Source organism: Bufo gargarizans, chromosome 3 (genome assembly GCF_014858855.1).
Source record: "Bufo gargarizans isolate SCDJY-AF-19 chromosome 3, ASM1485885v1, whole genome shotgun sequence".
NCBI classification, from domain to species: Eukaryota; Metazoa; Chordata; class Amphibia; order Anura; family Bufonidae; genus Bufo; species Bufo gargarizans.
In genome coordinates this window covers 357,487,623-357,775,980 of record NC_058082.1, presented here as the reverse complement: position 1 = coordinate 357,775,980, position 288,358 = coordinate 357,487,623, and the positions used below count along the sequence as shown (strand labels likewise).

The 288,358-nt window shown below is 43.8% G+C and overlaps 1 protein-coding gene across 2 annotated transcripts; it reads left to right on the top strand.

Annotated features, from left to right (window-relative positions):
• Positions 1 to 116,305: 116,305 nt before the first annotated feature.
• On the top strand, positions 116,306 to 237,560 carry PTPRU (protein tyrosine phosphatase receptor type U). Of its 2 annotated transcripts, XM_044287845.1 has the most exons (31): positions 116,306 to 116,531; positions 174,033 to 174,152; positions 174,399 to 174,670; positions 180,234 to 180,315; positions 180,406 to 180,521; positions 181,062 to 181,236; positions 181,503 to 181,796; positions 182,040 to 182,333; positions 183,464 to 183,573; positions 186,204 to 186,405; positions 186,831 to 186,933; positions 187,761 to 188,034; positions 188,157 to 188,193; positions 190,170 to 190,308; positions 190,442 to 190,471; positions 190,873 to 191,024; positions 191,590 to 191,780; positions 192,202 to 192,271; positions 192,357 to 192,433; positions 203,119 to 203,155; positions 208,050 to 208,147; positions 218,823 to 218,939; positions 219,039 to 219,193; positions 220,745 to 220,880; positions 220,966 to 221,115; positions 222,481 to 222,657; positions 224,384 to 224,524; positions 227,134 to 227,259; positions 236,376 to 236,527; positions 236,615 to 236,750; positions 236,877 to 237,560. In XM_044287845.1, exons 1-31 carry the CDS (start codon positions 116,444 to 116,446, stop codon positions 236,937 to 236,939), a joined length of 4,314 nt encoding a protein of 1,437 aa, XP_044143780.1. In that variant the 5' UTR covers positions 116,306 to 116,443; the 3' UTR covers positions 236,940 to 237,560. The 2 variants fall into 2 exon arrangements, with proteins under 2 accessions (XP_044143780.1, XP_044143781.1); XM_044287846.1 differs by lacking the exon at positions 190,442 to 190,471.
• The last annotated feature ends 50,798 nt before the right edge of the window (positions 237,561 to 288,358 follow it).

Sequence of the window (288,358 nt, the reverse complement as noted above, 5' to 3'; positions counted from 1 at the left end):
TGGCTACTTTTCTCATTTTAGCAGCCAAGCTGTTAATACTGCTACATTAGTTGAGCTCTACCCCACCCCCCTTCATATCAGGAGTGGTTGGACAGAGATGACCAACTTTGCAGACTTGAGGAACTCACTTCTTGGATGAGCAGACATGAGCACTATTTGCAAACCTGGTCGCCCTTGCAAAATTACCGCACAGAATAATGTAATTTCTGCTGCAGCTGTTGACGGTGTCCCTTCTGACGGCCGATGTTTGGTTTTCAGTTGTATTGGTTCTCATGAGAAGGAGAAAAGCACGCAGAACTATTACACTTAGGCTGGGTTCACACCTGAGCGTATTCGATAAGCGTTTTTTACAGGCGTTTTTATTGGGCGTTTTTGAGGCGTATTTTGGGGCGGTTTTGTATTCTGGAAACGTGCGTAGTACGCGAGTTTGTGTGATTAACCACAGAGGCATCCAATGAAAAACTGCCACAATACGCGCGACAATGCGCCCCAAAGAAGCTCCTGTACTTCTTGCGGCGTAGGGCGTTTTACAGCGTTGTACGCGCTGTAAAACGCTCAGGTGAGAACCATGCCATGCATTGGTTTTTGCCTGTTGAGCGTTTTACAGCGCGTAAAACGCTCAGGTGTGAACCTAGCCTTAGCTGCACCTGTCCCTGTAATAAATCTAAGCATATGCACTGCCTTTTGATGGGAATGGGAGTATCTGTAATGTTGGGCTTGATATTGACATCTGTTTTGTATTTACTATGTTCTTTTCAATAAAAAGAGATTTGTGAAAAAAGCCTCATCCTGCACAGTCTCATCCATTTCACTGTGAGCTGAGCGTAGGGAGAGACGTGACAAGCTCTAGGGATAGTGTTGCTACAAGCTGTTAATTGTGGAATATTGGATAGGGAGAGTGCAGGGAAAGTGCAGGGAGATCGTAGGGAGAGTTTTCACACACTGTAGGGAGAGCATAAGGAGAGAGCAGGGACAGTGCAGGGAGATCGTAGGGAGAGTTTTTACACACTGTAGGGAGAGCATAAGGAGAGAGCAGGGACAGTGCAGGGAGATCGTAGGGAGAGTTTTTACACACTGTAGGGAGAGCATAAGGAGAGAGCAGGGACAGTGCAGGGAGATCGTAGGGAGAGTTTTTACACACTGTAGGGAGAGCATAAGGAGAGAGCAGGGACAGTGCAGGGAGATCGTAGAGAGAGTTTTTACACACTGTAGGGAGAGCATAAGGAGAGAGCAGGGACAGTGCAGGGAGATCGTAGGGAGCGTTTTTACACACTGTATGGAGAGCATAGGGAGATTGCAGGGACTGTTATCTGAAGCTGAAGGGATCCTTAGGAGACAGCCCACTCAAACCCTGTGTAGACACAGATCTATCTAACTGAACAATGTTCTCGTTCAATATATAAGCAATTCTATCAGGCCCGATTCTCAAATTGGGGTGAATAAGCCTTCTAATTTTACTGTTATTGGGGTGTCCACCTTGTTTACTATATAAGAAATTCTTTTACGCCTTGATTCTGAAATTGGGGTGAACAACCTGTCTTGTTCTACTGTTATTGGGGTGACCACCTTGTTTAATAGATAAGCAATTCTATTACACCTTGATTCTCAAATTAGGGTGAATCAGCTGTGTAATTTAACTGTTATTGGGGTGTCCACCTGCCTGTCTCAGTAACTGTTTCACTACTAGAAAGGACTAGCTATGCATGTTGCCGAAATGCACAGTGATGTACACCGAGATACACTCTCCCTACAGGCTGGGATATACTGTATTGCTTGCTTCATAAGACGCTCTTAGGTTTAAGAGTTGGAAAATAAGAGAAAATATTTAGGTGTGCTAAAAAATTTCATAAAATGACAGAATAATATTTCACACTGTTATGGGGGATATGTTGCTTATACACTGTTATGGGGCACCTGCTACTGACACATTGTTATGGGGGACCTGCAGATGATGCACTGTTATGGGGGATCTGTAGATAATGCACTGTTATGGGGGGATCTGTAGATAATGCACTGTTATGGGGGGATCTGTAGATAATGCACTGTTATGGGGGGCATCTGTGGATGGCATACTGTTATTGGGGGATCTGTGGATGACGCACTGTTATGTTATGTGACTTGCAGTACATGGATGCATTTTTAAGGATGAGAGTTTATTGTCAGATTTAATATAAACACCTACCAATAAACACCAATTACGGTTTAGTCCCTCATCAGTGTTAATATTAAATATGACTATAACCCCCATGCAGTACATAGGTGAATTTCTATGGATGAGTGGGGATATAGTTATATTAAATACATATTTAATGTCTAGGTCTGCCCTAAGCTCCACTTTATATCCTGCTGTCACTCACCAAAGAACTTGAAGTGTAGACGGTCCAGGGGATAGCACAGCAGCCAGTAACACTACCTCCTTTCTTCCTTCCTAACAGGAGTGGTGCGTGTAGACTGGCAGCAGTAAGCTGAATGGTGGATGTAGCGGAACAGCAGTTCCCACCAGTGATTACCACCAATCAGCAGTGCAGAGGAGAAGGAGAATGGCTCTCCTTTCCCTTCCTCTGGAATGGACCACGCCTGCAAATCAAGGACATGTAGGCTGATAGCTGTAGGCAGACTGGGCATACTGGGAGTTGTAGTTTTACAACGGCTGTAGAGCCGCAGTTTGCCCATCCCTGGCCTAGGGTCTTCTGTCTTGTAAGGTAGGTTCATATCACATGTTGTCCTTCTTGTTGAGATTTTCATGTTTCTTACGGTTTAAAAAAAAACTTTTTTTCTAAAAAGATGTATAGCGACACATGCTGTTTGCCCCTTTTCTAAATTCTCTGTCCAGCTCACTGAGGTTGACAACATGCTCAGTTGCATCCTTCAAATGCCACAAGCTGCAGCAGAAAGGACAAACCCCTGAAAAGGCACTCCCCTCGAGCTGACACCATAAATGGGCAGATATCTGGAACCATGTAAAGGGCAGTTTCTAAGTTTGTTAGATTTGCCATTTGCTATATCAAGTCTGATTTTCATTTTTTATATTAGTCATGGGATAATCCCTTTAAGAGTTCCTTTCTTGATGTTCTTGGTACACCAGAAATAATGGCCTGCATTTACTAATATGAGTGCACCTAGATGTTGCCATACAATATGCCAAATTTGTTGCAATTTGGTGCAAATTCTATTTTAGGTGTTTTTTGGGGGCTTTGTCTTTACAAATTTAACTATGTGGTATAATTGAGATGTTCGCATTATATTGTGAGTGTTACAGCGCCAAACCGTGGCTGCATCTGTGGCAGTCCAGGGTTTCTCTGTCCTGGTAGGGCAGGCCCGCTTCCTGATCTCCCATTTCCTGTGAGGCTGCTCTGTCCCTCCATGCAGGCTACCTCCTGCTTGCCAGCAAGGCCTCTACTCTGCCTGTTGAGCGCTCTCTGCTCTTAAAGGGCCAGTGTGCACACCATAATCTGCTCTAGTCTATGGCTGGCTACCTCAGGGTTCTTAAAGCCCCTTACCCTTTGGAACGGTGCCTGAGCAATAGGTTTCTTTTATAGTATCCCGAAAAGGTGTGCTATTTTTGTTGTCTGCCCCTGTACCAATATTCTGCCGATTTCCTGGACTGTGACCCTCCAGTGCCTGATCTCTGTATTGACCCATCGTTGCCTACCCTGACCTTGGACCATTTACTATGCTGCATGTACTCTGCCTGCCCTGATCTCAACTTGTCCCTGACTTCAGTTCTCTGCACCGGTGTTTCTGAACCCAGTAGTTCAACTGTCAATCAAACACTTCAGGAGATAGTGGTCTGGTGATCCCTGTACAGTGGTTAAAGAGTGAATACCAGGGGACTGCCAGAATAATACCCTTTTCTATAACTTCCATAGACTATAATGCAGAGCCCACAGCCAAATCTGTTGGTTGACACAGTGGTTACACACCCACTGCCGTAACAGTGGGTCAGTACAAATACAACAATACCAAATTTATATATTTTTTGTTGTACTGCTTTTGCACAATAAAAATGTTTGTGCTTTTCATAACTTTTTTATTTTTCCATTGATAGAGCTATGTGAGGGTTTGTTTTTGTGGTATATTGACATTTTCATTGTTACCATTTGGGAAACATATATTTTTATTTCACTTTTTGGGTGGTGAGGGGAAAACAAAACAGCAATTTTGGTATTGTTTTAAAATGATATATATATTTTTAGAGAGCATTCACCATACAGGTTAAATGACATGATCATTTTACAGTTTGGTTTGTTACGGACTCAGTGATACAAATTATGTAGACTTTTTATCTTTATTTAGTGATGTAACCATTTATGTATTTTTTTTTACTAAGGAAAATATTTTATTATTTTTAAACATTTTTTTTTTTTTTTTTACTGTTTCTTTCACTAGTTTGATCACTTTCAAAATACACTGTAATTCTTATGCAGTGGATGGTCTGGTACGGTCTTATAGGCATGCTAGCATGGCAGACCTGGGAGCCTCTTCCTCTGTTTAGCCACTTAGATGCTTTATCTATAACTTCCATAAACTATAATGCAGAGAGCACTGCAAAAGAGGGTGTAAAGCTAAATGAATTACCAGATCAAAAAATAAATCAACATTATAACACAGCCCAAGGTTTAACTGGTAAGTAATTATTTGGGACCAGATATTCAAGGAAAAGTTCAATTGAAAATAAATGATAGAATTACAAGTCGGTATTGATTAGCGTAGCAGACAGAGGCTTGCTATTTATTCAAAAGATTGTGTGCCAGAAATGTGTAATTCAATAAAGTATGTTTATACCCATTGTCCTCATTTCAAATTTTCTGAATGATACAACTTTTAGTGAAATCCCAGAGCAAATGTCTATACTTTTCAAAACCAATCAATGTGTGTAGACAAAAAAAATCTTGATATTTTTTCAAATAAATGTGCCTATGACCTATAAGGTATAGCACCTTTCATGATTATGTTATGTGGCGATGTGAACTGTAAAATGTATGGGAAAGTCCCGGAAGGGGGGTATATCTCTCCCAGGTTTCTCAACTGGCTGTCACGGCTGAGGATGGGGGAAACCCTCAGCCGTGCGATGTCACACGTAAGTGAAAGCTGCTTGACCAGGACAACAGAGTTAAGGAGCAGGTCCTAGCGCATCCCTAATCTGACCCTGACTCCTAGCTGTATGAGCCGACCTTGATGGTAGGAGGGCTCATACTCAGGAACCTTGGATCCCTACTAACCCTCCGCCAATCCCTGAGCTAGGAGCTGGGTAGACAACCTGTTCCTCCTGGACGCGGAGAAACAGGAGTCTAAACTGGCCAAGCTGCAAGGGGATAGAAACATCAACAGTCTATGGATATGGCAGGAGAGTGAAAGACTTCCACCCCTACCTGCCACAGACATACTGACTGGATCCCGTGCTCAACTGCTGCAGTCCACACCCAACATAAAAGGACACAGCACACATAAACACACAGGAACCCAGAACCATAGCTGCAATAATAACAGACACCACATAACGTAAAATAACATCATGGAACATAAACTTATGACCACAAGGGTGGCCCTCACTGGCAGATGGTATATAACCAGGAGGATGCCTCCAGCTAGCCATGGCTGAAGTACCCCTCAGCTTCAGACATTCAGAGGAAGCTAAATAGCCCAAGTGGCCACACCCACACAGACACACACAGGAAAGGGAATTAACCCTTCCAAGACCAGACAGGGTAGTGAAGCCACTTAAATGGGAAGTGCACACATACAGAAACCCCGTGCAATACAAACAGGGAAAGTGCACACCAAACAAACTAAAAGCACACCTACAAAGAGAGGTTGCCAGGTGCAACCGCATGCACTACACAGCAAGCTGCCTCGCAACTGCTGAGGCTGCTATACTGCGAATAACAACATGTTGCCAGCGGCAACCACAAGTGAGGCAACAAACTAGCGGCCCTCACCTGTGGTTGAACAACCAAACCAGACCGCAGGCAACAGCATGCGGTTTAGGAGTCACGACCATGAACATGGGCGTGACACTGGCTGAGGTGGGTGAAATCCAGAATGACGCTGGCTTCAAATATAGTTGGTGGAGCTATTTTCTTTATTTATTCAGGGCTGCATTTTACTTGGATTGTGATGGTAGGTTTTGGCAGTGGGACCTCCCAATCCACGCCCCTAGTCCAGGGCTGTTTTTTTTCTAGCAGGAAGGTGATCGCAGGTGAGGCCTGCTGTAATCAGGCCGGCATAAAGCACCTCCCAGGGTGTCAATCTGGGAGGGAGAGCGAGACTGTTTTGTGAAGCAGAGGCTCTGTGTGTGGTCTCAGTCAGGAGGACTGAGGGGCCACAAGGCTTTGAATAGCCTGAAGTTTGGGGGACCTAGAGAACGAGAGTTGCATGGCCAGAGTCGGGAGGACTACTGGGCCACATTCCCCAAAAAGTACTGCAATTGCCACAGCCTGGAGGCTGCTGTATTGAGGTTGGCTGAGGAAAGCCGCGTATGATGTCCATATCTGAACTGTGCTCTACAAGTGAGGTAGAGACGTATTTTGTTTAGGTAGCGCCTAGATGGGCAGGAGTTTATTTGTATGTTTTTTTCCTTTATGCCGTGTGCCACAATAAATGCACAGTTTGGACATGAAAATCTGTTGTCTAGTGAGATATCTGTGAGTGTGACCACCTGAAAAGAGACGAATCCTTACAGTTATTACTACATAACTTTAAAAGATGCAGCTACATACCCCTTTCCCCTTCCTACTTGTACTGTACATGATCTTTGATGAGTGAGGAGGTTTTTGAACGTTCTGACCCATTAATATACAGTATGGCACAGAATTTATTTATACTACTGACTTATGAGAAAATTATATAACCATTGGAAAGCTTCAAGAATATAAGATGTAAATAGGTTTTGATGCTATGTTTTGAACAGAAAAATAACATATCAGCAAACAATTAAGATCTTGAGGTGCCCACTGAAGAAATAAGTGTTGGGCTGTCAGTGGCGGACGTATCCTATGTGCAACCTTTGCAGTTGCACAGGGGTCCAGTAGACTAGGGGCCCAATGTCTCCTTAAAAACAGCTTCCTACGGTGCATTAAATTCCATGTAAAAGACTTAACCAATGAACCTTGTAGATTGTAAGCCCTCATCTGCAGAGTCCTCTCTCTGTCTGTACCAGTTTGTAACTCGTCTTGTTCATGATTATTGCATTTGTTTAGTATTATTTATGTACACCCCTTTTCCTATGTACAACACCATGGAATGAATGGCGCTTTAATAATAAATAATAATAAATGCATAGCTTACAAATACTAGTGGATTCTTAGATATAAGGGGACAGGGGTGCTTAAAGCTGAGCAGTTCAAAGATTAGGGGTCCATATAGTGTTCTTGCATAGGAACTCTCTGCCTTATGTGTCCACCTTTGCTATGTGTCCAGGTGTGCATGCAAGATTCCTGATATTTCTTCTATTTTCTTGAAAGTTGATACATGTTGCTTTAAAATGTAGGGAGGGTAAGTATGGGGGAGGAGGAAGAGCAGGTCAGACTCCAGATAAAGGAGGTGGGAATAGCACATATGCAAAAATTAATGCAGCAAAAAAGTCTATTTCTAGTCTTATCACTGGTCCCACATGTCATGTATTGAAATCAATTTTCCTGATGAAGATAAAGCATGCTCTCAGCTGACGGTTCCTGCACATGTCCTCACTTTACCTCTACATGGGATGGCTTATCCACTATGTGCATCTGTATACTTGGCTGACCAATGTAACTTTGTAATGGCTGTTCAGCAGACATAGACATTCATGAGGTCATCATCACCATAAATTGCTGAAGAGCTTCATTGTGACATACTTATTGTCCCATCTATAAAAAACCCAATGAACCTTACAATGTCAGTCAGTCTTTATTTTGATTTGGACTAGGCCACTTGCCCTCATCATCTGCATTTTGTAGCCCACAGGGAGGAGACAGCTGGCAATATGGAAATTAAGCGCCCACAAGTGTTGTTGACATCTTCTATAATGTGTTATATGTCTAGTTGTGCATGTAGCATCTATGCTGCTTCATTGTGGTCAAGGTTTTTGCAAACTGCATACATTTTGCTTTAAAATATGAAGAAGGGACTCAGTGGGAGCCCTGTAACACTATAGGCACCTATCATGCCCCGCCTTGGGCCTATTAGTAAGCCTACTATTTAGGCTTACCTTTTTCAACTCAACATTTATGAAGCAATAGGCCCTCCTAATCCCTACTCCCCCCCCACCTTATTCCTTATACCTACCCCTAATTCTCTTCTTTTCTGCTTTCCATGACCACTATCTTGGTCACTGCTATAATTTAGTCACCACATCTGCTCTGCTCTTTACTCCCGCATCTATGCAGAGCATCTTCATGTGGGACTAATATATCTATTCCTGTTATAGGATCAGAAACATGTATGCGACATGTTACTTATTATGTCATGTACGCCTGTTATCTTGCCAACCAAGTATGTTCCCATGCCTATATACTTTATTATTGATTATATTATTGTTTGTACATTTCTACTTCTTCTCAATAAAAAGAGAATTCATAAGAAAAAAAAATATATGGAGAGGGTAGGGATGGCCTTTAATTCTAGGCCAGTGTTTGACACTGGAGGCTATTGGCTAAGCATTTCTAACATTACCTTTCCAGTCAGGTTTATGTGGCAAGTGTGGACCAATTATGTCACTTGAACAGATTTGGATTGAAGCTACTTCAAAAGGTGTTATCTAAGTAGCCCCCCTGGTGGTCACCCTTTAAAGCCTGTACATAGATCTGTACTTTGCTGCAGGGGAGCCAACAGGCCACTACATCTTGGAGTAGTCTCTGTTCAAGTGACTGCTGAACCACAGGAGTGAAGAGATACTGGTCCATTGGTATCTGGCAAAACAATAGTCAGGGACAAGCCAAGGTCAGAAGAGGCAGAGTACGTGCAATCCCGTTTACAGGGCAGCTCAGGGTCAGCACTGAGATCAGGCAGAAGTCAGGACAGGCAGCAAAGAATAAAAATCCAGGAAACGGGCAGGAGTCGGTACAGAAGCCAACAAATGTAGACAGAAAACCTAATGTAGGAAACCAAATGTAGGAAACTTAAACCTATTGCTCAGGCACCCTCCCACATGGGAAGGTGCCTTAAGTACCTTTGGATGACCAGTCATTGGCTGTGGAAGATTAAGGTTGTGTGTGTGGGCCCCATATAGGCAGCGAGAGGCAATTCCATCAAGAAGCAGGCTGCAGCCTTTGTAAAGAGCCAGAAAAGTATTCTGATGGCCGGGCCCATTAGGAAAGACTGGAGGGTCTGAGCCGCCAGAAGAATGGCGCAAAGGAACAGGTTAGCTGAGCTCTGGACGTGCCCCCTATAGAGAACAGGGTGGCAATGGGGATGGGCAGCTGCTTTAACAGTACCCCCTTTATGCCCTCTAGTCTTTGGTCCAAACAGCTGCAAAAATTTATTCAAAAGAGCCGATGCATTAATGTTTTTGGCAAACTCCTAGGATCTTTCTTCTGGGCTAAAACCTTTCCAGTCCACCACAAAGAAGGTTTTACCACTGACTTTCTTCATTTCCAGAATATTCTTTACTTCATACTCAAACTGAAACAGGCTGTTTTTCAGCTGATCAAAAGTTTAGGACCACACCTCCAAAGAAATGCTATACCCCCCCAAAACAGAAATCCAACTTCCAAACATGAACTCAGTAATGAGTAGCTCCGCCGTTATTGTTTATCACTTCAAAAATTCATTTCGGCATGCTTGATGCAAGCGTTTCCATGAGGTGAGTGGGAACATTTCTCCAAGTGGTGAAGACGACCGCACGAAGGCCATCTACTGTCTGGAACTGTTGTCCATTTTTGTAAACTTCCCTTGCCATCCATCCCCAAAGGTTCTCAATTGGATTTAGATCAGGGGAACACACAGGATGGGCCAAAAGAGTGATGTTATTCTCCTGGAAGAAGTCCTTTGTCCTGCGGGCATTGTGTACTGTAGCATTGTCCTGTTAACAAAAAAAAACGGTCGTTACCACACAGACGAGGGCCCTTAGTCATGAGGAATGCTCTCTGCAACATCTGGACATAGCCAGCGGCCGTTTGACGCCCCTGCACTTCGTGAAGCTCCTAATGTTCCACTGAAGGAAAAAGCACCCAGACCATTATGGCGCCCCCTCCACTGTGGCGCGTAGAAAACATCTCAGGTGGGATCTGCTTGTCATGCCAGTAAAGTTGGAAACCATCAGGACCATCAAGGTTACATTTTTTCTCATCAGAGAATAAAACTTTCTTCCACCTTTGAATGTCCCATGTTTGGTGCTCTCTTGCAAAGTCCAAACGAGCAGTTCTGTGGCGTTCAAGGAGACAAGGTCTTTGAAGATGTTTTTTTGTTTTTTGAAGCCCTTCAGTCTCAGATGCCGTCTGATGGTAATGGGGCTGCAGTCAGCACCAGTAAGGGCCTTAATTTGGGTCGAGGATCGTCCAGTGTCTTGACAGACAGCCAGTTGGATCCTCCGGCTCAGTGCTGATGAAATTTTTTGGGGTCTTCCACCTGACTTTTTTTGTTCCATAACCCTCAGGATCCTTTAAGAATTTAAGAAATTCCAAATGACTGTCTTACTGCGTCCCACCTCAGCAGCGATGATACACTGTGAGAGACCCTGCTTATGCAGTTCAACAACCCGACCACGTTCAAAAAGGGAGAGTTTTTTTTTGCCTTTGCCATCACAACGTGTAACTACCTGACAGAAAGTGACAATGAATCCACATCTTTGCACAGATTTGGCCTTTTAAAGGCATGTGGTCCTAAACTTTTGATTAGCTGAAAAACAGCCCTTTTTCAGTTTATTCGTTGTTTTCATTAAATTGAATGTTCAAAAAATGTTTTGTCTCACTCCCATTTCTCCTTGTTGCATGTTGAAGCTCTACTTGGAACCTTGTTAAGATCAAGCCATGCTAAATATGATTTTTTGCCATTTTTCAAGTGGTCTTAAACTTTTGATCAGGACTGTATATTCAGCTGCTGGAAATCCAGAAAAGACTGGTATCAGAAGAAAGACCTGGAAAGATTGACCATACACAACAAAGAAAGAGACTTGTCGATTCATTGAGATGGTTATTGTAAGAAAACTGTGCCTAGCGGAGCACTGTTAACCAGTCATCATGAGATGCCGAAACAATGTCTCGCAAGTAGTTATCTGGAATCTGATTAATGTGCTCCACCTGCCGACTGGACTGTGTATGGTAAGCTGAAGAAAAGTCAAGTTTGCTTACAGATGGCTTCCAGAAAAGTAAACAGGTCTGACACCTGGCATCCACAGCAATCAGTTGTTTGGGGCAGCTGTGGCACCAGAAACTATACAGTGTACAGAGTAGAAGCAGACAGCTCTGTACACTGTATAGTGGCCATCCTGGTGTACTGCAGCTCAGCTCCCATTCAAGTAGATTGGAGCTGAGCTTCAGTATGCCAATAGTGGAAACTACATAGTGTATGGAGCCTTCTGCTTCTACTCCATGCACTGTGGTTCCCATCCCAGGTGCCTGAAACAGCTAATCAGTGCAGTTGCAGGGTGTCACCGATCTGACCATCAATATGTGTAGCCCAGAGAACCCCTTTAAATAGAAACCATCAGCATAATTGACTCTCCTGACATGTCTATTTTAGTAAATACTTGCTTTTCCATAAAATCACAATTCTGGAGCACAATTTTTAGAATTCTGTGCCATGCTGTTGTTCTGTTATTCCTAACCCCCAGTTATCAAATTATTCACATATCGGCAAACTTTTGAAAAGCCCAAGAAGGGACATAAGCATACCTCCCAACTTTTGAAAAGCACAGAGAGGGCCTTTTTTGTAAATACGAGGCCACGTCTCTAACTCTGACTATACACACCCAATCCCATTATTCCCCCATTATACCACCATACAGTAGTTATGCCCACATTGTGTATCCTCAAAGTAATAATGTCCACATTGTGCCCCTCACAGTAGCAATGCACACATTTGCCCCTCACAGTAACAATGCACACATTTTGCCCCTCACATTGAGTAATTGCACTAAAAAATGTATTCCTTCAGGTAACAAGTATAAACGGCTAAAATTAAACCCCCCATGGCTTACAGCTACTGTAAAAAAGGCAATAAATGACAAAAAAGGGCATTTAAAAATTACAAATCTGTGGGGTCAGATGTAGCCTTTGAGTTTGGGTTAGGTATTCTGTAGATTTTATTATTTTCCCTTATTACATGGTTATAAGGGAAAATAATAGCATTCTTAATAAGAATGCTTAGTAAAATAGGGATGGAGGGGTTAAAAAAAATATAATAATTTAACTCACCTTAATCCACTTGTTCGCACAGCCCGGCTTCTCTTCTTTCTTCTTCTTTGAGGAAAAGGACCTGTGGTGACGTCACTGCGCTCATCACATGGTCCGTCACATGATCCAGCACCATGATGGATCATGTGATGGACCATGTGATGAGCACAGTGACGTCACCACAGGTCAATTTCCTCAAAGAAGAAGAAAGAAGAGAAGCAGGGCTGACCGAACAAGTGGATTAATGTGAGTTAAATTATTTTTAATTTATTTTTAACCCCTCCATCACTATTTTACTTAGCATGCTGTATTAAGAATGCTATTATTTTCCCTTATAACCATGTTATAAGGGAAAATAATAATGATCGGGTCCCCATCCTGATCGTCTCCTAGCAACCATGCGTGAAAATCACGCAGCCCCATTTACTTCTATGGGGCCTGCGTTGGGTGAAAAACGCACAAAATAGAGCATGCTGCAATTTTCACACAACGCACAAGTGATGCGTGAAAATCACAGCTCATGTGCACAGCCCCATAGAAATGAATGGGTCCGGATTCAGTGTGGGTGCAATACGTTCACCTCATGAATTGCATCCGTGTGGAAATCTCGCCCGTGTGAAAGAGGCCTAAAAGCAAGTGATCAAAAAGTCATACACACCCCAAAATAGTGCCAATCAAACCGTCATCTCATCCTGCAAAAATCATACCCTACCTAAGATAATCGCCCAAAAACAGAAAAAACTATGGCTCTCAGACTATGGAGACACTAAAACATGATTTTTTTTGTTTCAAAAATGAAATCATTGTGTAAAACTTACATAAATAAAACAAAGTAGAAATATTAGGTATCACCGTGTCCGTAAGAACCTGCTCTATAACAATATCACATGACCTAACCCCTCAGGTGAATACCGTAAAAAACAAAACAAAAAAGTGTAAAAAAAGCAATTTTTTGTCACCTTACATCACAAAAAGTGTAAAAGCAAGCAATCAAAAAGTCATACACACCCCAAAATAGTGCCAATCAAACTGTTATCTCATCCCACAAAAATCATACCCTACCTAAGATAATCGCCCCAAAACTGAAAAAACTATGGCTCTCAGACTATGGAGACACTAAAACATGATGATAGATGCCTGAGGGAGAGATCTCGTCTGGGACGAATTATAATACGGGGAAGCGGTCTCTTCTGACACTCTGGGTAAAGAGACACTCGAGATCGTGTCTGGTGATGAGCTAATGCAATTGGCTCAGGTCACACCTGGACCAGGTGATAAAAACTTTAGGGCTAAGAAAAGACTTTGCTTTTTCTGTGGTAAAGCAGGACATTTTGTTAATGTATGTCCTTTCATTAAATATCAAGGTGAAAAGGGAAAAAAAACCCGAATGTCTAGTCCTCTTCTCTCTCTTGGTAGTGTGGATGGGGAAGTTGAGAATGTACTTTTGTCTTTTACCGCTAGTACCCGATTTCTCCTGCCTGCCAAGGTGGCGCTAGACTCCAAAACTGTGGAAATGGAAGTATTTATTGACAGTGGGGCAGGGGTTAATCTAGAGGATGGCCAGTTTGTCCGTATGCATGGTTTGACAACAAGCACATTAGACAAAAATATTTCTGTGTTTGCAATTGATTCCACCCCTCTCTCTCAAAAGTGTGTCTCGAATGGTGCAGGAAATTCGCCTAAAGGTGGGAGATTCGCAAACTGAATCCATTTCATGTTTTGTTATGGAGGGTTTCCCTGCTCCTCTGGTGTTGGGGTTACCATGGTTGACCAAACATAACCCTACTATTGATTGGCAAGCGAGACAGATTCTCGATTGGAGTGATGTCTTAGCACGTCGTTTTCTGTTGTAACTACAAAAATGTTGTCCCCTTTCCTTTAAGATTTTTCTGATGTATTCTCTAAAGGTGGAGACCAGGAGTTGCCTCCTCATTGGGAGTATGATTGCCCCGTCAACCTTATTTCCGGAGCTAGATTACCAAAGTCTCGGTTGTATAATCTTTATTAACCTGAAAGAGTAGCCATGTGAGTATATCACCAAGAGTTTGGCTAAAGGTCATATTAGACAATCCATGTTTTGGACTTCCGTGAGGTTAATCGCATCACTATCCGTGATCCCTACCCCCTTCCTTTGATCCCAGATTTATTCAATCAGATTGTCGGTGCCAAGGTGTTCTTAAAAAGTTGGATTTGAGGGGGGCATATAATCTAATAAGAGTCAAGGAAGGGGACGATTGGAAAACGGCCTTTAATATCCCTGAGGGTCATTTGGGGAATCTGGTCATGCCTTTTGGTTTGTCCAATGCTCCTGTGGTTTTTCAACACTTCATAAATGACATCTTTCATCATCTGGTGGGCAGGTTTGTGGTGGTTTATCTGGATGATATTTTAATCTATTCCCCTGATATGGAGACGCATTAGGCAGGTCTTACAGATCCTAAGAGAGAATAAATTCTATGCCAAAATTGAGAAGTGTGTATTTGCGGTCCCAGAAGTACAATTCCTAGGGTACCTACTCTCATCTTCGAGTTTTCATATGGACCTGGAAAAAGTCTGTGCTGTGTTGGACTGGGATCGACCCGAAGATCTGAAGGCACTCATGCGATTTTTGGGGTTCACCAACTACTACCATAAATTTATCTTGAATTATTCAACTGTTGTTAAACCTTTAACTGATATGACTAAGAAAGGTGCAGATTTCTCAGTCTGGTCTGAAGAAGCATTGCATGCTTTTTCAGCAATAAAGGAATGTTTTGCTTCTGCTCCTATTCTGGTGCAACTTGATATGTCACAATTCATTGTGGAAGTCTTGTCACAGGGTTCTTCTCCTAGCAAATGGCACCCTTGTGCTTTTTTTCTCTAAAAAACTCTCTTCTGCCGAAAGAAATTATGATGTAGGTAATAGAGAGTGGCATCATTGGTTGGAAGGAGCGATTCATCCTGTTATGATGATTACTGATCACAAAAATCTGGCTTACCTGCAGTCGGCTAAACGTCTGAACCCAAGACAGGCCAGATAGTTGTTTTTTTACTAGATTTAATTTCATTGTCACTTATCGTCCTGGGATTAAAAAAGTCAAGGCGGATGTCTTGTCGCGTAGCTTTCCCGGAGGTGGGGTGGTGGGAGTGTGTGGGTATTTTGAGGATCCTGCTCCGATATTGGCTGATGGGGTGGTTGTATCCGCCCTTTATCCTGAACTTAAGGCAGAAGTGTTAGAGGCCCAGGGAGAGACACCTAATTCCTGTCCTCCAGGGAAGTTGTTTGTCACTTCGGAACTACGACTCAAGGTGTTTAAGGAACATCACAATACTGTTCTTACGGGACACCCTGGGAGCAGATCCACTGTGGATCTCATTTCTCGAAGATTTTGGTGGCCAGGGTTACGTAAATGTTCTGAGGGCTATGTGGCAGCTTGTGAGACTTGTGAGCGTGCTAAGGTGGCTCATACTCGGTCTTCAGGATCTCTACTTCCCTTGTCTATCCCATCCCGACCCTGGACTCATTTGTCCATGGACTTTATCACAGATTTGCCCAAATCTTCTCTGAAGACTGTGATCCTGGTGGTGGTTGACCGCTTCAGCAAGATGGCACACTTTATGCCATTATCAGGTTTACCTAATGCTCAAGTGTTTGTCGATAACATCGTGAAACTACACAGCATTCCCTCTGATGTGATGTCTGATAAAGGGACTTAATTTGTTTCCAGATTCTGGAAGGTGTTTTGTACTTGTCTGGGGGTCCAATTGTCCTTCTCTTCGGCCTTTCATCCTCAGTCGAACGGGCAGACTGAGTGCACTAACCAGAATCTGGAGACTTATTTGAGATGTTTTGTTTCGGAGAATCAAGAGGAGTGATCTTCATTTTTGTTGTTGGCCGAATTTGCCATAAATAACCATAGACAGGAGTCCACTGATAAGTCAAAGTTTTTTGGTGCATATGGGTTTCAACCGCAGTTTGGCACTTTTTCTGGTACTGAGACGTCTGGTATAACTGAAGAGGAAAGATTCTCCTCTTCGTTGTCATCTATTTGACGGAAGATTCAAAACAATTTAAATAAAATGGGCAAAAAGTATAAACGTATGGCTGACAAGAGACATATAAGTGGTATGGACCTGAGAGTGGGTGATTTGGTATGGCTGTCCACAAGAAACATCAAGTTTAAGGTACCCTCTTGGAAGTTGGGGCCAAGGTTTATTGGGCCATACAAGATCTCTGCCATTATTAATCCGGTTGCTTTTCGTCTTGAGCTTCCGCAGGCTTTGAAGATACATAATTAGAGTTGAGTGGACACCTGGATGTTCGGGTTCGACGGGTTCGGCCGAACTTCACAAAAAAGTTCGAGTTCGGGACCCGAACTTGACCCCGAACCCCATTGAAGTCAATGGGAACCCGAACTTTTGAGCACTAAAAAGGCTGTAAAAATGTTATGGAAAGGGCTTAGAGGGCTGCATCAAAATGTGGTTAAGAGCATGGCAAGTGCTCTGCAAACAAATGTGGATAGGGAAATGACTTTAAATAACATAAATTACAAAAAAATAAATAAAATTATCTTGATCTAGGAGGATGAGGTCCATATGGAGTAGGAGGTTGAGGAGGATGTTGCGGTATAGGTGGAAGCGGCGGTGGAGGAGGAGGAGGTAGCCTACACTGCTTTTTGGTTTTAAATTTATTTATATTTTTTTAAATTAGGGTACACCCCAAAACATTGGGAAATATAACCTGTGATAACCCCCTCCAGTTGTGCTAAATACACGTTCAGACAATACACTGGCTGCAGGGCAGGCCAGCACCTCCAAGTCGTAAAGGGCAAGCTCAGGCCATGTCCCCAATTTGGAGACCCAGAAGTTGAAGGGGGCAGACCCTTCATTCAGTATGTGTAGGCGTATGCACACATTGTTGTGGCGTGCTGACAAAGCTTTTCCACATTTTGGTCATGCTAACCCTGCCTTCTGAGGTGCTGGTGGTGCCCCAGCTGCGTTGGCGACCTCTTCCTTCTCCTCTGCCTTCGCCTTGTGCTTCCACTGTGCCCCCGCTGTCAGGTGGGAATTCCACCAGCAGCGCGTTTACCAGCAGCGCGTCTACCAGCGTGCGCTTGTACTCTCGCATCTTAAAATCACGCTCCAGTGACGGAATTAAGGATGGTACGGAATTAAGGATGGTACGTTGGTACGCTTTTCGTCGCCACCCAGTAATCAGCACAAGTTATAATGTGGCCAAATCAGTGGTCATTGCGGAGACACTTCAGCATGTAATTGCTCATGTGTGCCAGGCTGCCCAGAGGCAATGAAAAGCTGTCCTCTGTGGGAGGTGTATCATCTGTGTCCTCTGTATCCCCCCAGCCACGCACAAGTGATGGCCATGAGCTGGTTTGGGTGCCACCCTGCTGTGAACAAATTAGTAACATGGTTCCTCTTCCTCCATCTCCTCCTCCTCATCCTCCACCTTGTCATTCTCCAGAACTGTGCCCTGGCTGGACAATTGTGTACCTGGCGTTTGTGGGTGCAGGAACCCACCCTCGGAGTCACTTGTGAATGACTGTCCGGAAACCCTATGAAATGATCCCTCTTCCTTGTCCTCCTCGTGTGCCACATCCTCTTCCATCATTGCCAGCAGCGTTTTTTCAAGGAGGCATAGAAGTGGGATAGTAACGCTGAGAACATGTTGGTGGAGTACTCGAAACAGTGCAACAAGAAACAGAGGTCTCGCATGGAGGCCCAGTCATTGGTGGTGAAGTGGTGCTGTTCCGCAGAGCGACAGACGGCCCGCACTTTATGCAGTAGCTCTGACATATCAGGGAATTTTAAAGGAACCTCTGCACCACCAAATTCAGCACATGCTCCAGACAAGGGATGTGGGTGAAACCGGCTAGTCCCAGAGCTGCTATGAGATTTCGCTCATTATCGCACACCACCAGGCCGGGTTTGAGGCTCACTGGCACCAACCACTCATCGGTCTGTTGTTCAAGGCCCGTCCACAGCTCCTGATATGTTTCAAAACTGCTGGCTGTGCTGAAGTTGGTAGTGAAGGCGTTACGTTGACCGGATGAGGAGGCGGTAGAGGATGAGGAAGCGCAGTAGGAGGAGGAAGCAACAGGAGGCAAACTAAAGCTCCCTGCAATCCTCGGTGGTGGAAGGACATGCGCCAAACTGCTATCCACCTCAGGCCCAGCCGCCACTGCATTTACCCAGTGTGCTGTTATGGAGATATAACGTCCCTGACCATGCTTACTGGTCCACGTATCCGTAGTTAGGTGGAACTTGCCACAGATAGTGTTGCGCAGTGCTCACCTGATTTTGTCCCCCACTTGGTTGTGCAGGGAAGGGATGGCACGCCTGGCAAAGTAGTGGTGGCTGGGCACGACGTACTGTGGGACAGCCACCGCCATAAGGCTTTTAAAACTCTCCGTCTCCACCAGGTGGAATGACAGCATTTCAAAATGCTGGCATTCAAGGCCAGGGATCACGGGTGGGTAGGGGGGTACTTCCTCCTCCGCTCCAGTGTTTGGGAGATGGAGAGCTGAACGCTTCTGTGGGACATTGAACAGATGCTTGGTGACCCAGGTGGTGGTGTTGCTGGCAGATCCTCTGTTTGCGGGGTGGCAGGTGGCACTGTCACTCCAGAGGTAGATGAAGAGGCCGAGACTGCAGCAGAAGAGGAAGCAGGAGGAGCCAGAGACCTTTCTTGGTTTTTGAGGTGTCTACTCCTGTCATGACCCGGGTTGTATTCAAACCGGGATCTTCCTGGTCTCTTAAACCATAGCCTTACCTGTTGTGCTACAGAAGTTCAACACTACATCATACTCTCTAGCTCCACCTGCTGCCAGCTGTGGACAATTCTCAATCTGGACAGCCTTTAAATAGGAAGTGAGGTCATCACTCAGTGCCCGTTTATTTGGATTTCTTCCCTGGGTGTTTTGACTTCAGTGATCTTCCTTGTATTGAACTCCTGCCTGATATCCCGACTATTCTACAGCCTGCTGATTTTGTACCTTGCCGCCAGATCGTGAATGACCTTAGCCTGCCTGACTCTTCTCCGGATTTTGATTCTGAACTATTCGCCTGACGACGCTTTGCCTGGATCTCAAGCACACTATTTCCACTTCGGACACTACCTTTTACAGGTACCTTACATAATAAACGGGCCACAATGGCAGTGGACCCTGCTGAGATTGTTAAGGCGATTACACGTCAGGGACAATTGATCGGAGCTCATGAACAGCATCTTGCTTCCCTGGACGCCAAGTTAGATGAACTTTGCACCATGCTCAAATCTTGTTTGCCTGGTTCCTCTGCAACGGTTCAGACTCCGGATCCTACTCCTACTACGGTCCAACCCGCCTCTTCTGTACCACCAAAACTTCCCTTGCCTGACAAGTTTGGTGGTGATACTGAGGACTGCAGAGGCTTTTTAAATGTTTGCCGTTTGCATTTCCGCAACAACCCTGCAACTTTTAGCACTTCGTCTGCCAAAGTGACTTTTGTAATTTCCTTGTTAAAGGGGAAGGCCCTGGCCTGGGTCTCTCCTTATTTGGAACGCAACGATCCTGTACTCCAAGATGCTGAAAAATTTCTGGCCTCTCTCCAGATTGTATTTGACAAGCCAGGTAGAGTTTCTGCAGCTGAGTACTCCCTCTTGGACATACAACAAGACACCAGATCTGTGGCACAGTATGCTATTGAGTTCCGTACCCTTGCTGCTGAAACAAATTGGGACTCAAGGGCATTACGTGCAGCCTTCCGAAAAGGTCTTACGGATCGCATCAAGGACGAATTAGTCTATAAGGATCTCCCAGAAGACCTTGAGAAATTCATAGAGCTGTGTGTTCGTCTGGATGTCCGGTACCATGAAAGGTGCCAAGAGAGACTTAGAACCCGCAAGTTTCCTAGGCCAGCTTACCGTTTGGCCCCTAACTTCCAAGCACCACCTCAGCCAGAACCTGAAACCTCTGTTGAACCCCAGTCACCTGTGGAACCCATGGAGGTGAGCCGTCTCCACCTAACTGAGTCAGAGAAACAAAGGAGGCGTTCATTGGGCCTGTGCCTGTACTGCGGACTTAAAGGACATTTAGTATCTGTCTACCCCTCCCGTCCAGTAAAAGGCAGGGTCTAACCAGTGTTGGAGGAGCTGGCTTAGACCTTACAGGTAAATCCTCCAAGACCAAGATTACTGTTCCGGCTACTATCCATTTATCTTCTAAGCTTGTTTTCTGTGAGGCTTTTGTGGATTCCGGAGCGGCGGGTATATTCTTGGACTACACTTTTGCAAGAAAGAACAACATCCCGTTTGTTCCTAAATCTAGACCCCTGAACATTACCACCCTGAATGGACAGCCCTTGGGAGATGGTATTGTGAAATTCGAGACTACGACAATCACCCTGCAGGTAGGCCTCCTCCACAAAGAGGAAGTTGTCTTGTCTCTTATTGATTCTCCGCTTCTGCCTATCATCCTTGGTTACCCATGGTTACAACTTCACAACCCCTCTTTTGATTGGGAAAATGGAGAACTAACCTCCTGGGGATCGTCCTGTCGCCTTCGCTGTTTGTCTCAACCCAAAAGACTTTCTGCTTGCATGTTGGCTCCTGTGACTATCCCACCTACCTTGCCTCGTGAATACCATGACTTTGCAGACGTATTTTGCAAACAAAAGGCAGAGGTGTTACCCCCACATCGTCCTTTTGACTGTACAATTAAATTGATTCCCGGAGCACCTCTTCCCAAAGGAAAGACCTACCCCCTGTCTCTGCCCGAACAAAACTCTATGGAGGAATACGTAAGAGACAACTTGGAAAGAAGTTTTATCCGACCCTCTTCTTCTCCAGTAGGAGCAGGTTTCTTCTTCGTTGAAAAGAAAGATGGGGGCCTTCGACCATGCATAGACTATCGGGGGTTAAATCAAATCACCGTAAAGGACTCCTACCCTTTGCCACTCATTCTTGAACTATTTGATCTACTTAAGGGGGCTGTTATATTCTCCAAGCTAGACCTACGAGGGGCTTATAACCTGATTCGAATTAATGAGGGGGACGAGTGGAAGACAGCATTCAACACTCGTAATGGACACTTTGAATATTTGGTCATGCCATTTGGCTTGTGTAACGCACCTGCTGTCTTTCAACGTTTCATGAATGAAATTTTTCATGATTTCAGCAACCGTTTTGTGATCATCTACTTGGACGACATTTTAATCTTTTCCAAGACTCTTCTAGAGCACATCTCGCATGTGAAACAGGTATTACAACGGCTTAGAGAAAACCATCTTTATGCAAAAATCGAGAAGTGCAGTTTCCATCAAAGCTGTATTCCTTTCCTTGGGTACATCATAAGTGCTGACGGTTTCCAAATGGACCCTCAAAAACTTTCCGCTGTCTTGCAATGGCCCCAACCGACCACTTTAAGGGGACTCCAAAGCTTTTTAGGATTTGCAAATTACTACAGACGCTTCATTAAGAGTTTTGCCTCCATTGCGGCACCCCTTACTGCCATGACTAAGAAGGGTACAAATTGCAAGGCGTGGTCTTCAGAAGCAAAATCAGCTTTCCAGCGATTAAAGGACATGTTCAGTAAAGCTCCAATTCTTCTGCATCCAAATCCTGACCTCCAGTACACTGTTGAGTTTGATGCCTCTGAGGTTGGAGCAGGTGCCGTACTCTCCCAGAGACAGCCAAAGTCTGGTAGAATCCATCCAGTAGCTTTTTTCTCTAGAAAGTTTTCTCCGGCAGAGATGAATTATGATGTTGGGAATCGAGAACTACTGGCCATCAAGTTGGCATTGTCTGAATGGCGACATCTTCTGGAAGGGGCTTCCAAACCTTTTACTATCCTCACTGACCATAAAAACCTACTGTATCTTCAGACTGCTAGACGTCTGAACCCACGTCAGGCTCGATGGGCTCTGTTTTTCTCCCGTTTTAATTTTGTCCTTTCTTACGTTCCAGGACATAGAAACAAAAAAGCCGATGCTCTTTCCAGACAGTTCGCTTCCTCTGAAGAAGATCAACCAGCCGAGCAGTATATAATCCCACCTCACAAAATTGTCGCACAGATCTCTACGGCCCTTTCCCAACAACTACAAGAAACCCAGAATCGTGTTCCCCAGGGCTTGAAGATACCACCAGGTCGCCTGTACGTAGCCCCTAGTCTCAGAAAACCTATACTCCTCTGGGCACATGATGGCGTGTTATCCGGTCATCCTGGTGTCACCATCACTCTTAAGACCTTGCAGAGTCATGTCTGGTGGCCTCGTATGAAAAAGGATGTTACTGACTATGTGGCTGCCTGCCCAACTTGTGCTGCTAATAAAGTACCCCGCACATTACCTGCTGGACTGTTACATCCACTTCCGGCACCTCGCCAGCCTTGGACCCATTTGACCTTGGACTTCATTGTAGACTTGTAGACCAAGTCCGAGGGCATGACTGCTATATGGGTCACAGTGGATCGCTTTTCCAAAATGTCTCATTTTGTGCCGATTTCGGGATTACCTACAGCGAAAGCACTGTCCACTCTTTTCCTTTCCCATATTGTAAGACATCATGGCATACCTACCAATATCATCTCAGACCGCGGATCCCAGTTCGTTTCCCGATTCTGGAGAGCGTTCTGCAAGAAACTGGGAGTAACGCTCTCACTCTCTACCTCACATCACCCTCAAACTGATGGTCAAACCGAACGCATGAACCAGACCCTAGAAACCTACCTTCGACATTACGTCAATGCCTTACACTCCAACTGGTCTGAGTATTTGCCTTTAGCTGAGTTCGCCCTAAATTCCCGTTGGCACAGTGCTCTTCATACCACACCATTCTACGCAGCCCTAGGCTATCACCCTCAGACTTTTCCCCTACTCCAGCCTTCTTCTGGTGTACCAGCAGCAGATTAGCGGGTGAAAAATATTCTACTACATTGGAAGAAGATTCGTTTATTACTACGGAAGTCAGCAGGCAAGTACAGGTTTTTTTCCAACAGACGAAGACGCCATATACCTCCATATGTGGTGGGGGACAGAGTTTGGCTATCAACCAAGTATGTGAGACTGAAACAACCTTCTACCAAATTGGGCCCTCGATTCATCGGTCCTTACAGGATCATTGCTCGAGTTGGACCAGTTTCCTATCGCTTAAGATTACCTTCTTCTCTCCGGATACATCCCGTCTTCCACGTTTCACTCCTCAAAAAAGCTATTTTCAACCGCTACTCCAGATCACAACAACTACCTCCTCCTGTTCTTGTTGATGGACAAAATGAGTTTGAAGTCTCCAAGATTCTTGATTCCAGAAGACAGGGCCGTGGCCTTCGGTATCTGGTTCATTGGAAGGGGTATCCTGTCACAGACCGCTCCTGGGTTCCAGCCAAAGATCTGCATGCACCTTCTCTTATACGAGACTTCCATACCTCGTTTCCCACTAAGCCCCGCTAGGCCCCCGGAGGGGTCCATTGGGGAGGGGGCCCTGTCATGACCCGGGTTGTATTCGAACCGGGATCTTCCTGGTCTCTTAAACCATAGCCTTACCTGTTGTGCTACAGAAGAGATCTAGACTTTGGGAATGTCCTTACTGTGTTCAACACTACATCATACTCTCTAGCTCCACCTGCTGCCAGCTGTGGACAATTCTCAATCTGGACAGCCTTTAAATAGGAAGTGAGGTCATCACTCAGTGCCCGTTTATTTGGATTTCTTCCCTGGGTGTTTTGACTTCAGTGATCTTCCTTGTATTGAACTCCTGCCTGATATCCCGACTATTCTACAGCCTGCTGATTTTGTACCTTGCCGCCAGATCGTGAATGACCTTAGCCTGCCTGACTCTTCTCCGGATTTTGATTCTGAACTATTCGCCTGACGACGCTTTGCCTGGATCTCAAGCACACTATTTCCACTTCGGACACTACCTTTTACAGGTACCTTACAACTCCACTGCAGCTCGTGCTTTGCTCTTTGTGCTCAGGTTAAGAACGTTTATGCCTCGTTTCAGGCTATGATTGCACAGATTGCAAACCACTCGTGTCTTGTCGTCAGTACATTGTCTGAAGAACTGCCACGCCAGGGAACTCCTTGGAGCTGGCTTTGGTGTGCTTGGTCCCTTGCTGCGGTGGGCAGTAGCAGGCGTACTGTCTAGGGGACGGCCACTCCGCTTTTGCACCCTGCTCCCTCTTCTGCTGTGCTGGTGGCTCTGTACGACTACTGCCTCTTCCTCCGAACTACACAGCTCACTCGCATGACCTTGATTCCATATGGGGTCGAGGACCTCATCGTCCTGCACATCATCTTCCACCCAGTCTTCACCCCTGCCCTCCTTGTCCGTCTGCACACTTTCGAAAGCCACAGCATCCGAGACGTGCTGCGATGGTCCTCCCATGTACTTATCTTGAATCATAAGTGGTTGGGCATCGGTGCACTCAATCTCTTCCACTTCTGGGGCAGTGCTAGGTGGATGGCCCTGGGAAACACTGCCAACAGAGTCATCAAAAAGCAGAAGAGACTGCTGCATGACTTGGGGCTCAGACTGCTTGGCTGATTTGCAAGGGGGTGAGGTGAAAGACTGATGGACATCGGCTGCAGGTGCCAACTCTGATCTTTCAGGAGGAGACTGGGTGGGAGACAATGGAAAGGAACTGGAGCACTGTCAGCAACCCAATCTACTATCGCCTGTTCTTGTTCTGGTCTCACCATTCGTAGAGCCGCATTAGGCTCGACCAAATACAGCTGACGGTTCTGTCGCCTACTCGCACCTGAGGAAGGTGTTTCACTTGTGCGTGTAGCTGGCACATATTTCTCAAATTTAGGATCTTGCCCAAAATGGGTGTTTTTTTTTTATTAACAGAATGGAACAACAGTATCTAAAGGGTGTATCTCACAATGACAGATGCAGACAAGGCCGCAAATTAATATTTTTGCCCAAAATGGGTGTTTTTTAATACCAGAATATGACAGCAGTATATAGCGCTTGAATTTCACACGTACAGATGCAGACAAGGCCGCAAATTAAGTATTTCGGCCAAAAATTTGTGTTTTTTAATACCAGAATAGCACAGCAGTATCTAAAGCGTGTATCTCACACGTACAGATGCAGACAAGGCCGCAAATTAAGATTTTTGGCCAAAATGGGTGTTTATTTAATACCAGAATAGCACAGCAGTATGTAAATGGTGTATCTCACAATGACAGATGCAGCAAAGGCTGCAAAATTAAGATTTTTGCCCAAAATGGGTGTTTTTTTTAAATACAAGAATAGCACAGCAGTATCCAAAGCGTGTATCTCACACTGACAGATGCAGACAAGGCCGCAAATTAAGTATTTAGCCCAAAATGGGTGTTATTTTAAACCCAGAAAATTATAGCTGTATTTCTAGCTTAAATTGCACACTGACTAATGCGGCAGAGGCCCCAGATGGAGGGTATTGACAAAATTTTGTGTTTTTTAAAACCCAGAAAATTATTGAAGTATTTCAAGCTTGTTGTAACAATAACAGATGCAGCAAAGGCTGCAATATTAAGTACTTTGCCCAAAAAGGGTGTTTTTTGAATAACAGCATATGACAGCAGTATATAACGCTTGAATTTCACACGTACAGATGCAGACAAGGCCGCAAATTAAGTATTTTGCCCAAAATGGGTGTTTTTAAAACCCTGAAAATTATAGCTGTATTTCTAGCTTAAATTGCACACTGACTAATGCGGCAGAGGCCCCAGATGGAGGGTATTGCCAAAAATGGGTGTTTTTTAAAGCCCAGAAAATTATTGAAGTATTTCAAGCTTGTTTTTAACAATCACATATGCAGCAAAGGTTGCAATATTAAGAACTTTGCCCAAAATTGCATTTTTTTTTTTTTACTAACAGAATATGACAGCAGTATATAACGCTTGAATTTCACATGTACAGATGCAGCAAGGGCTATAAAATTGAGCATTTTGCCCAAAAAGGGTGTTTTTTAAAACCCAGAAAATTATAGCTGTATTTCTAGCTTAAAGGGGTATTCCCATCTTCAGTTTTCATACTTGCCTTCGTCCAGTGCGACGTTCACTTCCTGGATTTGGCGGTGCTTGATTGACTTCTTCTCTCGTCCAGGCCGCGCTTGCGCAGAAGACTGAAGTTTTTCTCCCGGCCGGGCCGTGCAATGTCCTGAACACGTGCGCGTTCGCGGCTCTGTACTATACTGGCCAGAAAGAAGTAATCATGGCGCATGCGCGGCGTTCACGTTCAGGACATTGCACGGCCTGGCCGGGAGAGAATCTTCAGTCTTCTGCGCATGCACGGCCCGGCGGGATTCGACAGGAGAGGTGGCCGTAACCAGGGGAGACGAAAGACAACAATCAGGTAAGAGGGGACATATTTTCTCAAAAAGGGTGGGAATTGGGTAATAAAATGTATTTAGAAAAATGATCACTGTCAAATCATTAAGAGATTTAACAGTGATCATTGTGATGGGAATACCCCTTTAAATTGCACACTGACAAATGCTGCAAAGGCACCAGATGTAGGATATTGCCAAAAATTTGTGTTTTTGTAAACCCAGATTATTATTGCAGTATTTCAAGCTTGGATTTGAATGTCACAAAAGCACATATGCTGTGCTGGTGCACTGAGCTTGCATAAAATGGCCGCCGCCACCCACCTAACTAACAGACGGATAGAGGTTATTTTTCTGTGTCACTGGGCTCAGGGCAGGGTAAAAAGATTATGCACTGCACCCACAAAACTAAATCTAGGTAGATCTCTGAGGTAACAAGCACTTCTAATTAAAGATTCTTTCCTATTCTCTCCCTCAGAGCAGCAGCATCCTCTCCCTACACTAGTAACAGCAGAGTGACGTGCAGCGCTACGTGACTCCAGCTTATATAGAGGCTGGGTCACATGCTGCACTGGCCAATCACAGCCATGCCATTCTAAGGGCACAAAGTTAAACACTTGTTTATGGGCTGCTCTGCAGCCTTTCAAAAAGCGCCATAAAATCGCTGAACACCGAACCCGAACTTTTACTGAAATGTTTGGGTTCGGGTCTGGGGTCCAAAAATCCTAAAGTTTGGTATGAACCTGAACTTTACAGTTCGTGTTCGCTCAACCCTATTCATAATGTGTTTCAAAAGTCATTGTTGAAAAGATAGGTTAAACCTGCTGAACTGTCCTCCCTGTCACCACCTCCTGTCATGGTGGATGGTAATCTTGAGTTTCAGATTGCTAGGATAGTAAACTCACGTATTCTTCGTGGATCTCTTCAGTACCTCGTGCACTGAAAGGGGTACGGTCCAGAGGAAAGAATGTGGGTTCCTGGGACCGTCGTGAATGCCAGTCGCCTTGTGAGGGCCTTTCACAGGGCGCATCCTGATAAAGTCAGTCTTGGGTGTCCAGAGGCTACCAGTAGAAGGTGTGTGTGGGGGGTACTGTCACTGTCCCTCTTGTGAGAGAGGTGAGAAGATCGGATAGACTTGCTGCATGTGAGGCTATCTGACAGGTCTCTCTGTTTTTCTCTCGCATGTTGTTTGGCAGGATCTCACCTCTCCTCAGGTGCCGCTTGTTATCAGTGATGAGGCCCTATTTAGGTCCGCCTCACACTGCTAACCATACGGTTGATACTTTCTGCTAGGAGTTGCTAGAGCTTGGTTGCATTGGATCTCCTGCTTCTCCATACTTCTCTAAAGCTAAATACTTGTTGCCTTCACAGTTTGTCTTTCTCTGGAGTGTGTTTTGCCGAGGCCTCAGGGAGACGCGAGTTCCTCCATCTGTGGAGGAACCAGCAGTCTCGTCTCCTGCTCCCTACTCTAGGGCTCGTCAGTTTGAGCAGGGCTTTAGGTATCCGGTGTATGGGTATTTCTACCTTCAGGAGCTGCTCATACTGGCAGGAGTTAGGGAAGGCCTAGGGATTACTAGGAGATTACCATCCCTCTTCCTTAGTTTGAGAGGCCTAGATTGTTGTCCTTTCGTTGTTGTGTGTATTTGGTGTTTTCCCCTCCCAGTTACCTGTGACAAATGGGGGTCTTATCTGAGTTCTGATATTGGGTCTGGGTCTTACATGGAGGTCTAATGGGGGTTTGGTCTAGGATGGGTGGATCTCATTTAGGGTTTTATATGAGGCTCTGATCTGAAAGGAAGGGGGGATTTTTTTGTACTAACTCACAATATAAAGAGGTGTTTTTGTACTGACGCACTATCAGAGAAGAGAAGTCACTGGAAGTAAGAGGTACATATGTGGCGCTGTATTACCCTGTATGTTCTGTAGCGCTGTATGTAATGTTTTCCAAATATGTCTTTAAAGGGGTTGTCCGCTTTTCTTTTTTGTATGAGCGCTGCCTTCTCTGCTCTGTTTACCTGCTCATTAGTGCAAATGCTATGCCGAACAGGTGAACAAAACAGAGAAAGCAGCTCTCATATGAGCTGCCCTCTCTTCAAATAGCTGATCATCGGGGGTATCGGAGGACCCCGGCTGATCTGATATTGATGACCTATCCTGAGGATAGGTCATCAGTAGTAAAAAGAGGAGAACCCCTTTAATAGTAGGACTGGAGGGAAGAGGGGGGGGGGGGAGACATTTCAATATTTGCCTTGGGCAGCAGAAAAGCTAGGTGCACAAGTGCTGAGTGAAGGAGCCCAAGCTGAATCTTGCACCAGGGCCCATGAGCCTTTAGCTACGCCCCTGTGATGGACTTATTTCTTTTTTCAACCGTATTAACTATGTAACCATGCCCAATTTCCCACCCACTTTAAAAAGTGGTGAGAGCAGCCTAAAATCATAAAACATTGCAAATTTTCTGCCCACTATGGGTGTGTACCAAACTTTGTAACTTTTTGACGATTTTGGTTCCTGTTACGAAAGATAGAAAGAGAATCAAATGCTTTAGAAGGGGATCCAATGCGATATTGAATAGAAGGGGAGATACAGGGGGTAACACACACTCAACTCAAATTTCTTAACTCATCGCGTTATCTTTAAACAAAAGCCATCGAAAAGCAATTGCCTAACGCATTTAGTTGCATTTAGTTTAGATAACATGTCTCATAAAGCATGTGTGTTAACCCGCCTACATCCGTACCTGTGATCCCCAGACAATTTGGATGGAATTTTAGCAAAGACCATTTATCAAAGTAGGGGAGGTTGGGTTTCTCTAAATAGTTTGGACCTGATTCAAGAAGATCATACCAAATAGGTGGGACTTAAAGAGGTTATCCAATACTATGAACTGTCCCCCCCATATGCCGGACCCCTCCCAGGGAATATACTTACCGCACTTCCCGCTCCGCTCCCTGCACTACCGCTGCTGCTTCTCCCCATGCACCGATGAAAACATCCGGTGTCGGGGAGGAGCAGCCAATGTCAGGCGGGGACGAGCTTCCCTATCATCACCCGCGATGCTAGGGAGGCTCGTCCCCGCCTACCATTGGCTGCTCCCCCACAACACCGGATGTTTTCATTCATGCATGGATGAAACAAATGAAAGTTATGTTTTAAAGGTTGTCCCAACTGGGACATGTATGGCCCATTGATAGGATACATCATGTCTTATAGTTGTGAATATCACATTTGGGACCAACTCCTATCTCAAGAATGGGTCGCCGAAGTAAATGGAGAGCACATTGCACATGCTCTGCGTACTCCACATTTACTGCTATTGGACTGCCGAAAATAGCTGAACAAGAAAGTTTAGATATTTTCGAAAGTTGCATAGCATTAAATGGAGGTTGGCTGCACATGCGCGGCATGGATTCTGATCATTTTTCAGGGTCTCGTTCTAGATATAGGAATGGGTATAAGAGTAGGGGTTCGACATCCTGTCGAAAAGCCATAAATGTAATAGACGAGACTTCCCCTTTAATTTATCATAATAGCACATTCTTCCTATGTAGCGCTATCACTTTCGAACCAGTTGTTTTTATCACCTGGTGGTGTCCACATGTGTGATTACTTAACATTGACGAATGGGAGAATGACTTATTTCAACCCTTTAGGTACTGATCTTCTGGATAAGTGTCACGGCTGAGGATGGGGGAAACCCTCAGCCGTGCGGTGATGGAAGATGGTCGCTGCTTGACCAGGACAACAGGATTAGGGAGCAGGTCACCTCCTAAAGCGTCCCTAACCTGACCCTAACTCCTAGCTGCATGGGCCGACCTTTAAGGTAGGAGGACCCATGCTCAGGAACCTCGGAGCCCTAACTCACCCTCCGACCGGTCCCTGGACTAGGAGTCAGGGTAAGACAACCTGTTCCTTCAGGATACGGAGGAACAGGAGTCTTACTGGCCAAGCTGCAAGGAAGGGAGCACAAATACAACCTATGGCAATGGCAGGTACTTGCCACAAGCATAACACTCACCTGCCACAGACACAAAGCCTGGAACCCATGTGGAAGTACTGCTATCCACCAACAAAAGGACTCAGCACACAACACACATCACACGGGAACCCAGGACCATAGGTGCAATAAACAAGCATAAAACCAAACACATCTTCTAGACACCAAACGACATTATATTTGCTATGACCAGAAGGATGGCCCCCACTGGCAGTTGGTAAGTAACCAGGAGGATGTCTCCAGCAAGCATGGCTGAAGCACCCTCTCTGACTATTGCCTACAACTGAGGCTATATAGGGCCAAGAGGCCACACCCAACAGTCAGACACACCCCGTGACTCACACACACAGAAAGGGAAGTTAACCCTTCCAAAACCACAGCAGGGAGAACACAACTAAAAGGGGAAGTGTCCAAACACGAAACACACTGTGGCTGTTGCCGCAGGCAACGACATGGGTGGCAACCGTGTTCTGGGAGTCAGCCCGAAGGCCGGGACACTGCCACCACATGTACACACAACGACCAAACGTTGCCACGGGCAACAACAGTGAGGGGACGATGTGAGTGCACACCATTCATAACACAGAGTGCACACAGACATACCCAAGTGCATACAAACGCGCACACAACTCCAAGGGAACCGCACAGGTAGCTGTTGTCCGCGGCAACCGCACTTGAGGCAAACAGCAAAATGCCTCCAGCTGCGGTTGACACTACAACCCAAAGCGGGCAACTGAATGCGGCTCCCAAGGAGTCACGGCCATAACATGGTCGTGACAATAAGCCTGGCTAATAGTCAATGCAATAACATTAGTATACTTGAAAAACATGCACCAAGTATACTGAAAACCAAAGGCACAATGCAAAAAAAAAACAACTTTGCACATCTTCATGCTTTCTGCTATTTTTCTGTAAAGTCTGACTCACAGAATTAAGTTATATGTACAAAATCTCATCATTGTTACATCACATGGTTTCAGCTCCTAGAGTGAACTACAAAGGATGCATAAGAACTCATGAAACCAAGGATTATCTTTTCACCTCTAGTTTTAATTTGATGAAGTAGTAATTCTATCTCCAGTAAATATATGAGGTTCTTCAAGTGCAAAAGAAAATATGGTGCCTATGGGCCCTTGGATAACCTTTCCCTAACAAACCGAATATGTGCGATGTTATTGGAAGAAACTCTTCAAAGCCAAATAAATAATTCAAACTGGAAGCAGACGGTCAGAGATCAGAGTGCGTAGAGTCTACATGCAGAGCAAAGAGATCATTTATATTAATATTCAGTACGCATTTTGCTCCATCTCTTGCCTGTATATAACTTCAAACACCCATGAATACAGAATATAGCTAAATGTCGAAAACCAATGACTCAAATGCCGATACTGAATGATATGCAGGACAGAGTGATGGAACATTCAATAATTCATATGTCAATTATAAAACTGTGGATCGAACCTCAACCAGATCTACATAATTAGTAGGCAGCTCTGCAATTGTATCGCTACTAGAGATGAGCGAATTTTATATTTTGAAATTCGTTCACACTTCGTTTGTTGGTTAAAGGTGAATTGCGTTATGGATTCCGTTACCAAGGACCATAACGCAATTCCATGACGGAATGCCTTTAGAGGCATTCCATTATTCATTCCGTCATAATAGAAGTCTATGGCCTGCAAAACGGATCCTTCCCGTTTCCGTTATGCAGGAGAGGACTCCCTTGCATAATGGAAATGGGATGAATTTGTTATGCAGCCCATAAACTTCTATTATGACAGAATGAATAACGGAATGCCTCTAAAGGCATTCCGTCATGGAATTGCGTTATGGTCCTTGGTGACGGAATCCATAACGCAAGTCACCTTTAACCAACAAGCGAAGTGTGACTGAATTTCATAAGCGGATCTCTAATCACTACCTTTAATACTGAATCATAGAACTTGCATCCTACTAATTGCACGGGCACACTCGTGCAGTCAGGAATGGGGACCCGGCAGTAATACACAGTTGCAGCCCTGCTCTAATGGAGATAAGAAGACCCTAAATTTTTTGTCATTTAGCCACTTTAACCTGGAGAAAAAGTACTTTTAATCCATGCACCGAGGGCGGGCCCAAGCTATTTTGTGCCATCTGCTTACCCTGCCATATCTTCCCTTTCCTTCTTGATTGACAGGAACTGACTTGATGACTATTTATTAACCTGGCCCTATTAATCAATAGGAAAGGGAGGGGGTGGAAGGGGAGGCCAGAAGAGCAATGGTGCATAGAGTGCCTTGGGTCTGCCCAAGTATAACCAAATCAGTTTTTTCTCTTGTAAATTCCCCACATCTTTAAAAACATCAATGTTTCTTTGGTTTTTAACCCCTCCCAGACACAGCCAGTTTTCACCTTGATACAGCATGATTTACCAAATCTGACATATATCACTTTATGTGGTAGTGTTTTTTGTGACTTCATTTAGTGGTATATTTGGGTTGATGTGTTTTACCTTTATTTTAAAAAAATCTAATATTTACAGAAAATTTTGAAAAATTAATAATGTTTTAAATTTAAATTTCTCTGCTTTTAAGGGCTCATGCACACGACAGAATTTTGCGTTCAGTATACTGGCCGTTTTTTTAGTTCAGTATGCGGTACATATACTGAACCATTCATTTCAATAGTTCAGCAAAAAAAAAAACTGAAGTGTGCATTCCTTTTCAGTATTTCCGTATTTCTGTACCGTGAAAAGATAGAACATGTCCTATTCTTGTCCGCAAATCACGGTGCATGGCTCCATTCAAGTCAATGGGTCCACACAAAAAAGGAACACATACGGAAATGCATCCATATGTCTTCCGTATCTGTTCTGTTTTTTGTTGAACCATCTATTGAAAATGTTATGCCCAGCCCAATTTTTTCTATGTAATTACTGTATAATGTATATGCCATACGGAAAAACGGAACATAAAAACGGAAAGGAAACGGAAACACAACGGAAACAAAAAACAGAACAACGGATCCGTAAAAAAACGGACCGCAAAACACTGAAAAAGCCATACGGTAGTGTGCATGAGCCCTAAGACAGGGCTCACAAAATAGTTTTTAACATTAACCATATGTCTACTTTATATTGGCATTATTTTGCAAATGTCATTTTTTTTTATAGGACATTAGAAGGCTTATAACTTTAACCTCCTAATAGTCACATAAAATTGGAAAAACCCTCCTGAAAATGTCACTTTTTTATTGTAGATTTTATTGTAGGTTTTTAATCTATATCTGAAGTAAATATTGTTGGCACACAACTCAGAGGACACAATTACATTTTTAACCCCTTAGTGACATAACACATTTTAACCTTGAGGACCAGTAACATTGTCCCTCTCTGTGTTTTAGTAATCTGAACTTTTTAATTTATTCTTCCAAAAATTTGTCTTGATTTTGTGAGATAAGTTGTATTTTTTTAGGAACCATTTTGGGGTGAAATATTGTATTTAATAACTTTTAGTATTTTATTTTTAGAGGGAAAAATAAAAACAGTATTAACATTTGTGGCATTTTTTTATGGCCTTCATTGTGTGATATAAGTAACACCATAACTTTATTCAGCATTCATGCCGGAAACCGTCCAGATCCCTGCCGAATCCCATTTAGCCATGGGCTCCGGAAGTGCACGGCCCTATCTGGCCCTACCCTAACCAGAACAACATGCCGGATATTTTTAGCGCATATGTGAAAGTGGTCTTAAATGGTGAAAAATTGTCAGGAGTGTCCAAATTGACAAAAAAAGCATGTGGAAGATATACATGAGATGAGCATATTTGTTAGAAAGCATAGTAATCCTGGAAAACCCCTTTAAAGGGGTTCTGTACCTTTTTCTTACTGAAGATCTATCCTTTGGATAGGTCATCAGTATCTGATCAGCGGGGGTCCGACACACCTGCAGAAAGCAGTGACAAAGCCACGGCGAGAGCCTCTGCCTTCTCAAACGGCTGATCGGCAGGGATCCCCGGTGTCATACCCCCGTCCATCAGATCCTGATCTATCCGAAGGAGATGGTTGCTAGGAGATGATAGGGATGAGCAACCCCGGACCCCATTAAAGTGTCATGGAACCATGAACCAGACGTACAACAAGAGATAAGTGGAAATAAGAAGGCTTTATTGAAAATCAAGCTGTAAGGCAAAAGTCCAAACGGATGGCTAAACCGAAGCAGGGTCTTGCGAAGCCAGAGGTCAGGAACCAGAAGGGTAGTCAGACGAAGCCTGGATCAGGAACCAGCAGGGTAGTCAGACGAAGCCTGGATCAGGAACCAGCAGGGTAGTCAGACGAAGCCAGGATCAGGAACCAGAAGCAGCAGCAGTCTTAGAAGCATGTGAACACAGGAGGACCAAGCAAGGAACTGAAGCTACAGACCTCCTATATATATGAGCTGGGCATCCAGCTCCTCCCAGTGGGAAGGAGAAGCCGCAGGGTGGGAGGCTACAAGAAACCCAGAAACCAAGATGGCCGCCAGCACATGTCAAACGAAGGAGAACAGCAAGAAGGTAAGACCATGACAGTACCTCCCCCTCAAGGGCCCCTCCTCCGCGGAGTAAAGAACGGTTTCTGAGGGAAGCGTGCGTGGAAGGCTCGGAGCAAGGCAGGAGCATGGACATCTGCGGAGGGAACCCAGGAACGCTCCTCTGGACCATAACCACGCCAATGGACCAAAAACTTCACCCGACCGCGGACCAGGTGTGAGTCCAGGATATTGCTCACCTCATACTCCTCACGATTGCCCACTTGGACCGGACGAGGCCGAGGAACCGAGGAAGTGAAACGATTACACACCAGTGGCTTCAACAGGGAGACATGAAACACGTTGGAGATCCGCATGCCAGGAGGAAGCGCAAGGGCATAGGCTACCGGGTTTACCCTGCGAAGCACTCGGAAGGGACCAACAAAGCGAGGCGCCCAGCTTGGGAGTGGGCACTCGAAGGTTGAGGTTGCGGGTGGACAACCATACGCGGTCTCCGACCTGGTAGGAAGGAGCGGGCGCTCGTCTGCGATCAGCCTGGAGTCTCTGGCGCTGCGCAGAGACCTCAAGGGACCTCTGGATCTGTACCCAAGAAGCACGTAGGACGGAAAGGTGATCCTCCACAGCCGGAATATCCTGGGGAGAGAATACCTCCGGTAACACGGCAGGTTGGAACCCATAATTGGCCATGAAGGGAGACGTCCCAGAGGAAGAGTTCACCGCCGTGTTCCTGGCAAACTCAGCCCAAGGCAGGAGGTCAACCCAATTGTCTTGGTGATCGGAGACATAGCAACGAAGGAATTGCTCCAAGGCTTGATTGGATCGTTCTGCGGCCCCATTGGACTGAGGGTGGTAGGCCGAGGAGAAAGAGAGATGAATCCCCAACTGGGAGCAAAAGGCGCGCCAGAACCTGGACACAAACTGACTCCCCCAATCCGACACAATCTCCTTGGGCAAACCGTGCAACCGGAAGACCTCCCTGGCAAAAATCGAGGCCAACTCTTGTGCAGAGGGTAACTTCTTGAGAGGAACACAGTGGCACATTTTGGAAAACCGATCCACAATCATGAGAATGACCGTATGGCCTCGGGATGCAGGGAGGTCCACAATGAAATCCATCCCCAGGTGTGACCATGGACGCTCCCCGGTGGCTATGGGTTGCAAAAGGCCCAACGGAAGGTGCCGAGGGGACTTACTCTGGGCACAAACGGAGCATGCTGCTACGTATGCGGCGATGTCGGAACGTAGAGAAGGCCACCAGAACAGACGTGAAACAGCCCAGGACAGCTGATTCTTTCCAGGATCCCCCGCGGCCTTGGAGTTATGATAGGTTCGCAACAACCGAGTGCGCAACTCCTCAGGCACAAAACATCTGCCGTTGGGTCTCCCAGAGGGAGCACCAGATTGAGCCGCCAAAATCTGCTCACCCAGGGGAGAGATCAGGCTGGTGCGAATGGCGGCCAGGATCTGATTCGGAGGTATGACCGAAGTCGGAATCGACTCCTCCCCGGACAGCTCGGAGTACTGCCGTGATAAGGCATCCGCTCTGATGTTCTTGGAACCGGGTAGGTAGGAGACCACGTAATTAAAACGTGACAAGAACAGAGCCCATCTGGCCTGACGTGGTGTCAATCTCTTGGCCTCAGAGAGGTAGGTCAGATTCTTGTGGTCCGTCAGGATGAGAACCGGAACCACCGACGCCCTCGAGCAAGTGCCTCCATTCTTTAAGGGCCTGCACGATGGCCAATAGCTCCCTGTCACCAATCTGATAGTTGCACTCCGCGGAAGACAGTTTCCGGGAGTAAAACCCACAAGGAAGCAGAGGACCCTCTGGTGTTCTACGCTGAGACAGAAGGGCGCCTACTCCCGTCTCAGACGCGTCCACCTCGAGGACAAAAGGCAACCCAGGGTTGGGATGCGACAGAATCGGAGCCGACACAAAGGCGGACTTTAGAGCCTCAAAAGCTCGGATGGCCTCGAGCGGCCAGACCTGGGGATTACTGCCCTTCCTGGTCAGATCCGTGAGAGGCTTGGCTAGCATGGAAAAGTCCCTGATGAACTTCCGATAATAATTGGCGAAGCCCAAAAAGCGCTGCAGGGCACGAAGACCACTGGGCTGGGGCCACTGTAAGACAGCCGAAACCTTCTCAGGATCCATGGAGAACCCCTCAGCGGAAATGATGTAACCTAAGAAGGTTACCTGGGAACGGTGAAATTCGCATTTCTCAAGCTTACCGAACAGCTTGTTCTCTCGTAACCGTTGCAACACTCGTCTGACATCCAGAATGTGGGCCTCCATGGATTCAGAATATACCAAGATGTCATCCAAATAGACCACCACACACTGCTGCAACAGGTCACGGAAAACATCGTTGATGAATTCCTGGAAGACTGCGGGCGCATTGCACAACCCAAAGGGCATAACCAAGGATTCATAATGACCGGTCCTGGTGTTAAACGCGGTCTTCCACTCATCGCCCGCCTTGATCCTTACCAGGTTATATGCCGCCCTCAGGTCGAGTTTGGTAAAGACCGTGGCCCCTTTGAGGCGATCGAACAGCTCGGAAATCAAGGGTATCGGGTAAGCGTTCTTGATCGTGATGCGATTGAGACCCCTGTAATCGATGCAAGGCCTCAACTCACCGCCCTTCTTTTTCACAAAGAAAAATCCAGCCCCTGCCGGGGACGAGGATTTGCGAATGTGTCCGCGTGAAAGCGCCTCCCTCACGTACTCCTCCATGGCCTCATTCTCCGCTACCGACAGTGGATAGACTTTGCCACGAGGAGGAACGGCACCAGATTGTAACTCTATGGCACAATCGTATGGGCGGTGCGGAGGTAGGGCAACCGCACGCACCTTATCGAATACATCCCGGTACTCCTCGTATTCAGGAGGCAACAGAGAGTCAGAGGAAGTACACAGCAACTTGACAGGCCCATGGATGCAACTAGCCCCACACTGCGGTGACCACGAGAGGATCTCGGCCGATCTCCAATCGAAAGTCGGATTATGCTTCTGGAGCCAGGGGTACCCCAAGACCACAGAGTAGTGTGGAGACGAAATAACCTGGAGACAGACCGACTCTCTGTGAACGGCACCAATGGCCATCCCCACTGGAAGGGTCTCCTGAGTCACGTGTGGCGGCAGAAGGGGTCTGCCGTCTATCGCCTCAAGAGCCAGTGGGGAACCTCGAGGCTGCAGAGGAATGGAATTGGCGGCAGCGAACACACTATCAATGAACAAACCACCAGCACCAGAGTCCACCAACGCCTGGGTCGTCACCGAGCCCCCGACCCAGGAGAGGACAACAGTAATCAGTGGTTTGTCAACACGGGAAACCGGGGACGAGGAGACTCCACCCAAGATCTGCCCCCGACAGGATCTCAGGTGCGAGCGTTTCCCGGACGGTTCAGGCATGCCAACCGAAAATGCCCACCGAGACCACAGTACATGCATCGGCCCTCGCGTCTCCGGAGTACCCTCTCCCCCTCGGACAGGCGAGCAAACCCCAGCTGCATGGGTTCACCCCCAGACAAGTCATCCCCAGGAGGCGTGGGAGGAGAGGGAGGCACGGGTGGGACAGCAAACGTAGGCGCCAATCTGTTAGAAGACCTCCGCAGGCTCTCCTTAAAGGAAGGTCTCTCCCTGAGTCTGGTGTCAATCAAAATCAGGAAAGAAATAAGAGACTCGAGCTCCACTGGTAGGTCCTTAGCTGCAACCTCATCCTTCAAGGCATCCGAGAGACCATGAGAGAAAGCAGCGACCAGAGCCTCATTATTCCAGCCCACCTCTGCTGCCAGGGTACGAAACTCAATGGCGTATTCAGCTACGGATCGTGAACCCTGTCTGATGGACATAAGGAGCTTCGCAGCAGAGGCAGCACGAGCCGGCACATCGAATACCTTCCGAAGAGAAGCAACAAAACCGGAAAACTCGGCAACCACCGGATTGTTGTTCTCCCATAAAGGGCTGGCCCAGGCCAAGGCCTTGTCCGAGAGCAGCGAGATCAAGAAGCCCACCTTTGATCTCTCAGTAGGAAAGGCATGTGGCAGCAACTCGAAATAAATGCCCACCTGGTTAAGGAAACCTCGGCACTGAGTTGGCTCTCCCCCAAAGCGCTGTGGAAGGGGGGCAGAACCGGTCATACCCCGAAACACCGCAGGCGCAGCAACAGGTGTCGGGGTAGACTCTGGCGCAACAACCGGAGCGGCAGTAGGAGCGGGCCCAGGAGCGACAACCGACCCATCGGCAACGGAAGCTAAATGAGCCGTGTGTTCAAGCAGGGTTTGCAACGCCACAGCGAACCGACCCAACAGGTGATCCTGCTGATCAAGTCTGGCAACCAGCGTAGGTAGCGAGGATGGCCCTGTACCGTCAGAATTCATGGCTTGGTCCTAATGTCATGGAACCATGAACCAGACGTACAACAAGAGATAAGTGGAAATAAGAAGGCTTTATTGAAAATCAAGCTGTAAGGCAAAAGTCCAAACGGATGGCTAAACCGAAGCAGGGTCTTGCGAAGCCAGAGGTCAGGAACCAGAAGGGTAGTCAGACGAAGCCTGGATCAGGAACCAGCAGGGTAGTCAGACGAAGCCAGGATCAGGAACCAGAAGCAGCAGCAGTCTTAGAAGCATGTGAACACAGGAGGACCAAGCAAGGAACTGAAGCTACAGACCTCCTATATATATGAGCTGGGCATCCAGCTCCTCCCAGTGGGAAGGAGAAGCCGCAGGGTGGGAGGCTACAAGAAACCCAGAAACCAAGATGGCCGCCAGCACATGTCAAACGAAGGAGAACAGCAAGAAGGTAAGACCATGACATAAAGTAAGTTCACTGTATTATTTTCCCTTATAACATGGTTATAAGGGAAAATAATAGCATTCTTAATACAAAAAGCTTACTAAAATGTTGATTGAGGGGTTAAAAAATAAAAAAATCAACTCGCCTCATCCACTTGTTTGCGCAGCCGGCATCGTCTTCTTTCTTTCAGGACCTGCAAAAGGACCTTTGACGTAATCGTGCTCACCACCATGGTGAGCATGGTGACGTCAACGCAGGTCCTGCTGAATGAAGATAGAAGGATCTTCTATCTTCCTTCAGCAGGACCTGTGCTGACATCACCACGCTCACCTCGTGGTGAGCACGATTACGTCATCAAAGGTCCTTTTGCAGGTCCTGCAGGAAGAAGAAAGAAGACGATACCGGATGTGCGATCAAGTGGATGAGGTGAGTTAATTATTTATTTTTTTAACCCCTCAATCGACATTTTAGTAAGCATTCTGTATTAAGAATGCTATTATTTTCCCTTATAACCATGTTATAAGGGGAAATAATAAAATCTACAGAACACCTAACCCAAACCCAGGTCTGGGTACCACATTCAGTTTTTTATTACGTGCATGCAAAACGCATTGCACCTGCACGATAAAAACTGAACAACGCAATCGCAGTCAAAACTGACTGAAATTGTATGTGCACTCACGCAGAGTTTTTCCACAATGCACACGCAACGCATCCGGAGCAAATCCAGGACGCCCATGTGAAAGAGACCTAAGAGAAAGGTGTATAGAACCCCTTTTAAGACTGCAAATGTCACACCACCAGTCTTACCTAATAGGGAATGCAATCACACAGACAGCCAGTAGGTTTGGATTGCTGTCAATTGTTGAGATGCAAGCACTGCCCCTTGCAGGTCACAATGTGACCACATTCAGTAGCATTAGGTATGACTACATGGAAGAGTTTTGGGGAGAACAATGGTAGAAAACTATATGGTTATTTTATATATACAGTCAAAACTTATTATGAGCATAGAGCAAATAAAAAAGTGAAAGTACGTGGTTAGTGTACCTTTAATTTATAAATTGACCAAAAAAATGGTAAAACCTCGCTTCGTTCTTACCTAACCATCATTTTTATTATTCAAAAAGCTGTCTATTCAGTGGAAACACATGCCAAAAGTATATGTCTCTATTTATTTTACTCATTTCTATAGCGCCAACATATACCACAGCACAGTACTTAGGAGTAGTGATGAGCGGCAGGGGTCGTATTCGAATTTGTGATATTTTGTGAATAATTTGTAGAATATTCATCATATATTCATGAATTCATATATTCGTTATATTCTACATTCTTTTTTTTTACGTGAAAATCGGCAAGGTAATGATTGCGTAATATGCGAATATTGCACGCTCAATACAGGCGTGGGTCAAAAACGAATATATGGCACTATAGAATATATCTGAACATGAACACATGATTCCTCCATGCTTCTTACTTGTGAGCCAATGAGTCATTGGCAATTTAAGCAGGGAGAAATCATGAATTCAGATGGTAAAGAATGCCGAATATTCTAAAAAACGAATATATAACACTATATTGAATGAATCACTAAATGCTGAGCAACTTATGTTCCTTATACCTGGCTCTTTTTAATTTTGTAATCATTGCATGCAAGCATATCCTCTACCAGGGTGTAGCTATAGGGGAAGCAGGGGAAGTGACTGCTTTGGGGCCCGAACGCAGACGGGAAGAGGACTAAAAGATTTTATTGTCTGGGTCCCCTGAGCAGTATTATAAAATGATATTATATACAGAGACAGGAGGAAATGGATGGAGCGGTTTCCGGGACTCGTCTGAGAGAGAGAGATCTTGACTAACCAGAGGAGTGGGTGTTGCACAGGAGGTGGTGGTTACAAAACAGTTGCTGGGATGGGGCCCATTCAAAAATTTGCTGTTACGCCACTGTCTCCTACTATATATACTGAACCAGCATGGCTACCACAGCATCTTGCAGCAGCATGCTATTCCATCCGGTTTGCGTTTAGTTGGACCATCATTTATTTTTCAACAGGACAATGACCTCAAAGACACCTCCATGCTGTGTAAGGGCTATTTGACCATGAAGGAGAGTGATGGGGTGCTGCGCCAGATGACCTGGCCTCTACAGTCACCGGACCTAAACCCAATCGAGATGGTTTGGGGTGAGCTTGACCGCAGAGTGAAGGCAAAAGGGCCAACAAGTGCTAAGCATCTCTGGGAACTCCTTCAAGACTGTTTGAAGACAATTTCAGGTGACGACCTCTTGAAGCTCATCAAGAGAATGCCAAGAGTGTGCAAAGCAGTAATCAAAGCAAAAGGTGGCTACTTTGAAGAACCTAGAATATGACATACAGTCATGTGAAAAAATTAGGACACCCTTTGAAAGCATGTGGTTTTTTGTAACATTTTTAATAAAAGGTTATTTCATCTCCGTTTCAACAATACAGAGAGATTAAAGTAATCCAACTAAACAAAGAAAACTGAAGAAAAGTCTTTTCAAGATCTTCTGTAAATGTCATTCTACAAAAATGCCTATTCTAACTGAGGAAAAAGATAGGACACCCTTGCCCCTAATAGCGAGTGTTACCTCCTTTGGCTGAAATAACTGCAGTGAGACGGTTCTTGTAGCCATCTACCAGTCTTCGACATCGGTCTGAGGAAATTTTACCCCACTCCTCAATGCAGAACTTTTTCAGCTGTGAGATGTTTGAGGGGTTTCTTGCACGTACAGCCCTTTTCAAGTCACCCCACAGCATCTCAATGGGATTCAAATCTGGACTTTGACTTGGCCATTCCAGGACTCTCCATTTCTTCTTTTTCAGCCAATCTTTGGTTGATTTACTAGTATGTTTTGGGTCATTGTCATGTTGCATGGTCCAGTTCCGCTTCAGCTTTAATTTTCTAACTGATGGTCTCACATGTTCTTCAAGCACCTTCTGATACACAGTAGAATTCATCGTGGATTCTATGATGGTGAGCTGACCAGGTCCTGCTGCAGCAAAGCAGCCCCAAACCATGACACTTCCACCTCCATGCTTCACAGTTGGTATGAGGTTCTTTTCTTGGAATGCTGTGTTTGGTTTACGCCAAACATGTCCTCTGCTGTTGTGTCCAAATAATTCAATTTTGGACTCATCTGTCCAAAGAACATTATTCCAGAAGTCCTGGTCTTTGTCAACTTTATCTCTGGCAAATGTCAGTCTGGCCTCGATGTTTCTCTTGGAAAGCAAAGGTTTCCTCCTTGCACACCTCCCATGCAAGTTAAACTTGTACAGTCTCTTTCTGATTGTAGAGGCATGTACTTCTACATCAACAGTAGCCAGAGCCTGCTGTAGTTCTCGAGATGACACTTTAGGGTTTTTGGAGACCTCTTTTAGCATCTTGCGGTCTGCTCTTGGGGTGAACTTGCTGGGGCGACCAGTCCTGGGCATGTTGGCAGTTGTTTTGAAAGCCCTCCACTTGTAGACTATCTTCCGGACAGTGGAATGGCTGATTTCAAAATCTTTTGAGATCTTTTTAAATCCCTTCCCAGACTCATAGGCTGCTACAATCTTTTTTCTGAAGTCCTCTGACAGCTCTTTTGCTCTCACCATGGTGCTCACTCTCACTTCAACAGTCAGGAGCACACCAAACTAAATGTCTGAGGTTTAAATGGGGCAAGCCTCATTCAACATGCAGAGTAACGATCTACTAATTATGTGCACCTGGTGTGATATACCTGTGTGAGATCTGAGCCAATTTAAGAGGGAATACATGTGAGGGTGTCCTATCTTTTTCCTCAGTTAGAATAGGCATTTTTGTAGAATGACATTTACAGAAGATCTTGAAAAGACTTTTCTTCAGTTTTCTTTGTTTAGTTGGATTACTTTAATCTCTCTGTATTGTTGAAACGGAGATGAAATAACCTTTTATTAAAAATGTTACAAAAAACCACATGCTTTCAAAGGGTGTCCTAATTTTTTCACATGACTGTATTTTCAGTTGTTTCATATATAATTCCACATGTGTTAATTCATAGTTTTGATGCCTTCAGTGTGAAACAGTGAAAGTGAAGACATATACAGGCATTTCAAAAGTGTCCAACCCATCAGGGTGTGGTTACAATCAATTTAAATTACATACATCTGATACATGTGAGTAAATAAAGTGCACGTGCATAAAGTGACAGGTGCCGTATGATCTACAACTTCGGGATACTATCCCTTTTGTGTAGAATAAAATATGTACAAAACTTTGTTTCGATTGAATTCACAATTACATAAGTGACAATATAATGAATACGGATCATAGAAATTCGACCTTAGGCAGCCATGGGGCCCGCATATACCATCGCGTTCATTGAGCGTCTCCATCTCTTCATTGCGCATGACCAGACTGACATCATCATATGAGTCATAGTGCAGAGGTCGTGCGCATGCGTTCTGTGAGATCAACTTAAAACCGCCATTTTGCTTGAGGGAAACATGCCCCATCGTTCCGTTCTTATTCAATACCTAAGTGATGACTAGACAGAGTAATTGCTGAGAGAGATATATGACCGCTGTAGGGATCTGCTACATGCCCCAGCATCTCGACCGGGATCCCAATCTTTCGGGCGGGACACCAGACCAAAGGGGCGCGAGTGTCAGAGGGGGACACTTCCATGATCCCCGCCGACAGTCAAAGCCCAATTGCTGGCAATAATGCAGTCGTGGAGGGGTAATCCCTCTAACGTTACAGAGGCAGCATCATATTAAAGGACAGTTATATGTCTGGAGTGGCGCATAAAAAAGAGAACGCTAATGTCCACATTGGGCCGCATCGCTTCCAAAAGGTCAAGGATCCGCATCCAATGTAGTGGAGATTAAAATTTCTAAAAGGCAAAGAGAGATATATGTTTTAGTTTTTATATATATATTATTATGTTACAATTACACATTGGTCTTTCACAGTTCTCCTACACTATTATACAAGTGTGAGAAAGGTACACCACACATATGCAGAGGAAACAAGAGCGAGCCGCAAATCCAGTGGCTCTCACCTGAACTCCACATTAAGGCCTCTAGGGTGCAAGCTATCCAGATCATATATCCAACGTAACTCTCTTTTCTTCAAAATTGTTAGGCGATCACCGCCTCTTCTAGGGAGTGCAACTTGGTCAATAATCCAGCATCTTAGATCCCGCTCGGAGTGCCCAAGGGATCCAAAATGTCTGGAAACTGGTAGATCAGTACATTTTTTCCTTATTGAATTTCTATGATTATTCAACCTCAATTTCAATTCTGTGGACGTTTCCCCAACATATAATAGGTTGCAAGGACAAGCCAACACATAAATTACATATGATGAAGAGCAGTTCAGATGAAATTTAATGGGATACTCTTTGTTTGTGGATGGATGTATAAAGGACCTAGATTTACAGATATGGCGACAATTGACGCAATTGAGACATGGATAACATCCAAGTCCCGGGTGCGTCAATGTTTGCTGTATACTGATTTTTTGGGGGCCTACATCCGCTCTGACCAGATGGTCTTTAATATTTTTATTTTTGCGATATTATAGAAGGGGAGGAAGTTTGAAATCTGGTACATCTTTGATGGACCTACTTAAGATACTCCAGTTATCCTTAAGGATACGTCCTATCTCCATACTACAATCAGAGTATGTGGACATGAATGGTATCCTTTGAGTTTTTTCAGGGGTAGTTGGTATTGTTTCTGTATTGATGTGTAAGATTTTACTCTTTTGTTCATCTAACAGTCTACGGGGATAACCCTGTTCCCTAAATTTACCTGCCATTGTTTCTAGTGTGGTCACCAGCTCAGTATGGTCCGATACAATACGTTTCGTACGTAGGAATTGTGAATGAGGGGGATGTTTGACTAAGCTGCGGGGATGGTTACTTTCATAACGTAAAATCGTATTCCTGTCTGTTGACTTAACATACAGGCCTGTACTAATTGTACCATCAATCAGTTTGACATTAATATCCAGAAATGACAATTGTCTTTTAGAATGGGATATAGTATATTGAAGATCAGAGTCAATACCATTGAGGTATGTATGAAACTCACTCAATTGTAATTCCGTACCAGACCACAGGAGGAAGACGTCATCTATGTACCGCCACCACCTAATAACATGCTGAAAGTGGTGGGATACATAGATAAAGTCCTCCTCCATGTGGCGCATATAGATATTTGCGTATGTTGGGGCCACATTGGACCCCATCGCCACGCCACGTTTTTGATTAAAGAAAGTGTCTTGGAACAGAAAATAATTATTCTCAAGGATCAATCTCAGCAAGGTATTTATGAAACATTTTGCATTCTGCGTTATAGGCGAGTCATCCAAGTATTTATTAACTGCAGAAATGCCCTTCTCATGCCCTATTGACGTGTATAAAGAAACAACATCAAAGGACACCAGAGTGACAGCCTGCAAATTACTGACATCAACTGCCCTCGGTTGTTGCAAAAAGTCACTTGTGTCTTTAATATATGATTTTCCGGCTATCGAAAAATCTCTGAGTGTCCTGTCAAGGAAAATAGCAATTCTGCTGAAGACAGAGTCAGTACCAGAAACGATGGGGCGGCCGGGGGGGTCCACAAGACTTTTGTGGACCTTACTTGGGTAGTATGTATATGACCGGAGTGATGGGAGACACTACCATCAAATACTCCCTAAGTCCCTTATCTATGATACCCCCGGCCACCGCATCGGATAGACTCCTTTGAATAATATTCATGATATGAAATTTTGGATCACTCTGCAATACACCGTACACATTTGTATCACTCAATTGACGTTCAATTTCTCTCACATAATTGTGTATCAAGTACAACTACCCCTCCGCCCTTATCGGCCGGCCTAATCGTTAACTGGGGGTTGTTCTTGAGTTGGGATAGCGCTTCGATTTCTGCAGTAGTCAGATTGGGATTACTTAATCTAACTGTATCCCCCAAAAGGGATTTTAACTCTCTGACATCTCTTTTGACTGCAGAAATGTAGGCCTCTATCGCAGGCTCATCCATAATGGGAAAAAAGCACTTTTATTGGTTAGACTTAATTTTTTAAGTGAGAATTCGCTCGAGCATGCTTGTGTGTTGGCAATACGTCCCTTAAAGAACACTTTTAATTTGATAGAACAAAAAAAATCATTCAAATCCATTTCTAAATCAAACCAGTTTACCTTGGTGCTCGGGCAGAATGTCAGCCCCTTAGACAGGACACTGAATTGGGCTTCGGTCAGTTCAACTGAGGATAAATTGAAGACTATTGTCTCTTTCTCTGTGATGACGCCTTCGTCGATTGTAGTCTGGTTCTGTTGTACCGCTGTTTTCCCTTGTCTTCTGTACCGGCGGCCTCCTCTCCTAGTTCTTGTTTTTTTCTTTTCTTTATGTCCAAATCGTCCCCTAAAAAAAGCTTTATCTTCATCTGTGGATGATTGTATGTTTCTTCTCCTTTTCTTATTGTCACGGTTAAAGCTCATAGACGGCAGGTCAGATTGCCACGTATAAATATCGCCTCGTTTATAATCTTCCGCATCACGTACCCATTTGTTCCTTTTCCCCTCTTCCAATTCCATCTGTAACTTGCTTAGCTGGTTTTTAATTTCCTCTTTGTATTGTATGAGTTCATCAGCAGGTAGTTGTGTCTGTAATGTCCGTTCAACCTCCAACAGATCATCAGTGAGTGAAACCACTTTTAATTGTAGAAACTCAATATTAACCCCATAGGGACACAGCCTTATTTCACCTTAAGGACCAGGCCATTTTTTGCAAATCTGACCACTGTCACTTTAAGTGCTGATAACTTTAAAATGCTTTGACTTGGGCCTCATGCACACGACCGTTGTGTGCATCCGTGGCCGTTGTGCCGTTTTCCGTTATTTTTCGCTGACCCATTGACTTTCAATGGGTCCGTGGAAAAATCGGAAAATGCTCCGTTTTGCAGCTGAGACCGTGATCCGTGTATCCTGTCCGTCCAAAAAATATGACCTGTCCTATTTTTTTGACGGACAACGGTTCACGGACCCATTCAAGTCAATGGGTCCGTGAAAGAACACGGATGCACACAAGATTGGCATCCGTGTCCGTGATCCGTGGCCGTAGGTTACTTTCATACAGACGGATCCGTCTGCATAAAAGCTTTTTCAGATCTAAGTTTTCACTTCGTGAAAACTCATATCCGACAGTATATTCTAACACAGAGGCGTTCACATGGTGATGGGGACGCTTCTAGTTAGAATACACTACAAACTGTGTACAAGACTGCCCCCTGCTGCCTGGCAGCACCCGATCTCTTACAGGGGGCCGTGATCAGCACAATTACCCCTTCAGGTGCGGCACCTGAAGGGGTTAATTGTACTATCATATCCCCCTGTAAGAGATCAGGGCTGCCAGGCAGCAGGGGGCAGACCCCCCCTCCCCAGTTTGAATATCATTGGTGGCCAGTGCGGCCCCCCCCCCTCCCTCTATTGTATTAATAACATTGGTGGCCAGTGCGGCCCCCCCTTCCCTCCCTCTATTGTAATAATTCGTTGGTGGCACAGTGTGCCCCCCCCTTCCTCCCTCTATTGTAATAATTCATTGGTGGCACAGTGTGTGGCCCCCCGCCCCCCTCCCTTTATTGTAATAGGAGGTTGGTGGCACAGTGTGCGCCCCCCATCGGCCCCCCCTTCCTCCCTCTATTGTAATAATTTGTTGGTGGCACAGTGTGCGCCCCCCATCGGCTCCCCCCCTTCCTCCCTCTATTGTAATAATTCGTTGGTGGCACAGTGTGCGCCCCCCATCGGCTCCCCCCCCTTCCTCCCTCTATTGTAATAATTCGTTGGTGGCACAGTGTGCGCCCGCCATCGGCCCCCCTCCCTCTATAGCATTAACAACATTGGTGGCCAGTGTGCGGCCTCCCATCTCCCCCCCCCCCGATCATTGGTGGCAGCGGAGTTCCAATCGGAGTCCCAGTTTAATCGCTGGGGCTCCGATCGGTAACCATGGCAACCAGGACGCTACTGCAGTCCTGGTTGCCATGGTTACTTAGCAATAGCAATAGTACAATAGTAGCAATAGTACAATAGTAGAAGATTCATACTGTTGGCAGCTGCGATGTTCGTGTCCGGCCGGGAGCTCCACCTACTGGTAAGTGACAGGTCTGTGCGGCGCATTGCTAAATGAACTGTCACTTACCAGTAGGAGGAGCTCCCGGCCGGACACAGACATCGCAGCAGCCAGCAGGTAAGTATGAATCTTCTACTATTGTACTATTGCTAAGTAACAATGGCAACCAGGGCTGCAGTAGCTTCCTGGTTGCCATGGTTACCGATCGGAGCCCCAGCGATTAAACTGGGACTCCGATCGGAACTCCGCTGCCACCAATGATCGGGGGGGGGGGGGGAGATGGGAGGCCGCACACTGACGACCAATGTTGTTAATGCTATAGAGGGAGGGGGGGCCGATGGGGGCGCACACTGTGCCACCAACGAATTATCACAATAGAGGGAGGAAGGGGGGGGCCGGGGGGGCGCACACTGTGCCACCAACGAATTATTACAATAGAGGGAGGAAGGGGGGGGGGGCGGTGGGGCCGCACTGGCCACCAACCTATTATTACAATAGAGGGAGGGAGGGGGGCCGCACTGGCCACCAATGATATTCAAACTGGGGAGGGGGGGGTCTGCCCCCTGCTGCCTGGCAGCCCCTGATCTCTTACAGGGGGATATGATAGTACAATTAACCCCTTCAGGTGCGGCACCTGAGGGGTTAATTGTGCTGATCACGGCCCCCTGTAAGAGATCGGGTGCTGCCAGGCAGCAGGGGGCAGTCATGTACACAGTTTGTAGTATATTCTAACTAGAAGCGTCCCCATCACCATGGGAACGCCACCTGTGTTAGAATATACTGTCGGAAATGAGTTTTCACGATCTAACTCATATCCGACAGTATATTCTAACATAGAGGCGTTCCCATGGTGATGGGGACGCTTCAAGTTAAAATATACCATCGGATTGGAGAAAACTCCAATCCGATGGTATAAAAGGGACTCCAGACTTTACATTGAAAGTCAATGGGGACGGATCCGTTTGAAATGGCACCATATTGTGTCAACGTCAAACGGATCCGTCCCCATTGACTTGCATTGTAATTCAGGACGGATCCGTTTAGCTCCGTACGGCCAGGCGGACACCAAAACGATGTCCGTGGATCCTCCAAAAATCAAGGAAGACCCACGGACAAAAAAACGGTCTGTTTTTGTGGACCGTGAAAAAATACTGTCGTGTGCATGAGGCCTTATCCAGGCCGTTCTGAGATTGTTTTTTCGTCACATATTGTACTTCATGACACTGGTAAAATGAAGTCAAAAAAATTATTTTTTTTGCACAAAATAATACCTAATTTACCCAAAAATTTCAAAAATTTGCAAATTTCAAAGTTTCAGTTTCTCTACTTCTGTAATACATAGTAATACCCCCAAAAATTGTGATGACTTTACATTCCCCATGTTTGTAGCATTTTGGGAATGATATTTTATTTTTTGGGGATGTTACAAGACTTAGAAGTTTAGATGCAAATTTTGAAAATTTTCAGAAATCTTCAAAATCCCACTTTTTATGGACCAGTTCAGGTTTGAAGTCATATTGTGAGGCTTAGATAATATAAACCTCCCAAAAATGACCCCATCTAAGAAACTACACCCCTCAAGGTATTCAAAACTGATTTTACATACGTTGTTAACTCTTTAGGTGTTGCACAAGAGTTATTGGCAAATGGGGATGAAATTTGAGAATTTCATTTTTTTGTCTAATTTTCCATTTTAACCCATTTTTTCCACTAACAAAGCAAGGGTTAACAGCCAAACAAGACTGTATCTTTATTGCCCTGACTCTGCCGTTTACAGAAACACCCAATATGTGGCCGTAAACTACTGTACGGCCATACAGCGGGGCGTAGAGTGAAAGGTGCGCCGTTTGATTTTTGGAGGGCTGATTTTTATGGACCGGTTTATTTACACCGTGTCCTGTTTCAACCCCCCTGATGCACCCCTGGAGTAGAAACTCCCTAAAAGTGACCCCATCTAAGAAAGTACACCCCTCAAGGTATTCAAAACTGATTTTACATACGTCGTTAACCCTTTAGGTGTTGCACAAGAGTTATTGGCAAATGGGGATGAAATTTGCGAATTTCATTTTTTGGTCTAATTTTCCATTTTAACCCATTTTTTCCACTAACAAAGCAAGGGTTAACAGCCAAACAAGACTATATCTTTATTGCCCTGACTCTGCCGTTTACAGAAACACCCAATATGTGGCCGTAAACTACTGTACGGCCACACAGCGGGGCGTAGAGTGAAAGGTGCGCCGTTTGGTTTTTGGAGGGCTGATTTTTATGGACCGGTTTATTTACACCGTGTCCTGTTTCAACCCCCCTGATGCACCCCTGGAGTAGAAACTCCCTAAATGTGACCCCATTTTAGAAACTACGGGATAAGGTGGCATTTTTTGGGGGACTATTTTTAGGGTACATATGATTTTTGGTTGCTCTATATTACATTTTTGTGAGGCAAGGTTACCAAAAATAGAAATTCTGAAATTTCATCTCCATTTGCCATTAACTGTTGAGGAACACCTAAAGGGTTAATAAAGTTTGTATAATCAGTTTTGAATACCTTGAGGGGTGTAGTTTCTTAGATGGGGTCACTTTTAGGGAGTTTTTACTCTAGGGGGGCATCAGGGGGGCTTCAAAAGGGACATGGTGTCAATAAAAAAAGGCCATCAAAATCGGCCTTCCAGAAACCATGTCGGTCCTTTCCTTTTGCGGCCTCCCTTTTACTGATACAGCAGTTTACGACCACAAATATGGCATTTATGTAAACTGAAGTATCAGGGTAATAAATATTAACTTTTGTTTGGTTGTTAACCCTTGTTTTGTTACCGGAAAAAACGGATTGAAATTAAAAAGTGCCAAAAATTGTGTTTTTGGCACCGTTTTCTTTTTTTTTTTAACCTTGTTAATCTGGGGGGTTAGGTCATGGGACAATATTATAGAGGAGATTCTTACGGACGCGGCAATACCTAATAAATCTACTTTTTTTTTTACAATTATTTAGGTTTTTGACTATATTATCCTTTTTGATACAAAAATAAATTTTTTGTATCTCTAAAGTCTAGGTGTCATTTTTTTATTTATTTTTTATCCGATTATCTTATGTGGGGGCTCATTTTTTGCGGGACGAGCGGACTTTTTTTGGGCACTATTTTGGGGGCTATATGACTTTTTTATCGCTTGCTATTAAATTTTTTGTTATGTTTGGTGACAAATTCTTTTTTTGCACCTTTTCATTTTTTTTTTTTAACCGTGTTAATCTGGGGGGTTGGATCATGGGGTATTTTTATAGAGGAGATTCTTACGGACGCGGAGATACCTAATAAGTCTACCTTTTTTACATTTATTTAGGTTTTAGACTATATTATCCTTTTTGATACAAAAAAATAATTTTGTATCTCTAAAGTCTAAGTGTCATTTATTTATTTTTTTTCTTATTCGATTATCTTATGTGGGGGCTCATTTTTTCCGGGACGAGCGGACGGTTTTATTGGCACTATTTTGGGGGCTATATGACTTTTTGATTGCTTGCTATTAAACTTTTTGTTATGTAAGGTGACAAAAAAAAAATCTTTTTTTGCACCTTTTTTTTTTCCCCCTTGACTGTGTTAATCTGGGGGGTTAGGTCATGGGGTATTTTTATAGAGGAGATTATTACCGACGCAGCAATACCTAATATGTCTACTTTTAATAAATTATTTAAGTTTTTTTGGGTGTCTCAAGTCTGAGAACCAGTTTTTTTTAATCCGATAAATTGGGATATAAATTTAGTACTCCATGGAAGTGTGATACTCCCTGAAGCAACCAATAATGCAGAGGCCCGGATGATCGGGGCACGTGTCACATTGAGTTGTGGTGTCCTTCCGTATTCCCCCTCCTGTGACACACTCTGCACCTTTTTTGGGTTCGTCCCTTCTTTCCAGTATGGGGGACCACACCTGGAAAGTGTTGGCCAGGGACGATCCGGGCGCCTACAGTTCCCGAGGCACTCCGGCCTGCTCTTTCCAGGTCTGAAAAGATCAGGGCCTTGAGGACTGCCTCATAGAACTGGAGGAATGTCCCTGTGCTGCCAGCGCTTCGGGATAGTACAAAAGAGTTGTACATGGCAACCTGCACCAAGTAGACCGCAACATTTTTGTACCATGCCCGGGTTTTGCACATGGCGTTATATGGCTTGAGGACTTGATCAGAATAATGCAGACATTTCCGGATGGCCTCAAACCGGGAGCGTGTCATGGCCGTACTGTAAAGTGGGGTCTGGTAGAGGACGTCCCCACTCCAGTACAGCCTGACACTGGGTTTCTTGACCAGGCCCATATGCAGCACGAGGCCCCAAAATGTCCTCATTTCAGCTGCAAAAAAGGATCCCGGGTGTTGAGCGACAAACTGTTGGGCGTACAGATTCGTCTGCTCCACCATCAGATTTACCAGTGGGTCACTGAAAAAATGACGAAAAAAGTAATATTCAGTGTAGCCCACTGTGGAAATCTGGATTCCTGATTGGCCTACAAAATCAGGAATCACGGGCTTGTATCGCTCTGGGCTACACCAGACAAGTTCACCGGCAGGGTGCTCCGGTGGATTTAACTGGTGGGCCGGGAAACCAGTACGAGCCCCAGAGCTGCTCATACTAGGCTGGGCCACAGGGTCCCTAACATGGCGGTCCCCTTGCTCCGCCTGGCGGCGTCTCCGCCGCCTTGGGGGCTCATCATTATCGCTAGATGATGAGGAGGATGCGGATGACAACAGGAATGTGGGGTCATCCTCATCCTCACTGGGACTCTCGGAGTCGGAGGCAAGCTGGGCGTATGCCTCCTCGTCCGGCGGGCCATAGGGGAGTGTGTGTCTGCGTGTGTATGTGCGTGTGTGGAAATCTTTATTTTGTGTGCGTGTGTGTGGGGGCACGGGTGTTCACGAACTCACCCTAAAACTAACAAAAAAAAAAAACTGACAAAAAAAAGGCCAGAAAATGTGAAGAAAAAATTTCAAAACCTCTGATCAACATCTGATCAACCGTTAGTGCGATGCGCTAACAGTGGCCAGACGCTAAGAGTGCCAGCCACAGTCAGCGTACACAAAAAAAAAAAATCCTGCTCCCCAAAAAAGTGTGGGGGGAGGAGGCAAGTGGCAGCACCCCTGGGGGGTCTAGGGTCACACAGCTGTGCTGTGGACCCCAGACACCCTAACTAGGGTGATGCAATGAAAAGTTCGAAAAACTAACTTTCCCTTTTTTTTCCCTGCCTAATCCAAACTTTCCCTAGCTGTCGCTATGTACCTGATGGGGGGTGCTGGGGCACAGATCGGGTCCTGGGGGCACAGATCGGGGTGCTGGCAGCTGTGGCAGACACGTGCAGGCAGCTCCTCTCTCCTCCGGCTCCGGAACACAAAAGGAGGAGGAGAGGAGCGCCTGCCTCTTTTGAATCTGCCGCCGGACCGCCAACTGACCAATCAGAAAACGATCCTGAGTGGTGATGTCACCATCACCACTCAGGATCGCTGGATGGTGATTGGTGGAGTGAAATCACACCACCATCACCATCCTGTTCCGGGGTTATCGGGTCTTCAGAGACCCGAATAACCCGGAAACGCAGAAAACTGCAGGTCTGAATTGACCTGCGGTTTTCTGCGATCGCCGACATGGGGGGGTCACAGGACCCCCCGGCGCATTTGCCCCAGGTGCCTGCTCAATGATTTGAGCAGGCACCGGGTTCCGGTACGTCATGTGTTCTTAAGTACCAGGACATCATGACGTACCGGTACGTCATGTGTCCTTAAGAGGTTAAGTAAAATATAATCAAGTGAATATCTGTTAGATAATATTTCAAAACGCTTGCAAAATAAATCATTGTTGGGAAAAAGGTTTGGACGTAAATTCGAGCGCATTCCTCTCGGAATTTTCTTTTCTTTGTAGTACTGTCCCAGTGTGGCCATATGTAATTTCATTGCAATGAGACGCCTGGATAAAGTTACATACTTGCGTTTAAGTTCCTTGGCGGTGGGAGCCTGTAGAAACGAGGCATCACTCTCAATTCCCCGCCTTATGCGATCAACCTCCTCAACAGTATAAGTGCCGCCATAGGGTGTTTCCGTATTTGACATGATGGATACTTCAGGTGTGCTCACTCACGGTGACGATGTTATAGAGAAGGAAAGTCCAGCGGGAGCACCAACCAGAGTGTGGGTGCAAGGTCCAACGTAGGGTAACGGCAATCCCCAATAGTATAGGTAAAAGAAGTAGGACTGCAAACCAGAATAGTGGTAAAAAACAAATAGTGGTTTATTCACTCATGATATGGCAAGTCTTGCGACGTTTCGGCTCACAAGAGCCTTCCTCAAGCATGGAAACAGTGAAAGTGAAGACATATAAAGGCATTTCAAAAGTGTCCCACCCATCAGGGTGTGGTTACAATCAATTTAAATTACATACATCTGATACATGTGAGTAAATAAAGTGCACGTGCATAAAGCGACAGGTGCCGTACGGGCAGTTGATGTCAGCGATTTGCAGGCTGTCACTCTGGTGTCCTTTGATGTTGTTTCTTTATACACGTCAATAGGGCATGAGAAGGGCATTTCTGCAGTTAATAAATACTTGGATGACTCACCTATAACGCAGAATGCAAAATGTTTCATAAATACCTTGCTGAGATTGATCCTTGAGAATAATTATTTTCTGTTCCAAGACACTTTCTTTAATCAAAAATGTGGCGTGGCGATGGGGTCCAATGTGGCCCCAACGTACGCAAATATCTATATGCGCCACATGGAGGAGGACTTTATCTATGTATCCCACCACTTTCAGCATGTTATTAGGTGGTGGCGGTACATAGATGACGTCTTCCTCCTGTGGTCTGGTACAGAATTACAATTGAGTTTCATACATACCTCAATGGTATTGACTCTGATCTTCAATATACTATATCCCATTCTAAAACACAATTGTCATTTCTGGATACTAATGTCAAACTGATTGATGGTACAATTAGTACAGGCCTGTATGTTAAGTCAACAGACAGGAATACGATTTTACGTTATGAAAGTAACCATCCCCGCAGCTTAGTCAAACATCCCCCTCATTCACAATTCCTACGTACGAAACGTATTGTATCGGACCATACTGAGCTGGTGACCACACTAGAAACGATGGCAGGTAAATTTAGGGAACGGGGTTATCCCCGTAGACTGTTAGATGAACAAAAGAGTAAAATCTTACACATCAATATAGAGACAATACCAACTACCCCTGAAAAAACCCAAAGGATACCATTCATGTCCACATACTCTGATTGTAGTATGGAGATAGGACGTATCCTTAAGGATAACTGGAGTATCTTAAGTAGGTCCATCAAAGATGTACCAGAGTTCAAACTTCCTCCCCTTCTATCATATCGCAAAAATAAAAATATTAAAGACCATCTGGTCAGAGCGGATGTAGGCCCCCAAAAAATCAGTATACAGCGAACATTGACGCACCCGGGACTTGGATGTTATCCATGTCTCAATTGCGTCAATTGTCGCCATATCTGTAAATCTAGGTCCTTTATACATCCATCCACAAACAAAGAGTATCCCATTAAATTTCATCTGAACTGCTCTTCATCATATGTAATTTATGTGTTGGCTTGTCCTTGCAACCTATTATATGTTGGGGAAACGTCCACAGAATTGAAATTGAGGTTGAATAATCATAGAAATTCAATAAGGAAAAAACGTACTGATCTACCAGTTTCCAGACATTTTGGATCCCTTGGGCACTCCGAGCGGGATCTAAGATGCTGGATTATTGACCAAGTTGCACTCCCTAGAAGAGGCGGTGATCGCCTAACAATTTTGAAGAAAAGAGAGTTACGTTGGATATATGATCTGGATAGCTTGCACCCTAGAGGCCTTAATGTGGAGTTCAGATGAGAGCCACTGGATTTGCGGCTCGCTCTTGTTTCCTCTGCATATGTGTGGTGTACCTTTCTCACACTTGTATAATAGTGTAGGAGAACTGTGAAAGACCAATGTGTAATTGTAACATAATAATATATATCTAAAAACTAAAACATATATCTCTCTTTGTCTTTTAGAAATTTTAATCTCCACTACATTGGATGCGGATCCTTGACCTTTTGGAAGCAATGCGGACATTAGCGTTCTCTTTTTTTATGCGCCACTCCAGACATATAACTGTCCTTTAATATGATGCTGCCTCTGTAACGTTAGAGGGATTACCCCTCCACGACTGCATTATTGCCAGCAATTGGGCTTTGACTGTCGACGGGGATCATGGAAGTGTCCCCCTCTGACACTCGCGGCCCTTTCTTCTGGTGTCCCGCCCGAAAGATTGGGATCCCGGTCCAGATTCTGGGGCATGTAGGAGATCCCTACAGTGGTCATATATCTCTCTCAGCAATTACTCCGTCTAGTCAGCACTTAGTTATTGAATATGAACAGAACGATAGGGCATGTTTCCCTCAAGCAAAATGGCGGTTTTAAGTTGATCTCACAGAACGCATGCGCACGACCTCTGCACTATGACTCATATGATGATGTCAGTCTGGTCATGCGCAATGAAGAGATGGAGACGCTCAATGAACGCGATGGTATATGCGGGCCCCATGGCTGCCTAAGGTCGAATTTCTATGATCCGTATTCATTATATTGTCACTTATGTAATTGTGAATTCAATCGAAACAAAGTTTTGTACATATTTTATTCTACACAAAGGGGATAGTATCCCGAAGTTGTAGATCGTACGGCACCTGTCGCTTTATGCACGTGCACTTTATTTACTCACATGTATCAGATGTATGTAATTTAAATTGATTGTAACCACACCCTGATGGGTTTGACACTTTTGAAATGCCTTTATATGTCTTCACTTTCACTGTTTCCATGCTTGAGGAAGGCTCTTGTGAGCCGAAACGTCGCAAGACTTGCCATATCATGGGTGAATAAACCACTATTTGTTTTTTACCACTATTCCGGAGTGCAGTCCTACTTCTTTTACATATATAGAGTGAGGGAGAGAGAGAGAGAGAGAGAGAGAGAGAGAGTTGAGCGAATCGATTCAGAAATATCTAAATTCAGTCTGATTTGATTTGATTTTTTTAAATTTGCATTTGTTAGAATCCGCATTTTGTGTGATTCTATTTGGGAGAATCTAGGAAGAGAGAGAGATGCTGTAAAACAGTAGTACTATTTAACTAACTGTTAGTAGTACTAACAGTAGTAGTACTACTGCAACAAGCCCCTGAGGAGCCGGAGTGGTAGTGGCACAGGCACACCGGTAGCGGCTGCAGAAAGTCTATCACAGAGGCTCACACCGTTGCTCCCTAGGGCCAGTGCAGTAAAACAAGGGCGCACCCTTTCTTGCCTCAGGGCACTACCTGGTTTTAGAGCTCCTACCGGATGATATTTTGGAGTGCCCATGGGGTGCAAGGCATGGAGTGTAGGGTGTGCACTGTCAGTAACCAGGCCAGTTCAGCAAGCCCCCGAGAAGCTGGCGTGGTGGATGGTAGTGGCTCTGGCTGCAGAAACTCTATCACAGTGGTACTTAAATTTAGATATATAGGAGGTCATTCTTACAAGAGTAGGTGCACCATGTCTGTAGGGACAACTTAGGCCAGATCCTAGATTTTCTTGTTAAATTATCCTTCCTCTATGAAGAAAAGCAAGCTATTTTTTTAAATCTATTCAGCTGTTTTTCCCTACGCTGATAAAATATGTACCAGCTTTTTATGGCCATTTCTTGGCTGGCTTTTGTATAGCGTTCTATAAGTGTGTGAGCACTGAACAATAAATATTGGGTGCCCAGTAGCTATTCTCCGTCTGGCAGCATCTCTCTTAGGTTTATGACACAGCAAGTCATTCCGCTCCCATTTTGATGCTATGTGTACATAAATATTAAACTTTGTGTGCAAGAAATGATTCACATACAGGTGTGAAAATCACAAGGAGCTTCTTGTATGGGTATTGGAAATGGTTGTAGGAGAGGGCTTCTGAAAGGTGAAGGCAGTGGTCCCTCAAGTTACAATATTAATTGGTTCCTGGGTGATCATTGTATGCTTTTAATCAAAGTCCCTTTTAAGGACCCTCGGGATATTTATATATATGCAACAATGGTCTACAATAGACCTTGAATCCCTGTAGGGGTCCCTAACAAATTTTAAAAAATGTATACTTTATTATTATTTGAAAATACACACTACAAAAAAAAAAAAAAAGAAATGAATTGTTAAAATTTTCAGTGTCACAGTGTTATATGGGATTTTGTCGGAGTGGTGTGATTGGCAATTCTCAGGGTGTGATTACGTGCACAATAATTTGGTAGGATCCCTTAATAGGGTATACCTCATCCCACCAATTGATGTGGGATGGTATTGACGCTGGCAGTTATTAGGCAGATTCCTGGCAGTGGATGACTACGGAACGCTGGTATGAATATCTCTCCTGCCACACTTTCTTTGCTAAATGGTCCCTATATACAAGGTTACCAAACAGCTAACATTGTTGCTGATCTCGTATTTGTAGCTACTTGTATGCACCGCAGAGCTTTCAGTAATTCAACAGTCTTCCTAACCACTATCTGCCCTCCTCTCTAAACTCTGCTGACACTGCACTGCGTCCTCTATTACTAACTCATAGAACGTATGAGTGGCCGCTGCAATCTACATTCCTGTGGCCTCACACTCTCTCCTTGTCTATTCAGCTGCTATCTGCAGCGTATTGTTGGCAGTTTCCCTATCACTGTTCACTGTGTTAAAAGATCGCCCTATACCACCCCTCCCGACATGTTTCGCCACCAGCTGTGGCTTCGTCAGGGGATGCGGGGTATAGGGAAACTGCCAACAATACGCTGCAGATAGCAGCTGAATAGACAAGGAGAGAGTGTGAGGCCACAGGAATGTAGATTGCAGCGGCCACTCATACGTTCTATGAGTTAGTAATAGAGGACGCAGTGCAGTGTCAGCAGAGTTTAGAGAGGAGGGCAGATAGTGGTTAGGAAGACTGTTGAATTACTGAAAGCTCTGCGGTGCATACAAGTAGCTGCAAATACGAGATCAGCAACAATGTTAGCTGTTTGGTAACCTTGTATATAGGGACCATTTAGCAAAGAAAGTGTGGCAGGAGAGATATTCATACCAGCATTCCGTAGTCATCCACTGCCAGGAATCTGCCTAATAACTGCCAGCGTCAATACCATCCCACATCAATTGGTGGGATGAGGTATACCCTATTAAGGGATCCTACCAAATTATTGTGCACGTAATCACACCCTGAGAATTGCCAATCACACCACTCCGACAAAATCCCATATAACACTGTGACACTGAAAATTTTAACAATTCATTTCTTTTTTTTTTTTTTGTAGTGTGTATTTTCAAATAATAATAAAGTATAAATTTTTTAAAATTTGTTAGGGACCCCTACAGGGATTCAAGGTCTATTGTAGACCATCATTGTATGCTGAAACCCTTGTAACTTGAGACTATAACTCTTTTGAAAACTAGTAATTGGTTACAAAGTTCTAAAATATCTTTCCTTAATAAGAAATGACATTTTAGAAGAAGAATAAGCAGAACACCAAGACAGATAAAGCAGGTCATTACATATAACAGTCAGTAATAGATGCTGCGATTTGCATATCACATGAAGACAAGGCCTACTTCTTGTATGGCACCTAGTGTACCAGAAAAAATAAATAGAACTTCCCTCATGTGATGTTGAAAGGAGCTTCTCATCCTGGTACAGGCAGAGGGCAGTACAGGACACGTAGTACCGCACTGTACTGTAGAGAAGCACTACTAGACAACCAGTACTGGTGTTTTACCAAAGAAATGGCCATGTTGATTGGTTGGATTTCAGTCTAGTTTCAACTTACCATGGCCTAGGAAAGACCATTGTGTGTTGAAAATATTTTCTTGAGGTCATTGTCTCTTGAGGGATCACTGTACAATGCCTACAGCCTCTTACCCAAAATTAGAATTCATTGTACCATGGGAAGTTTCCCCCCTCTGTTTGGCATATGCATTATGCAACAGGTATTGCAGGGCATTCTCTTATTGCTGATTAATGAGCTTCGTTCTGGTATGCTGAGCCTCCATTTTTGATTACCCAAATCTTACAGTATCTGCTGTGTGGAGCAGAACCTACTTCCTCAGGATCAAAACATCATTGGTCACATCATTTGTTGGCTTATTGGCTTAGACCAGTTAGCTGAAGGTCTATGGGAAATAGAAAATGCAGGACACACAAGCATTTTTCTGCTCCTTTGCAGCAATTCTGTAACTCATGATGTTTTTTCACTTTCACTATAAGGAAAGACACTTCACACAAACATTTAGATATAATGCCACAAAAAATGCAACAAAAAAATCCGGGTGCCCTAAAAAATGTTAATTTTCTAGTGTTTTTTTTTTTTGACTAGTAAAAAAACGCAAGCTATTGTCACGGACGGTGTACAGGAAACGAGACAATGCTACATGCATATATGACTCACTGGATCCAAAGCTAAGGAACCAAAGGGAGACCCCTGCACAAGACCTGGCACTTTCCCTGGCTGCTCAGCCTATGCAAAAATCCCAAAGGTGGATGGTTGCATATCCACATACCTCGACTATATAACCCCTGAACACCCTACAATAGTGAGGGGACACGACCACCGGCTCCCTACACCAGACACGGAGGGAGTCAGGGTCACCTGGGATCCAGCAAACAGAAAATAACAGATAAATGTACAGCACTTAACTTTGTAGCAGACTGGGAAACAGGATCAGCATGCACACACACTCCAGGAAGTAGTATAAGCCGCCCAGTAATGCATTATGGGGTGGAATTTAAAGGGATGCAATCAGTCCAACTACATGACAGCTGAGAGAGGCTAACGAGATGAGGAACTGAACACCACAACAAAGAAAACTCAAGGAGGAGGTTCTGAAAGGCTTCTGTCAGAGCTTCTCAGCTGTCTGGTTGTGACAGCTATGCATACTTCTGTTTGTCCATGCTGTGTGCCCATGCAAATGCCTCTATGGATCCCTACATGCAGCAGCTGTTCCCAAGACTACACACTTAGGTCCATATATATTTGTACAGAGACAACATTTTTCAAATTTTTGTTCTGTACATTACCACAATGGATTTTGAGCTTTAATTGAGTTGGTTTAACAAAATTATTGCATAAAAATGTGAGGAGCTAAAGCATTTTTTAAACTCAATCCCTTTATGTCAGGGGCTCAAAAGTAATTGGACAAATTAAATAATTGCAAATACAATGAATTTCTCTAATACTTGGTTGAAAACCCTTTGTTGGCAATGACTGCCTGAAGTCTTGAGCTCATGGACATCTTCAGACGCTGTGTTTCCTCCTTTTTAATGCTCTGCCAGGCCTTTACTGCAGTGGTTTTCAGTTGCTGTTTTTTTGTGGGCCTTTCTGTCTGAAGTTTAGTCTTTAACAAGTGAAATGCATGCTCTATTGGGTTCAGGACAGATGACTGACTTGACCATTCAAGAATATTCCACTTCTTTGCTTTAATAAACTTCTTGGTTGCTTTGGTTTTATGTTTTGGACCATTGTCCATCTGTAATATGAAACGCCGACCAATCAGTTTGGCTGCATTTGTCTGGATTTGAGCATACAGTATGTCTCTGAAAACCCCAGAATTCACCTGGTTGCTTCTGTCCTGTGTCACATCATCAATAAACACTAGGGACCCAGTGCCACTGGCAGCCATGCATGTCCAAGCCATCATACTGCCTCTGCCGTGTTTTACAGATGATGTGGTATGCTTTGGCTCATGAGCTGTACCATGCCTTCGCCATACTTTTTTATTTCCATCATTCTTGTAGAGGTTGATCTTGGTTTCATCTGTCCAAAGAATGTTCTTCCAGAAGTGTGCTGTTTTTTTAAGATTTTTTTTTTAGCAAAATCCAATCTAGCCTTCTTATTCTTGAGGCTTATGAGTGGCTTTGCACCGTGCAGTGAACCCTCTGTATTTACTTTGGATATTGATATGCCTATATCCGGGAGAGTGTTGTTCACTTGGTTGGCTGTTGTGAAGAGGCTTCTCTTCACCATGGTAATTATTCTGCGATCATCCACCACTGTTGTCTTCCATGGGCGTCGAGGTCATTTTGCATAGTTGAGGTCACCAGTGCTTTCTTTCTTTCTCAGGATGTACCAAACTGTTAATTGTGCCACTCCTAATAGTGTAGCAATTTCTCGGATGTTTTTTTTTTTTTTTTCAGATGAAGGATGGCTTGTTTCACTTGCATGGAGAGCTCTTTTGACCGCATGTTTACTTCTCAGCAAAATCTTCAAAATGCAAGCACCACGCCTCAAATCAACTCCAGGCCTTTTATGTGCTTAATTGAGAATTAAATGATGAAGGAATTGCCCACACCTGCCCATGAAACAGCCTTAGAGTCAATTGTCCAATTACATTTGGTCCCGTTAAAGACAGTCCCGAAAACTCCTAAACCCTTCATCCAATTTTAATGTGGATACCCTCAAATGAAAGTTAAAAGTCTGGACTTTATGTCCATTATATAACTACAACTTGAATATGCTTTAGTAAACAGGTAATAAAAACAAAAATTTTATCAGTGTCCAAATATATATGGCCCTAACTGTATCTATACCAGAGAGCCTGAGTTTTAGGCGAACGCTAATGTATTCACTATTGAACCCATGTAGGATCTGTTTTTTGCATTTATTGGCAGATATGTACATGCAAACATATAAATCTCAGTTTCTTTGCCTAATTTTTTAAAGGGGCTTTCAGGGCCCCCCCAAAATTTTTGGTGAACGCCAAGAATGTTTTTTAAATAAAAAGTAAGCCTTGTGTACCTGCTCAAATCCCTGTTGTTCTAGCTCCACCTTATCGATACTTCAGAGAGTCTATGTTTCCATTTCGGCATCGTTAACATGAGCCCTGCAGCCAACCACTAGCCTCAGCAGTCACCAGGGGTAGTTGGGAACATCAATGCTGCAGCGCTGGTCTTGCTACTGTGATGATGTATCTGAGGGAAGGAAGGATGTGCCCTCCTGTCACTTCACTGCCTAGGGTGCACCAGGGTGGAGTAAGCTAGTTAGTACTACTACCACCATCATAGCAACTACCACTCCTCCCATCCTTGCCTTCCTGTGGGTTGCTGCACATGAAATCACGGCAACAAATCTGCAGCATGTACATTCCGTGTGGACATATCCTTAGGATATATATGCTGCACGTACCTAAACCATGGGTTTCATCATTTTCAAAAAATAGGGTGAAATCCACAGCCATTTCTGTGGCAAAGTAATAAATGCAGGTTTTGCCATATTCCCGTCCCGTGTGGACATACCCTTAGGCCTCTTTCACAAGTCGGTGAATCATGGACATTTGCTGTCTGTGATCTCCATGGTCAACACACATATCCATCGATTTTAATGTATTTATCCATACATCCTTGGTTTTCTACTCACCGTGGGTCAGTGGAAAGACAACTGAGACATGCACTACTGTGGTCTGTGACGCAGACCAAATGAACCCTATGGGTCTGTGAAAACCGTTGCCAGAACACAGATGGCATCAGTGGTTTTCACTGACCATTGGGTATAACGCAAATTCTGTGGGCTTAGGACAAATTTAGACCCCATCCCCCATGGGTTTTCCGCACCACCACCTGCATGTTGCTTGGGTGCACCAGACCTAGTGGTGTTGCTATGGTCTATAAAGATTTATCTGCAACCCCCCAAAACATAATACAATGTTCTATGTATTATGTCTGTAAATAATACAGACACACGGTTTACAAATAATACCATTATTCAAGTGATATGTATTTTACTTTCTGAAGGTTGTAAATACGGTTAACAGGCAAATGGGAACAGTTGCTAGGTGGGGCTGTTCCACCCTTCTCCTAGCGGTACGTGGCTCTCCTGAGTTTGGACTGTATTTATTATATGGGTACGTAATGTTATAGTGTGAGGCTACTCTTTGCTTTATTAGCTAATGGTTCTGTAGTAATGGTTCTGTAGTATGATTCAGCTATGTCTTTTTTAGTGCAGGAATCGATCTTTGTGACGTTTCTGATGCTTTGATTGTATCTATTTAGATATAGTCACTCAGTTGATCGATTTCTAGGGTGTATGTATTTGTATGTGCGTGTCCCTGCACTGTTCCACTTTTGGGGCACTAGTAGTTATTATTTTTTGCCCCTGAGGTGACATGCACATGCACGTTCATGCATCTTTATAGGACTCTGTTTCTACTTTTTACAATAGATGTTAATATGCACATATGCACCTTTTTGCTGAGTTTAAGGCACTAGTCCCTCTTCCCATGAGGTGTTGGGTCTGTGCGCTATACGCATGTATGTCCTAATTTGATGCACTGGCAGATACATACGTATATATCAGCATAAATTGTGGATATTGGTGATATATGTAAGGAACTTCTCTGTATGTGAAACGGGTCCTATATATATGTATGTAATTATGTTATGTCCCCTCAGGTGTAGTCCACCTTTTTATCTGATGTGATATATATCGCCCAATAAAATATGATTTTTTTTAATGTATTGTTTAATAAAGTATATGTATATTTTTTCTACTATACCCGTCTAGTCTCAGTTTATCCTTTGTTTGTGTATACTTATGTACACTGAGTGGGTATCTTACTATATAGGGTACTTTCCATCACATAGGATCACCAAAAGTGAACGCAAATCTATGTGTTTTCTGTGACTGTTGTTTCCTTATCCACCCTTCTCCTGGAGAGGAGGTTGCTGTCTTAAGGCCCATTCACACGACCGTGTTTTTGTTCCGCATCTGATCCCCATTTTTTGAGGATTGGATGCGGACCCATTCATGTCAATAGGGCCACAAAAAATGCGGACAGCATATGTCTGTTTCACAGACTGAAAAACAAGCAAACTATCTAATTCCTACTTGCCCAAAGGGTGTTCCTTATGTGGGAAATGTGTAGACTGTGTGAATGTTGACACGGCATTGGATTTTTCAAACCCTGCGAGTTCGAAGAGATCGTATAGAATTACCCATCACATAACGTGTGGTACATCAGGTGTCATTTATCTGGCGTCATGTCCATGCCAGCGTATTTATGTTGGCAGGACCTCAAGGGAACTAAGGAGACGAATTCGTGAACATGTATTAAGTGTAGAAGGGGCGAAAGAAGAAGATGACCCAACAAAATTGAAATCTATTCCTAGACACTTCAAAGAATTTCACTACTATCCCCGGAAGAAGCCTGGTTGGCGAAACGGCGTCGGGTGGAGGCGGCTGCAGAGTCACGTTCCCACATTTGGTATGGCTTGATGGTTGTGGTTTATTATTACTCATGATATACGCTATTATATTGGCAATGTACTGAGGTGCAATGTGTTTTTACACCGCTGAGTATTACAACAGTTAATTTCTAGGTAGATTTGCATGGCCCTGTTTTGGGCCTCAAATACCATTTATCGTGTATCATTATGGTGAGAGCCAATGCCTTAAGTGATTGTTGAGTGTGTAGGACGGACTCTTCTGCCCCTCCTTATCCTCCTTTGGGTTGATATTTGCTGCTATTCTTTTTATGAACTTTTAACATGTGTATGTATTAAACTCAATAAAGTACTATTTATTTGTAACCTGGAGGTTTATTGATTAATTTTGGTGGGTTATATTAGAGATAATTTACCTCTTTGGTGGAAATACGTGAGTGCCTATATTTACTGTTTGGTGAACATATTTCACAGTCCTGCAAAGAACATAGAACATGTTCTATTCTCAGGGGTGGATTAGGAACTTAAAGTGGCCCCGTTTTGTAGTCGGTCCAAATTGATGGAAGGCAGAGCCAACACAAGTAGGCGGGGCCAGCAATACCATATTGTGGCACATTATACCACCCCACAGTCTATCACAAAATAGCCGTGGCGAGGACTCAGACTGCCGCCTGAGCATCGGCCCACTGGGAAATTTTCCTGTAAGGTCTCATACAACCGTAAGTGTTTTGCAGTCCGCAAATTACGGATCCGCACAACACAGATACTGGCTGTGTACCTGCAGCGGACCGGACCGCAGGGGCAGTATGTGAGTGCACGGTGGGCTGATGGGGGTAGTAGTTGTACTCACGGTTTTAAAGCTCCTTGGGTCGGCGTGCAGTGATGAGGAAGACGGCACTAAATCCTCCGGGGCACTCTCTATTGCAGAGAACACTAGCCAGATGGAAGTTGAGGTAATTTGATGGTAGTGGGTATGCTTAGGGTGCTTTAGTGGCTGGGCCCCTGTGTTCGTGATGCCAGCACCGTGAGGCGCAATTAGGAGATGATGTAGAATAAGGAGATCAAGTTTCTTAACAAACTCTATGGGGATTCGATCTGGTACTTAGGACTAGCGGATGCAGTATAGAGGCAAAGTACACAGTTCTTGAATCAAACAGCGGTGTTTATTCACACATTGGTGTATAACAAAATGCAGATAAGGTGTATCACAAAAGGCAGGTGACTTAGTGTTTGTTCACACACAAGGAAAGTCCATAAACAATAAAAGTCACCTTTTCTACTGGGTGTTAATTCACACCCTGTTAGCAGTTCAGCCTCATCAAGTCCATAGGCGGCCTGTTCGCCTTTAGAGGGGCCTCAGTCCTACAGCCCGGCTCAAACCTCAAATCCCAGCACAGCCCTCAGTTCACAGCACACAGACTCCTGAGCTCCACTGTCAGGGGGAGGCTGTTTTTTATGCCTGGCAAAACCCAGCCTGGAACATGGGGAGTAGTCACCCACCCAGCACTTTAACTACTCCCAGTAAGAGCCATCCCGGATCATTTATGATAGCCAGGCTAAATCTCAAGGTGTCAATTAGCAATAGCTTACTTCAAAACTGGGTGACACATACCTTCCATCCACGATGATTCCAGGTACCTTCTTACATACCCCCCTTTCTTGCATACCCCCCTTGTTCAACCCTGAGGGGGTGAACATCTGCCACACAGTATACCTGGGACAGGGCATCCGCTTTTCCCTGCAACCGGCCTGCCCTGTGTTCCATGGAGAACTTAAAGTCCTGTAAGAACAGGAACCACCTGGTGACTCTGGCATTTCTCTCTTTGGCCTGGCTCATCCACTTGAGATGGGAGTGGTCAGTCACCAGGCGGAACTTTCTCCCCAACAGATAGTAGCGGAGAGACTTGAGTGCCCACTTGATAGTCAGGCACTCTTTCTTCACTATACTATACCTGGTTTCGGCTGGGGTGATCTTGCGGCCTAAAAAGACTAAGGGATGCTCCTCCCCATTGACTTCCTGAGAGAGTACAGCACCGAGGCCTACTTCGGAGGCATTTGTCTGTACAACAAACTCCCTATTCAAGTCGGGAGTCACCAAAACTGGTGACCTGCACTGGACCGACTTCAAAGTGGAAAAAGCCACTTCCGCTCACTCATCCCAGGGAACCATCACTGATTTTTGTCCCTTCAAGTGCTCTGTCAAGGGCATGGCTATAGTGGCAAAGTGGGGAATAAATCTCATGTAATAGCCTATCATTCCTAGGAGCGACTTTACTTGCTTAGTGGTGACAGGTCGGGACCAATTTCTTATCGCCTCTATTTTGTTTACTTGGGGTTTCATCACTCCGCGCCCAATGACATACCCCAGGTATTCTGTCTCCTCTAACCCTATCGTGCATTTTTTGGGGTTAGTGGTTAGTTCAGCTTTTCAAAGGGAGTCTACTACAGCCTGCACTTTGGGCAGGTGACTTTCCCAGTCGGTAATGTGGATGACAATGTCGTCCAGGTAATCCGAAGCGTACCGACAATGTGGTCGCAGCACAATGTCCATTATCCTTTAGAAAGTGTCCGGGTCTCCATGCAGACCAAAGGGTAACACCTTATACTGGTACAGCCCCTCCGTTGTTATGAAGGCCGTTTTCTCTTTGGCAGCCTCTGTTAAGGGTACCTGCCAGTACCCTTTGGTGAGGTCCAAAACAGAAAAATACTGGGCTTGTCCTAACCTCTCAATCAGCTCGTCTACCCGGGGCATGGGATACTCGTCAAACTTAGATACATTATTTATTTTCGAAAATCGTTACAAAACTGCAACGTCCCGTCCGGTTTGGGTATCAGTACTATAGGGTTGTCCCACTCACTTTTAGACTCCTCAATGATGTCTAGTTGCAGCATTAGTTGTACTTCCCCAGAGATGGCCTGTCTCTGAGCCTCGGGTACCCGGTATGGTTTCAACCGGATTTTGGCCTGAGGCTCAGTGACAATGTCATGCTGGATTATGGAAGTGCGTCCAGGGAGATCTGAGAACACTTCCGTGTTTCTGCTGACAAACTCCCTGGCCTCCAGAGTCTGTTTAGAGGAGAGGATGTCAGCAATCTTCACTGTGGCAACTGCTTCCCTTACATCAGACTTAGGGGCCGGAACCACTCCCCCTAGAAAACTCAGCCGCGGGCTATAGTCAATACTGGTCTCCCTATCCTTCCACGGTTTGAGTAAATTCACATGGTACACCTGCTCCGGCTTCCGCCGCCCTGGCTGGTGTACCTTGTAGTTTACTTCTCCAACCTTTTTGAGTACCTCGTAGGGTTCCTTCCACCTAGCCAGTAACTTACTGTCCACTGTCGGTACCAGAACCAAAAACTCTCTCGAGTTAAAGATCCGGACCCGAGCCTGCCTATTATACACCCGACTTTGAGCTCGCTGAGCTGCCTCCATATGTTCCTTTACCAACAGCAACGCGGTTTCCATACTGGGACTCTGATGCCAGGAAAGGAGCGACAACCTCAGCCCACTGATCTTGGGGCAGATTTCTCATACATCACCAGGTAGGTTTCGATGTTATCTTAGGGATCGCTGCACGGACTGCTTTCCGGGCATCGTGGACGCTTGGGGTTGCTCCTGCTGTCTATAAAGCCATCACATGTTGTAGCAGCAACTGGTTGATCTCTTGCTGCTGCCTATTAGTCTCCCATTGGTGCAGGTTGGTCTCTCGCTGCTGCAAATTAGCCTCCTTCAGGGCCTTCACAACAGCACACACACATTTTGTCGTGGGGCACGGGTTGAAATATAGCTGGCTTGATCTGCGACATACAACTGTGCCCAAAAATGCTAACCCAAAAATATATCGGCATTCACGCCAGCCTCACTGTGCTTGTCCACATCCTCCACCTATTGTGGGGATTCGATCTGGTAGTTAGGACTAGCGGATGTAGTGTAGAGGCAAAGTACACAGTTCTTGACTCAAACAGCGGTGTTTATTCTCACATTGGTGTATAACAAAATGCAGATAAGGGGCATCACAAAACGCAGGTGGCTTGGTGTTTGTTCACACACAAGGAAAGTCCATAAACAATAAAAGTCACCTTTTCTCCTGGGTGTTAATTCACACCCTGTTAGCAGTTCAGACTCATCAAGTCCATAGGCGGCCTGTTCGCCTTTAGAGGGGCGTGAGTCCTCCAGCCTGGCTCAAACCTCAAATCCCAGCACAGCCCTCAGTTCACATCACACAGACTCCTGAGCTACACTGTCAGAGGGAGGTAAAGCCACACAACCTGGCAGTGCTGGCTGGTTTTTATGCCTGGCAAAACCCGGCCTGGAACATGGGGAGTAGTCACCCACCCAGCACTTTGATTACTCCCAGTAAGAGCAGTCCCGGATCAGCTATGACAGCCATGCTAAATCTCAAGGTGTCAATTAGCAATAGCTGCTGCTGACACATTGTCGGGGATATAAAGCAAAAGGCTTTATATAAAACAAAGGATCAAAGAAAAAATGTCAAATTATTATTAATCCTCGAGGTGGACATATATAACACCTCAAAAAGAGTTTGATCGGTTATTTAATTATATTGTGCAATCAGTAAAAAAAAGGTACAAGCATCTATGCAAAAATATAAATTATTTATTATACAATAATTTAAAATGCAATCAAAGATTAATCAATTGGAAATTCAATAATCTGCAATGATACACAGTGATATGCAGTACCCAAAATTCGCCACTAGGTGGCACCGAAACAAATACCAGCGTGTACACAGTACCTCTCAGACAGAAGAATATAATACAATCTGTCTCGACCACAATTTTTAGATATAAAAACTTAATAATGTTAAAGGATAGATACGAACCCTTGCTAATCCTAATGACCAGGTACGATCTGGTCATTAGGATCTTTCTCCTGGGTTTCCTTTTCTTCTCTGTGTTTTCCTGGTTCCCCCTTGTCTTTTTCCTGCTGCTCTTTTTGTTTCCGTTCTGTAGCTCTCCCTCGTGTGTGTGGTTTATGATCACAAACTTATCAGTTAGATACACCTTCCTAGATTGGAGTTTACCAATCATTGTCGGCTAGGCGTGTACATCTGATAATGACAGTGATGTCATTGTATTACCCAAAATGCACTTCTGCTGTTGGTGTTATGTTACACATTTACCCCTAGGTGACACTATTACCTAAGCTATTAGTATCATTCTATTAAGGGTTAAAGATCCAAGTATGACTTTATCTCACATTCTATACACATGACCTCTGGGACCTAAATCAAAGCTAGAGGGATTATTTATGACACTTCTACTAATTAAGCACAGACTTTTAGGCACCATTTAATTGTTTCCCATACTCCTGAATTTATGTTATAGATAATAGTATAATGGACATTATACTCTCACAGATACTGTGCCTCCACTACTACTCCAATGGGTGATTAATGGTTAGTTAAAATAACACAATCTTACCCTAGACAGAGATTCATTAACAAAGTCCACAGTGACCTTCTTCACTTTTGCCTCTGTACTGTGTGCAGGGTGGAGTCAGCCCTGGGAGGCTTGTTAGAACCCCCTCCCCTATGCAACTTTATTGGAATTCCTATACAAGCACAATTTACATGAAAAACAAACACAGTATTAAGCAGTGTGTTTCAGGACACATCATCTCCCCCCTGCTTTAATGTAAGTTGTCCTCGGCGTACTCTTGCCATGATGATGCATCACCTAAAAAATATAAAAAGAGCATGCATGCATATACACAGTACCATTACCCCATTCTTGCGGTTTCTCCTCTTTGGCTATAAGAGAATTGGGTTAGGTATATACATAGATAGATATATATATATATCTATCTATCTATCAGGAGCATCACAATATAAAATGAGTGACAAGGGCTGTAGTTTCTCTTGTAACTGGGGATATGGGGGTACTGACCTGGCACAGCGAACAGTAAAGACCAGGATAGTCCATAATGTAAACAAAAAAGGAAACCTTCTCAGGAAGCTCACAGAGCATGAGTCAGTTCCCTGGGCATGAAGCATGATGGTTGTTGAACATCACGGAGGGCTTTAGTACATGACAGTCCATCTCCGGGCACATGACTTCAACGTTGCAAAATAAGGGCAAATGAGTCTTTAGAGAGTCCTTAGAGCAAGGCAAATAACCAAGGCAATGAGTCTCTTATTAGGGCTCTGTAGCTCCAAATGATGCAAGAAGGCAATCACAGTTGAACTGGAAAGGCTTAAAGTCTCCTCCTTGGCTGCAGCTGCTGGAACTCCCTATAACGGCAGGCGGCTGACCTTTAGTGGTCCGGTCATATCTTCGAAGTGGCTGTGGCTCTATAGGTCTTGGTTCAAGGTAACGTGTACATCTTGAGCTTCTGAGGATCCTTCACAAGGTAGCTCTTCTGGCTGAAATGGGGCTGTATTAGTCTTTGCGGGAACAACAAAGTTAAGCCATGGTGTAAAGAACCACTGAAGGGGATCTGAGTCTAATAGTAATTTTCCAATAGACTGTGTTGGTTCCTTTGGATCAGGTGTCTTTTCAGACAATTGCTCTGTGGATGGAGTTTCTTCTTGGACAATTTCTTTCAAACACAACTTGAGATTATTGCGATGCACTATTTGTGGTACACTGTCCTCTTTGGTGATTTTGTAGAGATCAGTCTCAGGAATAGAAATAGCTATGATGATGTAGGGTTCTCTTTCCCATTTACTATCCAGCTTACTAGTGCGATGATTATTTTTCAGCCACACATGGTTATCAATTTTTAAGGGTTCTACTTTTGCAGACTGATCATAGTCTCTCTATTGCTTTTGGCATACATTTGCCATGCTGATCTGGACAATCTCTTGGGCATCAACTAGGCGTTTTTGATGTTCACTCACCCAATCTGTTTTTGGTAAAGGATTGATGGAATCTGGAACTTGTACATCCAAGTTGAGATCTGCAGGTAATCTGCCTTGAAAGCCAAACATAAGGTAATATGGGGTGTATCCAGTAGAACAATGGATGGTATTTTTGTAAAGATACATCAATTGAGGAAGTAGAGTTGGCCATTCAGTTCTTTTAGCAGGTGGTACAGCTCTCAACATTTCAATCAAGATTTGGTTCATTTTTTCGCAAAGTCCATTACCTTGAGGATGGTAAGCTGTTGTTCTCATCTTCTGACAATTGTGAAGTGAACATAGTTCATGGAAGAGTTGGGATTCAAAGACAGATCCTTGATCTGTGAGAATCTTTTCAGGGCATCCATAGGGCAACAGGACATTCTTCAAGAAAACATTTGCAGCGGTTTTGTCTGTCAAGTCTTTACCAGGTACAGCTACTACAAATTTAGTGTAGTGAATAATTATTGTCATGGCATAGGTATATCCCGAGCGACTTGGTTCTAGCTTTATGTGATCAATGGCCACTATCTCTAGAGGTGTCAGCTTACAATGGGATGTAATGGTGCTCTTTGGTTATGTCTCTCATTTCTTCCAATGGCACAAGTAGAACATTCTCAACACCAATTTTTTATATCTTCTCTCATTTCAACCCAATAAAATCTTCAGCGGATGGTAGCTTCTGTTTTTTGTACACCAAAGTGTCCTGACCTGTTGTGGTATATTTAGAGGACGATTCTGGCATCTCTGCATGGTACTATAATTTGATGCAGCCGATCATTGGTGATGGGATCTAGGGTTCTTCTTAACATTAGTCCCTTTTGAATAAACAGTTGCTTTCTGTGTCTCTATAGTTTGAGCAGCTCTGGATATGCATTATTTCTGGTGTTCTTCCACTAATGAAGAAATCTTGTAGCTCCCCTAATACTCTACTTTCGGCTTGCAATTTGCTCCACCTTTCTTTCTCAACTTGGGGTCCTGGATTTCTCTGCTGTTGGAAGTTGAGGACTTCTTTACCTTTGTCTTGGATGGTGATAACATCTTGTTGGCCAAATTGTTTGTAGAAAGCCGGCATCTCTACTTCTTCCCAAATGTCAGTAGGAGCTTCTCTGTTAGGCAGACGCGATAAGGCAATAAAGTGCCAATTTGTCTCTTGAACTTAAGTAGTAGCAGTATAACCTTGACCAAGCACTACCCTGTTGCTCAGTTGTTACAAGTCACTTTTCAAGATGTTATCAGTGTACCTGCAGCTATGACTGATCAGTCTACTCGGAAGCTGAATACTCAAGATCCTACTTCAAATACATTATGGTGGAAAGAACTCAATGTGGGAAATACTTCTACACCTGAAGAACAAATTGAAGGAGTCTTAAAAGTCTCGAAGGAACATCATAAAGCTTTCAGTAAACATCCTTCAGATTATGGAGAGGTTAGTGTAATCAAGCACACCATCCCTACCGGTTCACACCCTCCAATCAAAGAAAGGCACAGGCCTATACCACCAACTGTGTACCAATGTGTGAAAAAGATGATTTAGGAGATGAAAGATTCAAAAATCATCAAATACAGCCATAGTCCATGATCTGCACCTCTAGTCCTTGTTCGAAAGAAAGATGGTAACATTCGGTTCTGTGTAGACTACAGGAAGATGAATCAAATTACCCACAAGGATGCCTATCCATTACCAAGAATCGAGGGGTCCTTGACAGCATTAGGATCCTCAGCTTACTTTTCAACTCTGGATTTAACTAGTGGGTACTGGCAGGTACCTATGGCTCCTGAAGATCGTGAAAAAACTGCATTTACTACCCCTATGGGCCTATTTGAATTTAACCATATGCTGTTTGGATTTTGCAATACACTTGGAACTTTCCAAAGATTAATGGACCGCTGTTTAGGCCACAAGAACTTTGAAACTGTCTTGTTGTAGCTAGCTTGCCTGTTTTATACTTGACCACAAAATTGTAGTTGGCAGAATGTGAAGCCCATCTTTGTTCTAAGGCTCCTAACTTGGCTGTGTTGAGGTGCGCCAGTGGTTTGTTATCAGTATAGACCACAAATGGGGTTGCTGCAAGGCAGTCTTTAAATTTTTTAGTGACAGCCCACACCAGTGCTAGGGATTCCAGGTTGAAGGAACTGTAGTTCTGGTGATTTATATAGGCACCTTTAAGACATCTGCTAGCATAAGCAATTACTCTCTTGTAGAAATGGTCACTAGGCTTCTTGCAGCTCGGACTAGAGGATGGTCCTCTAGGTTGATAGGTTCTACTAGGGCTTGGTAGTCTTGACCTTGAATTCCAAGAGCAGTTCAGCACCATAGGAGTGTTTCAGTATTGGGTTTCAGTATCGCTGGTTTGTTACCTTTGATGTGAGCACAGCAAATATCTCCTTTCTCCTTAGCAAATTTCTGTTGTGCACTTAATACACGGATGGTCTGTTGCATCACCTTTTTGGAGGCAGGTGAAGCGGGAGTCATGGATTTGTGTAAAGCTTCCTAGGACTACTGGAGGGTTGTTATCTTCCCTGACTTGCACAGCAATGATACCTTGTTGAGGTAGTGTGGTTCCTCCCACTTGAAGAATTGGCTACCAGTAATCCTCAGCCAGGATACTGGTGGCTGTGTCAGCTGGTCGTGGTCCCAGTATTAATCAAATGCAGTCTGTCGGATAGTTGTGACTTGAGACCCGGTGTCCAATAAGGCAACAAAGGAAACCCCATTGATTCGGAGAACCACTTCTGGATCCTACATATCTGGAAATCCAGCTAGGATCTTCTGGACCTACTGCTTTACCTCCCGAGGGGCGGTCCTTGTCCTCGGGGGTCGACCTTTTAACTGCCAGCACATCATTTCTGTGGCCTGGCTTGTGACAGTATCTACAAATGGGTCGCTTTTGCTCGTTAAAGTGGTCAGTGGGGGGTCTACAATGGTTTTTGGGATAAGTCACTTTATCATCAGGAGGGTAATCTTTCCTTGGCAACGGTGTCTTATCCTCCAGCAATAAGGGTTTCTCTCACTTTTCCAGTTTTCTTCATACTTTCTCCAGGCTTTTGGTTAGGAAGTTGACTTGATCTGTCAAGGCAGCAACTGCATCAGGAACTAGAGCTTGGGCTTCCTGACTGAGGGTGACATTTTGGAGATATAGCTGGCTTATTCACAGACATTTGACCAGGCCTAGCAAGCTCTGGTTGTGGGTCTTTCCCCAGAATACTGATAGCTAGCTCTTTGAAGTCTAGGAAGGTAGAACTTGGGTGCTGTGCAGTTAACATCTTTAACTGGCTCTTTAAGGTTTCTGTCCTAACACCTTCAATGAATTGCTCTCTGTGTTTTATCTTGATCCTCTGCTTCATGGTGGTCTACCTGTATAAAAGCTTGCAGGGCTTCCTGTAAGTGAGTGACTCACCGGGCTGTCTCTTGCTGAAGAATCTCATCTTGATCTGACACAGTCCTGGGTTCAAAAGTGATGTAGAGTCGTTAAAATATCTGCTCCACTGTTCTTTTCTCTGAGCTTGGCCAGGATTTCACTTCTCTGAGGGCGGCCCCTTCCAATTGTGCAATGAGGATTTGCATTTGCTGTTCTGCTGACACAGGGTACAATCTGAATATTGACATTTTTTCTTTAAATTCCCTTAGAGAATGAGCTTCCCCAGCATATCGTGGGAACCAGGGTGCTCCTAGAAAATAATACACTGTTAAGGGCATGATACTTGGTTCTGCAGCGGCTGGTGCGGCGCCGGAACTAGCTGCGGCTGCTGCAGGGAACCTGCTGAGAACAAGCTGCTCACTATCCCCTTGTACAGACATGGCAATGACAGTCTTTCAATATAATGCAGATTAAATATGGTTTTACACACTGTGATGAATACCACACCTTGTGCCTGCTTAACGTCACCTATGTCGAGCTCACGAGACGCGGTATAGTCACGGGTTACCAAACACTTGACGTTACTCCCTCCAGAGGAGCAGGTAAGGTCAGGTTGGTACAGTTTACACACACACCTCCTGTCCACGCGGGCACAGAGAAACAGCCCAGGAAATCTGCCACCAGCTTCTCGTTTGATATAAGCCTGGTCCGCTAAAGGGATTATATAGGGCGTGAAACCAACCCAAGGTAGCTTATAACTAGGCCAAACACGGATGTGGGGATTCGTGATCGAGATACAAGATAGCACAAGATTAAATTATATATTTAATTGCTGTAAGGGCACACTAGATTTAATACAACATACACAGAGAATATATACAGTGGTCTGAGGTTACAGATACAGATTATTTGGGTAAAACAGGGTTAAGCACAGTAAAAGTCAGTTACCGGGTAGATGAAAGTTCCTTTGGGTCATAAGGGTGGAATAGTCACGTGGGGGCAGTGATGTAAGTGGTTTCCAGGTCTCTCCAAACACATTTGCACGATGTGACCCCCTTTCAGAGACAGACACTGCCCGCTGGCTTGCATGGGTTTATGGCCTGTAGCTGGCCACACCCCTCCCTGCCTATGGGTAGGGTCCACCCCCCCTTCTCTGGTGCTGGGAGCAAATGACCCATAAAACCCCTTAGGGATCATAGCCCCAGACCAGAATGTCACAGGAAGATGGTTCCGGGTCCAATTGATCCGCCTGGGTTCAGGCTACAACTAGAGTCCAAACATGGTACCGTTATTTGGTTTCTGTAGGGAGATATGGATATCTCCCTTCCCTGACATCGCCCCATCAAACAAAGACCATGGGCATGTACATCGTGGCCCCCGGGACACAAATATATATCCGGTCTGCGCCTGCGATGGCTGGGTGATTAACAATTCCTTATGAAATGTAGGTGCCAACATGTCTGGGAGGTAGCATTGATCCTGGCAGGGCTGATACCTCCTGCTGGGGGGGATTCCTGCAGGATTTAGCTTGCTTCCAAACTGACTGATGGAGGTGTGACATTCTCCACCTGGGGCCTCCTGGAAGCCTGGACCCATGGGGCTTTCTTCCTTGCTCGCTGACAAACAGATGGCTGGGGGGTGGGAACTTATTTTGCATGTACACTGATGTTCATGCCAAAAGGTGAATCAAATGACAATCAGGACTGCCAGTAAATAATAATCCATCTTCCTCGCACACACTTTTTGTGTTGCGTTGCTATGGGCAACCACTACTTTGTAGGTGACTGACCCTTTAAGAGTCGCTGTGACAGCTTAATATAGAGGAGTATGGTGCTCTGTAAGGCAGATTGTGATTCTAAACAGTCCTTATTAAGATAAATGTTTCAAACTGCACTCACTCTGACATTCATAGATGATTCTCAGGCTGCACGGGAGTTGGAACACTTTTTTCAAGGTCGAGCTGCATTCACTTTCTCTATAGATACAGCTGGTTTTTCTGTCTTCCTAGGAACTTGCACTCAAACACTTTTGTTCCTCTGTGGAGGCAGGCTATTTCTCTCCCTCAGTATGTGGAGAGAAAAAAACAAAATGGCTGATTAACCCCTATTTCAACAGTAGCAAATAAATGCAATACAGTCACTTGTATGGGGTTTTTACAGATGCTGTAAGCTTTAGCAGTTATCTGAGAGCACATATATATTGTTTATATTAAGGCACAAAGGATTTGGATCTGGTTCGCGGATGCCAAAATTATGCAGCAGACCGGACCACGGGGCAGTATGTGAGTGCACGGTGGGCTGATGGGGGTAGTAGTCATACTCATGGTTTTGCAGCTCCCTGGGTCAGCATGCAGTGATGAGGAAGACAGCACTAAATCCTCAGGGGCACTCTCGATTGCAGGGAACACCAGCCAGATGGAAGTTCAGGTGCCCTTGATGGTAGTAGGTATGCTTAGGGTGCTTTGGTGGCTGGGCTCCTGTGTTCGTGACGCCATCACCGTGAGGTGCAATTAGGAGATGATGTAGAATAAGGAGACCAAGTTTCTTAACAAACTCCTACTACTTTACTGAAGCTCATCCAAAAGTCCTCAATGTATGCAAAAGTTATTTACAGCAAGGCAGCATTTACAGTGATTCAGATTAGTTCCCAGAAGTTGCATAAGGAGCAGTTTTCTATGACAATCATTCTTGCTCCCTTATTTCTCCAGGCTGGAGGGAAATACTATGTCTGTGGTACTGTATAATCATATACTTCTGTATTCTCTCTAGGAATACTATGTTCTGTCCAAATGGTTTTCTGTCGTTGGTTATGGTGGGCAGCTTGTAGCTTAGAATCTCTCCACCTAATGCAAAGGAGACTAGAGCCTGATAAACGACAGTTACCTTCCTTTGCCAATATTCTCACTCCCTCTCTGAGTTGCCTGGTTCCTCTATAATATTTCCCTTCTATAGGCTGGTACATGGAACTAACTATGGAGTTTGGATAACTCTCCAAATTGGCTGCTGAGCTCAGACATCACACACACTGACCAGTGGCGTAGGGATCGCCATAGCAACCATAGCAGTTGCTATGGGGCCCTACGCCACTGGGGGCCCGGCCCGTCCTGACCGCATAATTATTATTATTTTTTTTTTTTATTAATACTCAGGCAGCCAGGCCCGACCGCCCGCCCAGTGTAGTGGGCGGGGCGCGGGCGGTCCGCGGCTCGGGCCTGGCTGGGGGGGGAAGGCGGAAGCCGGAGTCACACAGGCAGCCAGCAGCCAGGCCCGGGACCGCCCGCCCAGTGTAGTGGGCGGGGCGCGGGCGGTCCGCAGCTCTGGCCTGGCTGGGGCCCCGAGGAAGGAAGCCGGAAGCCGGAAGGAGGACAGGAGGACAGGACGGAGTCGGACGGCAAGTTGGTACGTACTACTAGGCTGGCGGTCGGCGCGGTGGAGGGGGCCGGAACGGCTTCTTGGTTCAGACACAGACATGAATATTCATGATGCAGCCAGACAACGACCGCATCAAGGGGCACAGCATACCCGGTGAGCCTCTCCACTCTGAACGCTTGGCTGGTTTTATTGGTACAGGAGTCTGGTGGAGGTCAGAAGTTGTCCCTAATGATGCTTGGCGGTGGCTCCATCTCATTTGTTTAGAAAGTTTCTCATAAACTTCTGCATTTTCCTCCTCACACCTCTATGCACAATAAAATACACAGCTAGGCGGTTAAAGGGAGTCTTTCACCTAATCTGAGCGTTTTAGACCGCTCAGATCAGGTTATAGACTCTTTAACCCTCATTACGATCATACCTGTCTCTTATGTGTCCCTCGCCCAGATAATGAAAATAACACTTTTTAAACTTATGCAAATTACCTTCTGATGGTGCCCAGGGGCGGCGTTACTGGGCGATGTGCCCAGAAAAACACACCTCCAGCCGGCGGACGTCACGAGCGGCACCAGAGGACGGCGGGCTGGGAACTGGCCCGCACCTGCGCACTGCTCTGCCCATTATGGGCAGAGGAACATCCTTTCATATTGCGCATGCGCCGGCCAACTAAAGACAGCCGGCCGGCGCATGCGCAATATGAAAGGATGTTCCTCTGCCCATAATGGGCAGAGCAGTGCGCAGGTGCGGGCCAGTTCCCAACCCGCCGTCCTCTGGTGCCGCTCGTGACGTCCGCCAGCTGGAGGTGTGTTTTTCTGGGCACATCGCCCAGTAACGCCGCCCCTGGGCACCATCAGAAGGTAATTTGCATAAGTTTAAAAAGTGTTATTTTCATTATCTGGGCGAGGGACACATAAGAGACAGGTATGATCGTAATGAGGGTTAAAGAGTCTATAACCTGATCTGAGCGGTCTAAAACGCTCAGATTAGGTGAAAGACTCCCTTTAATGATCAGTAGAAACGTCCCTTCTGCCACCCTGAGGCGGAGCCAGGCTGGCAGTGGCACCAGCGCCGCAGAGCAGACCCAGTGTAGGAATTAGGAAGGAATGAATTTCCTCAGGCTCCTAACTAGAGGGACTGAGACTGAGTGAGTGGGAGGACTCAGGCGGTGGAGGGGGCGGGGCCAGGCCGGGGGGGGGTATGAACTTATGACCTACCTGACCTGTCCTGCTGTGGAGTGAGTGGGACTATGAGGCAGGCGCTATCTAAATCTGATATCCTGGGGGCCCATAAAAATTTTTTGCTATGGGGCCCATGCATTTCTAGCTACGCCCCTGACACTGACCCTCTTCTCCTTCTCCTCTGTACTGTGTGCAGGGCAGAGTCAGCCCTGGGAGGCTTGTTATAACCTCCCCCTCCCTATGCAACTTTATTGGAACTCCTATATAAGCACAATTTACATGAAACACAAATACAGTATTAAGCAGTGTGTTTCAGGACACTGCATACCTTCCACATTTTGCACACTGCACATGGCCAGTGCTATATAGAAAATGACTATTTTCGTCCTTGATTGCGGACAAGAATAGGACATGCTCTATAGTTTTTTGCAGGGCCGGTGTGCTGTCCGCATCTTTTGTGGCCCCTTTGAAAATAACCCTCAATTTTTGTTTTTGGGATTTTGACATCATGGCTTTTATTGTGTGCTCAAAATGACATGACATTCTTATTCTGCAGCTCAATAAAAGTTCGGCAATACCAAATGTATAGGTTTTGTTGTGTTGTTTTTTTTTTTTACTACTTTTAAAACAATAAAGAAAATTACATTTCCTTTGCATCATCTTTACTGACAGCCATAACGTTTTTATATTTCCATCCACAGAGCTGTATGGGGGCTTGTTTTTTGCGCAATGAACTGTAGTTTTTATTAGTATCATTTTTGCGGTGTGTATGACTTTTTGATCCCCATTAAAGAAAAATTTTGGGGGGGGGAATGTGACTACAAAAAGTGGAATACTGCTATAATCCAATGGCAGGGACAAGGCCTAAACACAGGAGGCACCGGAGTCTTGAAAAGGAGGTAGCAGGAATGCAGATGCAGGCAGGGATCCAGACGATAGGTCAGGGGGAAAACCAGCGAGCGGTCGGCAGGTGTCCAGGAGTAGAAGGGTAAACCGCAATGAGAAGGAACAAACCAGAGGGCAAGTTCCAGGCGAGAGGACTGCACAAGCAGGATCTAAAACACAATACTCAAGCAATGATTAGCAGGCTTGAGAGGTTTATATATGAAACAATTAAAATCTAACACAACCAAAATAAAAATAAAATAACAATAAAAAAATTGTAAAAAACATTATAAAATAAAATGTATAGTTCACCACTGCGTTATTCAAATCTTCTATCGGCGTCGCAGACCTCCGTGTGAAGTGGGCTCAATTCATATCAAACAATAGTTTATTCAATAAGGTGGTCGCGCTGCCATGTATAGGCTATAACGTCTGAGTGTAGGTGAAGATATGACAGTCTCTTCTAGTGCAGCTGAACATCCGAGTTGGGGATAGTTCTTGCCAAAAACGGCCCTTCTGTGGATTTTAGAGTTTGGAGCACATACTGAAGGTCAATCAACTTTCCATATATCAATAAGATTTTATTATACTCACAAAGGTATAAAACCAACAGGCATTATAACTTCAAAAGGAACTCCATGAAAACTACAAGGTCATCTTTAGCAGAAGGTAGGCTGGTACATGGAATGAAATGTGCAGCCTTGGTGAGCCAGTCAACTACTACCAGAATAGTATTTTTTCCCTTAGAGATAGGTAGATCTACGATAAAGTCCATGGAAATAGAACCCAGGGACGAGAGGGGGCCGACAAAGGCTGTAATAAACCCATGTGTGAAGAACGTGGAGTCTTGCATCTAGCACAAACGTCACATAACATGACATATTTCCTTACATCCTGTGGATATTTGGCCCCCAAAGGAAACGGGATAAAAATTCCTGTGTCTTCTGCACTCATTTGTGACCCAGACTAATCATAGGCCTAACTTTAGAATTGTAAGTCTTATTGTTTCGGGTATATATAGCTGCTGCCCATGGGTCCACACCTTGTTCTTAAGTATTAAATGCACATCATCAGGTGATCGAGACAGCAAGGAGTCGGTGTCATAGACCTTTTTTATCTCTTCAAGCAAGTCCTTATTATGGATTACTCCCACAAAATTAGACTCAGGAACAATAGTCTTGAGCGGAATCGTAGAAGTGGAATCATTAGAAAAGATTCTAGATAGAGCATCTGCCTTGCCGTTACGGGAACCTGGCCTGTACGAGATTACAAAGTTGAATTGATTAAGGAAGAAACTCCAACTAGCTTGGCAGATCTAGCGATTTCCAAATTACGGTGATTAGTCAGAACTATTATTTGCTGTGAGTTTCCTTGAAGATGATGTCTCCATTCCTTAAAAGCTGCAATGATAGCTAACAGTTCTTTATTCCCCACATCATAATTCTTCTCAGCAGGGGATAAACGTTGGGAGAAAAAAGCACACGGATACAATAGACCCTTGTCTCCTCCTGTTCTCTGAGACAGAATAGCCCTTATAGCACAGTCTGAAGCATCTACTTCCACAATGAAGGTCGAGTTCTGGTTCGGGATGAACTAATACAGGGCTGTAGTGAACTTGGACTTTAGGAGACAAAAGGATTCCTGTGCTTGGTGAGACCAGGCAACAAATATTTTTTTCTTAGTCAACTGTGTAATAGGAGTATATTATTATTAATGAAGCGTCTATAAAAATTGGCAAAAACTATGAAACGTTGAACTTCTGGGAGTAGGCCAGTCTACTATTGCTTTAATCTTGCTAGAGTCCATGTGAAGACCATGAGGTGAAATTATATAGCCATGGTATTGGATCGCAGTTTGGTGAAATTAATATTTTTTAATCTTAATCTAAAGTTGATTCTTTCTTAGAAGTTCCAAAATGAGTCTCACATGTCTCTGATGTTCTTCCATACAGTTGGAGAAGATCAAGATATCGTCCAAATAGATGACTACGAACTGGTCCAGAAGATCTCTGAAGATATCATTGACGAGATGTTGAAAAGTGGCCGGGACATTGCAAAGACCAAAAGATATTTGAAATGTCCATAACGTGACCTAAAAGCTGTCTTTCATTCATCTCCAGATCTGATACGGACCAGGTTATAGGCGCCTTGCAGGTCTAACTTAGTAAACTTTTTTGCATGTCGCACTCTCTCCAAAAGCTCGGGGATCAATGGTAGAAGATAACGTTTTTTTATTGTAATTTTGTTAAGTTCTCAGTAATCAATGCAAGGTCTTAGAGAACTGTCCTTCTTCTTAACAAAGAATATAGGCGCCCCCGCCGGTGAGTAAGATGGGCGGATAAATCCCTTAGCCCGATTTTCTATGTAGTCCTTGAGGGATTTTAGTTCAGGGCCTGCCAAATGGTAGGTGTTTCCAAAAGGTATAGATGCACCAGGAGGCAATTCTATAGGACAATCATAGCGTCGGTGTGGGGGGAGCTTGTCCGCATTTTGTTTATCGCAAATGTCTTCAAATTCCTTATATAAAGAGGGTAACTCTATTACCTTATTATCTAGAGCAGGATTTTCTGAACCTTGTTCAGACTTAGCTTTCGAAAGAACATCCTCCGCTGGGAAGCTTATTTCTTTGGTTTCCCAGTTGATAACAGATTTCTGTGCTTGCAACCAGGGTAGGCCTAGAATAACAGGGAAATTTGGAGAATAGATCAATAGAAACAATAGGGCTTTACGTTGATAGGGTGTTATAATGCTTTCAAGTGGTTCTGTCTAATGATCCACTGGCCCTGAGCTCAGTGGAGATCCATCTATGCTCTCCATTACCACAGGTGAGAGTTTTTTCTGAAATTTAACCCCATGCCTTTGAGCAAAAGAAAGGTCCATGAAATTGCCACTAGACCCGGAGTCCACCATAGCAAAGGTAGATATCCGCTGAGAGTTAATCAAGAACTTTATGGAAAGGAAGCAATGGGAGTCTTTATTCTCTTTCTTAAAGGGAATCTGTCACCTAATCTGAGCCTTTTAGAATGCTCAGATCAGGTTATAGGCTCCTTTGCCCACATTACAATGGTACCTTTATTTGTGCTGTCCCTTGCCGAAATTGTCCAAAAAAGACTTTTAAATCTTATGTTAATGAGGTTCGGCAAGTGCTCAGGGGCGGCGTTACTGCAGCAAGTACCCAGGCCCCTCGGCAATGTGCCTAGAAAACCACACCTATTTCACCCCTCTGGCCCACCCTCCTTTCCTATTATTACCTCCTCCTCTCCCTCACAAATCTTGCTCCTGCGCCGTTTCACACTTGTCCTGCACCTGCGCACTGCTGTGCCCATTATGGACAGATACAGCGATTATGGCGAAAAAGATAGGAAGGCGCTCATAGGGTGATAAGTTCAATAACAAATGTATGAAAATAGGACATCAATGGTTGTGCTCATCTTATAGTGTTGTGCATATGTAGGCACAACACTCGCGAGGACAGGGGGTCGGTGCAGCCGGTATCTTCTCAGTCCTCGTAGTTGGAATGGCCAATTCTCCAAAGGAATGATATATAACACAATGGGAAAAGTTTTGTGTACTAAAATAGTACACCAATTGATACCTTCTGGCGCAAAGACACAACCTCAGTAGATAAATAAAGGGTCTTTATTGATGAGTGACTCACTCATCAATAAAGACCCTTTATTTATCTACTGAGGTTGTGTCTTTGCGCCAGAAGTTATCAATTGGTGTACTATTTTAGTACACAAAACTTTTCCCATTGCATTATGGGCAGAGGAACAGGGAGTTGGACTGCGCATGTGCCGGTCCGTAGCTCGAAATCCAGCAGGCGGAAGTAACCAGCCGCTGCAGAGGACTGCAGTGAAGCCAAAGACGGGGCGGGTCGGCGCAGCAGCGTCTTTCCTCTAGCAGGCGCGAGATTTGTGAGGGAGAGGAGGAGTGTAACGGTCACATCCACACACACACAGGGGGAAAGACAGTGACCACTGCGCTCCACCCTTACCCCTGGCCCTGCCTACTTGCCTCACGATGTCACGACCGCTATCCCAGCAGCAGTCGTGTCGCACCAGATGGAGGGGAAGGGGGACCCTTATCTACGGATGGGAAATAGAACGGTCACCCCTGACTAACCCTAAGCTGGCACCTGTCTGCCCTGATACCCTAGACGGGGTGTGAACCCGTGCGGCGAGCAGGATGCCTAAACCCTCAGTCACCCTAACTAGACTAAACTGGGGAAAGGCAGATGGGAGCACTAGTCACCATCACTCATGTCTAGGAGAACAACAGGGGAAGACAGCAACAAACAAACAAACAATCTATAACATAGATAGACTTATCCAGTCATGAGCAGAGAAGGTGATCCCAATAACGACAGTCCACGCCAGACAAGAGCTCCACAGCAATACCGTCAAACGATCTCCTTCAAAGGTCAGAATAGCACTGGAAGTAAGGACTATATCTGGCAATGACTGCAAGTGAAACTGAAACTAATATAGTAGCTGGGAGTGGCAGACAGGACTCACCTGAGAAGGATGCCTACAAACTCCCTGTCAGGACAAAAAGGTTCACAAGGCAAAACCCGGATGACATACCCTGAACCACGGAGCAAACTCACAAGCTATCACGAGTAGCAAGTCGCTGCGACCTTCTCCTCCCAGACCTGTCTGGATCAGTCACAGTCGCGACAGTACCCCCCTTTCTACGAGGGGCCACCGGACCCTCACGACCAGGCCTCTCCGGATGGGACCTATGAAAAGCCCTGAATGAGTCTGTCCGCCTTTATCTCTGATGCTGGCACCCACATTCTCTCTTCGGGACCATAACCTCTCCAGTGCACCAGGTACTGAAGAGAGCGGCGAACATATCGTGAATCAACAATCTTTTCTACCTGAAACTCAAGACTGCCATCAACAACCACCGGTGGAGGCGGTAGTGGCAATGGTTCAGGAGGTTCTACATATCTCTTAAGCAGAGATCTGTGGAAGACATTATGGATCCTTAAAGTCTGAGGTAGCTCCAGACAAAAAGCCACCGGGTTAATGATCTTAATTACCCTATAAGGACCAATAAATCTCGGACCTAATTTCCACGAGGGAACCTTCAACTTGATATTTCTGGTAGACAACCACACCAAGTCATTCACCCCAAGGTCCGGACCTTCAGAGCGCTTCTTATCAGCCACACGTTTGTATCTACCACCAATTCTCTTCAAACTTTCTTGCACACTCTGCCACACTGATGAAAGTGAAGACGCAAATCGTTCCTCCTCGGGAATCCCAGACAGCCTCCCCTCACTAAACGTACGTAAATGGTACGTTCAGTCTGACCGTTGGACTGTGGATGGAAAGATGAAGAAAACGACAGATGAACCCCTAAACGAGAACAAAAAGCCTTTCCAAAATTTAGAAACAAATTGGGTACCACGATCCGAAACAATATCGGAAGGGACCCCGTGAAGCTTCACGATGTGGTCAATAAAAACCTGAGCCAGTGTGTTAGCATTAGGCAATGCGGTAAGAGCAAAAAAGTGCACCATTTTACTGAATCTGTCAACAACTACAAGAATAACAGTCTTCCCAGCTGATACTGGTAGATCCGTAATGAAATCCATTGATAGGTGCGTCCAAGGCCTGTTGGGGATGGCCAGAGGTAAAAGACGCCCTGCTGGACGAGTATGATCTACCTTAGAACGAGCACAGGTAGCACATGCAGACACAAAATTAAACACCTCCTGGCGCCACTTAGGCCACCATAACCGACGAGACACTAATTCAGAGGTTGCCTTACTACCTGGGTGTCCTGCCAGTGTGGAGTTATGGTGTTCTTTTAGTAAATTTTCTGGCACAAACAGTTTACCCGAGGGGCAGGAGGCCGGGGCGTCCCCCTGAGCTTCCAACACCCTCCCCTCTAAACCTGAGTGTAATGCAGAGACCACCACCCCCTTTTGCAAAATAGGCTCTGGTACCTCAACATCACCCCCTCCAGCAAACTTCGAGACAATGCATCCACCTTAGTATTTTTTGCCCCCGGGCGATAGGTAAAATTAAACCTAGTAAAAAATAACGACCACCGAGCCTGTCTAGAGGTGAGACGTTTAGCAGACTCCAGATATAATAAGTTTTTGTGATCAGTAATCACTGTGACGGGATGAACCACCCCCTCCAAAAAATTACGCCACTCCTCAAAGGCCAACTTAATAGCCAAAAGTTCCCTGTTGCCAATATCATAGTTCCTTTCTGCAGTAGACAATTTCTTCGAAAAGTAAGCACACGGACGCCATTCACCAGGGGACGGGCCCTGAGAAAGTACCGCTCCCACCCCCACCTCTGATGCGTCAACCTCTACAATAAAAGGAAGCGAGACATCTGGCTGTACGAGAATAGGGGCAGAGGTGAATCTCTCCTTCAGAGATGTAAAGGCAGTTTTGGCTGCATGTGACCATTTGGAAAAATTGGATCCCTTTCGCGTCATGTCCGTCAGTGGTTTGACCACCAAGGAATAGTTCTTTATAAACTTTCTATAAAAATTGGCAAACCCCAGGAAGCGTTGCAATGCCTTCAGGTTCTCAGGCAGATCCCAGTCCATAATCGCCCGGACTTTCTCTGGATCCATGCGGAAACCTGAATCTGACAACACATACCCCAGAAATGGCAGTTCTTTTACGGCGAACACACATTTTTTCTAATTTAGCAAACTATTTGTTGGCCCTTAATATCTGCAGCACTTGTCTCACATGGATCTTATGTGTCTCCAGATCCGGAGAATAGACCAGGATGTCATCAAGATATATCACAACAAATCTCCCGATAAGGTGACTAAAAATATTGTTGACAAAATGTTGGAACACTGCAGGCGCATTAGTAAGACCAAATGGCATGACCAGATTTTCATAATGCCCTTCCGGAGTATTAAAAGCCGTCTTCCACTCATCCCCCTCTTTGATGCGAACCAGGTTATAGGCTCCTCTGAGATCCATTTTGGAGAACCATTTAGCACCAGCAATCTGATTAAAGAGGTCGGGAATGAGAGGAAGAGGATAGGGATCTCGGATAGTTATCCGGTTTATTTCCCGGAAATCCAGGCAAGGACGCAGGCCCCCATCTTTCTTTTTAACAAAAAAGAACCCTGCAGCCACGGGTGAAGAAGAGGGTCTGATGTGTCCCTTAGCCAAACTCTCCGAAATATAATCTTTCATAGCCTTCCTCTCCGGGCCGGAAAGATTGTATAACCGGGTTTTAGGTAGTTTTGCCCCAGGTAAAAGATTAATCGGGCAATCATATGGACAATGAGGTGGTAACCCCCTGACAACCCTTCTCAGAAAACACATCCATAAAATCTGACAGAAAGGCAGGTAGAGATGTTACAGAGAGTGTAGAGCACCTACTACTCAAGCAGTTGTCCTTACAATGTTCACTCCACTCCACAATCTCCCCGGCCTGCCAATCCACCACTGGATTGTGAGTCACCAGCCAGGGAAGCCCCAATACCATAGGAGCCGGAAGACCGTCCAGGACATAACAAGAGATATGCTCTTTATGGAGGTCCCCTACCTGCAGATGGATATTATGGATGATCTGAGTTAACTCTCTCTGGGTAAGAGGGGAGGAGTCGATGGCAAAAACAGGAATAGTTCTGCGTACCGGTTCCTGGAGTAAAACCCAGAGCCTGAGCGAACCGTGAATCCACCAAGTTGACCCCTGCCCCACTGTCCAAAAAGACGGAACAGATCTCAGTCTTATTGCCCGCCTCAACGGTAGCAGACAACAAAAACTGAGACATGCGTATGGAGGAAACGAATACGCCCAGACTGTTATCCTCCGCACAATCTGGGGACTCTAGTTTTCCGGTGGCTCCTTTGTTTGTGGTCTCTTGGGTTCTGAGGGACATACCTTTACAAAATGACCCTTCCCCCCACAATGAAAACAAACCTCTGACCTACGGCGGACCTTAGGAGGATTCATCCGTCTAGTGGCGCCCCCTATTTGCATTGGTTCGACTGGATCATAACAAACCGATCCCTGCCCTATAGAGGCCTCTGTAGAATTTAATAGTCTCTCCCTGAGTCGTCTGTCGATTCTTATGGACAGAGACATAGCAGCCTCAAGAGACCCAGGGACCTCGTATACCGCCAGCGCGTCTTTTAATTTTTCAGACAACCCCTGGCAGAACTGACTCTTAAGGGCCGAGTCGTTCCATAATGTATCAGTAGCCCACCTACGGAATTCGGAACAATATAGTTCAGCAGACCGGTTCTCTTGCCGAAGTCTACGTAGCTTAGACTCAGCCAGTGAGACCCTGTCCGGGTCATCATATACGAGACCCAGGGCTTCAAAAAACTCCTCCACTGATCGCAAGGCCGGAGAGTCTGATGGTAGGGAGAAAGCCCAAGCCTGCGGATCTCCTTGCAGGAGCGAAATTACAATGCCCACCCGTTGTTCCTCACCGCCAGAGGATCTAGGGCGTAACCTGAAGAACAATTTACAAGCTTCTCTGAAGGTTACAAATTGGTCTCTCCCTCCTGAGAACCTATCAGGTAAAGCCACTTTTGGCTCAGGAGTACCCTGGTTTCCCGTAGCAACGGTGGAACCCAAGGATTGCTGCTGCTGCAGCACTGTTGCTTTTAATCCTGCCACTTCAAGGGATAACCCCTGTAATTGTTTCGCCAAAACCGTAACCGGATCCATAGTGGAACAGAAAAATACAAAGCAAAACAGCAAGCAAAAAAAGAAAAAGAAATGTCACTTCTTTTTTTTTTTTTAAAAGGCCAGATATACTGTCACGACCGCTATCCCAGCAGCAGTCGTGTCGCACCAGACGGAGGGGAAGGGGGACCCTTATCTACGGATAGGAAATAGAACGGTCATCCCTGACTAACCCTAAGCTGGCACCTGTCTGCCCTGATACCCTAGACGGGGTGTGAACCCGTGCGGCGAGCAGGATGCCTAAACCCTCAGTCAACCTAACAAGACTAAACTGGGGAAAGGCAGATGGGAGCACTAGTCACCATCACTCATGTCTAGGAGAACAACAGGGGAAGACAGCAACAAACAAACAATCTATAACATAGATAGACTTATCCAGTCACGAGCAGAGAAGGTGATCCCAATAACGACAGTCCACGCCAGACAAGAGCTCCACAGCAATACCGTCAAACGATCTCCTTCAAAGGTCAGAATAGCACTGGAAGTAAGGACTATATCTGGCAATGACTGCAAGTGAAACTGAAACTAATATAGTAGCTGGGAGTGGCAGACAGGACTCACCTGAGAAGGATGCCTACAAACTCCCTGTCAGGACAAAAAGGTTCACAAGGCAAAACCCGGATGACATACCCTGAACCACGGAGCAAACTCACAAGCTATCGCGAGTAGCAAGTCGCTGCGACCTTCTCCTCCCAGACCTGTCTGGATCAGTCACAGTCGTGACACACGAGTCCTGATGACAGGGGACAACTGGACGACAGTCCCTTACTTAGGATATGTGCAGGGAAGACAGACAAGACAAAATACGGAACGTGAATGGACCGGGTCAGAACCAAGAGAGCTAACCAGTAGGGATGAGCGAACTCGAACTGTATAGTTCGGGTTCGTACCGAATTTTGGGGTGTCCGTGACACGGACCCGAACCCGGACATTTTCGTAAAAGTCCGGGTTCGGGTTCGGTGTTCGTCGCTTTCTTGGCGCTTTTGTGACGCTTTCTTGGCGCTTTTTGAAAGGCTGCAAAGCAGCCAATCAACAAGCGTCATACTACTTGCCCCAAGAGGCCGTCACAGCCATGCCTACTATTGGCATGGCTGTGATTGGCCAGAGCACCATGTGACCCAGCCTCTATTTAAGCTGGAGTCACATAGCGCCGCCCGTCACTCTGCTCTGATTAGCGTAGGGAGAGGTTGCGGATGCGACAGTAGGGCGAGATTAGGCAGATTAACTCCTCCAAAGGACTTCACTTGATTAATCGATCGATCTGCAGCTGTGCATCATTGAGCTGCTGAAATTCAAATGCTCACTCACTGTTTTTAGGCTGCCCAGACCGTTTGTCAGTCACTTTTTTCTGGGGTGATCGGCGGCCATTTTGTGTCTTGTGCGGTGCTGCGACCAAGTGCATCCAAGCTGCGACCAAGTGCATTTAACCCTCAATGGTGTGGTTGTTTTTTGGCTAAAGCCTACATCAGGGTGAAGCTGTCACACCAAGTGCATTTAACCAGCAATAGTCTGTTCATTTTTTGGCCATATACAAAATCAGGGGCAAGCTGCGCCTGTCACCAAGTGCATTTAACCCTCAATGGTGTGGTTGTTTTTTGGCTAAAGCCTACATCAGGGTGAAGCTGTCACACCAAGTGCATTTAACCAGCGATAGTCTGTTCATTTTTTGGCCATATACTAAATCAGGGGCAAGCTGCGCCTGTCACCAAGTGCATTTAACCCTCAATGGTGTGGTTGTTTTTTGGCTAAAGCCTACATCAGGGTGAAGCTGTCACACCAAGTGCATTTAACCAGCAATAGTCTGTTTATTTTTTGGCCATATACTACATCAGGGGCAAGCTGCGCCCGTCACCAAGTGCATTTAACCCTCAGTAGTGTGGTTGGTCAAGCTGTGACACCAAGTGCATTTAACCAGCAATAGTCTGTTCATTTTTTGGCCATATACTACATCAGGGGCAAGCTGCGCCCGTCACCAAGTGCATTTAACCCTCAATGGTGTGGTTGATTTTTGGCTAAAGCCTACATCAGGGTGAAGCTGTCACACCAAGTGCATTTAACCAGCAATAGTCTGTTTATTTTTTGGCCATATACTACATCAGGGGCAAGCTGCGCCCGTCACCAAGTGCATTTAACCCTCAGTAGTGTGGTTGGTCAAGCTGTGACACCAAGTGCATTTAACCAGCAATAGTCTGTTCATTTTTTGGCCATATACTACATCAGGGGCAAGCTGCGCCCGTCACCAAGTGCATTTAACCAGCAATAGTGTGGTTATTTTTTGGCCATATCCCAGTCTAATTCTGTCACTAAATCCATACCGGTCACCCAGCGCCTAAATACTAGGCCTCAAATTTATATCCCGCTAAATCTCTCGTTACCGCTGTCCTGTTGTGGCTGGGAAAGTTATTTAGTGTCCGTCAAAGCACATTTTTTGTTCTGGGTTGAAGTACAATTCCCAATTTAGCAATTTCATAATTTAGTGGTTCCTGCTATATCAGAGCTATTTGAAATCTATCCCTAAAAGGGTATATAATATTCAAGGTGCACATAGGGTCATTCAGAATAACTTCACACACACCCGCTACTGTGCATTTCCAAGTCTAATTCTGTCACTAAACCCATACCTGTCACCCAGCGCCTAAATACTAGGCCTCAAATTTATATCCCGCTAAATCTCTCGTTACCGCTGTCCTGTTGTGGCTGGGAAAGTTATTTAGTGTCCGTCAAAGCACATTTTTTGTTCTGGGTTGAAATACAATTCCCAATTTAGCAATTTCATAATTTAGTGGTTTCTGCTATATCAGAGCTATTTGAAATCTATCCCTAAAAGGGTATATAATATTCAAGGTGCACATAGGGTCATTCAGAATAACTTCACACACACCCGCTACTGTGTATTTCCAAGTCTAATTCTGTCACTAAACCCATACCTGTCACCCAGCGCCTAAATACTAGGCCTCAAATTTATATCCTGCTAAATCTCTCGTTACCGCTGTCCTGTTGTGGCTGGGAAAGTTATTTAGTGTCCGTCAAAGCACATTTTTTGTTCTGGGTTGAAATACAATTCCCAATTTAGCAATTTCATAATTTAGTGGTTTCTGCTATATCAGAGCTATTTGAAATCTATCCCTAAAAGGGTATATAATATTCAAGGTGCACATTGGGTCATTCAGAATAACTTCACACACACCCGCTACTGTGTATTTCCAAGTCTAATTCTGTCACTAAACCCATACCTGTCACCCAGCGCCTAAATACTAGGCCTCAAATTTATATCCTGCTAAATCTCTCGTTACCGCTGTCCTGTTGTGGCTGGGAAAGTTATTTAGTGTCCGTCAAAGCACATTTTTTGTTCTGGGTTGAAATACAATTCCCAATTTAGCAATTTCATAATTTAGTGGTTTCTGCTATATCAGAGCTATTTGAAATCTATCCCTAAAAGGGTATATAATATTCAAGGTGCACATTGGGTCATTCAGAATAACTTCACACACACCCGCTACTGTGTATTTCCAAGTCTAATTCTGTCACTAAACCCATACCTGTCACCCAGCGCCTAAATACTAGGCCTCAAATTTATATCCTGCTAAATCTCTCGTTACCGCTGTCCTGTTGTGGCTGGGAAAGTTATTTAGTGTCCGTCAAAGCACATTTTTTGTTCTGGGTTGAAATACAATTCCCAATTTAGCAATTTCATAATTTAGTGGTTTCTGCTATATCAGAGCTATTTGAAATCTATCCCTAAAAGGGTATATAATATTCAAGGTGCACATTGGGTCATTCAGAATAACTTCACACACACCCGCTACTGTGTATTTCCAAGTCTAATTCTGTCACTAAACCCATACCTGTCACCCAGCGCCTAAATACTAGGCCTCAAATTTATATCCTGCTAAATCTCTCGTTACCGCTGTCCTGTTGTGGCTGGGAAAGTTATTTAGTGTCCGTCAAAGCACATTTTTTGTTCTGGGTTGAAATACAATTCCCAATTTAGCAATTTCATAATTTAGTGGTTTCTGCTATATCAGAGCTATTTGAAATCTATCCCTAAAAGGGTATATAATATTCAAGGTGCACATTGGGTCATTCAGAATAACTTCACACACACCCGCTACTGTGTATTTCCAAGTCTAATTCTGTCACTAAACCCATACCTGTCACCCAGCGCCTAAATACTAGGCCTCAAATTTATATCCTGCTAAATCTCTCGTTACCGCTGTCCTGTTGTGGCTGGGAAAGTTATTTAGTGTCCGTCAAAGCACATTTTTTGTTCTGGGTTGAAATACAATTCCCAATTTAGCAATTTCATAATTTAGTGGTTTCTGCTATATCAGAGCTATTTGAAATCTATCCCTAAAAGGGTATATAATATTCAAGGTGCACATTGGGTCATTCAGAATAACTTCACACACACCCGCTACTGTGTATTTCCAAGTCTAATTCTGTCACTAAACCCATACCTGTCACCCAGCGCCTAAATACTAGGCCTCAAATTTATATCCTGCTAAATCTCTCGTTACCGCTGTCCTGTTGTGGCTGGGAAAGTTATTTAGTGTCCGTCAAAGCACTTTTTTGTTCTGGGTTGAAATACAATTCCCAATTTAGCAATTTCATAATTTAGTGGTTTCTGCTATATCAGAGCTATTTGAAATCTATCCCTAAAAGGGTATATAATATTCAAGGTGCACATTGGGTCATTCAGAATAACTTCACACACACCCGCTACTGTGTATTTCCAAGTCTAATTCTGTCACTAAACCCATACCTGTCACCCAGCGCCTAAATACTAGGCCTCAAATTTATATCCTGCTAAATCTCTCGTTACCGCTGTCCTGTTGTGGCTGGGAAAGTTATTTAGTGTCCGTCAAAGCACATTTTTTGTTCTGGGTTGAAATACAATTCCCAATTTAGCAATTTCATAATTTAGTGGTTTCTGCTATATCAGAGCTATTTGAAATCTATCCCTAAAAGGGTATATAATATTCAAGGTGCACATTGGGTCATTCAGAATAACTTCACACACACCCGCTACTGTGTATTTCCAAGTCTAATTCTGTCACTAAACCCATACCTGTCACCCAGCGCCTAAATACTAGGCCTCAAATTTATATCCTGCTAAATCTCTCGTTACCGCTGTCCTGTTGTGGCTGGGAAAGTTATTTAGTGTCCGTCAAAGCACATTTTTTGTTCTGGGTTGAAATACAATTCCCAATTTAGCAATTTCATAATTTAGTGGTTTCTGCTATATCAGAGCTATTTGAAATCTATCCCTAAAAGGGTATATAATATTCAAGGTGCACATTGGGTCATTCAGAATAACTTCACACACACCCGCTACTGTGCTATTTCCAAGTCTAATTCTGTCACTAAACCCATACCTGTCACCCAGCGCCTAAATACTAGGCCTCAAATTTATATCCCGCTAAATCTCTCGTTACCGCTGTCCTGTTGTGGCTGGGAAAGTTATTTAGTGTCCGTCAAAGCACATTTTTTGTTCTGGGTTGAAATACAATTCCCAATTTAGCAATTTCATAATTTAGTGGTTTCTGCTATATCAGAGCTATTTGAAATCTATCCCTAAAAGGGTATATAATATTCAAGGTGCACATTGGGTCATTCAGAATAACTTCACACACACCCGCTACTGTGTATTTCCAAGTCTAATTCTGTCACTAAACCCATACCTGTCACCCAGCGCCTAAATACTAGGCCTCAAATTTATATCCTGCTAAATCTCTCGTTACCGCTGTCCTGTTGTGGCTGGGAAAGTTATTTAGTGTCCGTCAAAGCACATTTTTTGTTCTGGGTTGAAATACAATTCCCAATTTAGCAATTTCATAATTTAGTGGTTTCTGCTATATCAGAGCTATTTGAAATCTATCCCTAAAAGGGTATATAATATTCAAGGTGCACATTGGGTCATTCAGAATAACTTCACACACACCCGCTACTGTGTATTTCCAAGTCTAATTCTGTCACTAAACCCATACCTGTCACCCAGCGCCTAAATACTAGGCCTCAAATTTATATCCTGCTAAATCTCTCGTTACCGCTGTCCTGTTGTGGCTGGGAAAGTTATTTAGTGTCCGTCAAAGCACATTTTTTGTTCTGGGTTGAAATACAATTCCCAATTTAGCAATTTCATAATTTAGTGGTTTCTGCTATATCAGAGCTATTTGAAATCTATCCCTAAAAGGGTATATAATATTCAAGGTGCACATTGGGTCATTCAGAATAACTTCACACACACCCGCTACTGTGCATTTCCAAGTCTAATTCTGTCACTAAACCCATACCTGTCACCCAGCGCCTAAATACTAGGCCTCAAATTTATATCCCGCTAAATCTCTCGTTACCGCTGTCCTGTTGTGGCTGGGAAAGTTATTTAGTGTCCGTCAAAGCACATTTTTTGTTCTGGGTTGAAATACAATTCCCAATTTAGCAATTTCATAATTTAGTGGTTTCTGCTATATCAGAGCTATTTGAAATCTATCCCTAAAAGGGTATATAATATTCAAGGTGCACATAGGGTCATTCAGAATAACTTCACACACACCCGCTACTGTGCATTTCCAAGTCTAATTCTGTCACTAAACCCATACCTGTCACCCAGCGCCTAAATACTAGGCCTCAAATTTATATCCCGCTAAATCTCTCGTTACCGCTGTCCTGTTGTGGCTGGGAAAGTTATTTAGTGTCCGTCAAAGCACATTTTTTGTTCTGGGTTGAAATACAATTCCCAATTTAGCAATTTCATAATTTAGTGGTTTCTGCTATATCAGAGCTATTTGAAATCTATCCCTAAAAGGGTATATAATATTCAAGGTGCACATTGGGTCATTCAGAATAACTTCACACACACCCGCTACTGTGCATTTCCAAGTCTAATTCTGTCACTAAACCCATACCTGTCACCCAGCGCCTAAATACTAGGCCTCAAATTTATATCCCGCTAAATCTCTCGTTACCGCTGTCCTGTTGCGGCTGGGAAAGTTATTTAGTGTCCGTCAAAGCACATTTTTTGTTCTGGGTTGAAATACAATTCCCAATTTAGCAATTTAAAAATTTAGTGGTTTCTGCTGTATCAGAGCTATTTGAAATCTATCCCTAAAAGGGTATATAATATTCAAGGTGCACATAGGGTCATTCAGAATAACTTCACACACACGCTACTGTGCATTTCCAAGTCTAATTCTGTTAGTAAATCCATACCGGTCACCCAGCGCCTAAATACTAGGCCTCAAATTTATATCCCGCTGAATTTGAATACAATACATTGGGCCAAATAATATTTTTGTTGTTGTGGTGAACCATAACAATGAGAAAAACATCTAGTAAGGGACGCGGACGTGGACATGGTCGTGGTGGTGTTAGTGGACCCTCTGGTGCTGGGAGAGGACGTGGCCGTTCTGCCACATCCACACGTCCTAGTGTACCAACTACCTCAGGTCCCAGTAGCCGCCAGAATTTACAGCGATATATGGTGGGGCCCAATGCCGTTCTAAGGATGGTAAGGCCTGAGCAGGTACAGGCATTAGTCAATTGGGTGGCCGACAGTGGATCCAGCACGTTCACATTATCTCCCACCCAGTCTTCTGCAGAAAGCGCACAGATGGCGCCTGAAAACCAACCCCATCAGTCTGTCACATCACCCCCATGCATACCAGGGAAACTGTCTCAGCCTCAAGTTATGCAGCAGTCTCTTATGCTGTTTGAAGACTCCGCTGGCAGGGTTTCCCAAGGGCATCCACCTAGCCCTTCCCCAGCGGTGAAAGATATAGAATGCACTGACGCACAACCACTTATGTTTCCTGATGATGAGGACATGGGAATACCACCTCAGCATGTCTCTGATGATGACGAAACACAGGTGCCAACTGCTGCGTCTTTCTGCAGTGTGCAGACTGAACAGGAGGTCAGGGATCAAGACTGGGTGGAAGACGATGCAGGGGATGATGAGGTCCTAGACCCCACATGGAATGAAGGTCGTGCCACTGACTTTCACAGTTCGGAGGAAGAGGCAGTGGTGAGACCGAGCCAACAGCGTAGCAAAAGAGGGAACAGTGGGCAAAAGCAGAACACCCGCCGCCAAGAGACTCCGCCTGCTACTGCCCGTCGCCATCTGGGACCGAGCACCCCAAAGGCAGCTTCAAGGAGTTCCCTGGCATGGCACTTCTTCAAACAATGTGCTGACGACAAGACCCGAGTGGTTTGCACGCTGTGCCATCAGAGCCTTAAGCGAGGCATTAACGTTCTGAACCTGAGCACAACCTGCATGACCAGGCACCTGCATGCAAAGCATGAACTGCAGTGGAGTAAACACCTTAAAACCAAGGAAGTCACTCAGGCTCCCCCTGCTACCTCTTCTGCTGCTGCCGCCTCGGCCTCTTCTGCTGCTGCCTGCCTCGGCCTCTTCCTCCGCCTCTGGAGGAACGTTGGCACCTGCCGCCCAGCAAACAGGGGATGTACCACCAACACCACCACCACCACCTCCGTCACCAAGCGTCTCAACCATGTCACACGGCAGCGTTCAGCTCTCCATCTCACAAACATTTGAGAGAAAGCGTAAATTCCCACCTAGCCACCCTCGATCCCTGTCCCTGAATGCCAGCATTTCTAAACTACTGGCCTATGAAATGCTGTCATTTAGGCTGGTGGACACAGACTGCTTCAAACAGCTCATGTCGCTTGCTGTCCCACAGTATGTTGTTCCCAGCCGCCACTACTTCTCCAAGAGAGCCGTGCCTTCCCTGCACAACCAAGTATCCGATAAAATCAAGTGTGCACTGCGCAACGCCATCTGTGGCAAGGTCCACCTAACCACAGATACGTGGACCAGTAAGCACGGCCAGGGACGCTATATCTCCCTAACTGCACACTGGGTAAATGTAGTGGCAGCTGGGCCCCAGGCGGAGAGCTGTTTGGCGCACGTCCTTCCGCCGCCAAGGATCGCAGGGCAACATTCTTTGCCTCCTGTTGCCACCTCCTCCTTCTCGGCTTCCTCCTCCTCTTCTTCCACCTGCTCATCCAGTCAGCCACACACCTTCACCACCAACTTCAGCACAGCCCGGGGTAAACGTCAGCAGGCCATTCTGAAACTCATATGTTTGGGGGACAGGCCCCACACCGCACAGGAGTTGTGGCGGGGTATAGAACAACAGAAGAGGGGTCATTTTTAGCACTTTCAGGCCAGTCTCTTCGAAGTGACTCAGAGGGAGGTTTTTGGCAACAGCAGAGGCCAGGTACAAATGTGGCCAGACAGGGCCCACTACTGGAGGACGAGGAGGACGAGGATGAGGAGGAGGTGGAGGAGGATGAGGATGAAGCATGGTCACAGCGGGGTGGCACCCAACGCAGCTCGGGTCCATCACTGGTGCGTGGCTGGGGGGAAAGGCAGGACGATGACGATACGCCTCCCACAGAGGACAGCTTGTCCTTACCCCTGGGCAGCCTGGCACACATGAGCGACTACATGCTGCAGTGCCTGCGCAACGACAGCAGAGTTGCCCACATTTTAACCTGTGCGGACTACTGGGTTGCCACCCTGCTGGATCCACGCTACAAAGACAATGTGCCCACCTTACTTCCTGCACTGGAGCGTGATAGGAAGATGCGCGAGTACAAGCGCACGTTGGTAGACGCGCTACTGAGAGCATTCCCAAATGTCACAGGGGAACAAGTGGAAGCCCAAGGCCAAGGCAGAGGAGGAGCAAGAGGTCGCCAAGGCAGCTGTGTCAATGCCAGCTCCTTTGAGGGCAGGGTTAGCATGGCAGAGATGTGGAAAACTTTTGTCAACACGCCACAGCTAACTGCACCACCACCTGATACGCAACGTGTTAGCAGGAGGCAACATTTCACTAACATGGTGGAACAGTACGTGTGCACACCCCTCCACGTACTGACTGATGGTTCGGCCCCATTCAACTTCTGGGTCTCTAAATTGTCCACGTGGCCAGAGCTAGCCTTTTATGCCTTGGAGGTGCTGGCCTGCCCGGCGGCCAGCGTTTTGTCTGAACGTGTATTCAGCACGGCAGGGGGCGTCATTACAGACAAACGCAGCCGCCTGTCTACAGCCAATGTGGACAAGCTGACGTTCATAAAAATGAACCAGGCATGGATCCCACAGGATCTGTCCGTCCCTTGTCCAGATTAGACATTAACTACCTCCCCTTAACCATATATTATTGGACTCCAGGGCACTTCCTCATTCAATCCTATTTTTATTTTCATTTTACCATTATATTGCGAGGCTACCCAAAGTTGAATGAACCTCTCCTGTGTCTGGGTGCCGGGGCCTAAATATATGCCAATGGACTGTTCCAATGTTGGGTGACGTGAAGCCTGATTCTCTGCTATGACATGCAGAATGATTCTCTGCTGACATGAAGCCAGATTGTCTGTTACGGGACCTCTCTCCTCTGCCTGTGTGCTGGGCCTAAATATATGCCAATGGACTGTTGCAGTGGTGGCTGACGTGAAGCCTCATTCTCTGCTATGACATGCAGACTAATTCTCTGCTGACATGAAGACAGATTCTCTGTTACAGGACCTCTCTCCTCTGCCTGTGTGTGTGCTGGGCCTAAATATATGCCAATGGACTGTTGCAGTGGTGGCTGACGTGAAGCCTCATTCTCTGCTATGACATGCAGACTGATTCTCTGCTGACATGAAGACAGATTCTCTGTTACGGGACCTCCCTCCTCTGCCTGGGTGCTGGGCCTAAATATATGCCAATGGACTGTTGCAGTGGTGGCTGACGTGAAGCCTCATTCTCTGCTATGACATGCAGACTAATTCTCTGCTGATGTAACGGTCAGCAGAGGAAGAGACCGTAGAGCAGGACTCAAGTACAGTGCAGCAGACAAGGAGGCTGAAGTAGAAACCGGCTTTATTAAAGGAGAACTCTAACTGCCGGAGAAGCAGATTTACAATATGAACAGCTTGAGAATTCACAACAAAGATAATGGAAATTTGCATAAAGAAAACAAATGAATCACAAACACAAGTACAGACAATAGCAGGCTACTCTCTTCTAGGTAGTCCTATCTGTCCCCGCTACCCGGGGTGCACCTCTACGGTGCACTAAACTAAATCCTATTCCACTATGTCCTAGCTCCGGTTAGCATCAGTGCACTCACAGTTCGGTGTCCGGCACATGCAGGCAGATACAGTCTGGGTCCCGATCTGGTTGCTTGCTTGCTTGCTTGCTTGCTTCAGCGTGGCTCAGCTCTGGCCTCTCTTTGTAGTCTCTGTAACTCTGGTTAGAGATAATCAGCAACTCTGGACGTGTAGTCAGGCAGGGCCTGGAATTCACTCACAGTTCCTCTGGTAAGTGCCTCACACTACAGCAGACTCTCTTCTGCACCAGGAAACATCAGCTCAGTCAGGGAGCAAACACACTCCAATGTCTCAGATACTGTGTCACAGCAGGTTGGCAGGGAGAAATCACTCTAATCTTCCCTGTGGATCTCCCGCTCAGTGCACAGCGTCCTTCTTCCTGTGTACTCAGACACCTGCACCCCAGGCTCTCTGCTCAGCCCGGGAAAAACACTTAACTCCTTGTCCTCTGGAAACAACCCCTCACACTGTCCTACTCAGCCACAGTGGCCTCTGGTGGCTGGAGGGAAACATGACAGTCTGCTATATATATATGTGTTGGAAATGTTGCTGGATGATCAGGGCTGCCTCTTACACTGACATGAAGACAGATTCTCTGTTACGGGACCTCCCTCCTCTGCCTGGGTGCTGGGCCTAAATATATGCCAATGGACTGTTGCAGTGGTGGCTGACGTGAAGCCTCATTCTCTGCTATGACATGCAGACTGATTCTCTGCTGACATGAAGCCAGATTGTCTGTTACGGGACCTCTCTCCTCTGCCTGTGTGTGTGCTGGGCCTAAATATATGCCAATGGACTGTTGCAGTGGTGGCTGACGTGAAGCCTCATTCTCTGCTATGACATGCAGACTGATTCTCTGCTGACATGAAGCCAGATTCTCTGTTACGGGACCTCTCTCCTCTGCCTGTGTGTGTGCTGGGCCTAAATATATGCCAATGGACTGTTGCAGTGGTGGCTGACGTGAAGCCTCATTCTCTGCTATGACATGCAGACTGATTCTCTGCTGACATGAAGCCAGATTGTCTGTTACGGGACCTCTCTCCTCTGCCTGTGTGTGTGCTGGGCCTAAATATATGCCAATGGACTGTTGCAGTGGTGGCTGACGTGAAGCCTCATTCTCTGCTATGACATGCAGACTGATTCTCTGCTGACATGAAGCCAGATTGTCTGTTACGGGACCTCTCTCCTCTGCCTGTGTGTGTGCTGGGCCTAAATATATGCCAATGGACTGTTGCAGTGGTGGCTGACGTGAAGCCTCATTCTCTGCTATGACATGCAGACTAATTCTCTGCTGACATGAAGACAGATTCTCTGTTACGGGACCTCTCTCCTCTGCCTGTGTGTGTGCTGGGCCTAAATATATGCCAATGGACTGTTGCAGTGGTGGCTGACGTGAAGCCTCATTCTCTGCTATGACATGCAGACTGATTCTCTGCTGACATGAAGACAGATTCTCTGTTACGGGACCTCCCTCCTCTGCCTGGGTGCTGGGCCTAAATATATGCCAATGGACTGTTGCAGTGGTGGCTGACGTGAAGCCTCATTCTCTGCTATGACATGCAGACTGATTCTCTGCTGACATGAAGCCAGATTGTCTGTTACGGGACCTCTCTCCTCTGCCTGTGTGTGTGCTGGGCCTAAATATATGCCAATGGACTGTTGCAGTGGTGGCTGACGTGAAGCCTCATTCTCTGCTATGACATGCAGACTAATTCTCTGCTGACATGAAGACAGATTCTCTGTTACGGGACCTCTCTCCTCTGCCTGTGTGTGTGCTGGGCCTAAATATATGCCAATGGACTGTTGCAGTGGTGGCTGACGTGAAGCCTCATTCTCTGCTATGACATGCAGACTGATTCTCTGCTGACATGAAGCCAGATTCTCTGTTACGGGACCTCTCTCCTCTGCCTGTGTGTGTGCTGGGCCTAAATATATGCCAATGGACTGTTGCAGTGGTGGCTGACGTGAAGCCTCATTCTCTGCTATGACATGCAGACTGATTCTCTGCTGACATGAAGACAGATTCTCTGTTACGGGACCTCCCTCCTCTGCCTGTGTGTGTGCTGGGCCTAAATATATGCCAATGGACTGTTGCAGTGGTGGCTGACGTGAAGCCTCATTCTCTGCTATGACATGCAGACTGATTCTCTGCTGACATGAAGACAGATTCTCTGTTACGGGACCTCCCTCCTCTGCCTGGGTGCTGGGCCTAAATATATGCCAATGGACTGTTGCAGTGGTGGCTGACGTGAAGCCTCATTCTCTGCTATGGGACCTCTCTCCAATTGATTTTGGTTAATTTTTATTTATTTAATTTTTATTTTAATTCATTTCCCTATCCACATTTGTTTGCAGGGGATTTACCTACATGTTGCTGCCTTTTGCAGCCCTCTAGCTCTTTCCTGGGCTGTTTTACAGCCTTTTTAGTGCCGAAAAGTTCGGGTCCCCATTGACTTCAATGGGGTTCGGGTTCGGGACGAAGTTCGGATCGGGTTCGGATCCCGAACCCGAACATTTCCGGGATGTTCGGCCGAACTTCTCGAACCCGAACATCCAGGTGTTCGCTCAACTCTACTAACCAGTACAAAGGGTTAGGCAAAAAATGGTCAGGAGAAGCTGGGGTCAAATGCCAGGAGAGTAGAGAAGTACCAGAGGATTCCGCAAAGAGTAGTCAGATGGGAGCCGAGGTCACAATACCAGGACGGATGCGCAGTACAGGAGGAGCAGGCAAAGGATCGTCAGGGAACAGGATCAGGTGAGTATTCAGTAGTCCAACAAATAGCCAGGAACCTAGAATTAACAGGCAACCTGTGGCCAGCAGGCTGCCTGTATTTATAGTGGGGAGTGAGGGTCATGTGACGCGGCCAGCGTCACAGGACCGACGAACCGACCAGTCGAGCACCGAGTGATCAGCTCGGCGCTCAAGGCAGACCTAGGAGCAGGGAGCCTCCCAGCTAGCAAAGCCGCCCTGGGAACGAGGTCAAACACAGATCCTCGCTGGGAGACCGAGTGCGCTTTCGGCACCCCATTACAAGGAGGTAATAATAGGAAAGGAGGGCGGGCCTGAGGGGTGAAATAGGTGTGGTTTTCTAGGCACATTGCCGAGGGGCCTGGGCACTTGCTGCAGTAAAGCCGCCCCTGGGCACTTGCCGAACCTCATTAGCATACGTTTTAAAAGTCTTTTTTCGAAGATCTCGGCGAGGGACAGCACAAATAAAGGTACCATTGTAATGAGGGCACAGGAGTCTATAACCTGATCTGGGTGGTCTAAAAGGCTCAGATTAGGTGACAGACTCCCTTTAATATGAGGGGTCAACGATGAAATGGAATGGATTATTGCTTTCTCAGATAATTCTGTTTCCTAAGCAATTGATTCTCCATCTGAAAAGTCAGGATCTGTAATAGCTGCCACCAACCTCCGCGGACGGCTAGGGCAGTTGATAAGGAAATAATCAGATTTTCCACAGAAAAAGCATAGACTTTCCTGGAGCCTGTGCTCCCTTCGATCAACACTTTCACGTCTTAGCATGGAATCTACTTGCATAGGCTTACTTCCTGATTCTCTGTAAATCTTTCCTTAGGGTTCCTTGGAAATTGAGACAGGAAAAGAACGGGACTGCTTAGTATCATAATTCCAGGTAGCCCATTTCTCTTGTCTTCGTTCAGACAGTCGGGTATCGATTTGAATGCAATGGTTAATAAAAGCATCCAAACCAAAAGGAGCCTCCGCATGGGCAAGTTCATCTTTTAATGTGCTGAATAGTCCTTTCCTAAAACAAAATATTTTCACTGCGTCGTTCCAATCGGTGTCGACCTGCCCACCTCTTCAACTCCATTGCATAATCTGTGACAGGGCGTCTGCCCTGGTGCAATGCTAGTAATGTTGCTTCAGCTGTAGCACCTCAATTGGGGTTGTCAAACATTTGACTCATGGCATTGATAAAGTCCTCTAAGTGATTTAGCCGGGTGTCTTGACTCTCAATCAATGGACTAGCCCAGGCAATGGCTTTATGTGTCAGCAGCATTATAATACATAAGACTTTATATCTATCAGTAGGAAACTGAGTTGAATTTGCATCAAAGTATAGCCTACATTGATTGAGAAAGCCCCAGAATTTGTTGCGGTCTCCACCAAATCTGAATGGTGGCAACTTAGGGGTCATTGCAGGCACTGTAGCGGGTGGTACAGAAACTCGATTCTCCAAGTGGACTATCCGGTCATATAATGTCTGCACGGTACCACGTAGCTCTTGAATTGCTTGTCCATAAATTTGGATGTTGTGGGAAGTCTGTCCTTCAAAGGAGTCATCTTTATTTTTTAAAGTCTGCATCTCGGTTTGCATATTAGCCATAGCAGTTTGCAGTTGCTTAATGCGATCCTCTGAACTCCCACGTTACTAGTGGAATACTGCTGGAATCCAATGGCAGGGACAAGGCATAAACACAGGAGGCACCGGAGTCTTGAACAAGAGGTAGCAGGAATGCAGATGAAGGCAGGGATCCTGACGAGAGGTCAGGGGGAAACCCAGCGAGCGGTCGGCAGGTGTCCAGGAGTAGCAGGGTGAACCACAAGGAGAAGGAACAAACCAGAGAGCAAGTTCCAGGCGAGAGGACTGCACAAGCAGGATCTAAAACACAATACTCAAGCAATGAGTAACAGGCTTGAGAGGTTTATATATGAAACAGGAAGTAAGATGGCACCCAGACTGAGACACAATCCACCATCTTAACTGAGGGAAAACTTAAGAGTAAGACAGTCTGAACTAAACAGACATAACAGGATGATTCCTGACAAAAGGTGAATCGTGTGTTTTAATTTTTTTTCCAATATGGCATTCACCGCACAGGAAATTTGAAAACATATTTTTGGACATGGCAATACCTGATATGTTTATTTTTTTATTGTTTATATATTTTGATATGTAAAATTGAGAAAGGGCGGTTATTTAAACGTTAAATATTTTGATTGTTTTCTTTTTACTTTTATAATAAGATCTTTTGATCCCTTGTCCCATTCACCCTAAGGGCTCATGCACACGAACGTATTTTCTTTTCATGTCCGTTTCGTTTTCTTTGCGGAACGTATGCAGAAATATTCACTTCAACGGGTCCGCAAAACCGTATGCATTTCATTTCCATATATTCGTATTTCCGTTCTGCCAAAAAAGAGAACATGTCCTATTATTGTCCACATTACAGACAAGGATAGTACTGTTCTATGAAGGGCCAGCTGTTCCGTTACGCAAAATATGGAATGCACACGGATATCATCCATATTTTTTGCTGATCCATTTTTTGCAGACCGCAAAATACATATGGTCATGTGTATGAGCCCTAATAGAGAATCTGTTAGGATGAATGGGATTTTGACATGCTCCCTTCTGAGCTGTTCCTCATGCACAGCTTAGCAGGGAGCGTATCACGGCAGAAAGCTTCATAAGTGTCCAGGCTGACAAAGTAACCAATCGGAGCTCTGCAATTTCACTGCGGGGGCTCCAATCAAATGGCAGAGGGAGCCACATCTTGTGCCTTACCTCACAGATACCATGAACGGTGTTGATCGCATTATCAGAGGGATTAAATGACGGGTTCTGCGTGATAGCCATTCCCTGTCATTGTGGATTGTGTATTATGCTAGATTCATTATTCCCCAGAGAGAGGAGCTAAACAGACACACATTCCACTAAGAGCTGTGTTTTATGGAAGCAGAGAGGCCAAAATAGGTATTTAAAACAGTTATATAATGTTCCTACTGCTAATATAGTGATTAGAACTTTATACTGAACTGGTTATGTGTATGTTTACTTACAGTTCCACCATACAAACAAACTACTGAACCATACAATCATACAATTGCAAACAAACACATTCAAATTCCATATTGCAATCCAAATTGCATAGAGTCATACCAGATCATACTCAACCAATCTGCAAATAGTTACTGCTAACTGCATACTGCAAATTACGACTATTAAGTAGAACTATTAGTTAGACCTCAGATATACCTCTCAGAGAGATCATAAAGTGCTTAAATAACTTAAAGTGAGAGTACAGATACTCAAGAGAGAAATATATCCACCATTTTATGTTGAATGACAAGATTGAACCGTTGAACCACCATCTTATGCATACCGCCATTTTATTCATCTTCATGCAACACGTGTTATGTACATGGACTATCTGCTGCGGAGGCGGCAGTGTTATATGACGAAAAGTTGAAGTTAATAAAGAAGTTATTTCAAGCATTTGGTGTGCACTTTAAGCCTACTGTTTCCATAGAACGGTGCTAGAGGAATTGCAGAGTAACAAACAGTCTGGTTAGACTAAAAGTCAGAGATATCAGAATTCTTCTAATGCCACAGCGAAAAAGGCACTTCATAGTGCTGCTCCTGCCACAGTGGAACTATTACCCTCAGAGGGCAAAGTGATAGCGCTCCTCAACTTGCACAATAAAGAGCGCATTAGAGCAGCAGTGCGCCAGCATATACCGCTGCGCAGCAGCTGTTCCCTGAGTGAGCAAGCAAAGACACCTCAGCGGAGCTACCATACGGGCCATAGAATGTGTGCATTAGTCAAACTGCAGCCGACTCTTAAAGTGGCAGAACGGCAAAGGCAAAATAGTCAGAGAAAGAGCGCCAACCCTCCTGCGATCCTTAGAGAGAGAAAGAGACGCATTGTGGGAGGCCAAAGTCTAGAGCTAAAGTGCCCGCACCGCTATCCACGGAGAGACCACGTACTGCAGCCAGCTAGTTTCCCATAACTGGGCCCAAAGCCTGCAGCAGCGTTTCCAAGCCAGCGCATCGCAAATCATCACAGAGCATCACAAGTCTGCACAGAGCATCGCATCACATCAAGAAAAGACATGTCTCCTTTAAGACTGACGTTTGTTCCTACTCTTCAGAATAAGGTCAGAGCTTTCCTTTTATTACTTATCGATGCACATAGGTTTTGGCCTAAAAAGACATTTTTTGTGTTCAGGAATAAAATACTTTAAAGTAAAACAAAGGACAGTTTGTAGTACACAGACTCTAAAGTATTAAAAGTGAAAGTCATTTATTGCCTGTATTTATCGCTGTTACATTTAAAGTGAAAGTCATTTATTTCTGCATTTGTCAGTATTGCATTTAAAGTAAAAGACATTTTATTATTATTATTATTATTGATTGTTATAGCATTTGAAGTAAAATGTCTGAGCCTAGTATTACCATGCCACTGTTAGAGGATACAAAGACAGATAGAGTAGAAGTTGAAGAGCAAGGGAACCTGTCTGAGGTAGAAGAGTCTGATGCAGCACTAGTCTTGCCTCAAACAAATATAGCCCAAACAGATCAATGAAGACGTTCATCACGTGCCAGAAAACCGACCACAAAGATGCTGGAATATCTGGAGCAAGAAACAGCATTAAAAGAGAAAAAGTTTGCCCGGATGTATGATAGGTGGAAATCATACATTAAAGACATTCATAGAAAGCTAAAGCAAGAAAGTTTAAAAAGGAACTTGAGTAATATGGTAAAGATGGTAGAAGAATCTGAATCAGAGCTTAGTGCAGCAAATGTCAACCTGCGGTCATCTATGACACCTTCCCTCGATTTTGTAAGGAACATGGACACATGTACTGCGGTCGCTAAAGATTTAGTAAAGCTCATGAGAGAACTTTCATCTGCAGCAAACTATGATTAAGTAAAAGCAAGAAGTAGAATCAACGAGCTCTTTATGAGAGACTATGCTAAGTCCTTAGGTGGAACCACAATCTCAAGTGGGACTTCCTTCACTAACAGAAGTGCCAGCTCCATATCAAAGTCCTCAAGTACTTCAGCTAAAAGAAAGGAATTGGTTAAACAACTTGCTGTCAAGAGAGCAGAAATTAACGCCTTGAGATGTTTCATAGCCATTAGAGGTACTGTCAGACAGCTTAGATCTGACCAAGGATCTAATTTTGTTGGAGCAAAGAATGAATTAAAGAAAGCCACTTTGAAGTTGAGAACCTAAAGGAAAATTCCCCAAATTCATGTTTAAATGCTAATACTAAGAACATAGACGTATAGGTAATTTTGGTGGGAGTGTAGCTGGCCAGCTAAGACCTGTCCTAGGTTGCTAATATAGCTTATGTTTTTATACATCCAGACCTGCCAATAACCTTAATACAGTTCCTGTGTTTGTGTGTTAAAGACAAAAGCAGAGTTATTTACTGTGACTTCATGTTTTTGGATGTTATGTAACATTATATATTGTGTTCACAGAAGCAGAAAAAGAATATATAACTTTAAGATTCATTATATAATGTAAGGTAAGGCCAATGACACAGCAGACACAACAGAAAGCATAGAGTTAAACTGTTGTTGCTAAGCAGGAGTCTTGACCAATCCTAGCTAGCCTCACACAACCAAGGAGTTTTGACCAATTACAGCCAACCTCTCACACAACTTGTGTGGGAAAGTTCCCTAGCAGGAGCTGCCAGATTCATTATTCACCAGAGAGAGGAGCTGAACAGACACACATTCCACTAAGAGTTGTGTTTTATGGAAGCAGAGAGGCCAAAATAGGTATTTAAAACAGTTATATAATGTTCCTACTGCTAATATAATGATTAGAACTGTATACTGAACTGGTTATATGTATGTTAAAGAGGTATTCCCATCCTCATGATCATGTTTCAAATGTTTACACTGGTGCCATACTTCATTTTTCTAAATTGCTTCTATTATTTATAATGCACCCATTTAGACAAATTGCCTTCCCTCCTACCCCATTGTTTACACTTGGCAACCCATAGATATGACCACTGCTCCACGGCCGCATCTATAGGCCGCGCTTGCGCAGACCGCACTTACTTTCACCCAGGCTGGTCATTCCCACGAGAGCGCGCACGTCTGCTACAGAGCTGCGCATGCGCGTTTCATCTTTCTTCACAGCCGTCTGATACAGAGCCACGCATGCTCTGTATGCAGCACAGCCGTAGTGGAAGAGAATGGTGTAAAATCAGGGTAGGAGGAGGGGAGCTGTCCATGCTTTGTGATCGATTCGCAGCGCAGCCCTGATCTCCTAAGTGAGTGGTGAGGAGATCGGGGCTGCGCTGCTGTGTATAACTGTGCCGGCACCCCTCCCCTTTCAATTTCAGGATGAGCGGAACCCCATGCCGCATGCTGGCACTGATGTCAGTTAACCCCTTCCATCCCGTGGTCCATGGGGACCGCTGTATGGAAGGGGCAGGGAGGGAGCTCCCTCCCCCATTGGGCGCTGCGCTGCTGTGTCAGCCCCAATGGTTACCATGGCAACCGGATGCCTTCACAGGCATCCGGCTTGCCATGGTATATCTAAGCCTGATCAGGCTTCTGCTAAAGGCAGGAGCCTGACCAGGCAAAGTGTAATAGAAAATACACTGCAGTCATCATTGGTGGGGAGTGTGCCCTCCCCCTGCCCTTCCCAGTATTAAAAATCATTGGTGGGCAGTGCGCCCTCTCCCCCTCGGTAATCATTGGTGGGCAGTGCACCCTTCCCCCCTCAGTAATCATTAAGGGGGGAAGTGTGCCCTCCCCCGCCCTTCCCAGTATTAAAAATCATTGGTGGGCAGTGCGCCCCCCCCCCCATCATTGGTGGCAGTTCGGATCGGAGTCCCAGCAGTGTAATGCTGGGGCTCCGATCGGTTACGTTCTGGCTGACATAGTCAGTTACTCTGCAGCATACTTACATGTGCTGTGGCCGCCCGGTGCTCCTTCTTCTTGTAACTCACAGGTCTGTGCGGCACATTGCTATAAGCATAAGCAATGCGCCGCACAGACTGTGAGTTACAAGAAGAAGGAGCGCCGGGCGGCCACAGCGCATGTAAGTATGCTGCAGAGTAACTGACCATGGCAGCCAGGACTTCAGTAGCGTCCTGGCTGCCATGGTAACTGATCGGAGCCCCAGCATTACACTGTTGGGACTCTGATCCGAACTTCCACTGCCACCAACGAGGGGGGGCGGAGGGCACACTGCCCACCAATGATTACCAACGGGGGGAGGGCGCACTTCCCACCAATGATTACCGAGGGGGAGAGGGCGCACTGCCCACCAATGATTTTTAATACTGGGAAGGGCGGGGGGAGGGCACACTGCCCACCAATGATTACCGGGGAGGGCATACTGCTGATGGAGGCATATGGGGGGCTCTTGGAGGCACTTGGGGGCTGATGGAGGCATATGGAGGGCTGTTGGATGCATATGGGGGGCTGATGGAGGCACTTGGGCTGATGGAGGCACTTGGGGGCTGATCAAGGCACTTGGGACTTATGGAGGCATATGGGGGGCTGTTGGAGGCACATGGGGGCTGATGGAGGCACATGGGGGGCTGATGGAGGCACATGGGGGCTGATGGAGGCACATGGGGGCTGATGGAGGCACATGGGGGGCTGATGGAGGCACATGGGGGCTGATGGAGGCATATGGAGGGCTGATGGAGGCACATGGGGGGCTGATGGAGGCACATGGGGGGCTGATGGAGGCACATGGGGGGCTGATGGAGGCATATGGGGGCTGTTGGAGGCACATGGGGGCTGTTGGAGGCACTTGGGGGCTGATGGAGGCATATGGAGGGCTGTTGGACGCATACGGGGGGCAGATGGAGGCACTTGGGCTGATGGAGGCATTTGGGGGCTGATTAAGGCATATGGGGGGCTTATGGAGGCACTTGGGGGCTTATGGAGGCATATGGGGGCTGGTGGAGGCAGGGTGGCATATGTGGCGGGTCAGCATCAATGCTGGTGGAAGAGAGATACAGATGTAGCTTAGCTGTATATGTGGTGGGTCAGCATCAATGCTGGTTGAAGAGAGAAACAGATGTAGCAGAGCTGAATATGCGGCTGTTCTGACACAGTGCTGGTTGAATAGATAAACAGACAGATGCAGCAGAGCTGTATATGAAGCTTTTCAGACACAGTGCTAGTGGGGGAGTAGAATAAAATGTAGCAGAGCTGTATAGGAAGCGATTCAGCCAAAGTGATGTTAGGGGACTGGAGAAGACACAAGTAGCTGAGCTGTATATGCATCTATACATGTGGACCGCGCCGGCATCCTCCATTGTACGCATTTTTTGCTGGGGATGGTCGTTTGCTGCGGTCCACATGCGGTGGGGCTGCTCCCCCAATGAGAAACACGCTACAGTGTTTGGGGTTTGAGCAGTTCCCCCATATTTGCCACTATATTTCTGTGATTTTGTTTTATATGTAGTGTATGTGCCTTTACCTGGCATTCAAACACTCTCTTTTGCACCTGGAGACCGCCATCACATGGTCTGATATGGGTGTGGCTTACAGTCTTGCTTTGTTCACATTGCACTAGTTGTCCTGCTATGCGGTTGTGTGGAAGCCTGGCTGTGAGACGGATTTCATCACCTTCAGACCGTGTTCACACCATAGTTAGCGTAGTGGTAGGACCCTTGCCATGCTGAGTGACCGTGACGTGGTGCATGATGGGCTCCGATGTGTTCCTGACAGGAATATATTGGCAAAAGTCTCAGCTTTTAATATCTGCTTGTATGACTAGCTAGTATAGTAGAATAAAGATGTAGCAGAGCTGTATAGGAAGCAATTCAGCCAAAGTGATGTTAGGGGACTGGAGAAAACACATGTAGCTGAGCTGTATGTGCATCTATAAAGATACATAGTGTAAGGGTTATACACAACTGGAGTACAGCTGTAATGGAAACAAATCTGCATCAGTGCTGGTGGGTGGGGGTTGGTCAAGCTTTTGAGCTAATGTATAATATGGAATTATAGTTTTTGATGCACAGAATGGGTTTGTAAAAGATCAGACTGAGATTTTGTGTGTAAAACTGCAGAACAAAATCACAGAAATATAGTGGCAAATATAGGGGAACTGCTCAAACCCCAAACACTGTAGTGTGTTTCTCATTGGGGGAGCAGCAAACAACCATCCTGAGCAAAAAATGCGTACAATGGAGGATGTCGGCGCGGTCCACATGCACCACAAAGGCATCCTACACAAAATGGAGCATTGTGCGGATGAAAATATAATTATATAAATCACAGAAAAAATGCACCAAACGGATATGCCACCGGGGGAGGGCTGGCAGCCTTAGTCCTGGGGGGCAAATCCAGTCAAGTGGCCCATTAGCCCTGCCCATTATTAAAATCTTCTCCTACATATAATAGGCCACTCCCAACAAACACTGTACAGCTGAAATTCTATTGTTGAGCCCTGTCTCTACACATCATACAGAGAGGAGAGGGTCTGTCCTGGCTGCACTGCCTGCTTATACAACAAGCTACAGCCAGGAAGCTCCTCCGCTCTCCTCCCTCCCCAGATCCTGCTCAAGGCTTGTGGTTCGACCCCACCATGTGCCACCGGCCTGTGGCCTGCTGCCCCCTTTGGCCGTCCTCACCCAGCTCTGAATCCTCCTTCTGTAAATGGCAGGGGGGGGGGAGCCGGAGCATCTCCTCTCCTACATAGCGCCACATACCTCTTACATCCAGTGATGTCACCTTTGATGCAGACGTTCTCTTTCCTCATCTTCTCCATTCAGACCAGACCGCCATGATGATTTTTCTGCCATCTCCCGTCTCTGCAGAGATTGAGAAACAGACATTAGTTTCCCACTTTTCCATCGACTTCACATCTTCTGAACACCCTTTCCTGACACCCCCAATACTATACTGCAGAGAAAGTCCCCCTGGAAATACTACTACCACACAGATAGTGCCCCCAATACTGTGCCTGCTGTGCCCCCAATACTATACTGCAGAAACAGTCCCCCTGGAAATACTACTACCACATAGATAGTGCCCCCAATACTGTGCTCGCTGTGCCCCCAATACTATACTGCAGAAACAGTCCCCCTGGAAATACTACTACCACACAGATAGTGCCCCCAATACTGTGCTCGCTGTGCCCCCAATACTATACTGCAGAAACAGTCCCCCTGGAAATACTACTACCACACAGATAGTGCCCCCAATACTGTGCCTGCTGTGCCCCCAATACTATACTGCAGAAACAGTCCCCCTGGAAATACTACTACCACATAGATAGTGCCCCCAATACTGTGCTCGCTGTGCCCCCAATACTATACTGCAGAAACAGTCCCCCTGGAAATACTACTACCACACAGATAGTGCCCCCAATACTGTGCTCGCTGTGCCCCCAATACTATACTGCAGAAACAGTCCCCCTGGAAATACTACTACCACACAGATAGTGCCCCCAATACTGTGCCTGCTGTGCCCCCAATACTATACTGCAGAAACAGTCCCCCTGGAAATACTACTACCACACAGATAGTGCCCCCTTAAACAATTATTGGTACACAGTGCTCTAAAAAAATAACTGCACCCAGACACTAATAGTATAAAGATAATGTCCCCCAAAAATAATTGTGCTAAGCTGATACTATGCCAGGGTACCCTCAAAGTAACAGTGATCCCCAAAATCCCACCAATAGAAATAATTCTTGTGGCAGAGTGATCCGGCAAACAGTTCTGTCGCCAGAACTGCCTGGCAAAAGATATGCCAACTGATGGCATTAGTAAGACTGATCAGGTTCCTGATTAGTCTTAAAAATGCCTGATCACTCAAAATGCATTGAAATGCCGGATCCGTCTTTCCAGTGTCATCTGGCAAAACGGATCCGGCATTTATTTTAGCATGTGCAGATCGGAAGGACGGATCCGGCATTTATTTTTGCATGTGCAGATCGGAAGGACGGATCCGGCATTTATTTTTGCATGTGCAGATCGGAAGGACGGATCCGGCATTTATTTTTGCATGTGCAGATCGGAAGGACGGATCCGGCATTTATTTTTGCATGTGCAGATCGGAAGGACGGATCCGGCATTTATTTTTTTGCATGTGCAGATCGGAAGGACGGATCCGGCATTTTTTTTTTGCATGTGCAGATCGGAAGGATGGATCCGGCATTTATTTTTGCATGTGCAGATCGGAAGGACGGATCCGGCATTTATTTTTCCATGTGCAGATCGGAAGGACGGATCCGGCATTTATTTTTGCATGCGCAGATCGGAAGGACGGATCCGGCATTCCGGTATTTTGAATGCCGGATCCGACACTAATACATTCCTACGAATAAAAAATGCCAGATTCAGCATTCAGGCAAGTCTTTAGTTTTTTTCGCCGGAGATAAAACCGTAGCATGCTGCGGTTTTCTCTTTTGCCTGATCAGTCAAAATGACTGAACTGAAGACATCCTGATGCATCCTGAACAGATTGCTCTCCATTCAGAATGCATGGGGATATAACTGATCAGTTATTTTCTGGTATAGAGCCCCTGTGACGGAACTCTATGCCGGAAAAGAAAAACGCTAATGTGAAAGTACCCTAGACCTGGAGAACACAGGGTTAACTCTTTATCAGAAGAGCTGTCTCTCCTGGACTCACACACAAGCCGGGCATCATCAGGCGCAGAACAAGCCGCGACATTCATCCAGCCGTCCACGAACTGTTGCTCGGTCTTCCAGGTACGACCAGCAGATGTCACCATTGCTCCACGTTCCTCGTTCGGCCAGCAGGAGGCAGTGCTAACACTTTTTACTTGTAGCACATGACGTCAGCCCTGATACACTGAGCTGGTCTGACACTCTGCTCCACTCTGCAACTTTCCCGTGCTGGAGCAGGCAGAAATGAAGAGGGGGGAGAGGAGTATGTTTTGAAAGAGGGGGGAGCCTGCAGGTTGGACCGCAGGGGGGAGAAGACTAGACTGCTACGGGAAGATGGAGAAGTGGAAAATGTACCCCCAGCTGGCACTGCTACTCCTGGTCGCCCCCCTGTGTTTCCCCCTGGAGACTGAGACTCCCACAGGTCAGTCACTGGTTGCTGCTGCTGTTCCTCCCCCTCCTCCTGCTCTTACACTCCCTCCTTCCTCTCCCACTTACTCTTCTCCTCCTCCTCTTCACCCCCCTTTTCCCCAGTCACTTCTTGCCACTTGCACCTTACCCCTCTCCCCATTTCCTTCCCTAGTGTCTTTGCTGGAACTTCTTCTCCCGCCTGGCACTGTTCTCTCCTTCCTTGTTTTCTTCCTCCAGTCTCCTTACTTCTACCTTGTAGGTTCCTTGTTTACCTTCCTGGCTGTTGTTCTATGAGCAGCTCCCTGCCCTGCCATTATACCCAGTCTTGCTGTTACTCATGCCATCTGTCCTACCCCCTCCATTGCCCCCATGCCTCTCTGTCTCCCCTTTCTTTTGTGCCCTGCCCCCTCCCTTCTTGTATTGTCCCTGCCCTGTCACCTTCCTGTATCCTTTTCTTTACAAGCTCTTTTTCTGTTCCCTCAAGGCGTACTTTTATCTCATATCACCTGAGTGTCCCCGGCCATGACAAACCAGTTCTATGGCTCTGGGTTCCACACTAAATCCATGGAATCACTTCTCAACTAGTTATAGATGTGGGTAACCGACTAATAGCCGCCACTCACAGCCATAGTCCTCAAAAAGATGACGTTTATTATTCTGGTCACTTTTAATGTAAAATCCCCCACACTGGGTGGTCCAGCAAGCCAAGTATGGCCATTCTAGTCAGCCAGGACACTGAGCTCCTCCTGGGAAGATGTATCCGTTCATTTATGTTTATTCAATTCCTGTTCGTTATAACATAACATGGATTGTAACATATTATAACCTAGGACACAGTGTAATATAATCCCGATTGTAAGATTATAACCCAGATTGTCACATCTAACAGAATGTAATATTATAACAGAGTGTAACAACTCTCATCATCTTTGCTTATATGGCATCATCAGATAATTTTTTTTCTATACCTTCATATGTATAGCTGCCTTTTCCAATAAAGGACTTTACAAAGGCTGCGTGGCCAACCTTGCACCATTCTGCTCGCCCATATTTTACCCTTACGCCACTTCTCAGCTAAGACCCTTCTTAACTATTAAACCCCTTTTGTCAGGTGCACCTGTGGCAGACCGTCAGTAGCAGTCACTGCCAGCTGATTGATGTGCGGTGCCCCCTCTACTTATTTCTAATTCTATAGAAATTGCTGCTCTTTAGCATTGTTTCACCTTTATTGCTTATTTTATACCCCTATGGTATGGTGCATCCCAATCCGTCCTGACGCTCTCAATCTGCTCTCGTGTGGAATCTCTTCTTATCATCTCCTTGATGCCCATATGTGTTGTGTACATACAATACTGTACAATAATGTCCCTATTGTATTTTGTCATATCTCATACTCCCGGTTACCCACTATCTACCTCACACCTCTAATTTATCATCTTTTTTTCACCCACAAACTTCCCAGCACCTGTTTTCACTCCACTTGCCTAATTCTCTTTTTCGCATTTCCTTTTTTTCCCCAAAAAACTCTTTCCCCTCCTCCACACCTTTATTTCCATAATCCCCTTCCTCCTCGCTATGTACGCTTTAGCATACCTCCCTTTGATGTGGTTTTTTTTGCACAGTAGATAGAGGAGGGGTATGAGCTGCACTTGTATACTGGAAATCGCATTCAGACAACCTGTAAAGTTTGACTTAATGATGGATGGACTTCAAAATGTTTAATTAGCTGCTAATGTATTAATCATTTATACAACTTGTTTTTGCTGACACATGGAAAAATTCCAGCACTTGGATCTGTGGGGATAGATAAAAGAAGTTTTCGTGAGTTGTGAATATGTTCCGAGACAGGGACTGTCCTAAGAGACTGTCACGTATTCCGATGGGGAGATTACAAGGAACAATTATATGGCGGTATGAAAGTGTGGACAGTTATGTGGCTAACTTTCTGGAGTTTTTATTGAGTGTGCATACGTAAGAAAATGTTATACATACATATACACACCAATGGGCATTTATATAGTAAGAAGATGCAATATGAGGAGACGTTATAGGAATAAGAAGTTGACTGACCAAGTGTAGCTATATCAGAGTTATATATTGTATACATTAAATAGGAACCTGATGCCAAGATTATGGCAGGTCAACTATGAGGACACAGTTGCATCCTGAAATGTATCCTGAGACATAGGCACTGTACTAGTGACTCCCTTCTGAGAGAACATCTCCTTACAGGAGCCATGATTGTGGTGACCACCCTGAAATCTAGTGATCACAGGGTGGCTATCCTGAGAACATGTAGCATGTGACCACCCTGACATATGGTGAATGGTTGAAAGGGCTCATAGAGGGGATGGCATAATTGGTTAGGTATTTATCAGTAAGTTTGCACCCCTAGTGATGACTATGCCTATTTACAAGAGATGAGGCCTATTAGCCCTTTTTGTGGTCTTCTGCAGGGGCTGAAGCCGGTGGCATGTAATTAGACAGTTTGTACGATTTGCCACCCAAAACCTGTAATTAACGTTGACTAATGTAACATTCATTTGAGTAGTAACTTAAGTGGAGCATAAAAATAACTGTTACACGGGGGATGGAAGCGACTGAGGAACCACTTCCATTGACACATCTACAAGGACTGAGCTTCAACAATGCTCCTTTGTATCACGAAAAGATCTTGAGATGAGCTGAAATCACCTCTAAAGGCCTTGTTCCTGCAGTGAAATAGCCACTGTTGACTCTGGACATTCATGTCTAGACTCACTTCCTAAAGAGATCAAAGTCCTCTTTCTCTATAGAGCTACTTTATGACTGCCTGGTTCCCTCTCATCAGTGTCCTCATTATGACAGACCAGAGGTCCCTTGCCTGGCCATTGTGATGTGCCTGATCTTGCATGTTTGCAGACTGCACCACGGCAGCAGTGACAATGCAGGTGGCCGTATTGATGAAGTGATCCATAGATGCGCTAAGCATTCCCCACTGTGAATATGCGACTGCTATATTGTGCTGGCTTCTCTTTGGTTAAATCATGAATAGAATGGAATATTCATTTGGTTCATTTTGTGGTTGTACTGTATTATGTTCTTTTGCTTTTTGCAAATGCATCTGCTTTGGTGTTTAGTGAATTGTATGAGGAGTTGTTACAAGCAAATGCAGCAGGTCTCGATGATGCCACGAGCCAGACTAGTAACATGGGTTAATCAGCAGAGATGTTTGGATTGAGTGACTACTATATCATAATGTTCATTAACTAGCATTCAGCTGTGTTGTAGTTACTGGTCACTGGACTAATCTTCTGATCTATTCCTTTAGTATAATCCATATCAAGTAGGATTAATGTGTTGCGTGACCTAAGACATATGTATAGATTCAGAATTTTCTTTCTTGTGGGTCGATCTTTGTAGCGTGCCTATTAAATTCCTTACATCAAGTCGTCTGTGAGGTTCAGGCTTGTATCATTGTCATGAGATTAATGTGAGAGATTACACAAAATTCCAGTCACCCTACACATACGGCACACTATTGTGCAGCTCCTATTAACATCTCACTAGAACTTGTTCAAACAGGCAGAGGGGTCGGAAGAGGGAGACAAAAGACTGCTACAGTCTGAAAAGGAGACGACAGTGCAGATTAGTAGGGACAAGATGATCAGGCATGGTGATAATGTGCTTGGTGCAATAAGGCTAGGAATGAGAAGATGCTGGAGGTAGATGATTTGGTTGCGTCATGACTGTAGAGGACTAGGTTGGAGATGCTTTGATGTACACAGTAACCTGAGGAATGTTTCTTCTCTGCTGTGAAATACAATCTATTGTTCTCTGTAAGTCCGGCCTGGACAAACTCAGGGGCAAGGTAGCCAACACACCTATAAATTTGGTGCGGGCACATAACTTTTTGTGTTGTCCATCTTATTGTCTCATAAGTAAAATAATATAATACATTTCTAAAGAGATTTATAGTAATTTCTCCTTCTAAAGTGTAAGAATTGGCTTCAGACTGTGAAAAGGATGACTGTGGTATCTACTTCATCTCATGTATCTCATCTAGTTTCGAGAAACTCTAAGAACATTTACAGACATATTTCTGCTTGATATTAGTAGATTTTATTACCAGTTAGTTTTTGTTTCATAGGATACAGAAAATCATAAAAAAGCATGACCAGAGGAGCTGATGCAGCACAGCTTTGTAGAGAATTCCAACTTGAAATTGTAGCCAGAAAAGACAGAAGGCAGTTTTCCTCGAAATCTTGTATGCTCTCCACGATTTTATTAGCCAAGCTTGACTTAATACTGGATTTACAAACAGTCTAAACTCTACATGAGAAACTATCTGTTATGTTGTCAGCCTGCGTGGTACCTCATTATTCTGTGCCCTCATAGATGCGTCATTACAAGGAAGTGGAACGGAAGAGGTTAATGTTGTCTGCAATGAGTGATCCCGCTGACTCTTCAGCTACATGGACCAGACGCTTCGGGAAACAATAGGCACCCTGCTAATCCCACAGACTGCAGCCTTCTAAAATCCCCCATATTGTGGGAACTGGGGCAGCGTTTGTGCTGTAGGTTTAAGGGTGGCAGTGATGATGGTGGGGGGGGTAATAGTGTCTCATTAGGTGTCTGCATTCATTTTCTGATGACATGAGAGAAGTATCAGAGCTATGTATTTTTCACAATTTCACCTGAGAAGCATAATTATTGCTTGCATCAGAGAAGTAAGGTTGATTAATTTATCAGCTACTGAATGGTAACTGGAGATAAAGTGACCAGATGATAATGTCGATATATGGAACTTTTCCAAATATGCTTCCATTTTTATGGTGTGTGTGGTGGCGGGGGGGGGGGGGGAGGGGGCGCGTTAGCGGAGAACTAGTTCTCATTGAAGAGACCCAACGGGCGTGTGGAAACTCCTCAGCTCATTTAATTGTTTAACATTTCTCAACTGTGGTAGACTGAGATCCACACTTTAGTAGGAGAATGTAGACATCACTTGTGTCATCACTCTTATGACGAACTTTGGTGAATAGTCAATGGCTCCAAATTTCTTTCATGAGGAAACAAGGATCCATGTAGGTTCCACAAGGCTACTTGGAGGATTTCAACCTGCTCAGACATATTGGTTTCTTCTCTTTATCTTGAAATAACATGCCTACCTGGGTAAAGTGTAACAGCATGTTTATGACCCTTGCTACTCGATGATGATGGTACTCCTTTAAATACTGCATCCCATTCATTGTTCACATAGTCCCATTGTCTCATTCATATAAGCGTCTGAGCCTGGGTCTACAGCTTGTCCTATTCACTTGAAAATATTGTCTCCTAACATTTGTTTTTCAGTTACAGCCTTAAAGAGGATCCTTCACCAGTTTGTACTTTAGGAAAGCGATACCTCACACTGTAGCCCATGTTCAGTAGATGTGATATTGCAAATTTTTTTCTTGATCCGCTCCTCCGTTGCGCCGATGTGCCCCTCGTTCTGTTAAGGCGCGCTGTATGCTTATTAATAGCATCGAAGCACCAGGGAGGAGACATCAGCTTATCTCAGTGGGCGTTTCTCCTATCTGGCTGTGGCGCTGTCCAATAACAGCGGAGCGCGTCACAGCCAGGGAGAAGGTGAGCTGTTTTTTCTCAATGAATCTGCTCCTCGCAACGGAGGAGCAGATCAAGAAAAAATTTGCGATATGACATCTATTGAATATGGCCTACAGCAGTGGTCCCCAACTCCCGTCCTCAGGGCCCACCTGCCGGTCATGTTTTCAGGATTTCCTTAGTATTGGGCAGCTGAAATAATTAGTGTCTATCCATCAGGATTTACCACAGGTATTCATTCTGTGGGATACTCCTAAATCCTGACCTGCATGTGAGCCCTGAGGACTGGAGTTGGGGAACCCTGGCCTACAGTGTGAGGTATCGCTTTTCTAAAGTACAAACTGGTGAAAAGTCCTTTAAGCTAGGCATACACATCAGAAGCCGTTGGATGAACGATCGTTCGGCCAAAAACGATCTTTCCAGACTCCCTACTGACTCCCCCATACACATACTCATTTAGCTCAGTCGAATTAGCGTGTGTATTCTATGGGGATAGTGGAGAATGCCGCTGCCAAGCACCTCTTCGATGGCTTATCTCCTAGAAATAACAAAAGGATTGGGCAAAAATATTCCTACTCCGATCCTTCTCTTTCCCAACATCAGCTGTGTGGGGAGAGTCGGGAGCACCCCTTACACATTAGAGTGTTGACTAGACCAGTGGTTCTTGGCAGGTTCGGCCAACAATACACTGGTGTGTTTTTAATTAATATTCTAGTGTAATATCACTTTAAGGCCTCATGCACACAACAGTATTTTTTTGCGGTCCGCAAAAAGGGTTTCCGTTGTTCCGTGATCCGTGTCCGTTTTTGTTTCCGCGTGTCTTCCTTTATTTTTGGAGGATCTCCAAACATGAAGGAAAGTAAAAAAAATATCTAAGTTTAGTTTGCCATGCAAATGATTGGAAAAAAACGGGCACGGACGTGTGGACGCGGATGACAATCTTGTGTGCATCCGTATTTTTTCACTGACCCATCGACTTGAATGGGTCTGCAAACCGTTGTCCGTGAAAAAAATAGGACAGGTCATATTTTTTTCACGGACTGGAAACACGGATCATGGACGCGGATGACAAACGGTGCATTAGCCGAGTTTTCCACTGACCCATTGAAAGTCAAGGGGTCCACAGAAAATCACGGAAAACGGAACAACGGACACGGGACACAACAACGGTCGTGTGCATGAGGCCTAACTGTCATACTAGAAATAGCATAATGGCAAGTCTATGCAATGACTTTCTTCAGAAGCAGAACAGTTTGATGATAACCCTTTAGAGTATCTCTATTGTCATTAACTTGGAAATTCTGCAGAAAACCAGAACAAGTCAATTGGCTAAAGGATACCTGTTAGATCAGTGGGGGTCCCATGTCTCGTGTTTGAATGGAGCAGCAGTAGAGCACAAGCACTCCTGCTCCTTTTAAACTGTATGGGACTGCTGGAGGTAACCGAGTGCTGTACTCTGCTATCTCTGGAAGTCCCCTAGACATTGATGGAGCTGCAGCTGGCATGCTTGACCACAAAGCATGAACGATAAAAGTAAAAGATAAACTGTTTGCTAGTCTACAGGATTTTATTTTCTTATTCCTGGAACAGTCTTCTACAACTTTTGCAGAGAAGACAGGTATTAATTTCTCCTTAATCCCTTCCGATTTCATCTATCTGATGGAATGGGGCCCAGCTATGGGACAGTAGCTTAGCATGCCTATTCTCCTATTGTAGACAGAGCAGTGGGGGACAGCGACACACAGGTGTTGGGTGAGGAAGATGAGAAAAAGGAGTTAAATAATGATCTGGGTTCCATTTGAAATAATTATTTTTCAGTTTCATAGTTTATTGCAGTTTGAGACAAGATATCTTCTGTGGAGACAGTATTGCCAGCAATTACAGAGGGCCTCCGCAGTAAGTCAAATCGGGGCATACCCTTACCCCTTTCCAGACGTCACATCAGGGATTTTGCTTTTACTTCAGTTGTTCCAGCAGTGCTTTGCAGCGACCCACGGGGGGAGAGGCAGGGCAGAGAGAGAATTTTAGCCCTGATGGTGGTAGTAGTACTCACAGTTCATCGTGGCAGTCCCCACTCTGTCATTCCCTGGGGCTGTGCTGAGAATGCAGGGCACATCTTTTCTTTACTTCGGGACACTCCCTAGTATTGGGGTGCCCTTGATGGAGTATGTTTGACTGGGTGCATGGCAGGAGTGTTGATGCAAGGGCCTTCTGGGGTACTGCACTTTTCCTTAGTATTAACAACATTCTTGTCAGCTCCATGCATTTGTGTGTGGCAGTTCTTACTGGTGAGAGCATGTAAGGGCATGGAGAAAGACCTAGCCATGGTTGCTTTACTAGTCACCATAGCTACCTGGTAATCATTTTCTTGAGCTGTTCTTGACATCATAATGTCTGAAGCTAATGCTGTTTCTTTTGCTTTTCTGTAGCAGTCTATGCATGTGTTGGGTGACACATGAATATAATCTCATGTATACATGGTCCTTTTTATGTATGAAAGCCAAAAAATGCATGTATGCTTATCTGTAAATTGGCTGTATACTTCATGCACATGGCCGTGTTATAGCTCTGTACAGGATACTTGGATCCAAGGACAGGGTTGGCTCCTGTCCTGTTAGATTAACCCCTTCTATAGAAAGCCAGTTTTCACCTTAAAGGGAACCTGTCATCAACTTAATGCTGACCTCACTGAGGGCAGCATAAAATAGTGACAGAAATGCTGATTTCAGCGGTGTGTCACTCATGAGCTAAAAGTAAGTGGTTGCTGAGAACCAGCATCATAACCATTGGAGCCCAGGCCTAGAAAAGAGTCAAATCTACCTGAGAAGAGTCCTGGTTATTCATAATCTCCTGCTCTCCGGCCCACCTGCTGATGATTGGCAGTTCTCTACCAGAGACAAAGAGAACTCTTCCAGGCCCGGTCTGTAATGATTGTGATGTTGGTTCTCAGCAACCACTTACTTTTATCTTATAAATGACAGACCGCTGAAATACACTCACCTGTCTGTACTTTATGCTGCCGTTAGTATGGGCAGCATAAAGGCGATGACAGGTTCCCTTTAAGTGATGTGTCACTTTGCATGGTAATAATTTTAAAATGCTTTTACTCATTCAAGCCATTCTGAAGTTTTCTCATGGCACATTGTACGTCATGTTAATGGTAAATATGGGTCAATATGTTTTACCTTTTAATTATTATTTTTTTTAAATCCCAAATTTATGGGAAATTTTGAAAAATTAGCAATTTTTAAAATTAGAATTTCTCCACTTTTAAGACAGTGACACCTCATAAAATAGGTATTAACATTCACCATATGTCTACTTTATGTTGAGATCATTTTGTAAATGTAAATGTTTTTTAGGATGGCTTAAAATTGTAAAAGCATTTTCAAGAATATTTCCAAAACAATGTTTTAAAGGATCACTTCAGTTATGAAGTAGGTTGTGGGGCTTACATAATAGAAAACATCCATAAATTACCTCATTTTGGAAACTAGACCACTCAAATTATTCAAAACTGATTTTAGAAATTCATTAACCCTTAAAGAGAACCTGTCACTATCAAAGTTAAAATTAATTTGCAGGCAGCGTGTTATAGAACAGAAAGAGCTGAGCAGATTGATGCATACTTTATGGGAAAAACTTGTAATTGCTACATTTAAATTTTGCAAGTAATATCCTTAAAATTCCATTAATTCACATGCACAGTGTTTCAGCAGTTGGTGTGGAACCACTACCAACAGATTTGGCTTTAGGTATTTCTACTAAGCTACTTAGTAGCTTTTTTAAGCACAGAAAATTCAGTGTTTCCTAACAGGCCAGGTCTATAGTGCATTGTAAATCTCCTGCCTACCATACAGAAGGTCTAGGGTTCAAATCCCATCAAAGACCTGTCAAATAATTTATTTAGTAATTTTATTTGTGCTGGAAGAGAGCCCCTCCCTAACACACATCTAAAGGAAGGACCAGTAAACCTAATTAGCATTCACTGCACTGAAGTAAGAATTAATGAGGATGGCAAATCAGCTCACTCCAGGCCCCTAAGCTACTCGGGGCCCATGACTGCCGTATCACTAGTATTTCCCTGATGGCGGCCCTGCCCTTTTAAGCATTTGGTTTTGGGACTGATGAAGGTAGCCGTGCCCTGTACTCGGCAGTCCGGCATAAATGAATGGTGTGTTGGCCACGCATGTGCACCACTGCTCTATTCGTATAGTGGAATCAGGGAGTTCCACTTTCATAATCATTGAGGGGACCCAGTGTTCCCACCCCCGGCAATTATACATTCATCACCTTTCCTGTGGATAGGGCATACGTATTGTTAGTGTATGCAAGCATCCATATTTCTAATATAGACATTGTTAAGTTTTAAGATAATCTAGTGATGACGTGAGAACAGCTTTGAGTGCACATCAGGTGTTTAACAAAATGCCTGACAAACTTTGGATGGAGGGTATAATTTGATTTCTTTCTTGTTTGCTTTCCATTATTTCTTTTGTTTAGAACCCTGTGTGAACACACAGTACTTTCCCCATTGGGATCAATAATTCTGATGTGAATGTCTGTCTTCTTTACGATCATGAAACAGAATAGTACATTAGCAGATAGCCGCCTACTGTGTGCACATAACAACCGTATCAGTAATTGTGAGTGTATATAAAAACATTTATTTCCAGGAGACCCTTAGGTATATGATTTTTGACAGTGATTGCAATATGAAGTAATAAATTCCTATAATATGTGACAGTGGTATTCACAGGATTTTCCCTAGGGCAAATCCATCATTACCATTACCATTACTATTTTTGCTGGAAAATTGCAGGACAAAACTATGAGACTGTTTAGCTATAGCAGTTTTTGTGGTGTGACTATTTCCCAAAGGTTGTTAGTTAAAAGGATAATGTGATGGGATGTCTTTTGTGCAGTTCCATTTGCGATGGGTGGCAGATGAGAGAGAGAAAAACATTCCAACCCTGAGGATCCAGTTGTGTAGTATCTAGCAATTCCTATTGATTTATTATTGCCCAGTCTTCTATGAACATTTAAGGTATATTCCCCATGGCGGATTTAATACAGTATTCAGTATCTGTACCATTGATCTTAATGGAGCTTGCAGAAATCCATCTATTTAGATGAATGGAACTGAATTTCATTTTCATAATTTTCTGGAACAAATATGCCACTTATGTATATGCCCTTAATGTTCAGACTACGTGTACCCACTTGTTTAGTGTCAGTGGTTTAGGACTCAGAGGAGTAAGTTTCATACGTTGTGACCTTCTTTTGGTCCTTTGAGATCCTTTGATTTAATTTTTGTCACTGGTTACTCCTCTGCTTTAATGGCTATTCCTGATATAGATCCCTGGTGACTGAGTGGTCATGACATTTACATTCCTCTTTCTCCTCGTGCATTGATCCCTCCAGTGATTAGAGAAGGATGTCACTACTAACTACCCATTGACTTTTGTTGATGGGCGGCTGAGGTTGGTGTTACAAATGAGCAGTTGTGGGTCAGGTGCCTGGCTGTCAGCGGGGCACCGACAAGAGAAGCAATTTATTAAACTGCTTATTTGCCTGTGATTGTTACTATGAGTATATAGTAAAGAAATATGTTCTTATGTACAAATAACGCCTAAAACATGGCTCGACCTACAGTATGTGAATGAACTGTGGCTGTGGGTGAATACTGCAATGTATATATCGTATTGGGCATCCTGTTTCTGCAGGCAGTTCTACTTGAGTCTTTACAGGGAATCTGTCACCACTGTAGACCCTTTTTACTGTTTACACGGCCCTATAGCCCTGCTATAATCATGTGTAAATATACCTTTATATCCAAGTACATGTTTAACCCCCCAAAAACATGTTTTAATCGAAATGCTAATTAGGTTAGCCCAAGGGTCTGTACTTATCTGTTGTGGAGCCCAGCCATGCCCATCAGCAGTGAGTCCCACTCCTCCCCACTCCTCTTCATTCTTCCTCCTAGGAACGGAGATATCATCATACTGCCAGCTAAAATCTTGCACAGGTTGCCAGCACATGCGCAGTTTAGTTAATGAAACCGCTTTCAGCTTCATTACAGACCGTGTAGGCCCACACAGAAAGTTGAACGTGTGCTTGCGCCATTGTTAGGAGGAGAAAAGAAGAAGAGTGGGGAGGAGCGGGGTTCACTGCTGATGGGCATGGCTGGGCTCCACAATGGATAGGTACAGTCGTTGTATACATGTTTTGTGGGAGTTAGAGAATATGAATTTGGACATAAAGGTATATTTACAGATGGCTATAGCAGAGCTATATGGCCATACCAACAGTAAAAAGGGGTCTACAGTGGTGACATATGAACCTTTTCTTACATATAGTGGATATAAAAAGTCTACACACCCCTGTTAAAATGTCAGGTTTCTGTGATGTAGATAAATGATAAATCATTTCAGAACTTTTTCCACCTTTAATGTGACCTATAAACTGTACAACTCAATTAAAAAACAAACTGAAATCTTTTAGGTAGAGGGAAGAAAAAATATAAAAATAAAATAATACGGTTGCATAAGTGTGAACACCCTTAAACTAATACTTTGTTGAAGCACCTTTTGATTTTATTACAGAACTCAGTCTTATTGGGTATGAGTCTATCAGCATGGCACATTTTGACTTGGCAAGATTTGCCCACTGTTTTTGGCAAAAGCACTCCAAATCTGTCAGATTGCAAGGGCATCTCCTGTGCACAGCTCTCTTCAGATCACCCCACAGATTTTCCTTCGGATTCAGGTCTGGGCCCTGGCTGGGCCATTCCAAAACTTTAATCTCCTGGTGAAGCCATTCCTTTGTTGATTTGGATGTATGCTTTGGGTTGTTGTCATGCTGAAAGAAGAAGTTCCTCTTCATGTTCAGCTTTCTAGAAGAAGCCTGAAGATTTTGTGCCAATATTGACTGGTATTTGGAACTGTTCATAATTCCCTCTAGCTTAACTAAGGCCCCAATTCCAGCTGAAGAAAAACAGCCCGAAAGCATGATGCTGCTCCTTTAATGTTGCTGTAGGCCTCTTGGTAGCCTCCCAGACCAGTTTTCTTCTCGTCTTTACATCAATTTTGGAGGGACGTCCAGTTCTTGGTAATGTCACTGTTGTGCCATATTTTCTCCACTTGATGATGACTGTCTTCACTATGTTCCATGGTATATCCAATGCCTTGGAAATTCTTTTGTATCCGTCTCCTGACTGATACCTTTTAACAATGAGCTCCCTCTGATGCTTTGGAAGCTCCCCGTGGACCATGGCTTTTGCTGTGGGATGCGACTAAGAAAATTTCAGGACCTAAAAGATTTCAGTTTGTTTTTCAATTAAGTTGTACAGTTTATAGGTCACATTAAAGGTGAAAAAAAAAGTTCTGAAAATATTAATTTTTGGACATCACAGAAACCTGACAGTTTAACAGGGGTGTGTAGACTTTTTAGATCCACTGTACTTGGTGACTGTATGCACCGTACTTGGATTAATTCTCCAATGCAGTCTATTGCTATTTCACCTTTATAAGCGAGAGTGATGATTGTTAGCTGTCAGCACATCTTGACATATCTTCTGCTCAGGTAAAACATTTGTCCATTTATTTTAAGATCTGTAATAATATATCTCTCCTCACATTTCAGAATGACAAAAGAAATTCTGATGCCAGATTGACATGTTCTTTTATAGTGGCAGGAAATGTGACCACTTTATCGTAAACTTTTGGGCACATTTATTAAGACTGGCATTCCCCATCCACTCGCAGATACTACTGCACCATGGCGTGCAACAACATTTTTTGCCAGATATATGCCACAAAAAGTGTATATCTGGTCATAAATGACCTTCTTATTTTTTTATTGCACATGGATCTAGTAGGTGAGTTCATTGGCTCAGCGAGGGTGCCCAGAGTGGGAAGTCCAGAAAAAAGATGGTTATTCTGCCCCAAAGGACTTTATTACATGGTCATGGCGATTTGGAATGTATGACCGTTTGCGGCTTTCCCTGGCGATAACAGATGACCTTTAAGTTATTCAGCAGCTGGACCCGGGGCACTTCACTCCATGTACGGCATGGCCAAAACTACATGTGTATTACCGCAAATTGCTGCAGTTTTGCAATGCAGTTATTGGCCTTGTTAAAATCACTACAAGTAACAGACAGAGTGCAACCAAATGATAATGTATATAAACGTTGATAAATCGGTCAGAAATACCATCCAGAGCAAATGTCAGTGGGTAGTAAGTGGATATTGCATTTTCAAAGCCGTACTACTTGGTATCCTTTTTTGTGGCTACATTGTAGTATTTGCTGTGTTTTACACATGAATAATCTTTTATGGATGTGGCATGTGTAAATCCAGGTGAATTAGTGTTTTTGTATAATTGTGACCTATCTAACTAGTTCGATTTTTTTTTTTTTTAAGTTTATATACATTATTATTTTGTTGCGATTTGACCTTTTTAACATATTTATTAAAAGTTAAAGGGGTTGCCCCACAAATAATATTCTCTAGTTTTCAAACCAGTACCTGGAATTCAGTCTAACCGCTGAGTTATTCACTGTAATCTATCTGTATAGCACCACCTGCTGTTTGCTTTTTGTAATTTATCTGTCCTGCTCACTGAGACTCAAACACATGCTCAGTTCTATCCTTCAACTGCCACTAGCAGCAGTAGACAGGACACACCACATGAGTAAGGACATGTCCTCTTAGCTGCCAGCTAGAAATAAATCTACCAAAACAATTGGAGCAATGATTTTAATGTTCTACGTTAATTATGAGATACTGTGATTTTCTTTGTTTATTGGCTTTGAGGTTTTCATAAAATGACATTTTATAGAAAATGTATTTCATATGTATAAGGCCTCATGCACACGTATTTTGTTTCCATGTCCATTCCGTTTTTTTTTACGGATAGTATGTGGACCCATTCATTTCAAATGATGTGCTATCCGCATCCGTGTGTCAGTTCCGTAGCCCTGCAAAATAAAAAAAATAGAACATGTCCTCTTCTTGTCCGTTTTAAGCATTTTTACAATGGATCCGCAAAAAAAAAAACGGATGTCATACAGATGTCATACGTTTATTTTTTTTGCGGATAGGTAATTTGTCTATTCACACATCTGTAGTGTATTGAGGATCCGCAAATTGCGGATCTGCGATACACCCGGCCGGCACACCCATAGAACTGCCTATTGCGGACAAGAATAGGACATGTTCTATTTTTTTCTGGAGCTGCGGACCAGAAGATCGGGGGTGCGCTCCGGAAATGCGGATTTGGACAGTACACTGTGTGCTCTCCGCATCCATTCCTGCCCCATAGAGAATGAATGGGTCCGCACCCGTTCAGCAATTTGCGGAACTGATGCGGACCCATTCTACGGACGTGTGAATGGACCCTAAGGCTGAGATCACTGTTTAGCTTTCAATTCTTCTGATCCGTCAGAAAAACTGAAAATTAAAAATAAAACAGATCAGTTATTTTGAGCATCGGTTTGTTTCACATCCGTCGGGGATTGGTTATTTTGGACAGGAGAAAAAGTCGTGCGTGCTGAACTTTTTCTTGCATAAAAAAAAAAAGATCTCTGATGGAAGGGACACAAACTGATCATAACTGATGTTCAAAAAAGGATGGATCATTATTTTTACTGCAAACCGATGCTCACTGACTATAACTGATGCTCAAAAATAACGGATTCCTTTTTGACATAAAAAAAAAAAAAAAGTTTCTGTTCTTCTGACAAATCAAAATAATGGAAAGCTAAACGGTGATGTGCACTCAGCCTAAACTGCACAACCAGAAACCTCATGGCAATGCAGCGATTTGTGGTAAAAATGTATTTGGCATACTAGCTACTGAACCTAGTGTTAAAGGGGTTTTCCGGTTTGCATCAACATCCTTATGAGGGTAGCTGTAATTTTGTAATGGATTTCTTTCACCTTTCTTGCTCCTATCTTCCATTCTGGGCTGTGGTCAGATGACCATGTCCATGCAACTTTTTCCTGTTTCGTGTATGTTATGTCCTATGGGTGTGTCAAATCTGCAACAGTGATAGTCTATAGATGGGAGGGGCTATATTCTAGCTAGGGGTTGCTAGGAGTGGTCCTGGAACTCTGGCAGTGAAAGGTGAAGGGCATCATGGGTTTGGTTGGGAACAGTAACAGGAAGTGCTGCATACAGGATAGAAACAAATCAGAGTGATTTATTTACAGTACATGGTGAAGTCCAAAGTAAAGGATTGCGAAGTATATCAGGTAAGCAACTACATGAGCGTATCTGTTAAAAACCATAGTAATCCTTTAGAAAACGTATTTAAGGTCTGTTTACATGCACCAATCATTTGGTCAATTATAAAGGATAAGCGTTTGTATAAATGCCCATTCCCTATAATTACCCTGTGTAAAGGTTCCAGTGAGCATATGATAAATGATGAAATGCTCATTCATCGGGTGATTGTGTCTTTTGGTTGGGTCCAAAATTCATTGTTTCCGGGCAGCCAATCTTCCCGGGTAGTCAAAGATCTGCTGCCCAGAAACAGTGAATCTGTATGGGGAAGAGTGATGGCAGTAGCGATGGTTGTCCCCATAGACAGTAGATGTGTGCTGCATGTAAAAGCAGCTCTCACATCCTTATACAATCAGGCAGTTATCGAGAATGTCTGCTTTGTTTCTGATAATTACCTGTAACATTGGTCCATGTTAAAGGACCATCAGGATGGGCTAATGCAACATGAGAGTCAAGAGAGCATGGAGGTGGCTGTGGGAATGATCGTTATAGACATGATACACAGAGCTCTTTCGATGTCTAATACTAGGGTAGCCTACCTATAAAAAACAGACACTATTTAATTGAGCTTTTCCTTTACTAGTATAGTTTTAAGAGTATCACATTCTAGATTTCGCTTCTTTTTATTCCCAGCAAAGAACGAAGGATTAGAAGAGCATTATATAATTTATGAATATTGCCTTAAAAAACAATATGTCATAGCGATTAGCTCTCTGAATCCCTTAATTGCTACTTGTGCCATCGACGGCGAAACACACATTTATGGTACAGATTTAAGTAATGTTGTTACAGTTTTAAATGTCACATAAACGGCTTTGTAGGAGGTCTAGAAAAGCTGGTCATGATGATATTATTTCAGAGAAACAATTCAAAGCTGTCATGGTGCCAGGCTCCGTTTGTGTTGGGGTCTGGTAAGCAAAAGGGGATGGGAAGAGGTGGGAAACGGATGGAACAGACTGAAGCTGGGCACAGTTTCAGAGAAAATAGGGTTGGGCAGTTTGAACAGCTCAGAATTTTTATTAGCTGAAACTTTTACATTCTCTTTTTGCAGTTCTGAGTGTGGTGGAAACATGCTGTTATATCAGCATCCAGGGCCTAACCTAACGCTCTTAAGAAAGACTTTAAGTCTTTAAAGGGATTATCCCACGAATATAATAAATAAAAAAATGCCTAGAGTCAGTCATACCCTTGTTTTAACTATATCAATGCAAAAAACACTGCTGTCCAGTGTAATTTTCACCCTTCTTTCTCTTTTTACTCATTTTATCTGGAGATCTTCTGTATTTCTTTTTAGTGGGTGGGCAGCAGCTTCTCACATGACACAATAAAGCACCTGAGGGTGCTTTCACAAGCTGCGCAATTTATGTGACTGAAAATAAGTTCCATTAATTTGAATGGGGCAGTAAGCACATGGATTTCTGCAAACTCCATTAAGGTGAACGGAACTGATTTTCAATCACGGAAATTTTTGGATCACAATCTGCAATGTCTGAAGGCACCCTAAGGCCCCTTTCACACGGGCGAGATTTCCGTGCGGGTGCGATGCGTGAGTTGAACGCATTGCACCCGCACTGAATCCTGACCCATTCATTTCTATGGGGCTGTTCACATGAGCGGTGATTTTCACGCAACACTTATGCGTTGCGTGAAAATCGCAGCATGTTCTATATTCTGCGTTTTTCACGTAACGCAGGTCCCATAGAAATGAATGGGGTTGCGTGAAAATCGCAAGCATCCGCAAGCAAGTGCGGATGCGGTGCGATTTTCACGCATGGGTTCTAGGTGACAGTCTATTCACTGTATTATTTTCCCTTATAACATGGTTATAAGGGAAAATAATAGCATTCTGAATACAGAATGCATAGTATAATAGTGCTGGGAGGGTTAAAAAAAATAAAAAAGTTAACTCACCTTATCCCCATGATCGCCTAGTTCCCGGTCGGTCTCTTCTTTAGCTGTGACTAAAGGACCTGTGGTGATGTCAGATCACATGCTCCATCACCATGGTGATGGACCATGTGATTGGAGCATGTGATCTGACATCACCAAAGGTCATTCAGCCCAAGCCCACAGCTAAAGAAGAGACCGACCGGGAACTACACGATCATGGGGATAAGGTGAGTTAACGTTTTTATTTTTTTTTAACCCTTCCAGCGCTATTGTACTATGCATTCTGTATTCAGAATGCTATTATTTTCCCTTATAACCATGTTATAAGGGAAAATAATAGAATCTTCAGAACATCAATCCCAAGCCCGAACTTCTTTGAAGAAGTTCGGGTTTGGGTACCAAACATGCGCGATTTTTCTCACGCGAGTGCAAAACGCATTACAATGTTTTGCACTCGCGCGGAAAAATCGCGGGTGTTTCCGCAACGCACCCGCACATTTTTCCGCAACGCCCGTGTGAAACCAGCCTAAGGCCCCTTTCACACGGGCGAGTTTTCCGTGCGGGTGCGATGCGTGCGGTGAACGCATTGCACCCGCACTGAATCCTGACCCATTCATTTCTATGAGACTGTGCACACGAGCGGTGATTTTCACGCATCACTTGTGCGTTGCGTGAAAATCGCAGCATGCTCCTCTTTGTGCGTTTTTCACGTAACGCAGGCCCTATAGAAATGAATGGGGTTGCGTGAAAATCGCATGCATCCGCAAGCAAGTGCGGATGCGGTGCGATTTTCACGCATGGGTTCTAGGTGACAGTCTATTCACTGTATTATTTTCCCTTATAACATGGTTATAAGGGAAAATAATAGCATTCTGAATACAGAATGCTTTGTATAATAGTGCTGGAGGGGTTAAAAATAATAAAAAAGTTAACTCACCTTCTCCTCTTGTTAGCGCAGATGCCGGTCTGTTCTTTATCTGTGGGCTAAAGGACCTTTGATGACGTCAGATCACATGCTCCATCACCATGGTGATGGACCATGTGATTGGAGCATGTGATCTGACGTCACCTCAGGTCATTCAGTCCACAGCTAAAGAACAGAGTGGCATCTGCGCGAACAAGAGGAGAAGGTGAGTTAACTTTTTTATTATTTTTAACCCTTCCAGCACTATTATACAAAGCATTCTGTAGTCAGAATGCTATTATTTTCCCTTATAACCATGTTATAAGGGAAAATAATACAATCTTCAGAACATCAATCCCAAGCCCGAACTTCTGTGAAGAAGTTCGGGTCTGGGTACCAAACATGCGCGATTTTTCTCACGCGAGTGCAAAACGCATGACAATGTTTTGCACTCGCGCAGAAAAATCGCGCATTTTCCCGCAACGCACCCGCCTCTTATCCGGGCAAAAAACATGACGCCCGTGTGAAAGAGGCCTAAGGCTACGTTCACACGGGCGAGATTTCCGCGCGGGTGCAATGCAGTAGGTGAACGCATTGCACCTGCACTGAATCCTGACCCATTCATTTCAATGGGGCTGTGCACATGAGCGTTTTTTTTTTAATGCATCACTTCTGCAATGCTTTAAAATCGCAGCATGTTCTATATTCTGCGTTTTTCACGCAGCCCTGGCTCCATAGAAGTGAATGGGGCTGCGTTAATAACGCATTGCATCTGCAAGCAAGTGCGGATGCAATGCGTTTTTCACTGATGGTTGCTAGGAGATGTTGTTTGTAAACCTTCAGTTTTTTATCACGCGCGTGAAAAAAGCATCAAAACGCATTGCATCCGCGCGGAAAAAACTGAACAACTAAACGCAATTGCAGCCAAAACTGACTGAACTTGCTTGCAAAATGGTGCGAGTTTAACTGAACGCACCCTGAACGCATCCGGACCAAATCTGTCACGCTCGTGTGAACTCAGCCTAAGGCCTCTTTCACACGACAGTATGTCCATTTCAGTGTTTTGCGGTCCGTTTTTCACGGATCCGTTGTTCCGTTTTTTGCTTCCGTTGTGGTTCCGTTTCCGTTCCGTTGTTCCGTTCCGTTTTTCCGTATGGCAAATACAGTATACAGTAATTTCATATAAAAAATTGGGCTGGGCATAACATTTTCAATAGATGGTTCCGCAAAAAACGGAACGGATACGGAAGACATACGGATGCATTTCCGTATGCATTCCGTTTTTTTGCGGACCCATAGACTTTAATGGAGCCACGGAACGTGATTTGCGGCCAAATATAGGACATGTTCTATCTTTAAACGGAACGGAAAAACGGAAATACGGAAACGGAATGCACACGGAGTACATTCCGTTTTTTTTGCAGAACCATTGAAATGAATGGTTCCGTATACGGACCGTATACGGACCGCAAAAAACGGCCCGCAAAACGGAAAAAAAAACGGTCGTGTGAAAGAGGCCTAAGGCCTCTTTCACACTACAGTTTTTTGCGTTCCGTATACGGTCCGTTTTTTGCGTTCCGTATACGGTCCGTATACGGAACCATTCATTTCAATGGTTCCGCAAAAAAACGGAATGTGTTCCGTATGCATTCCGTTTCCGTATTTCCGTTTTTCCGTTCCGTTGAAAAGATAGAACATGTCCTATATTTGGCCGAGAATCACAGTCCGTGGCTCCATTCAAGTCAATGGGGCCGCAAAAAAAAACGGAACACATACGGAAATGCATCCGTATGTCTTCCGTATCCGTTCCGTTTTTTGCGGAGCCATCAATTGAAAATGTTATGCCCAGCCCAATTTTTAATATGAAATTACTGTATACTGTATTTGCCATACGGAAAAACGGAACGGAACAACGGAACGGAAACGGAACCACAACGGAAGCAAAAAACGGAACAACGGATCCGTGAAAAACGGAACGCAAAACACTGAATGCAACATACTGTAGTGTGAAAGAGGCCTAAGGGAGCATTCACACGACCGTGTTGGTTTTGCGGTCCGTAAATCACGGATCCGTGTGTTCCGTATGTCTTCAGTTATCTTTCCTTTTCCGTTCCGCAAGTCCGTATAATACGGACGTGGTGCTTCCGTGTGTCATCCGTTATTCACGGTCCGCAAAAAAAACGGATGGGTAATGAAATGGGGTTTCCTAGAATGTTTTCAGTCCAAGGGTCCGTTAAAAACGGATGACACACGGATGCATTTCCGTGTGCTATCCGTTTTTCACGGACCCAATGACTTTCTATGGGGCCACGGACCGCGATTTGCGGCCAAGTATAGGACATGTTCTAAAACACACGGAACGGACACACGGAACGGACAGCACACGGATGAGAATAAAAGGCATACCGCAATTTTCACGGACCCATAGAAATGAATGGGTCCGTGCATTGTCCGTCAAAATTGCGGAACGGACGCGGAACGGACACGGAAGAAAAACACGTTCGTGTGAATGCTCCCTAAGGCTGAGTTCACACGGGCGAGATTTCCGCGCGGGTGCAATGCAGTAGGTGAACGCATTGCACCTGCACTGAATCCTGACCCATTCATTTCAATGGGGCTGTGCACATGAGCATTTTTTTTCACGCATCACTTCTGCAATGCTTTAAAATCGCAGCATGTTCTATATTCTGCGTTTTTAACGCAGCCCTGGCTCCATAGAAGTGAATGGGGCTGCGTTAATAACGCATTGCATCTGCAAGCAAGTGCGGATGCAATGCGTTTTTCACTGATGGTTGCTAGGAGATGTTGTTTGTAAACCTTCAGTTTTTTATCACGCGCGTGAAAAACGCATCAAAACGCATTGCATCCGCGCGGAAAAAACTGAACAACTAAACGCAATTGCAGCCAAAACTGACTGAACTTGCTTGCAAAATGGTGCGAGTTTAACTGAACCCACCCTGAACGCATCCGGACCAAATCTGTCACGCTCGTGTAAACTCAGCCTAAGGCCTCTTTCACACGACAGTATGTCCATTTCAGTGTTTTGCGGTCCGTTTTTCACGGATCCGTTGTTCCGTTTTTTGCTTCCGTTGTGGTTCCGTTTCCGTTCCGTTGTTCCGTTCCGTTTTTCCGTATGGCAAATACAGTATACAGTAATTTCATATAAAAAATTGGGCTGGGCATAACATTTTCAATAGATGGTTCCGCAAAAAACGGAACGGATACGGAAGACATACGGATGCATTTCCGTATGCATTCCGTTTTTTTGCGGACCCATAGACTTTAATGGAGCCACGGAACGTGATTTGCGGCCAAATATAGGACATGTTCTATCTTTAAACGGAACGGAAAAACGGAAATACGGAAACGGAATGCACACGGAGTACATTCCGTTTTTTTTGCGGAACCATTGAAATGAATGGTTCCGTATACGGACCGTATACGGACCGCAAAAAACGGCCCGCAAAACGGAAAAAAAAAACGGTCGTGTGAAAGAGGCCTAAGGCCTCGTTCACACTTCAGTGTTTGGTCAGTGATTTCCATCAGTGATTTGTGAGACAAAACCAGGTGCAGCTCTAAACATAGAACAGGAGCAGATCTTTCCCTTCTACCTAATGTCTATGGAGGCTCCACTTCTGGTTTTGGCTCACAAATCACTGATGGAAATCACTGACCAAACACTGAAGTGTGAACTAGGCCTAAATCTCTGAGCAATGGATTGCAATCAGCTCTTGTTAACCCCTTGTATTATCGTGGGATCAGAAGTTTGGGAAAAAATAGACTTAACACGACTTAGGTGCAAGACAGTATACTAATCCCCTCCTAGCCCCACCTAAGGCCCCTTTCACACGAGCGGGTATTCCGCGCGGGTGCGATGCGTGAGTTGAACGCATTGCACCCGCACTGAATCCTGACCCATTAATTTCTATGGGGCTGTTCACATGAGCGGTGATTTTCACGCATCACTTATGCGTTGCGTGAAAATCGCAGCATGCTCCTCTTTGTGCGTTGCGGTGCGATAATCCACGCAACGCAGGCCCCATAGAAGTGAATGGGGTTGCGTGAAAATCGCAAGCATCCGCAAGCAAGTGCGGATGCAGTGCGATTTTCACGCATGGGTTCTAGGTGACAGTCTATTCACTGTATTATTTTCCCTTATAACATGGTTATAAGGGAAAATAATAGCATTCTGACTACAGAATGCATAGTATAATAGCGTTGGAGGGGTTAAAAAAATAAAAAAGTTAACTCACCTTATCCTCTTGTTCGCGTAGTTCGTTCCCGGTCTGTAGTTTGCTAGCTGTGGGCTTGGGCTAAAGGACCTTTGATGACGTCAGATCACATGCTCCATCACCATGGTGATGGACCATGTGATTGGAGCATGTGATCTGACGTCATCAAAGGTCCTTTAGCCCAAGCCCACAGCTAGCAAACTACAGACTGGGAACGAACTACGCGAACAAGAGGATAAGGTGAGTTAACTTTTTTATTTTTTTTCAACCCTTCCAGCACTATTATACTATGTATTCTGTAGTCAGAATGTTATTATTTTCCCTTATAACCATGTTATAAGGGAAAATAATACAATCTTCAGAACATCAATCCCTTCTGTGAAGAAGTTCGGGTTTGGGTACCAAACATGCGCGATTTTTCTCACGCGAGGGCAAAACGCATGACAATGTTTTGCACTCGCGCGGAAAAATTGCGCATTTTCCCGCAACGCACCCGGCTCTTATCCGGCCAAAAAACATGACGCCCGTGTGAAAGAGGCCTAAGGGTTAATACGCATTCCTTCATAGTGCAGAAATGCGGCCAAGTATCAGACATCACTAACCAACTACATGAAATTAAAGGGGAGGCACCAGTTGAAACCTTGCTTTACACACCTTGCTCCCATGCATAAAAAATAGTCCCTCACATATAGCTCCAGGGAGACATATGGTATGTAAAGCCCCCACAATTTCCTTTTCCGCTGTCTAGAGAGAGGTATAGCCAGAGGTGCACCTAGCCCTTCTAAGTGCCTGAGATGAAAATTGGTGTACTTAGAAAACATTACATACAGAGGTACTAAACAAACACGGTAATTCAGCAATACATACCTCTTGTATCCAGTGATGTCCCCTCTCATGTAGGTGTTCTCTTTCATCATCTTCTCCTTTCACACCAGACCACCATGATGATTTCTTCCAGCTATCTCTTGTCTCTGCAGAGTTTGACAGATAGACATCTTATTTTCCTATTTTTCCATCATCCTCCCACCTTCTGAACACCTTCTCTCATCACCCCCAATACTGTGCCCTTTGTGCCCCTCAATACTGTAGTGCAGAAACAGATAATCCCCCTTAAAATTCTAGTACCACACAGATAGTCCACCCTTCAATAATTATTGGCATGCAGTGCCATAAAAAGTAACTGGCCAGTAAATAGTGGCCTTGACACTTATAGTGTTATAAACATAGTGCCACCCAGAAATAATTGTGCTAGGATGACCCCCACAGTAATAGTACTCCTAAAAGTCCTGCCAATAGAAATAATTCTCCGCCATAATGCACTTAGTGTTATCAGTGCTCTCAATAGTAATATTGTGCCCCAGAAGAAATAATGCCCCCATATTGCCCATACTAGTAGTCATGTTCCCCATAGCCCACCAGTAGTAATAATGCGACCATAATGCAAACTAGTAGAAAGAATTCCACTTAAAATGTATGCAAGTACAAAAATACCCCCCTATAATGTGTGCCACTACAAAAAATACCCCCTTATAATGTGTACAAGTACAGAAAATGCGCCCTTATAATAATCTTTATTTATATACCGCCAACATATTCCACAGCGCTTTACAGTTCAGGATGTTCAAGTACGAACAGAGTCATAAATATCATAGCAGCAAACAGGTCAACAATTAAAACAAGAGGAATAAGGGCCCTGCTCGCGAGACCTTACAATCTATAAGGAGATGGGGGTGATACAAAAGGTAGACATGCTTGTTTTGTACAATGTTCTGGAAATCTTAACACAATAGGGGAGTAGATATAAGGCTACATGAGCCAGTCCACATCCGATATCTGTGCTTCTGAGTGCATGAGGTGTAGTGAATATTGATGGATCAGGTTCAGCAGAATAATTCTGAAGGAGGGGGGGTGCCAGTACAAAAAATGCCCCCTTATAATGCGTGTCCATACAAAAATTATCCCCCTTGTGTCAGTCCAAAAGAATACTCCCTTACAATGTGCGCCAGTACAAAAAAAAAAGTATAATGTGTGACAGTAGGAAAAATACCCTATTATGATGTGCACCAATATAATACATACAGTCATAACACAATTCTAATATTTTTTGCTCCATACACCTCCACAATGGATTTAAAATGAAACAAACAAGATGTGCTTTAACTGCAGACTGTCAGCTTTAATTTGAGGGTATTTACATCCAAATCAGGTGAACGGTGTAGGAACAGTTTGCATACGTGCCTCCCACTTGTTAAGGGACCAAAAGTAATGGGACAATTGGCTTCTCAGCTGTTCCATGGCCAGGTGTGTGTTATTCCCTTATTATCCCAATTACAATGAGCAGATAAAAGGTCCAGAGTTCATTTCAAGTGTGCTATTTGCATTTGGAATCTGTTGCTGTCAACTCTCAAGATGAGATCCAAAGAGCTGTCACTATCAGTGAAGCAAGCCATCATTAGGCTGAAAAAAAACAAAATAAGCCAATCATAGAGATAGCAAAAACATTAGGCGTGGCCAAAACAACTGTTTGGAACATTTTTTAAAAAGAAAGAACGCATCGGTGAGCTCAGCAACACCAAAAGACCCGGAAGACCACGGAAAACAACTGTGGTGGATGACCGAAGAATTCTTTCCCTGGTGTAGAAAACACCCTTCACAACAGTTGGCCAGATCAAGAACACTCTCCAGGAGGTAGGTGTATGTGTGTCAAAGTCAACAATCAAGAGAAGACTTCACCAGAATGAATACAGAGGGTTCACCACAAGATGTAAACCATTGGTGAGCCTCAAAAACAGGAAGGCCAGATTAGGGTTTGCCAAACGACATCTAAAAAAGCCTTCACAGTTCTGGAACAACATCCTATGGACAGATGAGACCATGATCAACTTGTACCAGAGTGATAGGAAGAGAATAGTATAGAGAAGGAAAGGAAGTGCTCATGATCCTAAGCATACCACCTCATCAGTGAAGCATGGTGGTGGTAGTGTCATGGCGTGGACATGTATGGCTGCCAATGGAACTGATTCTCTTGTATTTATTGATGATGTGCATCAGGATGAATTCTGAAGTGTTTCGGGCAATATTATCTTCTCATATTCAGCCAAATGCTTCAGAACTCATTGGACGGCGCTTCACAGTGCAGAAGGACAATGACCCAAAGCATACTGCAAAAGCAACCAAAGAGTTTTTTTAAGGGAAAGAAGTGGAATTTTGTGCAATGGCAAAGTCAATCACCTGAATCCGATTGAGCATGCATTTCACTTGCTGAAGACAAAACTGAAGGGAAAATGCCCCAAGAACAAGCAGGAACTGAAGACAGTTGCAGTAGAGGCCTGGCAGAGCATCACCAGGGATGAAACCCAGCGTCTGGTGATGTCTATGTGTTCCAGACTTCAGGCTGTAATTGACTGCAAAGCATTTGCAACCAAGTATTAAAAAGTGAAAGTTTGATTTATGATTATTATTCTGTCCCATTACTTTTAGTCCCTTAACAAGGGGGAGGCACATATGCAAACTGTTGTAATTCCTACACCGTTCACATGATTTGGATGTAAATACCCTCAAATTAAAGCTGACAGTCTGCAGTTAAAGCACATTTTGTTCGTTTCATTTCAAAAATCCATTGTGGTGGTGTATAGGGCCAAAAATGTTAGAATTGTGTCGATCTCCCACTATTTATGGACCTGACTGTACCCCCTTATAAATTTGTGCAGTACAAAAAATACTTGTCCCTACATGGCGCTGCCAGAGGCAATCACCTCTTCTGATTGGCGGTGGTTCTCTGGGTATAGCTATATATACATAGATATATTTAGTTTAGAAGTGGGGATGAATAAAAGCTTTCTAGGCCAATTAACCTGCTTCACTGTGAGATCACTATGCCAGTATAGAGGGCAGGTGAAGGGAGCAGGGAAGCTACTGAGCATGTTGGTCCAACTCTGAATGCAGGACAGGTGACCATAAGGATAAACAGAAGGGGTGCTACCAGAGAGTAAAGTGTAATGTATATGTATATTTTTATTGCATGTATATTGCAATAGTACTTAATTTAAAATGTTCTCTTTTTGTGCAGTAACCCCTTTAAAATTAGAGTGGATTCTGACGCTGTAAATATCTGCCCTGTATTCCACAGCAGGAACTTCTGTGGTTTCTGACATGGTTATTCACTTTGGAGGCCATGGATCTACTTGCAGCTTAGCTCCACTAAATGGAGATAAGCTACTAGCTCCAAGCGGTGGCTCTCCACACGCCGCCCTACAAAGGGAAATATCACTTGTTGCATAGTTGCGGCTTTAAACCACCGGCCTGCGAGCTAACAACAACGGGAGGCAGACACTACGTTGCCACTGGCGGAACTTTGACACGGTGTCCACGCCGGCAGTTACCACCGTATGAATGGGCCCTTAGAGTAGAAACCTAAACATGTTTACTCAATCTATTTGGCACGGTAAGTATCTATTGGTGCTCCTTTCCTTCTGACCCCTGTGGTAATCCCATATAGGAGTATACAAGCACATATGGAGTATTGCTGTAATCAGGAGAAAATAGGCAATGAATTAGGGGATGCATTTTCTCCAGTTCCCTCTTGTGAAAGGGAAAAATTTGGGCCTAAACATTTTTCTGGAACAAAAATTTAATTTTTCATTTTCACAGCCAATTCTATGAATTACCTTTTGAGGACATCTTGAAATATTCCTTGAGGGGTGTAGTTTCCAGAATGGTGTTACTTTTTGGGAGTTTCCACTCTAGGGGTACCTCAGAGTGTCCTGCAAAATCTGTCCTCCAAAAGCCCTATGGTGCTACATCCCTTTTCATTTTCACAGCCAAGCATTTCCTAATTCTGTGAAATGCCTGATGGGTCAAAGTGTTCACTACACACCTTGAAATATTCCTTCAGGAGTGTAGTTTCCAGAATGGGGTCACATTTTGGGGGTTTCCATTGTAGGGCCACCTCAGGATGTCTTCATATGCGACATAGATCCCAATTACCATTCCAGCTAAATCCGCTCTCCAAAAGCCATATGGGGCTCCTTCCACTCTGAAGCATGAAATCAAAACGACAGCTCATGATACCTGAATGTGTTGCGCGGGAAGGGGCAATCCCCATACACCTGGTGAAGAGATAATCCCAAAAACACTTTCTTCTGAAGAATATGCTTTTATTTCATCCACAAATAATATGATTACAGGATGCGTTTCGGCCCATCCAGCCTTTCTCAACCGCATGGTTGAGAAAGGCTGGACGGGCCGAAACGCGTCCTGTAATCATATTATTTGTGGATGAAATAAAAGCATATTCTTTAGAAGAAAGTGTTGCTGGGATTATCTCTTCACCTTCCACTCGGAAGCCTGCTGTGCACCCATACATAAGTTTTTGAGCACACAATGGGGTGTTTCTGTAAACTCCAGATTCAAGGTAATAGATTTTGAGTTTTGTTTGGCCCCTTGCAGAAAAAAATTGATTAAAATTTTAAATCTGCAAAAAAAAAAGTGATATTTAGAAATTTAATTCACATTTTTATTTAATTCTCGTAGGGCACCTAAAGGGTTAACAAAGTTTGTAAAATCAGTTTTGAATAGCTTGAGGGGTGTAGTTTCTAAAATGGGGTGATTTATGGGTGGTTTCTAATATGTAAGCCCCAGAAAGCGACTTCATAACTGAACTGGTCCTGAATAAATTGGGGATTGGAAATGTTCTTAAAGGGAACCTGTCACCTCCAAAACACATATAAAACTGACATCATTACCTTACAGTAGCCCCCAGTGTGTTCATAATCATGTGTTTCATTCCACCATCGGTTGCTGCATACTTTATAAAAACGCTGTTTTAATCTCCGTTCGTGCTATCTTCAGAGCCAGCTTGAAGTCAAGGGGGCAGCGGCCTCCTTGCTTCAATTCAAGCTAAGCCCGCCCCTTACCCGTCCTCTCTTCACTTTGAGTGACATCCAGCCGTGAGCTCCTTGTTACTGAGCGATCCCGTCTCTGGCTCCCTCAGTCAGTTGGCTGCTATCGTCTCAATGCGCATGCGCCGGCCATTTCCATAGTGCGCGCGTGTCCTCCGATTCCGGTCCTCAGGCGCGCGCACACGATGGAAATGGTCGGTGCATGCGCAGTAAGACGATAACAGCTGTCTGACTGTGGGAGCCGGAGACGGGATCGCGCAGTAACAAGGAGTAAGGGGCAGGCTTAGCTTGACTTGAAGCAAGAAGACCGCTGCCTCCTTGACTTCAAGCTGGCTCTGAAGATAGCGCGAATGGAGATTAAAACAACTTTTTTATGATTTATGCAGTAACCGATGGAGGAATGAAACGCATGATTATGAACACACTGGGGGGCTACTGTAAGGCAATGATGTCGGTTTTATGGGTTTTGGAGGTGACAGATTCCCTTAAAATTTTTTAAGATTGGCTTCTAAACTTCTAAACCTTCTAACGTCCCCAAAAAATAAAATTTAATTTTCAAAATGATCAAATCATGAAGTAGACATATGGGGAATGTAAAGTAATAACTATATTTGGAGTTATTACTATTTATTATAAAAGTAGAGAAATTGAAATTTTCAAATTTGCTAATTTTCAAATTTTTGGGGTAAATTTGATATTTTTTTATGAATAAAAATGCATTTTTTAAACTCAATTTTACCACTGTCATGAAGTAGAATATGTGACGAGAAAACTATCTCCGAATGGCTTGGATAAGTAAAAGCGTTTTAAAGTTATTACCACATAAAATGGCACGTCAGATTTTCTAAAAATGGCCTGGGCAGAAAGGTAAAAAATTACTTGGTCCTGAAAGGGTTAATAAAAGTGTATAAGCATTTGTTTTCTTAATTTTGTAAATATTTTTATTTTTGTGGCTCTAAAACTTAGACTTGAGATAAATTGTGGCACTTTTCTGTATCTTCTAGCCCAGACAGTTCAAAAAAGGAGAGCTCCATTTTCCTTTCAGTACAATGTGTGAGAAAGGAAATAGAAACTACTCCTAAATTCAGCTCATACTTAGAGTAGTAGTCTCCATGTAAGCTGAGCTACCTTGGTGAGGTGTAATTAGCAGCACAGCACTGCCACCTAATGGTCACATCATTCTAACTATTATTCCTCATCCACAAGGCCACATTGCAGCTCTATATTGTATGGAACAATGATAGCGCTCCCACCTCCATACATACAGTACTGCCCCTGATGAAGCCTGTACAGCTACACATGGGGACCGTACAATGTATTACAAAGTCAAGCTCTACACGTGAAGTACTTTACATAAACTGCAAAACAGGATTAGTAGATGTCATATAATTTATACTACAGATGAGCACATCTGTTCAGTTAACATTTTGCTAGCGATTAGGAATTTCAGATGTGCAGTTTTGATGCAGTTTTTAAAGGTAGGAGAATATATAGAAAAGATTCTACTTCAGTTTTTTTTTACTCCACCCCTAAATATGACTTGGAAATTGCATCAACATAAAAAATCTAGAAAAATTCAAAACTGCATGTGTGAAATAATAAATTACATTGATTTGACTTGTTGGTTAAAAGGTTTTTTCTTTTTTTTTATGTTTAATCAGTTCTATTGATTTTTCTATTGAAGAGAGCCTTTGGTTCAAGACAAAAATTCAAATTAACTGGTGGACAACCAGGCAGAATGGCCACTGTGCATCTGTAGTCCAAGACACTTCCTGCTTGTGCAGCCCTGTTCTCGGATTGGCCAGCAGTGCGGCCCAATCCGAGTGTAGCAGGAAGTGTTTTGGACTATTAGATGTACAGAATGCATCATGAGTGATGAGATTATACTTACAGTCTGTTTATATGTTTATTAATGTTTGTATGTTTATTAAAGGGGTACACAGGTTTGCTGTTTTTCTAACTTGGGAGCTACAGAGACAGCGTATGTCACTGTGTTATGGTACTTTCATAGCTGCCATTTACTAATATGGGAGTTCTGGAAACGTATGGCACATCCAGCTTGGCTAATTCCATAACTGGCTACATTGGGCAGAACATAAGGCAGACATTCCGATCGCAACCACGAATGGCTCAGATGGTAATATCCCTTTATTATACATCTAAGAGGAAATAAATAAGTAGAGAGCAGAGCAGAAAGGGCAAGAAAAGTTGAAGAGGAAGAATCTAGGAGATCTGACAACATTAATTCGGCTTGTAGAGATATTCACATTAGTAAGCCTTTGAAGAAAATCCAGAGTTGCTAGATTGTGAGAAATGTCATGTTGTCCCTAGAATTCCGTACTGACAACTGGGTTTTCCCGAGTTGTGTGGTATAACTGATCGCATGGCTGTTAAATGGAATAGTAAAAGACTTATCTTATGTGACATCTTAGAGCCTTGCACATACAGAGAGTCGAATTATTTTATGGGAAACTGTCTACTTTTTCCTGTTGATTCAGTGAAGTTTGGAGACAATTTTATGCCAGAAAGGTTTTATGCTATCACATCCCCATCAAATATGAAGCATTGTGTTCCTCTCGGTTCCACAGTGTCAACAAGTCTCTAGAACAGATGGGTATATTGTATAAAGTCATCTCTGGTCAGACTACTAAGAGCTTGTGTGAGAAAAGAAAGGCTTTTTGCAAGTCTCAGGAAGGTATTGTCATTGCCAATTCCTGTTCCCAAGCTCTTATGAAGCCAGGGTCACCTCTGCTTGTTCCTTTTATTAATAGGTTATATAGAATAGAGGTTGCATGTGCAGGTTGTGAAGAGCCCTTCAGAGGGTGTATGGAGGATTGGAAAGAGCAGCATTAAAGGAAGCATGTAAAACCCAGCCACGAAAGATGGAAGTTGTGTTGTGAGCCTTTAAAGGAGAACTGTCACATTTAGACCCTAATTTCAATTTTCATATATGTAGTTACTGATAACATGATATTCCAGAATCAGTTACTATTAGACTGACTTACCCCATATTTAATAAGATTCAGCCCTTGGCAACCAGTCTGCATAAAACTGCAATTTCACTATTCAGTTAAGATGGCCGCCACTGCCCTCACCCTGAGGCTAATCCCGCCTGCCCTCACTAGCCAGTAACAATAGCCCCCCAAAACTGTCAGTAACCAGAGCCCTCCCCCTAAAGGGTTAATCTGCAGCACAAAGGGGTCCTCTTACCACATGTTGCTATCATTTATACACTGAGCAGACGGCAGATCTCCCTTCCCTGTTGTGCGCTGCTCCAACTCTGCATTCTCCAGCTCTGCTGAGTGAGGGAGCGTCTGCCAAGTGCAGGGACAGGGAGAAGTGCACACAGCCCAGGCACTGTTATCAGATGCTGGGGAGGGCCTGGCTTTAATCATTTACTTACAGTCCCTGGCTATCAGGAATGTGACCTTGCACGCAGCCTGCACGCTGCGTGCTCCGTCCTTCAACAGATAGACGGACCATGCCTAGCAACCCTATTTTAAGCACAGGCGAAAGTAGACAGTACAGGGAACAAAACTGTGGAATTAAGGGGTAATTCAATACACAGTGAAAAGTTGAAATAGGGCCACCAAGGTGATATTAATCACCACAATCCAATACTCCAAAAAATATATATATGACAGTTATCCTTTAACTCTTTAAACATAGGAAGGGTAGAGCTTGAGAGTATATAGGGTAAGTGAGTCCAACGCCTGCCACTTTTCAGGTTTAATGTAAATAAAGCTTACTCACTAGAAATGAAAAAGTTCTACAATTTCTAACGTACAATGCGATAGACTTAATAAGATTGACGTTTCGTATAATCTTTCTAAAAAGATTGCTGGAGTAAAATGTGTCAAATTTATTACGCGTTAATGGAGGCAGCAAAGATAATTTTAATCCCTAAGGAGGGTAAGGACAGCTTAGACCCGGGTTCATATCGCCCAATATCACTAATGAACAATGATTGTAAGATTCTGGCCAGAATTCTGGCGAAGAGATTGAAAGGGGTAATTACGAATTTAGTGCATAAAGACCAAAACGGATTTATCCCTGGAAAATCTACATCCTTGAACCTTTTTAAAATTTTCACCAATATTTAATGGGCTGGGAATGACACTGGTCCACGTTCTATTCTGTGATTGGACGCGACAAAAGCGTTTGACAGTGTGGAATGGGGTTTTCTGTGGGAGATTTTGGTTCAATTTGGTCTAGGTTCTGAATTTAGTTGAGGATCATCTATTTTTTCTTGGCGATACTAACAGGGATCTATGGGAGGATTTGGTAAACATTCAGGTATTAATTGGAGTAAATCAACTCTACTTCCGCTGAGTGATAAGGTCACGTTAGGCGATAATAAGCTAAGGATATTGGGCCCTCATGATAGTTTTAAATATTTGGGGTTAGAAATATCAAATGATTCTTCTAGATTTATAGAGCTAAATTTGTAAGAAGAATAAATATTCATGTATGTTTATATGTCTTTATAATGTATAATGTATTTTTGTTGGAATAAATGTATTACGAGGCACAGGCTGGTGTAGAATTCGGCCATAATTTACATCAGTTTCTGGCATACATTTATAGTAAATCTATTTGGTCCTCTGAGGACATGCCCTCTACTAAGCACCCTAAAAATTGCCGTTATCTGTGGCACAACCTTTTGGCACAAACCATGATCAACCCACTGTTCGTTAGAATTTGTCTCCTGTAAAATAGGGTGAAACCCATACACCCACATATACAGCTGTCAAATTATTTGCCAGCTATCGTTTTAGGATCTGCTCCCGCATTGCTGCTAACTTAGGAATATTCGACTTTCAAGACCCTAGGAAGCTGGGTCATAAATCCAATGGGAGCTACCTGTATATTGGCAGGCAAATTAAACATCACTCAACAAGATAAAACTATGCAACTGAACAACTTCACAGAATGATTTAACTCAGTAGGGATCATGTACAAAATCTTTACCCAGTTTTCGGGGTAAAAAAAGGCACCAAATTTGGTGCCAATTACACTAAAATTTTGCAACTTTTTATGTTGTATGCCGCTCTTGGGACTTCTTTAAAATTGTGGGGGAGCTTATTGGAAGGGGCAGGGCCAATGCCGCCTGACACATTTAATATTATTTACGCCAGAAAACTCTAACTGAAACCTAGGAGCTGGCAAAGACTTCAGTTTTTGGCGCATGGACATCACAGATGGGACAAATTAAGAGGCCTGTGCCTAATAAATTGCGCTCAAAATGTCATCTTTTGCCAGCGGCCTGTAAAATACCAGTCTTTAGTATTATTATTTTTTTATTTAAGAAGAATGCGCTATGGCTACATTCACTTCTGTGCAATATATGCTGGACACCAACAGTGCCTGGTGGACTACATAGATTATAATATATCTGGATTTCTTCAGTGAGCCGGGCATTTTATCAGAAAAAATAGTGCAGCATGCAGTATTTTTGTCCTGCCTTTTTAGAGGAATCTTTGAAAGAGTCCCCTAATGGAACTTCAGCCACAGATATGAACAAAGTCTAAATGTTTGGTCACACTGGTAAATTTTATTGCAGATTTTGCTGTGGATTTGCCACATATTTTACTCTGTGTATTGCCAAGGGTGAACTATGTGGTGGAATTCCAAAGCTTAACCCCTTCGCAACCCAGCGCCGTACATGTAGGCGCAGGGCGGGTCTTTAAAGATTGGGCGCCCCCCCAGCTTGTGAATAAGCACAGCTTGTTCAAGTTCCCTAAGAAAACTATAAAAAGGGTAAAAATTAAATGTTAAAAATTAAAAAATATTAACAAAATATTAAAATTCTAATCTCCTCCCTTTCTCCAAAATCAAAATAGATAAACAATAAAAAAATAAACATCATGTGCATAACCTCATGTGAAAACGTCCATACTATTAAAAATATTTATCCCATATGGCAAACTGTGAAATGGAAGTGAAAAGTCAAAATGGGCAATTTGCAGTTTTTTGGTGTCTTCACCTCCCACAAACAATGTAATAAAAAGTGATCAAAAAGTCATACTCACCCCAAAGTGACATCAATGAAAAGTACAGATCGTCCCGTAAAAAATGAGCCGCCACAAAGCTCTATACATATAATTAAAAAAATATATTTTTTTCCAGTTTTTTTTAAGCATTAAAAAGCGAGAAAAACTGCACAAAATGTGGTATAAATGTAATCCTACTGACCTTGAGAATGAAAGTAACATGTTAATTTAACTGCATAGGTAACGCCGTAAAAACAAAACCCATAAAACTTTTGTGTTTTTTTCCCATTTCCACCTAATTTGGAATTTTCCAGTTCCCCACTACATTGTATGCAATATTGGATACGTGGAAATGCGTGTGGCAAATTCACAAAATAAAGTGACCTGCAGTGCAGATTTTATATCTAAAGCCGGTCAACTTAAATGGGTTATCCAATAAAATCTTAGGTAGCCCTTATATACGTAAATAACTAAATAAGCCTTACATACCATTTTCCCCCTGCTGCTTCCAGGGATGCACTCTGGTCCTCCTTGCCAATGTTTGATTTCCTGGCTGCAGCGGTGATGTTCCTTGCACAATGCTCATTATTACAGTTAATCACTGGCTTCAGCAGTGACATCCTGAATACTGCGTAGGCTGCACGGTGACCTATGTGTACGGAATTGAAGAAGATGGGTCGGCACTGCAGTTTGCACGTGGTGCACGCATCCAGGGAAGGCGTCCCACTGGTATATAGCGAAGAAGGACCAGCACTCACTTTCTTGATGATATGAAGAGACGTTTATTCAAGGCATAATAGCAGCATCAGTGACTAGTTTCAGCTAAAAAAAAAAAAAAAAAAAAAACATGTGAATCACATACCAGCACAAGATATCATATCCCTGAACTAATCCCTCCTGAGAGTTTTAACCATTTGATCCCAAGTGGCTATATGTGTTTTAAAGTAATTACAATAAAGAGTTATTTTTAATAATATTGTCAGAGAGGTTGCAGAAACACGCTAAGGTCCAAGTGACCACCTAATTCCTTTTTCTTCTGTAACTAACAGCGTGGCAACCTCCTGTGGGATCCCACTGTTTGTAATTATCTTTAGTTTCAGCTCAAGCCTGCAGTTTGAAAAAGGCTCAGGCTTGAGCGGAAACTAGTCACTGATGCTGCTATTATGCCTTGAATAAACGTCTCTTTATATCCTCAAGAAAGTGAGTGCTGGTCCTTCTTCGCTATATACTATGTGTACGGAATGTCCCTTCTGCAGCCAGTGTTGTCAGTGATGAGGAGGACTGCAGCGCACCGCTAGGAGAACAGAAAAGGGGAAAGTATTGATTCTTTTGTTATTTACTTGAATTTATAGGGGATGCCTACGTTTTATTTAACTTGGGCAACCCTTTGAGTTGCGTTAAGTTGCTTTGGATTTAAAATTGGCTCTGTGGGTCAGTTTATGCTGCCAGTTTGCTGCATGCAATAGCACAAAAGCTAAAATGGAGCTGAGCTATGGCCACCTGAATAAGGGCTCATGCACACGACCGTGAGCAGGCCATAAGTCCCGGAGCGGCATACACCGTCCGCACTGGAGTACACAACATCATAGGTTATGATGAGTGCAGGACAATAGCCCCACGGGCGGCCCGATGTGCACAGCATCATAGTAGCCTATGATGCTGTGCACTCCCGTGTGCACAATGTATGCCGCTCCGGGACATATGGCCCGCTCACGGACCGCATGTCTCGGAGGGCATACGGTCATGTGCATGAGCCCTAAGGCTGATAAAGAGATCAGGGCCTCAAACAGTTTCTATTATTTTTATTTTTTGTAAGCCATCAAATATATCACATCCATGACACTTTATTCCACGTCTCCGATTGATTATATCTTATGGCTAATGCATTGCAAGACATTTGTGATTTAAGCAGTCTTTTTTTTTTTTTTTGCTGGATTACATTGTGTTCAGGCTTGTCTCTTAGCAGATCTGTTAGCTCGCACTAGACAAACACAGTGTTAGAAAGGAAGCGGTGTGAGCAGTTTTATCACAAAAGAGACAGAAGTCAGCATGTGTCAACCCGTTGACTTGCTCTTTATCGCTGTTACATGCTACACACATGAATTATTCAGCATATCACTTGGGGAGGTTTGCACAGGCCTCAGTAGTACACATATTTCACACATCGGGTTGGCAACTATAGGGAAGTATAATTACATTGCAGGGGTGCTGACTTTAAGTTATAGCACTCATGACCATGAAGGGTTAGGTTAACTGCTAAGTATAATGGGAAGATTCACATCTAAATCCCAGCTAAATTAGCAGCTTTTCTGAGAATTGGAATCTTATAAATGCAATATACTTATGATAAAGAAAAGATAAGTACTAAATGATAGCGAATGTGAGATGGTTTGGACTATATGTGGCAACTTTCATTGTTGACTCACCGGCTCTACTGCGGCAGCGACGGGACCATCTGACATTGTGCTTGGATTATTGCTGAGCTACAGCACATCGGGGGAGATTTATCTTCTCCCTTGCGCCAGAAAAGTGGCTTTAAAAATTTAGTTTTTAAATGTGACTTCTTGAAAAAAATCAAAAAAATCACAAATGCCTCTTTTAGCTGGCCTCGACACTTTTCCAAAAGGGGGCATGACAAAGGAGGGAATGGGGTGTGGCCAACAGCCGAGACAAATCTATCTTCAGTTACACCAGTTTTCAGGCACAAATGAAGCTAGAATACTATTAAACCTACAGAAACCTCTCTGTCCAACCTAGACAGCAACACATTCCACCTGTATAGCAACTGATCTATAAACAAAAAAAGCAAGTGGAGATAATATACCAAAATATCACTTTATTATCAAATATAAAAATGGGGAAAAGACAGGATGGTAGACAGTATACAGAGAAGCAAAGGGCAATATACACAACTGCGTGACCATGTGTGTCCACGCAAAGATAAGCATGGATAACCTACAGGTAAAGGTAGTTATAGTACACGGACAACCAAATCTGCATAGCATATAGTGGAGGTGACCCGCAAAGGGGGTATATATTATGTAGCAGAATAAATAAATAGCTGGTTGTACATGAATAACGCCTCACATCAAAGAAAGATGGACATCCAGGGCCAAGACATATATAATAACATGTCACGAATAGAGTCGGTCACTGGATATCAGGATATAATGATGCCCCACCGAATTATATCTTGGGCCTAATATGGATGTGATGTGAAACCATGTATAGAGATAACGTAGTGCTATACATGGAACGTACCTGAGGACATGATGAACACAAGTAGGTAAAGCCCTAAGCGCGAGACCTCGACGCGCGTTTCACCTCAGCGGCTTCGTCAGGAGGGAGGAGATCTATTTTCTCCCTTGTGCCAGAAAAGTGACTTCTTGAAAAAAATCTAAAAAAATAACAAATGCCTCTTTTAGCTGACCTCGACACTTTTCCAAAAGGGGGCATGACAAAGTAGGGAATGGGGTGTGGCCAACAGCCGAGACAAATCTATCTTCATTTACACCAGTTTTCAGGCACAAATGAAGCTAGAAATCTATGGCACCTCAGAGCTGTCGTAGATTGCTGTTTAGGCGCACACACTTCCAAGGGATGTGTCTCATGTATGACACGGAGTGTGCCTCGCCATAAATGTGGTGCATCCTCCGGCAGTGCAGGGGATATTGCAATGGATGCAGAAAGCACCTGTCTTGATAAATCTTCACCGTTGTCTATGGGCGCCAATATTTAATATTATGATATTACATTGTTAAATCCCAGAGCCTAGTCAATATTACTGTGCAGTCCTACTCTTAATGGAATGACAGGCTACATGCACACGACCGCGCCGTTTTTTGCAGTCCGCAAACTGTGGATCCGCAAAAAAACGGAAGGCGCCAGTGTTGCCGGCAATATAAATGCCTATTCTTGTCCGCAAATCGCGGACAAGAATAGGACATGTTATGTTTTTTTTTGCGGTGCCGCGGAACAGAGCCACGGATGCGGACAGGACACGGAGTGCTGTCCGCATCTTTTGCGGCTCCATTGAAATGAATGGGTCCGCATGCGAGCCGCCAAAACGGCGGCTCGGATGCGGACCCAAACAACGGCTGCGTGCATGAGGCCTTAGTCTAATGGCGCCATGGATTGATCCATGTCTTCTTCATTTTGTACTCCTAGTAATTTGTGTGTATGCAACAATTAGAAACAAATAGCTACTGACATTGTTAGACGTGTTGACATTGTTAGACATGCAATACATAAGGATAAAGTTACAGGAGAACTGTATATGCGACAGAACTTTTGTGACAGAAGAACTTTTTTGTAATTTTTTGTTCATATTAGTTATACAAAGCTGTTATTGATGCCTTTAGCACTAGCTGAGGATCCATCGTAGGCCAAACACAAACTAGCGAGTTCAATGCGAGAAACTCGCTGCATGAGGCAATGTAATTTCTCATTCTGGCCTCTGTTCCTCTGTCAGGATAACACAGCTTTATAGTGATTTATACGGCTGTGTGACCTGGAATCTATTGTACTGTACTACAGCAATATGTCAGTGTAATTCAATAGATTTCAGGTCTAGCAGGAACACACAGCATTATAAATCATTATAGTGCTGTACTATACTCTCTGAGGTCAGATTGGGAAATTACACTTCCACACGCAACGAGTTTCTCACATTGAACTTGTTCTTCTGTCTCTTCTGTCAGGCCAGAACATTTACCCCCTTCCTGACCAAGCCTAATTTTGCAAATCTGACATGTGTCTCTTTATGTGGTAATAACTTTGGAATGCTTTTACTCATCCAAGCCATTCTGAAAATGTTTTTTGTGACACATTGTACTTCATGTTATTGGTAAATTTGGGTCGATATGTTTTACTTTTGTTTAAAAAATAATCATTTACAATAAATTTGGCAAAATTAGCAGTGTTCTATTTTAGAATCTATACCCCTCAAATTATTCAAGACTGGTTGTAGAAATGTTATTAATCCTTTAGGTGTTCCATAAAAATGAAAGCAAAATAAAGGTGAAATTAAAATTTTTCCATTTAATCAATTTATTACCCTGATTCTGCAGCTTAGAGAAACACCCCATATGTGGTTGAAAAATGCTGTATGGGCAGACTGCAGAGCTCAGAAAGGAAGATATTGTTACAATATTCTGCGGATCCTCTGGTTCATGCAGAACATCTGGCTTTGGCACTGCACACATTGAGTGCAGCACTGCAGTGATTAGTGGGGGCGATGTCTCTGCACAGTCTCTCCAGCCAATGCTGTCATTGTGCAGGTACACAACCTCAACTGGATAGCACCCCTGTGTACCTTTACTGCAGATTGCTAGCAATTCATAACTTCTGGTAGATATAATAAAATAAAGGAATGGCACAACATAGAGCCATAAGAATAGATGCCCCAGAAATGTTATTTCATGGGAAATGCATGTAACTAATAAAACAGGCATGTCAGGACAGGTGACAGGTCCTCTTTAAGTGGCCCCAAGCTGTCAGTCTAGGGAGTTATAATCTATTTAAAAGCTGCTCTTTCTTGTCCACAACATTCACCCTTGCTGTGACACCCTCAACTGTGATTGGCCAGCTCACAGCCAGGGAGAAGGAGACGCTCACTAAGAAACACGGCCGTCTCCCCTCCCTGTTTCGATTAGTATGGATTTACATACAGGGAGGGAAACCAGAATGGGGGCCACAGCTAGGGAACCGAGCAGCCCACAGAAGAAAAAAAAAACAATATCACGACTCATCAATATGCCCTGGTATTTATATGGTAATATCAGGACCGGTGAAAGGTCCTCTTTAAGTTCCTTTAGGAGACTTGAATAGAAAATCTTCAGATCGCTTCTCCCTTATGCTGCAATAAATTAGCTTGTATGCGAGATTCACTATTTTCTTGTGGACCCCTGCCACCTGCAGGCCTTCATGAGAATGACAGTGGTAATCGCCTGGGTTCCTTCAGAGAAACCCAGGCTATTATAGAGAGGTAATGGCTTCCCTGAACTCCACACGGGGAAGCTGTTCAGACCCTAGGAGCAGCAGTCCCAGGGAAAGCCGCCTCAAATCCTATGGTCACAATTGAGGCGTTAAATGTCAGCATTTTCACTGATCGCAGACATTAGCCTCAGGTGTCTGCAAGCGGGCAACATCTCAGAAATGAGTTAAACTTGTAAAATGTACGTCTGATAAACAAAAATAAAATTAATTGTCATTGAGCTAGTGTATAACATATCTCAATACAACCCTGCTTGTATATGTAAAGCACAGAATAGAAATTAAATGTGTAAAAAAAAACAACAACATAAGAAAGCACTAAAATAGCAGCTTAAATAACATTAATGACCTATCCACAAGATAGGCCATCAGTATCGCAACGGCAGTGGTCCCAACCAATCGTTACCCAAGCCGATCAGCTGTTTCAGGAAGTTGGGGCACTCAACGGAGCTCTGGAGAATGCAGGGGCCTCCCGGGCACTTACCAAGCACAACACCATACATCGTATAGTGTCTGTACTTGGTATTGAGTGGGCAATGATCAGGATCACTCTGTGTAAATGGACCCTTAAAGTAGTTATCCCATCATAATGATCACTGTTAAATCTATTAATGATTTGACAGTGATCATTTTAGTAACTATATTTGATTAACAAATTCCCACCATTTAGGATAAAATTCATCCCCACTTACCTCGTTGTTGTCATTCGGTTTCCCCTGGTTACGGCCACCGCTCTTCTCCGGAATCCTGGTGGCCGCGCTTGCGCAGAAGAATCCTACTTTTCTCCCAGCCGGGCCACTCGCTGTCCTGAACATGCACGCCGCAGCGCATGCGCGATGGTGACTTCTTCCTGGCCAGAATAGTACAGAACCACGTACAGTTGATTGCGCAGCCCGGCCGGGAGAAGACTTCAATCAAGATGAAGCCCGCCCCCAGCCAAAATCCAGGAAGTGAACGGCGCTGGCAGCAGGTAAGTATAAATAGGCGAAGTGGGATAACCCCTTTAAAGCAATTCATGAATTCAATAAATAGAAATGACAATAACTGGAGAATCATAGAACACTTACCTGGCACCCTCATTTTCATTTTTTCAGCTACATATTCACTATTTCCCAGCCCTCTGTTCTGCAATCAAATTGCCTCTCAGTCTACCCGATGCTCAATGTGCACTGAGTAGCCCAAGACATTTCCCGATTCTCTTGGATTGGCCAGCATTGCTCATGTGATTAGTGTGGGCTAATCCAAGAGCAGGGAGGATAAGCAGGAAGTGTCTTGGATTACTGAGGCACAATGTGCTTCATGTAGTCGGAGAAGCAATGCAGCCTTCTTGGACAGAATAGGAGCCCAGGGATCAGTTCCTAGGGACCACCAGTGTAACTCATTCAGGGGGCCCATTGTACAGCTACCTGACCATGCTGCAAAGTGATTTCAACTACACAGTGTATCTATAATAATAAACTAAGTAGTTTGTTAGATAATCTACTTAGATTTATTTTTATTTAGATGCATATGTTGGTTGAGATGCTGTATGCTGCTATTTTGTATGTTGCGCAGTCAGGGAACCATGCCATGGGCCAGTTGTGCAGGGAAAAGGGGAGTAGGGGCCCACCCTGGCTCAGGGCCTTACTGGTGTATTTACCTGTTCCACTGTGGGCCAGTTTAATCACCCTAAAGTTTCCAATTTTCTCATAGCATTTATCACTGAGAGATTTTACTGTTCACTGATCCATCTTAAAAATAACTGCAAATATTCTTCAATTATAGATGCTCCTGTGTAGCTCTCCATGTTTACAGACTACAAATAAACCCTATGTAGTCTGATCCTGCAGTCAAATGATACTACTGTCTATCTCTTTCCTCTTCTGCTGACTGTAGTAAGGTAGCAAGGAGCAAGGGCTTCTCACTGCAGCTGAACATTTATAGTTAAAGGTGTTATGTATTAGCGTCAGTTCACACAGTTGATTTTTGCGCGTTTTTTTCCACAGATTTTACATCCATAAAACGCGTCAGAAAACACTTATAAACAGCCTCTCATTAATTTGAGTCAGCACTGAGTCTACACGTGTCAAAAAGAAGCATGTAAAAAAGAAGCAGCATTAACTATCTAGCGCAGAACCAGCACTGATTTTCCCATTCAAATTAATGGGAAGCAGAAAAAATGCACCAAAAACACTTGTGGGAAAAGTAGTATAGAATTTAATATAGTTGAATAAGTTTTAAAAAAGGGGAGTGTACTTTTATTTGTTTTGGTACAAAAAAGTGCAATTCTGGATATGTTTGCTAAAATTTTCATTAAAAGGCCCATTTAATTTCTGCGTACTTTAATGCAATTATTGGAGCTTATAGTGAACATACAGATGTGCTATGATATGTTATCTAAAATGGCTTCTGGGATGAAGAAGAATGGTGGAGTTTCTATGGTTGGCATAGAAACCAAGCTGTGAAGTCTTAAAAAAAAAAAAGCATAAAAAAGCTGCCTGAAAAATGCTTTACAAAAAATGCGGCAAAACGCATTCTTTTTGAGGGGTTGTTTGGTGTAAAAAAAAACAAACAACTTTTATGAATTCTAGAACCCTAATCTATTAGGTTGTGGGGAATTTGGCTACAAAGGGAATCTCTCTCTGAAAGATCTGGCGCATCATTGCATTAGAAGACAACACATTCATGTCAATGAGTTCCATGTAATGCTTGGTAGATTTAGCATTCCTTGTTACAGTTCCACATTGTGGTAACCCAGCATTGCCAGGGCCCTAAAAGGAAAATCTACCTAGCTATTGTGCTGTTTAAGAATGGGGAGGGGGGTTTATCTTGGTAGATTAAGTATTCTGCAGTCTTGGTTATAGGTCCACATGGTTGTAACCCATCTTTCCCAGGACCATGAATGGCAAATCTGCCTAGCGATGACGCTATTTAGGAATTGTGAGGAGGATTTATCTTGGTGGATTTAGTATCTGTAGTGTATATTACAGCTCCACATAGTTGTAACCCAGCTTTCCAGGACTATGAAAGGCAAATCTGCCTAGCTAGGGCACTATTTGGGAGTAACAAAAATGATTTATTTGGTAGATTTTGTATTTTAGCAGTCCCTATTACAGCTGACATGGGTGGGAAGGAGACGGGCTGGTAGGCCCCTCTTATTCGTCACTTTCTACACCTGTTTTAAGCATAGAAAATGGACTAAATGTAAATGTAATGACCCCCCTATATCCCTAAGTATAAAATAAGGACAACAGTCAGAAAATACTATATACATAGTTTGATCTCCAGCATATGTCCACATTCTACACAGCTTTCCAAAACTGATAACAGCCAAATCTCCACAGTTATGGTGCGAAGAGAAGGATTAACACTGCATAGCTATGCAGATTAACTGTTCAGCTGTATGCACTACAACTGATACTATTGGTACTATGGCTGGTGCTGTCACCAAATCTACTTTACTGTACTGTACTATTAGTAACTAGTAGATCCCTTCCAACAAACTGACCATGCTGTGTAGACAAAAATTATGCAGCCTAAACTCAGCCCTCTCCACCTAAACTTCCTGGCTCTTGTGTATTTGCATCCGAGAGGGGAGCAGAAGGGGAAAAGGTCATGGTTGCAGCCTGAGAGAACACTGCTTTTGTATTTTGTTTTCTATGGTCTGGAATTATGATATCTGAGGAAACAAGAACAAATAAGAAAGACAAATAAGGTGATGGTCTTACATTTTCGTGGCTGTTTTTTATTTGTTTGAATTCTGGGTTTAGTGTCCATTTAATTCAGACATATGTAAAAATCTTCTAATATAAGTCTGGATGCTATAGACAAAGTGAATGCATCAATCATTTAGTTCTACATATAATAGTAAGATCTATTGTAGATAGGATATTCTATTTGCGCTCTGTGGAGTCTATTTAAAGAACATCACTATTTTATTACATCTGTACATGTTTTATTAGTCATGAGGATGCTAACATTTGATATGTGGGAATAAGAATATCTACAGTTTGACATGAACGTTATGATTTGAAGAAAAGGATGGGTGTTAGTTACTTAAATAGCATTTTATGGTGGGTGCAAATATAGTGCAAGACAGCTTCATTATAACTAACATCAACGTTTGAATGTACTGCTATAAAGATGTTTGGGGACAACTTGATGGATGATGAGGATATATTCAAAGTTAAAGATACTGTTATACTCTTTATAACTGAGGACTATAGATATTCAGTCAGGAAATATTAAGAATAACATAAAGAGTAAAATTATTTTATCTAGATAATGATAAGAGAGGCAAACATTTGTAAAAAAAATTCTGGCATGACTAACAGTATGTGCTGAGACTAAGGCAACACATTTCCTTGCTTTCAGAGGATGGTCAAACATGATGAGGTGGAACACAGCTTGAGAACCATGCTGTAACTGATCCAGCAAATGCTGCTATTTCATGTCAACAACTCGTATACAGACATAGGGGGTCATTAGCTAAGCTGAAATACACCTAAATTAGGCCTATTTCAGGTGCAGATGGTGTTGCGCTGCAATCTGCGACTTTTCCACACTTGCCCCAGTTCTAAAATTCTGGGCGTGGCGTGGGTGGAGAAGGGGATGGTCAGGGAGGCCCGTCTCATTCATATTTTTCTACGCCTGTTTTAGTCGTACAAAATTGTCTAAATGTAAGACATTTAGAAGCGGTACTGGATGATCTGAAGTTATGGAGAGGCCTGCGCTATGAGGCTTTATGGAATCTAAAAGGCCGGTCTTAATAAATGTGCTCCATACTGTAAGTCTGTTCAAGGCTTCTAGCTACAACCAAACCCTGTGTGTAAACATTAGAGTTTCTCTGTATGGGGCCTTTATAGTGCATGAGCTGCAGCAGTGGTTAGGTTTTGCAGGATCTTCATCAATTTTACTTGTGCAGAAATGTGGAAGGAACTGCAACATAGCTAAATTAATGTGAACGGAGTTGTGTTGCAGTTCCACAATACTGAGGATCTTTTTGTCCTTACAATGTGCTATATCACACAGCAGTATCTCCAGCATCAGTGGTAGTGTCACATTGATAGATCCTATTTTCTGCTACAGTTTACAGCTCATCCCATCCTTCAGTTGCCACCTTCTCAGTTTTTCGATATTTGTTGAGCTAATCTTGTCTTCTATACATCTGCCAACTAAAATAATTAGCAGTTAATGCAATAAATAGCATTTTCTGTTAACCTGAAGTACTCCACGAGTACACCTAAGATATGCTAAGAGTACTTGCACTAGACCAGGTTTTTGTATGTTTTCTAATCCCTTCATATGGTGCAGAGAATATGTGAGCGGATTTGCAAGGCCATTGTGTGCTAAATACTTGACTTTTTAGAAGTGATTTAAAATGTATTTATGATTCCCATGTATAAAGTAGCATATTCCTGTAATCTTTTAATCCTTTCTAGTCTCCTACCCATCAAACTTGGCAATGTTATAAATGATGAAAAATGAAATAGAAAGTGCAGTTCTAGTAAGCGAAAAGATCCACGGGAGTCAGTGGTCTATCTTGATCCAGCTTGGACAGTCTAGGTTCAGTTATGTTTTCTTAGCTGGGGCGGTCACATATGTGTATGATTGACCCTGGAAATATAGAGACAGAGTTTCCAACTACAGGAAACTGCCTACACCCATCCGTCCTTTCTTCTTCACTCATCCACTTATTTTGTGCATATAATAATAATAATAATTGTCTTGTTGCGCTTAGCAGTTTCAGTCCTGACCTGAATGTCACTCTGCCGGGTCAATGGGATTGTATTCTACTTCAAAAAAATAATGCCCTCATTTCTAAGGTTACATTTTGTAAGTCATCCAAGTTTCAGATTTTTCTTTTATTTTAGTTCAACTAATGACCCTTCAAATGCATTGCCAAAAACGTTTTCCTGCCTTTGGCTTGCTATTATTTTACATTGCTTAACCATTTGCAGTATTTTAATTTTGTAGTCTGAGGGTTTATTGAGCTTCTGGTGGATGTACATTTTCATGTAAAATGCTAGTACAGAATTTTTAAAGTGGATCCGTCATGACCTTCATTCTGTGTTATATAATATCAGAGGAATGTACTGTTTATTAGCTGCAGCTCTGTCAACGTGCTGTGAGGAAGAATTTCTCTTATTTTCTTATATTCATGACCCGTGGAGATAGCTCCTCCCACCTGCTGATGATTGATATCTTCCTCTTTATGCATACTAATAGAGAAAAAGCTGTCAATCATCGGTGGGAGGGGTGTTCAGCTTTTTTTTACCGCTCGATGCCAGCAGTAATGATGGTGAGAGATTTCTTTTAAATGTTCACATACAATAACATATATATGTGATTGTAGACACAAAATCACACAAAAGAATGTTCATGCTGTCCAGAAAGGTATGTTAAAGGGTGGTCAGGGCTTTAGTGGCAATGCTCTGTGGGAAAATAATATACAAAGGTGCATCTCCCAGAGAGAGAGAACCATCTAGTGCAACCTATGAGTCAGTATTTTAGGAACATGACAAGGGTATATTGCCAAGCCATATACGATATCCACCTGCAGAGACCTGTTTCGGGGTGCTTGCCCTTCATCAGTCTGAGGCATCTCACTCAGCCAGCCAGATTTTTGATGAGGGGCACGTCCCCCGAAACAGCTTTCTGTGGATGGATATATGGCTTGGCTATTTGAACTTATCATGTTCCAAGACTTGTTAAAAAGTCAAACATTATTCAGGCCACCATATCTTTGCTTCCGTGTAACATAGTGGTACCCTTGCCGGGACGACACATATATAATATGTATCTGGGTACATGCACTGTTGAAAGTTTTCCCCCCTGAAAGCCTGTAACATCAGACTTTCACATAAAATGTTTGATTTGTTATGAACTGATGTTGAAGCCATATGCTTTTCTCCCTGCAGTCATATACCAGCATGCTAATTAAATTATTGAAATAAATGTAGAATAGCAGAGGGAGGCTGCCGTGAGAACCTGTTTAACAACCCTTAGTAGGCAAGGATTAGCACATGTAATTTGCTTTTATTTCCTGTAAGATAAACATGTGTGTGTATGTGTATATATATTTATAGCCAAAGGTATGTGGACACCTGGACATCACACCTATAAGAGCTTGTTGGACATCCCATGGGCTGTGATTAGCTCTTGCAGAACAGGGTTCCTAGATTAGAGTTTGACGTACATCTTCTGCATGGAGTTAGTATATGTTCTTTTGTATTTGCGTGGGTTTCCACCATGTGCTCTAGTTTTTATCTCCAAAAGCATACTGAGCATAGGTTCATTTGCAATTCAGATTGTAGGCCCTAATAGGAGCAGGAACTGATGTGAGTGACAACTATCTTTGTACAACACTGCAGAATATGTAAGCTCTATATACAGTAACTTCAAATCAACCAGCCCATGGTCATATATTAAAATCTGGATAGGTTACTTAGCAAACTCCTAAGTTTATTACTATAGATACATTAGGTTGCTGAGAGGATTTCTAGCTAAAGAGGTAGGCCAACCAGTATCAACCTCCCCAGGAACCTGTCTTCTTAAAGTGCCCATGTAGCTGTAAAGTGGGCCAACAGAATGAATTTCACTGGTGGGGCCTAGGCACCCCAGTCCAACAGTGGATTTAACCCTACTTTGTGTGTCTATAACAGCCTCCACTCTTCTGGACAGGTTTTCCACAAGATTTTGGAGTATGTCTGTGGACATTTGTGTCCGTTCTGCCCATTCAGCAAAAGTAGCATCTGTGAGGACAGGTACAAGATGCTCTATGAGGTTGAGGTCATGGCTCTGTACAGGACACTTAAGTTCCTCCATACCTCCACAGAAGTTTATGCAGCAATCCTTACACAGGCTGCCATTGGCAGCATTGATTGAATAGTGTCAGACTGTGCATGTACATGCCCCCAGCTGGTAACATCCACATAGCTGGACCTTTATTATTGACTCTTAGCAATTAATTCATAAACTTCTAGCAAGAATAATAAGAGAATAGCCCAAGAGAATTGTTATTAAATGGGAAATGCAAATAAATAAATAAAATAAAATATGTCAGGAGAAGTCACTTGTATATAGATAAGTTGACACCATGCTCAGCCTATCACTGATGACCCTTACTGCCAATTCACTAGGACAGTGTTGTACCGTTCCACATCAGCCTTGTCATCAAGATTACCTTGTTTCCAATATATGGAATCGAAGTACCTCTTTGCCCAAAAGTATCAATCTATATGGATTCTTCTGCGCATGGGGTCTTGCAGGTAAAAGGCTGTTTGGAGTTTGCCCCGGCCAGTAGTGAAACTCCGTTAAAACTCACGCTCGCAAAGGGAGCCGGTGACGTCACCACTTTGAGCTACGAGCTGCTGTAAGCACCAAAAAACAGCAGACGCGTTTCGAACAGTGCGCTGCTCTTCGTCAGGGAATAATTCGGGTGCTGTTGATGGCCTTCTTTTATTATCCCCGCTTTCCGATGTTAATTACCTCCAGCGCCATGAATCCGTGAATCTGTATTTAGGCCCTTTGGAACCAATATATCCATATTGAAAATCCATTGTGTTTCTTTCTTAGACATACTTTTTATAAAATCTCCTCTCCGTGTGTCCATTTTAACTATTTCTAGCCCAAAAAATGAAGACCCCTCAAACTTCCCATTATGCTTTTCTCTAAAGTGCCTTGAAAAAGGGTGCCTTTCAGATTTCTTATTAATATAATACAAATGTTCGCTCACCCGTTTTTTTAGCTGTCTCTTTGTACGTCCAATATACAATTTTTCACATGGACACTTTATTGCATAAATAACTCTTTTTGTACTGCATGTTATATAATCTCTGATGTTATATTCATACGTGCCGTCCCCATTTATTATCTGGGTCAGTTTAATGTTGTTCTTCTGCGTTTTCTTGCAAGCCATGCATTTTTAGCATGGAAAAAATCCTTTTAGCAGGTACTTATCGTTTTCTTTTTTGTTTTTCATTATGGTGGCACATTTTTTTGTGGGTGCAACTATATTCCCAATATTTGCTGCTTTTTTTTTTATACACAAACGATGGGGCTTTCGGAAATAAGTTCCCCATCACTTTATCTTCATTTAAAATGTCCCAGTGTCGCCTCACAATATTCCTAAACAATTTTGTTTTTGCATTATACGGGATAATTATGGGTGGAATTTATTCTACATTTTCTTTCTGTTTCTTTAACACCGTTTTTTCCACTATTAAATTTTTCTAAATTTGTTCCCTCTTAATTTGTTTAAATTCATCTTTTTATTCTAAAAGCTTGTTCACATTATATCCTTTGGACTCAAATTTATTTAGTAATTTTTCTGCTTCCCTTTCATATTCTGTCATCTCTGTACAGTTCCTCCTAATGCGCATGAATTGACTCCTGGGTATATTATCCAGCCATCGAGGTAAATGACAGCTGCCCCTTGAGATATAACTATTGGAGTCTGTTGGTTTCTCATATGTTTTCGTGCATATCTTTTCCCCCCTTGTATAAATAGTAAGATCTAAAGAATTGATTTATTTTGAGTTATAAATAGGAGTAAAATCCAAATAAAACTCATTTTTATTAATTTCAATTAAAAACCCTTCCCAAATAAAAATAACATCATCTATAAAACACCGCCAGAGGACGAGGCCCACCCGGAGCTTGTTGTTGGGATTTGTAAAGTTTTCTATGACAGATATTATGGAGCTGTGTAGACACTGCTACTTGCTTGTTGTAACTAACGGCCGGTGGTCAATACATTTTACGTTCAATGTCAGGAGAAGTGATGAGCTAATTAGAAATTTCACAAACTGACTTGTGGCAGAGGTGACATCCAATAATGTTTTAAAAACAATCAGTGTTTGTCTATGGAGGGTGCATGATTGTGTGCTTGATTTTATGCAATGGATATGGTTTAACTGGTTCCCGACATCAAGTGTAAATGTACGCCGGATGTCGAGTCTTTAAAGATGGCGGCTATTCAGAAGCCATAGCTGCTGGATGCCTGCTGTTTTACACAGCATGCAGTTGGTGGCAGAGTCTGTGATCAGAGATATTGCCAATCACATGGACATTAAGTCAATTGTGACAATGTCATCTAAACAGTCGGTTGCTGGGAGCGCTGTGCTCCCAGTGCCTTAGCAGGTCCCTCGCGGTGAGATTGCTGCAGCCATTCAGTTGCTATGGCAACCTCCAGCCTTCTGAAGCTTGCCACAGTAAAGTGCCTATCAAGCACTGCCACAGGCAGGAATGTAGGAATGTAGTATTTCTCCCATAGACTGTAATGTTAAATCATTGCATTGTATGAGAGAAGTGATCATACAATCACTTGTTAAGGTCCCCTAAATGTAACTAAAATAAAAAAATTAAAACTAAAAATATCTAAAAATTAAAATCACCCCCTCTTTTCCCCATTTCAATCAGTTGAAGACCCGGCTATTTACCCCCCATTCCTGACCAGGTACATTATGCGTTTGTTTTTTTCACAACCTGTGTCTCTGAAAGCCATATTTTTTTTTACGTTTGGTTATGTAAATAATGATAATAATAATAGCACTTTTTTTTTCTACGATACATGAGGCTTATGCGTGCAGGACTAGAAGCTGCAATGTGGTCATTTGGTTGCATTTTTTTATTTTACTTATTGCATTTTTTTATTTATTATGTTTTACACTTGTTACCTCCATATACCTTTGGGGACACTTAACATTAATTTTTTTTTGTTATTTATTGACGATTTCGCCTGTAACTGGGGATGCCATACTGCATTAGTTCCAGTGACAAGGGGGAATACAGCCAGCAGAGGGTTTGCACAGAGCTGTGCCACCTCACTGCTTAGCTGATCTGGGTCTGCTAAGACCCAGAAGCTTGTGCAGACTAACAGCCTCTGGTGATCACCTGACTGCTGGTACCAGAGCATGAAGCAGCTTTTCCGCTTCCTGATGTGTATACACAGCACTCCATGAGAGCTGCATATAGAGTGATGGGGAAAGCAGGGATGATGAAAAACCATCCCTACCTTCTCTATAGGATGCGCTGCTGTCACTGACAGCAAGCTCCCTGCTCCCACAGCTTCACGATTAACATACAGTTGTGGTCTCTGCACAGATGTTGATTATAGTCAAAGGATAGTAGGCAAAGGGTTTAAAAAAAAAAAAAAATGGTTGCTTTAACGATTTATGGTCACTTCAGCTCACACATTTTTTTTAATCAAAAAGTCATACACACCCTAAGATAAGATCAATAACAAATAGGGATCTCCCCACAAAAAATGAGCCCTCACACAGCTCCGTATTAGTAAATATGAAAAGTTATTGAGGTCAGAATATGGTAATGCAAAGAAAACATTTTTTCAAAGTTTTTATTTTCTTTAAAGTATTAAAACAGTAGACAAACGATGGTATTGCTGTAATTGTGCTGACTCGCAGAATTAAGTTAATGTAATTTTTACTGCATAGAGAACACTGTAAAAACGTAACCCTCGAAACTACGGCATAATACCTTTTTTCCATTTCCACCCAATTTAGATTTTTTTCCAGCTTACCACTACATCGTATGCAATATTAAAGGGAATCTGTCAGCAGATTTGAAACTGACTGGCCTATTGCATGTACTCTTGTCAGCTGAAGGTATATGTGCTGGTCCCAAGTACTGATATGCAAAGTAGCCTCTAGGAGCAACAGGGGCATTGCAATTACTCCTAGAGGCTCTGCTCTCTCTTCAACTGCTGTGCCCTCTCTACTTTGATTGACAGGCCAGGCGTTATGATGTTTACGTTTACACAGAGGGCATAGCAGCAGCAGGGAGAATAGAGTCTCTAGGTGCAGTGACAATGCCCGTGTTGCTTGTAGAGGCTCATTGTCATATATTAAAACATCAATTTTCTCAGCAACGCAGGCACATATGAATATGGGACCAACACAGATGTCTTCAGCTGCCAAGTGCACATGCATCAGGTCAGCCAGTTTCATACATACAAATCTGCTGACAGATGCACTTTAACCACCTACTGCCGCACAACTATATACCTCGTGGCTGTAGGCTGTTACCTGTAACCTGGTGCATAAAAGCATCAGGTTACATTATGAACTGCTACCGCTGCAGATCTGTAGCCATGCTGTTACTGGACAGCTGCGCTCACAGTGAAGACTCTGGAGACCAATCAAAGTCGTTACTGGGCATGTGATAACTGTGACAGCCTTTCTGTCATGGTAGGGAACAGTGAGCCCTGTACTCCTGCCTGTCTCTACCTACTAGCATGATCTGTCCTAAATGGCAGCCCGCAACTGGACGGCAGTCCCTTCCTCTATATGTGCTGGGCCAGAATCAGGGAGGGTAAAACAGGGGAACAAAATAACAAAAGACTAGTGACAGAATGGCACAGTATATAAAGACAAAGCCAGATAACGTACCATGCCAAAGTCAATTCTGGAAGAGTCCAAACTAAAACAGAATCAGAACCAGTAACACAAAGTCAAGGTCAGGATACAAGCCAGCAAGCTAGCTTTAGGAACAAACAGTGTATCAGCATCAGGAACAAACACACGTGTGTCAATCCAGTGGATGAAATCAAGCACAGGCAACCTGTGGCTAGCAGGCTGCCTGTTTAATAGGTAGCACTTCCTGGTCATATGACCCATTCAGCGTCACATGACTGATGACATCAGCACACCTCTGATTGGCTAGCACTTCCTGAACCAGCAAGCCCAGCCTCATTGTCCTGACAACTGAATGTCGGTGAAACTGCCTGCTGAGGAGTGTGCCGTCGGCAGAACTTGACAGTAACCCCCTACTACGAGGGGTAACCGGACCCTTAGCCAAGGAGAAGGTTTGGCATGAAACTTTTTGATCGAGTCATTAGCATTTATATTTTTCGCAGCCACCCAAGACCTCTCCTCCGGACCATGTCACCTACAATTAACTAGGTACAATGAGCTACGAACCATTCTAGAATCCAGAATCTTGGACACCTCGTCCTCTAGTTGACCCAATAGTTCAACTGGAGGAGGAGGAGGAGTCTGCAGTTGCAATATGGGAGGTACATATTTCTTAAAACTATCAAACTATTGTGGAAAACATTATGACTTTTAAAAGAATTAGACAACTTAAGATGAAAGGAAACCATATTAATAGTTTTATTAATTTCATAAGACCAATGAAACAAGGAGCAAACTTCCCAGGTACCTTTGGATACAAATTTTTAGTCGATAACCAAACTTTATCCCCAACCAAAAAATTCAACCCCTGAGAACGCTTTAAATCTGCTTACGTTTTTTTTAATCCTCTGGGATTTTCTCAGGCTACCACATCAAACCCTAGGTTATTAGATGACGAAGACAAGATTGACCCCCATTATGGATGAAAATAGACAAATTTGCATGGTTATTTAAGGCAAACTTTGCTAGCTTCAAATATGCGCCAGACCCAATCAAATTGATTCTCTGATAGCATCTCAGTCACTCTTCTAAGGCTTGAGTAAGACGTTCAGTCTGATCATTAGATTCAGGATGAAATGCTGAAGAAAATGATAAACTTATTCCCAACATAGAACACAAGGAAACTAGAAACAAATTGGATGCCCCTATCCGACACAATATTCTCTGGGAGACCAAGTAAATGGACAACGTGATCAATAAATAAATGGCTAAAAACATTTCATTGGGTAATTTACTCAATGGCATAAAGTGCCACATCTTGCTGAAGCGGTCTACAATTATCCATGCCACTGTTTTTCCTTATGAAGCTGGTAGATTGGTGATAAAATCCATGGACAAGTGGGACCATGGTCTCTTAGGGATGGGTAAAGGGCACAGTTCCCCAGCAGGACGTGACCTAGGAACTTTAGACCGGGCACAAACATCACAGAAAGACATCAGCAGTAATATCCCTAGACATAGTTGGCCACCAAAAATCTCTGGAAATCAATTATTTGATACTTACGATTCCTGGGTGACCACTTAATACCGAATTGTGACATTCCCCAAGGAGACAGAGGTGAAGATGACTTGGGGCAAACAATTTAACTCCTGGGCAGTTCACAGGGGCTAGATCTTTGTCCATGTCAATTTTAGAGATCAAATCAGGCAAGATGGTAGAAATCACGACACCCGCTGGTAAAATAGATTCTGGTTCCGAATCAGGTGGATGGACCACGCAGAAGCTTTGAGACAATGCGTCCACCTCAACGTTTTTAGGTCCTGGCCTAAAGGTAATAACAAAGTTAAAATGGGTAAAAAACAAAGCCCACCTTGCCTGCCTGGATTAAGTCATTTGGTAGATTCCAAGTAAGTGAAATTCTTGTGATCCGTAATCACTCTCACTTGATGTTGAGCTCTCTAAAGAAAGTGGCGCCACTCTTCAAAGGCCCACATTATGGCAAGAGCTCCTGATTACCAATGTCATCGTTCTTTTTAACTGGAGAAAATTTTATGACAAAAAAAAAAGCACATGGCCTGAGATGAGTAAAAGCCTGTGTTTCTTCTAAGAGCTCGGCTTCCACCCCAGCCTTAGAAGCATCCACCTCAACTATAAATGGATTGGTTTGGATTAACATAGATGCACCAAGAAATCTTTTTATGAACACAAACTGAGTACCAGCTTCAGGACCCCAGTTACCTAAATCTGCTCGCTTTCTAGTCATGTACGTGAGTGGTTTGACAATTACAGAAACAAATGTAATACATTTACGATAGTAATTAGCAAAACCCAAAACACGCTGAAGGGCCTTGAGGGACGTAGGCTGAACCCAATCCACGATTGCCTGGAGGAATCCACCTTAAAGGCCTTAGGAGTAAGAATGTACCCCAAAAATGACACCTCCTTGACCCCAAACACACATATCTATGCCTAAGCATATAACTGGTTCTCCCCCAGACTCTGCCGAACCCATCTAATATGCGAAATACATACAGTATGTGTTTTCCAGTTAGGAGAATAAATCAGTATATCGTCCAGATAGACTACCATAAATTTCCCGATATACTCTCTGAAGATAAGATTAACTAGATTTTGAAAAATGGCAGGGGCATTGCTCAATCCATATGGCATAACTAGATATTCAAAATGACCCTCGGGGTGTTAAATGTAGTCTCCCATTCGTCCCTCTCCTTGATACAAATAACATTGTTTCAAAAACCACTGTGTCCTTAGGATTTGATTAAACAGGCCAGGAATCTAGTGTGGTAGATACTGTTTTTTCACTGTAATTTTATTCAACTCTCTATAGTCAATACATGACCTAAGACCCCCATCCTTCTTACTCACTTATAATCCCGCATAGCTTGGCATTCTGGACCGGAGAGATTATATATTTTATGGCAGCATGCTGCCAGAACAGATGTCCTACAGTGCCAAAATGTTAGAAGTTCATTCAAAGTGACTATTTTCTAATGTTGACCCCTGATGTATTCATCTTAGGGAAATTGTATACCTTTGGGTTTCTGGGGTAGATATTCAAATTAGCTTTCGTTCGAAAAAGAAAAGAACACTTAACCTATCTGATGCCAGCAGATCTAAAATACTAACATTTTTCTCATACCTTTGCCAGAAAGGCAGGGTGGTATTGGCTGGACTACAGTATTGTCACAGCAGTGTCTCTGTGTGGTGCGCTGCGACACATTGCTGTGCATGCCGTTGCCAGGGGCAACATGTGGTTATTAGCAGTTGTGTGATCTGCTCCTGTTTCCCCTGTTCCTTCCCTGGCTGGTACATGAGGGGTTAACCACCTTGCTGAGTGTGATCACTAGGTGCTTCTTATACCTGTGGCTAGAGGCCAGGAGTCAGTTGTACTCCAGCCTTGGTGTGGGCTGGAGTTTTGCTCCTGGTCTGGATTTGCTATCTTCCAGTGTGAAGGCCACCTAGTGGGACATCGATGTCTCCCCGATGTCATCTATGTTATCCCATTGTCTACCTTCCCTTCACTACCCTTGCATATGTTTGGTGATGTTTATGTATGGGTAGTTGTTGTCTTGTCTAGTGGTTGTTACATGTCTGGTCTGTTTGTGTCTATAGTCCAGCATGTTTTCTAGAAATGTTCCCTGTGTGTTGTGCCTCCAGAAGGGGTTCTCGGGGTTCCCCAGAGAGGGGAACCACTGGTCAGTCTGCAGCTCTGCTGGGGCCGCCATGCATCCTGTCCGCATGGGGGTCCGGTGGCTGTTGTTGCCGCGGCAAGTAAGTGCGAGTTGTTTCTGGGCATTTGCCGTTTCTGTAGCTGTGCACTGTTTCTCCCTTCCTTGCTTCTAGGCCGGTAGAAACTCCTGTTCTTCTTTGTCTCAGAAGAACAGGTCGTCTCAGCCCTGTCTCTATTCAGGGATTTTCAAGGTACGAGGTTCCTGTGTATGAGCTCTCCTACCATCTGGGTTCACTCATATGGATAGGAGTCAGGGCGAGGATCAGGGTTGCAATAGGAGGTGACCTGCTCCCTTATCCCGGTCCAGGCCTAGTTGTTATCCTGTCTGCTCCCCATTGTGCAGTGTGCGGTTTCCCCCACTCCCTACCGTGACAAGTATTCTTCATCCATACTAGTTGGTCTCCCTAATGAAATAGAGAACACCCCCCCCCCCCCCCCAAAGTACCTCCAAGGCCACTCAGCAAACTAGGGCAATTTTCTGTTGAGACACTGGGCACTCTTGTCCTTTTTTGAAGTAGTACTGGCTTACACATCTCATTTCCAGTGGAATTACATGTAGGTTGCTCTCTCTTTTGCTCATCTCTACATAATCTATATAATTTAGTGACCCCTTTATCTTACAGCTGGCTGCACATTTGAAACCCATAGTGAAATTGGCCCATGCGAGGTGACACAGAGCACACAGGATGACTTTGATTGGCAGTTGGTTCATGACCCCCGTGGAAATCCTGACTTACCCCAAGGTGAGTAACTATTCTCTTTTATGCCTTTGTTTTCGTGCTTCATGTAAATATGCCCTTTATTCACATATAATCAATTCTTGTTGTTATCCTCATGTTTGATTACACATTCATCATATTTCTCTCTTTTACAACATATTACCTTTGAAATGTTTGCATTATTATTTCCTCAATGACTTTCATGGACATGTTTTCTTACCGTTCTATTATATCATCAGATTCAGAGTTATACATATTTTACCCTTGTAGGTTCTTACCTTTTGGTCAACTCATCAGAACATCTGGCAGGAAAGTGGGCTCACCTCCTCTTTCAGCCATTAAGTGAAAATGATACACACTGCTTGCAGTTCAGTTACCTTTTACACAGCAGAGATGCAAGAGGTCCTGGCACATTACGTGTATATGTGCGAGTCAATGGTGGCCCTTTAGGCACAGCTGTTTGGGAAGTATCAGGACCTCGTGGAAAGCAGTGGCAGCATGCAGAACTTGCTGTTAGCACTTTCTGGCCCAGTGAATACCAGGTAATTCAAAATATGTATTTATACAGATGCTGGTCCTATATGTTGTACACGGGTCCTGCATCTATCAGACATGTATGCCATACATGTCAGTGACACAGGGTTTCTCTGCACGTACTGGTAAAATCACATTATTACAATGAACCATGAATAAACTCAGTGTTTCTCTGAGAGTAAATGCTGTAGGTGACTCTTGGAATTTTTGTAATTGTTGTGTAACTTTTCTCTCCATAGGGAAACATAAAAGTCTAATACCAGTAATGCTGCAGTTTTACATTGATTTGCAGGTGAACCTTTCTGCATTGGAGCTCTAGCCTAACTCTATCTCTGAATTTAAAACTCTGCTGAATGTCACTGAATATTGATCTGTTCTAAGATGTTCTTTGAATTAGAGATGAGCGAATGTCTTGAAATTAGTTTTGGGTCCTATTCTAACAAATCAGTAAAAAAGATTTGATTTGGGTCCGAATCAGTTCTACCCAAATCAAAAGTCCTCTAATTGGAGTTAAAATTCAAGCTCTTTAATGTGAAGACATCATTAGTAATTCATGTCAGAATGACACCGACATATGTATCTATGGGTAAACGGATGGTTGATTCTGTTAACAAACAGAATGTTAAAAAATACACTGCACAGTTGGGTTTATGCTTTTTAAAAATAAAAATATTTCAAAAATGTTCACTTACTGGGGGCAGATGCCATGCCTGCTGGTGTTTTAAACATACACGGTGGTGTCGGAAGAAAACAGTGGATTGTTCTGAACAAATTGTCCAAAGTTATGACTTAATGGGGGTAGATGACTACCCCTATTTATACATGCTTACAGTAGTATCAGAAGAAGCAGTGTTTTTTTCTAAACTGCTATTGACACACTGAAAAAACACTTAATTGTACACTTCTGTATAAAAATTACAACAGTTTTTTGGAGAGAAATACAGACCCGATTGAACGTCCCCTTGATGTGACCAAACTATACAATACTATTGATGCACTAACATACGCTTAATTGCACACTTAAATACAGTAGAAAAATTGCAATAGGTTTACAGGTGTTTTTGAAAAAAATATGGGCCCAATTGGAAGTTCCCTGGTTGCGACCAAACTAAACACTGCTATTGATGCATTAAAATACCCTTACTTTCACACTTATAAATAGTAGAAAAATTGCAACAGATTTTTGGGAAACAGGAAAAGCAGCAATTGGATGTCCCTTGGCTCTGACTACACTACACACTGCAGTTAATGCAGTAAAATTCTCCTTAATTGCACACTTATAAACAGTGGAAAAATTGCAACAGGTTTTTGGAAAGAAAAACATGCAATTACACAGCGTATGCAGCACAATACGTCCTGCTCGGAAATCACCATTTTGCACAATTACAATATGAACTTCAGAAACTTTGCAACAGTTTTTAGAAAGAAAACAGCTGCCTTTTGCACATAAAAACTGAGTACTGTCTTTTTAAATCGTCTTTTTGCAGTGCAGAACTCTAAAAATCATCAGCTCCAGTTCTGGCTACAGAGACTGTAACTGCCCCTATGATGTCATTAATGATAAAACCTGACTTTCTACCTAGTAATTCAATCTACCTAACTAAATATATCTTCTTCACAATCCCTACACTGTCTCTGCAAAATGATAAAATGGTTGGCTTTTGTGTCTAATTGTTTGTCTGTCAGAGAAATGGCAGACACATCCTATTGTATCAGTGGTGTCTGAACTAACATAGAGCTTGATAGATCAGCCGAAATCCTCCCTCCGATTGGCTGTCAAGCTGGCTATAAAGCATGGTCAGCCAACACCCCTTCCCCTCAGGGTCATGGGATCCTCCATCTTCATCCTCCCTGCAGTTTCCCTTGCAAGTGTATAGAATTTTAAAAGTAAAATGGCAGGCGCCGTTTGCATGAATTATCTGAAGTGAATCACCAAAACTTCAGATTTGTTTGGAAGAAGAATTTGGGGGAAATTTGTGAAGAATCCATTTAATTCAGAATCAGTGTTGAATGATCTATATTTACAAGAAAACTAAGATTCTCTTTAACCCTGAAGCTAAATGGATTTCTTACTGGGTAAAAACAGAACATATTAAGCCAATGTATACGTTGTCACGTTGTCTTCAATAACCCTGAGTATACCCAAGAACAGTTATGATAATAGAGACCTTAACCTATTGTGACACAGTGAGGGGTTGTGTCTGGCAAGGCAGGTATTTTCCTCCCAGTATGTGCAGCTGGGCTGGTTTCCTTCCAGGTGAGGTTAAATACCGGACCGGAGTTTAAGTGCCGATCCGGGTTTTGGCAGCACCTGGCTGTCCTTAAATAGGCAGCTGGGATCAGCAGAGATGTCTCTTTTTTGGGGGATCTGAGGCTTTGTGCTGTGCTGGAGGGCTGAGAGCCGCACGCTGGGGAAACAGGCCCCCTAAAGCCTGCTGTGGACTACTGGAGTCAGAACTGCCAGCAAGTTGACTTGTGTAATATGAATTTTCCAGTGTGTGTGAATTAACACCAAGACTGAAAAGTTACGTGCTGTTTTGTGCAATTGCCTCAAGTGTGAATAAACACTGATGTTTTGAGTTAAGAACTTGTATTTTGCCTCTGTACTGCGCCCGCTTACCCTATCTACCACAGTGAAACACCACACTATGTAATAATACGTGAATGTAGCCATTATCTCTCTTACATTCCTTTCTAACGTCTCTACAATATGAAGTGTAACCTTCAAGCTGTGCTAGACTATAGATAGTCATCTTTAGGTTACATGCTGTCTGCATTCTTGTATCATTTGCACAGAATAGATCTAGATTATGTTAAAAGATTGCACAAAATATTTATTTTACTGATGAACTTTGCCATATTTAATGGAATTTGGAGGCTGAAGGGAACCTATCACCATAAAATTCAGATCAGTCTGTAGGCAGCATGTTATAGAGCAGAAGGAGCTCAGCAGATTGATATATGATTTAGAGGGGTTGCCTGAGTTATGAAAAAAATAAAACATATAGCACTGTAAATCTGATGATCAGCAATATATAACTAAGCTAAGCAAGTTTTAGGCAAAAAAAATTATATTTCCTTAGTTCCTTGGTTTTCTTCTGGTCCTTTGTTTACCTGTAATAACAACAATCTCTGCCCCTCCCCTTGCTCTGCAAAGGGAGTAAATAAGTCTGCCCTGAGTGACATGTCTGACTGCTGGGATACTCAGCAGCATGTTGTATGTGTAGGACTACAAGTCCCAGCTGAACAATGACACTGCTGATGCACACAGGATCTTCCCACTACCTGTTCTTGTGCAATGCTCTGCAGAACTAGTCTAGTCTGTCAGCTCCTGTGCCCAACATTTGTCTCCTCACTGCCTGCAGCTACTCAGTAAAGCCTTTAGCCCTGAGTCTGTGCTGGTGAAAGGATTAACATTTTTCCTGAAGAATCCAGGGAGAGCAGATGGCAGTGAAGGGGGTCGTGGCCAGCACAGTGACGTTTTGTGTACAGACACAGACCTGCTCCTCAGGCTTGTGCACGAAACATCATCATAGCAGGGAGAGAAGCCGACATCACAGGTCATGTGACCCTCAGTGAAATCTGGGAAAGCAGCAACTGCAGATAAAGTAAGTGCATGGTAAAGCCTTTAAATCTGATTAGTTAGAACAAAAAAATAACTTGGATAACCCCTTTAATGGAAAAAGATTCAATAAATTTGTAATAAAATGTATTAATCTTTTTCTGCTTAGGGGCCATGTCAGTGGTCCAATCAGGAATATAAAGGTATAAATTACTGAAGTTTTACAGATTTTTTTTTCCCCTATAAAACTGTCAATCTGCTCAGTTCCTTCTGCTCTACAGCATTCTGCCAGCAGATTGCACCGAGCTCCTCCTACTCTATAAACTGCTGCCTGGAGATGGGACAGCAGGTTTGAGGTGACAGGTTCCATTTAATGAAAATTCTCCCTTGTGAAAACAGTGAAAAATCCTCAGGGAATATCAACTCTTAGCAAGATATTGAATATATTTCCAATTAGGTTTACAGATTTGTATACTAAGCTGGGGATGTAGCTTTTGATTAGGGATAGGCACAGCCAGACTGGACAGCTTCAGTCAGCAACAATTTGCTTGGAGCTGTGACTCTCTTCCTCTCCCTCTCCTCTCCGACTTGACTACCAGTTATAATGCTATCTGCTAGTGAAAGGTGAACATCTCCCAAGTAATGTTCTTCATTCACCAGCAGATTCTTTACAGACCATACACACTATCTAAACTGTCAGGTGGAGACCTGGGAGATTAACCAAGTTTTTGGAGGTATTAACCCACTAAAAAACTCATTGTGTGTGCCCTGCTACTGTGCATGTGTCTTGTATTGCAGTGCAATCCTGTTCCTTTGAAGGGGTTCTCCGGGAATTAAAAAAATGTTAATACTTAAATATTACTTTATTATAAATTTGTTCCCAAATACCTTTCATTAGTTATAATGGCTTGTTTCATTTAGGTAGCAATCATCAGGGGAAATAAAATGGCTGCTGTCCTATTAGTACACACAAAACTTGTCCTAATCACACAGTGGCACAAGTTACTTCACAACACTGAGCTAAAGAGCTGCCTCATCCTCCTCTCTGCTCTGTTTGTCACTATACAGCTGATAAGAACATCAGCTTAATCTTTGTAAGAATGGAGTTCATGAGGAGACATGAAGTACAGAGGGGAGGGTGTGGATAATGAGCAGCAGCTATCATATTCAGTCTCCATTACCACAGTCTGTCCTGTCAATCCTCTCTGTACTTCATGTCTCCTCATGAACTCCATTCCTACAGAGATTCAGCTGAAGATCTTATCATCTGTATTCAGCATCATAACCCCTGACAAGCAGAGCAGAGAGGAGGATGAGGCAGCTTTTTAGCTCAGTGTTGTGAAGTAACTTGTCCTGCTGTGTGATTAAGACAGATTTTGTATGTACTAACAGGATGGCGCCCTATTTTGTTTCCCCTGATGATTGCTCCCTAGACAACATGAGCCATTATAAATAATGAAAGGTATTTGGGAATATATTTATTATAAAGTAATATTTGAGTATTTTCATTTTCTTAATTCCTGGAGAACGCCTTTAAGCGAAGATCCTTCATGAACCAGATGCCATAATAATGGTGTAACACTGGGCAACTCTCAACTTATTTATGCCATAAATGAACAACATTCTGAATCTCAAGCAAGCAGTAAATGATAGTAGACTAACAAAAGAGCTAGTATGCAGAACCACCAGAACCATAATAATGAACATGTGCATGGTGTTACTGAGCTGACAACATGAGCAGAGATGGACAGTTGGACACACTGCTGCTACAGTATGAATTGCTTACTAGTATATTGTTGATACAGTGACTGAGACATACATTGCTTTACAGCCCTTTTCTCTGCATTATTTGTGAGTAATACTTGCAGTGACTTTTTTGTGAAGCCCTAAGTAGACAAAAGTTGATTGTCCAGTATGCCATGTACGTTATGGAGTTTCATTATTCTGTTCTTCTCTGCTTAAATTGGGCACCCTGGTATTTCATATCTAAGTTCTCCTTTATATTGTAGGTGCTGTTTGAGGCTGAGGTGTCAGGAACTCCCTTAGGCTACATCGCACTGGATGATATTCTTCTTCTTAGTTACCCCTGTAGTGAGTAATTCAAAATGTGACTCATTGGTCTTTTATTAACTATAGAGTTGTATATGAAAGAAATCTCATTAACCACTTCCTTTCTCACAGCTCAGGCTCCCCACTTCTCCCGGCTTGGGGAGGTGGAAGTTAACGCTGGGCAGAATGCCACATTTCAGTGCCCTGCCGCTGGCAGGGCAAATGAGGGCGAGACCTTCTTACTGCAGGTGAGAAGCTTCATGCGATTCTTCTCTCTTATGAATACTGAATTGAATGGGGCATACAGATGGCAGGTGTTTAAATGGGATGGCATGAAGCCAATTAGAGAGTGTGGCGTCTGAATCAGAAAATGTTGAAGGGATGGCCATAGTTATTGTATCGGTGATACAATTCCTCAGCATGTCTACTTCATTGTGCCTTTTCAGCTGCATGGACGACTTTTCTGTGCAATGCAGATGAACAGAATGTAGAAAGGATATGACAGTATAAGGTTTCTATGGTTACATCTTGAACAAATGATAGTTTGGACTGATAGTTTAACTTCAGCATAATTAGTGATTGGAAGGCTCCTGGAAAATGAGTTGGTTCTGTGTCAAAGGCATGTGATGGCATATATTCATTCATAAACGAAGTAATCACGTTCATTCACAAGCAGGGAAGTACGACGTAAGACACTTGTCTCAGCTGAATACGTTTTTTGTGAACATTGCTGTAGTAAGATGTAGCCTGATTGGTTCTAATCATCTGAATTTATTGTCGGATTACAGAGGCAAAATGGAGGCATCACATCTTCAGGGGTAATTCAACATGTCAGTCACTGGCGGCTCTTGGCCTCTTTCCAGCTAATTGAAGCTGGGAGAGATGATCAGGACCTGTATCGTTGCGTGAGTCGCTCCATTTATGGCGCAGGAGTGTCTAACTTTGCCGAGCTTGTGGTGAAAGGTGAGAGCTGCTAGTATTTTTCCTCCATTACTTAGTGTTACAGATATCACATTCAGTGTGGATTACCTGTGATTTGCATTGCTTATATATGTATTTTTCATTTTGCGCCACCATCTGTTTTTCATTTAAATAAAATGCTGATGACACAGAAATTCCTACCTTTGGCAATCAAATTCTAAAACGAATGCATGCGCATTAAAATGAAATATTTAAAATATATAAAGCATTAAAAGTTTATTTAAATCACTTTGCTCCGTATCACACAGAACCACCAACACCCATTGCTCCACCTCAACTGCTAAGGGCTGGTCCCACCTATCTGGTCGTGCAACTAAACACTCGCTCCATAACTGGCGATGGGCCCATCGTGCGCAGAGAAATTGAGTACCGCGTGAGCGGCGGAACCTGGCGAGAAAGGCATGCTGTCACATCACACACATATAAACTATGGCACTTGGACCCTGATTCACAGTATCACCTGTCTGTGTTACTTACTCGGCCTGGTGAGGGAGGCACTGGGAGACCGGGGCCTGCACTCATCAGCAGGACAAAGTGTGCAGGTAGGAGTCCTTATGAAGATGATGTATGTAAAATATTTAAGGACCGATATGCAGCAGTTTAATTGTATTGATGAGATGCACTTAGTAACATTGAACTGAAGACCGATAAAGTAAAGAATTGGCATGTTATAGCTTCTGGAGTCTATAGTAGTACCATATAAAATCTGAATAGGACCCAAATTAATCTATAGCTAAGAGTTTAGGCAACTCCATAACGGTCTGTCATTTTTGTTCTTCTTGCAGAACCCATGAGAGCACCTAAAGGACTCTCATGCACAGCAGAGCAACCGCGCCAGCTGACTCTGCACTGGGAAGCAGTTGGCTTTAATATCACTCGCTGTCACACCTACTCGGTGACGCTGTGTTACCAGTATGAATCCAGTACTTTGCAAGACTGTGTAACAGTGGAGGGCGGAGCTAGTCATTATACCCTTCGAGCGCTCCCTCCATACAGTGCTGTCCACTGCCGCCTTGTTTTATCCAACCCTGAGGGTCGAAAGGAGGGCAAGGAAGTTACTTGCTATACACAGGAAGATGGTATGTATGATCAGTTAGACTTACCTTCTGGTTTTCCTACTGTTAAAACCACTGTTGTTTGACTGGAAAGGTTCTTAGGTAAACCCTATACAAAGGAGTTGTCCAAGTTAAAATAATACATCCGCGGCAGTGGTATGTGATAAAATGGCAAAGTCATACTTACCACTCTACTATCCTGCCAGTTCCAGTGATGCACTCTCATCCTCCCCATCTGTGGTTTGAATTTTTCATGCACACCATGTTATCACTGCAGCCAATCACTGGCCACAGCTTTTATGTGCCATATAATGCAGAGGCCAGTGATTGGCTGCACATTGACCTGTGTGCACGAAATATCACAGCTGCAGCCAAGAAGGTGAGGTCAGTGATGCAGGACTGGAGCACAGCACTGGAAGCAGCAGAGGGAAGGAGTGGTAAGTATGACTTCCTTTGTTATTTTATCACATTTCCTGCTGCTGGGATTTTTTATTTAACTTAGGCAACTGCAGTAAAGGGATCTGTACAGACCAAGAAGTGGCGCCTATTATTCGGCTTAGTGGCCAGTGTGAAAACTGCAGTAAAGGGATCTGTACATACCAAGAAGTGGCGCCTATTATTCGGCTTAGTGTCCAGTGTGAAAACTGCAGTAAATGGATCTGTACAGACCAAAAACTGCAGGATTTTATGTTTTTTGTTTAAATATAGTTATTGACATGGAAAATTTTAAATAACATCATCAAAAATTCTTTAAAAATATGTTAAACATAAAAACATGATTTAAACAATAGTTGATTTTCAGATGACACATTCCGTTTAAGCTATCTGTTAAAACCTATTAGAAATGGTGTCTATAAAGTGCCTTATGTAATAGGTTTTACAAATTATTGCATTCAGAAAATAGTAATAGCATATTTGCACCAATCTCATCCCATACCACTTACATTCCTGCCACTCCAATCCTCAACACCGCTGCAGCTGATGTCACTAATTCTATGCTATATTACTAGATTAAATTATTAGGGTTTTTGTAACAGTACTGAAATCACCATATTGAATGTGTGTCTAGTAATATAATCCCAGTTTCAAGTTTGTTATCCCTCAGAAATTACGGTATTATCAGTAAATGTGCTTGTGTTTGCTTTATTGCTCAGTACCTGGGGGAATTGCTTCAGAGTCCTTGGTGCTCACTCCACTGGACGATGCTATTCTACTTTCCTGGGATGAACCTGCTGAACCCAATGGTATCCTTACCCAATATGAGGTAGGAATACACAAATAATATGACCTATGTATGTTTCTGTTTTTAAAATATCAGTATTACTAGTTGTAAATCCTGAAACTAGTTTTGACCTTCTTCAGCTCATTAAAGGGAACCTGTCTTCTTGAAAATGCGATGTAAGCTACAGGCAGTATGTTATAGAGCAGGAGGAGCTGAGCAGATTGATATATAGTTTTATGGGAAAAGATTCAGTAAAATGTATAATTTGGCCCACCAGCAGCCTGTCATATTATATGAACAGGACTGGTTACCACCATTTGCAGAGCTGCTTAGGTGTGTGAGGGGGCAGGGCCTCATTACACTTCACACTGCTCTACAATAGATGATCCTGTCTATGATATGCCATCATGGCTGAGCAGCCTGACAGGAACACTCACTAATATGTACAGTGAGGAACAGAAGTTCTCCCACTTAGAAATCATGGAGGGGTCTGAAATTCACATTGTAGGTGCATTCCCACTCTGAGAGACAGAATAAAAATAAAAATAAAATCTGGAAATCACATTGTATGATTTTTAAAGAATTTGTTTGTCTTGCACTGCTGAACATAGAAAATCAGTGTTAATATTTGGTACAGAAGCCTTTGTTTGCAATTACAGAGGTCAAACGTTTCCTGTAGTTCTTGACCAGGTTTGCACACACTGCAACAGGGATTTTGGCCCACTCCTCCACACAGATCTCCTCTAGATCTGTCAGGTTTCGGGTCTGTCGCTGAGCAACACAGAGTTTCAGCTCCCTCCAAAGATGTTCTATTGGATTTAGGTCTGGAGACTGGCTAGGCCACTCCAGAACCTTGATATGCTTCTTACGGAGCCACTCCTTGGTTATCCTGGCTGTGTGCTTTGGGTGCGTTGTCATGTTGGAAGACCCAGCCACGACCCATCTTAAATGCTCTGACTGAGGGAAGGAGGTAGTTGCTCAAAATCTTACAATAAAGGGCCCCATTCATCCTCTCCTTAATACAGTGAAGTCGTCCTGTCCCCTTCGCAGAAAGCACTCCCAAAGCATGATGTTACCACCCCATGCTTCACAGTAAGGATGGTGTTCTTGGGATGCAACTCATCCTTCTTTTTCCTCCAAACACAATGAGTGAAGTTTAGACCAAAAAGTTCTACTTTGGTCTCATCTGACCACATGACTTTCTCCCATGCCTCCTCTGGATCATCCAGATGATCATTGGCAAACTTCAGACGGGCCTGGACATGTGATGACTTGAGCAGAGGAGCCTTCCGTGCAATGCATGATTTGAAACCATGACGGCGTAATGTTCTACCGACAGTGACCTTTGAAACTGTGTTCCCAGCTCTCTTCATGTCATTGGCCAGCTCCTCCCTTCTAGTTCTGGGCTGATTCCTCACCTTTCTTATCATCAGTGATACCCCACGAAGTGAGATCTTGCATGGAGCCCCAGTCCGAGGGAGACTGACAGTCGTCTTTAGCCTCTTCCATTTTCTAACAATTGCTCCAACAGTTGATCTATTTTCACCAAGCTGCTTGGCAATTACCCCATAGCCCTTTCCAGCCTTGTGGAGGTCCACAATTTTGTCTCTGGTGTCTTTTGACAGCTCTTTGGTCTTGCTCTTGGTAGTAGTTGGCATTTGACTGACTATGGGGCGGACAGGTATCTTTAAAGAGCTCAGACAGGTGCTAAGTTAGATTAATGAGTGGAGTAGAGGTGGACTTTTTAAAGGCACAGTAACAGGTCTTTGAGAGCCAGAATTCTTGCTGTTTCTCAGGTTTTCAAATACTTACTGTTCAGCAGTGCAAGACAAATACATTCTTAAAAAATCATACAATGTGATTTCCTGAATTTATTTTTTAATTCTGTCTCTCAGAGTGGGAATGCACCTACAATGTAACTTTCAGACCCCTCCATGATTTCTAAGTGGGAGAACTTGCAAAATCGCAGGGTGTTCAACTACTTCTGTAGTATATGCAAGTACCAGAACGTAATGTTTAGTGAGGCCCTGTCCCCTCAGACCCAAGCAGCTCTGTAAGTGATGGAAACCAGTCCTGCTCACATTCTGAAACAGGTTGCTGGCAGCCATTTTAAATCATTCCCAGAGAACCCCTTAAAGTTAACTTGTATTACTGCCACTTAGGCTTTTCATGTGCTGCTGGTACAGTGGCATTTCTCACTCACAGGCTCCAATTGTAATACCCCGGTACCTTCCTGACCTATGCCAGAAGCATCCTCTTTTGGCATACATCGGTAGAATTGGAACTTGTGAATGCTCAGTATGTACTGGGAACTTTCCTCCCATGTGAACCAAGGCTGGCATTGTGTTTTTAGGAACAGTCTTAGGCTACGTCCACACTAGCGATCTCATTCACTGTAATGGGAGACGCTGGATTTCCGGCATGGATGCCAGCATTCTGCCTGACAAAATCCGGCTGCATGTATCCCAGAAACAGAATACCGGAATTCTAAACACTAGTGTAGACGTATCCCTACTATTTGTGGCTGAGATAACTACTGTATCTGGATCTATAGACTGTTTAGGTAATTCTTCGCTGTAATCTCATTTAGATAGCATTCTTGCCATCTCTCTATAACAAAAATGACTTCTAAGATTAGTTTACCCATCACTACCTCTTTATCATCTTTGCAGCTTAGTTATCAAATCATTGAGTCTTCAGACCCTGGGGTGAGCGTTCCAGGACCACGCTCAACTATATGTAAGCCTCCTAATGCAACTTCCCACCTTCTTACCAACTTGCACCCAGGAACCACCTACCTGCTGAGTGTACGGGCACGTAATAGCAAAGGCTATGGACAGAGTGCACTTACTGAGCTCACCACTAACATTTCAGGTAACAATTTATAACCAGTGAGAGAGTTTTGTATTAAATTTGTTATCTAGCCTATGGGAGGTAATGAACGCAGGGCTCAGTGACGCAGGGCCTACATACTTGAGGGGACCCAAAAAACTGTGGTATTATACAAGAAGAATGAATAGATGTGATAGTATGTTATGATAATTAAACAGTAATGCACTAACTGTAGATATATCACTTCACAGACTTATACTTTTATATTGTACATTTATCTTACACAGCAAGAATTAATTGCATGCAGTGCCAGGGTCGACAGGGCCCTGGATCTGATCTTTTACCAGAATCCAGGAGCTTCACATATGCCTCAGCCTTTATACTGGGAATTCTACATAGACATCACTGGTGTTTTCATCAATTTCTGGGAGTGTTAACATTTTTTTACTTACTTTTATATTCCCTAGCTCCTGCATTTGACTATAGAGACTTACCTGCTCCAATTGCTGAGACAGATCATACTATCACTGTTCTCTTAAGACCTGCACAAGGAAGAGGATCCCCTGTGAGGTTAGTTTCCTGGTGATATATGTAATATATTTTTATTGCAGCTGTGGTGATCGGAAGGGCATATTTGTGCCTCAACAAGATTCAGTTTAAAAGTGGCTACTAATTCATTGCTTCGGTTATAGTAGAAGTTCTCTATGTTCCTGCCTATTCCTTGTAGCATTCACAAGAATATTTCCTATATAATATAAATCATTACAATCATTGCAGCTTTCACAGACAATGTTTCCCTTGTGTTTGCCCATTAAATAGGGGATGATGATTTCCCATAGCAGTCCTCAGGACAACGGGCCTCTGATAAATGAGTGCCTGTTGGACTGCTGTGGGCAACATTCCCTTTACAGTATTTCATTTGTTTCCAATATACTTTTTTCAAGCAGTTTTAGGGTTCATTCACAGAGGGCAATGATCGGAATTAACTGTTTGCTCCCAATCATTGCCCACATGTTTCAACTGCATTTACATGCTACAATCATCCACTCTGTATGGGGATGAATGATTGCTGCTACGATTGTTCATCCCCATATAGATTCACTGTTTGTCGGCAGCACATCCTTGTTTACACAGGGGGGTTCTGCTCCTGGCAAACAATGATTTTACATGCCGCATAATCAGGATTTCCCCAAAACTGAGCATTTTGCTTGTCTGTTGAATAATTGTTGGCACATTTACATGGGACAGTTATTAGAAATGAACGTTCACATGCAAGTTAATTCCTGACAATTGGCCCAATACTAGGAGCATGCAAACAGATCTTTACTGTACTTTGAATATAGAATTGAGGCATAAATGTAAAAGTCATGTCTACCTTGTTATTTTCCATGTATCAGCTTTTACCAGGTACTGGTTGAAGGAGAAAGTTCCAGTCGAGCTAAACGCGAACTTGCAATTCCTGGCTGTTTCCCTGGGGCTGGTGGTTATGAGGAGGCGGAGATGGAAGGTGCTACCAGCTATGTGGGAGCAGAACTTCCGCCAAGTGACTTGCCTCGAGATACCCCCTTCATAGTTGGGGATAATCGCAGTTACGGAGGGTACTGGAATCCACCCTTGGATCCTCGAAAGGGCTATCTTATCTACCTGCAGGCAGCGAGCCATCATCGTGGGGTAAGATTTTCAGAGCTGGGTACATTCACTTTTATGGACTACGTTGTGTGAGACATTTAATGGTTATTCTAGGGATGGCAAGGAGGAAAAGCTTACAGAAAACTATCTTTTATTCCCCCTAGGAAACACGGCTCAATTGCGTTAGGATTGCCAGGAAAGGTACAAACTTAAATAAGTCTGTGTTCTTTTACATGTAATTAAATGTAACACCATTCATTCATTCATTCATGCTTTCCTTTCATTATCTCTAATCCCATGTGCAAATATGTAACTTCTTCTACAATAATGAACACTCTCCAGTGCTATGACTTTAGAAAGTAAAAAAGGTACTCCCATCTGGAACATCTATCCACAGACCGAGTAACTGTACTTTGCTCCAATTTGAAGTGATTGGAGAGCTGCTCCTGGTCAACACATCTCTATTCATGCTGGCCCCATTTTTGAAATAGGAGTGGGTCCCAGAGGTGAGACTTCATCTATCGGACATTCATGGCATATCCTGTGGATCTGCCACAGTGGCGACTCTAGGAACAATATATAGGGGGGCACAAAGATACCACAGTCAAAAATGGGGGGGGGGGTGGAAAACAAAATAAGTATATCTAAATAAGATTACAAAATACGAGAGAATTGCGGTATGCAGGGATACATTTATAATAAAACAATTTACTTACAAAATAAGCTATTCAGTCGTCTGCTGTGCCGTCCTCTGCTTGCTTCCGCGGATTCTTTCCCCTTCTTTCTGTCTCTCGTCAGTGCGCACTGTTATGGGGGATCTGTGGAAGACACACTGTTATGGGGGCATCTGTGGATGACACATTATGCCTCTCATTAGCCCTCATTATGCCTCTCATCGCTCCCATATCAGCCCCCATGCCTCTCATTAGCCCCCATTATAAGCCCTTATGCCTCATTACCCCCCATTATATGCCTATTATCACCCCCATATTAGCCCCATGCCTATCATTAGCCCACATATCAGCCCTTATGCCTCATTAGCCCCCATTATAAGCCATTATGTCTCATTAGCCCCCATTATAAGCCATTATGCCTCATTAGCCCACATTATGCCTCTTATTAGCCTCCATATGCCTCCAATTAGCTCCCATATGCCTCCAATTAGCCCCCATAGCCCCCATATGCCTCCAATTAGCCCCCATATGCCTTCAATTAGCCCCCATAAGCCTCCAATTAGCCCCCATAGCCCCCATATGCCTCCAATTAGCCCCCATATGCCTTCAATTAGCCCCCATAAGCCTCAAATTAGCCCCCATAATGCCCCAAGCAGCCACATTTTTTATAAAATAAAATAAAAACACCTCTCCTGCTCCTGGACGGATGCCGCCTGCTATTTTCGCTCTCCTCAGTCGACTGTGCTCTGAACTGGCGCGCACAGCGTGAGGTCACAGAGCGCCCTCACGCTGTGACCAGCCCTGCACAGCCGACAGCCGATGACCAGGAAGTGGTAAGTACAGAGCGTTTACTGCTTCCTGGTCCTTCGGTACTAATGAGCGCTTCCATAATGGAAGCGCTCATTAGTATTCACCTGGGAGAATCAGCAGAAGGGCACCCGGGGGGGCAGGGGGGGGGCAAAGAACAACATAAAGGGGGGCTATTGCCCCCCCTCTAGCGACGCCACTAATCTGCCATAAATGTTTCAGATGGGAATATCCCCTTAACCCCACTAGTTTTCTGTTCTGTATGATTTGCAACCCTTCTGTCCATAGTCTGACAGTCCATTCTGAAAGAGGTTGTCCAAGTTATTTTTAAAAAAGTGCACAGAGCCACTAAATGTGATAAAATTAAAAAAGAAGGTATGCTCACCAGGTAACCCCCCACTGCTGCAAGCACTGCTCTGTTATTTCCCTCCAGGCTTTTCTCACTTGGCTGCAGCAGTCACGTGGTATATACAATATGTTATTTCTGCAACCAAGCAAGCAAAGCCTGGCAGGGAAGACTGGAGCTGCCATTCTGGTAATGGTGGGGAAATATCTGATGAGTATATACAGTATATGATCATTAGATAATCCATCTTTTAATGGCTTTGCACACATTTTTAAATAATTTGGACAACCCCTTTAATATTTCTTAATTACGGCAAGTTTGAACCATGACATTTTTTTCTTCTTTTGCAGCACCATGTAAGGACAGTCACAGGTTCTCCATGGCTCCTCAGCATTCAGAGGAGATGGGACTTGTACTAGGAATTTGTGCTGGTGGTCTGGTTGTATTTATCATTCTGCTTGGTGCTGTGATTCTTATTGTCCGCAAAGGGTAAGTGAGAAATCACAACTGAAGAGTTCAAATTTGCGATAATTTTTAGATAGGGAATGGCGGTTTTGGCAGTGTATTATTTTTTTATTGTAAGGCTAGCTCATAGTTTTCTTCTTTTCTCCATTGCTGGCAGAAGAACCCAATTTTCTTATGCTTACTATCCGTGAGTATGGCGATGAAACACATAAACAGAGGCTGATTTTATATTTTAATGTCACTGAGAAACTCACTTTAGGAGTTTACACTTCACCCTGCATCTCATTTAGCCATAGGGATGGGCAAATCCCACTAACCAGACAGCCAGCGTGTCTAGAGATTGTCCACTGAATTTTTTACTTGTTTTTTTGCTGACCTTACTAACTCCTAATGCCCATTGTGTTTTGTCCATGCCTGCTATACCATATTCTAGACTAGTATAACCTACCCAAGTACCAGTCCTGTTGTGTACTGTGCATGTAGCCCAAACAGTCTGAGTTACTGGGATTAATTATCTTGAGTGTATGGTTGAAAAAACTGCACATTTTTGGGCAGATCTTTCTGAATTACGTCATTCTTTTGTTTCAGGAAACCTGTGAGTCTAGCTAAGTCTGCCTTGCCAGTGCGCCATGAAAACTCTTGCATGGGTCCCACTAGAGAGCATACAAAGATCTTGGATGAACCCAAATTACTGCAGGAGGAGGCAGCTTTAACATTTTTGCACAATTATGGTTCTCGAGGTATGCAAATGGTCCTTCTTTATACTCTGTAAAACAGTATAAAAATTCAGGCAGCTTTTGTGCCATGTTAGGGGTCTTCTTAAGTGATTGTTCATTTTTCCTGTAGTTAGGGAGGATCAGTCATTATTGCCCATACAATCTGTAAACTGTTGAGGGTCTGAAAAGGGGGATTGTATCTTGAGGGTAACATATGAAGTGAGGTTTGCTTCAGCCTGTGTTGGTGTACTTTGTGGCAAATTTAAATTTATATATTATATTTATTTATACAAATATTGCACGCCATTTGTTAAATGTGGTGCATATTTAAACCTAACATTTTGTCTAGAAATGCTACTTCAGTTGTTATATGCAACGCCCAAATGAAGTGACCTTGCAACATTTTACTTAGACTTTTAAAAAAAAGTCTTAGTTGATAAATCTGGAGGGAAACTCATTAACATAGCTAACCATGGCATCTTGTGTGCATCTTCCATTTTTATATATATGGAATGACTCATGGGTGGTAAGTGCCAGTCTGTAGGTGACAATGCTTAACATGATATTTAAGGTCCTCATTTTTCCTTAGGGGAGCCACGTGTTGGGTCTGTGACAGAATCAAGCAGCCTTCTGGGAGGCTCTCCACGACGAAGCAGTGGTAGGAAAGGATCTCCGTACCATACAGGACAATTACACCCAGCAGTACGTGTGGCAGATCTACTTCAACACATTAATCAGATGAAGGTGGCGGAGGGGTATGGATTCAAACAGGAGTATGAGGTAAAAGCTTTGCTCTTAGTTTTTTTATTTTTATTGATCTGCTGTTATTGTATTCATTTGTTTTGGTAGAATTGTAATGAACAAAGAGCTGAGTATTATGTAAGATTATTAGTTTATAGGCAATTGTTTTCATTTTTATTGTGTTTTGTACAGAATGATGACATAATCTAGTGATGGTTATCAATGTTTTCCACAGTATAGGAAGATCTGCTATTGCTATGCTTTGTTCTCTAGAATGTGCTATTTGTGTTTGCACATGTAATATATGAATCAGGCTGATGCTAAATAGCATATCCTTAAAATGTGTATACAGCCATGGTTTAAAATGGCATTTTCGAAGATATAATCTAAATAATTGTGTGAGAGACAAAGCCTCACCTCAAGCCATCTTTGACTTCAAACTGTGTTCTTTCTGCATCAGAGTTTTTTTGACTGGGATGTGTCTAAGAAGAAGGAAAAAAGCAAAGGAAGACAGGAGCCACCTCCAAACTGTAAGTGGCTCTATGGGACCTCTGCGTTGTTAAGCACAGTATGTACAATGGGCAGTTGTTACATATCCTAAAGTTTTACTTTCAGATGAGCGGCATCGTGTTAGACTCCACCCTCTACAGGCAGAATGCAGTTCAGAAGAAATCAATGCCAACTACATTGATGTGAGTATAAGACATGCATGATTTATCCCATCCTGTGTACTTATAGTGATGAGGGGGGCTGTATAAACAGAGCAGATTAGAACTCAATACAGTATGCCTATTATGGTGAAAAAAACCTAAGATTTGGGTATAACCTATCGGTGAGACTTTGAGCTGTTACTCTGTAGTTTGAACTATTGGGGACATTTATCAAGACCATTGTTTTCTACCCCGATCTTGAAATCCCCTGCTCTGTCGGAGGATGTTCTTATTTTATGATGCTTTGCTATTAAGTGCATCCTCCGGCAGTCTGTGCACCTGAAATAAAATATACAGCAGGTTGTAGTTTTATATAATGCACATATATAGCGCTGCTATATTCTGCAGAGCTTTACAGACATTGGCATCAAGCTGTCCCCAATGGGGCTCACAGTCTAAGTTCCCTGTCAATAGTTTTTTTTTGCCTTCCTCTGGATCAACTTGCAGGATACCAGGCCGAACTGGATGGACAAATGTCTTTTTTCGGCCTTATGTACTATGTTACTATGTTACTAAGGATGGTGCAATCCAAAATTAATATGTCTTTTGAGTGTGGGAGTACCCAGAGGAAACCCATGCACCCATGTAGAACATAAAAACTCCATGCAGATGGTGTCCTCGGTCAGATTCAGACCTAGGACCCCAGCGCTGCAAGGCACCAGTGCTAACCACTAAGCCACCATGCTACCAGATTTTAGTCATTTACACCAGAAAACTGATGGAAATTATGATAAATCTGCTAGGGCTAATGGTCCTTCCCGCACCATGCCCAGTCCACACCCCCCTGTTGGAAAGTGGTGAGGGTGGTGTAAAAAAGGCACATGTACACATTTTTTTTGCAGAAATGTTGTTTAAAAAATCACAATACCGCAGTATGCACCTTTTTAATGTCAGTTTTCTGATGTAGGGGGTTGCTAAATCCCCCCATGTTTAAAATATGCAAATTTATATTTAATTAAAGATTCCATGGTTAGAGATAGTATATTGATATATCTGTGCATGGCCAAGCCACTAAGCATCAGTAATGAGTTAGTTTCTTTAATTTATCTGCCATATGAAAACTTGTGAAGAACATTTAGATTTTATCAGATTCATTTCAAAGCAGCACTGAACATTTTAGTAATTGAAAGTTGTTTGGGCATGAACGAATTGCTTTGAGCAACAGGGTATCAATAGTTATTAAGGTATATTTAAAAAGAATGTCCCCCCCCCCCTAAAATCAACAGAAAATCACCCAGCTGTAAAACTGTCATTTCCATATCTGTTTCTTACTTGAATAAGGCTACATTCACACGTCAGTATTTTTCTATATCCCGAATTTCGGTCCGTTTTTTGCGGATCCGTTGTTCCTGAAAATGTTTCCGAATGTCATCCGTATGTCATCCGTTTTTTGCGGATCCGCAAATAACGGAAACATGTATAAATTTCAATAAGCAAATAAAGTTGTTTGGATTTCTTTGAAAAAAAATTGAAAAAAAAAAAGTTGCTGTTTGCAGGATTTAATTTCCAGGAACGGAATCCGCATAAAACGGATGACATACGTAATGACATACGAATGTCTTCCGTTTTTTGCGGATCCATTGACTTTGTATTGTACCAGGATCCGATTTTTGCGGAAAAGAATAGGACATGTTTTATATTTTTTCGGACATGCGGAACGGAACAACGGAAACGGACAGCACACATTGTGCTGTCCGATTTTTTTCAGGACCCATTGAAAATGAATGGGTCCAGATCTGGTCCAGATCTGTTCCTCAAAAAACGGAACAGATCAGGAAAGAAAAAACGGACGTGTGAATGGACCCTAAGTCTACACTGTAGTACCAAAGTGTCGTTGTGCCTTAAAGCAACCCTCCAAATAAATTGTAGGTAATAATTTCTATAGTTACTGACCTATGTATCTCTTTTGAGCTCCTGACTGGACATTCAATTTGATAGACATTGAAGGGCCACGGTGATAACTGGAGCAGCGCTGCTGCTTCGTTCATTGGATCCTAACTGATCACACATTGGAGGTCTATCATAGCCTCATATATATTATTCCCTGTAAACCACTTTAAAGTTGGTGGATTCTGGCAACATTGGGATATATTTCCTACCGACTGTCCTCTGATGGCTGATGTTAGTGGAAAAGGATCATACTTATTCCTTTGTTTTGCTTAGAGACCTGCTTCTGCCCAGCATCTCTGCCAGCAATTTCTCTTCCTCCTCCCACAATGTGCATGTTTATGGGCAGGTCAACTGTTATGTGTATGGGCAATTAAACCTAGTTCAGTAGTTATTTAGCATCTTGATAGAGGAGACAATATAATGGTCTTATATAAGTCTAAAGGTTTTTATTGATTATGAGTCAACATAGAATGGTTGGCCTATGAGTTGCAGAATAAACTTGGGAAACCTATTTTACTTTAATATGTAGACTTGAATTGAACATGAGTTGTTAGTCACTTGTGGAGTGAAATGGCGCAGAATCAGATACAATTGAATAATGGTGATAGCTGGGGCCAAGGCACCAGGCAAAAAATATCGCTGTCCACAATGTTCTTAAGAAGCGATTTTAAGATTTCCTCATGGCTTTCCTCATAAAGAAAGTATGTTAAATACCTTCTTTGCATCCATAAATGTCCCCTAATTTGAGGGAAACTGACCAACCATAGTGCTTTTGCTTTTCCCTGAACTAATATTTCTTAATGATAGGTTGAACTAGATGTCTTTGTGTCTTTTTGCAACCTTACCTACTTTCACTGATCTTTATAACTGGTCCTCATAGCAATGTTGTCCAAGAAGAACTTCCTTAACTGCTTATATGCTGTTCGTATTGTTTTTATAAATAGGTTGCTATAAAATTGTTACGTTCTGTACATGATTGTGGAATGTAACTGCCGGTGATTAAACCAATACTTTGTAATTAATTTGGGTACTTTTATGCTGGCAAAATTAATGTTGCACAGGGCTCCTTATGTGCACCTAGTCATGTCCAATAATTATTTATGCTTGGCCTTTGGGCCAAAGGGCACCTTGACTCTTTATTACACTTTCACTGTAAAATCCACATTGTTGTTTGCCAAAGTAAAATAGTTGCAGCTGCTTTGTTCACATTTTCTGCCATTGCTGCCAACATATTTAATTGAGAGTTTATTTTACATTATTTTTGACACTTTGGAATTCTGTACCTTGAGCGCAGATGTACAGTAACATAGTTTAAATATTTTCTTAATGTACCTGCATCTAAGCCAAAATGGCACCATGTATAGCAATCTTAAAAAAGCCAAAAGTGGAATGAGTTGTGTTTGAAATGGAACGAATGTTAATTGTGCATAATAATAACAACTGTTCTTTTCAGAATGCATGATGAAAGACCGTATCTAATGAGTTGGCTCAGTAGTTAAGAGAACCGTTTCTAAAACTGTAAAGCCAGGCCTCTTACTGGAGAGTTTGATTTCAATCCCAGGTTTTTGTAGAATAAATTAATTTGGATATCTTTGAAGTAGCTTGCAAATGTTACGTTTTAAGATTTAATGTTATTCCATAGTGACTAAAACACACAGTGGGTACTGCTACTGTGAGAAGTCACGCATGCAGTTGTTGGTGCAAACACAATTGGAATACCTAAGGGAGAAATATAAATATTTCCTTTAAATATCTCCTTTTTGATCCACACAAGGCTTTGGTTGAAAAAAAGTTTAGTAGAAAAAAACTTCATTAAAACTGCATGTGTGATTTCTAAAATACAGAGGAAAAAACCTAAACAGATTTTATAATATAAGTAATACAATTAGTAAAATAATAGTTACTGCTTATATGGGCGTTATGATGAATTTTCATCCGGTATAAAGATAATGTGAAAGATGTCTGTTCAGTTGTGCCACTCTTTATTGCTATATTAACTCTGAAAAAGTAGATCCACGCAGCTCAAATGCAAACAAGAAATTGCAGGAAGTCATGTACAATCCTGGTGCACACAACGAGCTTGCTCCGCCAAGATCCCTTATCAGGAAAGAAGGAGGGCAACCCAGAATAGTGAAGCACAGCAGAAATAATTGAAAACGCAAATGCAGTTTATTATACTCCCGAACACAGATAAAATCAATCACATCAATCGATAAAACGCCACCCTGATTTCAGCAGCATCAAAGATCCCAACTTGAGTCTCACCAAAGCTTCTTCGGGGTGATTGTATCTATGTTTGTGAGTTTAATAAACCGCATTTACGTTTTTGTATATTCCTGCAGTGCGTCACTATTTTGCATTGCATTTCTTTCCTGATATGGCGCAAAATCAGCTTAAGGCTACTTTCACACTGCCGTTTCTGGGTCCGCTTGTGAGATCCGTTTCAAGGCTCTCACAAGCGGCCCCAAACGGATCAGTTTAGCCCCAATGCATTCTGAATGGATAAGGATCCGTTCAGAATGCATCAGTTTGGCTCCGTTTAGCCTCCATTCTGCTCTGGAGGCGGACACCAAAACGCTGCTTGCTGTTGGCGATGCAATGTAAGTCAATGAGGATGGATCCGTTTACATTGACACAATATGGTGCAATTGTAAACAGATCCGTCCTGACTTACACTTAGACTTTTTTTGACATAGTAATGCAGACGGATCCGCACTGCACGGATACCAGCGTTCCGCACCTATAATGCAAAGTTTGCATTATAGGTGCGGATCCATCTGTGCAGATACCAGACGGATCCGCACCTAAACGCAGGTGTGAAAGTAGCCTAACAAGTTCATTACATCTGCTGCAGTTCTGATTAAGCAGTGAAGTTCTGATTGTTGTGTTTGTCAGGTCGTACAAGACCTTCTGCAAGTAAAGTATGTTTTACCCAGTTCTTGTTTGCTTTTCACCTGAATGATCCTGCTTTTTCTTTAGTGCTTAGCATGAATAGGCTACTAAGGCCCCTTTCACACGGGCGAGTTTTCCGTGCGGGTGCGATCCGTGCGGCGAACGTATGGCACCCGCACTAAATCCTGACCCATTCATTTCTATGGGGCTGCGCACATGAGCGATGTTTTTAACACATCACTTGTGCGTTCAGTTGAAATCGCAGCATGCTCTATATTTTCCGATTTTGACGTGACGCAGGCCCCATAGAAGTGAATGGGGTGTGTGAAAATCGGATGGCATCCGCAAGCAAGTACGGATGCCGTGCGATTTGCACGCATGGTTGCTAGGAGACCATCGGGATGGAGACCCGATCATTATTATTTTCCCTTATAACATGGTTATAAGGGAAAATAATAGCATTCTGAATACAGAATGCATAGTAAACCAGCGCTAGAGGGGTTAAAATAAAATAAAAAATAATTTAACTCACCTTAGTCCACTTGTTCGCGAAGCCGGCATCTCCTTGTGTCTCCGCTGCTGATGAACAGGACCTGGGATGAGCTGCTCCATTAAATAGAGCTTAAGGACCTTCGATGACGTCACTCCGGTCATCACATGATCTTTTACCATGGTGAATCACCATGGTAAAAGATCATGTGACGTACCATGTGATGACCGGAGTGACGTCATCGAAGGTCCTTAACCGGTATTTAATGGAGCAGCTCATCCCAGGTCCTGTTCATCAGCAGCGGAGACACAAGGAGATGCCAGCTTCGCGAGCAAGTGGACTAAGGTGAGTTAAATTATTTTTTTATTTTATTTTAACCCCTCTAGCGCTGGTTTACTATGCATTCTGTATTCAGAATGCTATTATTTTCCCTTATAACCATGTTATAAGGGAAAATAATACAATCTTCAGAACATCAATCCCAAGCCCGAACTTCTATGAAGAAGTTCGGGTTTGGGTACCAAACATGCGCGATTTTTCTCACGCGAGTGCAACGCATGACAATGTTTTGCACTTGCGCAGAAAAAATCGCGCATTTTCCCGCAACGCACCCGGCTCTTAGCCGGGCCAAAAAAATGACGCCCGTGTGAAAGAGGCCTAAGGCCCCTTTCACACGGGCGAGTTTTCCGTGCGGGTGCGATCCGTGCGGCGAACGTATGGCACCCGCACTAAATCCTGACCCATTCATTTCTATGGGGCTGCGCACATGAGCGATGTTTTTAACACATCACTTGTGCGTTCAGTTGAAATCGCAGCATGCTCTATATTTTCCGATTTTGACGTGACGCAGGCCCCATAGAAGTGAATGGGGTGTGTGAAAATCGGATGGCATCCGCAAGCAAGTACGGATGCCGTGCGATTTGCACGCATGGTTGCTAGGAGACCATCGGGATGGAGACCCGATCATTATTATTTTCCCTTATAACATGGTTATAAGGGAAAATAATAGCATTCTGAATACAGAATGCATAGTAAACCAGCGCTAGAGGGGTTAAAATAAAATAAAAAATAATTTAACTCACCTTAGTCCACTTGCTCGCGAAGCCGGCATCTCCTTGTGTCTCCGCTGCTGATGAACAGGACCTGGGATGAGCTGCTCCATTAAATAGAGCTTAAGGACCTTCGATGACGTCACTCCGGTCATCACATGATCTTTTACCATGGTGAATCACCATGGTAAAAGATCATGTGACGTACCATGTGATGACCGGAGTGACGTCATCGAAGGTCCTTAACCGGTATTTAATGGAGCAGCTCATCCCAGGTCCTGTTCATCAGCAGCGGAGACACAAGGAGATGCCGGCTTCGCGAGCAAGTGGACTAAGGTGAGTTAAATTATTTTTTATTTTATTTTAACCCCTCTAGCGCTGGTTTACTATGCATTCTGTATTCAGAATGCTATTATTTTCCCTTATAACCATGTTATAAGGGAAAATAATACAATCTTCAGAACATCAATCCCAAGCCCGAACTTCTATGAAGAAGTTCGGGTACCAAACATGCGCGATTTTTCTCACGCGAGTGCAACGCATGACAATGTTTTGCACTTGCGCAGAAAAAATCGCGCATTTTCCCGCAACGCACCCGGCTCTTAGCCGGGCCAAAAAAATGACGCCCGTGTGAAAGAGGCCTAAGGGTTTTTCTTCTTTTCTTGTTCCAATACATATATATATATACACTGCCCGTCCCAAAAAAAAGTTGCCACCAAAAATATTTAGTTGGACCGCCTTTAGCTTTGATTACGACACGCATTCGCTGTGGCATTGTTTCGATAAAGCTTCGACAAGCTTCTGCAGTGTCACAAGATTTATTTCCATCCAGTGTTGCATTCATTTTTTACCAAGATCTTGCATTGATGATGGTAGCGTCTGACTGCTACGCAAAGCCTTTTCCAGCACATCCCAAAAATTCTCAATGGGGTTAAGGTCTGGACTCTGTGGTGGCCAATCCATGTGTAAAAATGATGTCTCATGCTCCCTGAACCACTTTTTCACAATTTGAGCCTGATGTATCCTGGCATGGTCATCTTGGAATATGCCCGTGCCATCAGGGAAGAACAAATACATTGATGGAATAACCTGGTCATTCAGTATGTCCAGGTAGTCAGCTGACCTAATTTTTGGAGCACATACTGTTGCTGAACCTAGACCTGACCAACTGCAGCAACCCCAGATCATAGCACTGCCCCCACAGGCTTGTACAGTAGGCACTAGGCATGATGGATGCATCACGTCATCTGTTTATCCTCTTACCCTGATGCACCCATCACTCTGGAACAGGGTAAATCTGGACTCATCAGACCACATGACCTTCTTCCATTGCTCCAGAGTCCAATCTTTATGCTCTCTAGCAAATTGAAGCCCTTTTTTTCTAGTTTGCCTCACTGATTAGTGGTATTCTTACGGCTATACAGCTGTTCAGTCCCAATCCCTTCAGTTCCCTTCACATTGTGCGTGTGGAAATGCTCTTACTTTCACTATTAAACATAGCCCTGAGTTCTACTGTTGTTTTTCTTCGATTTCATTTCACCAAACGTTTAAGTGATTGTCGATCACGATCATTCAGGATTTTTTTCCCGCCACATTTCTTCCTCGAATACGATGGGTACCCACTATCCTTCCAGTCTTTAATAATGCGTTGGACAGTTAGTTTCTGCAATCTCCTTAGATGTTTTCTCTGCTTGATGCATGCCAATGATTTGACTCTTCTCAAACAGACTAACCTCTTTTCCACGACCAGGAGATGTTTTGTTTAAGAAATAAGGAGCAACTCATTGCACCAGTTGGGGTTAAATAACTTGTTGCCAGCTGAAAAGATAATCGCCCATGCAGTAATTATCCAATAGGAGGCTCATACCTATTTGCGTAGTTAAATCCGGGTGGCGACTTTTTTTTTTGGCCAGGCAGTGTATATATATATATATATATATATATATACACTCTTTTCTTAGATAGAATTTGATATTTCCATTTATATATCTTTACAAAAACTCAGACATATACACCCCTTAGGTACTTCTGAAACTAAAGCACTAAGGGCATTAAAGGGGTTATTCCAAGATATAAGCGTATCCCCTACCCACAGTATAGGGAATAAGTATCTGATTTATGAGGGTCAAATTACTGAAACACGAGAACTAGAGTCTTGAGTTCCCCAAATGAATCGAGGGCTGGTTGAGGATGTGCGCTGCTGCTCCATTCATTCTATGTGATGGAGATAGCTGAGTACAGAGCCCGCCTACCTCCAGCTGGTCCATCGAGAAAGAATGGATTAGCAGAATGCATGCTTGAACACTGCATTAATTTGGGGAAAACTTGGGACTCCGTGATTGATGGGGGTCCAAAGCTGTCAAACCCCCACCAATCATATGCTCATTGCTTGTTTTTCAGCTGATTGCTTTAATTACTGTTTTGTAAAGTGGTCATTGGAGTTTTCCCATTTGCGGCATAATGATTGGATATATCTTAGTCTGATCTGGTCAGTCTGGATCTGATTTCCATGTTGCTCCTATGAACAGATGCAGTACTGGATTCCAATCCATACTAATGAATGAGAAATGAACATGACAATCTCTAGGCTCCCACTGATTGGACATTTACGGTATATCCAATCAATATGCCATGAATGTCTTTAGTGGGAAAACCCTTTGAAACGCTTAGTAATACTATGTTGCCCGTCTTTTTGTTTCTGCTAATACATCTTTATCCTTTCTTTTCTCTGCTGCCTTTTCTCTATCTTCTGCATTTCTTCATCCTATCCGATCTTTTATGTTACTGATCTCACACTGATCTGTTCCATCCACTTGTAACTTTTTTGTTCTCCCGATCAATCGTTCCAATGCTCCATTCGTTTCTCATTGAAATATTTATGTTTATCTCTGCTCCCCTTCCAATATTCCCAAACATCATCCCATCATTTTATCTATTTGTTTCTTATTTCCTCTTTCCACTTTTTTTTCCCTTTACATCTGTGCCCCTTTTCACTGTCTTTCTGTCTTTGGGATCACCGGTAGATCCGGATAAACAGAGAAGTGAGTATCAAGCTTGTGATCCTATTCTCATCTCCCATAACCAGGTGCTTTACTGCCCTGGGATAAAGAGTAAAGGATAAAAACTCTCTTATCTTTTGAAAGTATCTTCTCTTTCCAGAAATGTATACATTCTAATATTGATTTAATTATAAGCTGCTTCCCACAAATCTTGGAACTTCTCAGCTATATTCTTGGTCACCCTCTGTCTTTTTACTTGCCTTATTCTATTCTTTTGGCCCACTGTATATTATGTTCCTCACACATCCTTATCCTTACCCCTTCTTCCATACTAGTTATACCTTTTCTCCTTCTAATCTTGCTCTGTGCATCATATTTAGTCACCCTTCCATGAAAATACATGTTTCTGTCGAAGGCTGGTAATCCAAGATTACAAATGGACCTTCAAATATCTTTGAGATCTCCTTTCCCATAGCTTTCAGTTTAGTTTTATGATATGTTTTTTCAACCACTGCCTGCAAACACAAGGAGCTCTTCTTGAGAAGATTTCTCTCAGAAATGTTTCCCAACCTGCTTCTCATATCATCCATAATTTCCTCATTTCTTACATTCTTTTCTTCAGTCTTGTTTCTGGAATGTGTTTATGTTCTTTTAAAGGTTGATGGTTTGAGAGTTAATTGATGCACACACCATTTGTCTGTCTTCCCTAATCCTGTGTCCGTTCTCCCCTTTGTGGATTATATTGCTTGTCCTAAGGGTACTTTTACACTTGCGCTGCTGTATTCTGGCAGGCAGTTCCGTCACCGGAACCGCCTGTCGGATCTGGCAGTCTGTATGCAAACGGATAGCATTTATAGAGAGATCTGGATGTAGATCAGTCTCACAAATGCATTGCAATACAGGATCCGTCTCTCCGGTTGTCATCCGGAAAAAACAGATCCGGTATTTATCTTTTTCACATTTTTAAAGGTCTGCGCATCAGTTTTTCCGGAACACTTGGGGCCTTAATGCATTTCAATGGAAAATAATGCCAGATCCAGCATTCTGGCAAGTGTTCCGGAATTTTGGACGGAGAAAATACCAAAGCATGCTGCGGTATTTTCTCCGTCCAAAAAATGTACAGTGACTGAACTGAAGACATCCTGATGCATCCTGAACGGATTGCTCTCCATTCAGAATGCATTAGGATAACACTGATCAGTTCTTTTCCGGTATTGAGCCCCTAGGACGGAACTCAATACCAGAAAAGTTTAACGCAAGTGTGAAAGTACCATAATGCATATTGGGAATGTTAACCATACAATATCACTAGTGATATGTTTAAATCTTTTTTCTTTTTGTTTGTAGGGTTATCACAGATCGAACCACTTTATTGCTACACAAGGTGAGTGGGTCACTAGGAACAGCACTTAATCACTTGATTTCATGCACCTTGTCATTTTAGGAAAAAAATAAGATGCCTCAGTAATGCCAGGTTCACACAAACAATTCTTTTTATTTAGAATCACCTAGCTAAATTATGACTTTAAATACTGTATATACCATAAATATAGCGATCAGTGGACAAGCCAAAATTTAACCACAGTTATAATCGCTTCTGGTCGCTTAACTCATTAATAAATAGGTCAGAAGATTAGCGTACGTACAATTTGTAAACTAAGGGATTACAGAGGATCACGAGATGGCCACCCACTGGGTTCCTCTGTGTGGGAGACAGTGGCCTGTTAATGATAACATGGTGGATTTGGTATGAGACCTGAATCTTCTGCGGAACAGGAGGCTGGGGATTATTTTAACCTCTAAAAACACTGACCATTATAATAATGTTCACATAACACAGGGGTCGAATCCCGGTCTCCAGTCCAATCTACTAAATAGTGAACCAGGATAGTTATGTCACTTGAACTTTGGGTGCTGGAAGCTTGTTTTTCACAAGGGACCCATGGATTCCCCTTTTAATATTACCATGTAAAGTCAGTTATGCTAATCTTTTGTTAGTTTAGATCAGACAGTCACCAGTTTTATATGTGTGACAATTCTATAATTGTAATCTAATAAACAATTTAATTGCCGCATTAATATCTTTATTTAGCTGCTGTCCCTGAACACCTGCAGTAACAGGAGCAGATGTGAAAACGTATTGGGGGACATTTATCAAGACTGGCATTTTCTTTGTCAGTCTTGATTTCCCCAGTGCAGCCAGTGGATGCGCCTAATTTATGCCAAGGCACAGGTCTCATACTAGATTTGGCACATCCTCCAGCAGGTTGTGCTCCAAAACGAAATCTATAACATAAAAAAAAAAAATCACAAACTGGTGTGGGGGAATAATTGATCTCCCCTATTAACTTTATAATAGAATGGGGCAATCAGTTTTTAAATATTATAATGGAAAAATTGATTACGTATTCAAACTTGGGAATATGTGAGCAGAATTATTTGTGAAATTGATGGGTTTTTCTAAACAACATTATCTGATTAAGGCCTCATGCACACAACCGTATTTATTGTCCGCATCCGAGCCGCAGTTTTTGCGGCTCGGATGTGGACACATTCACTTCAATGGGGCCACAAAAGATGCAGACAGCACTCCGTGTGCTGTTTGCATCCGTTGCTCCGTTCAGAGGCCCCGAAAAAAAAAAATATAGCATGTCCTATTCTTGTCTGTTTTGCGGACAAGAATAGGCATGTCTACAATGGGCTGTCCATTCTGTTCTGCAAATTGCCAAAGGCACACTGGTGGCTTCCGTTTTTTGCAGATCCGCGGTTTGCGGACCGCAAAAAACAGGAACGGTCGTGTGCATGAGGCCTAACCTGAACATTTATTTACATATGGGATGATTATATGTCAGTAATTTTAAGTCAGTTAAAGTGGTTCCCAGCTCAAACAAATCCATTAACTATTGCAGTGGACCCTCAAGTTCAGGGCCGATCCTAGGGTCACAGGCGCCTGGGTGCAGAAATATTTCTGGCGCCCCCACATGGGCGTGGTTATCTTACTAACTCCTCCCCTTTACAATGTTTCTATGGCAACAACTTCAGCCCCCAACTTCAGCCCCACGAATCGGCGGCTCGGCTTAAAAAAAAAAAAAGTCAAAAAAAAAAAGTCCCGGCGGCTCGCTCGGCCAGGGCCGGACTGGGGATAAAAACCAGCCCTGGAAAAAGTTGCACACCAGCCCCACAGCATTGCGTCATTATTTACTTGTTTATAATAGGAGAAAGCATTCATTTTAAAACACGTGTGTAAACACGAATATGAACTTTGCCCCACGATAGCTCTTTTGTAGAACCCCCATAAAAACTTACAGTTACTTGACTTGGCCCTTGGGGATCTCGGACGCCACTTCAACACTTTGGCCGGGGGCTCGGCGGAGCTGATGTTGTGCTTTAACCTAATGAGAAAGATTTCATAATAAGGATTTGGAGAAAGGGCAGAGGGATAGCAGAGCAGGGAGAGGCTGGTGCTGCTACTAGGGGGTCATACCATGGGGGAGTAATAAAGCCCACCATAATGCCCCCCCAGTAGTAATAATTCTCCTTATAATATGCAAAACATTTGTAATGCCCCCAGTTGAGCTAATGTTCCCATAATGTGCCAATATAAAATACCCCTTCTCAGTGCCCCCGTAGATGACCCCCATAGTGCCCCCCCCTTCCCCATAGTACCTCCCCCTTCCCCATAGTACCCACCATAATGTGTCCCAGTATAAAATGCCCCTATACAGAGCCCCCATATAAAATATCTTTTTTTTTAGCCTCAGTAGATGCCCCTATAGTGCCCCCCAATAATCTGCAGTAAGATGTGCCCCCATAGATGCCCCCAATCATGTGCCAGTAATAAGAGCCCCCCCACCATCATGTGCCAGTAGCCAGAGCCCCCCCATATCATGTCAGTAGCCAGAGCCCCCCCATATCATGTGTCAGTAGCCAGAGCCCCCCATATCATGTGCCAGTAGCCAGAGTGCCCCCAATCATGTGCCAGAAATAAGAGCCCCCCCACCATCATGTGCCAGTAGCCAGAGCCCCCCATATCATATGCCAGTAGCCAGAGCCCCCCCATATCATGTGCCAGTAGCCAGAGTGCCCCCATATCATGTGCCAGTAGCCCCCCATATCATGTGCCAGTAGCCCCCCTTATCATGTGCCAGCCCAGTAGTCCCCCCTTATCATGTGCCAGCCCAGTAGTCCCCCCTTATCATGTGCCAGCCCAGTAGCCCCCCTTATCATGTGCCAGCCCAGCCCAGTAGTCCCCCCTTATGTGCCAGCCCAGTAGCCCCCCTTATGTGCCAGCCCAGTAGCCCCCCTTATCATGTGCCAGCCCAGTATTGTATCTATATAAAAAAATTAAAAAAAAATAATACACTTATACTTACCTCCAGCAATGCGATGCGATGCAGGCCGCCTCTTCCGTCTGTGTCCCTCGCTATACGGCTCAGGCGACGCGATGACGTCATCGCGCCGCCTGCACCGGCCTGAGCTCTGATAGGCTGCCAGCACTAAGCCGGCAGCCTATCAGAGGAACAGGAGGGGACACACCTCTCCCTCCTCTGCCGCAGCACAGGCATCTGTATTGCCGTCCTGAGGACGGCAATACAGATGACTATGGAGATGAGCGCTTCCGCAATGGAGGCGCTCATCTCCTGCTCTGCCCTGCCGCCGGCCGCGGCCGCCCCCACTTGTCACCAGGGCCGCGGCCTTGCGGCACTCAGGCTTGCCGGCCCACCGGGAAATTTCCCGCTATCCCGGCAGGCCAGTCCGGCCCTGCGCTCGGCGCCTTTCGGGTGACAGCGCTGGGGTGCGGGGCACCCACTGCACCCCGTGTAGGATCGGCCCTGCTCAAGTTACAATATTAATTGGTTCCAGGACGACCAGTGCATGTTGAAACTATTTCCATTTGAGTAATTGCCCCAAAATGTTATCCAAGATAAGACAAAATGAAGATTTAAGAAAAATAAGCAGATAACTAAGGCAGATCCTTACATATACCAGTCAGGAATAGCTGCTAACTAGGAATAATACAGCTATTGCCAGAGAAGTGGCCTGGGCTGGTTGGATCCGAGTCTGAGGCATTGTATGTTGAGTCTAGTTTCAACTTACGATGGGTCAGAAAAGACCATTGTGTGTTGAAAATATTGTATCTTTAGGGACCACTGTTTTAGGATATGTATAAGTATACTATAACACTTGTAAATGATGCTTAAATAAGTCTTTGTTTTATTAAAGGCGCTACATTACAGACAAATTTATAGGGCGACACTAGAGTTTCAGTCTAACCAAACAAGGTCATGGCCATGAACAAGGTCCATGGTTAGACCGAAACACTGTCAGCCTATAATGTTATCTGTTATGGAGTGCCTTTAATAAAACATAAAACATATTTAAGAATCATTTTTAGGTGCCGTGGTATTCTTATAAATTTACATGGGAGGAAATACCAATGAGCACCTCATCATATCCCTGGGTGCTGACCAATCACTTTTAATTATCAGGATAGTCCAACAAATCAGATTGCTGAAGGTCTGACTCTCAGCACCCCCAGTGATCAATTGATTGAAGGGACCTTGAAACCCATATTTCCCATGCACAGTCCCATGCTTTTTGTAGTGTCTGTACCTGGAATTGCAGCTTAGCCCCATTTCATTTCCTGACTGAGCTGCTCAGAATTGCAATACCAGGCTCGACCACTCCTACAATACACCGCTGCTGGAGCTGTGTCTGGTAAACACTGAAGAGGAATGGAGCTCACACCTCCTCCAATCTAATATTGATGGCCTATCCTAAGGATAGTCCATCAATTTTATTTAGCTAGAGAATCCTTTAAGACATCTGTGATAAATGCACTTATCAGTCATAGTTATTTGCCTGTAGCTTCTAAACCTTGAGTTATGTTGTTTATAAGCTCTAGCATGTACAAAATCGGAGTAAAATATCCAGTTAAAAAGCATTTTAGGGACAGTGGCAAGAGGCAGTGGGTTGCTATAATGGGAAATAAATAACTTTGCTCCAGCTAGAACATACTAACAAACTGCTATTTTAAAATTGATTTGTTGCACAACAACAACAACACAAAAAAATCTGTTTCAGAGGTAACTGTTTTACATCCAGACAGATAGCCCAACCTTGCAGGCAGATTAAGGGGGTATAAGATTCTACTTGTCTGCTTTCAAAGCTGAATTTTCAGGCTTTAAATGGCATTAAGCTTGATAAAAAGAGAAAGTGAAATGTGAATTATTTGTTCTAGTAATGCATCCATTTTTGTCTAAATAACTGATGTACAGGTCCAAAACAGGACATGATCTATGACTTCTGGAGGATGGTTTGGCAAGAACACTGCTCAAGTATAGTGATGATTACCAAACTAGTGGAGGTTGGAAGGGTAAGTTCATTTATATGCTAGCCTTTTGTGGTGGAGTTTTGTTTTCACACGTTGAGGTCAGCCCAAAATGAAAGTGGATAGATCTGCATCTGGATCTTTCTGGCATATTCGTGCTCTATTATTATAATTACAAAATGCATACATGTGCAGGAGTGATTAGGACTTCTTTTGTCAATTTCCATCTTCTACTTCACCAACATTTTTCTGTAGAGAGAGACTTTGTAAAGGCAGAGAGGAGTACTACAACCCCCATCATGGTTCATATCAGCTATCGGGGAAGCTTTGAACTGTGAATTGTTCAGAACTATGTATGATACCATTGGGTGTACTACAACTCCCATTCTGCACTGTAGTAAAGAGAGACTTGTTTATTCTACAACTAGCCTGGTTACTTACTTCAGTACCTATCGCTGGCCACAGTACCCACATCTCCTGCCTTCAGGGGCGTTGCTAGGGTCTCAAAAGATCCGGGGCACAAGCCCCAATAAATATGCCCCCCCCCCCCCCCGCACTATGCTGTGCTTGCTATACAGCGGCACTTACCTGTCACATCCAGGGCCTCCAGGGGACGTCTCCTCTCTGTCATCATCTTCTCCACTTAGTCTGGACAACTTCTCTCAGCCGCCTCGTCTCTGCAGAGTGTGACACACAGACATCTTAGCTTCCTCACATTCTATCATTATCCCCCAACTGGAGTCTCCACAGTGTTATTCTGCTGCTTGCTGTGCCAAAACCTCAACCCCCCCCCCCCCCAATACCTCCAAATACTATCCTAAAGAAATATTACTGCCCCCCATAGTAATAGTGCTCCTCATAGTCCCAACAATAGTAATTCCCTTCTAGAATGCCCTCGTTAGTAACACTGCCCCAACCGTGATAATGCTCCTCAACAATGCCCCCATTATTAGAAGAGCCCTCCCATATTAATAATACCCTCACAGAGTCCCCAGTAGAAATAAGGCCCCCTTTTGTTCCCCCAGTAGTGATAAAGCTCCCTACAGACCCCTCAGTAGTAATAAGACCCCCATAGTGCGCTTAGTAGAAATAAGGCGGATCTATAAGACCCTCCTATAGAGCCCCCAGTAGTAATAAGACCGCCTATAATGTCCCCTGGAGCTGCAGTGCCCCCTGCAGTTATAATCCTCCCTCCACCATACAGTCCCATGTAAATAACATCACCTCCTCCCCAGCTGCCTCCAACGCACAATCCCATGTAAACATCACCTCCTAAGGCTACTTTCACACTTGCGTTTGTGCGGATCTGTCCTGTACTTGTACAGGACTGATCCGCACCGATATTATACAAACCAATGCATCTGTTCAGGACCGATTCGTTTGTATTAGATTTGAATTTCTAAGTCCCAATACGGATCCGTCCTGACTTACATTATAAGTCAATGGGGGACGGATCTGTTTACAATTGCACCATTTTGTGTCAATGCAAAGAGATCCGTCCCTATTGACTTACATTGTAAGTCAGGACGGATCCGTTTGGCTCCACAAGGCCATGCGGACACAAAAACGCTGCTTGCAGCATTTTGGGGTCCGCCTCCAAAATGGAACGGGGGGCCGTACGGAGCCGAACGAATGCATTCTGAATGGATCCGCATCCATTCAGAATGCATTGGGGTTAAACTGATGCATTTGGGGCTGCTTGTGAGAGACCTGAAATGGATCTCACAAGCGGATCACCAAACGCAAGTGTGAACGTAGCCTGAACCAGTGTTTCCCAACCAGTGTGCCTCCAGCTGTTGCAAAACTACAACTCCCAGCATGCCCGCACAGCCAAAGGCTGTCCAGGCATGCTGGGAGTTGTAGTTTTGCAACAGCTGGAGGCACACTGGTTGGGAAACACGGGCCTAAACATTAAGTCCCATGTACATAAACATCATTCCCCCCCACCATCCACTTTCCACATACAGTCCCATGTAAATAACATCACTCCCTCCCCCAGCCACCTCAAGCACACAGTTCCATGTCAATAACATCCCTCCCTTCAGCCCTATCATACATCCCAGTTAAATAACTACAACTCCCAGCATTGCTCTGCCTCTCCCTTCACTTACCTCTCCTGTACAGACATCAGCATTAGGCTCCTTCTCCTCTTCGGTCCAGTCCTGTACTGGTCACATGATGGTGACATCATCCAGGTCATCCTATCACAGCCTGTTTTGCTGATCACATGACCTGTGATGTCACCAAAGGTCCTTCACCTCTTCCCAGTGTAAGATTCAATTGTATTGCCGTTCTGTGTACGGCAATACAGTTGTATCTAGCAGGCAGGCAGGACATTCGGGGCATGGGACAAAACATCTGGGGCCCAGGCCCCGAATGTTTTAACCTAGCGACGCCCCTGCCTGCCTTGCACCTGTACCAGACACTTAACACCAAAGGCACCCCAACTACCCCCAGGCAGGAGCCCTAACATGGGTGTGCCCCAAAGGAAGAAAGGGTGCACCCTCCTGTCAGTGCCCCCCCATGTGCCACCCCCAACTAAAATGTCCCCCATTAATTTTGGTACTAGTTGGTCTGTGCTGCGCTGCTGCGCACTGTGTAGGCACTAGGCAGCCCTACCGGACATCTTCTGATGATCTGATCTGACAGCGAGTCTCGGACTCGGTGCCATTGAGGTCTCACTCTCTAGTCTCCACCCACCGCCGCCGCGTCCCCGCCCCCGGACCTGCCCAGTTGAGTCAGACTCAGTGGCAGTGCTATGCATAAATCGGCGTGCCGCTAGTCGAGACTAGCTGATTCAGATTCATTCACCTACTGGCAGCAGCTGCTTAAAGGGCTTCTGTCACCCCGCTAAAGTCATTTTTTATTTTTTTTTGGCAACTTAAATTCCTTATAATGCGATATATCAATATATAGTGCTCTTACTCATTTTGGTTGGGCAGTTTCTTAAAAAAACAGACTTTTATAATATGTAAATGAGCTCTCTACCAGCAAGTAGGGCGGCTACTTGCTGGTAGCAGCCGCGTCCTCCTTTCATAAAGATGCCCCCTCCTCATGTTGATTGACAGGGCCAGCGAACTCGCTCGTCCTCTGGTTGGCCCTGTCTGCGTTCAAAATCTGGCGCCTGCGCCGTACCTGTCTTCAGTCGGCGCAGGCGCACTGAGAGGAGGACGCTCGCTTGGCCGCTCCATCCTCAATGCGCCTGCGCCGATGACGTCACATCAACACCCGGCGCAGGCGCACTGAAGAAGGAGCGGCCGAGCAAGCGTCCTCTGAGTGCGCTTGCGCCGAATGAAGACCGGTACGGCGCAGGCCCAGATTTTGAACGCAGGGCCAGCCAGAGGACGAGCGCGTTCGCTGGCCCTGTCAATCAACATGAGGAGGGGGCGTCTTTATGAAAGGAGGACACGTCTGCTACCAGCAAGTAGACGCCCTACTTGCTGGTAGAGAGCTAATTTACATATTATAAAAGTCCGTTTTTTGAAGAAACTGCCCAACCAAAATGAGTTAGAGCATTATATATTGATATATCGCATTATAAGGAATTTAAGTTGCCCAAAAAAAAAAAAATGACTTTAGTGGGGGGACAGAAGCCCTTTAAGCCAGCCAGGCCCAGACTAGAGAACAGACAGTGTGTGGCGTGGCGTGGCCCTAACCTACCGATACCGAACAGACTGGACTGAGCCTGACCTAGTGGTGACGGTGTGTAGCAGGTTAACTTAATAAGGTACAACTTACAAGTAGTGACTGAGTGGACTGACTAAGTCTCTTTCTATTCTAACTAGAGAGATTAGATCTGACTCTGACTGAGTCTGAGAGGAGAGCTGGCTGGCGGCTGCCCCTGAATCTTCCTGATTTAAAAGTTAAAGGGGTTCTGCACTTTAATTTAACTGATGAGCTATACTCAGCTTCTGATCGGCGGGGATCAGACACCCGGGACCCCTGCCGATCAGCTGCTTGAGAAGGCACCGGCGCTCCAGTAGCGCCGCAGCCTTCTCACTGTTTAGCTTAGCCGCGCTCAGGCTAGTTGATACTAGTCGTGATGTCAGTCAGTGGGCCGGCGGTAAACAGTGAGAAGGCCGCGGTGCTGCTCGAGCGCCAGTGCCTTCTCAAACAGCTGATCGGCGGGGGTACCGGGTGTCGGACCCCCGCCGATCAGAAGCTGATGATCTATCCAGAGTATAGATCATCAGTTAAATGAAAGTGCAGAACCCCTTTAAAGTTACTGTCTGTGCAGCCTGGATGATTACAGTGTTTACTACTTTACCGTTTAGAGAAATCATGTTCAAATGTGAGCGGTGGGAGGGTGATCTGTGGTCTGTGGATGTCATGAGTCATTACACTGTTATAGGGGGAAGGGATCTGTGGATGAAACTCTTATAGTGTTATAGGGAGGGGGATCGGGGGTCTTTGGATGTCATGACACTGTTACGGGGGGGAATTTATAGATGACACAGTTATGGGGGGGGATCTGTGCCACTCTGTGGATGACACTGTTAGGCTCCATTCAGACGTCCGTAACAGCGGCAATGTGCGGGTCCACATTTTTTTTCGGGAACGGAATTGCGGACCCGGAAGTGCGGGTCCGCATTTCCATATCCGGCAGCACGTCGTGCTGCCCTATAGAAATCAATGGGTCTGCAATTCCGTTACGCAAATTTTGGATGTGTGAATGGGGCCTTATAGGGAGGGGGATCCCGATATGACACTGATATGGGGTGGTCCTGTGGATGACACATAGCATAAGATGCTATAAACGGTATGTGTCATCCACAGATCCCCCTCCATAAGTGTCATCCACAGATCCCCAGGCAGCTAGGACATGTTGAAATCTGAGTGATTGGGGTTTTTCTTCCCTATTGCGGTTTTAGGTATTGGGTAAAGTATCGCAGCATTTCTAAGCGTACTTGTGTAAATGTATTGTTGTTATAGCTGCCCCCCCCCCCTATTTTTTTGTCCTGGCCCCCAGTGTGCCCCCCAAAATTTGAAAGCTAGAGATGCCACTGCCTTAGGGCCAGTGGCTAGCCTACGGTGTTTGGCCACCGGGGCGGTCCTTTCTCTGGCACCCGCCCTCAATTCTTTAATTTTTTTTTACCCCCACACAGTAGTATTGCCCTCATTGTAGAACCTTCACAGTAGTTTTGTCCAGATATGTGCCCCCTCACGGTATTTATGCCCATATTGTGCCCCCTCACGGTAGTTATGCCCACACAGTGCCCCCTCATAGTATTTATGCCCTCAATGTACAACTTTCACAGTAGCTATGCTCACATTGTGCCCCCTTAAAGTACTTATCCCTTCATTGTGCCCCCTTCACAGTAGTTATGCCCTTATTGTGCCTCCCTCACAGTAGGTATGCCCTCTCTGTGCTGCTTTCACAGCAGTAGTGCCCTATCTGTGCCCCTTCACAGTTGTAATGCCCTCACTGTGCCCCTTTAGAGTAGTTATGCCCTCACTGTGCTCCCATAACAGTAATAGTGCCCTCTGTGCCTCTTCACAGTAGTAATGCCCATTGTGCCCAGTAATAATGCCCACTCAGTGCCCCATAACAGTTATGCCAACCCCTTCACAGGAGTAATTCTCTCTGTGCCCCTTCACAGTAGTAATACCCTCTGTGCCCCCCTTCATAGTAGTAATGCCCATTGTGCCCCCTTCATAGTAGTAATGCCCTCTGTGCCCTTTTGTTGTAGTATTGCCCTCTGTGCCCCCTTTGTAGTAGTAATGCCCTCTGTGCCCCCTCCATAGTAGAAATGTCCATTGTGACCCCCTAATAGTAGTAATGCCCTCTGTGCCCCCTTTGTAGTAGTATTGCCCTCTGTGCCCCCTTTTTAGTAGTATTGCCTTCTGTGCCCCCTTTGTAGTAGTATTGCCCTCTGTGTCCCCTTTGTAGTAGTATTGCTCCCTGTGTCACCTTTGTACTAATAATGCCCTCTGTGCCCCCCTATAAGTAGTAATGCCCTCTGTGCTCCCTTTGTAGTAATGAAGCCCTCTATGCCCCCTTTGTAGTATTGATGCCCTCTGTGCCCCTCCATGGTAGAAATGCTCTCTGTGCCCCCTCCATGGTAGAAATTCCCTCTGTGCCCCCTCCATGGTAGAAATGCCCACTGTGCCCCCTCCATGGTAGAAATGCCCTCTGTGCCTACTTTGTTCCTGAAGCTCACAGTCCTCTCTCCCCTACAGACACAGATTGCTCAGAAGCACTGTGTGGGAGGAGCTTAGGCAGATTCCCTGGCTGCAGGCTCCGCCCACACAGGCCAGCAGCGCGATCTGTGCCTGCAGGCTGAATGGTGGAGTAGGGAGAAGTCTCCCTGCTTTATCATTCATTGCTGTAGAGAAGGAGCGCAGGGAGCTGAGTGAAAGGCGATCCAGCAATGAGCGCTTCTATTTGTATTGATGGAAGCGCTCATTGTTTCTGGGCCCTGGCACCCCCCCCTGACAGCGGGCACCCGTTGTGGACCGAAACCCCCCGCCCCCCTCCCTTAACACGCCACTGCTAAGGGCCCATCTATCCATTGTTTCTGCCTCTTGAATCCCTTCTCTTTAATTTATGCTGTCTTTTCATATTAGAAGAGAAAGGGTTAACCCTAATGGTATAGATCTGTGTTTAATCTGTTTTTAATCTTTTCCAGTTCAGGTAGACTTGCCGACCCTTGATTCAGCCCATTTCTTGAATGCATAATGTGTCTGCTAAACTGCCATTGGAAGGTGTCCTATAAGAGTAGATTGTGAATGGGACGATCCTATTGGCGAGCATAGAACAGCAAAACAAAGCAGATGTTTGCTTTACTGAATGTAATTTTATTGCTTTAAATCTGGCTTTTGCTGTAGATATGTGTGAAAAAACAGCAGTTAATGCTGTGAACTGGATTGTTCTCGGCTAATATGATTAGTATTGTCGCTGTGTTGCTCTGACGGATAATTAAGAACAATGTTCCTTACATCAGATCATTTTTTAAATTGTGTTTTCTCGTAAATCTCCATTAACTGTAATGATTTTGTTTGGTCTCTGCTGGTCTAATTTTCCTTTCTCATTAGCACTCTTCCTTCAGCACCCCACCAAACAGTGCTGACGTGAACGCATTGTAATTAGTTTACTCTCTTTATCACTGCGTGTCTTGTATTGCATCCATCACACAGTCGTGGGATTAACACACAAGGTGCAGTCCCCTTCTGTTTGGTTGGATGGTCTCCATGTGCCTTAGAAGCATTTTTCTTGTCCTTTCCTTAAGAAAAATATGCTCAGTTCCAGGTACATTATTTTTTCTGTTACCACTATGAGAAGAGGTTATAGATACATAAATTACCCTGCAGGGAAAGAATAGATATTTTGTCCAATATTCCCATCTATCTATGTCGTAGCTTCACATTTATCTCCTTTAATCCCTCAGGATATATACAGTATGCAGCCAAAATATATTGTAAATATGTCTTTTCTTGCATAGAAAGGGGTAATCAGGGGCGTACCAAGTAACCACGAGGGCCCATAGCAGAACTTGGTATGGACCCCCTCTTTATCAGTTCAGAAAAACTCATAACTGGTCTACCTACACCACATAGATAAGGTCCACAGTGATGTCACAGTACCAGAATAAAGTGTACAGGAATAGTGCACACAGTGATGTCATACTACAGGAATAAAGTGCAAATAATGTCACCGTATAGGAATAAGGTACACAGTGATGGCACAGTATAGAGATTGTGCACACAGTGATGGCACAGTATAGAGATGGTGCACACAGTGATGGCACAGTATAGAGATGGTGCACACAGTGATGGCACAGTATAGAGATTGTGCACACAGTGATGGCACAGTATAGAGATTGTGCACACAGTGATGGCACAGTATAGAGATTGTGCACACAGTGATGGCACAGTATAGAGATTGTGCACACAGTGATGGCACAGTATAGAGATGGTGCACACAGTGATGGCACAGTATAGAGATGGTGCACACAGTGATGGCACAGTATAGAGATGGTGCACACAGTGATGGCACAGTATAGAGATGGTGCACACAGTGATGGCACAGTATAGAGATGGTGCACACAGTGATGGCACAGTATAGAGATGGTGCACACAGTGATGGCACAGTATAGAGATGAACTAAACAAACGGTGATGTCATGGTGCAGGCATAAAGCACACCACATTGCATAGCACAGGAATAACACAGAATTTACCTGTTTCATGACAGCACAGTAAAAAAAAAATATATTGATGTCACATGTAGGTGAATGGGTGCATGATACACAATATCGGATAGTGATGTCACAACACAGGAATAATGCAAACAAGTGATGCTGTAGAGAAGGCATGAAGCACACTGCAGGGGTAACTATGGTGCCCTATAGTAAAACAGAATGGAGTCTCATTCTGTTTTTTATGCACCCTGCATACGGTTCACTACTAGGTATCTTTTAGTGGATATGGGTTCCTTTAGTTGTTGGACCCATAGTAGCTGTTATGCCCGCTACCCTAATTGTTATGTCTATGGGAGTAGTCAGGGTTTGCGGTTATCCCATTCCTGCTATCCCCCGAGATATTAAGTCTTGATGTAATATTTACATGATTGAATAGTGGGATTACCTTAAAATTTACTTTTATTTGGTCAAAATTAAAATATTAGGCCCATTAATTTATTTAAATGCTACAAACATACGTAGTCAAACGCCACCAATGAAAAAGGTGGAGAGAAGAAGCAGGTGTGAATTGTAAACACTTGCTTGGAGGGTGAGTTTACGAAAATAAAGGGATACAGGTAAAGAGGGAGACAGATGCTGGGTCTCTTCCCCTAAAGTATCCCCTAGTTCTGGGCCTAATATTTTAATTTTGACCAAATAAATTTTAAGGTAATCCCACTATTCAATTATATTCTAATACTCATGGGTGCCATATATATCACCGAAATTTGACTAGTACGTATCCCAGTTACGAGATTATTCTGTAATATTTACATGACCAACAGGTTTGGAATTTCACATGCTTTGACATTTATCAGCATTTTCAAGGGTTTGAAAATACAATAAAATAAATCACTGCAGAAAATGCACCAAAATGATACATAACTGAAAATACTAGCTAACTCCTCAGGCCGATGTTAAAATCTGAGAACTTTGCCAATATCTTCCAGTCAGAAACATATCGGAGCCCCTCATGCACCACGTCACGGTGTCTCAGCACGCATGGGGTCCTACCACTCAACTGCCCGTGGTGTGTGAACAGAGTCTGAATCAGTGCTAGAAACCAACTCACAGCCAGGCTCTCACATGCCTCCATAGTGGCCTAAACGGGTGAAAATGCTCAAAACCCAGACACTGTAGCGCGTCTACAACCGGGGGAGCAATTCCTCCGCATGCGGTCCGCAGACAACGGCAATCCCCAGCAAAAAATTCGGACAATGGAGAATGCCAGGGTGGACCACATGCCCCACTAGGACATCTTACACAAAATGATACATTGTGCAGATAAAAAAATAAATATATAAATACAAAAATAACTGCAGAAAATGTACCAAAATGATACGCAACTGACAACACTAGCCAATTCCTCAAGCCGATGTTAAAAGCTGAGAACTTTGCCAATATCTTCCAGTCAGGAACATATCGGAGCCCCTCATTCATTGTGTATCATTTTGGTGCCTTTTATGCAGTGATTTTTGTATTCATATAATATTTCATCTGCACAATGTATCATTTTGTGTAAGATATCCTTGTGGTGCATGCGGTCCGCTCCGGCATCCTCCATTGTACGCATTTTTTGCTGGGGATTGCCGTTATCTCCGGACCACATGCGGAGGAATTGCTCCCCTGGTTATAGACAAGCTACATATGGGTTTTGAGCATTTCCACCCGTTTAGGGTTTGGCCAAGATTAGAAAAACATGGAACTGAGCTACAGTACCAGACACAATCCATGAACCGGTGTAGTTTGTTGTAGAGTAGAAGCTGAACTAATGGGAATTGATTTTACCTGTAATATTTTGGTTTTAATCTCTGCTACTACTTGGCTTCTGAAGGAGGATCTGTGAAGCCACCCAATACAGAGAACACATCAGAATACATCACGGGACTCAGTAGATAATTGTAATGCAACATTTAGTATTTATTGATGAATCCAATAGTGTTAATTTGACGTGTCCAATGTTTCAGTCCTACCAGGACCTTGTTCACAGTCAGTGAGTCAGGAGATGCACAGAGAGTGGATGGTAGCATTCTCCCTGTTGAGGAATGCTACTGTCCACTCTCCGTGCATGTTGGCCATGTCAAAGTAACACTAATGGATGGATTGATAAATACTACATTTTGCATTACAAATATCTACTGAGTGCCATGGTGTATTCTGATTTGTACTTCGGAATAACACCCTACTGCTGAGCACCAGAACGACATTGCTACATTGGAGTGCCAACCATTTTCTTTCTCTAAATGCAGAAAAAACTTCACAGTGAAGCCCCTCCTAGGTATCTGAGAGAGATGAATCTGGCAGAATAAAACTTTATATTTACACTACTCCTCATAAAGCACCACAAAATGCATACTTGTCCTTATGCCCCTATTTAGTGCTGTCATCAGTTTGGCATGGCCAGATCAGCTGATAATATTTTACATTTCTGTATGTGAGAGCAACGTCTTGTAGTAGGTGGTTGTTAATATTCCAGTTTTGTTTTCCATTTTAAGGCTTGTTATTTCTCAGTTGTGCCGTATAATATCATCCTCTGCACAGGTCAAATGCAGCAAGTACTGGCCCGATACTACAGAAACATATGGGGATATACGCATTACCTTACTTAATACAGAAACTCTGGCAGAGTATACAGTTAGAACACTTTCGTTGGAGCGGGTAAGTGAATAAATAGCTTATCTATATCAATCTGTTTCAAAGCTTCCCCTTTTCCTGTGTTTATAATGAATATAGTGACCTTTTTTTTTTTTTTTTAAGCGGGGTTATACTGCCAGACATGAAGTAAAGCAGTTTCACTTCCTCTCATGGCCTGAGCATGGAGTACCCTTCCACGCTACAGGTCTCCTTGCTTTTATTCGAAGAGTAAAGTCTTCTACACCACTTGATGCTGGGCCTGTTGTGGTGCATTGCAGGTCGGTAATACCAAATGGCTGTTTGTTGTCTTGTGCTGTTATTATCTATATGTGTATAGTTAAGGGTATGCTATGCAGAATAGTAGGGGAGATTTACTAATCAAAACCAAAATTCGGATCCAGTTTGCAGCCAGAAACTGGCATGCATGAATTAAATAACAGTTTTGACCCTTTCAACAAAGGAAGTTAATACAAGACACTTGCTAATATATTATCATTTCCCATATTGCTTATTTTGCCGGCTTGATTAATTTGTCCATCACATTATACATTTCTCATTTCCATGGTTACAACCACCCTGCAATGATGGCCGTACTTGCACACTATAGGACCAAGTACCTGCCTCTCTAGTGGTCAGAACTTTCTCCAATAGTGTGAAAGCACAACTACCACTGGTGGATTGCAGAGTGGTCTTAACCATGGATACAAGCAGTGTATAATGTGATGGAAAAATGAATCCAGCCAGCAAAGGAAGCAATATGGACAATCACAGGACATTAGTAAGTGCCTTGTATTAACTTTCTCTACATGATAAAGGACATTTGATGAACCCCTTTAAGGCGGGTTTACACTGCACATTGTAAGGCTACTTTCACACTAGTGTTACTAGTAACTAGTGTTACTATTTTCCGGTATTGAGATCCGTCATAGGGCCTCAAAAAAATGCTTCAGTTTTGTGCCCATTCATTGTCAATGCAAACAAAATGTAACTGAACATAACGGAATGCACCAAAATGCATTCGGTTCCATTTGGTTGCGTTCTCGTACCGGAGAGCAAACTCATGCTGCAGTTTGCTTTCCATCATGGGATACGGAGCAAAACGGATCCCTCATGATCCACAATGCAAGTCAATGGGGACGGATCCGCTTTCTCTGACACAATAGAAAACGGAACGGTCCCCCATTGACTTTCAATGAAGTTCATGACGGATCTGTCTTGGCCATTTAACAGATAATACAAATGGATCCGTTTATAACAGATGCAGATGGTTGTATTATCAGTAACGGAAGCGTTTTTGCTGAACCCTGCCGGATCCAGTAGAAATGCTAGTGTGAAAGTAGCCTAACAGCTGATTGAGGGGAAATAAGTGTTTCTTCTGGACAGTTGGCTGCTTCTCGGCATAGACATCATCTGCTCATTGCAGAGCAGCCAAAAGAGGTAGCTTTCTGGAGTCTCTGCAATAACATGGCATTTATAGCTGAGAAGACTCCTCAGTTTATTCGGATTGTAAAGCTGGATGGTAAAGGGACTATATTGTCAGCTGCCAGATGAGGAAGGAGACTGATATTACTCAAAGCCTGCCCTAGCAGCATGAATTATTACCAGCTCCAAGAAAGATACATGGAAGCAAAAGAAAATGAAAATATTTTGTGAAGGTTCTCATCATCCTGCATCATTCACTCTAAAAAATCTGTCACTTTGCTAGTTTTTTTGTTGTTGCTAGAAATACAGTAAATTAATTCAAAACAGACATTAACTTCATTTCAGGACTTTTAGTTTGAAAATTATTCATGTGATCGACCCTTTACCTGTCTTGTGTCTTCTAATAGCTCTGGAGCTGGCAGGACAGGATGCTACATTGTCTTGGATGTGATGCTGGACATGGCTGAGTGTGAAGGAGTTGTAGATATATACAACTGTGTGAAAACACTGTGCTCTCGACGCATCAACATGGTGCAGACTCAGGTAAGATGGCTGGAAAGAACCTCAATGGAGAAGGTCATATTGAGATTACCTGCTGATTTGTGCAATGTTAATTTTAATGCTTCAGGAGCAATACGTTTTTATCCATGACGCCATCCTTGAGGCCTGCCTTTGTGGTGACACAGCTATTCCTGCATGTGACTTCAGGCAAACATACAAAGAAATGCTACAGATAGACACCCAGAGTAACTCAACACACCTGAGAGATGAATTCCAGGTAATATGATAATCCTTAAAGGGCTTGTCTGAAGACCCCAAAAATTCTTCAGGGGTTTGCAAATGTAAATTATTGAGATTTACCAATATAATCTAATTCTGAAAGCTTTATACATGGCCTGATTTCAGACCCATTCCTGGAAGTGCAGTACTCCAGACCTGGGGGTGTCTGCTGTTTATATGTTACTTTCTACCATGTTATGTAATATGCACCAGCATGACGTGGTATGGTTGGCAGGGACAGGGTTAACCACCCTGTTCCTCTCCTCTTGGTGGGAGTAGGCTGCCACTTTGCCCACCACCATACCTCAACATCTGGCGATAGGAATTACATTCTTTTGCACTAACATTTGTATTCTTTTACTTCTGCCCTACATCTTTAAACCTTTTTTCCACTGCACCGATCCCCAGGGAGCAAGGGTCTGAGGGAGAACACCATGACACAACATCTCATCAGCGCCACTACTACTCCCATCCTCTGCACCAGGTCCTCAGGGGCTCACTGCAGAAGTGGATCTTTTTCTTTAAATGTTGATGTTCCAACACAGACTCTGGTGACAAGGAACTTTCTTCTCCTCCCTGTGTGTCCATGACATGTTGAGGAGGCTAAGCCAGCCTCCTTCCCAGATTCCTTTCTAGCCATCACTTGTGGTGGGAGGAATCTCCCTGCCACTGGGATATGTGTTGGAATGTTCCACTTCTGGGACCATGAAACAGAGTCTGAAGTTATCTAAAAAGTTTTAATTTTTCATTCATTTTCATTTGCAAACCACTTAAAGGGGTTGTCCGGGTTAAGAGCTGAACCCGGACATATCCCCATTTTTACCCAGGCAGTCCCCTTGACTTCAGCATCGGAGCAGTTCATGCTCCGATGCTCTCCTTTGCCCTGCGCAGGGCAAAGGCATTTTCTGCAGTTCCGGTGACGAACCGGGCTCTTCATAGGGCTGCCAGGCGGAGGCTTCTGCCCAGCAGTGAGCCCGGTGACTTCACTGGCAATGATGGGCGGGCTTAAGCGCTGCCCTAGCCTGTAAAATGGCTAGGGCAGCGCTAAAGCCCACCCATCAGAGCCTGTGACATCACTGAAGACACTGCTGGATGGAAGCCTCCGCTGAGCAGTGTGTTATTGTAAATAAAAGAGCCCTTGCCCTGAGTGATCCAGCGCAGGGCCAGGGAGAGCATCGGAGCATGAACTGCTCCGATGCTAACATCAAGGGGGCTGCCTGGGTGAAATTATGGGTATGTCCGAGCTCTGAACCTGGACAACCCCATTAAGAACTTTTTTGTGTTGTGGGGCAACTCTTTTAGTTCTGCATATTACTTACATCTACATGGTTTACTTGCTAACTACTGTGTTATTTCTCTGCAGACTCTAAATTCAGTGACAGCGCAACTAGGTGTAGAGGAGTGCAGCGTTGCTTTGTTACCGCACAACCGAGACAAGAACCGAAGTATGGATGTATTGCCCCCTGACCGTTCTCTGCCTTTATTACTCTCTGCACATGGAGAGGATACCAGCAATTACATTAATGCTGCCCTGACCGATGTAAGCTGCTGTCCTTGATTTTCAAATATAAGCCTCCAATTGTGGTATTTTTTGCAATGTGCAATTAGAAGATACATCAGGGTCTCTCTGAACTATTGCACTAATAATAAAGTTTCATTAAGTTGAGAAATTAACAATTTGAAACAATGTAACTCCCAAAAATATAACCCCTCTTTATATTAAAAATGTTTCCCAGGATTTTTTTTTACTGATGACCTATCCTCTGGATAGGTCATCAGTCTCGATCGGTGGGGGTATGACACCTGGGACCCCCACCAATAGGCTGTTTTGAGAAGGCAGTGGTGCTCCTGTGAGCGCTGCGGCCTTCTCGCAGCTTACCAATCACAGTGCCACAGTGTATAGTGGCTGTGCTTGGTATTGCACTCAGCCACTTTTATTTGAACAGGTCTGCTCCTAGGCCACGTGAATGATGAACGTGATGTCACTGGCCTAGGTAAAGCTGAAAGAAGGCCACGGTGCTCACAGGAGTGCTGCTGCCTTCTCAGATACGGATGACCTAATTAGAGGAGTTTAAAACTCTTGGAAAACCACTTTAATAGGGGGGAAGTGACTTTCCCAATCGGTGTATTTTTCACCTTAAAGTGTTCTCACATATTGTTTTTAAAAAAAAGGGAGTCCATTGCTTTCTCTAAAGTTTACCGATAGCTTAGTTGAACTGATGGAAACGCTTTTGCAAAGTTTTACCAAAGAGGCGGGAGAGATAATACTTGGTCGAATATAAAAAACATGAAATATGATCCTGCAGCTTCCAAGAAAAGGTCTAGGAAATAACAGCGCTGCTTGTGGTGCAACAGTGTGTGTCAACAATTGCACTAAAATTTGGGTGCACTGTGCACAAAGGTCTCTTTACATGGGCTGACCGTACAGACAAGTTTTGGGAATAAACTGTTTGTTCCTGATAATTGGCGGCTTGTCAGAGGAGGTTACCACTGTGTTCATATGCAGCAATTATCCCTTCTGTATGGGGACAAGCGATTGCTTATCCCCCCCAAATTTTTTTTTTGAGGCATTCGTATAATCTGCTACCCAGAAATTATTATATATTTTTTGTCCTCATCAAGGATGCATTGACCCGATATGCAAGCTTTTGCCCGTTCATCAGGTGATTGATGGTACCTTTACATAGGCCAGTTATCCAGCCACTTTGATAAATCTGCCATAGTTTTAGACTATCTAAAAACTAGACAATATTAGTAAATCTGCCCCTGTGTGTTTAACGTGTTAATTGTCAAGTTAGTGTTTGCTGCATGTTTGCTGCATCAGCAAGTGCAAATTCCATGTTCACAGACAAGCATATATGTATTGTTCAGGCTGACCAAACAACTGCTGTGGGGTCAATGAAAAATAGAGGTACCACATCAGGATAGACCTGTTTCCCATTCGTACGGTCTGTGTGAAGCTGTGTCTTCTCTCTCCATAATCACAGCTACTGTATGTTAGCAAGCAAGTGAGGAGTAGGCCATTCTCATGTCCTTCAGTGGACAGCATGGTTCCTCAACAAATATCTGCCAGTCCATAAATAGCACAATGTAATTTCATATACTGATGCCAGCAAGGGGTCACATTAAGATTGTTGGGTTCTTCTCCACTCTATAGACACAATTTGAGTCTTTACCCCTGATAATGGTCCATCTGTCAAAAAGATCTACTTTTATAGCAACACGTCCTACGTGAAGCTCTACAATTGTGTCTTGCTGTTTTTCAGAGTTACAAAAGAAGTTCACATGTCATTGTCACAGTACACCCTCTGCAGACCACAATCACCGATTTCTGGAGGCTGGTATATGACTATGGCTGCACTAGCATTGTTATGTTGAATCAGCTGAACCAGTCAAATTCTGCCTGGGTAAGAGAAAACTGTTTATGTTACCCATGAACTAATAAATGTATTAGTGCTGGATGCGTAATTGTGTTTGCATATTAAATATATCCGGCTATTGCTGGTTTCATGGTAAATGTGCTAATGTGAAAGCAGAATTATCGCTGTGGGAGACAGACTGGATGTAGTGTTGCAGCTGCATTGGGTTCCGGCAGAGGAAACCAGTCATATAAATCATGATACAGTTATTATAGTTACAGTCCCAGTAACCTAATGTTAAATACTATACATTGTCCTTCCAATTGTGAACAAATGGTAGTTTATGGGAGAGCAGAAATGAAAGTGGTTGTCCCACAATGAAAGCTATATTCAGGATGTGATAAGTGGTCACTGGGGGTCCCGCCGCTGGACCTCCCACTAATCACTAGCCCTGTCACTCCATTCATGGGGCTGACCAAGACAACGGACAACGTACTAATCTTTCTCTGCGAGTCCCATAATGGAGTGGCACTGTGCATGCTCCACTCCTTGCAGAAGTGATGCAGTGAGGAGAAACCGGGACCTCATGTCTCCCCTTTCCTGAGATCAGAGCTGGGGCACCCAGCAATCAGACATTTATCATCTATTTTTTAAAGGAAAATTCCAACTTATTTTGGAATTTTCTGGGAGTTTAACATTGATGTCGTATCCTCAGGATATCAACATGTTATAGTGGGGGTCTGCCAGCACCCCCTTCAATCAGCTGTTTGAAAGGGTGCTGAACTCCTGTGAGCCTCTTCAGCAGATCGGCAGGGTTGTCAGAAGTTATCAGAGGATAGGCCATCAATATTAAACTTATGGTAAACCCTTTTAATAAATGTACCTAGTATATCGAAATATTGCATATGTGCCCTGTTTATGTTGTTTATTAAACAGGGGTCTGTCACCTCTCCTGACATGTCTGTTTTAGTAAATGTGGGTATTCCCCTTAAATACCAATTCTGAAACATCTTTTCTTAAAATACATTGAGCTGTTCCTCTGTTATTAGTCCTAGATATTTAAAAGGACTGAACCAATATGAAGTTCTAATAAAAGATGCTCCAGAATTGTTAAAATAGTTATTAGGGCAGGACAAATGGCATATGTCTTCTTTACAGTCTTTAGTCTTTACTCCCCTTTCTATTTTTAACCGCCTAAAGACTGGGTCTATTTTCATTTTTGCATTTTATTTTTTGCGCAACAAAAAACATTTTTTAATGGCACCATTTAATTCACCATGTCTGCTATGGGAAAACAGGGTAAAAAAAAACAAAAACACAATTCCACCAAGGTTTTTGGGGTTTTGACATCACTGTGTTTACTTTTTATTAAAAAGGACATGATGTCCTTATTCTGCAGCTCAATACAATTGCGGCAATACCAAACTTGTATAGGTTTTATTTTGTTTTATTACTTTAAATAAAATTAAAACTCTTGCAAAAAAAATCTAAATTTTATTTAACCATCATTTTCTGACAGCAATTACTTTTTTATATTTCAGTCTACAGAGCTGTATGAGGGCTTCTTTTCTGCTAAATGTACTGTACTTTTTATTGGTACCATTTTTGTGGTAGCATTTTGTGGTTTTTGATTGCAGATTACAGTACATTTTTTGGGGGGCCAAGGTGACAAAAAATGGCAAATCATTTGTTTTTAATATATTTTTCCATTACGGCATTCAACGCACATGAAATAAAAAAATATATATTTTAATATTTCAGACATTTTGGGCACGCAGATACATAATATGTTTATTTTTTATTGTTTATATATTTTTAAATGTAAAATTGGGATAGCGAGGTGATTTCAACTTTTTATATTTTGTTGTTTTTGGTGGGGGGTTTTTAAACTTTTTTTTCACTTTTTATTTAATAACTAGTATACCCCTTAGGGGGCTAGAACCTGTGATATTTTGTTTCTTGTCCTATTTACTCTAATGAAAAAAAACTAAAACGCACCCAGATAGAAATGTCAGTGTATCGGCAGGGCTTCTAACAGTTTCAGCAGGATAATGCACACCTACATACAACTTTGGTTGCACACTCCCTTGACCTGCCCAGTCGCCAGATTTATCGGCAATCAGGCATTTATGGGATCAACTGAGACACCAGCTTTGGAAGCCTACTAGTGTGTAGAAGCTCCAGGTCCAGCTGCAACAAACATCAAGCAGATACCATGCAGAACCTGTATGCCCCCATGCCCAACAGTATTGCGTATCGAGGCTGAAGGTGGCCCGACAGGGCACTAGAGCCCCCTTAGTTGTACAGTTTTCCCCAATAAACGTATCATTTCGCTCTAATATTGTTATCACTTACATATTCCATCATTACATTCTCACGTATAAACTTTCATTCCATTCCAACTTCTTCTTGGTAGGTTACTTAGTGCGTTACTTTTTTTGTCAATGAATGTATCTGATGGTGTGGGAGCCTCATACATATGACCAGTTTGCAAAAGTATCACTGTTCACCATAGCAATCAATAAGATTATTTTTTAAAACTAACAAATATTTACCCTGAGCCACTGACATACACACAGCACTGCACATGTCTTTGAATATATCCTTACGAATAAATCCTTATTTTAAAATCCTTTGTTCTGTATCCTAAATCCTAGCCCTGCTTGCAGTACTGGCCAGACAATGGGATATCCAGATATGGACCAATGGAGGTTCAGTTTGTGTCTGGGTCTGTGGATGAAGATGTAGTAACCCGTCTGTTCCGAGTACAGAACATTACAAGGGTAAGTTACTTTGCAGATTTTAGAATCTTGGTAAAATACTGCTTTCTTTAAGAGAGGGAGTGCTATATTGGCAATAGGGTGGTTGCATACGTGGATTGTTTTTCAAAAATACAGGGACCAGACGTTACATGTTGGCCACTAGGAAATTATAAGGTTGATAGTGCTGTGTAGTTCTGGCACCCCACATCACCAATTAATGGCCTGTCATTAGGATAGGCCATCACCAGTCATAGGGAAGTTGTCATCAGATATGACCTATTGTGTAAATCAAGTTGTATGTTAAACATATTAAACACTTGTCTTTTGATAACAGCTACATGAGCCATAGACAATATGAGGGGGCCACATTGACTTCTATGGGAGAGTTTTCTAGGCATGCTGTGTGACCTGTGCAGAGGTCATGGGGGAGCTGTAATATCAACCATGGTGAATAGTGGATCCTGTGTTATCTCTATAGAGGTGGTGCTTGTTATTGTAATGCTGTGGTGAGAATGATCGCCACATTACACTACTGAAAAGTTACCTGCACAGAATAGGAAATCATGACCTATTATTAGACCTAGTGGCTAGTGTGAAATTTTCTGGAATATATATATATATATGTATATATGGACCCGGCTTCGCACAGGTATATTTAATCTATTTGATTTCAGGTTTCCATGTGTCGTAAAAAGATATCAACAGTATCCCCATAACAGTGACCTCTACAGTACCCGCCCCTTTAACAATGACATCCACAGTGTCCGCCCCTTTAACATTGACATCCACAGTGCCTGACCCTTTAACAGTGACCTCCACAGTGGCCGCCCCTTTAGCATTAACCTCCAAAGTGGCCGCCCCTTTAACATTGACCTCCACAGTGGCCACCCCTTTAACATTGACCTCCACAGTGCCTGCCCCTTTAACAATGATCTCCACAGTGCCCACCCCTTTAACAGTGACCGCATCTTTAACAGTGACCTCCACGGTGACTGCCCCTTTAATAGTGACCTCCACAGTGTCCGCTCCTTTAACAGTGACCTCCACAGTGCCCGCCCCTTTAACAGTGACCCTCACAGTGCCCGCCCCTTTAACATTGACCACCCCTTCAACAGTGACCTTAATAGTGGCCACCCCTTTAACATTGACCACCCTTTTAACAGTGACCTCCAGAGTGCCCGCCCCTTTAACAGTGACCCTCACAGTGCCCGCCCCTTTACCATTGACCACCCCTTCAACAGTGACCTTAATAGTGGCCACCCCTTTAACATTGACCACCCTTTTAACAGTGACCTTCATAGTGGCTGCCCCTTTAACAGTGACCTTCACAGTGCATACCCCTTTAACAGTAACTTCCACAGTGCCCACCCCTTTAACAGTGACCTCCACAGTGCCCGCCCCTTTAACATTGACCATACCTTTAACATTGACCTTCATAGTGGCCGCCCCTTTAACAGTGACCTCCACAGTATCCACCTCTTTAACAGTGACTTCCACAGTGCCTGCCCCTTTAACAGTGACCTCCACAGTGTCTGCCCTTTTAACAGTGATATCCGCTGTGTCTGTCCCTTTAACAGGGACCTCCACAGTGCCCTCCCCTTTAACAGTGACCTCCACAGTGGCCGCCCCTTTAACAGTGACCTCCACAGTGCCAGCCCCTTTTAACAGTGACCTCTGCACTGCCTGCCCTTTTAACATTTACCTCCACAGTGTCTGCTCCTTTAACAGTGACCTCCACATTGCCCATCCCTTTAATAGTGACAGCCCCTTTAACAGTGACCTCCACAGTGCCTGCCCCTTTAACATTGACCACCCCTTTAACAGTCACCTTCATAATGACCACCCCTTTAACAGTGATATCTACAGTGCCTGCCCCTTTAACAGTGACTTCCACAGTGCCTGCCCCTTTAACAGTGACTTCCACAGTCCTTTCCCCTTTAACAGTGACCTCCACAGTGCCCACCCTTTAATAGTGACCACCCCCTTTAACAGTGACTTTTACACTGACCACCCTTTAACAGTGACTTTTACAATGACTGCCCCTATAACAGTTACTTTCACAGTGACCGCCCCTTTAACAATGACTGCCCCTTTAACAGTGACTTTTACCCTGACCGCCCCTTTAACAGTGAGACTTTCACAATGACCGGCCATTTAACAGTGACTTTTACCATGACCGCCCCTTTAACAGTGACTTTCATAGTGGCTGCCCCTTTAACAATGACCGCCCCTTTTACAGTGACTTTCACAGTGGCCATCCCTTTAACAATGACCTCCCCTTTAACAGTGACTTTCACAGTGACCGCCCCTTTAACAGTGACTTTCGCACTGACCGCCCCTTTAACAGTGACTTTCACAGTGCCCGCCCCTTTTTTCAGTTGCTTTCACAGTGACCGCTCTTTTCACAGTGACTTTTTTATAGTGACCGCCCCTTTAACAGTGACTTTTACCGTGACCGCCCCTTTAACAGTGACTTTTACAGTGGCTGTCCCTTAAAAGTGACCATCCTTTTAACAGTGACTTTTACAGTGACCGCTCCTTTATCGGTGACTTTCACAGTGACCGCCCCTTTAACAGTGACTTTCATAGTGACCGCCCCTTTAACAGTGACTTTTACCGTGACTGCCCCTTTAACAGTGACTTTCACAGTGACCGCCCCTTTATCAGTGGCTTTCACAGTGACCGCCCCTTTAACAGTGACTTTTACCCTGACCTCCCCTTTAACAGTGAGACTTTCACACTGACCGCCCCTTTAACAGTGACTTTCACAATGACCAGCCATTTAACAGTGACTTTTACCATGACCGCCCCTTTAACAGTGACTTTTACCGTGACTGCCCCTTTAACAGTGACTTTCACAGTGACCGCCCCTTTATCAATGACTTTCACAGTGACCGCCCCTTTAACAGTGACTTTCATAGTGACCGCCCCTTTAACAGTGACTTTTACCGTGACTGCCCCTTTAACAGTGACTTTCATAGTGACCGCTCCTTTAACAGTGACTTTTACCATGACCGCCCCTTTAACAGTGACTGCCCCTTTAAGAGTGACTTTCACAGTGGCTGCTCCTTTAACAATGACCACCCCTTTAACAGTGACTTTCACAGTGGCTGTCCCTTAAAAGAGACAGCCCCTTTAACAGTAACTTTTACAGTGACCTCCCCTTTATCAGTGACTTTCACAGTGACTGCCGCTTTAACAGTGACTTTTACAGTGACCACCCCTTTAATAGTGACTTTTACAGTGACCGCCCCTTTAGCAGTGACTTTCACAGTGACCGCCCCTTTAGCAGTGACTTTCACAGTGACCGCCCCTTTAGCAGTGACTTTCACAGTGACCGCCCCTTTACAAGTGACTTTCACAGTGACTGCCCCTTTACAAGTGACTTTCACAGTGACCGCCCCTTTAACAGTGACTTTTACAGTGACCGTTCCTTTAACGGTGACTTTCACAGTGACCGCCCCTTTAATGGTGACTTTCACAGTGCCCGTCCCTTTAACAGTGACCTTCACAGTGCCCACCTCTTTAACATTGACCACCCCTTTAACAGTGATCTTCATAGTGGCCACCCCTTTAACAGTGACCTCCACAGTACCCGTCCCTTTAACAGTGACTTCCTCAGTCCCCGCCCCTTTAACAGTGACCTCCACAGTGCCTGCCCTTTTAACAGTGATCTCCACAGTACCCGCCCCTTTAACAGTGAACTCCACAGCTCCATTTAATAGTGGCCCCTGCCCCCATGCATGTAGCAGTGTAGTTGTGCCGTCATACGTCATATGACTGAATATTTAAGGACCTGCGAACTGCTAAAACCTGTGATCAGTTGTTATGGGAACCTTGAGTAGGACCTGCGAGCTTCTATTGGCTGATAAGGGACATGTGACCGTGTGTATGGCAGTTCGGATTGAAGTGAAAGGCTTGCTGGATTCTATTGGCTAATGCAGGTCATTTTTTGTGAATATCTCAGGAACGGCAAGTCCTAGAGAGCTGAGACCCGGTCTAAAACCTTCCCGGACACCTGATGTACCAAATTTGGCGAAGATCGGTCCAGTCGTTTGGACGTGCATAAAGAACGTCTAGACCGACAGACAGAAACTCATTTTTATAATACAAGAGATAAGATTATATATATATATATATATATATATATCTCAACAGAAAATGGCGGCACAGTCTAATAAGCAAGTCTGGGTGCACGTCCTTGAGGGAATTGGCTTCTTACCCCAATTATAGTCCAGAAAAATGAACGGCACTCCAATAGGTCATAAGAAAATAACTCCTTTAATCACCCGTGCGGTGCAACGTTTCGGCTCAATGCTAGAACCTATTGGAGTGCCGTTCATTTTTCTGGACTATATATATATATATATATATATATATATATATATATAGGGTGGGCCATTTATATGAATACACCTTAATAAAATGGGAATGGTTGGTGAAATTAACTTTATTTGTGGCACATTAGTATATGTGAGGGGGGAACTTTTCAAGATGGGTGGGGACCACGTCGGCCATTTTGAATCCAACTTTAGTTTTTTCAATAGGAAGAGGGTCATGTGACACATCAAACTTATTGGGAAATTCACAAGAAAAACCAATGGCATGCTTGGTTTTAATGTAACTTTATTCTTTCATGAGTTATTTACAAGTTTCTGACCACTTATAAAATGTGTTCAATGTGCTGCCCATTGTGTTGGATTGTCAATGCAACCCTCTTCTCCCACTCTTCACACACTGATAGCAACACCGCAGGAGAAATGCTAGCACAGGCTTCCAGTATCCGTAGTTTCAGCATATGCTGTGAAGATATGAGATGTACAGCACCTGAAACTACGGATACTGGAAGCCTCTGCTAGCATTTCTCCTGCGGTGTTGCTATCAGTGTGTGAAGAGTGGGAGAAGAGGGTTGCATTGACAATCCAACACAATGGGCAGCACATTGAACACATTTTATAAGTGGTCAGAAACTTGTAAATAACTCAGGAAACACCATTGTTTTTCTTGTGAATTTCCCAATAAGTTTGATGTGTCACATGACCCTCTTCCTATTGAAAAAACAAAAGTTGGATTCAAAATGTCCGACTTCAAAATGGCCGCCATGGTCACCACCCATCTTGAAAAGTTTCCCCCCTCACATATACTAATGTGCCACAAACAGGAAGTTAATATCACCAACCATTCCCATTTTACCCACCCTGTGTATATATATATATATTAAATAAAAATGTAAAAAAGATTACAAATATATATATTTTTTTAACATAGATCATTTCCTGATTGCACATTCCCTTTAAGGCTAGGCAACTCCTTTAAGATCATTTACATTTTCTAGGACTTTGAGTTTTCCCTTCACAACAACTGTATGAGCCTCCACTTTTTTCTCCTGTCATTTTTTTCACAAATGCAGTGTAGGTATATACCATAGTAAGCTTGATATTATTATGGCTTTAGCCACATACGGAGAATTGCATAAACAAGAGGAGGACTCCACGTCAATACCTTGCAAATAGATATGTGCACAAAGATTCTGTTGTATATGGCAGTATTCTGGAGGCAAATTTTATGAGGTTGATATACCTTTAAAGAGAACCTGTCACCAGTTTCATGGAGTCCTAACTAAGGGCAACATAAATAAGTGACTGATTCGCTTAGCAAAATGCTGGGTCACTTTCTTTAATTGACCCAGTCAATCTGCCAGCATCTTGTATTGAAAAGCTCCAGCTGATAACGATGAGTCATGAATATTCATGAGCTCCTGACTCTCCCCGCCCACCTGCTGCTGAGTGACAGTTTGTTTCCATAGGAATCAGCAGCAGGTGGGCAGGGCAGTGGCTATAGCTCTGAATTAAATATACGCTGGACTCGATGACATCACGCTGGACTCAAATCAGCTCATTAGCATGCGGCATCTTTGTGTGTATATTATGAGGTAACCATCTGTCACACCAGTAAGTGAATACATCTAAGGTACTTTTTAGTAGTTAATGATTGTATATAATTAGTTAGATTATAATCAAATATCCACATGACAGGTTCCCTTTAAGATAAAAAAATATATATATTAACTCCTTGTTGGCTGACGGGTCATATTTGGAGGGCTTGATCGGCAGCTAAAGTGGAGGCTTCATAAATGTCTAGCTTCAATAGGAAGACGATATACTTCAATATGTTCAAAGCAATACTAACCTAGAGCTGTGCCCTGCGTGATCACTTGACCTAAGAGTAACTAATATTCCACCTACATTACTGCGTAAAGTGAGAATAGTGGCATTTATACATTTTATCTTACTAGGATAGTGGCTTGTGCTAATAAGATGGTGTCTTATGCACTTAAACCATTAATTTGCACCCTTGATTGACAGTTTCAGCAAATGTTTGTGTAGCACTTAAATCAAATTTGCATGCAGCCAGTGTAGCTGTTATTTCAGATTTTCTCTCGTTTATCTGTCTTCTTGGCTGTTTGACATGTAAGTTCGATTTGTACATTGATTTTCTTTAGGCTGTGTCTGATTATTTTTTTCGATACCGCGTCTTTGGAAGTCAACTGTTGCAGGAGCTTAATTGTTACTGGTGCTGCAGTCTTTCAGGATCTTATTCAGTACTTTATAATTTAGCTTAGAACTGGGTTAAAATATGTTAATTATATTTCAGTTTATGGCATTACTTAATCCATTAGCAGGCATCTGTAACCTGATTACATCTGCCATACAGGAGTAGGAACCTGGAACACTTCTTAACAGGTCATTGATATCAGAGATGTTATGTTGGTTTGTATGGAATTAGAAACAACACCATTCCAGTCCATGAGCTGCAGCTTAGCCCTATCCAAGTGAATTGGACTAAATTCCAATTTCAGACACAATCCATGGATAACAGTGGAGCGGTTTAAAGGGGTTTTCTGATTACTAAAACGTATCCCCTATCTTACTTATCTTCCTAGGGGATAAGTGTATGATCAGTGGGGGTCTGAACGCTGGGGCCCCCTCCGATTATAAGAACAAAGGCACTGTGTACAAGCACTCTGCTATCTCCAGCAATCTGTAGAGCTGAAAAAGCAGCAGTGAGCATTGCATGGCCGCTGTTGTATTCAAACTGGGGAAATCAGGGCCCAGTTCTCGTGATCGGATTGGGCCCCGTAATCGGACCTCTGCTAATCAGACACTTAGGGGGTCATTTATTAAACATAAATACGCCTAAATTAGGCGTATTTCTGGTGCAGATTCGCGCTGCAATCTGCGACTTTTCCCCGCTCACGCTAGGTATAAAAAAGTGGTCAGGAAAGGGCACAGGCCGGCAGGCCTGTCTCATTCATCATTTTCTATGCCTGTTTTAGGTGTAGAAAATCATCAAAATGTAAGCCAGCTAGGAAGCTGGCTTATATTTAGACTGGCACTGGATGGGCTGAAGTTATGTAAAGGCCTGCGGCAGATCCACCACCAGATATAGGGGTTATTAAGACCGGCGCCCAAAACGCTGGTCTTAACAAATGACCCCCCTTATTCCCTATTTTGTGGAGATAAGTCTAAGTACTATAGAAACCATTTTAAGGTAAAGATTTTAAAATGGTTTGTACAAACTGCCTGGCTTCAGAATGTCAGAGGGAATGTCAAAGAAATCATAATCCAGAAGTGTCCATTGACATTTGAATACCTAATTTAAGCATTTAAATTTTCTACAGTTATTGAAATACTAAATACACAACATGAATAAAAATGGCTGGTCTCCTTGAGGTACTTAAGGCACCATCCCCTTTGGGAAAGTGCCTGAGCACTAGGTTCCGCTAGTGTCCTGCAAAAGTGTGCTTTTCTGCCCATGTAACTAATTCTGCCTGAACCATCTCTGCCTGAACTGATCTTTATTTGGTCTTTGTACTGACCCTGAGCTGCCCGCCCTGACCTTGGACTGTTTATCGGATTGCACATACCCCTCACCTTGGCCAGTCCCTGACTACAGTTTTTCTCCACACTGGTGTCTCTTGACCCCCTGGGTCAGCTGTCAACCAACTAGAGACTGCTTTAGCAGGTAGCAGCCTGGTAGTTCCCCCGCAGCGAACTCCAAATACCTTTATAGCAGGGGTGCACAACCTGCAGCCCAGGGGCCACATGCGGCCCTCGATACCATTCTGTGCGGCCCCCAACCATCTGGTAACAGATATTTATTTCTATGTCTTGTGGCTGCTTACATGTATTTTTCATGTATTCTGCCATTAGATGGGAGTTATAGAAGTGTAACTAGACATTTATGATATATACTGTATGTTCAATATGCCACAAATATAGTATTTCAGTTGGTAGTACCTCTTTAAGTTTTATTTTCGGCCCTTGGAATTGGTCTAGGCTGACAACGTAGCCCCTAACCTGAAAAGGTTGTGCACCCCTGCTTTATGGGGTTTAAAGGATAAAGACCACGGGACTGTCAGGATATCGTCCTTATGAGTATCCCCAACTCAAATCTGTTTGGTTGATACAGTATAACAGAACCTATATTACTGGCTCTTATTTTTATCATTCATTTCTAGGTTTAGTGTTCCTTTTAATAAAAATGTTAAAAATTGTGGGGTTAATGAGCTGGGCTGTTCCATAACCTATAATAGAGAATTGGCAGCAGCTGTAGCCATCTAGTCTGCTGGTAGTAACACTTTTTTTTATTTTACTCAGAAAAACAACCTAAATGATAATTTAAAAGACAAAAAAAAGAAATAACTAAGTTTATTGACTATAATATCAAACACCTTGGCTTGTTATAAACAAGGTAGTAGTGGTTATGAATATGTGACCCATTGTGTTTGCTTCCCTTTATGAACTGAAAATATTGAATTAATTGCATATCATTCTGTGGTCTCAAATAATTTGTAATAACCAGTAATTTTCATTGTTCTCTTTCTCATTTCATGGCTTTCTTATTCACACTATTTTCATATGGTATAAATGTAAAATTTAAAGTAGTTGCCCAGTGAAAAAAATATCTATCTATATAAAATGGCCATGCATGATATAAAAAAGACATACTCACCTCACAAATCCCCCTCTGCTCCCGTTCCGATGCTGCCCACTATATAGAACCACCATTGAGATCCATGTTCTTCAGGGGTATTGCAGTGTGACTGAAGTACATTTGTATTATCCTTCCTGTAGGATGAACATCTCCTGGTCAAGCATTTCCAGTATCTAAGATGGTCTCCATACAGAGATACTCCAGACACCAAAAGATCCTTCTTACAACTCCTTTCCATGGTCGAACAGTGGCAAGAGCAGAATAGAGAGCATAGGACCCTTGTGCACTGTCTGTAAGCATCCATACATTTTCTGTAGGCTTTCAGTTTCTACGTCAATTTTTTTGCTTTTGTGACATTTCTTCTGCATGTTTTTTACAGAAACGGCGGAGGTCGGAGCGGGACATTCTGTGCTTGCGCAATGCTGTGTGAGATGACTCGATGTCACCACGTGGTTGATGTTTTCTATGCTGTCAAAAGTTTGCGGAATATTAAGCCAAATATGGTGGAAACACTGGTAAGACCGTAGCTACTAAATATGAAATTATCCATGAAATAGGCAACTTTGAACCCTTTTTTATAGTTGGTATGGAAAAATGTAGCATTATTACTAATCATGGAATCCCAATCTTTCTCTTGACAGGACCAGTACCGGTTTTGCTATGAAATTGCCCTGGAATACCTAGAACTGCATGATGCCAGATAGCATCCATGGAAACAGCAATTTGGGTGTCAGCCCTGCTGCCTGTGCCCTGTGAAATGGACATGTGCCAATCTGATGCATTTATATGTTGTGGCCAAAAAAGACTTCAGTCACCTCTCCTAATCCAGTATGAAAAGGGCTTCTCTCTGCTGTCTCTGTGGGAAGTGGAAGTATATACCAATCAATGCCTGTACATATTTCTAGCTGTACATATGAGCCTGATTATGGAACGTGTAGCTCCAAAATTAAAGCCTATAACATATTTTACTTGTGATGTATATTCATATCAAATTTGCATATGCAAATCAGCGCAAGTATCAAAGAGATTTCTCAGTGTCAGAGGTATTCAAGGACACCTGAGCTGTAAATAAGTGATCTTCACCTTTCATCTCTCAATGGGTAGGGAGGGTGACCGCGATGGGGTAAACTGCATCAGCTGAAAGGCAAAGTAATGTGTCTTCTCTATATGTGTAATGGATGTCCCTATGTGATCCTCTAAGCCACAGTATACACTGAGCGTCATGATCACTATGTGTATATAATGCTGAAGGATGTACTGACCCCACAAGTAATGAAGGGGTTTTAATGCTTTATTGTACTTGAATAAACTGCTTGTTTTTATTAGTTCTGGGTTCTTTGGGATGGAATTTCTCTGGTATGAATGTGCAAATGTCTGCTCTGTGCTGATTTATAGCCATCAGGCGCATGTCACTGATGTATTACATTACTAGGAGGTGAGAGGTATGAGTGCTGCTGCCTTTGTAGTAAATGGTAATAGCATCTCTCAGTTTATTAGGAGGAGATGAAAAGTTTATGTCTTTACATTAGATAAAGATGACAAGTGTGTTCTTCACGGCCACCCAGGGGACAATATATACACACACACTGTATTTACATATTATATATGAGACTGGCTGTGATGTGGTGACAATATTGTGCATTATGTGACAGTGTTGTTAGGAAGGGGCCAACAGTTCTCTAGTTCTGCATTGGTTTTTATTTTCTGCCTTGCAAGGATGATTAAAAATAATTGGACAGACAGCTAGTTGGTGATTTGTCCTTGTGTCAGGGGACAGGGCAGCCTAGTTCGTCAGTGCACCAAATTTACCACTATTTTACTGTTGATTCAGTTGCCCTAGACAGGGCCAGAGGTCAGCTGCCTGTCAAAAGAAGAGCTATAATAACATTCCTGGAAGTGATTACCTTCTTCAGTAGCATAAGAGTGAGCACTTTCAACTGCCCTCTCTATTAGAAATCCCATACTTGAACATATGATGATCTCAATTGCTGGATATGCTTATCTAGATGTCACATTATGTTCTATGTAATTAGTGCTAAGTGATAAGATGGAGCTGTTCACAAATAAATTGGTTATTTCTTTCAAACGACAATAACATATTTTACTGTCATTTTAACAACAGAATGCATCAAAAATAATTCAATTCCAAACTTGCCACATGCGAATAGTCAATTGTGTCAAATTACATTTTTTTTTGCTTCTATTTGAAATTGTTTCTATATGTTTTATAGTATTCACAGGGGTGCACCTAGTCTTTCTGCTGCCATAGGCGAAAACTGAAACGGCGCCCCCCCCATACTAATTTCTTAACTTACCCCCTTCCCTCCAGCCCTCCTGTTAAATACATACTTGGAAAACATTACATACAGCGCTACAAAACATACAGGGTAATACAGCGCCACATACTGTGCTTCTCAATATTACACTGCAGAAACAGATAATCCCCCTTCTGCTGCCTGCCCCCCTCTTGCTCGTCCCTGGTGCTGCCTGAGGCAATCGCCTAACCTCGCCTCATTGGTGATGCACCCCTGAGTATTCAGTAGCATAAAGATATGTTTACTGCATGCAGGGGCGTAGCTAGAAATGCATGGGCCCCTTAGCAAAACATTTTTATGGGCCCCCCCCCAATCTCCCACCCCCACATATCTATGGGGCCTCCCACAACTCCACCAAGCTCCCACCCAAACACCCATCCTAGATCTCCCACCGCCATGAGCATAGAAATGTCAGAGGAAAAAACAAATAAGCCGTCGCTCCATCCCCATTGACTATAATGGGGACGGAGCTCCGATGCAGCACGGCAGTGTGCGGTGAAAGGCTGGCGGACGAAAAGTACTGCAAGTCCAACTTTTTCGTCCGGTGGCCTCTCACTGCGCAGTGCCGTGCTGCACCGGAGCTCCACCCCTATCCCCATTATATTCAATTGGGACGGAGCAGCGGTCCAGCCAAATAGCGGCAGGACGGATCCGATAGGCTGAATAGCCTGCCGATCCGTCCTGCCGCAAGTGTAAAAGTACCCTTAGTCTGTCATATAAGGGGGGGGGAAGAAACCCCAGAACTAGACTCTCACTTACTAATTACAGCACACACCTCTGTAGTGTCCACCATCAGACAGGGGAGGGCACACTCTAGTTCTGGGGTTTCTTCCCTCCCCTGTCTGATGGTGGACACTAGAGGGGTGTGTGCTGTAATTAGTAAGTGAGAGTCTAGTTCTGGGGTTTCTTCCCTCCCCTGTCTGATGGTGGACACTAGAGGGGTGTGTGCTGTAAATTTGTAATTAGTGAGAGTCTGATGATCTGAATTCTGAAGTTAAAAAGAGCTGCCTGCAGACCTGCAATGATAAGGAGGGCGCGGGGGCCCCTGCCCACTTGCTTCTCTTGGGGGCCCCAAGAGAAGGAAGGCGGCAGGGGCACACACGCCCTCCTTCACTTCAGGTCTGCAGGCAGCTCTTTTTAACTTCAGAATTCAGATCATCATTATCAACATCATCACGATACTGATCATCATAATCTTCTTAGTTCTAAGTTCTCACAATTCTTTTTCACTTAATCACTTACTTTTAGAGGCACACTGGCACAGTCAGAACAGCAACAGCTGTTACAGCAGGCACTGGGCAGCCGCAGTCACAGAGGCAGCTCACAGTGGAGTGGACGCCGGAGTGGAGACCACTGACCAGTTGAGGAGGAGGCAGGAGCACCGGCCGGGAGCAGACTGGAGAACGGTCGGACCGGTCACCGGTCCCACAGCGCAGGCAGGCTGAGCTGATGCACAGGCTGGCAGCAGTGAGACTGACACTCTCAGTCAGTCTCAGTCAGACTCAGACACTGCTGTGGCGGGAATCTGACTGGTGCCGCGGCGGGAGTTGAGACCACTCTCTCCTAGACTCCAGGACCAGGTAGTACACACCCCGTGACCCCGACCCAACCCCCCTCCACCGCAGCCTGCATCTCATCTGCTGCCCGGCCCTGTCGTTCCCTCACTGCCCTGCTTTCTCCTGACTCCTTCTCCCCAGCCAGGCCCGAGCTGGCCCGGGCCACGGACCGCCCACGGACGGGCTGGCAAGTGTATGTAAAAAATAAATAAAAAATCAACAGGCCCAGGCGGGCTCCCCAGTGGCGTAGGGCCCCATAGCCACTGCTATGGTTGCCATGGCGATCCCTACGCCACTGACTGCATGTAAACGTGTTCCTGAATTTTCAACTAAAAATCAGCTCTATGTATCTGAATGGAGATGTTTCTTCAACAAGCACATGGATTTCTACAAACCACATTCAGATGTTTGGGGACAGTTTCAGAAATTTCTGATACAAATCTGCCATGTGTGAATATATCCTAATAGTTCCCTTGGAGTGAAGCAACTTAATCAGCATTGGTCCTTAGACTGTTTACTGTATGGGTCTTGGAAATTTACTCAATTAACAATTCATAACTACGGAGACCCTCACAAATACATTTTTTATACATAAGTTCATGATGTGATTTGTTTCAGAGCCAAAGCCATCACCCCACCTTAGAAACAATAGGTCATATGAATACCCATATTACGTGTAACAATCTACAATATCCAGTACATGTCGGCACCCTGTGTGCTCAGTATACTTTTATATACTTCTGTTTGACCCTAGAAGCCAGGATATATGCAGCAGGCTGAATCCAGCCTGCTTTTGTGGGAGGGGCGTAGGGGGCTTCTTAAGCTCAAGCCGCCCAGCCGTCCGGTGCACATCCTCTCTCGCCTTTTCGTTTTGGTAGGAGGAGTTGCACCAGTTATTCCTCACTTCCGGCCAAGCTGCCCGCATGTGCGGCGTTTCTGTGCGCCAGAACCCGCCGCCGTCCAGGTAAGTTGCCCCCCTCCAGCTTCCTTTTCATCCCCCTCCCGCGTCCATACCAGCCACCCCGCGCCTCCACTTCATCCCCCCGCCAGTCCGCTTCTTCGCCCGCCGCTTTCGCCTTGCCTCCATGCGCTCCAGCGTGGAGCGCATCACGTGGCCGCCGGACAGCAGGGCGGAAGTCGGCAGGGGCCGCCGGTACGATCCTCCTGCCCCCACACTCAGATCAGTGCATCCATCCCCAGGGTCCCACAGATCCCCCCTCCTACCGTGCCACCTCTCCCTGCAGGACCACGCACCGCTCCGCCAGCCCCTCCAACCGGGTCCTTTCGCTTGCGGCCTACTTCCGGTCCTCCAGCGACTTCCGCCTGCCGTGCGTCCCAGCGTGGAACGCATCACACAACCACGCGGGTCAGGGGTCAGCTGGGCGGGGCCTGGCACCGGCATCCACTCCTGCAGTCAGTCCGACCGATGCCGCCCGCCGCAGACCACCAATCACATCAAACACAGTGAACAGCAGGGACGGGTTCAGTGGCGCAGGACAATCCCGGCGCAGCGCCGCCCCAACAATGGCCTCCCCTGGTTCCACAGCATGATGGCCCCCGCGGCCTCCCCACCAGCATAATGGTCTCCGTGGCCTCCCTGGCATAGCATGATGGCCTCCCCTGGTATTACAGTAGGATGGCCTCCGCGGCCTCCCCTGACAGTATGACGGCCTCCTCTGGTATCATTAGCATGATGGCGTCCGCGGCCTCCCCAATACATAGTATGATGGCCTCCGCGGCCTCCCCTGACAATACGATGGCCACCGCCACCTCCCATCTCCCACCACACCCCGGCATCAGGGGAGGGACAGTGCGGCACCTGTCCCTCCCACTCTTGCCAACCCCCCACCAACACTGGTTCGCACACCCACCACCACTGGGGCACTTCCCTGCGCAGGTTTGCCTCCCCCGGTGCTGGTCCGGTGCCCCCCCGCCGAGCGCCGCGGCCCCCCCCTTTCTCCTCCCGAGTCTGGGTGGGGTCCACCATCCCAGCACCCTTGCCAGGCGACCGGCGTCATCCCCCCCCGGGTGGCCACATCCGGGTTAAAAAAAAACAAAAAAAACCACGTCCATCCTCCACCACTCTTCTGTCCGCAGGAACGCCCTGCTCTCTTCTCATCTATTTTCTCTCTCGCTGTCGCTCTCCACAGGCAAGGCCTGTTTCCCTCCGTCCATCACCTGTCTGTGTCCTATCTCTCTCTTTGTTTTCCACTCGGGTCACGCAACCCACGTGTCTTCAAGGTGGTGCGCCCACCTCGCATTCCCACACCTACCCCGGGCCTGGTACGCCCAGGCCCCACTTTGTCCCAACAGTCTTCTTCACAGGTACGCCCTGAACCGCTCCTTAACCTCGTCCACCCAGGATCACCCTGGCACACATTTCACTCAGCGACCCCTTGTTACAAACTCCATCAATTCTGCCGGAACGCAATCCCACCCATGGCACGTGTTTCCCCACTCCTTGGCTTGCCGCCACAGCAGTCACGCGTCATTCCCGGCCCCGGCCCGGTCATATCCCAGGAAACCTCTGGTCACGCACCAGTTGCGTTTTTTCCCAAATCACTACGTTCGGTCTTGTCCTTTCAGGTGACTAAGCTACTCCGTGAGTGCTCCCTTAGAATCCTTTGATCCCATTTTCTGTCCTCCAGGTAAGTAGCGGCCACGATTCGCTATTCTGGCCGCCCGGCATAGCCAATCGTGGCATCATATACTGTTCTTTTCAGGTGAACTAGGGATAATCTCGGCTTCGCCAGGTCTTTTTCCGTCCCCTCCATTCGCGGCATTAACGGCTCCAGTATCTTAAGGTAAGTTGATAAACCACGCCCAGCAAGGGGACCTCGCGTCCTCCGGCCTCGCCCTGACGCAGGGCACCACCGTCCCGCTACGCGCTTCTCTCTGTAACACCTCCCGCACCCACCCCGCTTCCCCCTCCAGCTTTTTTCTTTTCCCTCTTCGTTTTTCAGCTCTAACATGTCCCATGTTTCCGATCTCGAGGACGCTCTATCGACCGTAGAGTCCGCGGTATCGGAACGAGCAAATCGCTCTTCTTACCGGACATGGACCATCCCCAAGATGATTGCCGAGCTGAACAAGCGAGGAATCCGCCATTCGGCCACAGCCCGAAAGGCCAAATTATATTGTCTATTGTTTCCTGAGCCATCCACAGGGTCCACGGAGCAGATCTCCATGTCTACCATACAGTTGTCACTGATGCAACTACACGCCACTATCAATAATTTGTCCAGTTCCATCTGTGACATCAACACCAGGCTCCAGGCGGTCGAAAGCAGGGACGCTTCACCTGCCGCATCCTCCAGTCCCGCCCCTGGTCCTTCCACTTCCCAGCCATCTTCCCCAGGTAGGTTGTCCGGGGCGCCCGAAATAGCACCCTCCTTCTTCGTCCCCGAAAACCGGCGCAGGGACATTCTCGCAGGCAAGGACGTGAACCTGGCGGCGGTCCTCATCTCCACGCACGACACGGTGGAAAACTGGACCATCGCTTGCGGGAACGTGTCCGTAGTCCTGAAGGCCAAAGACTCCAGGTTGAACAAAAAACTCTCCATCCCAGAGTTCGTGCTCGCGTTCAGCCTCTACCGCGACATCATCTGCGCGGCACACCCAGCCAGAAGAGAGGAGCTGGACGCATACCTATACAGGGTCACGGAGCTTGGGCACAAATACGGAGGATTCGCGTTTTATGACTTTCACCGGTCATTTTCGGCGAAGGCAGCTGCAGCCCTCGCCCAGTTCCAGCATATCACCAACTGGGCCTCCCTCGACGTGGAGCTATTCTGCAGACACTTTGCAGGTCTCAGGTCTCCTTTTTGCTCCCACTGCCAGTCAGTCCTGCATGCCTCCGATTGGTGCCCAAACTCCCACGCCTCCCCCCTGCCCAAACAGCAGCCCAGCACTTCTGCCCCTCCAGAAACCGGGTCCGCTCCTGGACAAATTAGGTCGCCCCATCGTGTACCTGGGAAAAAAACAGTTGTGCAATAACTTCAACTCCAGCTTCTGCAACTATAGCAAATGCAAGGCGCTCCACATTTGTTCCACCTGCTTCTGGGCCCACCCCCAGTCCTCCTGCCCCAGCGCTCAGCCAAAAGCTGACTGGCCGACATCAATGTCCCCTTCTCATCTTCCTCCTCAATACCCACCACGATCCCGCCTTTGTCCATTTCCTGCATTCCGGTTTTTCAACAGGCTTTCACACCGGCCTGGTCACCCTGCCTCGGGATTCCTGGGAGACCCCCAATCTCATGTCAGCCATGACGGACCCGACCTCGGTGGATTCCCTTCTGCAGGTCGAGCTGCAGAAGGGTTTCATCATAGGGCCTTTTCCCACCCCTCCCTTCCAGGTCTGCAGGGTGAGCCCCATCGGGTTGGTCTGCAAAAAGAATACCAATAAAAAACGATTAATATATGACTTGTCAGCGCCTCATGCATCCAGCACCCCGAGCCTCAACTCATTGATACCGTCAGAAGAATACTCCATTCACTACTCTTCCCTGGACGAAGCCATCCAACTCATCCTACAGGTAGGGGCAGGTGCTTGGCTCTCAAAAGCGGACATTTCGGACGCTTTCAAGCTTCTACCAATCCAACCCCACCTCTGGAGGTTTCACGGGATCAAATGGAGGGACCAGTACTACTTTGCCACCCGCCTCACGTTCGGGTCAAAGAGCAGCCCCTGGCTCTTTGATCAGTTCGCCCAGGCCCTCCATTGGATCCTGGTAAACCACGGCAGTTGTCCCAGAGTCATACACTACCTGGACGATTTCTTACTGGTCGAGAACCCGAACCACGTGCCCGACAGATTGGAAAGCCTCCTCAGCATTTTTTTCGCCTTACAGGTCCCAGTGGCGCCATCAAAGGTTGATGGCCCTAACACGGTCCTCACCTTCTTGGGTATCACGCTTGATACCTGCAGAATGGAAGCCAGACTCCCAGAGGACAAACTAGTCAGGCTCCAGTCATCCATTTCTACTCACATCGGTTCCCGAACCATGTCCAAGGGCGACCTGCAGTCACTTTTGGGCTCTCTCAACTTTGTGACCCGCATCATGCCACAGGGACGATCCTTCACAGCAAGACTCCTCCAATTATTACCCACAGCCACAACCCAGGACTCGCTGATCCAACTGGACCGTGAAGCCCTGGCCGACCTTGACATGTGGAGGGTCTTTCTGTCAGCATGGAATGGCATCTCCATGTTCGTCCCTCGCTGGAGTCCCACCTGCCCGACCGTGTACTCCGATGCGGCAGCATCCGTCGGGTTCGGCGCCTTATTCGGCCACCAGTGGTTCGCTGATTCCTGGCCCTCCCAGATCCTCTCAGACCCTCAAGCCATCCAGTCCTCTCCTCTCCTCTCCTTGAATTGTACCCCATCAAGGCAGCCGCACAAGTCTGTGGCGAAGTATGGAGCAACATGCCCGTGCGTTTCATCACCGACAACCACACGGTCGTCGACATCATCTCCAAAGGCAGATCCAGCTCACCCAAAGTCATGCGCTTCCTACGCAAGCTCACCTGGCTTGCCCTCAAGTACAATTTCCATGTTTCTTGCACCCACATCCAGGGTATCAGGAACGTCGCAGCAGATGCCTTGTCTCGCTTAAACCTAACTCTCTTCTTCCAGGTCATGCCACAAGCCGAGAGAATCGGGATTCCACCCGCGGACTTCGGCTCTCTGATCCTGGACTAGACAGGCACCTAGTCATGGCTCAAACTCTCATCCGCAAGTCCCTGTCCGAAAACTCCACAAGGAACTACCAGTCCGGTTGGAAAGCCTTTGAGGTATTTCGTCGCCTTCACCCCAGGGGCAACGTAAGCGAAACTGCTTTCATCATGGCTTTCCTGGCATACTGCCACAAGGACCTACATCTCTCTTTCAGCACCATCAGATCGCATCTGTCAGGAGTCCAGCATCACCTCATGATCCGTCAGCCAGACAGCAACCCAATCTTTTCTTCCCACGCCATCAAAGCCACACTGCGGGGTATTCAAAAAAGCTCTCACAAATCCGGACCCTCCAGGCAACCCGTCTCAGGGGACCTGTTCAGGAAACTCTCATCCTCCCTAGACGGCAGTCCTTTTGGCCCTTTCAGAAGCTGCATTCTCAAAGCTGCCCTCTACCTAAGCTTTTACGGCTTTCTCCGGCCCGGGGAATTCACCGGCACCTCTCCTCACAACTCAGGCCCTGCTCTAAACCAACTCACCTGTAGTCACGAGCATTTCACTTTCACCTTGCCAGTCTCCAAAACCTCACAAACCGGGCCCCCAGTGCACATAGAATACTTCCCTACTTCCAACTCCTGGTGTCCCGTGGCCGTCCTCAACAGGTTACTCACCACCCTGGGTAATCGGGCTCCCGCCAGCCCTCTCCTTCCTTTCCCGTCATGACCTCTCACGTCTTCGCAGTTTGTCAAACACATTCGCAGCCTCGCGTCCGGGTTAGGGTTCAACCCCCAGGCCATCACGGGCCATTCATTCAGGATCGGAGCCGCCTCCGCTGCCTCCAAACATGGGGTCCCGGCCCATATCATCCGTAAGATGGGCCGCTGGAAGTCCTCCTGTTTCTCACAATACATCCCGCACCCAGAAGCCGAAATCGCCGCGGCTTTCTCTGACTTAGTTCTGTAGTACCATCTTTCACAATAAAGAGTCGCTCCCTACACCTTTCCTACTCGTATTTTGCCCCCTTTATTTGGCCTACCCTCGTCACGTGGCAACAGGCACACCACCAGCCACTGTAGCTAGATTAGGTTCAGTCACACTCTCCAGGCTGCGCGCCGTAGCCAGGACCACAAATATATATAGGAATATATGCACAGCAGATTTCCTTACATATGGGGTCATTTATCCAACCGGTGTAAAGCAGAACTGGCTTAGTTGCTCATAGCAACCAATCAGATTCCACCTTTCATTTTTGACAGCTCCTTTGGAAAATGAAAGGTGGAATCTCATTGGTTGCTATCGGCACCTAAGCAAAAACATTGTTAATGGCTATGCAGTTACCGCAAAACTGCACAGCCATTAATGATAAGCAAGTAACTGCCAAACTGTGTGTAACGATTGATACCAAACAGCTGCAGCCTGGATGGCTGCACCATTCACGGCCGTATCTCCACCATGTGCAGGACACCCAGTCTAACTGTAACCTTATAGCTACAAAACAGATTAGAACCCAAGGGGCTGTTGTAAAACACGAAGGGAAGTTGTTACAGCAGCGAACCCATTGTGGTAACATAGTGTAGTTTATGAATGTTTAATCAAAAATGTACAACTGCTACATGAGTATATCAAGGAAAGTATTACTAGAATTACATATTTAGGATTTTTTTTCTTGCTTTGAAGTTAGTCTCCGGCCAAAACTGAAAACTGTGTCAGCAATGCATAAATGACATTGCTAGCAGAAGAGCCAACATTTATAGAGCAAATAAAGAATTAATGAAAAAATAATTGCATATAGTATGAAATCCAATGCCCCAAGGAATGTGGTTAGTACAGCCAGGTGACTGATGAAGTGAGCAAAAGATGAGGACATATTCTTTTAAACCAAAACACATCAATACAAATTTCATTGGATCCTTCAGATGGAAGATGAAGATGAATTATAGGCCTGGAATATATTCTAAAGTTCTTGACAACCCCTTTAGGGTTGCATGAGAATTGGTTTGGGGACAGTATCAGAGGATAGTTCTCTTAAATGTATCTCTTGTATCAAGACTATGGTCAGAACATGTAATATCCAGAAACAGCTTGCACTCATTATTGTTAAAGCGTTGTAATATTTTGGACTGTTGCTGTCATAAAATAAGAAAGTATATTCAAAAGAAGATCATCCGCTTAGAGGTTAAAAAACTAGTTTATTAAAATCCTCATAATTTCTTGTAATTTTTTTTTACATATTCATATTTAGATAATCCTACTAAGGATGAGCCAAGTGATTGTAAACAAATTAGATTTATAATGAATTTCACAAACATATGTCTGCAAAATTAATCCAAAGATTTTTGAGCAGTTTCAGATGCCAATTTACTCTTAATTTTAGAGGGGAATAACCATGAGAGATGAAGAAGATGGAGGATCACATGACACTGGGAGGAAGTGGGATGAAAGGCTTGCCCTGATTGAGAGGCTAAAAGACAGCCTCATCAGCCAATCAGAGCGCAGTAGGTAGGGAGATGACCATGCTGAACAAGCAGAAGAACCAAATTGGCTCAAGCAATTGTAGTGTGATTAGGGACAATATATGGAAATTATATGGAAAGAATAGAACTATAATTGTATATTTTAGAGATGCTTTGAGAGGGTTGGTCACAGGGGCTGTGTTTAAAGGGCATCTGTCAGCAGATTTGTACCTATGACACTGGCCGACCTGTTACATGTGCGCTTGGCAGCTGAAGGCATCTGTGTTGGTCTCATGTTCATATGTGTCCGCATTGATTGACTTTAGGAGAAGCCGGGCCAGGAATCATCACAATTACACTGTGACCCTGTCAATCAAAGTGCTTAGGGCATGAAAGTTGCAGAGAGAGCTGAGCCTCTAGGAATAATGGTTGAGAGCTGCTGTGCACCAGAAAACTGGTATAAATGAAGATGAATTTGTCTCTGCTGTTGACCACGCCCCTTTGGTGTCCTTGCCACATGGAAATGGTGGTGGAAAAAGGCACTGGCGTCTTATATATATTTTTTAAGTCGCATTTAAAAATTCACAAACACACATTTTGTCACTTCTTAAAGCCACTTTTCTGAAGAAAAGGAGATGGTGGATCTCCCTCAGAGTTCAAAGCCATTTCACCACCAACACTGCATCGTTATATTGGTGGTAAGTGGACACATTATTTAATTGCACACTGTGTTTTATGCAACAAAAATTACATTTTTTTAACCAGTGCTATTAAACGCAAATTACATAGTTCAAAGAAATGTCACCGCCAACAATGCATTGTTATGTAGGTGGTAGGCGGATACCCTATTCCATTCCATGTGTTTTATAGTATGAAAATTCATTTTAGAGCAAGTGTTATTAAAAGTATACATAGTTCATAGAAATTTCACTGCAAACACTGCATTACTCCCAACGTAATTTGCCAATAAAGCGTCAATTGCACCTCTGTCTTTAAATTACAGAACGTAAAAGAAAATATTGGGTTGCACTCGATGTCCCAGATTCTGAGGTGTAACGTGAAATGTGTATATACCACAATACAGATACTGTTGACATACCACTGCACACTGGTTTGATGCAAATAAAATATATTTTTTTTATGGGGCTGAGCTGTGCCTAGGCCATGTGATCGAACGTGACATCACTCGGCCTAGGGAAAGCTGAGAGAAGGCTGCGGCGCTACTTCCTTCTCAAACAGCTGAACGGCGGGGGTCCTAGGTGTCTGACCCCCATGATCTTATACTGATGACCCATCCATATTTTAGATAGCACTCTCTGTGGTGTAATTATATACAATAGGGTTGTTATTCGGAAACCTGATCCCTATCAATTATTTTTGGTTTGTTTTTTATTAAAGCACAATAACAAAGTTATGTTTTAATAGGTCAGATAGAGTGTGGTGTTATTACAGGTGCTTTTAAGCCCTTGAATTTAGTGTTTAAAGTCAATTACCAGTAGCACTGCACTCCTGGTGACCGAATGGCTTCCCTGCGACGAGATCTCGTGAGCCATTCAGTTGCTGTGGCAGCCTGGAGCCTTTTGAATGCGTGGAGGCCTGTCCAGGGTTGCCAACCAGAATTTTTCTTTTTTCCAGACAACTTATCCCAAAATCGTGGACAGCTAACATTATTTATAGACAAATTGGAAAACTATAATGAATGATTATAGGATTATAAATAATACATGTCTATAGCACAATATACTAATAGGAACTCATTACCAGCATTTACTGTCAGCTGTAAAATGATTATAATAAATAGTCTAGTCCAGGGATGCTCAACCTGTAGCCCTCCAGCTGTTGTAAAACTACAATTCCCATCATGCCCTGCTGTAGGCTGATAGCTGTAGGCGGTCCGGGCATGCTGGGAGTTGTAGTTTTGCAACAGCTGGAGGGTCACAGAACTAGTCAATTACCACCAGCCTCAAAAAAATCATGCACACATCTATTTTTTTTTCACAGACACAAGAAAAGAGTCAACTATTTTTATGGACTGCCCAGAAATTTTTGGAGGGTTGGCAACCCAGGGCCTGTCATAGAGAAGTTCTTATCTGGTCCTGCTTGTGGCAGTGCTTGATAATATCTTACCGTAGTTATTCTCCTATAGGCTGCAATGGTAAATCATTGGTCTATGGAAGTAGTGATGAAACATTTCCCCCTCAGGGGGACTAAAAAGAAATGTAAAAAATGTTTTAATTTTTTTTAAAATATAACAATTTAAATCACCTCCCTTTCCTTATTTTAAAAATAAAATAAACATATTTAGTATCACTGCATCTGAAAATGCTCTTGCTAGTAAAATATAAAGCTATTTGTCCTGTACACTGGCATTACGTCAGCTCCCAAAAACTAAAAAGTGATCAAAAGTCAGACACACCCCTGTATGGTATTAATGAAAAATACAGATCCCCTCCAAAAGTCCTCACACAGTTCCATAGATGTAAATACAGAAAAATGTATGGGGTCAAAATATTATTATTTTTTTTGTTAGTACAGAATACAAGAAAAATGACAAACTATGGCTATGTGAATGCAAAAATAAAATAAAAATTATATGGCTCATGGAAGGCAGGGACTAAAAAATGGGAAATTGCTGTGTCAGGAAGAGGTTAAAGAAATGTATCTGTTATGCAAGTCATCTATTGTTAAAGTAATTAAATGTAGAGAATGTGTTAAGCTATGGGAAGAAACGCACCCTTTTACAAAAAGCATGGATATTGTCACAAACTTAATATAAAAGAAAAGAAATCTCACTAACCAAAAGTAGAAAGATTATCTCTGGATTTTTTTAATAGGGTAGATTCTAGCACACGTCACTAAGAACCAAAGAGGTGTTGGAACTTTTCCTGTCATTAGGACTGAGCAGGGTACCTTTTCGGAACAGTGCAGTTCCTCTTTGACGGTTCATTCCATTAAAATAGAACAGTTGTTAAACTCAATTAAATTTACTAAACTATTAAATCAGATTTTTAGATGTGACTATTTTTTTAAAAATTCTTTTTTAAATCCATAAGGAGTAATTCTGATGGATTTACTATTTGAGGGGTATAGTAAATACAGTATTAGTGATTAAAGGGGTTGTGTAATTTCAGCAAGTGGCATTTATCATGTAGAGAAAGCTAATACAAGGCACTTACTAATGTATTGTTATTGCCTGCTTTGCTGGCTGGATTCATAGAGGCTCAGAGAGTACGGGGGGTGGGGCTCATATAGGCCTCATGGGGACCGTGTGCTTTCATCCTTCTCCCCCTCCCCCGGGCATTTTGGAGGGTCATTAGGGGTTGGATAACCCATTTAACTCCTTGCTGCTGATGCTGAGTGTGCACATAGCCACCAATCATATCCGCCCCTCCAGCACATCAGTCCCCTTTAGGGGGGGGGGGGGGGATATGAGTTAAAGGGGTTATCCAACCCAGAATGCCCCGAGGGGGTATGACACAGGCAGGAGGAGTGATGTGCATGCTGGCTCCTGCCCTGCACTTGCTCAGCTGTGCTCGCATACATATCGTGCTCTGTGTCCACTGTCCTGTGCCCATTCTGCTAAAGCCTGACATAGCCCATCTATGCCCGGCTTCACCAAAGCAGACAGGCAGGAGCAGTGATGTGTGATGTGATCATATTTATTCTATGTATGTGTGTGTGTCCGTGGGAGAGACACAGGGAGGCACACTAAGGACGTAGGTAACACTACCACATGATCTACACTAGTGTTATCTGTGGTTTTACATAGGACTGCAGGTAACACTACCGCATTATTAGCACTAGTGTTATCTGTGGTTTTACATAGGACTGCAGGTAACACTACCACATTATCAGCACTGGTGTTTTCTGTGGTTTTACATAGGACTGCAGGTAACACTATTACATTATCAGCACTAGTGTTTTCTGTGGTTTTACATAGGACTGCAGGTAACACTACTACATTTTCGGTAATCGGAGAGCCACCACTGTGTTATCTGTATTCAGAAAGCTATCACTGTGTTATTTGTTTTGTTACATAGGACTACAGGTGACATCTACTACATTATCTGTACTCGGAGAGTTATCACTGTGTTATTTGTAGTGTTACATAGGACTGCAGATAAAACTTTTATGGAATATCCACAGGAGTCTCATAGATTCAGATACTACAGGGTTTTGTTCCTACGGCATTCGCTTTGCTGCAAAACTGACCTGTGCCCTTCATTCTCTGGGTCAGTACAAATACGCACCGTACAAACGTATGTATACATTTCTTTTTTGACAAATGGGTGTGTGGCAGGGGAGGAGCCAGGACAGGAGGTGGGATGTGCCAGGGGTCTGTAGTGGGCGGGGTTAGGGGGCCCAATTCAGATTCTTGCTATGGTGCCCAGTGATTTCTATGTATGCCCCTGGTCCCAGCCACCAGAGAGGCTGATGCTTTTTCCTATAGTGTGCACCACTGATGGGTTGCAGAGTGGTCTGTAGCCATGGAAACGAGCAGTGTATAATGTGATGGAAAAATGAATCCAGCCAGCAAAGGAAACAATATGGATAATAACAATATATTAGTAAGTGCCTTGTATTAACTTTCTCTACATGATAAAATGCTACTCGCTGAATTGAGACAACCCGTTTGACTTCTAAGTTCTAACTAATTTATTATCTATCTGAAGTCAAAACTGGTGTAAACAAACACTGGCTTAGTTGCCCATAGTAATCAATCAGATGCCACCATGCTGCAAATTAGCTCTGAAAAATGAAAGGGGGAATCTGATTGGTTGCTATAGGCAACTAAGCTAGTTTTCCTTTACACCAGATTTGATAAATCTGCCCTATCATGTTTCTTATTCCTAAAAAAGGTAAGAAATAGGTAAGGATTAGAGTCCAATTCAAATGACTCGGTCGCCCTGAAAAGTCGTGTATACCACTATGGTCTCCTGGGACTGTATCCAACTTTTATTTCTAATATATATATATAAAAATGAATTTCTGTCTGTTCTTTATGCACGGCCAAATGACTGGACCGATCTGCACCAAATTTGGCACATATGTGCATCAGGTGTACTGGAAGGATTTAGACTGGGTCTCAGCTCTCTAGGATGCACAAAAATGTATTAGCCAATAGAAGCTCGCAGCTTCACTCACATTTTAACTGCCATTCACACAGTCACATGACTCTTATTATCCAATAGAAAATCACAGATCCTTCAGTCTTGACATACAGTGTTACACCTGGTTTCCATAACAACTCAGCCATTTTTCGTCACTGTTAGGGGCAGGGTGCTGCGGAAGTCTTGCATTAAGAGGACTGGGTGCTGTGGAGGTCTTATATTAGCCAATTAGGGACCGGGCTCATTTTTTCACCTTAAGGACCAGGCCATTGCTTTCAAATCTGACCAGTGTTGCTTTATGTGGTGATAACTTTAAAAAGCTTTGACTTATCTAGGCCATTCTGAGATCGTTTTTTCACACATATTGTACTTCATGACACTGGTAAAATGGAGTAAAAAAAATTAAACATTTTTATTTATAAAAAAATACAAAATTTACCCAAATTTTTTAAAAATTGGCACATTTTTAAGTTTCAATTTCTCTGCTTCTATAATACATAGTAATACCTACAAAAATATTTATTACTTTACATTCCCCATATGTCTACTTCATGTTTGGAATGATATTTTATTTTTGTGATGATGTTACAAGGCTTAGAGGTTTAGAAGCAAATCTTGAAATTTTTCAGACATTTTCAAAAACCCATTTTTTTAAGGACCAGTTCAGGTCTGAAGTCACTTTGTGAGCCTTACATAATAGAAACCACCCAAAATGACCCCATTCTAGAAACTACACCCCTCAAGGTATTTAAAACTGATTTTTATAAACTTTGTTAACCCTTTAGGTGTTCCACAACAATCAATGGAAAATAGAGCTACAATTTCAAAATTTCACTTTATTGGCAGATTTTCCATTTTAATATTTTTTTCCAGTTACAAAGCAAGGGTTACCGTAACAGCCAAACAAAACTCAACATTTATTGCCCTGATTCTGTAGTTTACAGAAACACCCCATATGTGGTCGTAAACTGCTGTACAGGCACACGGCAGGGCACAGAAGGAGAGGCATGCCATACGGTTTTTGGAGGACAGATTTTGCAGGACTGGATTTTTGATACCATGTCCCATTTGAAGCCCCCCTGATGCACCCCTAGAGTAGAAACTCCCAAAAAAGTGACCCTATTATAGTAACTACACCCTCAAGGTATTCAAAACTGATTTTACAAACTTTGTTAACCTTTCAGGTGTTCCACATAAATTCATGGAAAATAGAGATACAATTTCAAAATTTCACTTTTTTGGCAGATTTTCCATTTTAATATTTTATTTCCAGTTACAAAGCAAGGGTTAACAGCCAAACAAAACTGAATATTTATTGCCCTAATTCTGTAGTTTACAGAAACACCCCATATGTGGTCGTAAACTGCTGTACGGGCACACGGCAGGGTGCAGAAGGGAAGGAATACCATACGGTTTTTGGAAGGCAGATTTTGCTGGACTGTTTTTTTGACACCATGTCCCATTTGAAGCTTCCCTGATGCACCCCTAGAGTAGAAACTCCAAAAAAGTGAAACCATTTTAGAAACTACAGGCTAGGGTGGCAGTTTTGTTGGTACTAGTTTAGGGTACATATGATTTTTGGTTGCTCTATATTACACTTTTTGTGAGGCAAGGTAACAAGAAATAGCTGTTTTGGCACCGTTTTTATTTTTTGTTATTTACAACATTCATCTGACAGGTTAGATCATGTGGTATTTTTATATAGCAGGTTGTCACGGATGCGTCTATACCTAATATGTATACAATTTTTTTTTATTTATGTAACTTTTAGACACTGATTTCATTTTTGAAACAAAAAAAATCATGTTTTAGTGTTTCCATAGTTTTTTTCAGTTTTTGGGCTATTATCTTGGGTAATATAGGATTTTTGTGGGATGAGATGACGGTTTGATTGGCAGTATTTTGGGGTGCGTATGACTTTTTGATCACTTGTTATTACACTTTTTGTTATGTAAGGTGACAAAAAATAGCTTTTTTATTTTTTGTATATTTTACGGTGTTCATCTGAGGTGTTAGGTAATGTGATATTTTTATACAGCAGGTTATTATGGACGCGACGATACCTAATAGGTATGCTTTTTTTTATTTATGTAAGTTTTACACAATAGCAGCTTTTTTAAAACAAAAAAAATATGTTTTAGTGTCTCCATATTCTGAGCCATATTTATATATTTTTTGGGGGGCGATTGTCTTAGGTAGGGGCTCATTTTTTGCGGGATGAGGTGACGGTTAGATTGGTACTATTTTGGTGGGCATACGCCTTTTTGATCGCTTACTGTTGTATTTTTTGTGATGTAAGGTGACAAAAAATGGTGTTCAGCTGAGAGGTTAGGTCATGTGATATCGAGCCGGGCGATACGGACGCGGCGATACCTAATATGTCAATAACTTTATTTGGGGGAAATTACTTTTTTAAATTTTTTACTTGAAGCTTAATTTTTTGGGGGGGGAATTTTTTTTTCGCAACTTTTTTTTAGCAACTTTTTTTTTCACTTTATTTGTTGTCCCACTTTGGGATTTCAACTTTTGAGGGTCTAATCCCCTTTACAATGCATTCCAATACTTCTGTATTGGAATGCATTAGCTCTATGAGTAATACAGTGTGTATTACAGGGGGCTGGATCTCACTGGCTCGTCACAAGAAGGCAGCGCCGATGCCTCAGGAAGGCATTGCGCTGCCTTCCATGCCATCGGGTCCCCCCTTCAGCCCCACGGGGACCCGATGGCACCGCCACCTACCGCAACATTTAAAAGCCGCAAACCGCAGGTATGAATGGACCTGCGGTTTGCGGCGATTGCCGACACGGGGGAGTCACGGGACATCCCCGCTCATTCACCCCGGGTGCCTGCTCAAGGATTTGAGCAGGCACCCAGTACCGATCACCGCCCGCCACGCGGCGGCGATCGGAAATACATAGGACGTACAGGTACGCCCTGTGTCCTTAAAGAGGACCTTTCACCAGAATTAGACTTCTAAAGTAACTATACAGGCATGTAGAGCGGCGCCCAGGGACCCCCCTGCACTTACTGTTATACCCGGGCACCGCTCCGTTCTCCCGGTATAGCCTCCGGTATCTTTACAGTTAGGCTCCACCCAGGGGAACCTGCCGGCGCCTCCTTCTCCCATGCTGCAGCGCTGGCCAATCACAGGGCTCAGCTCATAGCCTGAGAGGCTTTTTTCTCTCTCAGGCTATGAGCTGAGCGCTGTGATTGGCCAGCGCTACAGCATGGGAGAAGGAGCCGACGGCAGGTTCCCCTGGGTGGAGCCTCTGATTAACCCCAAATAAAGTTCAGCTGCTCTAGTTGGTCTTTCCTGAAATTTTCTTAGTCACATCCCACAGCAAAAGCCATGGTCCACAGAGAGCTTCCAAAACATCAGAGGAATCTCATTGTTAAAAGGTATCAGTCAGGAGAAAGGTACAAAAGAATTTCCAAGGCATTAGATATACCATGGAACACAGCGAAGACAGTCATCATCAAGTGGAGAAAATATGGCACAACAGTGACATTACCAAGAACTGGATGTCCCTCCAAAATTGATGAAAAGACGAGAAGAAAACTGGTCTGGGAGGCTACCAAGAGGCCTACAGCAACATTAAACGAGTTGCTGGAATATCTGGCAAGTACTGGCTGTGTGGTACATGTGACAACAATCTCCCGTATTCGTCATATGTCTGAGCTATGGGGTAGAGTGGCAAGACAAAAGCCTTTTCTTACGAAGAAAAACATCCAAGCCAGGCTACATTTAGCAAAAACACATCTGAAGTCTCCCAAAAGCATGTGGGAAAAGGTGTTATGGTCTGATGAAACCAAGGTCGAACTTTTTGGCCATAATTCCAAAAGATATGTTTGGCCCAAAAACAACACTGCACATCACCAAAAGAACACCATACCCACAGTGAAGCATGGTGGTGGCAGCATAATGCTTTGGGGCTGTTTTTCTTCAGCTGGAACTGGGGCCTTAGTTAAGCTAGAGGGAATTATGAACAGTTCCAAATACCAGTCAATATTGACACAAAACCTTCAGGCTTCTGCTAGAAAGCTGAACATGAAGAGGAACTTCATCTTTCAACATGACAACGACCCAAAGCATACATCCAAATCAACAAAGGAATGGCTTCACCAGAAGAAGATTAAAGTTTTGGAAAGGCCCAGCCAGAGCCCAGACCGGAATCCGATTGAAAATCTGTGGGGTGATCTGAAGAGGGCTGTGCACAGGAGATGCACTCGCAAAAAGACTGAGTGCTGTAATAAAATCAAAAGGTGCTTCAACAAAGTATTAGTTTAAGGGTGTTCACACTTATGCAACCATATTATTTTATTTTCATATTTTTTCTTCCCTCTACTTAAAAGATTTCAGTTTGTTTTTCAATTGAGTTGTGCAGTTTCTAGGTCACATTAAAGGTGGAGAAAGTTCTGAAATAATTTATCTTTGTCTCATTTTTTTACAGCACAGAAACCTGACATTTTAACAGGGGTGTATAGACTTTTTATATCCACTGTATATATACTGTATTTATTTATTTTTTTAATATTTTTTTAAAAAAAATTACAAATACAAGGAGGAAAGTGCAAAAAAAAAATAAAAAAAAATAAAGTCGATGTCCTCCAGAGTTTTTTTTTTTTAAAGACCTCTTAGGGAACATACAGTGTTGCACAAATATATTAACCACTCCACATCTGGGGCATTTGCCCCCTTCCTGATCAGGCCTAATTTTGCAAATCTGACATAGTTCACTTTATGTGGTAATAACTTTGGAGCGCTTTGGATAAGTTCCAAGCCATTCAGAGATAGATTGTTTACTCGTGACACACTGTACTTCATGCTAGTCATAAATTTAAGTCAATATATTTCACCTTTATTTATGAAAAAATCCCAAATTTACCCAAAATTTTTAAAAATTTGCAATTTTCAAAATTTCAATTTCTCTGCTTTTAAAACAGAAAGTGATACCTCATAAAATATTTATTACTTAACATTTCCCATATGTCTACTTTATGTTGGCATCATTTTGGAAATGTCATCTTATTTTTTTTGGGACGTTAGAAGGCTTAGAAGTTTACAAGCAATTCTTTAAATTTTTAGGAAAATTGGCAAAACCTACTTTTTAAGGACATTTTTTTTTACATTAGCGTGCAGCTGCTATCTCTGAATGGACGCTTTAAAACGTTCTCCCGGACGTTTATATTCTATGGGCGTAAGGGAGGTGGTTTAAAGAAAAAAGAATTTTAACAAAAAATATTAAAAAATAAAAAACTAAAAGTGCAAAATAAAATTGTTCACTGTCCCCCAATGGCTTTTTTATGACCTCTTGTTTACTGTAGCAAAAATATATTTTAAAAATACAAATAAAAAGGAAAAAAAGGAAAATGTGCACAATAAAAGTCAGTGTTCCCCAAAAGTCTTTTTGTAGCAGAAATCTATTTAAAATAAGTTAGCAAAAAATAAAAAAAATAATAAAATACATAAAATACAAAAGACGGCCACATCAACCAAATCCATCACCATTATCACCCCATTCACATGAAACTATACATATTATATATATATATATATATATATATATAATAAAACGATCCAACACAAAATAGGCAATTAATTCTAAAAATTTGAAAAATAAGCTATAGTTTGAAAAAAAAGACTTAAAAAAAAAAAGGCCTCATGCACATGACCACACGACCATACCGTGTTTTGTGGTCTGCAAAACACGAATACCAGCCTTTTTTGCATTTTGCGGAACAGAGCAACGGATTGTGCACACGGAGTGCTGTCCACATCTTTTGCGGCCCCATTGAAGTGAATGGGTCCGCATCTGAGTCGCAAAACATGCGGCTCGGATGCAGACCAAAACAATGCGTGAGCCATCAGGGAAAGTGCTTACTAGTTATTGTAGGGCACCTACAGTATATCTAGGGGTGCAAGAGGTGGTAATAACCAATAACCTCTGTGGTGAAGGAAAGTGCTTACTGGTTGTTGCAGGGCCCCTATAACTGGGGGCAGGAGGTGGTAATAACCAGTGAGTGCCGTCCTCTGCAGTGAAGGTGTCATGGTGGGGAATGGGGGGAAACCCCCCACCGTACAATGTAAAGGGATAAAAGTAGCCGCTAGGCCAGTCTGCACAGAAAAAGGAGCTGGTCACCTCCTATAGCATCCTTAAATCTGGCCCTGTTCTCCTAACTGTAGGAGCCGACCCTTAAGGTAGGAGGGCCCATACGCTGGAACCTCAGAACCCTGAAATCCCTGAATATCCCTGAGGTTAGGAGACAGGGACAAGAGACAACCGGGTTTATCCAAGATACGGATGAACCAGAGTCTCCACCGGCCTAGCAACAGAGGGAAAGCACACCAAGTGGAATGACAGGCAAGTAACCAGTGGCCAGTAACAACTGAACCAAAACAACAGTAAACCTGGTCACTTACCTGCCGCAACTGCCGGAAGTCACCAACAAAGAACACACCAGAAATTAACTGGAACCCAAACAGACACACAGCAATCCAAACACCATACAGATGCAGTACGTACTGACACATGGAAACCACCATTCCAGCAACTGCACCACCTGGCAAATGGTTCACCCCTCTGGGAAACCAACCCCCTTCCAGAGGAATCAACATACCGGGTGACGTATTGCATACATGTAGGGACCAACACCAACAACAGCCCAGACATGTAACAACCAACAAAACGCTTCATACACCCAGAACATAAATCCACACCACACATACAACAAGTGAGGGTAAGGTACATGGAAGGTACATAAGGTGGCCCTCAAGGACTGGGCAGAAACACCCAGGCAAAGAGCAAAGCTCCAACACCAAGCAAGGCTGTAGTACAACTGCCCCCAGCCAGCAAGCCACAGGATTATATCAAGCTCGCGGCCACACCCAGGAAACACCTTAATCCCCACTAGCAAGAATATTAACCCCTTGCTCAACAAAAAGCAGGGAGGCAAACCTTAAAGGGGAAGTGCACATGCAAACTGCCAAAAACACGTTGCCACCGTCAACCAGTCTGCATAGAACCTGCGTCACGGTTAAACACCAATATGACCATGACAGAAGGAAAGTGCTTACTGGTTATTGCAGGACCACTATATCTGGGGGCAGGAGGAGGCAATAACCAGTGAAAGAAAGTGCTTACTGGTTATTGTCTCGCTGTCTCCATCTTCCTGTCCTCTCCAGCAAATGACTGACTTCAGCGATGGAACACTGCTTGTGGCCACATCACCACTGAAGCCAGTCATTGGCTGGAGCGGAACATATGACTATGCCCATAGCCAGCCAGATGTCAACAGCGCGGGGACTGGAAGATGGTGTCAGCAGGAAAGTATCAATCTTCTGTTTCAAGGATTGATGGTGCAGGAATTTGTTAGAAATCATTTTTTTGCCAGGAAATCTGTAAGTTCTGATTACACTGCACAATATTCGGGACAATTACTGGGAACAAGTTCTTCATAGATACGCTAATTCCTGATATCATTCAGCATGTGGCATAGGAGGCGGTACAAATGCACTATTTAGTGCTGTCTTCTGCAAAAGTAGCAGGGATGAGATCAAAGCATAGCAGCTGGATGTGCGATTCTTTTCTTTTCTCCCTTTTTTATATACAGGTCCTTCTCAAATAATTAGCATATTGTGATAAAGTTCATTATTTTCTGTAATGTACTGATAAACATTAGACTTTCATATATTTTAGATTCATTACACACCAACTGAAGTAGTTCAAGCCTTTTATTGTTTTAATATTGATGATTTTGGCATATAGCTCATGAAAACCCAAAATTCCTATCTAAAAAAATTAGCATATTTCATCTGACCAATAAAAGAAAAGTGTTTTTAATACAAAAAAAGTCAACCTTCAAATAATTATGTTCAGTTATGCACTCAATACTTGGTCGGGAATCCTTTTGCAGAAATGACTGCTTCAATGCCGCGTGGCATGGAGGCAATCAGCCTGTGGCACTGCTGAGGTGTTATGGAGGCCCAGGATGCTTCGATAGCGGCCTTAAGCTCATCCAGAGTGTTGGGTCTTGCGTCTCTCAACTTTCTCTTCCCAATATCCCACAGATTCTCTATGGGGTTCAGGTCAGGAGAGTTGGCAGGCCAATAGAGCACAGTGATACCATGGTCAGTAAACCATTTACCAGTGGTTTTGGCACTGTGAGCAGGTGCCAGGTTGTGCTGAAAAATGAAATCTTCATCTCCATAAAGCTTTTCAGCAGATGGAAGCATGAAGTGCTCCAAAATCTCCTGATAGCTAGCTGCATTGACCCTGCCCTTGATAAAACACAGTTGACCAACACCAGCAGCTGACATGGCACCCCAGACCATCACTGTCTGTGGGTACTTGACACTGGACTTCAGGCATTTTGGCATTTCCCTCTCCCCAGTCTTCCTTCAGACTCTGGCACCTTGATTTCCGAATGAAATGCAAAATTAGCTTTCATCCGAAAAAAGTACTTTGGACCACTGAGCAACAGTCCAGTGCTGCTTCTCTGTAGCCCAGGTCAGGCGCTTCTGCCGCTGTTTCTGGTTCAAAAGTGGCTTGACCTGGGGAATGCGGCACCTGTAGCCCATTTCCTGCACATGCATGTGGATGTTTCTACTCCAGACTCAGTCCACTGCTTCCGCAGGTCCCCCAAGGTCTGGAATCGGTCCTTCTCCACAATCTTCCTCAGGGTCCGGTCACCTCTTCTCGTTGTGCAGCGTTTTCTGCCACACTTTTTCCTTCCCACAGACTTCCCACTGAGGTGCCTTGATACAGCACTCTGGGAACAGCCTATTCGTTCAGAAATTTCTTTCTGTGTCTTACCCTCTTGCTTGAGGGTGTCAATGATGGCCTTCTGGACAGCAGTCAGGTCGGCAGTCTTACCCATGATTGCGGTTTTGAGTAATGAACCAGGCTGGGAGTTTTTAAAAGCCTCAGGAATCTTTTGCAGGTGTTTAGAGTTAATTCGTTGATTCAGATGATTAGGTTAATAGCTCGTTTAGAGAACCTTTTCATGATATGCTAATTTTTTGAGATAGGAATTTTGGGTTTTCATGAGCTATATGCCAAAATCATCAATATTAAAACAATAAAAGGCTTGAACTACTTCAGTTGGTGTGTAATGAATCTAAAATATATGAAAGTCTAATGTTTATCAGTACATTACAGAAAATAATTAACTTTATCACAATATGCTAATTTTTTGAGAAGGACCTGTATGTATAGAGATTCTGTTCCTGGATCAGCACTCCTTCCATTCAGCCAGGTGATTTTAATTAGCCAAGTATTCTGCAGTAGGGGTTTAATTAACCTACCATGCTCTCAGTTGGAGTTCCTGTGGCTTCAGGTAAGGTGAGCTTTGACAACTGTCCACATGGTGCCGTGCTGCACCCGTTCTGGCTGGTTGGTGGGGCCCAGTGCTAGGTATGGCATGGTCAGGCAGCAGAGGTGCTGTTTGGCAGCTGGGTCCCGCCGCCGGCCAGGATGGCGCCGCAGCGTCGGTGGTCGCATTGCAGCGCCGCGCCAATTTTAGGTTAGGACCCATTAATAGAGGCAACCTTGGAGTGGTGAATGGGCTTATGCCTTTTGATCAAAATGTACACTAATGCCTCATTTAGCATGTAGGAGGCGGTACACATGCGCTATTTAGTGCTGTCTTCTGCAAAAGTAGCAGGAATGAGATCAAAGCATAGCAGCTGGATGTGCGATTCATTTCTTTTCTTTTCTACCTTTTTTTTATATATGTATAATCCTGCCGCTGATCAGCTGATAAACATAGAATCACTCATTTGTCAGCTGATTTGTATATTTTATCAGGATGAAAGATGTGCAATTATTGTCAGCATATCTCCCTGTGTAATCAGGAATGTGCAGCCAGTAATCAACAGAACTGAATGAGGGAGGAATGACTGTGGTAGCGATAATTCCTCCCCATTCACTTTGCATCGGCCTGTGTAATAGGTTGATGCAAACAAACAATGAATAACTTTTTTTTTGGCTGCCACTTGAAATAGAGCAATGTGACAATGCGGCCCCCAGACCAAAAAAGGTTGTGCACCCCTGCTGAAAAGGGGGCGGGCCACTGTGGAGGTCAGTGTTAAGAGGGTGGGGTGCTGTACAAGTCACTGTTAAGGGGGCAGGGGGCTGAAGAGGCTACTTTTAAGGGGGCAAGGCATTGTGGGGTGACTGTTAAGAGGGTGGGCCATTGTGGAGGCCACTTTTAAGGGGGATGGCCATTGTGTAGGTCAGTGTAAAGAGGGCAGGGAACTGTGAAGGTCACAGTTAAGGGGTGAGCTTCTGTGGAGGTGACTGTTAAGGGGGTGGACTGCTGTGGTGGTCCCTCTTAAGGGAGTGGCATACTTTGGAGGTAACTGCTACAAGAGAGCGGTGCTATGGATGTTATGGTTAAGGGGGAGGTCACTGTTAAGGGGCAGGCTGGTGTGGAGGTCAATATTAAGGGGCAGGGTGCTGTGGAGGGTCAGTTTTAATGGAGGGGCGGCTGTGGAGAACACTGGTATGGGGGCAGACGGCTGTGAAGATCTCACTTAATGGGTCACGGCGGAGGTCACTGTTAAAGGAGCGGGTTGCTGTGGAGGTTAAACTTAAGGGGGTAAGCTGTTTTGGAGCATACTATTAAGGGGGAGGCGTGCTGTAGAGGTCACTCTCATGGGGAACACTATGGATATATTTTATCTTCACACATAAACATTAAATGAAATACTGGAAATATACCGAATAATGGGGAAAGGAGGGACACTAGAAAGACAACAGAAGGGAGAGGTCAAAGAACTAGGCCTCAAGACTAGGGAGAAGGGAAAGGTCACCTCCTAGGAAACCCCTAGATCTGGCCCTGACTCCTGTCAGTATGTATAGACCCTGAAGGTGGGAAAATACATACGCCGTAACCTAAACCCTAGGAGCCCTGAGATGCCCTAAAGGTAGTCAAAAGTTTGAGAATACTGGTTCCTTCCTAGGTGAACAAACCAGCATCTCCCTAAGGCCTAGTAACAACAAGAACAAGGCAAAAGCCAAATACAAGAGCAGTACAACTTATCTTATAGAAAATGGATGAGCAGGAACACAAGAAAGGTCCACACACCAACTCCTCCAAATCCAAGCAGAGAATATCAACTGCATGGTATGAAGTTTAAAACCAAACTAAATAGGGAAGCAGTAATGACCGCCAGCTGTACCTGACAAGGTGTGGTCATTACCAATCAACAACACTGAGAATCAAGAGTCTCTCAGTTAACCTCATGTGCAGTCAGTCTCTCTGATTTTCTAACATCTGTCACAGAAGGTACCGTGACAGTGCCTCCCCTTCTACAGGTGACCTGTGGACACCCAGGACCGACCTTATCCGGATTAGCCCTGTGAAAGGCTTTCACAAGGCAACAGGCATTAACGTCGGTTGCTGGAACCCACATTCTCTCCTCTGGACCGTAACCCTTCCAGTGAACGAGATACTGGAGGGATCTATGGAGAATTCGGGAGTCCACTATCCTGGCGATCTGAAATTCGAGATTACCGTCCACCATGACAGGAGGGGTTGGCAGGGAGGAAGGTTCAGCAGGTTCAACATATCTCTTCAGTAATAATGTGCGGAATACATTATGAATTTTTAAAGCCTGCGGAAGTTCAAGACAAAAGACTACTGGGTTAATAATAGCAGAGATCTTACAGTATATAGGAAGTCTTGGGCCCACCTTCCAAGAAGGTACGTTCAACTTAATGTTTCTTGTGGACAGACACACAGAATCACCCACTCTCAGGTCCAGACCACTCATACGTCTCTTGTCAGCCATACGTTTATACTTCTTGGCCATTTTTTTAAGATTATTTTGAATTTTACGCCAAATAGATGTCAAAGAAGAGGAAAATCTTTCCTCTTCGGGTATACCAGAAGTCTCAGTACCAGAAAATGTGCCAAACTGCGGATGGAACCCATATGCCCCCCGAAAATGGCGACTTAGTGAACTCCTGCCTACGGTTATTTATGGTGAACTTGGCCAAAGACAAAAAAGAAGACCACTCCTCCTGATTCTCTGAGACGAAACATCTCAGATAAGTCTCCAGATTCAGTTGTTTTTTCTGTTTTAAAATATTTTATTTAGAATTTTTTAAATACAGACCAATATAAAAAAAATTTAAGTAATCATAAACATTATTTTATCGCTGAACCCCCCCCCCCCACCCAGACTGAGAGAGGAGAAAAATAAAAATAAAAAATTTAAATTACAATTTAAACAGTAATAAACCAATTATTCCATATTTCTTTACAACCATCTTTTTTTCACCTATTATCCTTGATAGTCCTTTCCATTTTTATGATTTGATTCACCACTCTCTTTCATTCACTTACAAGCGGTTGATATTTTTGATTCCATGTTTTTTAAATAAGCAACCTAGCTTGAAATAATAATAGGCACAATGCCTGCTTGTCCACTTTCCTTAGTTTAAAATGATTAACACCCCCCAAAATACAGGCCACAAAATATCCGCAGTCCCATAACTTCCCATGTTCTTCCTGCATCTCGGACATTCATCTGTTGCTCTTGGTCCCATTTTTTTCATAATGACAAGGGTACGATGTAATCTATGAATTAAAAAAAATTGGGAAACCCTATGTGAGGCTTTTGACGAAACCAGAGACCTACTATTAAGAACATCCTCCCATTGCTCATTTGATAGATCTGCAATATATTTTTTCCATTTCTCTTTCACTTTTATTTTTATCTTTTGTTGTGATACTTTCATCAGACGTTTATATCTCCTTGACACAGAACCCCTGACCTTTCCATCCCTGAGAAACTGACCAACCTCCTCTGAGAATATCTTTTTATAGCTCTCAATATCGACTACTGACTTAATTGCCGCCCTCATTTGCAAGTATTTAAATCGATCTTTATTTGGGATCCCAAACTCACCGGACAAGGTCTCAAAATCCTTCAACCTATGACCTTCAAATATATGTGCTACTAAACTTACCCCTCTACCCTCCCAATCTATATATTGTTTAATCGTATAAACCTCCTATAAATTTATATTATCCCAGAGTGGAGTGAATTCCAAATAACCTTTTATACCCATTTTTTTTTTTTACCTCTGTCCAAATATAATCCATCAGATTTAATATCCGATTATCCGTGCTAATCTTACCCAATAAACCCGACTCCAACAACTCCAGTAGGCTATTTTGTTTAAATTTAATCCCCATTTTCATTAAATATCCTCTCAGAAAAGTACTTATTTCAATCTGTTTAATATCCCCACACCGTGAGACAAAAAAATATAAAAACCAGTTTGGAAGAGCTAATCCACCCAGTTTATCAGGCAACTGAAGTCTTTTTTTTAATCTAGATACCCCACCTTTCCAAATAAATTCCCTTGTCAAACTATCTAAGGTCAAAAATATCTTTTTTGGCAATACAATTGGAGCATTCTGTAATATATACAACACCTTGGGGAGGAAGACCATTTTTATTAGATTAATTCGAGCCATCATTGATAGTGGCAATCTATTCCATATATGGATCTTCCTCCTCAATTCCTTGAAAAGAGGGACAAGATTTATTTCCACATAATCTTCCACCTTTCTTGAAATATTAATTCCTAAGAACTTAAAACTCTCTCTTTTTTTAACTACGTGCACACCATAATCGTTGCTCGACTCTTCTTCCCCTAATAACATCAAGTGTGATTTCTCCCAATTTATTTGCAATCCTGAAAATTTACCAAATTGTGTGATAACATTCATTATTATACCTAAATCCACTTCCGTATGACCTAAATACAACAGAATATCATCTGCGTACAACATAATTTTTTCCCTACACTCCCCATATTGAAAACCCTCCAGATCGTTTCCCCCCAAATTATATTAGCCAGAGGCTCAATTGCTAATGCGAACAGTAAGGAGGATAGGGGACATCCTTGCCTAGTATCCCTCAAAAGGGCAAAGGGCAGGGAAGTTTCTCCACCCACGAATACCATCGCCACAGGCTGGGAATATATTAATTTAAACCAGTTTATAAAATGGTCTTCGAAACTTGAAGCAACTAAGGACTTCCCACAAATAATCCCATTCTATGCAATCGAAAGCTTTGGTTGCATCCAAAGATAGTATACCTTTTTTGTGTTTCTTTCTCTTTTCTTATTTTGTTACCCTCTATATTAGCATATACCCTTCTAATATTGGAGTTGATCAGTCTCCCAGGGATGAAACCTGTTTGATCTTCATGTTTTTATTATTTTTGACAATGTTTCCACTAGAACCTTTGCTAGTATTTTGATGTCAGTGTTCAACAAGGATATAGGTCTATATGATTCTGTGCTTAATTTATCTTTGCCCTCTTTGGGGATCAGAACTATTGTAGCTTGATTCATTGACTCTGGCAGTTTTTTCCTTGGCCTCACATAGGGTGTCCAATAATTCTAGCAAAAGTATCTGTCCACAATACCTGTATATTTCAAAGGGGAAGCCATCTACTCGTGGCGCTCTACCATGTTTTACTGTTCTCACCGCCATCTCTAATTCTTCCAGCTGTAATTTCCTATCCAATTGGTCTCTCTGTTCCGCAGTCAACTTTCTCTTAAAAGGTATTTCCCCCAGATGGTGCCGAATTTCCTCTTTTGTTTTCTGTATCTTCGATTCATATAATTCTTGATAATAAAACCAAAAAGTCTCAGTTATCTGTTCCGGGGTTCTAACCATCTGTCCCTTCTTATATTTTATTACCCCTATCCAGTTTTTTTTTGGTTGATTTTTAACTGTATTGGCAAGGATCTTACCCACCTTTTCCCCCTCAGAAAAAAAACTTTGCCCCATGGAAGAACATTGCTGTTTGAGTGCTTTCCATTTGTAGCTCTTTAACCATCTCCTGCGCCACTTCCCATTTTTTTTAACTCTCCGCAGTAGGGGCTTCTATACATTTTAACCTTGCAAACTGTAGTTGCTGTTCTGCAATTTTAATTTTCTCTCTATGTTTTTTTTAAGGTAATTCACATTTTTTAATAAAATCCCTCTCAAAAAGGCCTTGACTGTATCCCAGATAACCAACTTATTTGCAAAATTTCTATTGACCTAAAAAAAGACCTGTAGTTATTTTTTTATTTCATCCTTCTCTTTTTATCAGAGTTAGCCAGTGTGGATTTAATTTAAACGCAAATGTTCTGTGACTAATTATACCATTTAGATCCATCACTACAGCACAATGGTCTGAAAGCGCCATGGGAACATACTTTATTTTTATATTATATTTCTCCATACATTTTTTATTACTTAATATCATATCTATTCTTGACCAAGACTGATGTGTTTTGGAATAACAAGAGTAAGTTTTATCCTCCGGATGTAATTTACACCAAATATCCACCCAATCCAGCTCGGATAGTAAATACTCGAAGTTGTTCTTATTGGGCGGCTTTTTACTCTTTGTTAATCTATCTTTACTGGCATCAATAACCACATTGTAGTTACCCGCTGTAATCAACATACAGTTTTGCTTATCTATCATATAATTCTGCAATTCATAAATCAAATCCGGCCTATATGGAGGGGGGATATAAATGTTTGCAATCACCATTTGTACACTGTCTATAATACAATGCAAAAATAAAAACCGGCCGCTGTCATCCAGCTTCCACGAAACACACTCGAAATTAATCTTTTTATGAATCAATATAGATATTCCTCTTGAATATGATGTATATGTAGAATGGAACCCCTCCACAATCCATCTTTTTTCCATCCACAGACAGACGACAGCCAGCATATATCCCCCAATCAAAGATGGCAAACCTTTTTAATCTCTCTCTTAACCCCTTTACATTAAGTGAAACAATTCTCAACATTCAAAACATAATACGAAAAAAACAAACAAACAAAAAAAAAAACCTCGGTTAGTGCGCACAGTCTGTTCATTCAACTGAGGGTGAAAGGCAGAAAAGAAGGACAATTGTACCCCCAAACGAGAGCAGAACACCTTCCAGAATCTGTCCCCCTATCAGACACCATATCAGAGGGAATACCATGTAGCTTCACAATGTTATCAACAAACACTTGTGCGAGAGTTTTAGCATTAGGTAGCCCTAGTAATGCTATAAAGTGCAACATTTTACTGAAGCGATCAACAACCACCAGAATCACAGTTTTTCCTGAGGAATTCAGCAAATCTGTGATAAAGTCCATGGACAAATGAGCCCAAGTTCTGGACGGGATGGACAACAGAAATAGAGATCCTGAAGGCCGAGTATGTGTCACCCTAGCACGTGCACAAGTACTACAGGCTGACACATAGCCCTCCACACATTTATGCAACCCCGGCCACCAGAATCTACAAGAGATGAGATCAACCGTGGATCTGCTCCCAGGGTGTCCTGTAAGAACAGTACAGTGATGTTCCTCGAATACCTTGTGCCGTAATTCCGAAGGAACAAACAACTTTCCCAGAGGACAAGAATCCGGTGCCTTCAGGTAAGCCAGATTCTTGTGATCAGTAATTACCGCAATAGGATGCATCGCTCCTTCCAACCAATGCCGCCATTCCTCAAAAGCCAACTTAATGGCCAGCAACTCTATATTACCTACATCATAATTTCTTCCAGCAGCTAAGAGTTTCTTAGAGAAGAATGCACATGGGTGCCATTTACTAGGTGAAGGACCTTGCAACAAGACTACTCCAACCCCTACCTCGGATGCATCAACTTCCACAATGAATGGCTGTGACACATCAGGTTGCACCAGTATAGGAGCAAAAGCAAAACACTCCTTCACTGCTGGGAAAGGCATGTAATGCCTCCTCAGACCAGACTGAGAAATCCGCACTTTTCTTAGTCATATCTGTTAATGGTTTAACAACAGTCGAGTAATTCAAGATACATTTACGATAGTAGTTGGTGAACCCCAAAAATCGCTTGAGCGCTTTTGGATTTTCGGGTCGATCCCAGTCCAACACAGCATGGACTTTCTCCGGATCCATACGAAAACCCGAAGATGAGAGTAGGTAACCTAGGAATTGCACTTCTGGAACTGCAAATACACACTTCTCCATTCAATTTATTCTCTCTTAGAATCTGTAACACATGTCTCACATGATCCTGATGAGTTTCCATGTCTGGAGAATAAATTAGAATATCATCCAGATACAGCACAACAAACCTGCCCACCAGATGATGAAAGATGTCATTAATGAAATGTTGGAAAACTGCATGCGCATTGGTAAACCCAAAAGGCATGACCAAATTCTCAAAATGACCTTCAGGGATATTAAAGGCCATCTTCCATTCGTCCCCCTCCTTGATTCTTACCAGAATTTATGCCCCCCTCAAATCCAACTTAGAGAACACCTTGGCACCGACAATCTGATTGTCATAATTATGGTCATACAAATAATTAACTGTAAAAAAATAAAATTTATAATTGGTGAATTGATACAATTCACATCTGAGTCTGACTATTTCCTTAGATAAATAAGTTCTTATTGACGTGAGATGACGTTAATGATAAACATGTAGTTCTGCATTATACAATAATACACAGGTTTATTGGTTATATAGATATATATACAGTACAGACCAAAAGTTTGGACACACCTTCTCATTCAAAGAGTTTTGTTTATTTTCATGACTATGAAAATTGTAGATTCACACTGAAGGCATCAAAACTATGAATTAACACATGTGGAATTATATACATAACAAAAAAGTGTGAAACAACTGAAAAGATGTCATATTCTAGGTTCTTCAAAGTAGCCACCTTTTGCTTTGATTACTGCTTTGCACACTCTTGGCATTCTCTTGATGAGCTTCAAGAGGTAGTCACCTGAAATGGTTTTCCAACAGTCTTGAAGGAGTTCCCAGAGATGCTTAGCACTTGTTGGCCCTTTTGCCTTCACTTTGCGGTCCAGCTCACCCCAAACCATCTTGATTGGGTTCAGGTCCGGTGACTGTGGAGCCCAGGTCATCTGGCGCAGCACCCCATCACTCTCCTTCATGGTCAAATAGCCCTTATACAGCCTGGAGGTGTGTTTGGGGTCATTGTCCTGTTGAAAAATAAATGATGGTCCAACTAAAAGCAAACCGGATGGAATAGCATGCCGCTGCAAGATGCTGTGGTAGCCATGCCGGTTCAGTATGCCTTCAATTTTGAATAAATCCCCAACAGTGTCACCAGCAAAGCACCCTCACACCATCACACCTCCTCCTCCATGCTTTACGGTGGGAACCAGGCATGTAGAGTCCATCTATTCACCTTTTCTGCGTCGCACAAAGACACGGTGGTTGGAACCAAAGATCTCAAATTTGGACTAATCAGACCAAAGCACAGATTTCCACTGGTCTAATGTCCATTCCTTGTGTTCTTTAGCCCAAACTCTGCTTGTTGCCTGTCCTTAGCAGTGGTTTCATAGCAGATATTCTACCATGAAGGCCTGATTCACACAGTCTCCTCTTAACAGTTGTTATAGAGATGTGTCTGCTGCTAGAACTCTGTGTGTCATTGACCTGGTCTCTATCTGAGCTGCTGACATGTAGAGCGGCGTCCGGGGATCTCACTGCACTTACTATTATCCCCGGGCGCCGCTCCGTTCTCCCGCTATGCCCTCTGGTACCTTTGCTCTGTAAGTTATAGTAGGCGGTGTCTGCCCTTGTCCTGTGGGCGTCTCCTTCTCCTAGGCTGCAGCGGTGGCCAATCACAGCGCAGAGCTCACAGCCTGGGAGAAAAAAAAACTCCCAGGCTGTGAGCTGTGCACTGCGATTGGCCAGCGCTGAAGCCTAGGAGAAGGAGACGCCCACAGGACAAGGGCAGACACCGCCTACTATAACTTACAGAGGGAAGATACCAGAGGGCATAACGGGGAACGGAGCGGCGCCCGGGGATAATAGTAAGTGCAGTGAGATCCCCGGGCGCCGCTCTACATGTCAGCATACTTAGTTCACATTGTTTTTACAAGTGAAAGGTCCTCTTTAACCACCTCCAGACCGCTGTACGCAGATATGCGTCCGGGAGGTGGTTGCTTTACTCCTCCTGGACGCATATACGCGTCATCTCGCGAGACGCGAGATTTCCTGTGAACGCGCGCACACAGGCGCGCGCGCTCACAGGAACGGAAGGTAAGCGAGTGGATCTCCAGCCTGCCAGCGGCGATCGCTCGCTGGCAGGCTGGAGATCCGAATTTTTTAACCCCTAACAGGTATATTAGACGCTGTTTTCATAACAGCGTCTAATATACCTCCTACCTGGTCCTCTGGTGGTCCCTTTTGTTAGGATCGACCACCAGAGGACACAGGTAGGTCAGTAAAGTCGCACCAAACACTACACTACACCCCCCCGTCACTTATTAACCCTTTATGAACCCCTGATCACCCATAATCACCCCATATAAACTCCCTGATCACCCCCCTGTCATTGATCACCCCCCTGTCATTGATCACCCCCCTGTCAGGCTCTGTTCAGACGTCTGTATGATTTTTACGGATCCACGGATACATGGATCGGATCCGCAAAACGCATACGGACGTCTGAATGGAGCCTTACAGGGGGGTGATCAATGACAGGCGGGTGATCACCCATATACACTCCCTGATCACCCCCCTGTCATTGATCACCCCCTGTCATTGATCACCCCCCTGTAAGGCTCCATTCAGACGTCCGCATGTGTTTTGTGGATCCGATCCATGTATCCATGGATCCGTAAAAATCATGCGGACATCTGAATGAACCCCTGATCACCCATAATCACCCCATATAAACTCCCTGATCACCCCCTGTCATTGATCACCCCCCTGTCATTGATCACCCCCCTGTAAGGCTCCATTCAGACGTCCGCATGATTTTTACGGATCCATGGATACATGGATCGGATCCGCAAAACACATGCGGACGTCTGAATGGAGCCTTACAGGGGGGTGATCAATGACAGGCGGGTGATCACCCATATACACTCCCTGATCACCCCCCTGTCATTGATCACCCCCTGTCATTGATCACCCCCCTGTAAGGCTCCATTCAGACGTCCGCATGTGTTTTGTGGATCCGATCCATGTATCCATGGATCCGTAAAAATCATGCGGACATCTGAATGGAGCCTTACGGGGGGGTGATCAGTGACAGGGGGGTGATCACCCTGATCACCCCCTGTCATTGATAACCCCCCTGTAAGGCTCCATTCAGACGTCCGCATGTGTTTTGTGGATCCGATCCATGTATCCATGGATCCGTAAAAATCATGCGGACATCTGAATGGAGCCTTACAGGGGGGGTGATCAGTGATAGGGGGGTGATCACCCTGATCACCCCCTGTCATTGATCACCCCCCTGTAAGGCTCCATTCAGACGTCCGCATGTGTTTTGTGGATCCAATCCATGTATCCATGGATCCGTAAAAATCATGCGGACGTCTGAATGGAGCCTTACAGGGGGGGTGATCAGTGACAGGGGGGTGATCACCCTGATCACCCCCTGTCATTGATCACCCCCCTGTAAGGCTCCATTCAGACGTCCGCATGTGTTTTGTGGATCCGATCCATGTATCCATGGATCCGTAAAAATCATGCGGACGTCTGAATGGAGCCTTACAGGGGGGGTGATCAGTGACAGGGGGGTGATCACCCTGATCACCCCCTGTCATTGATCACCCCCCTGTAAGGCTCCATTCAGACGTCCGCATGTGTTTTGTGGATCCGATCCATGTATCCATGGATCCGTAAAAATCATGCGGACGTCTGAATGGAGCCTTACAGGGGGGGTGATCAGTGACAGGGGGGTGATCACCCTGATCACCCTCTGTCATTGATAACCCCTCTGTAAGGCTCCATTCAGACGTCCGCATGTGTTTTGTGGATCCGATCCATGTATCCATGGATCCGTAAAAATCATGCGGACGTCTGAATGGAGCCTTACAGGGGGGGTGATTAGTGACAGGGGGGTGATCAGGGAGTCTATATGGGTGATCACCCCCCTGTCATTGATCACCCCCCTGTCATTGATCACCCCCCTGTAAGGCTCCATTCAGAAGTCCGCATGTGTTTTGCGGATCCGATCCATGGATCCGTAAAAATTATACGGACGTCTGAATGGAGCCTTACCAGGGGGGTGATCAGGGAGTCTATATGGGTGATCACCCCCCTGTCATTGATCACCCCCCTGTCATTGATCATCCCCTGTAAGGCTCCATTCAGACATTTTTTTGGCCCAAGTTAGCGGAAATTTTTTGTTTGTTTTTGTTTTTGTTTTTTCTTACTAAGTCTCATATTCCACTAACTTGTGTCAAAAAATTAAATCTCACATGAACTCACCATACCCCTCACGGAATCCAAATGTGTAAACATTTTTAGACATTTATATTCCAGACTTCTTCTCACGCTTTAGGGCCCCTAAAAAGCCAGGGCAGTATAAATACCCCACATGTGACCCCATTTCGGAAAGAAGACACCCCAAGGTATTCCGTGAGGGGCATATTGAGTCCATGAAAGATTGAAATTTTTGTCCTAAGTTAGCGGAAAGTGAGACTTTGTGAGAAAAAAACAAAAAAAATCAATATCCGCTAAAAAAAATTCTAGGAACTCGCCAGGCCCCTCATTGAATACCTTGGGGTGTCTTCTTTTCAAAGTGGGGTCACATGTGGGGTATTTATACTGCCCTGGCTTTTTAGGGGCCCGAAAGTGTGAGAAGAAGTCTGGGATCCAAATGTCTAAAAATGCCCTCCTAAAAGGAATTTGGGCCCCTTTGCGCATCTAGGCTGCAAAAAAGTGTCACACATGTGGTATCGCCGTACTCAGGAGAAGTTGGGCAATGTGTTTTGGGGTGTCATTTTACATATACCCATGCTGGGTGAGAAAAATATCTTGGTCAAATGCCAACTTTGTATAAAAAAATGGGAAAAGTTATCTTTTGCCAAGATATTTCTCTCACCCAGCATGGGTATATGTAAAATGACACCCCAAAACACATTCCCCAACTTCTCCTGAGTACGGCGATACCAGATGTGTGACACTTTTTTGCAGCTAAGGTGGGCAAAGGGGCACATATTCCAAAGTGCACCTTTCGGATTTCACCGGTCATTTTTTACACATTTCGATTGCAAAGTTCTTCTCACACATTTGGGCCCCTAAATTGCCAGGGCAGTATAACTACCCCACAAGTGACCCCATTTTGGAAAGAAGACACCCCAAGGTATTCCGTGAGGGGCATGGCGAGTTCCTAGAATTTTTTATTTTTTGTCGCAAGTTAGTGGAATATGAGACTTTGTAAGAAAAAAATAAAAATAAAAAATCATCATCATTTTCCGCTAACTTGTGACAAAAAATAAAAAGTTCTATGAACTCACTATGCCCATCAGCGAATACCTTAGGGTGTCTACTTTCCGAAATGGGGTCATTTGTGGGGTTTTTCTACTGTCTGGGCATTGTAGAACCTCAGGAATCATGACAGGTGCTCAGAAAGTCAGAGCTGCTTCAAAAAGCGGAAATTCACATTTTTAGTTTGTAAACGCTATAACTTTTACCCAAACCATTTTTTTTTTTTTGCCCAAACATTTTTTTTTTATCAAAGACATGTAGAACTATAAAGTTAGCGAAAAATTTATATATGGATGTCGTTTTTTTTGCAAAATTTTACAGCTGAAAGTGAAAAATGTCATTTTTTTGCAAAAAAATCGTTACATTTCGATTAATAACAAAAAAAGTAAAAATGTCAGCAGCAATAAAATACCACCCAATGAAAGCTCTATTAGTGAGAAGAAAAGGAGGTAAAATTCATTTGGGTGGTAAGTTGCATGACCGAGCGATAAACGGTGAAAGTAGTGTAGTGCCGAAGTGTAAAAAGTGCTCTGGTCATGAAGGGGGTTTCAGCTAGCGGGGCTGAAGTGGTTAAAGGCAATGAACATCCATCTTGACTAGAATGAATTAGATATCAATGCATTTACCTATGAAAAGGCACAACAGCATCCACTGGGGATTTGGATGGTCTAATATGACCTTTAACCAATCTCTCTGTGATATATTCTTGCATGGCTACTCTTTCGGGTTCAAAGACTTGGGCAACCTAGCTCCAAATATAAGGTTGACGGCGCAATCATACTCCTGATGTGGTGGTAAGGCTACTTTCACACTTGCGTTCAGGGTTCTGCTTGTGAGTTCTGTTTGAAGGCTCTCACAAGCATCCCCGAACAGATCCATACAGCCCCAATGCATTCTGAGTGAATGCGGATCCGATCAATGGGGACGAATCCGTTTGACGTTGACACAATATGGTGCAATTTCAAACGGATCCGTCCCCCATTGACTTTCAATGTAAAGTCTGGACGGATCCGTCTGACTACAAATTGGACTTTTTTCTGAAATATAATGCAGACGGATCCATTCTGAACGGATACCATCGTTTGCATTATAGGAGCGGATCTGTCTGTGCAGATACCAGACGGATCTGCTCCGAACGCAAGTATGAAAGTAGCCTAACTCCTAGTCTCTACTTTCAGAGAATACATCAGAAAAATCTGAAATAAACAAAGTTATAACTTTAGTGGTTCCAACAGAAAGCGACGTGCTAAGACAGTTGTCTATTCAATAATCACTCCAATCAAGAATTAGTCTCACTTGCCAATCGATGGTAGGATTATGTTTGCTTAACCATGGTAAAACTAGCACCAAGGGAGCAGGCAGACCCTTCAGCATAAAACACGAAATAGATTTTTGATGAAAATCACCCACCACTAAACGAATGTCCTGCACCATTTTGTGATAAACATTTTTGTGTGAGAGGAGCGGAATAAATAGCAAACACTGAAATATTTTTGTCCAATGCACTTGTTGTCAATCCATTCATACGAACGAACTGACCATCAACTAGGTTAACCCCTGCCCCACTGTCAATAAATACTTCAATTCTCACAGTTTTGGAGTCTAGCGCCACCTTGGCAGGCAGGAGAAATCGTGTACTACTGGCAAAAGACAAAAGTAATTTCTCAGATTCCCTACCCACATCACCAAGAGTGAGATCAGGACTAAACAATTTTTTTTTTGTTTTTCACCTTGATGTTTAACATAAGTGCATACGTTAACAAAATGTCCCCCTTTTCCACAGAAAAAGTAGAGTCTCATCTTAAGCCTAAAGTTCCTATTACCATATCCAGGAGTAGCTCCCCCTAGCTGCATTGGCTCATCACCAGACATGTGCTCAAGTGTCTCTTTACCCAAAGTGTCGGAAGAGGCCGCCACCTTATATGATAATATGTCCTGAGTGTGAGGAACCTTAGATCTCTACCTCAAGCGTCTATCAATATGTACATCAAGGGACATAGCTGCCTCCAATGACTCGGGATATTCGTGAAATGCCAATGCGTCCTTCAGGCCCTTGGATAGCCCTTGGCAAAATTGACTATAGAGAGCAGGATCATTCCACTCCGTATCCATAGCACATCTCTTAAATTAAGAGCAATAGGTCTCCACAGAAGGGCCTCCCTGCCGTAAGCCACGCAACTTGGTCTCGGCCAGGGAGATCCGATCTGGGTCATCATAGGTAAGCCCTAGAGCTCAAAAAAATGTATCTACCGACCAGATGGACTGTGATCCGGTCAGCAACGAAAAAGCCCAAGACTGAGCGTCACCTTTTAGCAAAGAAATTATTATACCTACTGTTTGACTCTCGTCCCCAGAAGAGCGTGGACACAGTTTAAAATTTAATTTGCATGACTCCCTGAACCGACTAAAATTGTCACTTCCCCCGGAAAATCTGTCCGGAAGAGCCACCTTGAGGGCAGACCTGGTTCCTGCTGTCAGAACCAACCGCCTGTGGTCTCTGGATCTGTCAGTCGGTCGTATGGAGGTCAGCTACCTCTAGAGACAACCCCTGAAGTTGTCCGACCAGTGCCGAAATAGGATCCATTGCCGCAGTGACACAAATAAAATGGATATTATTTGGCGGTTGATAATGTTATGAATAATGGGAAGAAGAGGGACACCAGAAAGACAACAGAAGGGAGAGGACAAAGAACTAGGCCTTAAGGCTAGGGAGAAGGGGAAGGTCACCTCCTAGGAAACCCCTAGATCTAGCCCTGACTCCTGTCAGTATGTATAGACCCTAAAGGTGGGAAAATACATATGCCGGAACCTAAACCCTAGGAGCCCTGAGATGCCCTAAAGGTAGTGAAAGGTAATAAGACTACTGGTTCCTTCCCAAGTTAATGAACCAGCGTCTCCCTTAGGCCTAGTAACAACAAGCACAAGCGAACAACCAAATACAAGAGCAGTCCAACTTATCTTATTGAAAATCGATGAGCAGGAACACAAGCAAGGTCCACACACCAACTCCTGCAAATCCAAGCAGAGAATTTCAACCGCATGGTATGAAAAGTGAAACCAAACTAAATAGAGAAGCAGTAGTAACAGCCAGCTGCACCTGACAAGAGGTGTGGTCATTAACAAACAGAAACACTGAGAATCAAGAGACTGTCAGTCAACCTCACGTAGAGTCATCTTTCTAGTAGCTCTATAAAGTTGTTTTCAGAGTGTTGATTACTGATGCCCTATCCTATGGATAGGTCATCAGTATCTGATTGGTGGGGGTCCAACCCCTGGGATCCCCGCACATCAGCTGTTCAAGAAGGCATTTGCATTCACACCCCTTCTCTCTGCTCACTAAACACAATGCCGTACATAGTATAGCGGTTGTGCTTGGTTTTGCAGTTCAGTCACATTCAATTCTATGCGGCTGAGCTGTTCTTTGACTGATGAACGTGTTGGACCCCCACCAATCAGATACTGATGACTTATCCTCTGGATAAATCATCAGTAAAAGAAAACTCTCGGAAAACCCCTTTGTAGTGGTGAAACCCTCTCCAAGATGACACTGGAAGCTGGGTAAGAAAGAAGAAAGAGAGTGTCCATGGAGTAGGCGGAAAAGTGCCTGTTGTAGGAGCAGTCTTGAAGAAATTGTGGGTAAGGGGGGTTAAAAGTAGCTGTCCTGGCCATGTTAGTGGGGTGGTGCCTCGTGTGTTACAGGTCCTGGTCCCATGTTGCTGTTGGAGATGGGCTGTGTGCCAGTAATTCATTGAACCATTCATATATTCCAGGCATGCTCAACCTGCGGCCCTCCAGCTGTTGTAAAACTACAACTTCCACAATGCCCTGCTGTAGGCTGATAGCTGTAGGCTGTTTAAGCATGCTGGGAGTTGTAGTTTTGCAACAGCTGGAGGGCCGCAGGTTGAGCATGCCTGGTATATTCTATATTTGGTTATATGCTCCCATCTAGTGGCCTTTTTTGGTATTGCACTCGTTTTCTTGTTCGTGATATCTGTGATTGATTAATTTCCTTGCTCCACCTCTTCTTCTGTGTACCTCACTTCCTGTTTCTTCATTCTGCTCCAGACATATGCATAGGTACTGTACACATGTATTCTCATGTACGCTTACAAAAGCATCATCTTTTGACCAGAATCCATTTGTTCTGCTGTACTCTTTTATCTAGCTTACAGAATAAAGCAACTTACACGGATAAACTCGGTGTTGGTGAGTTTAAGCTATCTGATAAGGATTGTCCGCAGTGATTACCGTATCTGCTTATACATGCTAGGCATAGAGGTCTCACTAGGGATAAATCGCTATTGCAAAAATCGGAGTCAGAATAGCCTGAGTGTCCATGCGTGTAGGTGCCTGCTATAGAACATCCCAAAGAATTTGTGGGTAATTGGACCATGTTGCTGGGTGCTGCCTTGCCATGTGTTATGTCTCTTGGTCCCATGCTGCTGTTAGACCGAGTGTCAGTGCATAGAGGTGCCTGCTGTGGAAGCTGTCCTGTGGGTAAGGGGGAGGAGGGGGGGGGGGGGGGGTTAAAGGGACCTGTCCTGTCAGCCATAACAGCAGCACCTGACATTCAAAAAGCACCCTTCTTTAACCCTTATGGTAGCTGTGGAAAATGACCAATTTTTCATTATTAGTAGAGATGAGTGAATCGAAATTGACGAAGTGGAATTCGATCCGAATTTCAGGAAAAATTCAATTCGCACCAAATCCGAATTTCCTCAAGCTTTGTGGTAACAAATCAAATTTTTCCTAAAATGGCTGCTGCACGTGTGAGGACATGGAGCAAGGAACTCTGGGAACACGGGATCACCCATAATGCCATGCATGCAGCCAATCAGCAGCCAGCCCTAAGATGACACATCCCTATAAATAGCCTCAGCCATCTTGGATTCTGCAATTTTTCAGTATATTTAATGCAGGGAGAGGGGTCAGCAAGCGCTAGGGACAGTGCTAGGAAAGACTTCATTGTGCTAAAAAAAACTATTTACAAGTTCAGGGAAAGATTATTCAAGGTATAGGGAAAGGATAGGGAGAAATCATTCATGTAGAACAGGGTTCAGTAGGGGAGGGTTACAGCCTGGGTATTAGGAACAATCCTATTACACCTTGCTGCACTGACTGGGGATCCAAATTGCCATTATACAGCTCTGTAATTCCAGCAAACTGTTCTTGTGGCCTCCTGATGCTGCTGCTGCCACCTCCACACTCTGTCATTGTGCCACTCTGTGGTTTCCTGATGCTCCCGCCACATCTATACTCTGTCATTGTGCCAATCTGTGGCCTCCTGATGCTGCTGCCATCTCCACACTGTCATTGTGCCACTCTGTGGCCTCCTGATGCTGTCGCCACCTCCAGATTCTGTCATTGGGCCACTCATTGGGCCACTCTGTGGTCTCCTCATGCTGTTCCCACCCTCCCCATTTCACCGCTATTTTACCTTTTGGCCTGGCTGACATCATCATTTATTTGACCCTTCTTCTGATCTGTCAGAAGGAAGAAAAAATGAGATGCACAACGGATCCTGTCTGTGTAGCAGCTGTAAGGCCTGTATGGTCCCATCAGAATTGGCTTATGATTTGGTAGCCAAAAGCAGGAGTGGGTACAAAACACAGAAGACATGCAAATATTCAATTCGCGTGTCATCTCTGTTTTGCATCGACTGTTTTTTTGGCGCTAGCAATACTGATGGATTATTGAGCAAATGCTGACCGAGTGAAGGCAGCTGCTCAACAGACAGGATATGTTTTTTGGGGGTTATTGTTCTGACGGATCAGAGGAAGGGCAAAATAATAAGTGATGTCCACACAAACTTACTACTGCCACCCTCTCCACTCTGTCGAGGGGCTCTACTTGTATAAGCGTTTAATAGAACAGGTTCTGTAGACATCTATGTGGAATCTGCTGACGATGGTGTAAAAGGAGTGCTCTTCTTCTTCACACTAACATCAACCTGTAAGGCTGGGTTCCTAGTTATTTGGCCAGTTTTGGCCCTGTGACTGTCTAAATAAGTAAAGTGAGCAAGGATTCTAAGAGCGACGCCTGTCATCTGTATGTCATACGGACTCGCAGTATTATTTCACTACAAAAGCAGACTCCCTATGCGTGTTACTGCAAGGCACAGTGTTCCACACCACTATAAAGACTCTGTGCAGCCAGGAGATAGACTTTTTTACTCTATTCGCTGCAAATAAATTTGGATCGAACAGAATTTTTTAAAAAAAAATCGATGAACCGGCCGAATTGAATTTTTGAGAAATTCGCTCATCTCTAATTATTAGCTAGAAAGTGCCAAAAGTCTCTCAGTATACATTAACCCTTTTCACAGTGCTATGCAAACACAGTGCAAATGAACAGGATATATATCACAACTTACATAAAACGCAGTTAAACAGTATAAGTCAGTGCATGTTAACCCCTTAAAAGTGAAATAAAGTAGTTGATGACTTTGCATAGGGGAAACAGAGGTGAATGTCCACGAATGTCCAGACTTAAAAGTATTCCTGGTCCAAGGTACTACACATGTGAAGTAAAATGGCACTGAACGATGTTTTACTGGATTCGTCCAAAACTAACCTAAAATGGTTCAGCAGGGTCCTCTTCTGGACAAAATTTTGAACCTTTCTAACACGCAGACAAAAAAAAGTGCTTCTTTAAATAAAGCAACAAGAAATATGTAAATATGAATGCAAATAATATTAAAACTGCCTTCCTCTGTATGACATAAGAGCTGAGTTTTCCTTCCGTACCCCTAGAGATAGAAAAAGAGAGGAATGTAGTGACTCCAGCTAAATTCTCACATAAAACAGCAGGGACGCAAACTAGAATTACATAGCTGTAACTTTTACTCTACTGAATCACAGATGCAGCTACCACAATCCAGGACTAATATTTCTCTTAAAGGCACTAGCACCTGTGATGCTGCGAGATATAAGATAATTGGCTTCCTATGGAATTGGCTCCATGGGGTGTATATGCATGCCTGAAATGGCAAATTAGATGATAAGCTTTAGAGAGGACAGGGACTGATGAAAGCACAGTGCTATATAAATAACAAGAAAGGCACCTTTCACATAATGTTTTTGAATGTACAACTTTTTTCTTGGTCAGAAAAACAAAGTATGTCTGCCTCCACTGTATGCCAAAAACACTTACAATACACAAATAATATATCACAGTAAGGGCCCATGCTCATTTTGAGCCGGTTGAATGTGGACCCGTTGACTTCAACGGGGCCACAAAAGATGCGGACATCCCACCGCAAAATGTGGGACGCACATGGCCAGTTCCGCAAAACAGGCTATGTTTGGGGGCATGAACCCTAAGAAAGTAAAAAATGTATACCATAATGGATGTTTTTATGCAGTGTTCAGTAAAATGGCAGTCCACACAAGGGGGGCTCACAGGTTCTGCCTTTCCAGTGGTGCACCGCTAATTACCGTCTCTTTCGCTTTATAAGATGCTTTGCTTCTTATAAAGCGAACACTAGTGAACGCTGATACAGGAATCGGAACTGAGGTCCTATATGGGTTCTATTCTGAGGTCTAATATGGGGGTCTGAGGATCTGATATGGTGGTCTGAGGATCTGATAGGGCGTTCTGATCTGAAATCTGATATGGGGGTCTGATCTGAGATCTGATATCGGGGCCTCATTTGAGGTCTGATATGGAGGTCTGATGGGGGTCTCATCTGATTTTTCATATGGGGGTCTGAGGATCTGATATGAGGGTCTGAGGATCTGATATGGGGGTTTGATTTGAGAATCTGATATGGTGGTCTGATCTGAGGTCTGATATGGGGGTCAAATCTGAGTATCTGATATGGGGGTCTGATCTGAGGATCTGATATGGGGGTGTGATTTGAGGTCTGATATGGGGGTCTGATCTGTGGTGTGATATGGGGGTCTGAGTGAGGATCTGATATGGGGGTCTGATCTGAAAAGTAATGGGTTATTTTTTGTACTGGCACACAATAAAAGGGTGTATTTTTTTGTACTGATGCACATTATAAGAGAGCATTTTTGGTACTGGCACACATTATAAGGAGAATTATTACTACTGGAGCACTAAGGGGAATATGATTATTAGTATGGGCACAATGAAGGCATTAATACTATTGGGGTCACTGTTAACACTAAGTGCACTCTGGCAGATAATTATTTCTATCGATGGGACTTTGTGGAGCACTATTACTGTGGGAGACACCCTGGCACAGTATCAGTTTAGCACAATTATTTTTGGGGGACATTATGTGTACAATATTATTGTCAGGGACACTGTTTAGGGCATTGCGTTCCAGTAATTATTGAAGGTGGCATTATCTGTGTGGTACTAGTATTTTAAGGGGGATTATCTGTTTCTGCAGTATAGTATTGGGGAGCACAGTGGCTACAGTATTGGGGTGCCAGGATGGGGTGCTCAGAAGGTGGGAAGACAATTGAAAAGTAGGAAACTAAGATGTCTGTTTGTCAAACTGCATTGGCAAGAGATGACTGAAATAAATCATCATGGCCGTCTGGTCTAAATGAAAAAGATGAGAAAAGAGAACGTCTACATCAGAGAAAACATCACTGGATTAAGAGGCATATATTACCCGGTATGTTTTGTAGAGCTGTATGTAATGTTTTCCAAGTATGGGGTTAGGTTGAAAATTTGGCATGGAGAGGGGACCGTTTCGATTTTTGTCTCAGATAGCAGAAAGGCTAGGTGCACCCCTGCCCCTTGCCACGAAGCACTGATCGAAGTGTGTGTGTGTAGGGGGGAAGCTGAACTTACCAGGGCCCATGTATGCCTCTGGGTGCGGATTCACACAAACAATTGACATGCTGCAGATTTTTAAAATGTTCAAATCCTCACGGCAAGTCAGTTTTTGCACATAAAAACTACACAAAGTGTATTTGAGATTTGTCAAATTTCATTCATTTTGCTGGTATTGGATTATGCTGTGGTTTTTCTGCTTCGACATTTGCATTTAAAAAAACAAGCGTAATCCGCAAAGTGTGCTGTTACATCAGTTATTTATGTAAGTTTCCAACCCTACTGGCCACCAGTGAGGAATAAAGTGAATGTCATACACACCCAAGAAGCTTGTAAAACACATTGGGGGTGATTTACAAAGACTGGCTTTTTTACGCTGGTCTTTGTTTTCCCCCTGCATTGCCCTAGGATTCAGATTATTTATGATGAAGAGTAAATTAGCCATTTTGCCAACATTTAACCCGGGAGGGAGGTTATTTAAAAGGAGAGAACTACAACTGTCAGTGTGTCCAGGCCAATGTGATACCAGAGGATATTACACGGTGGAGGAATAAGAGAAGACTACAACTCCTAGCATGTCCAGTCTGTTATCAGATGATATCAGAAACATTACAAGGGGAGGTATAAGAAGAGAGAACTACAACTCCCAGCATAGACATTATGTGATATCAGAGGACATTGCAGGGAGACGGTATAGGAGGAAAAAACTACAACTCCCAGCACTTCCCTGGCTCATCAGAGGTCATACTCCACCACTTCTGCTCTTCATTGCTGTTCTCCGTCACCTCTTGACATCATCATAGGTCCTTTAGTTCTTAAATAGTAGTATAGGAAATAGCTCACCCACTCACAGCCACTAAGAGGTGCTCTAGTCTAAAAGTGATTCACCCTTCACGGTTACAAGAAAATATATAGTACTGGAAAACTGGCACTCTCAACACATGGAATCGTATGGTTTAAATGCAGATCACACAGTTTATTAATAGATAAAAGAATAAAAGACTAAAAGTATGTTAATATAAACAATAGCAATGGATAGCTTATTGAGGTTGGTTTTTCACAGTATAGTACTGATGATGGCGTAATATCATAAACCGTATGTTTAAATGCCCTATGTCAAAGATCAATCCTTGTATTGGTCTAATATTACTACAAAAAAGACCACAAATATACACAATTAAATACCTATAAAAGAAAAAATAGAAAAAATAGAAAGGGGAATGGAAAAGTCCTCCTTCTTCTTATCCTTAGCGAGGAACAATGTCCGCTGAGATGAAATCAATAGTCCAGTTATAGTGGGCTTTAGATATAGTTGTTTCTTTCTTATGCAGGCTTTATTTTGCAATTGACAGTTTGGATTTGTCTGATGATAACCCACTATGTGGGCTTACCTTTCCTTAGTGCTGGTCGGTCACTCAGATTGTTCGGGGCCCTTTAGTTCTTGTTATAGTCATTGGTGCTGTGTCTGGAGATCTTTTCTTGTTCTCTGCCTTTAGCAGCCATTAACATTAGCCACAGTACCTTCACGTTTATGTCAGTCTGGTTTGCACACCAGGCACTTATTTGCCTTCTCCACGTACTCCTCCATGGACATCCTCCCATTCCTAACAGAAGCAGGGCAGAGTGTCACTCTCCCTTCCTCCTATCATATGTGTAAAGTGAGTGAAGTATTGCTGTTACAGACAATGGTTGTCGAACCACTGTGCCAACTAACCGGTTTGGTATTGGGCTAGATCAGTGGTCGGCAAAGTGTGGCTCGCGAGCCACAAGCGGCTCTTTAGACCCTTCAATGCGGCTCTTTGGTGCAGGCTCCCACGCAGTAGCATACATACAGGGGTCGCAGTTGCGACCGAGCTCGGCACTCCAGGAGCCCGGGGCCCGGCCATCTGTGGACCCCCCTGGCCCCTGCAGTCAGTGTTCCCTTACGTCTAAGTGGCGCGGGTAGGCGGCCGCGCAGCCATATCGCGCCGCTCAAGCTGCTTGGAAAATGTCCGTCATGCGCCTCCTGCCCGTCTGTCTGCTCCTTCCACTTTATGAATGAAGCAGGCAGGCGGGCAGGAAGCGCATGACGGAGGGAGAGATGTCACACTGCGCACAGCAGCAGAAGGGCGGGCAGCGGCACTCTAGTTCGGCTGCCCACTGCCGGCCATGTGAGGAGTGGTGGATTGGTGAAGAGGCCGCCGCTCAGGATACTTGGAGCGAAATGTCCTGCAGCAGAAAGGTAGGAGCTGCCCCCGGTGTGTGCACAGCGCTGGGCACTGCATCGGCCCCGCCACAAGTGTCCCTGCCTCCTCCCTTCCCCCCACTAGAAGGCACTTATGGGGGATATCTGTGGAGGGCACTTATGGGGGATATCTGTGGAGGGCACTTATGGGGGATATCTGTGGAGGGCACTTATGGGGGATATCTGTGGATGACGCACTTATCCCCCATAAGCGCCCTCCACAGATATCCCCCATAAGTGCGTCATCCACAGATATCCCCCATAAGTGCGTCTTCCACAGATATCCCCCATAAGTGCATCATCCCCAGATATCCCCCATAAGTGCGTCATCCACAGATATCCCCCCTAAAAAAAGTGCGTCATCCACAGATATCCCCCATAACAGTACGTCATCCACAGATCCACCATAACAGTGCGTCATCCACAGATATCCCCCATAACAGTGCGTCATCCACAGATCGCAGTACGGAAAGATTGCCATCCAAAATCGGCCTGTCCCGCAGTATGTAAAAACACACTCTGGGCTCATGCCCACGAATGTAAGGGCGCCGTGCCTGTGCTGCGGACCGCAAATAGCGGTCCACAATGCACGGACATAGACCATAGGGCAGCTGCATGAGGATCGTGGACCCATTCACTTGAATGGGGTTTGCGATCCGCATCCGACTGCCCTCACTGCAAAAAAGTAGCGCATGCTGAAGTGAATGGGTCCAGGATCCGGGATATGAGTGCTACAGTGTGCTTCCGTGGTGCTTCTGGCTGTGCCTCCGCACTGCAAAAAAGTAGTGCGTGCGCTACTTTTTTGCGGTGTGGAGGCACAGCCAGAAGTACCACGGAAGCACTCTGTAGCATTCATATCCCGGATCCTGGACCCATTGAAGTGAATGGGTCCATGATGCGGGCTGCACACGGCCAGTGCCCGTGTACTGCGGACCCGCCGTATGCGGCCTGCAATATGGCAACAGCGGGCACACGGTCGTGTGCATGAGCCCTAATAGTCCTCACTGGTACTGTTGATGCAATATTTTAGGTTTTAAAAATTTGTCTCTCGAAAGAAATTTCAATCGTGGTTTTGGCGATATTTGGCTCAGTTGACAAAAAAGTTTGCCCACCACTGGGCTAGATCTAAGGGTGCTATTCTGGAGGTTCCCTGGCATTCACCCATTAACCTCTATAAAGGTATATGGACTTCATTGCAGGGGAGCCACCAGGCAGCTACCTCTTGGAATATTCTCAGTAAAGCTGCCAGCTAACCTACAAAGGCGAGAAACACTAGTGCAAAGCAGCAGATGCACAGACAAGACACTAAATCAGAACCAGGCAGAACACAGGTGAATCCAAGTTAAAAACAGGTACAGGAAATGAGACAAAACATGGAGCGCAGGCAGACAGAACAATCAGGAACCCAGACAAACAGATTACAAGAGCCAGGCATACATACTACAGGAACTTGTACAGACATATTGGATACTGGTCGACAGAGGTCAAGATGTCTAGGTGGAATGAAGCATCAAATGCTTACACTGTCGCTTCAGGTAATGGCAAACAAAGCTCCAACATATGATGCAGACAGAATCTAGCAGATTTAAGCAAAGCATGTTGCTCAATCAGGGCATGTTCCTCCCCTCTTGGTAGTAGGTCTGTCCTACTTCCTGCCAGGAGGTGGAGCTCCGTCTTCAGGGAACTTTAATTAGTGTTCCTGGGAGATTTTCACTCCAGGAGGATTGTCAGAATCAAGAACACTGCTT

Excerpts from the sequence above, each read along its gene's own strand:
- PTPRU (XM_044287845.1), top strand. The coding sequence starts at position 116,444 with ATGGAGAAGTGGAAAATGTACCCCCAGCTGGCACTGCTACTCCTGGTC. Across the intron at positions 181,237-181,502 it reads TGCCGAGCTTGTGGTGAAAG|AACCACCAACACCCATTGCT; the intron begins GTGAGAGCTGCT and ends CGTATCACACAG. Across the intron at positions 221,116-222,480 it reads ACCTGAGAGATGAATTCCAG|ACTCTAAATTCAGTGACAGC; the intron begins GTAATATGATAA and ends ATTTCTCTGCAG.